Source organism: Asterias amurensis, chromosome 3 (assembly GCF_032118995.1).
Source record: "Asterias amurensis chromosome 3, ASM3211899v1".
NCBI lineage: Eukaryota > Metazoa > Echinodermata > Asteroidea > Forcipulatida > Asteriidae > Asterias > Asterias amurensis.
In genome coordinates, this window is record NC_092650.1 from 7,884,996 (window position 1) to 8,127,456 (window position 242,461).

General features: G+C 39.4%; 10 protein-coding genes and 1 non-coding gene across 12 annotated transcripts; 8 read left to right on the forward strand and 3 right to left on the reverse strand.

Annotated features, from left to right (window-relative positions):
• Positions 1 to 1,364: 1,364 nt before the first annotated feature.
• LOC139934438 (uncharacterized) lies at positions 1,365 to 9,681 on the forward strand. Its single transcript, XM_071928674.1, has 20 exons — positions 1,365 to 1,452; positions 2,444 to 2,683; positions 3,372 to 3,485; positions 3,791 to 3,904; positions 3,997 to 4,110; positions 4,203 to 4,316; positions 4,408 to 4,521; positions 4,614 to 4,727; positions 4,820 to 4,933; positions 5,026 to 5,139; positions 5,231 to 5,344; positions 5,437 to 5,550; positions 5,643 to 5,756; positions 5,849 to 5,962; positions 6,055 to 6,168; positions 6,408 to 6,521; positions 7,800 to 7,913; positions 8,270 to 8,395; positions 8,974 to 9,170; positions 9,535 to 9,681. The coding sequence occupies exons 1-20, from the start codon at positions 1,365 to 1,367 to the stop codon at positions 9,679 to 9,681; spliced, it is 2,508 nt and encodes an 835-aa protein (XP_071784775.1).
• An 18,241-nt stretch (positions 9,682 to 27,922) lies between these two features.
• LOC139934439 (uncharacterized) lies at positions 27,923 to 39,445 on the forward strand. Its single transcript, XM_071928675.1, has 13 exons — positions 27,923 to 28,019; positions 28,753 to 28,866; positions 28,973 to 29,086; positions 29,149 to 29,262; positions 29,363 to 29,476; positions 29,578 to 29,691; positions 29,843 to 29,956; positions 30,205 to 30,318; positions 30,468 to 30,581; positions 31,095 to 31,208; positions 34,875 to 35,000; positions 35,884 to 35,950; positions 39,319 to 39,445. Exons 1-12 carry the CDS (start codon positions 27,923 to 27,925, stop codon positions 35,913 to 35,915), a joined length of 1,281 nt encoding a protein of 426 aa, XP_071784776.1. The 3' UTR covers positions 35,916 to 35,950; positions 39,319 to 39,445.
• Positions 39,446 to 86,905: 47,460 nt separating this feature from the next.
• On the forward strand, positions 86,906 to 97,448 carry LOC139935006 (CKLF-like MARVEL transmembrane domain-containing protein 4). Its single transcript, XM_071929447.1, has 4 exons — positions 86,906 to 87,244; positions 89,800 to 89,967; positions 93,621 to 93,716; positions 96,117 to 97,448. The coding sequence occupies exons 1-4, from the start codon at positions 87,074 to 87,076 to the stop codon at positions 96,282 to 96,284; spliced, it is 603 nt and encodes a 200-aa protein (XP_071785548.1). The 5' UTR covers positions 86,906 to 87,073; the 3' UTR covers positions 96,285 to 97,448.
• Positions 97,449 to 101,862: 4,414 nt separating this feature from the next.
• LOC139934366 (protein virilizer homolog) lies at positions 101,863 to 149,448 on the forward strand. The gene is made up of 35 exons (XM_071928561.1): positions 101,863 to 101,933; positions 103,604 to 103,716; positions 105,424 to 105,559; positions 106,485 to 106,644; positions 107,023 to 107,931; positions 112,184 to 112,305; positions 113,256 to 113,339; positions 114,498 to 114,628; positions 115,966 to 116,194; positions 117,240 to 117,321; positions 117,959 to 118,181; positions 118,733 to 118,970; positions 120,910 to 121,010; positions 122,392 to 122,504; positions 122,925 to 123,257; positions 123,632 to 123,781; positions 124,748 to 124,939; positions 125,589 to 125,674; positions 126,157 to 126,303; positions 127,597 to 127,765; positions 128,353 to 128,489; positions 134,425 to 134,533; positions 136,820 to 136,910; positions 137,610 to 137,822; positions 138,419 to 138,524; positions 139,620 to 139,852; positions 140,724 to 141,003; positions 141,759 to 142,028; positions 143,146 to 143,264; positions 143,793 to 143,869; positions 145,399 to 145,571; positions 146,247 to 146,379; positions 147,282 to 147,474; positions 148,179 to 148,466; positions 149,063 to 149,448. Exons 1-35 carry the CDS (start codon positions 101,871 to 101,873, stop codon positions 149,148 to 149,150), a joined length of 6,291 nt encoding a protein of 2,096 aa, XP_071784662.1. The 5' UTR covers positions 101,863 to 101,870; the 3' UTR covers positions 149,151 to 149,448.
• On the reverse strand, positions 131,147 to 132,608 carry LOC139934388 (somatostatin receptor type 2-like). Its single transcript, XM_071928602.1, has 2 exons — positions 132,346 to 132,608; positions 131,147 to 132,220 (listed from the first exon to the last, which is right to left on the reverse strand). The coding sequence occupies exon 2, from the start codon at positions 132,164 to 132,166 to the stop codon at positions 131,147 to 131,149; it is 1,020 nt and encodes a 339-aa protein (XP_071784703.1). The 5' UTR covers positions 132,167 to 132,220; positions 132,346 to 132,608.
• Positions 149,449 to 149,584: 136 nt separating the features above from the next.
• LOC139934367 (RING finger protein 151-like) lies at positions 149,585 to 158,801 on the reverse strand. The gene is made up of 3 exons (XM_071928562.1): positions 158,642 to 158,801; positions 156,550 to 157,246; positions 149,585 to 155,711 (listed from the first exon to the last, which is right to left on the reverse strand). Exons 2-3 carry the CDS (start codon positions 157,178 to 157,180, stop codon positions 155,536 to 155,538), a joined length of 807 nt encoding a protein of 268 aa, XP_071784663.1. The 5' UTR covers positions 157,181 to 157,246; positions 158,642 to 158,801; the 3' UTR covers positions 149,585 to 155,535.
• A 153-nt stretch (positions 158,802 to 158,954) lies between these two features.
• On the forward strand, positions 158,955 to 164,011 carry LOC139934831 (transmembrane protein 42-like). The gene is made up of 4 exons (XM_071929234.1): positions 158,955 to 159,030; positions 159,921 to 160,196; positions 161,816 to 161,962; positions 162,731 to 164,011. The coding sequence occupies exons 2-4, from the start codon at positions 160,044 to 160,046 to the stop codon at positions 162,863 to 162,865; spliced, it is 435 nt and encodes a 144-aa protein (XP_071785335.1). The 5' UTR covers positions 158,955 to 159,030; positions 159,921 to 160,043; the 3' UTR covers positions 162,866 to 164,011.
• A 9,149-nt stretch (positions 164,012 to 173,160) lies between these two features.
• On the forward strand, positions 173,161 to 217,377 carry LOC139934357 (rifampicin phosphotransferase-like). Of its 2 annotated transcripts, XM_071928550.1 has the most exons (40): positions 173,161 to 173,779; positions 175,222 to 175,487; positions 177,561 to 177,632; positions 178,809 to 178,925; positions 184,963 to 185,137; positions 185,900 to 185,943; positions 187,726 to 187,862; positions 188,359 to 188,506; positions 188,624 to 188,688; positions 189,207 to 189,343; positions 189,675 to 189,731; positions 190,495 to 190,583; positions 191,663 to 191,790; positions 191,964 to 192,034; positions 192,431 to 192,495; positions 193,336 to 193,406; positions 193,661 to 193,737; positions 194,262 to 194,379; positions 194,997 to 195,097; positions 195,376 to 195,447; positions 196,040 to 196,146; positions 197,678 to 197,747; positions 198,492 to 198,581; positions 198,988 to 199,059; positions 203,661 to 203,762; positions 205,138 to 205,266; positions 205,536 to 205,620; positions 205,823 to 205,905; positions 206,327 to 206,485; positions 207,155 to 207,214; positions 207,759 to 207,865; positions 208,965 to 209,031; positions 210,292 to 210,363; positions 210,784 to 210,875; positions 211,653 to 211,731; positions 212,497 to 212,542; positions 213,036 to 213,112; positions 214,386 to 214,488; positions 215,962 to 216,036; positions 216,829 to 217,377. In XM_071928550.1, exons 1-40 carry the CDS (start codon positions 173,528 to 173,530, stop codon positions 216,885 to 216,887), a joined length of 3,996 nt encoding a protein of 1,331 aa, XP_071784651.1. In that variant the 5' UTR covers positions 173,161 to 173,527; the 3' UTR covers positions 216,888 to 217,377. The 2 variants fall into 2 exon arrangements, 1 of the variants encoding a protein (XP_071784651.1); XR_011785703.1 differs by lacking the exons at positions 215,962 to 216,036; positions 216,829 to 217,377 and having other exon boundaries at positions 211,653 to 211,755; positions 214,386 to 214,397.
• LOC139935483 (U1 spliceosomal RNA) lies at positions 216,292 to 216,456 on the forward strand. The gene has a single exon (XR_011785820.1). It is a non-coding gene; the product is annotated as a U1 spliceosomal RNA (small nuclear RNA).
• A 3,738-nt stretch (positions 217,378 to 221,115) lies between the features above and the next one.
• LOC139934359 (uncharacterized) lies at positions 221,116 to 223,768 on the reverse strand. The gene has a single exon (XM_071928551.1). It carries the CDS (start codon positions 222,306 to 222,308, stop codon positions 221,358 to 221,360), a length of 951 nt encoding a protein of 316 aa, XP_071784652.1. The 5' UTR covers positions 222,309 to 223,768; the 3' UTR covers positions 221,116 to 221,357.
• Positions 223,769 to 231,010: 7,242 nt separating this feature from the next.
• Positions 231,011 to 233,041, forward strand: LOC139935332 (transmembrane protein 42-like). The gene is made up of 3 exons (XM_071929865.1): positions 231,011 to 231,163; positions 231,997 to 232,143; positions 232,907 to 233,041. Exons 1-3 carry the CDS (start codon positions 231,011 to 231,013, stop codon positions 233,039 to 233,041), a joined length of 435 nt encoding a protein of 144 aa, XP_071785966.1.
• Positions 233,042 to 242,461: the final 9,420 nt, after the last annotated feature.

Here is a 242,461-nt window from a genome sequence, read left to right on the forward strand (position 1 = left end):
GATCGATCATACGATTTATCTCACAAAACGTGTCTCCAGCAGGACTAGTCTTCAATACGAATACCTCTTGATTTGTGTTCAGCTGACAACCTTAAATCTATTGTAGTTGCCGGCACCAGCACGACTCCCCGTCGGAGCACTGCTGGTCGCCCATGTTAAGTGTCATTAAAGCTACGGAACAAGGGTCAGAAAAGCCAGTATTTGAGTCTTGAAAGCTATGTGTTTCGCAACACCCCGGTGAACGATTGGTGAACGATTTTTGACATGAGAATTGTAAAATTTTAAGGCTTTTTGAGATGACACGAGGTCTGCCTTCTTTCATCAAGTTAGAAGAATTGCTAAATCTTTTTGAGGAAAACCCACGACAGGACAGGTTAGGCCAGGGCAGACCATGGAATCATGTTTACACATTTGTTTTCATAGCAGCCCCACGGTGGGTACATTATCCGTCGGAGTCACGATTCCACCCGGAGCCGTCTCGTCCGAAACACACTCACCACCAATACATAAAATATTAACTTAGAGCACGCCGACAGAGTCTGCTAACCCCTGACGGTTCCAGATTAATTTGACGGAGTCACCTCATGGGCATATAATATCTACTTCATTTTAAGAGCGTTGCCACATCCAGGATTCCGAAGCACCGGATCCAGTTGTAGATGCACACCAGAGGTTGGGGACGGTCCACTTGACGTTTGGTAACCAACAGCTACCCACAGTTGTTCGTTCAGGCGCGGGTGGACTTGGCAATTGGAAAAGTTACAACCCTAACCGAGGAATCACGCTCGCAACCGAGAGGGATGCATTCCGTGAGTAGCAGGCGCATCAACGAAAGGATTCCATTTCATGTCAGCAGTACACACGCTACCCCCTCAATCGGTGAAGAACAATACGTGCTTCAGCTGCTTGATTTCGGACACTTCCAGCGAGATTGTCCACACCTAAGGCGGGGACGTAACAATCTTGGAAGACAAAAATGTTAGACGAGACAGACACAGAGACCTTACACATTGGACCCCGGACGACAGGGCAAAACACACACACACACACACCATGAGGATACGCAGTCAGTTAGAATAGGTACCGGCAACACAACAAATTGCTCGCCTAGTCTGCTGTTACTGCGAGAAAGATTTATTTAAGTCGAGAAACTTGAAGAAACACCACCGCATGCCCGCTACCAGGCCTCTTCTTCACGTGGTGAGACCATCAATGCCTCTAAGGATGCAACCAGGATTAACACGGCTTAAATGTTATAGCGTACTGCCATTTTGCCCGGGACGCGATTTTGTTTTTCCAAAACGACATTGCAACATTGTTTCCCCTGCCGCTGTGATTGGCTCTTTCTGTGAGATTAGGTCATCATGAAATTAACCTGCACTTTTAATCATTGCAATGTCGTTTGGGGAAATACAAAGTTAGCCGCCGGTACTGGTGAGAAGAGTAGCGAATGTAAGCAGTTTTGAAGTACGCACCATCGACACGGATATATGCACGAGGAACCGCCGGAGAAGGGAGAGTTTTTGACCCAACAGTACACTGATGTCACGTCCGCATTAGAAGTTGAAAATACACGCCAGTCTCGAGATAGGTCTCTTGCGTTAATAACGAGCCTCGAAGCGTGACGTCTGATATTCAGGTTTATGGGCAGTGTAGTGGCCGTGCCGATCACGAGGGCACTATCACGACTCACCGTCGGAGCAATGCTTGTGCCTACGCCAAGCCTACGCCCTTTTCTTTATTCATTGGTAACATCATATCACTATAAACGTTTAGTGACACACGACGCCCAAACAGTCAATGCTGTCACGTCCCCAATATAATTTAACTGCGTATCAATGGGTACGTTCGTTTATCTTCCCCGGGTCGACCCCGTGATGCTCATTCGGTTGAGACCCGGGCAGACCGGGGTCGACCCGGGAAAGCTAGACGAACGCACCCTCTATAGTAAATTAGGGTAGGTAAAAGGGGCAGGTCTCTGGATTTATTCACAGGCCTCGAAGTGTGACATCAGATGATCAGGCGCGTGCCAATGCAGGCCGATCGGCAAACCCGCTCGCCAGAGAGGGCGTCCTCTGGTTTAGGTGGAACATTAAATGACTTGTGTCACAAAAAAATAGGAATAATAATATTGACGCCTGAACAAGACATTGGATACTCACAATCCATCCATTATCTGAGGTTGTTAAAAACCAAACACACTGTACACAGAGTTTGACCCGTTTGACTCCAATACTTCCGGTTCAAGCCGAATGATGTTGATTAGATTATACAAGCACTTCTGAACCATAAATAGACTGTTAAATTCTAAACATTTTGGTCAATTTGGATGGTGCACAATCACTTATTTGGTCGGATGAATTGGTAATCTTATTTTTTTGCATGGGAATTTTGTGGTCCCCCCATTTCCCTAACATCCCATATATTTTATTTTACCCAATAGCTTACTTTGGATGCTCAGTAGTAGTTGCTAAAGTGTGTTATCTTGATCAAGAACAAGACCGCCAGGGTAAACTTCGATGGATTAAACCAGCAGAGAGAGTCGACCGTTGCGCCTGTACGAGCCTCAGGCCTGGTGGTGTAAGCATGATGAGATCACACCGCAACGGGGAACCAGAGTATACCGATAATCCAATGTTTACAGACGATGTGGAAGAGATTAAGAGATATTTTGAATGCCAAGGTAAGTCTGGTAGTAGTGCATGGGGTATTCCAGCATTGAACTATGAGACTCTCGACCAATCAGAATTCGTGATTTGGTGTGACGCGGAAACGTACTCAGTTCTCCGTCCACACATAGACGCCGCTTCCACTACGATGAGAAATGGGCCGAGAGCGTGACCAATTGCGGACCAATCGTAGGTCAAACGTGGGAAGATCCTTTTAAGCGTGGTTTGGCCGGGTTGGGATCTTCTAGGTCGGGAGTCTGCAAGCTATCCCAACGCTTATTTTGAACATGTTCACGTCTATTTTGAACATGTTCGAAAAAAGCGAAGCCGGGTCGTTGCCAACATTAGACGAGGAAAGTCGTAGTGGGAACGTCGAAGAAGAAACCGCTTGGTCGGCATTGGTCTTGGTGAAATCGGCAGTAATCGTAGTGACAGCGAGTCAGAAACATTTCTTACGTAAAAGCAGTAAGGTTGGGCGGAGTGTTCAATTTACCAAACTGCTTGATTTGGACGGCGATCATACCCTGACTTGATAGTTTGTTCAGGGTAAAAAAATCATGATTTTCGTAAGGTCGTATAGTGTGCCGTGTGAGCGGGTATAAGAGGGGTGCGTCGCTAAATCGCGTGTGCAACTAACACAGAGTGACACGATTGAATAATTTGTAGTAAAAGGTAAAATGTATTAATTTTGATTTATCTTAGATATCAATGAATGTAGCTCCAATCCATGTCTGAACGCAGGTAACTGCGTGGATGGCGTGAACCGATTTACGTGTACGTGTGTTCCAGGCTACGAGGGAAGTACCTGTGCTGCAAGTGAGTACCAGGGTTTAGTAAAACTTATAAGTTAACAAGTTATTTGTTTTGAAGAAGAACAAATTGTTTAATCTTTTACACACTACTTTTTTTCTCAAAGATATCGATTACTGTAGCCCCAACCCATGCATGAACGGAGGTTATTGCTTGGATGGCGTAAACCGATTAACGTGTACGTGTGATTCAGGCTACGAGGGGAGCACCTGTGATAAAAGTGAGTACCAGGGTTAAGCAAAGCTTTTCAATTCAAAAGTTTTATGTTTTAATGACTGCACTTTTCTTCTTTACACATTCTTTGTTCTTAGATATCGATGACTGTAGCCCCAATCCATGTATGAACGAAGGTTATTGCTTGGATGGCGTGAACCGATTTACGTGTACGTGTGCTTCAGGCTACGAGGGGAGCACCTGTGATAGAAGTGAGTACCAGGGTTAAGCAAAGCTTGTCAATTTAAAAGTTTTATGTTTGAATGATTAACACTTTTCTTCTATACACATTCTTTGTTCTTAGATATCGATGACTGTAGCCCCAATCCATGTATGAACGAAGGTTATTGCTTGGATGGCGTGAACCGATTTACGTGTACGTGTGCTTCAGGCTACGAGGGGAGCACCTGTGATAGAAGTGAGTACCAGGGTTAAGCAAAGCTTGTCAATTTAAAAGTTTTATGTTTGAATGATTAACACTTTTCTTCTATACACATTCTTTGTTCTTAGATATCGATGACTGTAGCCCCAATCCATGTATGAACGAAGGTTATTGCTTGGATGGCGTGAACCGATTTACGTGTACGTGTGCTTCAGGCTACGAGGGGAGCACCTGTGATAAAAGTGAGTACCAGGGTTAAGCAAAGCTTTTCAATTCAAAAGTTTTATGTTTTAATGACTACACTTTTCTTCTTTACACATTCTTTGTTCTTAGATATCGATGACTGTAGCCCCAATCCATGTATGAACGAAGGTTATTGCTTGGATGGCGTGAACCGATTTACGTGTACGTGTGCTTCAGGCTACGAGGGGAGCACCTGTGATAGAAGTGAGTACCAGGGTTAAGCAAAGCTTGTCAATTTAAAAGTTTTATGTTTGAATGATTAACACTTTTCTTCTATACACATTCTTTGTTCTTAGATATCGATGACTGTAGCCCCAATCCATGTATGAACGAAGGTTATTGCTTGGATGGCGTGAACCGATTTACGTGTACGTGTGCTTCAGGCTACGAGGGGAGCACCTGTGATAGAAGTGAGTACCAGGGTTAAGCAAAGCTTGTCAATTTAAAAGTTTTATGTTTGAATGATTAACACTTTTCTTCTATACACATTCTTTGTTCTTAGATATCGATGACTGTAGCCCCAATCCATGTATGAACGAAGGTTATTGCTTGGATGGCGTGAACCGATTTACGTGTACGTGTGCTTCAGGCTACGAGGGGAGCACCTGTGATAGAAGTGAGTACCAGGGTTAAGCAAAGCTTGTCAATTTAAAAGTTTTATGTTTGAATGATTAACACTTTTCTTCTATACACATTCTTTGTTCTTAGATATCGATGACTGTAGCCCCAATCCATGTATGAACGAAGGTTATTGCTTGGATGGCGTGAACCGATTTACGTGTACGTGTGCTTCAGGCTACGAGGGGAGCACCTGTGATAAAAGTGAGTACCAGGGTTAAGCAAAGCTTTTCAATTCAAAAGTTTTATGTTTTAATGACTACACTTTTCTTCTTTACACATTCTTTGTTCTTAGATATCGATGACTGTAGCCCCAATCCATGTATGAACGAAGGTTATTGCTTGGATGGCGTGAACCGATTTACGTGTACGTGTGCTTCAGGCTACGAGGGGAGCACCTGTGATAGAAGTGAGTACCAGGGTTAAGCAAAGCTTGTCAATTTAAAAGTTTGATGTTTGAATGATTAACACTTTTCTTCTATACACATTCTTTGTTCTTAGATATCGATGACTGTAGCCCCAATCCATGTATGAACGAAGGTTATTGCTTGGATGGCGTGAACCGATTTACGTGTACGTGTGCTTCAGGCTACGAGGGGAGCACCTGTGATAGAAGTGAGTACCAGGGTTAAGCAAAGCTTGTCAATTTAAAAGTTTTATGTTTGAATGATTAACACTTTTCTTCTATACACATTCTTTGTTCTTAGATATCGATGACTGTAGCCCCAATCCATGTATGAACGAAGGTTATTGCTTGGATGGCGTGAACCGATTTACGTGTACGTGTGCTTCAGGCTACGAGGGGAGCACCTGTGATAGAAGTGAGTACCAGGGTTAAGCAAAGCTTGTCAATTTAAAAGTTTTATGTTTGAATGATTAACACTTTTCTTCTATACACATTCTTTGTTCTTAGATATCGATGACTGTAGCCCCAATCCATGTATGAACGAAGGTTATTGCTTGGATGGCGTGAACCGATTTACGTGTAGGTGTGCTTCAGGCTACGAGGGGAGCACCTGTGATAGAAGTGAGTACCAGGGTTAAGCAAAGCTTGTCAATTTAAAAGTTTTATGTTTGAATGATTAACACTTTTCTTCTATACACATTCTTTGTTCTTAGATATCGATGACTGTAGTCCCAATCCATGTATGAACGGGAGTTACTGCTTGGATGGAGTGAACAGCTTTACGTGTAGGTGTGCTCCAGGCTACGAGGGGAGTACATGTGATAGAAGTGAGTACCAGGGTTATAAACAAAACTTGCCAAGTTAAAAATTGGTTGTTTTAAGAAAATAACACTTTTAACTTTTAACTTATGAACCGATTTACGTGTGCGTGTGTCTCAGGCTATGAGGGGAGTACCTGTGCTACAAGTAAGTACCAGGGTTTAACCAAAATTTGTAAATTTAAAAATTCGTTGTTTTAACAGAAGAAATACTTTTGGATTGTACACACTGTTCTTTTCTATCTTAGATGTCGATGACTGTAGCCTCAATCCATGTTTGAACGGAGGTAACTGCGTGGATGGCGTGGACAGCTTCACGTGTATGTGTGTTACAGGCTACAAAGGAAATACATGCGCTTTAAGTAAGTGCCTTGGTTTAGCACAATTTTCAGCTGGTTTGTTAAAGGATTCGGGTACTTGTTCAAAATGTCCACAGATTTACATTAAACTTACAGGGTTTGAAGATAATGACAGTGGAAAGCTTCCCTTCAAATATTACTAAATAAGGTTGTTTAGTTTTTGAGAATGAGTAAAACAATAATTTTGTCTCATGAGACCAAAATTAATTTAGCATGTAAAATCCCCTTAACCAGTTATGATATTATACCAAAACCATTGCATAACTGGTTAATACGTTTTTACATGCTAAAACTGAGACGAAAATTATTACTTTTACTAATTTCTCAAAAACTACAGCACCTCAGTAAGTAAAATTTCAAGGGAAGCTTTCCACTATCATAATCTTCAAACTGTGTAAGTTTTATGTAAATCTGTGGACATTGTGTTTTTTGTTAGGAAAAAGTACATATACCCTTCAAATAATTTTAACTATTCAATGTTTTTTTAAACAAATTACACTATAATGCTAGTAAAAGTTAAACTACTAGCAAAATGACTGAAAAAGCACAAGGCCAATAATAACAAAGTCAGACTAAGGGATGGTACCAAGATCAAAAACACAAAAGATCTGCTACGTCAAAAATCTCTTAAATACAGAGCCAGTACATCCAATGACATTGCCAGATCCCGCTGGAAACAGGGAAGGATATGCAATTTTTCTAAGGTGACCCAAGGGCTATAGATGTGAGACATGAAATGAGTACCAGGGTTTAGCACAGCTTGTAGATTTAAAGGCAGTGGACACTATTGGTAATTGTCAAAGACTAGTCTTCACAGTTGGTGTATCTCAACATATGCATAAAATAACAAACCTGTGAAAATTTGAGCTCAATCAGTCATCGAACTTGCAAGATAACTATGAAAGAAAAAAACACTCTTGTCACACGAAGTTGTGTGCGTTTAGATGGTTGATTTCGAGACCTCAAGTTCTAAATCTGAGGTCTCGAAATCAAATTCGTGGAAAATTATTTCATTCTCGAAAACTATTGCACTTCAGAGGGAGCCGTTTCTCACAATGTTTTTTACCATCAACCTCTCCCCATTACTCGTCACCAAGAAAGGTTTAATTACCAGTAAGTAGTGTCCACTGCCTTTAACAATAACTTTATTATCCCATTTATGTCTTGAACCGGCCAAGGGGGCTCTTTACTAATTTGATTGTTCCCTACGCTGGATATCCAGCACCAGGTGGAGTTTGCACAGTACCTAACACATACAGGTACTCTATCGTTTTATTGTAGATGTCGATGACTGTAGCCCAAACCCATGTCTGAACGGCGGCCATTGCACGGACGGTGTTGACAGTTTTACCTGTACATGTACTGGCGACTACAAAGGTGTAAACTGCTCATCAGGTAAACAGTTTGTCACATTTTTCGAACCGCTGAATTAAAATCATCAACTGCGCATTTTTATATTTTTTGAATGCAGCCAGTCACACTTAATTGGCTCGGCAGTGTTATATTATTAACACCCGGGTGTACAATTTGATTTTCCTCTTCGGTCTGTAGATGGGACACCGATTGTGTCAATTTTAACACCCCAGTTGTTGTAGTGTATGTTATTAGGTCTGTTTCATATTTTGCTGCTTGCAATATGTTTTGGTCGATAAGTAGTTTGTCCTTGCAACTAATATATTTTTTTTACATCATTTTGGGGTAGATGGCAGACTTTTTTTACTTTTGTTGTTTGTGTGTTCATTCTCATGTAGTTTGTCCAATGGAACTTTGGGAACCTCTCGGCATGGAGAGCGGAGAAATTCCAGATGCCAATATCAAAGCATCTTCGGTCTACAACAATGAATACGAGGCTAGCCAAGCAAGGCTTAATAACCAAGGTACAATTCCTATTGATTTAACACAAGCACAAGTAAAGAGCCAAAGCACCACGTGCAAAGAGAGAGAGATTAGTATGCAGATTTTCTCGTAAAAAAAAAAAACAAGTTTAAATATTATTTACATGGGATCCTTTCGAAAACACAGCTTGATTTGCCCGTGTATGTCTCTTAACCCAATGCAGAGGACAGTTCCCGAAAAATTTCAACCAATATTTAACTTTTGTTTACGCAATGATAAGTTTAAAAAACAAATGTCGATATTGCGCAGTTGACTAAAAGCACTGGTAGCAAGTAGTAGTTACAGAGAGCACAATGTTGACTATTGGATCGATGCCAACCACAAATTGAATGACGTAGTCAATTTTGTGTGATTCCCATTTACGAATGTACAATCACAGAATTACTTTGTGCATTTGAATATTTTCGAAGCAGCGAAATCAAATCAAAAAGGGTACAAAGTATCTCCTCGAAAGAAAAAAACCAACAGAAGCACGACATAAGAGTAACAAGGGCTTTCTCGATCCATCGGAAGCATGTTCTAAAACATTATCTTGATGCTCATCTCTTGTAATATCAAGGAGGAGGCTGGTGTTCATCATTATCCAACAGGACTCCATGGATACAAGTAAACTTCAACGCTATTGTGTACATCACTGGTCTGACCACACAGGGATACTACTACGGACGAAGTGTAGTGGAGACCTACACAGCTAAGTACGGTAACTCTTCATCCTTCTTGTCATTCGTGTCAACTTCCAGTGGAAGTGTCAAAACGGTAAGTACCGTGTTAGTGGTCATGTTTTTCATTGCCCGCCCACTGCATACTCTCATCTGCTCACAACTGGACTTTCTCCTGTATTGCTCCGCGAATATGGAACAACCGTCAAGTACGCATCAGAAATTGTTACTCTTTTTCATTGTTCAAAAATACACACTCAAACCTACTTGTATCAGATGTAATTTGTTGTATGTATAGTTGCATTGGTTTTGCTCTTTTCAGCGCTTTGGTCTTGATGTAAAGGCACTTTATATATATTTAGTTGTATGCATGTATTTTATTTTGTCTGCTTTCGTGTAGGCATCTTTGAGGTAGGCGGACTTAATGATCACTGTCTTGCTTGTTGTCGTTCTGTTAACAGTTTTCCGGTAATTCTGAGGTAAATACTCAAGTGACCAACCAGTTCTCGTCAGTGTTGCACGCCCAGTATCTGCGCATCTATATGACATCATGTGTTCCGGTAGATGGCGTATGCTGTATGCGCTTTGAGGTGATAGGATGTCGATGATACCAGAGTTTAAGTGAATGAGTTAACGACTGAGCGACTATGACGAAATACACAAAGCTAACTACAATAATTATTCGATGTTTTCCTTTCATGTGTCAAAGATATGCGAATGTAGAGGTTTTTAAACACACGCAGACACTGTCATGGATTTAGAGTAGAGCTAAGATAAAAGAATGTGAAAGTAAATTGTTTTGGAGTTACATCGCTCATTAATTGCAGTGGACAATATTGGTAGTTACTCAAAATAAATATGATTGAGCAGAAGTAACGAAGTTTTAGAGCAAAATGTAATTTTCCACGAGTTTGATTTCGATACCTTAAATTTAGAATTTGAGATCTCGAAATCAAGCATCTGAAAGCACACGTGTGGCGGGGTGTTTTTTCTTTTGCTATTATCTCGCAACTTCGACGACCGATTGAGCTCAAGTTTTCACAGATTTGTTATTTAATGCATATGTTGAGATACACCAAGGAAGACGACTGGTATTTGACAATTACCCACAGGGTTCAGGGTCTTTAAAAATAATTTCAGCTTGTGCCCAAAGTCGTATAATTCTGAGTCTGACATAATTTATTTAATGAATCGTGAGTCGCTAATATTCAGGACCTGTGCACAAAGTCGAAAAAAGTTACTTTGATTTTCACGACAAATACTTCATGGCTAAAGTTATGACTTGTGTCTGAAGTGGTGAATATTGAAGCCGTAATAATAATACAAAAGATAAATCGTTTTGTGTTACACCAGTCAGTTAAGTATACAATGTATACGTGTACAGTTTTGAATATAGCTCGTGAATCTTAAAGACAATGTGACCTCTGACGTCACACGAAAACCATAAAATGACTCCCGCGCATACCGCCAGGCAAAATCTTTGTCTTTTGGCAGCCAGCTAGAAAGTGTATGCAATCTAACCATGACCACGTGTCTTTTTGCCCGGCGAAACATGACGTTACAGTGTTTTTTTTTCAACAGAGGGCGGTTTGAATGTAAACATTATGTCACCTCGTCTATTGGCCAACAACTAATTGACAGCTCTACAGACACAGGAAGAAGGCCGGTTCTCTTATAATGTATAAACCGAATGAGCTTTCAGTAACTTTATATCAACAGCAAAAAACATAAATTATTCTCTTTATAGTGTATAATCCAAACTGTTGAGTAAAACATACTGGCTCATAAAGTCGGTAAGTCGAATAAACTATTATTGTCTTTCACTTTTGACTTTGAATTAGTTATAAGTGCAATTATTCAGGTGAATTTAAGTTGCTTAATAGGGTGGTTACTAGATACGTAATGTTTTATGTAAATTTAAGTGTTTTCTTCATAACGTATATTTGCTGTTTTTAGCTTTATCTAAAAAAAATTAACTGTTTAAAGGCACTGGACAGTTTTGATAATTACTCAAAATAATGGTTAACCATAAAAACGTACTCGGAAATGTAACCGGTTTGTGGAAACATTTTCTAGATCGCTTGCCTCTGGGCTTTTAATCATAATCTGTAAAATCAAATAATATTAATGAGATAAATTGCAACTAAGTAAACGTTAATAAACACAGTGCTTTGTAAATGATTTGTTCAAAACATAAGGCAACTATAATAAGTGTACAAACGGGGCGGGTTTCTCTCGGCCCCGGGACTACACAATAATTAAAATAAGACACATCGTTTGAAAAGGTAAATTAATGTCTAGCGATTATTAAGTAAGACAATCACATAGAGTGCTTGTGTCTACGATTTGTTCACATAATAAGGCAACTAATAAATGTGATGGCTTTCTCTCGGCCCCGGGATTACACAATTAGAATAAGACAAATAGCTTGAAGAGGTATATTAATGTCTAGCGATTATTAAGTAAGGCAATTCATTTAACGCTTGCAGTTGGATGGCAACATAAAAGATCCAAACAATATAAAACAGTATTTCCTCTGGCAGGTTCCTGCCATAACATTTATGGCGTCTGTTATCTTGGAAACGCCCAAATATACAACTAAATAGACCTTGCAAACTGTACAAAATACACCGCAAGAAGAATTACTCAAGAGCTCAACTATTTCTTTCTAATAACTCAAACTCATATGCAAATAAATAATAAAAAATGTTAGAAAAAGAGCGGAACTCTCGATTGTGAGCGACACACCTGGTTCAGCAAGCAGGAAGTCGCAACCACTTTATCTATCTCATTATCAAAGTTGGTGGCAAAGTTCTGTCAATGTTCTATGTGCCTCAACTTATTGACGTTGAGAGATGGCCTGACAACCATGGGCTTCATACGGTGCATTGGGACTAAGTGCAGAGTGCGAGGGAAGATCTCATTAGATGGTGGTCGGTCCAGCACTCAGCTCCACGCATGGTCCTTGTGATCTTAACATCACTTAATGTCCCTCTTGCGAAAGATAACAAAGTCAATCAAATGCCATTGTTGAAATCTTTGATGGATCCAATTTGTCTTATATGTGTCAGTTAGCCTGAAGAAAAACGTGCTTTTACAAAATAAAACAACTGTGTAAATTTTTACTCAAATTGGACATCAAAGTTGCAAGAATAAAAAAATAACGTTTTGATCGAGCAAGGCATGCTGGGAAAAATGGCGCGGCGAGATCGATCACCCCTGGGAACGAGGTTGCTCTCGCGTGACAGTTGCTTGTTGTTGTTCCTACAACAAACCTTACACACTCATAAATACCTTAGTCTGGTTCCCAGACCCAAAAATCTCCGACTAGGCTCTGTCGAATTTAGGGTCCGGTATCACCCAAAATCACGTGACCAAAAAGAAGGAATTCCTCCTTTTTCGAAGTTATCCGAAATGTTCCGAACGTGTTGTCGTCAACATTCGGACAGTATCGTTGATGTTCGGTATGGAATCGTAATGTCAGTCCTGTCGGTCGTAGATCAAGGAGTTCTTATGCCAGCTATTGCCAATGCAGGCATTGTGCCTAAATAAAGCGTTTGCAAAGCGAAGCGACAAGTTCAAAATATATAAACCTGGGAAATCGCTCCGGGATCTGGTAAGTTTTTGTCAATTTTCTTCAAAAATATTTTTTCAAAGGTGTTTTGACAAAGATGTTTATTAGACATTGATTGAGGATTAAGTTTCATGATTTTTGAAAGTGGTAAAAATTTGGCAAATCTGGTGACTAGCTGTCGAAATTATACGTGTTGAACCAGATTGCCATTAATTGACTTTCAAAATAATCTCGTAACCCTCCGGCCTGGCGGCCGTCGGGAGGAGGGTTACGTTATCGCAACTAGTGCAGACATGGTTTCCCTGGTGATGACCCCCGACCCTGACAAGTTGCGTCATGCTCTATTTTTAACAGTGGGTGATACCTAACCTAAGATTTTTAACAAGAGACGTCAAGGAATCTTTGGTCAGGGGACCAGACTATAAATACCTCGGACAGTTTCGCTATTCCTATTGTGGTGAGCGCGTCAGTAAAAAGTGTTGAAACATGGGCGTGACACGCGAGCTTGCACCTGTGCTTATAAGACAGTTTTTTCATCTCTATACGCCTTTCTTAATATTTATGCATGAGGTACGTCACAATGCTAACTCAAAACGAGGCGATGGGCGCAGCCACTGCAAAAGAGAGGCGTATTAGTCGAGAGCAACGGCTGAATCAGTTGTGCCACATCACGCGTTAGAGACGTACGCAGAGCTAGCGTGATACGGCCATAGATATAAAATAAAATAACTAGATCGGCCGCGCGTACATACGCGGGTTTTGGCATGGGGGCTGCCATTGTCTATCTCCCGTGTACATTTTCTGTGCGTTGCCGTCAGCACGTGACTTATTGCCGTCAGCACGTGACATTTAGCGCGTCAAAGGCCTATCTCCCGTGTTCATTTTCGCGCGTCGCCTTTCGAACGTGAATTTTTTACCGCGTCCATGGCGAACAACATTTTTTTCTACACAGGCAATGGCGCGTATGTACGCGCGGCCGATCTAGTTATTTAATTCTATATCTATGGATAAGGCGCGCTGGAAGCGAGGTTGACGCGAGAGCCTTGTCATCAATTCTTAGTTAGGTACCGGTGATGACAGAGGGCACCATCTGTAGCTGGGGGGCGTACCATAGACCTTATCGCAAATACCAATGCGCAAGCGCAGACTGTTGAATGAGGTGCATTGTGGGATAGATATGCATCAAATTTTGCTACCAGCTAGACCACAATGCACCTAATTCCAAGCTTTACGCGCGCGCCCCGGTATTTGCGAAAAGGTCTATTGATCTCCATTATACTGACTGGATAGGACATCGCACTATACTGCGTGCACAAACGCGCGGCCGAGCAATGGTGGCGCAAATCCTCCCAAACGGGTACACGTGCCATACATGTTGTGCGAGCACGATGTTTTGAAAATATATTTTTTTAGAGAAAGGGAGAGAAAACATGACGACCGGTTGTCTGTCATTAAAACTCCACGATTTTTTCAGCAATAATCTAAAGCATGATTCAATAAACGTGCTCCTTATTCTAAATTGTTAAGCCTACAAAATAACGAGAAGCCCTGGGGTGGGATTTAGCAGTTTAATTATTTTGATTCAATAATTGTGACACTCCTATGTTCCGACACACCCCATATTCCCGGACACATATTCCAACCCCTATATTCCAAACCACTCACACATTCAACCATAAAGCTTTAAAGCTTTTTCCAAGAATTCACTATAATTTTCATTTATTTAATTTTTATGAAACATCGCCAACTAACTAATTTTATTTGTCTAATAGAATAACAACCACTCCTTGTCAATACTGAGGTCGTCTTTTGGGCGGCGCCCTCATGTTTTCTAGGTAGTAGGCCTCGCCTTTATACACTAACTGACTAAAACAGAGACAGTTTCCTTTTTGTGTTTTTCCCCATTAAAAACACTTGTTTAAGTCTCTATTTAAATTAAAGACACACAATCCATGTCCGACGGATATATGGCCATACTGAACTCCACAAAAAGTTTTATTATTTATTATTATAGCGCATTTCCAAAATAAACCAATACACTTTACAATAAAAATTGAAATAAAATATAATATAGGGGGGTCTCTAGGCCTTTTTTGAAAAATGTAACGTTGTGTAGCGTAATATGAATCATTTTTTCAAAAAAAGCAATGGCCTACTTACTTATGGAAGGACAATCCCGTTGCCTGACTCAGTTTCCCCTCCTCCTCCGGGCAATTAACGGCAGCGCACACCTTCACCATTACCTTTTGTTATTTTTTTCGACCAAATTTCAGCATTTCACCTCAAAAATACAAATTAAAACGAAGAAAAGTTCTCCACGTGTGCAGAAACTCCGTTTGAAAGTGCACAATCGCGTATCGTGTGACGAACCGACTTCACCCGTTTAAAAAAATACGCGCGCGGCCTGCGTTTGGACGCAATGTCCTATCCTGTCAGTATAATGGAGATCAATAGGGGGTACTGCGCGGACACCAACCCTGAGAAATATATATGTGAGAAACGATTGATGCAAAACAGATTAGCAAGTGTTAATACCCAACGGGTTGGGGTGGGGACTTCGGACCATCTTTTATAAAAAAGCAGGTTTTGAAAAAAGACACATGTTTTCTCGGGATTAAACAAAAATATGCCCCCCCCCCCCATTTCGATATACCATATTAATTTGTAACCAATACTTATCGTGGGTTTATCTATTATTTTGATTTGGGAAACAACTGTCAAACAGTAACTCTTCTATTGCTGACATTGAAAACCCCTCTAGATTGAAAACGACCGTTCGTGCATCCTATAATGTTTGATGTTTCGTGTTTCAATGCATTGCTGTATGGGTATAAGGACCTTGACCGTAAAACGGGTTCACATAGACGTACACTGAGCAAGATTCCACTATGGGTAGAAGTGGATTGAGGTCATTTATCGACGTCATTAACAACCATGTTCCCTTTTGTTCATTTGTTTTCCTGCAATCGTGCCATTCTATTCACGCAACAAGCTATCACATCAAATTCGAGAAAAGTTTCGGTTTATTGCAATTCAGACGGGAGTCAAACGACAATAAAGCATGGCCCCTCCTCTGTCAAATTCTTTTCAGCCTAAAATATTCATTTAGTATAACCTAAATAACTAACCGATGCCATAATGAAGGGATGCATCAGTACGGACTAATTTAATACTCACTCAGCCGGAAGACAAAGCGCATGCATGCGGCGGCGGCACCCCCAGTTGTCACAGCAGCACGAGAAACAACAGCGCAAGTGCCGATCGGGTGCCGCCTTCACTCGCCAGTTCAGGAAAAGGTCTGCGCCAAAATTCATGGCTCTGCTTACCGCGGAATTCGCTGCACTCACGGTCCAGATCATGGTTTACTGTACACTTGAGAACCACGAGTGCAGATATTCGCGGGACAAATTAGCCGTGACAATGGACCCCAGTCTCCAAATAGTTTTACCGCGAAAGAAATACCATAAAGGCACCCTAAAATGGGTAGTCATCAGCAATTTTGTTTAGCTTAAAGGAACATTGCAATATTTGTTTTGTTTTGCTAACAAAACATATTTGTTTTGTTTTGCTAACAAAACAGTTGCTGGCAGTGTAAACATTTTTTGTAGTCCACCATATACATAACTGACAAACCTGTAGAAGTTTGAAAAACAGATTACAAATGTTGCATTTCATCGATGCCAAAATAAAAATGAATAAAACGCTCACACTGAGCGATAAACTCCAAACGCGAAGTTATTATTTTTTTTCATCAAACATGACATTTCAGGCAGACATGTTTTTTTAACTATAGGTTTTCTCGGTCAATTTCGGAAAATGAGCAGTCAATTTAACCACCAAGCTATTCTATTTCGCACAGAATGGAATGCTATGCAAAATTTGCTATTCGATTTCGTTTTGGGATTAGTCAAATTTAATGTTGCGTCATTTGAATAAACAAATAATCTTTCAGTTTAACAATTCATCAAAGAAATCAGCATTCAAACTCGCAAACGCTTCTTGAGGCGTGTGTGTCACGAAAAAGAATGACGCTACGCTAAATTGAACATAGTGCTAAAGTAATTTGACTCGACCCAAAACGAAATTGAATGGCCGAATTCTGAATTTGAAACGCAGTAACAACTAGAGAGGCAAAACAGCTTTAATTCGAACGCATGAAAATGAAATTGACTGCTCATTTGCCGAATTTGACCGAGAAAACCTATATCATCATCATTCGACCGTGTAAGTTTTTTGTAAATCTGTGATTCACGATTTTTATTTCTTCCCAAATTTATAACGTTCCTTTTAAAATGTGTGGGTAAAGTCCATCAGAGAAAACAAAAGACGGTTTTGTCATGGTTGTATATTATACCAATGACGTCAAGCAAAGATAGAGGGTGTGTCAATCACGTGGTCAAGTGCTCCGACCATGCCGTCTATAAGCGTTAGATGTCCATTGGGTATTCGCCATTGAAGCTGCGTTGTTTTTACACAACAAAACACAAACATAAACTTGCTTTTTGGTCCAAGAAACCTTGGTATCAACGTAGCGGGTTGAATGGAGTAAGCTCTCTGCTATCATGATCACCCTTCACTACATCAACCACGTCTTGGCTCCTCTCATTCTGATGACATCTATCTTCTTATTCGGTAAGTGACTTTCCATGTATTTAAGATGACGAAGTGCTAAATACAATAATTCAAAATGAGTGCTAACTACAGTTTAGTCCATTCAGTTGCGTTTTCAGTGGCATTATTATAGGTTTTCTCGGAAAATGAGCAGCCAATTTAACCACCAAGCTATTCCATTTCGCATGAAATCGAATGCTACTAAAAAAAGGTCATTCGATTTCATTTTAAGACTAGCCAAATCTACTTTTACGTCATTCGAGTTAACAAAATAATCATTCAATTTAACAATTCATCGAAGCTGCATTCAAACTCGCAGGAGTGTTTTTGAGGCGTGTGTTTAGTCATTCGATTTCATTTTGAGGCAGTCAATTCTGATAGGTTTGCAGTCTTAAAACCGCTTGGCTAACTTGATGTTTCCTTATACGAATGTTAAAGGCATGCGGTTAATGTTTTGGCACTCTTGAACATAATTTGCCAAAGATGTCTGGCACGCCAACAGATGGTTGGTGAATATTTAAAAACATTAAAATAAAACGAAAAAAACACATTCAAACCTATTCAAATGTCAGGTCTTGGTCAGTTAAGCATTGAAGGTATCCCGAAAACAAAATAAGAAGAAAACAACGCTTATGGTACCCAAGGAAAGTCTACTGTAAACATAAAGTAAAGACAATAATTTTTCATTTTTTGAAAGATTGATTTTAGTGTTCAACTCGACTTCGCCTTTTTGAAGGGAGCATTCCATATTGAACCTGTGAAGGTACGAAACGATTTGCCTTTACAGTTTATTTGTTTATTCGTATTTCTTTAGTCGTACTCATTTGAATCCTCGGTGAGCGAAATTGATTGCCTCTTTACGAAATTGAAAATGATTAAATCGGCAAAATCTCTAGTCGAACCAGCTTTGCTTAATTGAATGATGATAGTGTGTCATGAAAAAGAATGAGTGTTTTGGAACTTGAATGTCTCAAAACGAAATTGAATGACCGAATTCTGAATTTGAAACGCAGTAAAAACCGGAGAGGCAAAATAGCTTTAATTCGAGCGCCTGAAAATGAAATTGGCTGCTCATTTGCCGAATTTGACCGAGAAAACCTATATTAATAATTACACAAACAAGTAAACACAATGCTTCTTTGGTTACTCTATTCGAAGCTAAAATACACTGTGCACCATTGGTAATTATCAAAGTCGAGTATTCTCACATTGTGTATCTCAATTTATGCATAAAGCAACAAACCTGTAAAAGATTTAACTCAATCTTTGAAGTTGCGAGAGAGAAATGGGGGGGGGGGGAAGGTAGCCTTTTCATACAAACTATGGGCTTTGAGATACCTTGAAATCGAGACAGAGGTATCGAATTACAAATTCTTTAGTGAGAATTTATGTCTTTCTCACAAACTTTGTTACTCCAGAGGGAGCCGTTTATAGGTTTCCCCGGCCAATGTCTGCAAAATCTATTCTCTTTAACTCGTGGCTCATTCAATTTAGTTTGAAAACGAATGTACCGTTGAATCTGCATTCAATAGTCAAACAGAGTAATTCAACCTAACTAGTTTAGCATTCATTGGTCAAATCAGATGAATCAATTGTGTAGGCCGCAGTAATTATCGTAAAGACGTGGTCAACCATACAATTTCATTTAGAGCAAACATTTTTCACAATTTTAACATTCAAATTCAAGATCAATGTTATGTGCTTTCTGATTCCTTAGGCGGATACTTTGAGGGAAACTTTTTTGGCATTGTTTCCAAGAAAACGCCAAAACAACTTTGGCTAAAAAGATGGCTGCCCGAGGTCGGAACAGAGCAGTGAATAATGTAGATGTTTGGTTAAATTTTAACTCGAAATGGGTTAACATGTATACATTAAAACAAAGACAACATAACCAGGGCAAAAACACATCAAGTCCGAAGCAAAATAATTAGTTTTTCATTTTAAAGTTATCGGGTGCGGACTTAAACTCAAAGTCACCTCGAAGTGGTATTTTGTCAAAATAAAGCTTTTGTCATACTATATGAGTTGTGATGAGTGAAATGTAAATGAACAATTAACTAAGGTTCTCAAACAATTATTCTTATCTTATTTACGAATTTAAGAGTAGGCCCGACCCGAGAGGGCGCTGTTTATGACGTCAATCGAGGCGCGATATTTGAAGAGATAATGCTGCGCACCGATGAAAAGGACGTCGGACCGGACCACTAGGCACTATTGCTCTTGTGAGTCTGACCAGCCATGCAGACTGACCCTATCTTTAGTTGTTTTGCTGCATCCAGCTGCAGCAGCAATACACTTGGTCGGCATTGCCGGAAAAATGCAATATTTTCTTTTTTCGAAACGTACAAGCTCACGACTTGGACTATGATGTAAATAAATATGCAAAATACATGGATACACCTCTTACAAAAGACAACTTATGTGCTTAAAAGGAGCATTAATTCGAATTGTTCTCATAAAGCCATAAGTCATCTTTAATTTGAATGCAAAGAAGTTGACATTTGTTGCACATAAATAAAAAAAGAAAACGCAAACTAGCAGCAAAATCATGTTCGCTTCGGTGAGTCTTAATTTGGATGCATGCATCAATTGTAAATATGTAGTATATAAATTCAACTTAAGAATTATGGGGCGCCGTCTGTCAATTAATTGTTTGGCACATTAAAGGCATGTTTTTTCCATGGTTTATAGCAATTAGATGTACAACAAAAAAAGAAAGGGTGGCCAAATCATTTTTATGGTTTACATACCACTAGTATTTGTTGTGTGTAAGTTTATGGTTTACAAACCATGAACATGCAATAAACATTTATAAATCATGGTTCATAAACCATGGAATTTAGGCATCTTTAAAACATGATTTATAAACCATAAATATTGAAGCATCAAATTCATGGTTTACAAATCATGGTTTGTAAACCATGAAATTTGAACATGGTTTATAAACCATGAACTTTGAATCATTAGAATCGTGGTTTATGAACCATAAAATTTGAAGCATTAAAATCATGGTTTAAAAAACATGGTTTATAAACCATGAAAATTGAAACATGAAAAATCACGGTTTATAAACCATAAAATTTGAAACGTGAAAATCATGATTTACAAAACATGAAATCGGAGGTATCTTAAAACATGGTTTGTAAACCATGAAAACTGAAGCATCAATAATATTAAGAGGTGTTCCGGGCTGAACTCCCGAACATGTACACAAATAAAAATAAATTGTGGTGGCCGGGTTGAGTACCTGAACACCTGATTTTTATTTTGTTTTATTTTTTATTTTTTGGGGGGGTGGGTGTGGGTGAGTTGTAGCTCTGAAAATAGCTGATATGGTTGCACTTGCAATTTGCTATCTTATACATGTACAGTCTCTTCCTATTTATCCGCACAATGCAAAGCTTCGGAATACTTACAGGTGTACCTGCTGTTATGTGACGATAGTGAACTTTAAATTTGGTATTTCATAACTATACAGCAATATACAGCTGTAGTACTGAAAAAAAAAATCGATTTCTGTATGTTAAGAGTCAGTTCAGGTAAATAATTGACATACTTGCTCACGGTCAAAAAATGATTTTTTTTTAATACTTTGTGGGTGGAAGGGCCTTGGGGTGCAAGTAAACAAAATTGCATTTTCAATTCCATCTATAGCCCGTTGCCATGGTTACGGCTCATTTTGTTTTTTGGCCATTTTAGGCCGATTTTGGGGTCTGAAAAACTGGTTTTTAGCTCATTTTTACAACTCCACCCCACCAAAATGCAAAATTATTTCAAAAAACCTAGTATATCACTAGAAAGTATCATCCTTGGCCTTTCTTGAGAAAAAAAAATATTGCTTTAAATATCACCCTTGTGCTATTTTTGCATCATGCATTAGAGTATGTTTGCAAAATCGCAATTTTTGCCCTATTTTTGCCCTATTTTCAAATAATATTGACGTACGTGTCCGCAGGTGATGGTAGGGACTTGGTGTCCAAATAAACAAAATTTACATTTCAAATTATTATATAATACGTTGCCATGGTAGCAGTTCATTTTGTGTTTAGGCCACTTTAGGCCGATTTGGGGTCTGAAAAACTGTTTTTTAGTTACTATTTACAACTCCACCCCACCAAAAAACACAAATATTTCAGAAAACCTTTTACATCACTACAAAGTATCATCCTTGGATTTGCTCGAGTCAAAAAATTATTGCTATAAATTTTACCCTTAACCTATTTTGTAACGTGCATTAGAGTATGTTTTTCGAACTTGCAAAATCAACATTTTTACCATATTTTTTTCCCTCAAAATTTCATTTTTTCAGGGGTCTCAGAATATTTTCCTTTCGGTTTTAATAAGAGCCAAAATTGATCTTTTTATTTCTGGTAAACAAAACTTGGGCAAGTGTATCCTGATGTAACAGTACTGTCTCAAAAATCTACTTTTTTTCCCAAAACAGAAAATGCATTTTGAATTGTTTTTTCTTCATATTGAATTTATAACATTAAAAAGTAATAATTCTATCAATCTTGCAGCTCTTCCTAAGCACTCTGTAGGTTTAGTGGATTACCCAACATTGATCAGGAACTATTGATTACATAATTTTTTGAATTTGGCGGCCCAGCCCAAATAATATTCATTGACATTGCATAAAACAATGTTTTGTGAATAGCGCCTCTTTTTTGAAAGTTGGGTTTATTGTATCCTGTTGTGACACTACCTGCCTCAAGTATAGTAAAGAAAAGTTTTTATTTAAACATAATGGTATCCAACCAAGCCATAACCAATGCTTTGCCCACTGAGAGTTCTTGATTTGGCTACTTTACCTATTGTATCTGGGTATGATTCCCATTGCAAGTAGAGTGCGCATTCTTTACAAGTTGTCTTTAATACGGGGCCTTCTCTCCTTGGTCCCTGCCTGCCAACAAATGTAAAACCTTTCATAGAGATAGAGATCATAAACAATATAGTTTCTTGGCTGCAGATGGTTTGGAGCATCCAATCATGTCCAACACAAATTTGGGAAATTAAAAAACGTCCGCTCAAAAGTGTTGGAAAAGGTTTGCCAAGATCTTATTAAAAACAATGATACTAACGATTTGCAAGATGAGCGTAAGAGATCATTTAAAAGGAACACGTTGCCTAGGATCGGTCAAGTTGGTCTTTGAAATGCGATTGTAACCGTTTGTTATAAAACGCATATGGTTTGAAAGATGTTTTGGGGTGATACTTGTGTGGATCATTGTTTTCTACTTTTAAAATATCTTTCCAACCATATGCATTTTGTAATAAACGATTACAAACGCTTTTCAAAGACCAACTCAACCGATCCAAGACAACGTGTTCCTTTATTGAAACAACATTGAAAGAAGTTGTAAATACTTGCACCTGCTCAACCTAAATTAGTAAGATGCAATTGCAGTGACAAAAATTTATTCATCCTAGTTTGACTATATTTTCCATTCCCTATCTAACTAAGTCATATTTTGTATATATGTCTCTGAGAACGACCAACAAAACACATTGTGAAACATTACCTGCTGAATTGTTTATCACGTTCAATTAACCAACTCTGTTATTGTTTGCAACAGTACAATTGAAAGGAACTCCACCGTGAGGGAAAAAATACGGTAAAAATGTTGATCTTGCAAGTTCTAAAAACATACTCTAGTGCACGTTCTAAAAATAGCACAAGGGTGAAATTTATAGCAATAATTTGTTGTCTCAAGTAAAGCCAAGGATGATAATTTGTAGTGATGTAAAAGGTTTTATGAAATACTTGTGTTTTTTGGTTGGGTGGAGTTAACATTAAATATTAACTAAAAAACAGTTTTTCAGACCCCCAAATCGGACTAAAGTGGCCTAAACACAAATGAACTGCTACCATGGCAACGTATTATATAATGATTTGAAATGTAAATTTTGTTTATTTGGACTCCAAGTCCCTACCATCCACAAAGTATAAGAAAAATTTTCCATTTTTTTTTCACCGTGGACACGTATGTCAATATTATTTGAAACGACCCTTAAAAAGCTTTTTTCACGTTTTGGGAAAAAAGTTTTGAGGCAGTACTGTCACAACAGGACACAATTGCCCAAGTTTTTCTCACCAGATATGAGAATATCAATGTTGGCCCTAACCACAGCCGTAAGGAAAATTTTCTGAGACCCCTGGCAAGTTGTCATTCTGGGGTCCAAAACTAGGGTAAAATTACGATTTTGCAAGTTCTAAAAACATACTGTAATAAACGATGCAAAAATGGCACAAGGGTAATATTTAAAGCAATAATTTTCTTCTCAAGGAAGGCCAAGGATGATACTTTGAAGTGATAAACAAGGTTTTTCTGAATAATTTTGCATTTTGGTGGGGTGGAGTTGTAAAAATAAGCCAAAAGCCAGTTTTTCAGACCCCAAAAATCGGCCTTAACTGGCCAAAAAACAAAATGAGCCGTAACCATGGCAACAGGCTATATATGGAACCGAAAATGCAATTTTGTTTACTTGCACCCCAAGGCCCTTCCACCCACAAAGTATACAAAAAATATCATTTTTTGACCGTGAGCAAATAATATGTCAACTATTTACCTGAACTAACTCTTAACCGTTACACGTCTTGGTTTATGTCGTATACACACTTACATAACACTCCTGATGTTTACTTATTACAAAACTAGGGCAGTGTAAACTCATTAAGACAACACAGTGGCTAGGGTTAAATAGAAAACGGAGGTGTTACTAAACGTGTACACAGCCACCATAACTGTATGAACTATAGTGATATTGAACAAAGCTATTATAATTTATTTATGGTCAAAGCGAGTACACGAATTTAGGGACAATTTATAAATTTTTGTTTTCAGTATCGTCACCATGTCTCTTAAAAATCGCCAAGATTGAGATATTGATTCTGCAAAACCAGCATGATGAGACGTGCTTGTTTGGTTTAATTATTTCAGTGACTGCGTTCTCAGTTGCCTAAAAAGGAGTTTGGTGTCTATAGCAACAGCAACTATATTTTTCACCAAAGTGTATAATGAAGGCAAGCTAGTAATTGTGGTGTTCTCTCTGGCAAACGGCGTCGTAATTGAATTAAGTGGTTCTTGCATAAGCAACGTCAACCATTTCGTACCAAGGCTAAGAAATTGCAATGAAAATTAAAATTTGTTGAACAAGTGGTTAATGCTGTTTTTGTAAACTCCGGCACCTAGATGTTCCTGGGCTTTGTACATGTTGAGAACTTCTTTTAATATTATACAAAGAACGATTGCAAATGAAATAAATTACACATCGGTGCAGGGTAGTTGGAATGAAAAAAAATTAAATGAATTTTTGAAATGTAATCAACACGGACACGCATCTAAAAAAAGAAAGAAAAACAAAAAACAGAGAATAATTAGTGTTTTGATTTTTTGAAATAAGAAACTTTGAATTTTTACAATGCAAGAAAAGACGACGTCACCATGACGTCACTAGAATGGTTTTCTATCCTTGTCAATATCTTACAATATGTGAGGTTTAAATTTTATACGAGTTTTGGAAAGTTGCTTTTGATACCTGAAAGGGGACGCTGAGAACAAGAAATATTATTCAGAAAAATATTTATGAAAAAATGAACCGAAGTAGAATTAATTGTTTGTTGAAACAAACACTTGGTGTTCGGGTTTCGTCGAGTCATTGAAATGTTGGTGTCAGAACATTTTAGTTAATGAAATCAATTAAAAAGTGTTCGTAGGTTTTGACCGTTTCGATAAGTGCAAATTCCAAATACTAGCTTTGATTAATGTTACTCAATATCGGATGATGCAATCATTACGTCATCAGCTTCGTACAGTACAACCGAAAGGAGAGGTCATACATTTTTGCATACACTTTTTAAATGTTGCCCCAATCGTGATCTATCATAATATGACAACCTTCGATCTTCCTAGCTTTTACATTTCATGGCATAAAGCAAAAAGCTAAATAATCCTCTGTTTCAAGTTTAACAACCTTGTTATTCGGCAACTGATGACGTCAGCATGACGTCCAAACAGCTGGTTCATATTGAGGTTCAATTCTCTGCTCAGTGTATAGTTTCAATTCAATTTCAAACTTGATCAATAGTGCAGAGAAGAGTTCCGTTCTGTTTCATGAACATTTTCAAGATAAGAATGAATAATGATGACGCCATTGCTACTCTCACACTTGGGCGAATATTGTTGCGAATATGAATATTTGATATTCGCGATGAATTCGCCAAAAAGTTGCGATTTGATAGTGAATACATTATCGGTCGTCCTTTAACCTTTCCTTGCCATTATCTTACGCATTTATACGCACGCTTTATCAACAGAACCCATGGCTTACCAATGGCTTACGAAACTCGATGGGGAATTACCGTCTTCACAACATTCGCTGAAATTTAAGAAGCGTTTCGTATTGCTGCTCTTACAAAGTGGCGAATGTTCTTGCGAAGATGAATATTTGAATTTCGCGTTGAATTCGTCCAAAATGGCGGTTGAATAGTGAATATTGCCGTCTCGGTCTCAACCCCGATCGTCCTCGGTCGGCCCTCTCCTTACCATACCATACGAAAATATTACGGATGCTTACCAACGCTTGCCAATGCCTTTTATTTTTACGAATGTTGCCAACGCTTACGCACGCTTGTGCGGCCCCTAAATGTAGCCCGAGGCCCTAAATGTCGCCTGAATTAAATGTAACCCCAAACCTGTACTTAAATGTCGCCCGGACCTAAATGTAGCCCCAAACCTGTACCTAAATGTCGCCCGGACCTAAATGTAGACACAAAGTTGTACATAAAGTAAGATTGTGATTTAATTGTATATATATTTTTTTTACAAGGGCTGTAAAATCTTGCATTCATACGAGTATTTTGTTCTTAGCCAGAAACATGAATCTACTAGATATTAGTATGTCCAGTGGACCATAATCGGCTGTATTTGAGATAAAAACAATTTTATTAACTCAACACGAATTCCTTTTAACAAAGGTGAATGTTGTGACAATGATTTTAGACAGATTTTGTGTTTGATACCTCTAGTGTTCGACTACAAAGAGGTTTTCGTGAGAGTATGGTTGCACTATGTATTATTACGGAGGTTTGAGCGAGCTTGCGCGCCGTGGTTTTTGTACGTTTTGCACGGATTGAAGTCGGGCTGTGCCAACGGGAGACCGCAAAGTTGCCCGACTCTAGCTAACAGCTACCCTCGAAGCTTCTAAAACAAATTAAGGATAACTCCTTTTCCGGGAGTAAAACCCTGGTGTGATTTAAGCCCTGTTCATACTTCCTGCGAATGCGAATGCGAAGCGAATCTTGACGTCACAAATTCGCAACGAACAATTCGCAGCAGTTGAACTCTGCTCTACTCTCTTGCGAATATTGCTGCGAAAGGAGGGTGTGACGTCAAATTCACGTTAAACTCGCTTCGCATTCGCATTCGCAGGAAGTATGAACCGGGCTTAAAACAAATTTTGCCCCTTGCTTTGTTCTCAAGATTTGTAATAAATGATCAAAATTGCACAAAATTGCAAAATTGTCATCATGACATCATTTCGAGTTCAAGAAGTTAATGTTCTTGACCAACAATAAACCAAGTTACACCTCAGTCGAACGTGCAATACCACGTGACAAATGATGATGTCATCAAGCTAAGACTCAACAGATTAGTTGCTATTATGAAGGATGTATGCAATTTTGAAACAATTGTCATAAACTCTAACACAAACATCTTGTAAAAGTGTATTTTTAGATGTTGTTAATCTGCCGCTAGACTGGAGGGCGCACTTATTTTTTGGTGACTCTGATCGGTATTGTTTTTTTAAATCAGCTCAGCCAGATTTGCCAGACTTGTATTATGTGATTGTATCGCATCAAAAGATGTTCTGCATTTCAATTTAAAATCCATTGAATAACGCCTTTTTAAAGCATTTTACAGTCACTTCCGGTTAAGACAGATAAAAATGTCAAAGAAAAGGTCACCAGTCGTGACCATGCACCACAGTGCACCGCATACAGTGGTGAACTACAATGTACGTGTAAAATATTTACGCGCAACCAATGGGGGAATTTCGTAGTTCTTTATACATGAATTTTTGAATTTTCAAAATGGGGTCATGTCTGCGAGGGGTTTCTAGAGTTTTTAACCAACTTTCCGATGATGTGTTGATTGTAAGAATCTATCATGTGGATCAAAGGGTCTCATGACACAAACTGTAGATTACTTTTCAGCAATTATGAGAAAAAAAAGCCTCGATTGAAAAAATGTAGCTATAATCATGTCTTGTCGCACATTGATATGAAGTAGGCCTTTTGTTGATGTGTAATACCGATCTCAGGTCACGTGAGCGCATTCTGTCTACTGTTTTTTATTTTTTTTTAAAGTTTGTTTTAGGGGGGCATGGGAGGTTGGTGGTGCCCCCTTTTGCTTTCTCTCTTAGCAAATGTCCTTAACCCAAAGTGCCCATTCACAGGCGAACAACAAATAATAGAAATAATAATAATAATAGTAATGTTGTTTTCGGAATGTTTCACAGCCTACTTTGGATGCCAAGAAGTAGCTGCTAAAGTGTGTTATCTAGATCAAGAACAAGATCGCCAGGGTAAACTTCGATGGGTTAAACCAGCAGAGAGAGTCGACCGTTGCGCCTGTACGAGCCTCAGGCCTGGTGGTGTAAGCATGATGAGATCACACCGCAACGGGGAACCAGAGTATACCGATAATCCAATGTTTACAGACGATGTGGAAGAGATTAAGGGATATTTTAAATGCCCAGGTAAAGTATTAATAAGCCATTTCGAGAGACACTGGCAAATCATTGTGATAAGACATTCTTAAGGAGACTCGGCGAAAATTACAAATGCCTTAATAACAACATTCACAACATTCGATGGCATTTAAGGAAGGACTTCTTAAATTAAACAATCTAAGCAAGGAGGTGGAGAGTAACTTGTGAATGTTCCGAATTTGTTACCAACGCTTACGAAGACACGGCGAAGTTTTAGCGATTTTCAGAATTGTCCATTTGCACGAACACATTCGCTGGCATATTCATCACGGTGTGGGGCGGCATAAATTTCATATAAATCATATGTTTGAATTTCGCATTGAATTTGTCTAAAAATGGCGATTAGAAAGTAAATGTTTTTATATCGGTCTCACCCCTCGATTGTCCTCGGTCGGCCCTCTCCTTACCAGTGTCTTATTACGAATAATATTACGAATGCTTACCAACGCTTGCCGATGCATTTACGAACGTTGCCAACGCTTAATCACGCGTTGTCAAAGTTACCAATGGCGTATACAAAATAATGAGCAGTTTGAGCATTTTTCAAAACTTCCGTTCGTCAGCACACATCGCTAGCATATTCGCCAGGTGTGAGGGAGGCATAACAATTAGATATAAGTCGTTTGCACCCAAGGCTGTGAAATGTCAAAACAATACCACAGACAAAAAAGTTTGAGTTATGTTTACTAAGTTAAAATATGTTGTTGTTTTTTTGTCTTAGAAATCGATAACTGTAGCCCCAATCCATGTCTGAACGGAGGTAACTGCGTGGATGGCGTGAACCGATTTACGTGTACGTGTGCTTCAGGCTACGAGGGGAGTACCTGTGCTTCAAGTAAGTATCGGGGTTTAGCAAAACAAAATCGACTTGAAGTTACTAGGGTTTTCGAAGGAATAACACTATTAATTGTTATCTGCATACGTTTTCGCTTTCATCTTAGATATCGATGATTGTAGCTCTGATCCATGTCTGAACGAAGGTAACTGCGTGGATGGCGTGAACCGATTTACGTGTACGTGTGCTTCGGGCTACCAGGAAAGTACCTGTGCTATAGGTGAGTTGGGAGCTGTTTTTCAAGAAAACATAACACTGTCAATCTTTTTATTTTATCTTTAGATATCAATGAATGTAGCTCCAATCCATGTCTGAACGGAGGTCACTGCGTGGATGGCGTGAACAGCTTTACGTGTAGGTGTGCTTCAGGCTACGAGGGGAGTACATGTGGTAGAAGTAAGTACCAGGGTTTAGCATAAAGTTTCGACCTGAAGTTGTTTTGCTTTTCGAAGGAATAACGCTATTTACCTTTATACGTTTTCCATTTTATCTTAAGATATCAATGAATGTAGCTCCAATCCATGTCTAAACGGAGGTCACTGCGTGGATGGCGTGAACAGCTTTACGTGTACCTGTGCTTCAGGCTACGAGGGGAGCACATGTGAGAGAAGTAATTACCGAGGAAATTTGCCATTTTAAAAATTGGTTGTTTAAAACAAACCTAACACTTTTAACTTTTACACACTGTTTTTTTCTTCATATTTTTCTTAGATATCAATGAATGTAGCTCCAATCCTTGTAGGAACGGAGGTTACTGCGTGGATGGTGTGAACAGCTTTACGTGTACGTGTGATCCAGGCTACGAGGGGAGAACCTGTGCTACCAGTAAGTACCAGGGTTTTGCTAAAAAAAATCCACTAGAGGTAGGGTTTTGCAAAACTGGTCTACATGGGAATAATGTTTTTTTTTTGTTTTCTTCATTTTTTTCTCTCTCGAAGTACGCTATTAATCTTATACTCTGTCCTTGTATCTTTAGATATCAATGAATGTAGCTCCAATCCTTGTAGGAACGGAGGTCACTGCATGGATGGCATTAACAGCTTTACGTGTACGTGTGCTCCAGGCTACGAGGAGAGTACCTGCGCTGCAAGTAAGTACTTTAACCACCATTTTTCGAACTTGTTGGTTTTTTTCGAAAAAATAACACTCTTACCCTTTATGCGTTTTTCCTTTCATCTGAAATATCAATGAATGTAGCTCCAATCCATGTCTGAACAGAGGTGCACATGTAAGAGAAGTGATTATCGAGGAAATTTGCCATTTTAAAAATTGGTTGTTTAAAACAAACCTAACACTTTTAACTTTTACACACTGTTTTTTCCTTCATATTTTTCTTAGATATCAATGAATGTAGCTCCAATCCTTGTAGGAACGGAGGCTACTGCGTGGATGGTGTGAACAGCTTTACGTGTACGTGTGATCCAGGCTACGAGGGGAGAACCTGTGCTACCAGTAAGTACCAGGGTTTTGCTAACACAAAAATAAATTAGAAGTAGGGTTTTGCAAAACTGGTCTACATGGGAACTATGTTTTTTTGTTGTTTTCATTGTTTTCTCTCTCGAAGTTCGTTATTAACTTATACTCTGTCCTTGTATCTTTAGATATCAATGAATGTAGCTCCAATCCTTGTAGAAACGGAGGTCACTGCATGGATGGTGTGAACAGCTTTACGTGTACGTGTGCTCCAGGCTACGAGGAGAGTACCTGCGCTGCAAGTAAGTACTTTAACCACCATTTTTCGAACTTGTTGGTTTTTTTTCGAAAAAATAACACTCTTTCCCTTTATGCGTTTTCCCTTTCATCTTTGATATCAATGAATGTAGCTCCAATCCATGTCTGAATAGAGGTGCTTGTGTAGTTTATGTGAACCGATTTACGTGTACCAAGGTTTAGCAACACTTTTCGACTTGGTTTATTTATCATTATTATTTTTGTATTGCTATTTTTTTTAGGATCACACTATAGGCCTATTTACCTTCTTTCTTCAGACTACTAGGAAAGTACTTGTGCTTCCAGTGAGTACATGGTTGAGCAAACCTCGTCGACTTAAAAGCTGGTTTAATCAAATAAATAACATTGCTAACCTTGGTGACATTTTTTACGTTTTGAACTGACCAGAGGGTCTTTACAAAAATGCTTGCTGCTGTTTCGCATCTGCGCCTTGTGCTGGATGTCCACCAGATTTAATATGCACATACATATACATGTATCTTGTTATTTTATTTTAGACATCGATGACTGTAGCCCTAATCCATGTCCGAACGGCGGCCATTGCACGGACGGTGTTAACAGTTTTACCTGTAACTGTACTGGCGACTATAAAGGTGTAAACTGCTCATCAGGTAAACAGTTTATTATGAGGGTTATTACCTTTGAATTGAAAGTATGCATGAATAGCTCACACAGTTTCGCTATTTCAATTGGTGGAGAGCGCGTCACGTGGGGGTGTTTAAACCGTTGGTAATGATCAGTGTTTATAACCGGTTGTCCGCACTAGTCATGATGCAAGACTTTTCTTGTTACGTGCGATGCAGGCGCTGTCGGTGATTTGGCCGCGCTGTGTGTGAAAGGAAAACCAGCGAATATGCACCAAGACTGTACGCGCATGCGCACGAACGGAACCGAAAAACACGCGTGCGGACATCGTACATGTACATTCAACACGTATACTGAACATGCCATGGAGGTGGAAACATACAGAGCTCATCAAGCCCTCGAACACGGATAAGTTTTACAGAGTTTCTTACTTTATTACGCCTTTTAACCAAAAAGGTATTTATGAATGAGAATCAAAGTGTGCTGAATCTGTTTTCAACTAGTGGTTTAAACCCGCCGAGGCCTGGTTCTTGATAATTTACCTCAACTTCGTCTCGGTAAAATTATCAAGAACCAGGCCTCGTTGTTGAAAACCTCCTTACCACATGTTGATTCCCGTATTAACAGCACATGATGAAGCATTTTACCCTAACCAGCAACAATTAAAAGATTAATGAAAATAGTTAAATGTGTACTTTTTTCTCAACTGGAAAACTGGTTCTCCTTTTCTGTTTTGTTTGATTAGCAAATGGACTTCTTGAGAAAGCATAATACACAGTCATAATATTCACCATTGTCTTTATTCCGACAGCTCACTGATCTATCCTTTATAAAGGGTCTGGGTTATTTCTGTAGGACACACACCACTTTGCCCACATTTTACAATGAACTTACACAGTTTGAAGATAACCATGATAGAAAGCTTCCCTTAAAGCCATTGGACACTCTCGGTATTAACAATATTGCCCAAGGCTCACACTTCGTGTACCACAACTTATATATTGAATAACAAACCTGTGAAAATTTAGGCTCAATCGGTCAGCGGAGTCGGGAGAAAATCACAGGAAAAGCCACCCTTTTGTTTTTCCACGTTTCGCCGTGTCGTGACATGTGTTTAAAATAAATCCTCATAATTCTTGCTATCGAGAACTGATATTGTTTTAATGTTTTCTCAAAAAGTAAAGCATTTCATGGAGTAATATTTCAAAAGAAGTCTTTCCCCATTACATTCTGTAAACTCTGTAAATTATTTGTAGATCTGTGAACTTTTTTTTTCTTTCTGTAACGAAAGTGTATAATGGCTTTAAAATAATGTATTACTGTCTGAGAAGCTTTAATTTTAACAAGTCACGAAAATAATTGACGCCTTAAAAAACGTATTTTCAGGTCAGGTCAGGTTTCTACTATCATTTCTTTAATTTAATGTAAACCTGTGGACATTATTGTTTTGTGTTGCATAAAGTATCAACATCCTTAAACCCAAACCAATCTGAAACAGAGTCTGCATTGACAAGATCCGTGACTGTATGTCCAACAACTTAAACAGCCAATAAAGGATGATCTGAACTGTATAGATATTACAGTTTTCTAATAGCTGCAGTCTATAGGAAACATAACAAAAATATAACGAGTCTCTTACCTAACGTTAAAACATGGTAAAAATGGGTTTTTCTCCAAACGCTCCAAGCCAAATTTTTACAAAAACCGGGGGTCAAACAAACCCGCGAGACAAAGGAATCGTGACGTCAGTGGCGGCTATTTGATGTGGAAAATAGCGCCCTCAGTTTGCCAAAGCTAGAGAACTGTGTTCAAACGCAATTAGGGGAAAATCGTCACTGGCGTCAAGGGGTCATTATAACAGATAAGCCGTTTTTGACTCTCGGCTGAAAAAGCCAGGCGGCCGGGTGCATTTTTGACTCGAGTTTTTTATTACTAAATGCAAATTTTGAGAGTAAAATGGTTATTAACTGGTATCTACGATGTCTATTTGGCCATAAAAAGGTAATAGTTGAAATATTGAGTTCATCCTTTATTGGCTGTTTAAAACTAAATGGTGATAAATCCGAGTTGATTGCTCTCGGTTCCAACCCGCAACGCAATAAAGGTGCATATTCAAGCATGTTTCGGTCGTCAAAACTTCCTTCAAAGTTCAAAGTTTCGGCATGGTGTTCGACAATATCGTCCTTTCTAAGGATCACATCTTCTTCGTCTTATCTAAGATTATAACACCCCTTACCAATATTCTGCCTTTTCATTGGTTTAGAGCGCGTCACATGATATGTCTTAGTTTTACTAGACGACGGCCGTGTGATAGTGCATCGGTTTGCCGTGTGATAGTGCATCAGTTTGCCGTGTGATAGTGCATCGGTTTGCCAAGCGCTATTCCGAAGACTATCACACGGCGTGCGTCCGTTGCGTGTTTTAGAATGATAAATTAATAGTCTGTAACCATTTCGGATTACATGACACTACATGCAGCCATACAGTAAAAGTTTTCGCAATCTGTATTCGCGTCGTCCGTGGATTGTAGGATTCAGGTCTGTAACTTAAAAGTACATAGTATTTAGAATTTTTTTGGGTGTTATACAACAAATATTGACTGCTTTTACTCGTACAATGGTTAAAACTATGACTCCCTCGGTGATCCCCGGAGCGTTCTATTTTACCTCGGTTTCGCCTCGGAAAAATAGAACGCTCCGGGGATCACCTCGGGAGTCATAGCTTTAACCATAGCACTCGAAGCAGTCAATATTTGTATATTACACGACCCGAACGCCTATATTATTATACCATAATATTTTGTAAAAAAAAGGATCAATAACTCGATGGCACAAAATAATTCGATGGCATAAACTCTTCTGTGATTAAATTCTGTAATTTCCTTTAGTTAATTCTCGCCCTCTTGCTTACATATTCAACCTTACTTTTACGAATAGTTCCTTTCCTTCCAATCTAAAGGTTGCTAAAGTCAAACCCGTCTTCAAAAACGGTGATGAACATAACATCAGCAATTACAGACCTACCTCCATTCTTCGCTTTTCTAAAATTATTGAGAGACTTTTCTACAACAGGCTCATGAAAATGCAAGCAGGCAAAGGGGCCCACATATACTCACCCCCCCATAAGTTCCTAAAACGCCGAATGCTCGCTAGCTGTACGGCACATACGCTATACGTTACACGATTGCCAGGCATAAGTTGTACATAAAGTCTCTAAGTGGCCGATTTTAAAATACATTTTGCGCATAATATGGGATCTGAAAGCACTTTATTTAAACTTTCTATCACGAAATGAGGTTCAGATCAAACGCCTGAAAGTATTCAATCCACACTGTAGACAGTGAGTCTCTGCTGCCCGATTATTTGTTTACGTATTATAATTACTATTATAATTGGTTTTATTCATTATTATTATGTATGTGAATGTCTCGAAGGTCTCGGTCTTCCCCTTGGACATGCTGGTTTTGGTTTCGGTCTCTGTCGTAGCGGTCTTGACTAAAACACCGACTGTTAATGCGTTTTTTTCACTCAGATTTGGCTGTTTCCGTTATTACTTTGTTGATAGCTGGTCTTTGCAACCAAACAGTTCCTATCTACTATATTTCTTTCTTGCTCAAAGCAAGTTGTTTTTTTTTGTCAAGAAAGCTATATTAGTATTGTTGTTATTATTATTATATTTTTCTCAACATCTAGTTTGTCCCATTGAACTTGGGGAACCTCTCGGCATGGAGAGCGGATACATTCCCGATGCCAATATCGTTGCATCAACGGACTACAACGATTGGCATGGAGCTACCAAAGCAAGGCCTGACCCCCAAGGTACAATTCCTAGTAATGTTTAGACACAATGACAAGTAAAGAGTGAAAACATCATAATGCCAAGAGAGAGATTAAAAATGTCCTCTGCTTTTGCAAGGTTTCGCAGAAAGAACATGTTTAACAATGTAGCCGAGATGAATTCATTGTTATCAGAATTGCAAACAATATTGAGACAAATACAATAGCACAAACATTGAAATAAATATACGGATGGGCGACCCCCCCCCCCCCAAAGGAAAATTCAATCAAACCAGAACATACAAAGACAATACTCGTTGAACGAGAATATTCAAATCGAATGTTTCTGTTGCTCAAAGCAGAGGTACACCCCAAACAGCTGTATCTTTACGTTCTTAAAGGAACACGTTGCCTTGGATCGGACGAGTTGGTCAAAACAAAAGCGTTTGTAACCGTTTTTTATATAATGCATATGGTTGGAAAGATGTTTTAAAAGTAGAATACAATGATCCACACAAGTTTGCTTCGAAATTGCGTGGTTTTCCTTCTACTGTGCGAACTAACACGGCCGGCCATTTATGGGAGTCAAAATTTTGACCCCCATAAATGGCCGACGTGCTAGTCGACGAGGTAAATGAAAAACCACGCAATTTCGAGTCATGTTTGTGTGGATCTGTGTATTCTACTTTTACAACATCTTTCTACCCTATAAAAAACGGTTACAAACGCTTTTCAAAGACCAACTCGACCGATCCATGGCAACGTGTTCCTTTAATGTTCACCTCTTTCTTCTAGCTTCTTTGAACGGGTGGTGTTCAGTTGAAACTGACTCGTATCCATGGATACAAGTCAACCTTAACGCTAGAGTGTACATTGCTGGTCTGATTATACACAATGGACGCACCCACTATGTTGAAACCTACAGAGTTACGCACGGATACAACTCATCCTCTCTGACAAACGCGACAACATCCAATGGAAGTGTCCAACTGGTAAGTACTGTGAAGTCAATAATAACCCCAATCACGAATATGTAGCACAAGAATTACAGACCTTAATCATGTCTTGTTAATGCTAAACACAAATCTGCTTAGCGAGGGAGCTGTGACGTTGAGGTGAAATTCTTTAATTTGTGTTTTTGTTGTCACTTGGTTATTAAAGGAACACGTTGCCTTGGATCGGGCGAGATGGTTTTTGTCACAGCTTACCCCGCAAGGCACCCATGACCGAAAGACAATCAAGGAAAACTCAAATAATTATAGACAAGTGACACAAGAGTTACATATTAACAATAAATAATTACAAGTTTAAAAGCAGTGTACACTATTGGTAATTGTCAAAGACTAGCCTTCACAGTTGGTGTTTCTCAACATATGCATAAAATAACAAACTTGTGAAAATTTGAGCTCGATTGGTCGTCGGAGTTGCGAGACATCTATGAAAGAAAAGAAAAAACACCCTTGTCACACGAAGTTGTGTGCTTTCAGATGCTTGATTTCGAGACCTAAAATTCTAAACATAACAAACCTGTGAAATTTTGAGCTCAATCGGTCATCGAACTTGCGAGATAAGATTGAAAGAAAAAACACCCTTGTCACACGAAGTTGTGTGCGTTTAGATGGTTGATTTCGAGACCTCAAGTTCTAAACTTGAGGTCTTGAAATCAAATTCGTGGAAAATTACTTCTTTCTCGAAAACTATGGCACTTCAGAGGGAGCCGTTTCTCACAATGTTTTATACCATCAACCTCTCCCCGTTACTGGTCACCAAATAAGGTTTTATGCTAATAATTATTTTGAGTAATTACCAATAGTGTCCACTGCCTTTAATATTAACACTTCTCTCCAACCTTCACTAAGTTCAGTCTATCTCACAAATCGGTAAAAAATTAAATCAAAATCAATAAATGATCTAAATACTTTGGTCAAGACCTGTTCCAAAAGGCCTTCTCAAATTCAGAAAGGTTTTTAAAAACCTTTCTGAACACAGTCTGTTTTATTTAAAAAATAAAACAGACTGTGTCCAATTTTTGCCGACACGAGCCTTAGTCCAATTAAAGGAAACTATCTGACTGGATAAATTAATCCCAGTTACCTTTATTATGGCACCTTTTCTAATATACACAAACTATGCCCTCGATCAAAATTTGGAGGCACATGTACTTAATTTTTACAATCAAAGAAATCCCCAAACCCACAGCTCTAGAGTGTTCACTGCTCTAAGCCTGGTTAACGTTTTTGTTACACACAAAGGACAAGCAAAGTTCAGCTATGAACTTGGGGCAGATTTTACTCCCCACAAATTATTTACAAATAACAACTCCCTTCAAAAAATCAAAGGGGGACACTGGCGTCAAATACACACTTTTTAGATAGGTTAATGATCACACTCAATCAAAGTCAACGATAATATTAATAAGTAATAACAGTTGTGTCTTTTGGACTATTAATTCTCTCCGCATAAATATATTTCACATTAGCGGTAAACAGTTATACAATAATAAGTAAAGAAAACGTTCTCACCGGATTATAGGCGACTGGCGTCCACTTTCCACTCCACAAATATTAAAGCTAGACAATCCCAGCTTCCACACAGTAAACTCAAATCAGTCACAAAGTTCAAAGTTCACAAAGTTCTCACAAAGTTGTTGCGCCCTCTGCTGCTCAATGAAGCAACTATGACTCGGGACGTCTTAGCCTCGGCCGACACTCAATATGGCGCTCCGTCTTCAAATTACTCACACCCAGGGGTGAAAACCATCTATTTGTTGGAAAAAGTAACCCAAAATCTTCTAATAAATTTGTCCAACAAATAATAAACTGCTCAAAGGTTTCCATGAATCTTTCATAAACTTTCTTACACAAAAATTGATGAACATTTCCAAGTTCCAAAACAACAGATAATTAAATGAACACGCCTTTTGAAATGTAATAATAAGCATTGAAAATAGCCATGACTTGCATTTTCCAAACCACATCAATTTAAAACTAAACTTCTTCTTGGAACAAAAATAGCATCATGCACTTGATTTAAGTAAAGTTTGAAATGCAGTAAGCATGCAATAAAAATAAGAAATTAACTTACGGTTTCCATAATAGTGTAGCTCTTGAAGTCCAGCTCTCAGAATTGTTGTCTCCTCACTTCAACCAATTTGCCATACGATTAATAGCAGCCTGAAAGTCTGCTCTGAATTTAGCAATGGCGCACACTCACAAAGATTTGGGATCACATCCTCTCTCCATCTAAGACGCTGCTAGAATGACCACCCCCTATCAAACACACAGCTAGCATACCCTCACTATCCCTTACCGCACCCATGTACTCAACATACCCCAAAAATGTCACCCATTCAAAACTTCATACTTGAACGGAAAATAATGCCTTAAGGAATTTCTGGGGGGGGGGTAACTTACCACTGCAGACCCAAATAAGGTAAAGCATTTAAATAAATACCAAAGACACAGAATAACTACCTACTGGCCCTGCCTACTGATGAACTATTCATGAGGTCAGCAAACTATTACTAAGCTCACAGCTACTGAGGAGGGAAATACTATATACACATGTCTCCATGAGGTTAAAATCTGACAGTTTTTGAAAAGCGTTTTAAACCGTTTGTGGTGAAATGCAAATGGTTAGAAAGGTAATTTAAAAGTAGAACAGAATGATCTACACAAACATACCTCGAATTTGCTAGGTTTTCCTTTTACTCCAAAAAAAGACCGACCGTGTTAGTCGAAAACCGTGTAAATGAGTGATACTTTTGTGGAACAATGTATAATACTTTTAAAATATATTTCCAACCATGTAGATTTCATAACAAACAGATTCAAACGCTTAGACCAACTCGTCTGATCCAAGGCAACATGTTCCTAGGGGAGGTTACTTTTAGTCCAATTTCATCACAACCCAATGTGCAGTCACTGATCTAACATGGCAGCTTATGCAAACCCACGAGCGTTTTGAAACTGCACAAAATGACTTCTAATCCTTAATTTACACCACCCTACCTGCACAGCACTTACCTGAAAACGTCGCACTAACACAAACTAAACGATGAAAGTGCACAATGTGGTGAGATAATGTCAAATTTATGGTTCCTTATGGACATGTCAAAAGGATTGTTTATATCCAGTAACGGTCACTGCACAGTTGGACAACAGTTGTGTATTGAGAGGGTTGCGACATGAGTGACATCACGTGGTTAGTCCGGCACGCTGTGTGCCAACATACATGTTTGGGGACCGAAAGTGGCATTCCAGAGTGAGTTGTCGAAAAAAGAGTGAGGTGTCTGAATACACAGTTCCAAATGTGGACAATCCTCACGTTCACTCATGGCTTGGTATCTTTTTGTTAACAGTTCTCCCTCTTGAATGGATATTCCCCATTCACCAAAGAGTTTTCGTCGGTGTTGCACGCCCAGTATCTGCGTATCTATCCAGTTACCTGGGCCGGACAACAAGGACCCTGTATGCGTTTTGAGGTGATAGGATGTCGCTAAAGAAACTTGGTGTTAAAATGGCTGAGATGACGACCGATCGACACTAATAAAGATATTAGTAAAGCTAACAAAAATAAAATAATTGTGTTTTTTTTTCTTCATAATATTTTGCTTACAATTATTTGCTTAATGAGCAGGGTACCAGACACAAAATTAATGTTAACGGTAAGTGTTTTGTCTGGTAGCCTAATTCTGATTAGCATTATTTCGCTGTGCTGAGCTTATGTTTGTGCTTAGTCTGCTCTATGACATTTTCTCCAGGGAGCAACCTCACTTACGATGTCCCAGCACAGTGTATGAACTTTAAGTGGTTAACAGTTGTCATAAATATTGATGTTTTAAAGCACTTTTTTGTCAAAAAGTAAAATAAATGCAAAAATTATAATTGTTCAATGATTTCTTTCAACACAACACCCCTCCAGCTATGAAATGGTAAAGCCCTCCGCCGCCCTCGGGTAAACAACTCCTTGTAAAGGGAATGCTGTGCGCGTCGCGCGTATCGCGTGATGTGGCACAACCGTGTTTCACATAGATATAGAATTAAATAACTAGATCGGCCGTGGTTCAGCCGCTGCGTTCGACCAATAGGAATAAAGAAACTGTCTAATAAGAACAGGTGCAAGCTCGCGTGTCACGCCCATGTTTCAACACTTGTTACTGGTCATAAACAAAGGTTTATACACACACACGTGACGCGCTTACACCAATAGGAATAGCGAAACTGTCTGAGGTATGTTTTCTGAATAAATATTTGCATTCGTTCAAAGAACGAATGATCTATTCATGTTGGCTCCGCTTCGCTGAACGGAACATGCCATCTTTCAACTCATGACAATTTTCGCCAAATTGTATAAACAATCAAGATGTGTACACTATATCAAGGTTCGTGTTGTATGAATCTCAACTGAAGATAAATCAAATCAATCAATTAAAACTAATGGGGACAATGTAATGTTTCTTGCACTGATGGACGCAAAGATACAGCGAATTTGTTTTACTGTAAACGATGCTAGCAAACAAAAGTAGTTTTAGGGACAGGAATTCGGCAATAGATGTTTAATTCTGAAACGTTTAATGTGTAGCAAGTTTTTTTATTTTTATAATTGTGCATTCACACTAGTAATTTTAAGGCTGGGGCAAACCAAATTAGTGTGTTGTATTACTTATAATTAAAGCAATAAAACGAGAATCGATCTTTAAATTGGTAGATCCAAAATGAAATAGATTTAAAGGGGTAATTAAGTGCAGTTTTTTATATTAAATTTCCCCCCAAAATGAGATGTGATAAAATGATGCACTACTTCGAACTGATGCATTCGGACAAAACATTACCAAGACTACTTGCCGTATTTTGGGACGTATTTCATTTTTGATGCAGCATGATTATAGCCTTCGGAAATTGGTATATTTTCAACAAAGGTTAAGTAACAAATCAATCGACGGCATGAGTGTCCAGCTCATACGATGGCCACCATTCCGTCAGCTTGAATCCTGCACCCAAGCTAAGAGTACCACCGTGTCATTCACTGCCACAAATTGAAAACGGATTTCCACCGAATATATTATTTTGCTTATGAAGGCAGTTGTCAGCTTAACTTCCAGTCTTCGCTATGAAGGTGGAAATTTCTCTAAACAACGTAAGGCAAAACATTACACATTGTAATTGCCGCATTTTGGCAAACACAGCTATTGTAAAACCTGCACTTTTAGTGGCGAACTATTTTATTTCTGAAATTTAATTATAAAAAATAGCTGTTTGAGTTTGCATGTGGCTTTATTTTGTCTTTTCATAACTGTATTATATGAATGTAATTTGTTCTAAAAGAAAAAAAAAGGTGTGTGTTTAATATGTAAACAGTATTTGTATCCGTCGAAGTAATATAGGTTTCCCGGTCAAATAAGTAGTCAGTGTCAAGTCGACGTAATCGAATTTTCGTGATAATTTAAGCCCCTCAAGACATTTCAATTTCGCTTAATGTGTAAGCAGTCATTCTTTATGCGTTATGCGATTAAAACCTAATACAATAACAATCAACTCGAAACTGTCGAGATTGAATCAGTTATTCGCACTAATCTCAATAGCTGGAAGTGTCGTGGCCGAGCGGTTTGGAGCAACGAATTCAAACTCTGGTGTTTCTGATCAGCAGAGTGTGGGTTCGAATCCCCAGCCGTGACACTGTGTCCTTGAGCAAGACACTTAACCATTGCTTCGTCCTTCGGATGGGACGTAAAACCGTTGGTCCCATGTGTTGTGTAACGCAAGTAAAAGAACCCAGTGCACTTATCGAAAAGAGAAGGGGTTCGCCCCGGTGTTCCCGGTTGTGCCTGCTTTAAATGCGCCGTAGCACCTTGTAAACCCTTATAAGGTGCTAAATAACTGGGTCTCAGAATTCATCACTGCAATAACCTATCTTTCTGAAAGGTTGTATATTATACTCAGCGCCTTGAGTACCTTGTTTGGTAGATACGTGCGCTATATAAGACTTCGATATTATTATTATTAGCTGCGTCTATCTCTGCTAAATTAAATTCATTCGCAAATGGCTAAACGCCCCATGAGTGTTATTGCGTAAAATGCTATTTAAACGTGTATGCCTCAAATTGGAATCGAATGTCCTTATCCAACATGAGGTTAAATAAGTTGTTTTGTGCATAAGAATGACCATGAAACCTAAACATGGTTAGCCGTTGGATTAGCTAGATATATCTATTTAATGTTTAGTTAAAACAGTTTTAGTGTGACAAAAAAAAGGAAAAGAGGTGCACAGCCTAATCAAAAGTGAAAAACGATAATGACAGTATGATGTGCAGTGACAAGCAAAATACGGACCAAAATATGTTTTTATAGTGATGTTTTTAAAAGATAAAGTCATATCTTGAGTGAAGAACAAGCAGGAACTACGGAAATAAAATTATTAATTGCTTTAATTGAACTTGCCCTAACTGGCTCATAGTGTTGAAAACACACCTCGTGAAAGATTATGACTTTGCCTCATTTGCATGGCTCTATACCAAACATAAGCAAATAATTACCGCTAAGGAAACAGGGACTTTGGTGCTTACGTCAAGCGTAATTTAACGATTGTTAGTAGGGAATTTTCGCTACAGATAGCGCAAAAAAAAAATCGGCGTTGGCCCTGTAAGCAAAGAATGGTGATAGTTAGCACAGACTTCGAGAGTAAGCAGATACTTAAATTGACTTCAGGTGTAAGGGCTGATGAACAAAGACATTGCAAAACATTGAAGATATCGGGCACTGTTGGAAATTGTCAAAGACCGGTCTTCTCACTATTGGTGTCTCAACGTATATAACAAACCTGTGAAAATTTGAGTTCAATTGGTCGTCGAAATTGCGAGATAACTATGAAAGGAAAAACACCATTGTCACACGAAGTTTTGTGCTTTCAGATGATTGATTTCGAGACCTCAAATTCTAACTATGAGGTCTCGAAATCAAAATCGATGAACTTGACTTATTTATAAAAAAAATAAACCACTTCAGAGGGAGCTGTTTCTCACAATGTTTTATACTATCGACAGCCCCCCATCACTTGTTACCAAAACAGGTTTTATGCTAATAATTATTTTGAGCAATTATCAACAGTGTCCACTGCTTCTAAAGCCATTGGGCACTTTCGGTACAGAAGAAAAAAAAAATTCACAGATTTACAAATAACTTATAGGGTTTACAGAAGGTAAATGCTTAACTGTGTGAGAAACGATTAAACAATGTCAATTCTCGATATCGAGAATTACGGATTTATTTTTGACACATGTCATGACACGGTGAAATGTGCGGAAACAAGGGTGTGTTTTCCTGTTATTTTCTCCCGACCCCGAAGACCGATTGAGCCTAAATTTTCACAGGTTTGTCATTTTATATAGAAGTTGTGATACACGAAGTGTGGGCCTTGGACATTACTGTTTACCGAAAGTGTCCAATGGCTTTAACAAAAGCATTGCACAAGTCGTCATTTTTGTCATTGGTATTAATATGTTGATGACAATGTATGGGAGCGTTAAAGAGGCATGAGAAACAAGTAAAGATCTTCAACCCAGTGACTAACATTTCTAAAGACCTTTGCTGATTGTCGAACATCAGTTTTCTGACTTGGTGTATCCGGACATGAACAGAATAAATCTGTCAGAATCTTGACTCAATTAGTCATCGAAGTTCCAATTATAATAATTTAAGATAACAAACACATTTGTTGCATAAGTGTGTGTGCATTCAGATGCCTGGAAATCTGAGAAATGTTCTCTCTCTGAAAACTATGCAATGCTTACTTCAGAGAGGGCCGTTTTTCACAATGTGTTATACTCACAACAATAAGTTGTTATGCTAACATTTTCGTTTAGTAACTATCAATATTGTCCAGTGCCTTTAAGATAAACCATAAGCATGATGTATTAATCATGTACGTATTCTGCTCACTCATTATCATGAGAACTGTTTTTTTCCCTTATTTCTTTTCCAATGCCCCTTTAATGCTCCCTTTGATTAGGATCATCGTTTGTTTTCTATCAACGTAATGCTGTTTAAAAACAAAATATTATAAAAATTTGAGAAAATCACCAATAAAAGTCACCCGTGAAAAATTAAGCTGAATACAATAGTCTAACGTCATTAATGTGTTATGTTTTTGTACAGATGGCAACAAGCAACTCTAACGTTCGTGCCTTGTCTCACGAGGCAACTTTTGTAGGAAGCAACCAACTGAAGTGCATGCTACATGAGAACTTTGGCAGCACTTACCATCCCAAATAGAAATAATTAAACATTCGAATGTAATTTAGTCCGGCATCTCGGTGGGGGGGGGGGGGGGGGGCTTAACTTTGGTTTCACTTTCAGGGTTGGCCTTTTTATCGATCATTATATGTTATTATCGACACTTATCATTATATATGGTGTAAGCCCCTCTATTACAAGCATGACCCCCAACATGGCATTGAACCATGCGGTTAGCTTGTCAAGAAATATCTTTAAAGTAAATAATACATGGTGTATGGTGCTGAAGGGTCGTCGCTAGTATAGGTTTTTTCGGTCAGTTTCGGAAAATGAGCAGCCAATTTAACCACCAGCCTATTCAATTTTGCACGAAATCGAACCAATTTAACCACCAGCCTATTCAATTTTGCACGAAATCGAATGCTACTAAAGAAGGGTCATTCGATTTCATTTTGAGACTAGTCAAATCTACTTTTACGTCATTCGATTTAACAAAATAACCATTCAATTTAACAATTCATCGAAGCTGCATTCAAATTCGCAGGAGTGTTTTTGAGGCGTGTGTTTAGTCATTCAATTTCATTTTGAGGCAGCCAATTATGATATTTGTGCAGTTTCACGAACGTTAAAGGCATGCGGTTAATTTGTTGGCACTCTTGAACATAATATGACAAGATGTCTGGCACGCCAACAGATAGTTGGTGAATATTTACAAAAAACAACAACTGGAAAAACATTTAAAAAAACAAAAAACATTCAAATGTCAGGTCGTGGTCAGTTAACCATTGAAGGTCTCCCGAAAAAAAATAAAGAAGAAAACAACCCTTAAGGGGCCCAGGGTAAAGTCTACTGGAAACATAAAATAAAGAAAATAAGGTTCGCTCGATTTAAAAGTGAAGGTACGAAACGGTTTGCCTTATACAGTTTATCTGTTTATTCGTATTTCTTTAGTCGTACTTATTTGAATCCTCGGTGAGCGAAATTGATTGCCTCTTTATGAAATTGAAAATGATTAAATCAGCAAAATCTCCAGACGAACCAGCTTTGCTAAATTGAATGATGATTGTGTGTCATGAAAAAGAATGAGTGTGCTAGGAACTTGAATGCCTCAAAACGAAATTGGATGACCGAATTCTGAATTTGAAACGCAGTAAAAACCGGAGAGGCAAAATAGCTTTATAATTCGAACGCATGAAAATTAAATTGGCTGCTCATTTGCCGAATTTGACCGAGAAAACCTATAGTAAGTCCAGCACTGAATATAATTTGGGCCGATTAAAAATTGTAAAAATCACAAGGGGAAGACCGTGCAACGCAGAAACCCGTGCGCAATGAGAACCAACATTGAAAGGGGGCAGGGGGGGGGGTGGGATATGGCCGGGATGGGGAGGATTTTTTTTCAGCATGAATTTTTCTTTATACACACCCATTCAAGCGCAATGATGCCCACGATTCACACTTGATTTCAGGTCTGGGATCGCGGTTTATTCCTCTGTTTCAGGCACGGAAAAACCCCACAGATAAGCTATCATTAGCCAATTTAATAATAGGGTGCTATTTGGGGCAATAATGTATTGGCTATCAAGTAGACTAACATTTGCAAGCTTTGAACCAAGTATACACGGTTCGCCGTAGAAGATTAAATGAGGAAATTCACAAAATTCATTTCCAATTTTGGTGATGAGGGTTAACCGTTTGATTTTCTCCCAAATAAATGAATGAGGTGGTTCAAAAGAACATGAACAGTGTTGTTTGTGGACACTAGTCCCCTTTTCGTGTTGAACAAAAACAACTTTTCCTGTAAGTTAGCAGCAAAAATACCATGGTGAATCGTGCAGTGAACCGTCAGACATGCACGAAAGTTTGGACATTTTTTTTTTTTTTTTTTTTTTTTTTGCGCAGGCGCAAGGCGTTGTGACGCATCAGGAGTGAATAGACAATGGAGTTTTTATCCGGACGGGCTATTTTGGGAGCGACACCGGTGTTCATTTGTGTTATTTTTATTAAATTCATACCGAACACACAAAATAAAGTGTTTGATAATAAAGACATAATATACTTCGAAAAAAACGAAATATTTCACAACAACCAACCCCGGTGAAATGGAAACCTAATATTTTCTCTTAGGTGGGTTCTTGTGAAATAGTTCTTTATTAAAACACATCTCTTGCTTGTTCTGTATTCTGGTTGGCTGAAACACGGTCACGTGGGATGAACTAATATAGTCTAGTGCTCTCGCGCGCGTGCTTTGCGGGAACTAGTACCCGAGCGGGCACTGGTCTTCGAAAATAGTGCCCGGGTACATCGCCCTCTCTTGACCGTGAACAGCAACTACAAAACTTCCTTTCTTTTCCAGATTTCTGTTCTTATTTGACTGTTAAGACCGTGCTGTGTTATAAAACACATATTGACTGGCATAATTCGGTAACTAATGTATGTCTATTCCCCCTCGGGCCTGTGAGTTAGAAGAGAGGCCTATTTCCCTCGGCCTTCGGCCTCGGGAAAAAGGTCCCTCTTCTGGCCACTCAAAGTCCCTCGGGGGAATAGACGTACACTAGTTATCGCATTGCCAGTCAATATGTGTATATTATCCGACTCCCCAGTTTGTGTTTTTGGTTATATGAAACTCATAATAAAACAATATATATACTTCGAAAAAAAAAAAAACGAACAAAAACCAACACAAGAGAAAATAATAATATAGGTTTCCCCTATGAATAAAATATAGCCATGTTTTGATTGTGCAAGCGAGTCAAAATCATGTCAAGAGTCCATTTACAGCGAGCATGATTTTGCAAGAAATGCAGCTGTAAAATCGTTTGCGTATCGCCAAAGAGAGGGTAATAAAGTTATGTCTAACACAATGCACGCCCTCTGTGCGATTTTCTTAGCGCCAAACAGGAGGTTCATACGCTTGAATCCAAGTCTATTCATGGCACGCCTCGTGGTTCTTCTGATGAGACTTGTATCAGTCAGCCGAGCTAAATGACCCCTCTGTTTTCCTTAGTGTCGGTACATTTCTCACCAAACGTCACTCCTGCATGGCGCTAGGAAATAAATTGATTTCGCCCATCTCGCCTATGGTGAGACCGATAAACTTGTCCTTCACATTCACAATTCCCTGGGACACCGGGATTTTCTGACACCGGGATTTTTCAGCGTGAATTTTCCTTTACACTACACAATAAGAATGCTTTGCTTCTCTTTGTGAATTCTGTTTTCCCTTATTGGAGAACAATGCTGGACTTTCCTCGTATGTTTTTCTTAAGTGTTGGCACAAATAGAAATGCTGGACGTAGGCTTACCCCTTGCGTTTTGTTTTAATTTGGGGCTCAAATTTGATAAAATGCTGTACTTGAAATCCCCCCCCCCCCCCTCTGAAATTGTATTTTAAAAAGATCCGGTCTCAGTACTTTAGTGTACATATCGTAAAGTTGATTAAAATCAAAGTGAAGACCGTGCATTCAGGGGACTCAAAGTCTGGTCGAAACCAGCGTGGTGATCACCCATTAGAACTTTTTAAACTGAAAATACTTGTCGTTGATAACGTACCAAATGTGTCCAGTGCCTTTTAACCGACCAACATACAACTAACGAGAAAACAAACACTTCTGAAGGCTCACTATTGCTACCCAGTGGATCTGAACACAAACTTTATCTGGAACACCTCACACCCCGTTCATTACTGACCCACACGGTCAAAGAACGCCACCAAAATGTACACTGGCATACAAATAAATATAAACTTGACATTGAGTTTTTTGTCAATTACAAAAACCAGGTGTTCGGCTTCCGGTAGTACAAGCATGGTGAAAAAGTAACAAAAGTATGTGTTGCAGTTGCTTTGTTCTCAAGACATGTAATAAATGGCCGAATTTGCAAATAAATTTCAACAAAAACAACATGATGACGTCATCATGACGTCACTACAATGCCAAGCAGTAGAGTCCTTGATTAACAATACACCAAGTTAACCTAAGTCGAACTTTTGGTTTGGCAGACACACAACCTTTAAAGCATACAACCTAACACTTAATGACTTCATCAAGCTAAGAGTCCACATAATATGTTGCTAGGAATGAAATTATGTGTACCAATGTTGAAACAATTATCATAAACTCTGACACAGACACCTAGTAAAAGTGTATTTTTGATGTGTTTAATTTGCTGCTAGAAGGCGCACTTTTGTTTGGTGACGTCATCGGTATTATTTTTTTAAACCAGACCTTTGCCAGACTTGTATGCTGTAATGGTAACGCATCAACAGGTGTTCATTTCAACCTAAACGCCATTTTAATGCATTTTACACAGCATTTTACACACACTCTCTGTTTAAACAGGTCAAAAGGTCAAGAACAGTTCACCGACATATCCATTTTTGTGAAGTTCGTAAAGCCCTTTCATATGATGTATAGATTGTCAAAATAGCTTAAGTGGTTGAGGAAATAATCTTATGAAATATTGACAACTGTAGAAGCTGCTAAAATACCGAAAGGGAAATAACGTTGAACGAAGACTATTGTATGCGAAGCTTTTGTCGCACTCTAGGGATGAGCACTGGAGCGTGACTCGGCACATCTAATACACTACATGTTGTGTACGTGTAAAATCGTTATGCACATACCAATTGGGGATTTACGTAACTGTTGAGACATTAATTTTGAAATGGTCAACCTCTCTTTTGAGCCGGAAGACAATTTACTTTAAACTTACACAGTTTGAAGTTAATGGTGGTAGACAGTTTTCCTGAAAGTACAACGTGCTGAGGTGCTACTGTTTTTGAGAAAATAGCAAGACAAAGTCATAGACATTATTTTCGTCTCAGTGGTCATTAGACAAAACATATTTCAGCATGAACAATTGTATTTTAATGACATTGCTTTACTAATTTCTCACAAACTACAGCACCTCAGCAACAAATATTTATTTTAAGGTACGCTTTCTTCTATCATTATCTTCAAACGAAGTAAGTTTAATGTAAATCTGTGCACATTGTGTTTTGTGTTAAAAGACGTACCTAGATCCTTTATTCATAAATACCTAAGAGAGTTCGTCTATTCTGATTGGTCGAGAGGGTACACGAGATGTTGTTTGAACGGATGATATAACACCAGTAAAAAGTGTTATAACATGGGCGTGACACGCGCGCTTGCATCTGTGCGTATAATACAGTTTCTTCATTCATATTGGTCGAGAGCCAATGCTGAAACACAAAGCATGCACTGCAGTTGGTTGCCTCCTAGTTTAATGCAAAAGTTGCCTCGTATGACAAGGCTCTCACGTGGCACCTTTCTTTTGTTGTCTCTACAAAAACATAACACATTAATGATGCTAGACAATTGTAATCGGCTTAATTTTATTACGGGTTACTTTTATTGGAGACTGTCTCAACAATTGGGCATATTGTTTTTAAACAACATTACGTTGATGTATATTTGGTTTGCGGTAACACCATGTGTGTATCTACTTGCCAGGTAGAGTTGTTCTTAGAGAACTGGCTTGCTTTATTCTACTGCCGTGGAGTAGATAATCGGAGGTTCGGGAGACTTCTCAGTTCTGAAAAGAAATGTCCTGCTTTTTAACTATTACCAGGGCGGATGGTATAGACAATAGACTGGACTACTACTTTAGCTTATAGGATCGTAATTAACTGTAGTGCCGCGGAGTCAGTTCTAAATTGGTATCAACGTTTCGACTAGCTTGCTCTAGTTATCGTCGTTAGTAGTCCAGTCTATTTTCTCTAAGAACAAACTCTACTTGGCAAGTAGATACACACATGGTGTTACCGCAAACCAAATATACATTGATACCTCACCATGCAATTCCTCAAATCCTATTACGTTGATAACAAAAAACAGACGATTATCTTATTCTACGGTCAGCGTTATAGGGACATTCAGAAAAAATAAAAAGCAAACTCATTGTTATGACTTATCATGAGTTCTCATAATTATGAATGCGAAGAATACGTATACATGATTTATATCTCATGCTTGTGGTTTATCTTAAAGGCAGTGGGCACTATTGGTAATTGTCAAAGACTAGTCTTCACAGTTGGTGTATCTCAACTATGCATAAACTAACAAACCTGTGAAAATTTGAGCTCAATCGGTTATCGAGCTCGCGAGATAATAATGAAAGAAGAAAAAACACCCCTGTCACACGAAGTTGTGTGCGTTTAGATGGTTGATTTCGATACCTCAATTCTAAATCCGAGGTCTCGAAATCAAATTCGTGGAAAATTACTTCTTTCTCGAAAACTGTGGCACTTCAGAGGGAGCCGTTCCTCACAATGTGTTATACCATCAACCTCTCCCCATTACTGGTCACCAAGAAAGGTTTTATGCTAATAATTATTTTGAGTAATTACCAATAGTGTCCACTACCTTCAAACCCTGGACACTATTGGTAGTTATTCAAAATAAATGTTAGTATAACGTATTGTTGTGAGTATAGAACATTTTGAGAAACGGCCCCTCTGAAGTAGGTCTTACATAGTTTTCAAGGAGATAGAATTTCTCAGATTTTTAGGCATCTGAATGCACATACACTTTTGCAACAAAATGTATTTGTTATCTTTAATTCTGATTCATTATGTTCACATATTTATTGTGTTCATGTTCGGATACACCAAGGGTTGTATGTCTAAACTTGTTTACCGTAATGTCTCTTTACACTTCCCTATTATGTCATCAACATTTTAATACCAATGAAAATATTGACGATGTGTGCAGTGCTTTTGTTAAAGGCAGTGGACCCTATTGGTAATTACTCAAAAAAATTATTAGCATAAAACCTTACTTGGTAACAAGTGATGGTGAACTGTCGATAATATAAAACATTATGAGAAACGGCTCCCTCTGAAAGTGGCGTAGTTTTCGAGAAATAAGTCATGTTAATCTATTTTGATTTCGAGACCACAGAATCAGAATTTGAAAAAGCATCTGAAAGCACACAACTTCATGTTTTTTTTTTTCTTCCACAGTTATCTCGCAACCTCGACGACCGATACAGCTCAAATTTTCACAGAATTTTTTTTTTTTTTGTTGAGATACACCAAGTGAGAAGACTGGTCTTTGACATAACCAATAGTGTCCAGTGTCTTTAATGTTTTGTTCATCAGTCCAAACACCTAATGTCAATGTAAAATATCTGCTTTCTCTCGAAATCTGTGCTCACAATCACCATTCTTTGCTTACAGAGCCAGCGCCAATTTGTTTTTTCTTCTTCGTTTTAACGAAATTTATCTTCTAAAAATGAGTCAACTACGCTTGACGTAAGCAAGAAAGTCCCTGTTTCCGTTGCGGTAGTTATTTGTTTAAGTTTGGACAAGTTCAATTAAAGGAACACGTTGCCTTGGATCGGTCGAGTTGGTCTTTGAAAAGCGTTTGTTATAAAATGCGTATGGTTGGCAAGATGCTGTAAAAGTATAATACAATGATCCACACAAACATGCCTCGAAATTGCACGGTTTTCCTTTTGCCTCGTCGACTAACTCAGTCGGCCATTTATGGGAGTCAAATTTTTGACTCCCATAAATGGCCGACCGTGTTAGTAAAAGGAAAACCACGCAATTTTGAGGCGAACTTGTGTGGATTATTGTATTCTACTTTTAAAACATCTTTCCAACCATAAGCATTTTATAACAAACGGTTACAAACGCTTATTTATAGACCAACTCGTCCGATCCAAGGCAACGTGTTCCTTTAAAGCAATTTATAACTTTGTTTCCCTGGTTCCTGCCTGTTCTTCATTCAAAATATTAATTTATCTTCTAAAAACATCATTTTAAAAACATTTTTGGGTCAATATGTTGCTCTTTTATGCACATCATAGTGTCATCATCGTTCTTCACTTTTGATCAAGCTGTACACCTCATGTATTTTATGTTACGCTAAAACTGTTATAACTAAACAAAAAATAGATATATCTAGCTAATATAATGGCTAACCATTATAGGTTTCATGGTCACTATTATACACAAAATATCTTATTTCACTTTTATGATTTCGTATTGAAGAAAAGCGTCACTTAGTTTAGAAAAGGACATTCGGTTCCAGTTTGAGCCATACACGTTTAGGCTAAAATAGCATTTTATTCGACATCACTCATATGCCGCTTTAGCCGATTGCGAATAGAGAATCAATTTAGCAGAGATAGACCCAGCTATTGAGATTCGTGCGAATCACTGATTCAATCTTGACAGTGGCGAGTGGTCGTTTTTGTATTAGGTTTTAATCGCATAACGCATAAGAATGGCTGCTTACACATTAAGCGAAATGTTTTGAGGGGCTTAAATGTAAGCGAAAAATGTGATTATGTTAAATTTAAACTGACTACTTATTTGACCGGGAAACCTATATTATTACTTCGACGGATACAAATACTGTTTACATTTTTAAGACATACATTTTTGTTTTATTTTTTGAACAAATTACTTTCATATAATAATTAATTAACAGTTATGACAAAAATAATAAAGCCACGTGTAAACTCAAACAGTTTTGTATTATAATTAAATTATATTTCGCCACTAAAAGTGCAGATTATAAAATAGATCTGTTTCTGCCAAAAGGCGGTAATTGCACCGTGTAATGCTTTGCCTGCCGTTAGGTAGAGCTTTTCAATAGGCCCATGTCCAATTATTTCGCGAGAAATGGTGACTGAAAGTTAAGCTGACAACTGCCTTCAATGGGTACGCATTAAAACAAAATAATAATATGTTCGGACGAAATTCGGTTTTCAGTTTGTGGCAGTTAGTTGTAGCCCTATGTTCAATTAAAGTCATAAGGCGTTTTAGCCAAGATGAATCAACATTCACTGTTAGCAGAGACAGGCTCAGCTATATAGAGAAACATCTCCGGCTGTTGTTCGAGAGTGGACTGTAAATTGTATGTGTATCGCATAACACATGACTACACAATTAGTGAAATAGAATTATTTTCTTGAGGAGCTAAAACATTCACGTGATTCATAATAACTCGGACACTAATGCTACTCTCACACTTGGGCGAATGTTCTTGCGAATATGGATATATGAAATTCGCAGTGAATTTGCCCAATAATTGCGAATTGATAGTGAGAATTTTCAAGTTCGCCCTCGGTCACCCCTCGACCTGTCCGTACCAATATGTTACGAATTTTTACGAATGCTTAACAATGCTAGCCGTGATTGCCAATGCCTTACAGTAGCTTACGAAAGTTGCCAACGCTTACGCACGCTTTATAAACGTTACTAATGGCTACCAATGCTTACGAAAATCTACGGCGAATGACTGTCTTCGCAACATTCGCTGAAATTAAAAAGCGCTTCCCAATGATGTGTCGCACTGTTGCGAATAATATTAGAGCGAATGTGCTTACGAATGAAAATATTTGACAATCGCTCATACTTCGCAACATTCGCCGTGTCTTCGTAAGCGTTCGTACCAAATTCGGAGCGGTTACCCGTCACGCCCCATCTCCTCCTACGAAGATCGGTCAATTTACAAACCGGTTTGTTAATTTCAGCAAATGTTGCAAAGACCGTCACTCGCCTCGACATTCGCTAGCATTGGTAAGCCAGTGTTAACGTCTTTAAAGCATGCGTAAGCCGTTGACAACGTTCGTAAACACACCTGTAAGGCGTTTGTAACCTTCGCGGGTCCCCTTTCTTACAAATGTGGTGTTGCTGTTTGTCAAACGAACAAGTTGCCAGAGCGAGATTCGCCCCGGTATTTATAGCAATCGCGGCCGGGTAATCCATTGTTCGGAAATTAGTCAGAAAATAGCAAAACATTGACAACGAGGGTAAGACATTCGTAACATTCCTAAGTGCATTGTTAACGTGTGTAAGCCTATTAGTAAGCATTCGTAAGCATTCGTAACATTCTCTAGCAATCGCTTAATTTGTTTGAAATTGTTGGTAAGCTCAGTCGCGACGTGCGCAACCTTCGTTGCCTAATTGTAAGGCATTGGCTAGCATTGTTAAGCGTTGGTAAGCATTCGTCATATATTGTTTAGGAGAGGTCAAGGGACGACCGAGGGGTGACCAAGATGAAAATATTCACCATCCAATCGCAATTATTTGGCGAATTCACCGCGAATGTAAACATTTTTATTCGCAAGAATTTATTCATAATCGCAAGAATATTCGCCACATTTTGATTGAGTGATTTTCGAAAAGAGGTGGAGAATGCCTAGTGAACGTTCCGAAATTGTTACTATACGCTTACGAAACACGGCGAATATTGCGAAGTTTGAGCGATTGTCAAATAATTCCATTCATAAACCCATTCGCTATCATATTTTCCCTAATGTGAGAGTAGCATTAACGACACTGTACACAAAGACCAGTATTGACACTTGGTGTATCCTGACATCATTGCATAAATCAACAAACCTGTGAAAATTCAGACTCAACCAAGAGAACAATGAAATACAAAACACAGTTGTTGCATATATTCCTTCGTGTGATTTCAGTTGAATATTAAAAAGGCTTTAGATGAAATGTTTTTAATATTTGAGTGAGAGTACTAGGTTACAACAGATGGAGCAGTTTGTCGCAATGCGTTATAATATCAACAGCTCTCCATTGCTCAGTACCCAGTAAGTTTGTATGCTCACCATTCAAGTGTCCAGTGTCTTAAAGCAATAGACATTTTGAAGATAAGATAAACACATCAACGAGACATCACACAAAGATTACTTAAATTGACTTAAACATTACCTGTCTATTAAAACCATTTTAAAACCACTTAACTTGAATAGTTGCACTTATAATTGGTCGAAAGTCAAAAGGTAAATTTAGCAATAGTTTATAGTATAACACACCTCTTGCTTATTCTGGTTGGCTGAAACACGGTCACGTGGGATGACCTAATAATAGTCTAGTGATCGCGCGCGCGTGTTTTGTGTGAACTAGTGCCCGAGCGCGCAGTAGTCTTTGAAAATAGACCTTTTCGCAAATACCGGGGCGTGCGTAAAGCTTGGAATTAGGTGCATTGTGGTCTAGCTGGTAGCAAAATTTGATGCATATCTATCCCACAATGCACCTCATTCAACAGTCTGCGCTTGCGCATTGGTATTTGCGATAAGGTCTTTCTTGACTTGAACCGTGAACAGCAACTACAAAACTTCCTTTCTTTTCCAGATTTCTGTAATTTTTTACATTTAAAACCGACCTGTGTTATAAAACACATTTGACTGGGATAATTCGGTAACTAGTGTACGTCTATTTCCCCCTCGGGCCTGTGAGTGACCAGAAGAGGTCCCTCTTCTGGTCACTCAAAGTCCAACGGGGTAATAGACGTACACCAGTTACGTAATTGCCAGTCAATATGTGTACTATTAGCACGCACCAACTATTATGAGCCAGTATGTTATACTAAAAGTGCTTTGAAATTACACTATTAGGAGAACATTAAAGTGATTTTAAACATCAATTTATTTTAACTGTTAACCTCGTATACATCATAAACAATGTGCTGTAATAACGTAAGTGAGGTTGCTACCTGGGGACAATTTCATAGAGCAGACTAAGCACAAACATGAGCTTAGCACAGCAAAATAATTCTTACCAGAAAAAGGCTACCAGACAAAACACTTACCGTATACCATTAATTTTGTGTCTGGTACCCTGCTCCTTAAAGTCACCTAGAAGATGTATTTTGTCAAAATAAGCTTTTGTCACTACAATATGTGTTTTGATGAGTGTAACATTATGAATAAACAATTAACTAAGGTTTAGAAGAAAAAAGAAAAATTCCATGATATTTACAAATTTGAAAACAAGCCCGACCCGAGAGGGCGCTGTTCGTGACGTCAATCGAGGCGCGATGAATCGCATGCAGTGCCAACACAAGATAGTGACGCTTGGCATAAGCTAAAGACATGCCCTAAAAGTTGAAACAATACGTTAGGCAAATGCTCCTTTAGGTTCGTTACGTCTTCCAGGTACCTTCTTCGACTTCACCACTTGCTGGAAAAATTGATGGGATGGCGTCATGTTTTAGAAAAGAACTTTTCTCTACATGTAAAAATGTGTGGTGTGTTCAGAATTATCGAAGCACGACGGCTCGAAGTGTTTGCTGCACGGCGCTGGAAAAGACGTCGGACCGGCCCACTAATTTGCAAACTGACCCCAACTTTAGTTGCTTTGCTGCATCAAGCAGCATTACATCTGGTCGACATTGCCGGCAAAATGCAAGGATTTTTTTTTCAAAACGTACAAACTCACGACTAGGACTTAAATATACTTGCACGTACGTGTGTTTGATGTTCGATCGAGGCAAAGTCTGCCTCGATTGACGTCACAAAATGGGTAGGCGGAGTCACCCCCGCACAACTTTATTTATTTTTTTAAACATATAAATCGTTAAAAACAATTACACACACACAACAAAATTATGTTACTGTTTAGACACATATGTTGTACTTATGTTTGAAGACAAACAATTATATTTCCAGGTGACTTTAAAGCCATTAGACCCTTTCGGTAAACAGTATTGGTCAAGGCCCACACTTCGTGTATGACACCTTATATATCAAATAACAAACCTGTGAAAATTTGGGCTTAATCGGTCATCGGAGTCGGGAGAAAATAACGGCAAAACCCACCCTTGTATCCGCGCGTTTCGCCGTGTCATGACACGTGTTTAAAATAAATCCGTAATTCTCGTTAACGAGAATTGATAAAGCATTTCATTGAATAATATTTCAAGAGAAGTATTTCACCACTACCTTCTGTAAACCATGTAAGTTTTTTGTAAATCTGTGAACTTTTTTTTGTTTTTCTGTACCGAAAGGGTCCAATGGCTTTAAGCAAATAATTGTAAGCAAAGTATTATTTAGATAAACAAATTATTTTTTTATTTTTGTTAGCTTTGCTTATTTCTTTATTAGAGTCGATCGGTCATTATCTCAGTTATTCTTACACCAAGTTTTTTTAGCGACATCCTATCACCTCAAAACGCATACAGGGTCCGTATTGTCCGGCCCATGTAACTGGATAGATGCGCAGATACTGGGCGTGCAACACCGACGAAAACTCTCTGGTGAATGGGGAATATCCATTCGAGAGGGAGAACTGTTAACAAAATAATAAAAAGCCATGAGTGAACGTGACGATTTATAGCCTTTGTCCACCTTTGGAACGATGTATTCACACAGGGTTGCCGGACCAGACTGCAGATTGGGTTTTAATACAATAATTGGAATGGAAATGGCGTCCACTAACCACGATGTCACTCCATGTCGCAACCAGCTATGCAGTGACTGTTACTGGATACAAACAATGTTTTTGACATGTCCATAAGGAACCCTTAGTTTGCCATCATCTCCCCACATTTGCACTTTCACCGTTTAATTTGTGTTAGTGCGTCTTTGTTAAGGTAAGCGCTGTGCTGGTAGGGTGGTGTAAATTAGGGATTAGAAGTCATTTTGTGCAGTTTCAAAACGCTCGTGGGTTTGCATAAGCTGCCATGTTAGATCAGTGAGTGCACATTGGGTTGTGATGAAATTGGACTAAAGTTACCTCGGTAAGGTTGCCTTGGATCCGACGAGTTGGCCTAAGCGTTTGAAAACGTTGGTTATGAAATTCACATGGTTAGAAATCCATTTTAAAAGTATATATAATGATCCACAAAAGTATTGCTCTTTTAAACGGTTTTCGACTAACACCATCGGCCATTTTGGACTAAACAAATTGGCCGATCGTGAAATTTCTTCCTGACGTAAAAGGAAAACCGTGCAAATTCGAAGCACTGTTGTGTGGATCATTCTACGTTACTTTTAAATTACCTATCGAACCATTTACATTTCACCACAAACGGTTTCAAACGGTTTCCATAGACCAACTCGCTTTTATAAGCTCGACGTCACAGCTCCCTCGCTAAGTAGATCTGTGTTTAGTATTAACAAGACGTGATTAGGGTCTGTAATTCTTGTGCTACGTATTCGTGATTGGGGTTATTAGTGACTTCACAGTACTTACCAGTTGGGTACTTCCACTGGAAGTTGTCGCGAACGTCAGAGAGGATGAATAGTATCCGTGCTTAACTCTGTAGGTTTCTACATAGTAGTTGATCCCCTTGTGTATAATCAGACCAGCGATGTACACTCTAGCGTTAAGGTTGACTTGTATCCATGGATACAAGTCAGTGTCTAATGAACACCACCCGTTCAAGTGATCTAGAAGAAAGAGGTGAATATTAAAGGAACACGTTGCCTTGGATCGGTCGAGTTGGTCTTTGAAAAGCGTTTGTAACTGTTTGTTATAACATGCATATGATTAGAAAGATATTTTAAAAGTAGAATGAAATGATCCACACAAGTATCACTTGAAATTGCGTGGTTTTCCTTTTACCTCGCCGACAAATTTGGTCGGCCAATAATATAAGTGGCCGACCGTGTTAAATCGCAAAGTAAAAGAAAAGCACGCAACTTCGAGGGAAATGTGTGTGAATCATTGAATTCTACTTTTAAAACATCTTTCTAACCTATGCATTTTATTAAAAACGGTTACAAACGCTTTTCAAAGACCAACTCCGACCGATCCAAGGCAACGTGTTCCTTTAAAGATAAGCTGTTTGGGGTGTCCCTCTGCTTTGAGCAACATAAACATTCGATTTGAATATTGTATGTTCTGGTTTTATTTTATTTTCCTTTGGGGGGGGGGGGGGGTGGGGGGTCACCCATCCGTACATTTATTTCAATGTTTGTGCTATCGTATTTGTCTCAATTGTTTGCAATTCTGATAACAATGAATTCATCTCGGCTACATTGTTAAACATGTTCTTTCTGCGAAACCTTGCAAAAGGAGAGGACATTTTTAATCTCTCTCTTGGCATTATGATGTTTTCACTCTTTACTTGTCAATGTGTCTAAACATTACTAGGAATTGTACCTTGGGGGTCAGGCCTTGCATTGGTAGCTCCATGCCACTCGTTGTAGTCCGTTGATGCAACGATATTGGCATCGGGAATGTATCCGCTCTCCATGCCGAGAGGTTCCCCAAAATCAACTGGACAAACTAGATGTCGAGAATAAACAAACAATAATATCAACAACAAAACTATTATAGCTTCCTTGCCAAAAAAAGGGAAATACTTGGGGAAAATCTTTTCCGGTTAAACAAAGCTACGTATTGGCTATTTATGTTAAAATATTTTGTCGGCTGATTTCAAACTTTGTTTTCTCTTGTGTTGCTAAAGGCCCTGTCACACCTTCACGCTTTGCGGCCATGTCACACCTTCACGCTTTGCGGCCCAAGCGTGTGCCGACGTAAACACTCTCGAAAAGGCTGGCTATAAAGCCCGGTTCATACTTCATGCGAACGCGAGTTCGAAGGGAATTTGACGTGAATTTGACGTCACAATCCTCCTTTCGCAGCAATATTCGCAAGTGAGTCGAGCAGAGAGCAACTGCTGCGAATTATTCGTTGCGAATTTGTGACGTCAACATTCGCTTCACATTCGCATTGCATGAAGTATGAACCGGGCTTTATGCAAACTTTCGGTCGATTTTTCAGCTTTTAACCGTATACAAAGCGTATTCATAATAAGTTGGACGCATGCAAACCGTGTTAGCAACCTACAAAGAACGCTTCCATAACACATGCTCAGTGAGTTGCCGGCGTACAAACTACTGCATAGCGCGCGGCAGCGTTTTGCCGACGATCACATGTAGAAGCCTATAAAGAGGGTACCTCTTGACGATTGAACTAAAAACTGCACTTGACATCGTTGTGATCCCCCTGCGAGCCTAATTTTTACAAATCGATTATCATAAACGCTGCCAACACGCCAATATACGGTACCTCATAACGTTAGAAACACGTTTAGTAAAGTACCATGGTCGTCGGGAACACGTCAAATACGTTCGACGTAGGTTCAAAGCACGTTACTTTCAGCGTATGCCAACGTTTTTGAGAAATCTGCATACGTCGGCATACGCTGACTAAAACGTCAAGGTGTGACAGGGCCTTTGCCCCGCCTAGATGAATTACGAGGACAGTGGTTGTACCATTGTACACGAATTGTGTTTTATCATTGACTGTCAATAATCACGGAATTTTTAGCTTGTCAAATGGACATCAGGCAGACACAAGACGACCATCCCTACATGTATTGTTACGCTATGGTGCATTATAGAGGGTTTTATAGTCCAGGTAAATAAGATACGTCGTTACTGAGTAAACTGTTAAGCAGTGCAAACAAAGTGAAACAAAGTAGGGTTCCAGGGAACATGTTGTGTCTACAGCGACTGGATGTGCCCGTTGAACTTTGTGTGTGCCTTGTTTTTGCTTCTGGGTCTAGTTATACCCTGTTAGAAAAGTTGGTAAGCACCCGAGTATATTTGCATACTGCAGTGTAGAGTTAACGGCAAGAATCTTCAAACTAAACTGTTTACCTGAAGAGCACGTGTCACCTTTGTAGTCGCCAGTACAGGTACAGCTATAACTGTTAACATAGTCATTGCATCGGCCGCCGTTCAGACATGGATTTGAGCTACACTCATTGATATCTAAAATAAAAGCACAGCGTACAATTATTTTAATTGTTATTCCATAAACAAAACCAACTTCTGAGTGGAGAAGTTTTGCTAAACCCTGGTGGTACTTACTTGTAGCACAGGTGCTCCCCTCGTAGCCTGAAGCACACGTACACGTAAATCGGTTTACGCCATCCGCGCAGTAACCACCGTTCAGACATGGATAGGAGCTACATTCATTGATATCTTAAGATAAAAGGACAGGGTAAAAAAGATGAATAGTGTTACTTCCTCGAAACAAAAATAAAAAACACAAACCAAAAACTACAAGTTCGAAAAGTTTTGATCAAACCTGGTATAACTCACTTGTGTAACAGGTGCTCCCCGTGTAGCCTGAAGCACAAGTACACGTAAATCGGTTCACGCCATCCACGCAGTTACCTCCGTTCCTACATGGATTGGAGCTACACTCATTGATATCTTAAGATGAAAGGACATGGTATGAAATATTAATAATGTTAATTCTTCGAAAAAAGGAGAGAACAAAACCAAGGATTGGAGCTACATTCATTGATGTCTAAGATAAGGGACATTGTATGAAAAATTAATTATGTTATTTATTCTAGACAAAAAACAGGGATAACAGAAACAAACAAGGTCGAAGAGTTTTGCTAAGCCCCGATACTCACTTGTGGCACAGGTACTTCCCTGGTAGCCTGGAGCACACGTACACGTAAATCGGTTCACGCCATCCACGCAGTTACCTCCGTTCCTACAAGGATTGGAGCTACATTCATTGATGTCTAAGATAAGGGACATTGTATGAAAAATTAATTATGTTATTTATTCTAGAGAAAAAAACAGGGATAACAGAAACAAACAAGGTCGAAGGGTTTTGCTAAGCCCCGATACTCACTTGTGGCACAGGTACTTCCCTGGTAGCCTGGAGCACACGTACACGTAAAGCTGTTAATGCCATCCACGCAGTGACCTCCGTTTCTACAAGGATTGGAGCTACATTCATTGATATCTAAAGATACAAGGACAGAGTATAAGATTAATAACGTACTTCGAGAGAGAAAAAAATGAAGGAAAAAAACCCCGATAATATCCATGTAGACCAGTTTTGCAAAATCCTAATACTCACTTGTAGCACAGGTACTTCCCTCGTAGCCTGAATCACACGTACACGTAAAGCTGTTCACGCCATCCACGCAGTGACCTCCGTTTAGACATGGATTGGAGCTACATTCATCGATATCTAAAGATAACATAAAAAGATTGACAGTGTTATGTCTTCGTGAAAAACAACTACCAACTCACCTATAGCACAGGTACTTCCCTCGTAGCCTGAAGCCAAGTGACAATTCATGCTTACAGGGTTAGGCAATTTCGACCAGCGTCTCGATTGTTTAAGGAACTAGACGGAAAGGCTGACAGCGCGCAAGCAGGCCCGATGCCAACAAAGGGCATAAGCTTTCTGGGGTGGTATCAGAGACCGATTTAGTACACAACGACCGACAAGCGGAAAGACTAGCGGATGTGATAGATGAATTGAGATGGGTGCAACAGCAGGAAGGTTGCCGGATTAAGAGACATGTAATGAAAGTGCCCAAATTTGAAAGCTCCGGGTCCGGACCATGGGCATAGGTATTAGTTGAAGAACTTCCGTAGTTTGCATAAGGGTATGGCCCTACAACTGCAGGATTGTCTGGTAAAGGGTAAGGTCCCATGCTGGTCCCTAACTCGTCTTAACTTAAGATTAATCTTAAGGTCCGCATGCTACAGTGCAGGGTTGGGACTCGTCCTAAGTCCTAAAATTAGTCCTAAGTTAGGAAGAGTTTTGTGAAATCGACGGCAGGATATGGTTGGAGTGACTGATGTAGTGAAACGTCCATAAGATGAGAGCATGAAGACATGGTGAATCAATCTTACTGCCAAAAATGATAGGCTGGGCAAAAGTGTATAAGAAGATGTATTGGCCAAGGTGATTCTCTGTATCCCTTGTTGTTTTTTCTTGCACTATGATGACCCGGTCTGAGGAAGGATAGATGGCAGTTATGAAATGAGGCAGGACGGATGTAATTTCAGGATTTTTTTTGCGATGACATCGGGATGCAATTTGGCCTTGGGAAATCTGCTTCAATTACAATGAAGATGGGAAAGAGTGTACATTCAGATGGCATTGCTCTGCCAGATGGTGCACAGATAAGGGCTTTGGGTGAAAGAGGAGAGTTACCAGTATCTTGGGGAACTCAAATCGGACCATGTTCTTTATCAGGTGTTAAAGGTAAGGCTGGGGACAGAATACATTATATTTAGACGGGTCAAGAAATGTTAGAAGTCTAAAACTGAACGGGGGAACATGGTTATTAAAAGGCGATTAACACATGGGCCGTGTCTATGCGGGTATAGTCGAGTGGACTAAAGAAGATTTATATGTCATGGACAGGAGAACACGAAAGCTGATGACCATGAATGGTAAGCTTCATCCGCGGGCGAATGTCTGCGGGCTTTATCTTCCGCGGTCAGAGTTGGTACGGGGTTGCAGAGTGTAGCAAGAAGAAGTTGAGCCGAAAAAGCACCAGAGGGAAAGGAAAAAGACACCGAGACTGGCAGAACAGCATGGTAGATTATTAAGGTATACATAAGAAGTGGCCTGCGAAAATTCCTGGAATTGGCTAAAGAGCGGAGAGTTGAAGAAGGACACCGACGACTTGTTAACTGCGGCGCAAGACCACTGTATGAGGAAGAATGTAAGGAAGGCAATGATGGAGAAAGCGAACGTCTCTCCTATGTGCAGGCCGGATGTGTACCAAGGCGGAGGAGACTGTTTTTCATATATTGTCAGCGAGTGCAGTGAGATGGCACAGACAGAGAGCATGGAGAGAGATCTGTGTAAGAGATGGGGTGTCCAAGTGACTGCAAAATGGTACGACCATGTTCCGGAGAAAGTTACAGAGACCGACCAGGTCAAGATCCTCTGGAACTTTTACATTCAGCCTGATCATGTTATAGAACATAGGCGTCCGGATGCTGTAGTCTTAGATAAGGTAAAGAACATGTCTCATTTTTAGACATAGCTGTGCCGGAGATTCAAGGGTAGCTTCGTTTTCAGTCTAAGTGTTGATTTAGCTGATTTCAACGCCAGTGATTTGAACTGACAGCACTTAAGAGATGTATTTCCAGTCAGTGGTCCGTCGTTTTCTAGCTCATAATCAAAGTTGGTGGCAAAGCTCTGTCGATGTTCTATGTGCCTCAACTTATTGACGTTGAGAGATGGCCTGACAACCATGGGCTTCATACGGTGCATTGGGACTAAGTGCAGAGTGCGAGGGAAGATCTCATTAGATGGTGGTCGGTCCAGCACTCAGCTCCACGCATGGTCCCTGTGATCTTAACATCACTTAATGTCCCTCTTGCGAAAGATAACAAAGTCAATCAAATGCCATTGTTTAGATCTTGGATAGGTCCAGAACGTGTTGGTAATCGACAGGTAGTTTTCAGCACAGAGGGTCAGAAGTAGAAGGCCATTTTCATTCATTTTACCAATGCCGTGTCGCCCAACTCTGGCGTTGAAATCGCCAAGAAGGAGAGAGAAGTTTTTAACAAAGGGGCGTTGTTTTAATTATACGACCAAGGTCCCTATGAAAGCCTTCATTTATTTCAGCGCTACTAGCCAGACTGGGTGCATGCACTGCATGACGAGATGTGTTGAGGGGCTGAGGAGTTTAAAGGAACACGTTGCCTTGGATCGGTCGAGTTGGTCTTTGAAAAGCGTTCTGTAACCGTTTATTATAAAATGCATATAGTTAGAAAGATGATGTAAAAGTAGAATACAATGATCTACACAAATATGCCTCGAAACTGCGTGGTTTTCTTTTTACCTCGTCCAATAACACGGTCGGCCATTTATGGGAGTCAAAATTTTGACTCCCATAAATGGCCGACCGTGATAATTCGCGACGTAAAAAGAATACCGTGCAATTTTGAGAGATACTTGTGTGGATCATTATATATATAACATCTTTCTATCCATATACATTTCATAACAAACGGTTTCAAACGCTTTCAGGTAATTTTTAATTTAAAAAAAAATACCTTATGGGTGGAAAGGACTAGAGGTGCATTCAAACAAAATGAACTTTTGAAATCACTATATAGCCCGTTGCCATGGTAACAGCTTGTGTTTCGGCAGTTTTTGGCCGATTTTGGGGTCTGAAAAACTGTATTTTAACATTTTTTTTCATATTTTTTTTTTTGATAAAACCTGTCACATTAATACATCGAGTCGTCCTTTGCTTTACTTGAGACAAAAAATTATGACTTTAACTTTTACCCTAATGCTATTTTAGAACAACATTAGCGCATGCATGTTTTTTAGAAAATTCCAAAATCAACATTTCTATCCTATTTTTGGCCCTCAAAATGACATTGCCAGGGGTCTCAGAATATCTTCATATCTGTCGTATTTCGGGCCAACATTTGTCCTTCCATGTTGCGAAAAACTTTTGAGAAAAACTTGGGCAATTGTATCCTGTTGTAACAGTACTGCCTAAAAAATGCATTCTGAAGTTGTTTTCTTCAGATTGAATTAATAACATTAATAAAATAACACTTTTAAGTCCTCCATCAATCTGGCACCTTTCATAAGCACCCTGTAGTCTTGTGGACTACACAATATTGATCAAGAATATTAAATGACCAACGTTTTGGATTGTATAGCCCCCCCCCCCCCCCCTGCCCAGCCCCAAGCATATCAAACTTTGTTGACAATGCATTACAAAGGGCTGTGAACACTGCGTCTCCTTTGTTGAAAGTTCCTTTTTTTAAACTCCCATTGCACATCATTAATAGTAGGAAAGTTTGTGCTGTCTTCAGTCTCCTTCAGGGAATATTTCCATTTCGGTTGTGATTGGGCGATTATTTGTGTTTTCATGTCTGGGGAGCACAAAATGGGCAACTTTATCATGTAGTGACACTGCCTCAAACATGGTACTACATGTACTATTTGCAAAAACAATAACAAAATAATTTTCTTTAATGGGATTTCTTACATGCTGAACAATGATGTTGATTGAAAAAAAAAAAAAAAAAAAAAAAAAAAAAAAAAGATAAAATAAAGCAAAGCAACTTACAAGTATAAAAATGTAACTCTCAATTGTATAGTGTTTGTTCGAAGACTCACCCCAAGCTAATGCGGCTGGTATAGAGTTACCCGGCTATGTTCCATTAGGGAACTTGGAAGTTAATTGATTTTCGTAACCATTAAAGGAACACGTTGCCTTGGATCGGTCGAGTTGGTCTTTGAAAAGCGTTGTAACCGTTTTTTATAAAATGCATATGGGTAGAAAGATGTTGCAAAAGTAGAATACAATGATCCGCACAAACATGCCTCGAAATTGCGTGGTTTTCCTTTTACCTCGTCGACTAACACGTCGGCCATTTATGGGGGTCAAAATTTTGACTCCCATAAATGGCCGACCGTGTTAGTTCGCACAGTAGAAGGAAAACCACGCAATTTTTAGGCAAACTTGTGTGGATCATTGTATTCTACTTTTAAAACACCTTTCCAACCATATGCATTATATACAAAACGGTTACAAACGCTTTTGTTTTGACCAACTCGTCCGATCCAAGGCAACGTGTTCCTTTAATTGTACAGTCACTGATTATGTGATGCCTCTGCGCAGCGTTAAGGACGTGTTCGACATTTTTGATTTGTCAAGAAATTTGAACATTAACTTGAAGATTGTATAGCTGATATAGCCAAACGTAAATTACCACAAACAAACAATTAACAGAATGTCTTTGTGATGCATGTTTATATAATTGAGAGTTATGTTGTCATAAGATGCTTTATTATATTTTGTCCTGATATTTTGTCAGTCTTCATTACATGCTTAAAAGCATGTAGAAAGTCATAAAAAGAGCATTATTTTATAACTTAAAATGTAACAATTGCCAAAAAGCACGAAGCTTCTGGCAACACTGCTCCCCAGTTCAACAAATACCAAAAAAATTTTGAAATTCCTACAAACCAGTATCTTATCTTTCAAGCCTGGTAGCAAAATTTTCCTAAATATGCTACTTTCGGACTTCTGACAAACTTAGCAACCCCCTCTATTTTCCAAATTGACCTTTGTTTAAAACACCCCTTTTCGAAATAATGGATTGTTCCATTCACAATTAACTGTACCTGTGTCAGGTGCATTTTTGGAAAGACCAAGGGTGTATATTTACCATATTCAGCTGCGAGGCAGGTCATATAATTTGGTCTTTACACAGTGAAGCTCTCAACTTTGGGTAGTTTTTACTTCTAAAAAGAGCTAAATTAGGTGAAATATGGCAATTTTCTCAATTTTAACCATTGCCATGGCAACCAAAATGCGGATGCAAAATATATGCTTTCTTTTTACACTTTGGTTGGAGGAATTAACATGTGCAAAGAGTAAACAAGATCCTTTAAAAAAAAAACTATTTTTTTGTTATTCAATTTGAAAATAAACCCCCCTGTTTTTGCCAAAAAAGCACAAAGTTTGTGGCAGCACTGCTCCCAAGTACAACAAATACCAAAACTTTTTTTTTAAATTCTTACAAACCAGTATCTTATCTTTCACGCCTAGAAGCAAAACTTTCCTAAATATGCTACTTTGGGACTTCCGACAATTTTAGCAACCCCCTGTATTTTCCCAATTTGACTTTTCCTCAAAACACCCATTTTTGAAATAATGGAATCTTCCATTCACAATTAACTTTACTTTTACAGAGCGATATGGTTTTTTAAGGCACCAGAAACCCGCCTTCCACACCTCTGCCAACAGTTTGCAACAGGGACCGGCACGGTCTAGAACTTGGGCAGTAGGAGTTTGACTAGGAGGAGCGGCTGTTTGAGACACATACCATGGGACATTTTATGATGGGAGGTGGCTCAATACTCCCACAATCCCGGTCATTTCCTGCCTTTCTGTATGTATTGCCCCTTCGTGTGGTGTGATATTGTGGATTGTCTCGTATTGGTGTATCTCGTTGTTTGTGTTCTTGTCGGTCTTATACAATGTTGTATCTTGCTGTATTTTTCTTATCTGTTTTTAGCTTAATATTTATATTATGTAATCATTCTGTACAGCGTTTTGAGAATTATTTTACTTAAGACGCTACATCTAAAATAACTTACTGCATTGTTATATTGTTATTTATCCTGTGTGTGTAATGAATTTCCGGAGAGAAATGAAATAACACTTTCCACTTGAATTACAATTCGAATGAATAATATTTCGCACAATTTCAAATGTGTATACCTAAGTTTCAGTCTTATCTACGAGTAAATATAATAGCTGCGTTGTTGTTGGAATCAATGCTCAGTTTTACAGCTGCACACATAATGTATGTCGTTGATGCTAATCATAACCTTCGATAAGTCACAACTTGACAATTGCTTGAAGTAAAATGTACAACCAGAAACAAACATTCCATTCCGGTCACAGTACCTCCTTTTCAGATAGGCCTACCTTCGTGTATTTGGGCTCCTTTCGGGCATCCGTTTTGAAGTTTTTCCATGGCTGATTTCACCCAATGGTATTTGTTATAAGGCTGACCGGTCTCCGGCTCGGGTAGTGGACCGTAGTAAGACGACATCTGACGGCCCTCAACGATGCAGATGTTTGCTGAAATTCAAACATTGAAACGAAAAAGAGTATTGAAACTTATACAAAATAGTCTTGGGTATGTTTTATCGAAGTCGCCAAAACCGGGTGATTTCATGACAATTATTCATCACACCATCTAAATGGATTTTTTCTCCAAATGTACTGCATTTGTTTGGTATCATCAATCCACGTTGATATAAACACAGTGCATGCACCAATTTCGTTTGCGGTCGGTAAAAATATTTGAGTTTGCGTTCCCACTCTTTGAAACGTTCAGGTCATCCACTAAGTCAACGACTACCAACGAAATAGTAACGACCTGAAAACGACCAAAAACGGAATCGCACCGCGTGGAAACGTCAAGCGATTGATGATTGCAACCATCTACGTCTAGGATGAGGGTTGCGTTCTCCAATGAAAATTAATAATCACAGCCACTTTCTTTTAGCCGTCACAAAATAATAAACATTTTGAAAATTTGCCGTCCAGCATGCTGATATTGTCGGCTGTCTGCTGTCGCTATAGTGGATTTTCAGCGACAATCGACGGAAACACACGATGTTTGCGGCAAATTTAGATCGCTTTCTTTTAATAATAATAATAATAATAATACTAGTGGCAATTTATAATGCGCCATGTCTGTCTAAAAGACACTCCTGGCGCAGGAGAGATGCCGAAGCCAGATTGCAAAGAATATAGTTGAACACACAAATAAGTTTTAAGCAGCAAACCAAGCCCTCTTTGAGTTTTGTTTTGCTCGGACAACATTTCTGGTTTTTCATTTAGGGTTAGTTTTAGGGTTGGGAATAGTGCTAGTGATAGGGTTGGGGTTAGGGTTAGGGCTAGGGTAGGGGTAAGGGTTAGGGTTATGGTTAGGGTTATAGTTAGGGTAAGGGTCAGGGTTATAGGTTTGTTGAAAATGGAGATGTAAGCTTGTACACATCCGCCATAGTAGTGTGAATTAGTTATACTGAACCAAGCTAATTAAAAGTTAATTCATGGTCAGACCGGAAGCCTCCACGAATTAAGGAAATATCATCAAATTTGTCTTCAGTATCGTCCTTGTCTCTTAGAAATCACCAAGACCGACATATTGATTCTGCAAAGCCTGCATGATGAGACGTGCTTGTTTGGTATAGTTATTTCAGTGGCTGCGTTCTCAGTTGCCTCAAATGAGTGCAGTGTCTGTGACAACAGCAACCCCCATCGAGTATAATTGAGGCAAATTAGGAGTTGTGGTGTTTTCTCTCACAAGCGGCGACGCAATTTAATTACATGGTTCTTGCATAAGCTACACCAACGCAGTTCTTCACAAGGCTATGCAATTGTACTCAAAAGTAAAAGTTGTTTAACCCGAGAACCAACCTACATAATAATTGTTCGTAACCTCCGGCACTTGGTGTCCCCGGGATTTGTACATGGTGGGATATCCTTTCAAGATATCAAGACTGAGCGAAAAAGTATACCCGAAAATATAAATATTTGTAATAAATATTTTCAATATTAATAGAACCAACCTACATAATAATTGTTCGTAACCTCCGGCACTTGGTGTCCCCGGGATTTGTACATGGTGGGATATCCTTTCAAGATATCAAGACTGAGCGAAAAAGTATACCCGAAAATATAAATATTTGTAATAAATATTTTCAATATTAATAATGATTCAAGCATGATACATAGAGGCAAGAGTGTGGCACTTGTTTTTAAACTGAAGCATTTTAGAGACATTTCAGACGTCACGGATACAGAACAGCTTAAAGAAGCGAAAAGCACCGTTTCATAAAAAGGTTTCGCGGAGGTTTGTCTGCCGTAACAATTGTAATACAGCAGCAGCTGCTAATGCAAATTACATCAACAGTAATCAAGCAGCAAGCTCGAGCTCATGTTAATGATCGTAATACATGAAACAAGATCATTCTGAAAAGAATTTCAATGGGATCTACATTATTATTATTAATTTTTTTATTTATGTTTTATTTTTATGTTTTTTGATTATCTTCGGGTTGTTGTGGATAGGCTTTGCGCTAGTCATAACAAGTTACCCTGTTACTGCAAATTATACTTAACGCATACTGGTGCCTGACTGCCCCTCCAATGTTTAAAGTCAAATTAACCCCCGGGGGGGGGGTCATGTAACCCGGCTGCTGTTTCTTTCTTTTTTTCTTCTTGCAATGATTACGATTTGGTAAAAGAGCAGGCCAATTTCAATATGACGTAATTTTGACGGAAAGGGCGAATTTTGACGGAAAAAGGGGAAACAAATATTGCAATGTTGTATGGGGAAAAAAATCGCACCCCGGCTGCTACTCCTGGATCTGCTTTTAATAACAGCATTCCAGTCTGGTATAATTTGTTCTCAACACTTGAACTCTTTACTGTCCATTTCGGGATTAAAAATCGAAATGTGACAAACGGCTTGCTCTCTCGCCACCGGGATTACTCAAATGATTTGATGAAGCTTGACCCTTTTTAATTAAAGGGCTATGAAGGTGTGCATACCTTCCTCAATTATGTACCCCTGTTTCTTCATAAAGTGCCTGTTTACAAGACTTTTTGTTTTCTTTGTTTCACTATTTCTTGTCTTGCTTCCGTTCATGGTTTGGCATCAACATTCATTCAAGAACTCATAACCATGAAATCACTCTCTCAATGTACCTACCGTCTCAGGAGTTGACAAGACCACACATTATTGTCACACCCATGTAAATCAAGGGCTACTTTTGGTGATCGGGCATTTTTCTACGCCGCTCCAAATCTTTTGAACAATATTCACCTTTCGTTAGACAGTCTTCTTCACTTAATGTGTTTAAATCAAAATTAAAACCCGTTTGTTTACTTCTACCATTTTAATTATAAAGTCTTGCTCTGTTTGTGAATTTTGTATTTTACTTGTTTTCATGTTTTTTTCTGCATTTTGTTGTATTCCTTGTAATGCGCAGTAGAGTATATTTATATAGGTCATTGCGCATTGTAAATGTCCGTATTATTATATTATTATCATGTATTGTTTGATTTTCCATTGTGTTCTTCTTCAAATAAAAGCGGGCAGATGCCCGCAAAGCCCCAACCTTGGCGCCGCCCTAAAAGTATTTCTGCCTCGTTTTAAAGACAAAATAGTATATCGATTGGCTCTTGAACTCATCAACGTTAGCGAGTTTTGTATCTGGGTTATTATACTGAAAGCTACTGTTCGCTTTCCAGTGAACCAAGCTAACTGAGTTGTTATTCCCCAAACCCAATTTCCCCTTTTCTGATTTTGAGTTTGTAGGTTAATTTGGTAATCTTTATGTGAAATGACGAAACGTTAAACAATTCGAATAAAATGCTACGGTAACCACGTAATTAAATTGCGTCATGGTTCGCCAGAGAACCCATCAGACCGTTTAATATGGCCCGGATTTTTACACAATGGGACAAATAATATGAAATTGTATCACCATAATAGGCAGCGAATATTTTCGAATCCACAGCTTTAGATTCGGCTAATAGGCTAGCTTAAAAGCAGTGGACACTATTGGTAATTACTCACAATAATTATTAGCATAAAACCTCACTTGGTAACGAGTAATGGGGAGAGGTTGATATTATAAAACATTGTGAGAAACGGCTCCCTCTGAAGTGACGTAGTTTTTCGAGAAAGAAGTAATTTTCCACGAATTGATTTCGAGACCTCAGATTTAGAGTGTGAGGTCTCGAAATCAAGCAATTGAAAGCACACAACATCATGAGGTGTTTTTTTTCTTTCATAGTTATCTCGCAACTCTGACAACCAATCGAGCCCAAATTTCCACAGGTTTGTTGTTTTGTATACATAATGTTGAGATACACAAAGTGAGAAGACTGGTCTTTGACAATTACACAAATAGTGTCCAGTGTCTTTAAGCGGTTGTTTTGACAATAGACTGATTGCGCTACCAAAGTTTACATGTGATCACGTTACTCAAAGAAAAGCAAAGCTACATAGTTAAGACATGGGGAGACTGGTATACCAAAGAACCAAATTTTGCTGGGTTTTTTTTCCTCAATAATTCACACTTTCAACTAAAAACGAAGCCCTTGTTGTGAACTTGCATGTTGCGATATTGACTCAAATCACATTTGCTGTATGGTATTTACAGTGGATTTTGCGCTTTGCACGGCGTGAAGTCGGGCTTAGCGAAAGAAGACAGCCACCCCTCCTAACCAAATAATTTAAGGTTGAACATAAAGGGATTCGCAGCTTCTTTAAGAGCTTTTATTGAAAATAATATTAGCAGCCAAATCATTGAAATGAGGGCAATGTATAACAACAATTCCGTGCACAAACACAATATGACATCGTGTGAACTTTCTCTTGGAACTGTTTAGCTGGTCGAACTATGTTTACCTAATAATAATAATATGACACTTGTAAAGTGCAAACATATCCACCTAACAAGTAGGCGCTCAAGGCGCGACAAAGAAAAACAATTAACAAAAACAAGATATTTAAATTAAACAGTGTTGTTGTCGGCAATTACCATGAGGTGGGTTTTGAGGGTAGTTTTAAAGGAGTTGAGGGATGAAACAGAGCGAATGTTGTGAGGAAGGCTGTTCCAAAGACGAGGGGCAGCATTACGGAAAGATCTATCTCCCCAGGAGCGATAAGATCTCCGTTCAGTCAGAAGATGTTGACTTGCTGAACGAAGACCAGATCGACTGGGGTTATAAGGCCTGATGAGTACAGATAAATATGACAGTGCAGTACCATGTATTGAGCGGTGGGTTAAGATCATGAGTTTGTAAATGATTCTAAATTTAATTGGAAGCCAGTGAAGATTGCACAAAGTAATTGCATGAATAATGGCATTGTTCAGCCATCAGTAGGGTCTCAAGTTACAAACTCCGAAACATTCTTCAAAGATTTCTGTAATCCAGTCTTTATTAAACACATTGCAATGGTTCTGTATAGTGCATTGATATGCAGTCGCAGTGTTTCTTGATGTTTAAAGGAACTGACACTACAGAATTGGTTTTTGCTAACAAACCAGTTGCTGGCAGTGTAATCACTTTATGTTATTCACCATATACATAAACTGGCAGATCTGTAGAAGTTTGAGATCGATCGGCCTCTGGGTCGCGAGAGAATAGTGAACAACCTACAACACATTTTGCAATGCATCGTCACAAAATAGAAATGAATGAAAAGCACACTGAGCGATAAACTCTAAAGGCAAAGTTGATTATTTTTGCATCATCAAATTGTGGAGTTTCAGAAAAAAAAATTTATTCAAGGGATGTTTTCAACTGAAGATTTTCGTGTTTTTCCAATTCTGTATCTTTCCTTTAAAGATAGTGGACACTATTGGTTATTGTCAAAAACCAGTGAGTTTATTTGGTGTATCTCAACATATGCATAAAATAACAAACCTGTGAAAATTTGAGCTCAATTGGTCGTCGAAATCGCGAGATAGTAATGAAAGAAAAAACACCCTTGTCGCACGAAGTTATGTGCGTTTAGATGGTTGATTTCGAGACCTCAAATTCTAAATCTGAGAATTACTTCAAGCCGTTTCTCACAATGTTTTACACCATCAACCTCTCCCAATTACTCGTCACCAAGTAAGTTTAATGCTATTAATTATTTTGAATAGTTACCAATAGTGTCCACTGCCTTTAATACCCGTTACAGGCTTTGTGGCGTTGTGTAGCGCATTCGGTATATTGTGCGTGCTTCGCACACGTTCACGTGCTCGGGATTTTGGCGATAGTTCGGGGCCTGAAGCCGAAAACCCTAAGCCGAAGCCGTTGATTCGAAATGGGTAGTAGAAAACACATTCAACTTATCAATCAGAACACGAAATCGCCAGCACGTAGCATATGTTACGACTCTTTTAAAGGTTTACTTATTTCGAACAAAACACTGGTGACGCCAGATTGAATTATTGAAAGATTAACAGCCATGATGATATTCATACATAGTTCCGACGCAGACGTTTTGAAGCAAAGTGGGCTTTTGCATCATCGAAAATGATAAGAAGTAAGAATTGACAAAAATACAAGACGATTGTTAGACCAAATTATTGTTCCTTAAATGAAATGTGGATACATACATGAAAGCGGTTTTGTTGTTCGATGACGTTATTTACTCATTTGCTTATCATTTTCATAACATTTAAAGTCACCTGGAAGTGGTATTTTTTCAAAATAAAGCTTTTGTCACTAATATATGTGTTTTGATGAGTGGAATGTGAACAAACAGTTAACTAAGGTTTTAAAAAATCAGTTCTTATGTTATTTACAAATTTAAGAGTAGACCCCGACCCGAGAGGGCGCTGTTCGTGACGTCACTCGAGGCAGACTTTGCCTGTAATGCGTAGAGTAACCACAATTGCAAAGTACATGTACGGACCAAGTCGTGAGTTTGTACGTTTCAAAACAAAAACAAAATTGTTTTTTCCGGCAATGCCGACCAGGTGTATTGCTGCTGAATGCAGAAAAACACTTTTTGAAACGTACCAACTAACGACTTGGACGTACATGTACTTTGCACGTGTGTTTACTATACGCATTGCAGGCAAAGCCTGCCTCGATTGACGTCACAAAAGGGGTAGGCGGAGTCAGCCCCCCAAACAACTTTATATATTTTTTAAACATATAAATCGTGACAAACAATTACTAAACAAATTGTTTTATTGTTCGTAAGCATATACTTTTATGTTTGAAAGAAAGAAGAACAAAAATTCCAGGTGACTTTAATGCTTGCTTTTTCCGACCAAACCCAAAAATTGCACAAATTTGTATGGGGTATTTTATCGTTGTCAACGTAATTTCGTGTAAATATAGGATTTCTAGGTCAGTTTCGGAAAATGAGCAGCCAATTTAAACTCCAGTTATATTTCGCGCAAAATCGAGCGCAACTGAAGAGGGTCATTCGGTTTCGTTTTATGATTGGTCAAATGTAATGTTGCGTCTTGCAATTTAACAAACAGAAATCATTCAATTTCGTCAAAGCAGCATTCGAATTCGCACAGAGCTTTTTGAGGCGTATCATTTCTGGAATCTAAAAAACATTTGGTTGAAAGTTTGAGGGAGAAACATCACAAACAATAAATTGGAAAAGCGCAAAACAAAAATTCATGCACAATACACCGGTTAAGGGTCAGATAACCAAGCGGGAACTAAAAAAAGAAAAGAAAAAAAAAAAAGGGAGTTGACTGTCTCTGGGGCCGGGTATCAGTACACAAATCAAACTTTAAAACCAATGCTTAGCCGGTTGTCATTGAATCAAAGGATTTTTATTTAGTAGGATTTTGTATCTTATTAAAGTCACCTGGAAGTGGTATTTTTTCAAAATGACCCTTTTCAGTAGCATTCGATTTCGCGCGAATAAGAGTAAGAGTAGCTTGGTGGTCAAATTGGCTGCTCATTTGCCGAAATCAACGGAGAAAACCTATATCATTAGTTTTGCATTTCAAAGCTATCTGGTACAGCCTTTAAGGACAGTAACAACGCAACAGGAACACATACATCATTAGGAAAAAAACACACGATGTAAACAAAATGTGAAATAAAAAGAGTTGTCGAAGTGCAGTCTTGAATGCTTATCAATGAAATAGAATGACTGAATCAATTATGAATGAGAAAAAAGAAATCACGCGTTTACGTGCTCGGGGATTTCGGCGATAGTTCGGGGCCTGAAGCCGAAAACCCTTAGCCGAAGCCGTTGATTCGAAAAGGGTAGTAGAAAACACATTCAACTTATCAATCAGAACACGAAATCGCCAGCACGTAGCATATTTTACGACTCTTTTAAAGGTTTACGTACTTCGAACAAAACACTGGTGACGCCAGATTGAAAAATTGAAAGATTAACAGCCATGATGATATTCATACATAGTTCCGACGCAGACGTTTTGAAGCAAAGTGGGTTTTTGCATCATCGAAAATGATAAGGAGTAAGAATTGATAAAAATACAAGACGATTGTTAGACCAAATTATTGTTCCTCAAATGAAATGTGGATACATACATGAAAGCGGTCTTGTTGTTCGATGACGTTTTTTACTCATTTGCTTATCATTTTCATAACAATTAATGCTTGCTTTTTCTGTCCAAACACAAAAATTGCACAAATTTGTATGAGGTATTTTATCGTTGTCAACGTAAGTTCGTGTAAACTAAGGTTTTATCGGTCAATTTCGGAAAATGAGCAGCCAATTTAACCTCCAGTTATATTCCGCGCGAAATCGAATGCAACTGAAAAGGGTCATTCGATTTCGTTTTATGATTGGTCAAAATAAATAATGTTGCGTCTTGCGATTTAACGAACAAAAATCATTCAATTTCGTTAAAGCAGCATCCGAATTCGCACAGAGCTTTTTGAGGCCTGTCATTTCTGGAATCTAAAAAACACTTGGTTGAAAGGTTGAGGGAGAAACATCACAGACAATAAATTGGAGAAGCGCAAACAAAAAATCAAACACAACACACGGGTAAAGGGTCAGATAACCAAGCGAGAACTACATGTAACTTTATATAAAAAAAGTAAAGAAAAAAACAAAAAACAGTTGACTGTCTATGGGGCCGGGTGTCGGTAAACAAATCAAACTTTAAAAATCAATACTAAGCCGGTTGTCATTGAATCAAAGGATTTTTAATTAGTAGAATTTGATATTATTATTGTTAACGTTATAGTGTTATTGTTATTGTAGCATTTATATTGTTGACACATGCAGACACTTTCATATAGTAACGTTACAATAATTCGTATTTGATGGATTAAACAAAATTTGTTTAACACATCAACTGAGCTACGATAGGGACTGGTAAAACAAGGTTGGGCAGAAAACTGATCTTTGTTTGTTGTACAGGTTTTTTTGCTTCATGGAAAAAAAAGATAATCGATCTGCTCAGAAGGGCCACTGGCTTTTATGACAGCTTGAAAAATGTATACATGCATGAGGGACAGGGACATCTGAGGACAACTCAGCCGTAACACCACTCGAAATAATATAAGAAGAAGAAATAAACAATTCAATGCCCCCACCCCCCCCCCCCCCCCCGCTTTCGCTATTCGAATAGCTGCCTATTAAAAGGCAGATACTTAGAGGGACAAACTTGTTTTAACCAGTTTGGCATGTATATCTCCAAGAAGAAAGGCCTAAGCGATTTTGACTAAAAAGATGGCTGCCCGGAGTCGTAACAGAGCAGCCTTAATGTTGTAGATGGGGATAATAATTCAAACATTCGAGAATAACATTAGTTTGTTTTTAAATTGTCGAACGACCACTTATAGGTGTAAACTTTTGTTTCCTTCGAAACATTTGTCAACTTCTAATTTGAAATGGTCCTGACATTAGCAGTAAAACAGCAATAAAGACAACATCATTATAATATAACAGGGATTTTTTTTTTTACCAAATTCAGAAAATGAGCAGCCAATTTCATTTTCATGCGTTCGAGTTAAAAGCTGTGTTGCCTCTCCAGTTGTTACTGCGTTTCAAATTCCCGATTCGGCCATTCAATTTCGTTTTGAGTATATTCGAATTCCTTGAGCACCTTGTTAAATTTAGCGTATCGTCATTCTTTTTCGTGAAACACACGCCTCAAGAAGCGACTGCGAATTTGAATGCTGCTTTGATGAATTGTTTTCAATTGAATGATTATTTTGTTAAATCGAATGACGCAGCATTACATTTGGCTAATCATATACAACGAAATCGAATGACCCTTTTCAGTAGCATTCGATTTCGCGCGAATAAGAGTAGCTTGGTGGTCAATTTGGCTGCTCATTTGCCGAAATTGACGGAGAAAACCTATATTAGTTTTGCATTTCATAGCTATCTGGTGCAGGCTTAAGGAGAGTAACAACGCAACAGAAACAAATACATCATTAGGAAAAAAACCCACGATGTAAACAAAACGTAAAATAAAAAGAGTTGTCAAAGTGCAGTCTTGAATGCCTATCAATGAAATATAATGACTGAATCAGATATGAATGAGAAAAACGAAATCATGTGTGCACGAAAACGAAACTTAATGCATTAATAGCTAAAAAGAAACCACTGGCATACTGTGAGAGTGATAGGGAAAAAGCGTGAAACTGAGTGACTTGAAGCTGAAAATGGCCGGGAACATAATATAATAAATAAATAAATAAATATTGTAAACAACTTTGATTTTATGACAAAGGTTTAACTTCGACCGTCAACCTAATGCACCTAAATTCTGTCAACTTTCCAAGAGAAAACATGGCAACGATTTTTATGAAGGTTTGTATCACAATCTTAGATTACATTTGGTTTCCACGTGGCGAGTAAAATGTTTGATATAGGCCAGTAGAGTGGATTTGAAGCGACTTACGTTTTGTAATTCCAGTTGCATTGGGCCATTGTAAATGCACTGGACACTATTTGTGGTTGGTACTCAAAATTATTTTGAGCATAAAAAAACACTTGGTGACAAGCAATGGAGAGCTGTTGATATAGGTTTTCTCGGTCAAATTCGGCAAATGAACAGCCAATTTCAATTTCATGCGTGCGAATTAAAGCTGTTTTGCTTCTCTAGTTGTTACTGCGTTTAAAATTCAGAATTCGGCCATTCATTTTCGTTTTGAGTCGAGTCAAATTCATTTTAGCACTATATTCAATTTAGTGTATCGTCATTCTTTTTCGAGACACACACGCCTCAAGAAGCGACTGCGAATCTGAATGCTGCTTTGATGAATTGTTAAATTGAATGATTATTTTGTTAAATCGAATGACGCAACATTACATTTGACTAATCATAAAATTAAATCGAATGACCCTTTTCAGTAGCATTCTATTTCGAGCGAAATAGAAAAGCTTGATGGTTAAATTGGCTGCTCTTTTTCCGAAACTGGCCGAGAAAACCTATAGTAACACACATTTTGAGACACGGCTTTTTCTGAAGCGTAGTTAATGAGCAAGAAATAATTCCTCGCTAAAATATTTGAATTGAATTAGAGACCTTAGCTGAGTGCTCAATTTCAAGGCATCTGAAAGCACACAACTTGTTCAAAAGGGGTGTCTTTTTTCCATTATTTTCTCGCAATTTCGACAATCAACCAATTGAACCAAGTGTTTCGCAGGTTTAGTGTTGTATGCATAATTTGAGATACACAAAGTGAGAAAACTGGTCTTTGACAATAACCGTTAGTTAGTTTCCATCGCATAGCCTTTTAGCTTCGTATTAACTCACGAAGCATTGTGTTTATTTATTCATGTTGTTGTTGTCTATTTATTTATTATTATTAATGCCACTGATAAACACAATTGAATGGAATAAGATGTAGTTGGAGATCATGTTGCGTTATTTTATTTAATACTTTATGATACTAACACATGGAAAGTCACTTACCGAATAAGAAGATAGATGTCATCAGAATCAGAGGAGCCAACACATGGCTGATGTGGTGAAGGGTGATCATGATAGCAGAGAGCTTACTCCATTCAACCCGCTATGTTGATACCAAGGTTTATTAGACCAAAAAGCAAGTTTATGTTTGTGTCTTGTTTTGTAAAAACAACGCAGCTTCAATGGCGAATACCCAATGGATATCTAACGCTTATAGACGGCATAGTCGGAGCACTTGATCACGTGATTGACACACCCTCTATGACGTCATTGGTATAATATACAACCATGACAAACCGTCTTTTCTTTTTTTTTCTGTGTAATCATGTTCTAAAATATAAAATGGACTTTACCAACACATTTTTAAGGTAAAAACATTGCTGATGAATACCCATTTTTAAGGTGCCTTTATGGTATTTCTTTCGCGGTAAAACTTTCATGAGACTGGGGTTCATATTCACAGCTATTATTTGTCTAGCGAATATCTGCACTCGTGGTTCTCAACTGTACAGTAAACCATTATCTGGGCCGTGAGTGCAGCGAATTCCGCGGTAAGCAGAGCCATGAATTTTGACGCACACGTTTTCTTTGTCGCTCATTGTCCGTAGAGTTGGGGGCACGCGCGTCACCCGTACTGGGGTGATACAGTAGCCCGAACGCAGCGAAAGTTCCTCATGCACTAAAAAGTGTCACGTCGTGTCTATTGAGGCGGTACTCACCACGTACGGATCCCCAAATCTTGCAGTAGACAGCACGCACTTGCAAGTATAGACTTGACTCAAGTCCCAATCCCGTGCCATCGCTAGAAAATTGCTCTGCATGGTCTGCATTCCCCCAAAATGTTCGGCACGTGGGACAGTTTTTTTCTCGGGACCACTAATAGCTATATTGACTGTGGGTATGCTTAGGGACCTCTCGCACGAGAATGGGACTTGAATCAAGTCTATTGCAAGTACGGCGGGTTGGGACCGCCGCTATCGTACAGAATATGAGTTATTTGTTGACAATTATCTACAAGAAAATAATCACAGTATCTTTACTATGACCACTGGCATGAAAAATAAGTCAATAATGAGAAGTATTACACTATTACTAAATCTTTAATTATTTGATCTATTGAGTCCTACACGCCACCAAAGTTCTTTTGTTTCCGGCTGTAAAAAAAAACAAAAAAAAAAAAAAACAGTGCTTTACATGGCAGCTAGGGTGCCAGGTAAAGTGCAACAACTTCCACAGTGAAAGTTTTGCAAACTACCCTTTCAAGGCACAATATTTACAAAACTTCCAATGGGAGTTTACTGCACTTTACCTGGCACCCTAGCTGCCAGGTAAAGCATCGTCAATTGTACGGATTTTGTTTACAGTGTAACATTAGGTTTTTTGTATAGCTTATGATCTTTTCACTTCAATTGAATGTGAATAAAACCACAAGGCATGGACAAGATTTTGTCTCGCACTTTTTATAAATATGCAGAAAGAATGATCATTGTTTTTGATTGCATCCAAAGAACGTGACTTTACAATTTGTAAGCAGTACCGCGCTTGCCCAGTAGTGAGGTGGAAACTACCAATTATTAGCAAGCAACCATTTTGTCTTCTTCTCTCATTGCAGAAATGCCAACATCAACACTAACTACACCATCGGCTATATTCAAGTTGGTCCGTGAGGGACGATGCATTTCAGCCACAGGCCCTCTTGTGACAGTCTCTGCAAGCGCTATCATGGACTGCACAGTGGAGTGCAAACGGTGCGTAAACTGCGTCGTATTCGATTACGTCACCCACTTGTCGATGCAGGTTGTATAGTCGACAGGTACAGTTGGATATAAACCAAATTGTTATACCTCGGTACAAATTGTGAAGTGTGATTGGTCGAGAACCAATCACGTGCCGTGCAACAAATACGCATGTATCATGGCTAAAGATCCGCCGGGTAACATGAAATGTGATGTACACCGGTGTACACTTGATCGTTCCCACCGTTGGTCGATTTCCAGCGCTGTACGAAACACACGCGGGTTCGAGGGAACAGTCAGGAATTGTTTCTTGTTCGTCTGCTAATTAAACAATGAACACTCCGTCGTAAATGTTTAAGATTACAACAGAACTTCGAGAAGAGGAATATTAATGTTGTTACCAAGGTATAACAAAACAATTGTTGCACGCTGTGATTGGAGTCCATGGGTTTTGTACAACCTTGGGGGGAAATGGCAACATCGGCTTCGCCTCGGGTAATTTCCCCATCGGGTGTGTACAAAAAGCCATGGACCCCATCACAGCGTGTAACAATTGTGTACTGTTCTGGATCAAGGATGTCTGGTGTACATTAAAGTGGTGCAGACTAGAGTTGGATTGTAGATCATTGATGTATGAGGTTTCATGGGCAGTGATAATAATAACAATATCGAAGTCGTATATAGCGCACGTATCTACCAAACAAGGTACTCAAGACGCTGAGTATATACAAACTTCCAGAAAGATAGATTATTACAGTGATGAATTCTGAGACCCAATTATTTAGCACCTTATACGGGTTTACAAGGTGCTACGGCGCATATAGCAGCCACAGCCAGGAACACCGGGCGTACCCCCTTCTCTTTTCGATAAGTGCACTGGGTTCTTTTACAGACGTTACACAACACATGGTACCAACGGCTTTACGTCCCATCCGAAGGACGAAACAATGGTTAAGTTTCTTGCTTAAGGACACAAGTGTCACGGCTGGGGATTCGAACCCACACTCTGCTGATCAGAAACACCAGAGTTTGAATTCTTATAACCGCTCGGCCGCGACACTTCCACGTGATACCTCGGTTAACAATAGTAATTGCTCTTGTCTTTGTTTTTGGTTGCACTGAATAAGAACCCATTGACCATAAGTAGCGACGTTTTCTGTGTCACGTAGTTGACACATGACACTTTAGTGACACCCAGTGTAGATCGTCACCCGCACGCAGCCAAAAGTCAGGCTGCCCTAAAACGAAAATAATCAATATAACAATTTGTAGATTTATAACACATACAAGTAACCTCGGTTCGGTATAGGTAAAGTCCCAGATGTTTATTGGTTGAATGAGCGTGTGCGTAGTCTGCGTGGAGCAATTCAACCAATAGAAAGCGTTCTCTTTGCGTCGTGATCGTTGTCGTTTTCGTTATCGCTGCAGTGTGACTCGGCATGAAACGTGCAGCTAAACCTTGCTAATAAGGACAACATTATATTTAAAGGTCGGGAACAATATGTTAATATGTGTCGGTCACAGATCAAATCGCGATCAATAAACACGACCTTTTAGCCTTTTCTCCCGCCTCGCCACTATGCATTAATTGAAATGATCCAAACTATTTTACGAATTCGATGTTTGTAAAACCAATTCGTTTGAATAGCCGCCCTCTTGCCGTGCAAAAAATAATATCAAGTTCGACATTTTTCAGCGCATGCCTTATCGCACTGTAGGCTACGCGGTGTTTACATGATTGTCATAACAGTGCAACTTGACTCCCAAAATGTCGTGCGTGTTTTACAGTAGCCGCGTGTCACGTCTCGGTGCAATGGGGTGCATACGACGAACTGTGGGCATTTTATTTCCATGTTAAATTATTTTAGTATTAATTTTAGTATTAACAAATTATTTTTCACTCAGTTTACTTGAGATTCGTCATTGAGTTGCGCAGTTTGGTATTTAGCGTAATGTGAAAATGAAAGGAAGCATGGGGGAGTTGCGAAATAGAAGGACAGGTTTCTTTGATCACGTGGTTGCTGGCTGGACGCCATTTTCGCTCCAAATGAAGCACAATTCAACGTGCAGTCTAGTCTGCAACCTCACCACCCGAGTGGGTAGGTATCCACATTTAAACCGGTGACCTGTAACAAAAGGGACAACAGGTCCACAGTTGCTATCACAAAGGAAATCATTGTGGTCTCCGTTGCTATCACAAAGAGCTGAACAAAGGAGGGTCCCCGATTGCAAGTGTTTATACACTTGCGTGTGTGTGGGCGGGGGAGGGTATCAAAAAAAAACATTTGACCGCCAATTGTCGCAACTCTCTCAACGCAGCTCTATATCGTACAGAGCTATGTATCACGGCTCTAAACCTCGTGCCCAGGGGTGATCGATCTCGCCGCGCCATTTTTCCCCAGCATGCCTTGCTCGATCATAGAGACGTACGCAGAGCTAGTGTGATACGGCGCGCTGCCCATGGTAGTGAGGTTGGGCTCTGATATCGTAGTGTCTGATACGCCCTCTGTTGAATATTTTTGTTTGGTGCCGGTGTCGGGAATTCTGTCCGCCTGAGATTCTGTTCCCAAGTATGGAAAAGTATTGAGCTTTCGATTCGGAACTGTAGGGCGAGCAGGACGGGAAGTAACAGAACGCGGCGGTCCGGTGACAGAGTAACCGGGAAAAGGGGGGGGGGGGGCGTTGGTGACACATAATCTCCTTCCACACCAGGGCCCAATTTCATAGAGCTTCTCAAGCACAAATCTTTGCTTAAGCAAAAAAAAACAATTGTCTAGTAAAATCAGATTTATAACCAGCCAAGACTCCACTCAATTGTTATGCTAAGTATTACAGCTAAATACCAGTCACATATATATGGCATAAAATTTTGGCCAGTAACATGTGTAAAATAAGCGAGCTATTTTCGTGCTTAGGCGAATTTTTCGCTTAAGCAACTCTATGAAACTGGCCCCAGACACTCTAAGCACTTACAAAATGTAGAATTTTAGCTTTATACGCGTTTGTCTCGTCGCCCATACACAATTTAAATGGACGTGGTTGTTTACTATGTGTTATTATTGTTGTTATGAGTTAAAGGAACACGTTGCCTTGGATCGGTCGAGTTGGTCTTTGAAAAGCGTTTGTAACCGTTTTTTATAAAATGCATATGGGTAGAAAGATGTTGTAAAAGTAGAATACAATGATCCACACAAACATGCCTCAAAATTGCGTGGTTTTCCTTTTACCTCGTCGACTAACACGTCGGCCATTTATGGGGGTCAACATTTTGACTCCCATAAATGGCCGACCATGTTAGTTCGCACAGCAGAAGGAAAACCACGCAATTTCGAGGCAAACTTGTGTGGATCATTGTATTCTACTTTTAAAACATCTTTCCAACCATATGCATTTTATAAAAAAAACGGTTACAAACGCTTTTGTTTTGACCAACTCGTCCGATCCAAGGCAACGTGTTCCTTTAAAACAATCATATATTTTTTGCCAGACGCTTAACATGAAGTAATGTATTATTGTTATGCTAATGGTGTAACTCCAGTGGGGGGGGGGGGGGGGGGGGGTGTCGTTGGACAGAGGCGCATATTCACTTCAACATGATAATGTGCACTAGAATTCGAGCTAGAGTACGTCGGTGCTTATCATGGCCCGAGGAGGAAAGCACGAGACATGGAGTTCAATAGGAACAGATGATTTACATAATAATTGAATCTTTGGTTGGCGTCAATTTTGACAATCGGAAACGTAGTTATCCCCCGGGGATGCCTCCCCCAACATCATAGGGGTTTTGTTGGGTAAAAGGTGTATATTCTTATTAGGTTAATCATGTTAGCTCGATAACTGCGGCAGCGTATTAATTAGATTATCGGGTTTGAGATGTCACATAAGAGAATCATCAATGTCATGGGATGAGGGATGTAGGTGTATTTTTGCATGGATTTATATGTTAACAATTGTGCAGTACATATATTTTAAATAATAATGATGTATACGCAGGCTGTAAAATATCAATAAATGTGGAAGGAAAAAACCATGACATTTCGTCATAATTTGTTTAATTAATATCGATGGAGCGTTTGATAAACAACATTACATTTGCATTTTGAGCTTCAATTTATCACCAAATCATTTTCCAAATGCGTTTATATTTCTCGGTTTTTTTTTACTACGAATTATGGTGTGATTTATTTGAAAACTAGCCAGGAAATAAACGGAAGAAAATGCTCTATATTTTCATCAAAATAATTTTCGATAAAGAGAAAATTATAAACTTATCGAAGACCTCGATGCTGAATGGCCTATGTAACTAGAATAATGGCTGCACCAATTGAAAGAAAAACAAGTTGTACCTTTGCTTCGGTTTAGTTCAACCATTACAACAGTTGACCTTATAATAAGAACCTACATTGTCTGCTTTTGGTATGTCCAAAGGCTTATACGTTTCGATTGCTCCACGCCGTGTGGCCATACAACACGCTCCCGTTACACAGACTCTCTGAATGCGAACTTCGATTTGTCATCATTATTTAAAGACAATGGACACTTTTGGCAAAATGTCAAAAACCAGTCTTCTCACTTGATGTACATGTATCTCACCATATGCATAAAATAACAAACCTCCAAAATTGAAGTTGCGAGATAACAATGAAAGAAAAAAAAACACCCTTGTCACACGATGCTTGATTTCGAGACCTCAAATTCTGAATCTAAGGTCTCGAAATCATAATTCGTGGAAAACAACTTCTTTCTCGAAAACAACGTCACTTTAGAGGGAGCCGTTTCTTACTTATGTGTAATACTATCAGTGTCTCCCCATTACTCATTACCAAGTGAGGTTTTTTGCTGATAATTATTTTGAGTAATTACCAATAGTGTCCACTGCCTTTAAGATTTGTATCCATAATCTGAATACATTGTCTGATTTGACATTTACTCATGAATAATTGTAAACAAAATATTTGAATTTGGTTCAGCGAATTGGTCTTTCCACGGCTGGAAGTAAAAACTAACTTGGAAGGTTACACGATTATTAGATCCACTGTTTGTTTCTATACTATCATGCGACTCTTCCTTGTTTTCTATTTTTTATTTTTTTTAATGCTCGAAGACGGCTAAATGTGATGATTTGTTTAAGGACTGTTGCTATCCATTCCTGGAAGACCGTTGAAGTCATACATTAGTCTATTTGTAGCCCAAAATAGCCCAACCCGGCTGGTGTGCAACTTAAAAAAAAAATGCTAATCAAAACATACTCGGCACGCCACATTGTTCAAGTAGTGCAGACTCAACTTTACCCAGAAGCTCTTTTCGCTATAAATATTGCGAAGGTAACTAAGAGTGGTAACGATCACCATCATGTTCTTAAAACTAGAGTGCTGAGGAGAATAGTGTACAAAACCGCCCCAATGTACGCCATGTAATCCTCCTCTTGTCAGCTATGCATGTATAGTTACATCTGTTCGATAGCGTTGTCACGCACATGTCATTATCAATGGACTTCGCACCATTGAAGGAGGCAATGGATTAAAACTACTGTGTACATCATCCATAGAGTGAATCAGTTAAATTGAAAACTGTTTTTAAAAACACATCCACACCGTCTGCACAGTAACATCATCGGCAGTGTATAAAATACGATTCTGGGTCTTGGTCTTGTCTCATAGTCAGTGTGGAACAAGTATATATTTTCACAAGATGACGGATAAAACTGTGGAGGTAGCTACGGTTTCGAGCCATCATACAGTGTCTACAACATCAACAACTACAACTACGCCGTATGGAGGAACGACTACTAGCAGTGCCAGCTGCACATGTGATTTAAACTATCTCCGCTCCGTGCAGGGCATCACCAAAATATTGGAGATTGTGAGTACAAACGGTTGAAAGTAATTTGATTGAGTTTCACTTTTTTAGCGAATGTTCTTGAATGTTCAGCATTTGAATTAGCTTGCTTTACTCATACTCTCACATAATTGTGCCAATTTAGTTGAGCAAAAAAAAAATGTTTTGGGAAAACCCCGAACACACAAACAGAAAACGAGTCCCCGAAGTGCACCCTCCACATCGGAGTTGTTACGAACAATAGTTCCGATCATGAATGACATTTAACCCTGTAATCAGGTCCATATTATGCCCACCACCTTCTGTGTTAGCAAGACTCGCAAATTAGATAAATTTCATGAACATTAACCAGCGCACCCATCCCAGGTCAGTTTGACGAAAGAAAACAACAAAATATACCAGATTCTCTTGAAAAATTGTATTGGTCGCTTTGATGTATGTCAATTCAGTTGTAGTTTTGGTACAAACAAACGGTCATTTAAAAAGTTAAATTCCCGCTCATAAAAACAAGGAATAGGCTTTGCAAATGTTGCAGTGACCCTTTCAATCATTGTACACTGCTGAAAGAGTTATCAATGATAAACCACACATTGGTTAAACCAATATAAATTGCTCGGGCCCTGTTTTGAATGTTTGCATACAACCATAAACTTACATCACAGTTATTTACCAGTTAATATTTAATATTTAAAACATCACAAACGGTCAACCAGAACCGATGTACAGACATGTGTTATGTTGTTAAAATGGTAACCGAATCGTTGCAAAAGCTCTTCATTATGCTCCTCGGTAAAAACTATTCAGTTGAAAAAAGGGTGTAACTTTATTGTTTGTGACTTAAAACTCCTGCATAATAATATACGATTATTCCCTGAAAAGGCAGGCACAATATTGTGGTCGGAATGTCGTACGTAGTGGTTTATTTCCTCGCCTTCCTCCTGAAGGACCCCGGCTCTACTCCACCGAGGGGCACGAAGAGGATTGGATTTTCACATCTCAGTTATCCTATACTACGTGTGTTTTCCCTCACTGAAATTCTTCTCTTGGGTTTGCCTACCACATCTCAAACTGAAGCCTTTTCCTCAGTGTATCCAATGGGTCATTGGCTTTATTAGTTCCATGATTAAGTTTGCCTTTCTTTGAGTCCCAGAATAAAAATGTGAAAATAAAATTGTTCCTGTAATGTAAATATTGTTTAAGCAAATGTCTCTTTGTCAATTCTGGGTATCCAAGTATACAGTCATACAGTAATAAGCATGGACTCGTTATAAAAGTTCGAAAAATTAAACCCAGTGAAATTAGTTTGATATTGGACATTTTGACATTCAGTTAGGTTTGTACAGTGAAAATAAACTGTTGCTTTTTCGACATTGGACATTATTGGACATTGAACATACGTTGTTTACACACAGTGAAGTACAATGAACATGATATTGTTGTTGTTTTTTCGACATTGGACATTATTGGACATTGGACGTTCGTGCGTATACAGTTAATGCATACGAATGTCCAATGCCCACACTGACTTGAAAAATTTAATGATCGAGCTGGCAGGTTCATATCATCAGACTTAACAAACTGGACACTATTGGTAGTTGTCAAAGACCAGTCTTTTCACTTGGTGTATCTCAACATATGCATAAAATAATGAACCTGTGAAAATATGAGCTCAATTGATCGTCGAAGTTGCGGGGTAATAAAGGAAGAAAAAACACCCTTGTCAAACGAAGTTATGTGCTTTGAAATGCTAATTGTTTTCGATACCTCAAAATCTAAATCTAATGTCTCGAAATCAAAATCGTGGAAATTTACTTCTTTCTCGAAAAGTATGTCAGTTCACAAGGACCTGTTTCTCACAATGTTTTATACTACCAACCTCTCCTCATAAAACGTTACCAAGTCAGGTTAATTTTATGCCTATAAATAAATTTGAAATGTTACCAATAGTGTCCACTGCCTTTAAACAACTCCAACTGAATGCAAAGCACGGCTAATTTTTTATAAAAGGCGCGCTAAAAGGATAGACTCAAACGTGCATGCGTGCGAATGCACCACATTATTTATCGATTGGTACTGTCACAAACGATCTGTTCTACAATGATTTTCGCCTGTCTATCCCAACCAGATTAGCCTTGAACTTGGACGACAGGAGCTGTGCGCACATGACGGACAGCTAGCCGTCAGGATCGAAGCTAAAACAATTGTCACTAGCAGTCGCATTCACTATACTGTCGCCGGACTCCCTCCCCCTAGAAACATTGTCACTTAATAACGTCGATATATAGCTCTCGTCTATTGTGATGACGTTTTAAGTGTGGTGTCAACTCTATTAAAATTGTGGATTCTGCATTATTGTTCACATGAGGCCAACACATTATTTGACAAAGGGTTTTTGTTGTTTGTAAAGCTTGTTTTCTTCCAATGTTATCTTCCTTTTATTTCAATATATTCGATTGAAGCAGTCCCTGGAATCGTGAAGCAAACTTCACGGTTTAAATTTTTCTTCAAACCGGCTCGTTTTCATTAAAGAAATAAGTGCTAAATTGATTTTGTTTTATGTTCTCTGTTTATGTATACAGCTGTTGTCGTTTATGGCTTTCATCATTATGGTCGCCGCTCCGAACAGAAATGGCAGCTTAAATTTCTTCCTCTTCGTTGCCATAGCAGCATGTGCAGTCTCCTCGATCATCCTCCTCCTTTTATGTACTCATTTACATCTTAAAGTTGCTCTTCCGTGGAATATAGTGGTAAGGTTTCAACCTCTTTCCCATAACATTACTTAAATGCACTGGACACCTTTTGGTCAAAGAACAGGGTCACATCCCAATATAATATGCATAAAATAACACATCTGTAGAAAAGTTGGCCTGAATACTGGTCAGCGATGTTACAAGAGAATAATGTAAGAAAAATGCCATTGTTGCACAATTTGTTTGCTTTCAGGCGGCTAATAAAGGGCTTAAAGATGCTATGTAAGATTTGTGGCCGATTCGACTCAACAATTTTGATTTAAAATTTAAAATTCAAAGGTATTTTGATGGGGGTCGAGAAAGTTACAAACTTTCATTTGAGCCATTGCTCGAAAAAGTTCGCCAATTATAAGTAGCAGTGAAATAAAGTGCTCAAATTTAGTCTTTGTCGGGATCCCGACAATATATCACGTGACCAATTCTTATGTGTTTTATAAGAAACGTTTTGAATTTTGGCATGGTTCCTGACCATTAAAAGTAAAGTTAAACTTTTTTTCGTTAGAGCGGGTGATACTTTTTGAAATACCATTCACTCAAAAAAATCTATATTTTAATGTTTGGGGCCAAAAATCGGACATAGCATCTTTACAGCTTGAAGTATTTCTCCAAAACAATGCTACGTTGGAGGGAGCCGTTACACAATGTTTTATAATATCAACAGCTCTCCATTGATCGTTACCAAGTAAGCTTTTATGCTAACAACTATTTTAGGGTAATTACCAATAGTGGCCAACCCTTTAAATGCACTGTAGACGTTTGGTAATTGTCAAAGACCAATGTTCTCACTTGGTGTACCCATCATAAGCGTAAAATAACAAGCCTGTGAAAATTTGGGATCAATCGGTCATCGAACTTGCGAGAAAATGATGATAGGAAAACACCATTGTTGGACGAATGTTTGTGCTTTCAGATAGGAATCAAAGACTTCCAGCAAGAAGTCTTTTATTATTTTAGTGAGAAATTACCTCTTTCTCAAAAACTACGTTACTTCAGAGGGAGTCGTTTCCTACAATGTTTTATACTATCAAAAGCTCACAAATGCTCGTTACCAAGTAACCTTATAATACTAACAACTATTTTGGGTATTATTACCGACAGTGTCCAACCCTTTAAAGCTCCTTCACTACTTATAAATCACCAGTAGCACATGTGCAATGTTGTCAGGACTTCTCAATACTCATGTGCTAATTGGTAAAGATTCTTTAGGGGGTGCCATAACTGGACTTTGTTTACCAGAAAGTATATACATCAACACACCTGCCCTGTAAGAAATTTTCGCGATATCACACAGACTCAAGGAAGACCTCCGGGCCGCGCGGCGGTGTAAAGAGACAGATTTTGTGTAAACACACTTTGAGTTTAATATAAAAATCCATTTGGGCAATCTAGCTGAGCCTAGATTGCTATTAAACACAAACTAAAGACCCAAGGGTTTCTTGGTGTTTCGAAAGGAGTTTTGCCGTATCAATAAGCGCATACTTTACAGTAATGATCATAGCCTACAGATGTGTACGTTTGTATCAAACAGTTTTAATAATGTGGAGTTTAAGTCCTTAGTCTGTTGTGACACGCGGGGCCCGGCACGTGTGTAAAAAAGAATGCATAAATCATGTAAATGCATAGGAACTGTCACATTCGATCCCATTTAAGAATATTAGTCTACCCTGAAATATGACAGGGAAAAAAAAGCAAAACAAAATGACATTAATCGTGTAATGTTTTCACAAAAATGCAAACAATATTCACGCTGGGGAGACCCCCACCCCCCCCCCCCAACATTATCCTGGTAAAGAAAATGTTGGACACTAAAGCTAAGCAGAGGTATTACGTTCATTAACCTCCGCTTAAAGAAAGTATCCTAGCGGAGAGACACAATGTCCTGAAACGAGCCAAGGAACAAAATCGTCTAGCTTCCATAATATCAGGGGACCAACTTTAGAAGGGTTCTGAGAGAGTTCAGCAAAAGCTGCGGCAACTTTGAAGGCCGTGTGAATTTAATTAAATTGTTACAATTTAATTAAACAATCCTTTCATACGACGTTCAAATTTGCCGCAGATTTTCGCTGCATCTCTAATTGCTCTTCTAAATTGAATTCTGATTTCGCCTCTGGCTCAAAAGAAAGCCTTATATTAAGTTAAGTTTGATGAAAACTCGCATGCCTCAATGTGAATTTGAATGGCGGTTTCAACTTGAGAGTCAAAACCACTATGAACGACTAAAAGTGAATGGCTGTGTTTTTCTTTTCTTTTCGGAAATGAGCTGGGAAAACATTAATCGAACTTTTAGTTTTATAAAAATAAGCATTTAAATTTAGAATCGTTGGAAAGAGACGTTTTGTTATTAAATGTTTAGTAAATGGAACATCCTGCTTGTTTCAACCCTATTATTTTTTTTAAGTTGTAGCCAGAAAACTAACCTGGCCACATTTCATTTCAAAAGGTGGCGCCGTTTTTATAGCAGGCCTAATGCCGAAAATCTGGAGCGGTGTGCTCAAGCAGGAAGAATAATCTGTTTGCATACACAACTAAGAAGTGATAATGTCAGAACGCTTCTCAATTTCAATTTTGTGACGATACACAATTATATCTCCTTCCATAACCGCAGTACTTCGAAGTAAAAGTTTTCTCAAAATGCTTCATGTTATCCAAAGCATCTGTACTTCTTACCGAGGGATTTGTATATGACATAAAGAAACAAGTTGCCTTGGATCGGTCGAATTGGTCTTTGAAAAGCGTGTGTAACCGTTTGTTATAAAATGATATGATTAGAAAGATATTTTTAAAGTAGAATATAATTATCCACACAAGTATGACTCGAAATTGCGTGGTTTTCCTTTTATATTGTCGACAAACACCACGGTCGGCCATTTTTATGGGAGTCAAATTGTTGACTCCAATAAAATTAATGGTCGACCGTGTTAGTTCGCAAAGTAAAAGAAAAACACGCGATTTCGAGGTTAATGTGTGTGGGACATCGTATTCTACTTTTAAAACATCTCTCTACCAATATTTTTAACAAACGGTTACAAACACTTTTCAAAAACCAACTCGACCGATCCAAGGCAATACCAAACGTGATGCAGACCCTTTTAAAACTCGTCGGAAAGAGAAGTACTTTCATTACCAATCATTTACATAATAAAGGCACTACAAGGCAACGCGTTCTCTATTTTTCAGAGTCACTATACCAAACGTATGCAGACCCTTTTAAAACTCGTCGGCAGGAGAGGTACTTTTATTTCAAATCATTTACCTTTAAAGGCAGTGGTACACTGTTAGTAATAACTCAAAATAGTTGTTGGTATACAAACTTACTTGGTAACTAGTAACGGAGAGCTGTTGATAGCATACAACATTGTGATAAACGGTTCCCTCTGGAATAACATGGTTTCGAGAAAGAAGTAATTTTCCACAAATTTGACAACAGATTTTGATGTTTTTCTTTCTTTCATTATTATCTCGCAACTTCGATGACCAGTGGAGTTAAGATTTTCACAGGTTGTTATCTTATGCATTTATTATTATGTTGATAATACACCAAGTGGGAAGACTGTTCTTTGACAATAACAATAGTGTCCAGTATCTTTCACGCATAAACCCCTGTGTGGATTATGGTGACTCATTCAATATTCCTTCTTTATGTATTTCAGTTTGCAGGTGTTTATGCAGTTCTAGTTGTGGTTTTCTTCGTTGCGTTCATCTTTGCCGCAGTTAACGCTGCAAATTCATTTCATGGGTCAGCTACGGTAAGTCACCTTCTACTTCTACTTCTATGCATAATCTCAATGAAGCCTGTTCAGCATTTATAGATTTGGCATTTAATGTAGAAACACGGGTACAAATCGATTCTTTCAGGACTAAGTCTATACACTTCAAAAAACTTCCGGTTCATATAACTGAATCGAATCGGGGTCTTGTGGGACCTGAGTCAATCCGTGTCAGTATGACTCGGAATATGTGTCAAAATTTCCCAGAAATGGGTCAATTAAGGATGCAAAATCCGAATAAATTCAATTTGTATCAATTTCGCGGGTCAACCTGACCATTTAATGGGTCGAGCCCACCTGCAACGCTGAAGATTTGAGCTTTTCAGCGATCTGTCGATAGCAAAAGCCCAAGGCGCTAATCGGACACAGACAAAGGCTCCATCCGGATGAACCGTAATACGGCTACCTGTGTTGATAAGGGCGTTGCTAAGGAAGCCATATACCTCAAGGCACGATGGCGCAGATACCTGACAATAGCCGTAGCTGTAGCCGCTATAGTTTGGACACATGCCTTAGATTCTTAGCGAAATCATGTTCATAGTCTATAGTATCTATACGGAACTTCGGTCATGTGCTTTAAGTAGAAGCCTTATATGGTAATGGCCATGCAAATTAATCACACCCTAATAAATTGACTATAGAATGAAGCAAAAGTATATCAATCAAAAGCATACATACTGATTAAAGGCCTGGAAACTATTTGCAATTAATTAAAACTAATTTTGCAGCATAAAATTTACTTTGTAACGAGCAATGGAGAGCTGTTGATAGTATAAAACATTTTGATATATCGTATTTTTTTCAGAAAGAAGTAATTTCTCACTAATATCAATGATAACAGACTTAAAGCCATTGCACCCTTTCGGTACAGAAAACAAAAAGTTCACAGATTTACAAATAACTTACAGGGTTTACAGAAGGTAGTGGTGAAATACTTCTCTTGAAATATTATTCCATGAAATGCTTTACTTTTTGAGAAAACTGTAAAACAATATCAATTCTCGTTAACGAGAATTACAGATTTATTTTAAACACATGTCATGACACGGCGAAACGCGCGGATACAAGGGTGGGTTTTCCCGTTACTTTCTCCAAACTCCGTTGACCGATTAAGCCCAAATTTTCACAGGTTTGTTATTTGATATAGAAGTTGTGATACACGAAGTGTGGGCCTTGGACAATACTGTTTACCGAAAGGATCCAATGGCTTTAAGCCGAAGCCTTTTGTTGCGCATCTGAAAGCACAAAGTATTGCAACGAAGGTGTTTTTCTTTCATTATTCTCTCGCAAATTCGATGACAAATTTAGCCCAAATGTTCACAGGTTTGTTATTGTATGCATATGCTGGGATACACCAATTGATAATACTGGTCTTTCACAATTACCAATAGTGTCCAGTGCCTTTATGAAGAGTAGAGAAGCCTTGCATCAGTGTGGCAAGCTACATCTGTCCTGTATTGACTACAGCTGCAGGAAAAGAAAGTGGTCAAAATGACACCTTGCCATCCAATGCGGCACGCACCATTTATCGACTTCATCTGACGGATCTCTTTAAAAAAAATCAATCCTTTAAGCACGCGTAGCCATATATAATGTATATTTAACAGAGTCAATGTTTGATTTGTACGATGCTCTAGAAGTGCCATATGATATCCTCAGATAACTATCACAGGATGATGGCACCCTAAAGATAAGATGCCGACATATCGTGATGATCCGCGGGAGGATGTCGTCTTCCGAAAGTTTTTTCATAATAGGATGTCGACATCATGTCGACATCCCGAGATGTATTATCTCGGTATGTCGACGTCTTGAACGACAAATATTTTTTTATTTATTTTAAATCTTTAGACATACACAATAGTTACAAGTTGTACAGGGGCTGTCAAGGTTAAAACAAAAGTATAAAACTGTCATCAAAAGATGTGTAAAACCAGACCCCTGCCAACGTTAAAAATATAATTATACAATATAAAAATGTGATTGCACCGAAACATTTTAGAACCAAGAGCAGTCAGCGAATTCATCCGATTGGATGATTAGATTGATAGATGGATGATTAGATTGGATGATTAGATTGATAGAACCCTGAAAATGTCAAGAGCCAACTTTTAATTGTATAAGGAAGACAACAATCTAACCCATACAGATGGCGTACCCTTGTACAAATCATCTCAGTATGTCGAGTTTTATTTTCAATGTCATCACCCCGCTGATCTCAGGATCTCCACGATTTGGATGGCACTTCCAAAGCTCCGTAGATTTGTATATTATTTATTCCGTTTATTAGCAACAAACCAACAATAATATACGATCCATAACAGTGATTGTACAATTTCAATGATTGAATTGTTTTATTGCAATCTCTTTCATCCACAGACCTTGGGGTTCTTTGCTATCGTAGCGTACATTGGGAGCCTCGTCTCTGCCGTGCAGGATTGGCGTCTAAGCCGTCAGATGATGCAGCAAACACCCGGTGGTTCGACAGCTGCAACCGGCCCCTTTAGCGGCCAGCAAGAGCCACCTGCCTACGAGTCACAGTACTGAACCCGTAGCACTGTTTTTAATATTTTACTTCGTTGTCTTTATAAAAAATATAAAGAAGAAAAAATAATAAGTTATATGAAAGGGACAACTTGCCTGCGGATTGGGTGATTCGGACTATAACAGAGTTTGTTATGAATTGGTTGGGAAGGTATTTTAATTATTATTGAAGACTATGATTCACACGATACAAATATCCCTCGAAGTAGAGTGGTTTTCATTTTACGTCGTGAACTTAAAGAGTCCGCCATTTTGTGCACTCCAAAGTGTTGTTCTACGAATAGGCGAACGGTGTAAGTTCAAAATGCTAAAAGTAAACCACACAATGTCGAGGTAGTTGATCTTTAAAGTCTTCTTTTAAAACATTTGTCCAACCGTAGTCAGTTAACAACCCCTTTTTACAGGCCAAAGCGCTGAGTGCAACGTGACTCTTTAACCATTAACTGGCTAATCCGGTTGTTTTGTTATCAAATAGCAATTAGCGCCGGGCTCCATCAGGGCTTTCATTCCGCTAGCGAAGAATCTATGTTTGTATTTAATTTCATATTTAATTTCATATCAATGTCAATCACACTGCAAGTAATTGAGTGACTACGGGCGGATACGTAACAGAGCAGTCAAATTGTTTTCATGATAACCATCCCGAAATAGTTAAGTTCAAGAAGATGAAGTTGAAGAGGGATTTATGTCCTGTAATTTTGTGAACTAGGAGCTGCTGATGATAACAGGCTTTCATGTATTTGACATGAAACAACCTCCAGATCTACTTAGTTCGTACTATACTAAAATATCTTTTGCAATTATAGCGCTGCTATAGGTTTTCTCGGTCAATTTCGGAAGAAGAGCAGCCAATTTAACCACCAAGCTAGTCCATTTCGCGCAAAATCGAATGCTACTCAAAGGGTCATTCGATTTATTTTTGGGATTAGTCAAATGTAATGTTGCGTTCATTCAATAATAACAATTCATCAAAGCAGCATTCAAATTCGCAGACGCTTCTTGAGGCGTGTGTGTCACGAAAAAGAATGACGTTACGCTAAATTGAACAGAGTGCTTAAAGGAACACGTTGCCTTGGATCGGTCGAGTTGGTCTTTGAAAAGCGTTTGTTATAAAATGTATGTAGGTAGAAAGATGCTGTAAAAGTAGAATACAATGATCCACACAAACATGCCTCGAAATTGCACGGTTTTACTTTTACCTCGTCGACTAACACAGTCGGCCATTTATGGGAGTCAAATTTTTGACTCCCATAAATGGCCGACCGTGTTAGTTCGCACAGTAAAAGGAAAACCACGCAATTTCAAGGCAAACTTGTGTGGATCATTGTATTCTACTTTTAAAACATCTTTCCAATCATATGCTTTTTATAACAAACGGTTAAAAACGCTTTTTTATAGACCAACTCGTCCGATCCAAGGCAACGTGTTCCTTTAAGGAATTTGACTCGACCCAAAACGAAATTGAATGGCCGAATTCTGAATTTGAAACGCAGTAACAACTGGAAAAGCAAAACAGCTTTAATTCGAACGCATGAAAATTAAATTGACTGCTCATTTGCCGAATTTGACCGAGAAAACCTATATTTATTGAGGAGTCCCTTATTTCCTGGTGCGTCTTTTTTTTTCTCCATCAATTTATTATGCGGAATATCAATTTTATACCTTTAACTTCCATGATTCTTTTGTAATTTTGTGTTGTTTTTGTCAAAAAGATAATAGCTATAATAACAATTGGCTTAATTTGTTTTGGTGGGGCTTCTGTTTTTATTGGCTTTTTTTTTCTTTTTTAATTGTATGTTTTCTTTAAAGACTCTGGACACTATTGGTAATTGTCAAAAACAAGTCTTTCCGGTTGGTGTATCTCAACATATGCATACAAAAATTAAACCTGTGAAAATTTGAACTCAATTGGTCGTCGAAGTTGCCAGATAATACTGGAAGAAAAAAACACCCTTGTCATACGAAGTTTGCTTTCAATTGCTTGATTTCGGGACCTCGACATCTAATTATGAGGCCTTTTAAATCACATTTTGTGGGAAATTACTTCTTTCTCGAAAACTGTGTTACTTCAGCAGCAGCCGTTTCTAACAATGGCGTATACCACTAAAAGCTTTGCATTGTTGTTTATACCAAGAAAGTGTTTGTAATGAATAAAACAATGAGTAGTTACCAATCATAGTGTCCACTGTCCGTAAGCCACCTACAGAGCAGCAATTATTGTGTACCTATTTCAATCAGCTGGAGGTCGTTGCGCAATGAATAAATCTCAATTACGTTGAGATATTAATTAGTATTTATACCCCAGGGTGGTGACGGGTAGATAATAAGATTCAAATTAGAGGGAGCAATTGAAGGCTTCTCATTATGTTGTACGTTTTATTTTAAGTTATAATGGAGGCATAATAATAAGATGCAGTCTTCAAACGTATGTTTTTACTTTTTGAATTGAATTTGAGACCTCAGCTGAGGGCTCAATCTCAAGGTATATGAAAGCACACAGCTCGTGCGACAATGGTGTTTTTCTGCCATTATTCTCTCTCAACTTTGACGTCCGATTGAGTCAAATTTTTCAAAGGTTTGATATTTTAATGCACATTATGTTGAGATACACCAAGTGCCAGTACTGGTCTTTGACAATTACCAATAGTGTCTATGCAGTGTCTAAACAGATTACATTCTCAAGCATACCGTACATCTAGATTTTATTAATCGTCCTTTGATTGTTCTTCTGTCAAAAGGCACCTACATAGGGCATATTACCTTAATTAACATTTTGTTCCGTTCAGCTTTTAGTTAATCATTTTGTTAAGGAACATAATGCATAAGGGTTTGTTTTCCATTAGGTCTTATTATTAGTGTAATAACAGTTATCTTTTAGTACTTTTTATATGGCCTATGTTTTGTCAATTGATAATAATTATCGTTATTGTTGGCTTGAATATTACATACAACTTATTTAATCAAACGAAAATAAAATTGTTATAAATTCACATTACAGACAAAGTGAGTGCAGAGCTTATTTATTTATAATGCCTATACCTAGTTTTCAGTTTCCTTGAAAATGCTTTTTTAATCAATCAAACTAAAAACAATGACAGCGCTCTAAATACCTCCTATACTACTTGACGTTTATAATTAAAAATTAAAAACAAATTGTGTTTGACAATAAAGAATACGATAATATTAACACCTAAACAAAAGATTAAAACTTAAAACGAAATTCATCGCGATAAAAAAAAAATACTTGTTATCAATTCAATACAAGCTCACACGTTGTGTCCAGGGTAGCGCGCCATCACTGGTGGGTCACATTTAAACTCAATAATGCCACCACGTGGTGCAGCTTGTTCAGCCGTCACTGATTCCCCGCATATGATGTTGTTGGTGACGATGGGGTTCATCCCTGCTCTGACAACGGCACCAGTCAAATGCTCGCCTGTAAATCCAAATAACAAAATACAAATTTAATTCGGTTTTGTTTCTTGTATAAAGTTTCTATCGAGCGAAAACATAATAAGGTTGACAGATCGTGTAAAAGCACAACCCAAACCGTGTTTTGATGTACACTGTAATGAGAAGAATAACAATCATTAAAAAATGTACCCAGTCAGTTCTCATTGATATCCGAAACAAAAGGTCGCATCTTCTTAAGGTGATCCCCTAGCTGCCGCTTCGCAGGTTGTATAGCAATTTGGGTGTGATCTCTGGCGACACGGCAGCTAACGGTTGTATGGCTTCTGACTGGCACCCTGAACAACGATTATTAAGGGAATAAGTTGGAGTACATGAGCTTGCGCGCCCAACACGCGAAGCCAGCTGATTTTAAACAGTTCTAGCTGTGTCTTTATCGGCCGTTTAAACACCACCACGTGACGCGCTCTCAACCAATATGAGTAGTGAAACCTCACTGGGGTATTTATGAATGTCAAATAAAGGTACCCGCCAACATAGGGCTAGATAACTCAGTTGGAAGATCGCCGGCACGTTAATCCGGAGGTCGTTGGTTCGAATCCAACTCTAGTCAATTCTTTTTTCAACCCCACGAATCCCAGTAGTGAGATCTTACTGTAACAGTGGATCGTATTGATGATTGTAATCGTCCTGATGCAGTGCCCCCCCCCCCCCCCCCCCCCTCAAGATCAAATCTCCACCAAGGATGTATCTCACCACTGTCCACTGTTCAATAAAACAACCACCAAACCTCACATAAATGTATTGCAAGAAATATTGTAACTCGTCGAGGTATTACTACACACGATGTAGTTTTGATTTGGAAATCACACGACATAGCTAAACGAACTAAGATCAGACTCATGAATGCACTAGTCTTGTGCATTGCATTATGGGTCTGAGACATGGACATTGACACAGAATGAGAAAACAAAAAATTCTAGTTTCGAGCTTTGGTGCTGGAGGCGGATGCTAAACATCAAAATGGCAAGACCACATAACTAACATCAGTGTGCTGGAGAGAGTACATAACCCCAAAAGCCTAGTAAATACCATGCTACAGAAAAAAACATGTTTTTTGGGCACATTGCAAGAAGAGAAGGGGATAACCTGGAGAAGCAATGTATGGACGGACATGTTGCTGGTCGCGCCAGCAGAGGAAGGCCAATTAGGCGAGGTGGACATATAACATTCGTGCACTTAATGGGGAGGGGGGGGGGGGTAAGTCTGTATGGCCTGGGGAAGACCGCACTAGACAGGCAAGAAGAGAAGGGGATAACCTGGAGAAGCAATGTATGGACGGACATGTTGCTGGTCGCGCCAGCAGAGGAAGGCCAATTAGGCGAGGTGGACATATAACATTCGTGCACTTAATGGGGAGGGGGGGGGGGTAAGTCTGTATGGCCTGGGGAAGACCGCACTAGACAGGCAAGAAGAGAAGGGGATAACCTGGAGAAGCAATGTATGGACGGACGTGTTGCTGGTCGCGCCAGCAGGGGAAGGCCAAAGGCGAGGTGGACATATAACATTCGTGCACTTAATGGGGAGGGGGGAGGGGGGGAGTCTGGCCTGAGGAAGACCGCACTGGACAGGCCGGGACGCACGGAAGGAATTCACTTATCGGATCACCACGCGACGGCTGACGCCCTAATGGACTAAAATTGAAGCCAACTTTTTACTGTGTGTTTTCCCCAGAAAAAAAACGACAATAAAAATCAAATTTCCCAATTTTGAAAACACATAATGTGATCTAATTAAACCCGTAATGGAAATCCTTATTCTCCCTATAATAATTATAATGCCACCAAGTGGTGCATGCAGCTAGCTCAGTGGTTCCGCATAATGGTGTTGTTTGGGAATTCATCCCTGCTCTAGCAACGGTACAAGTCAATCGCTCACCTGTAAGTCCAATAAGAAAGTTTACTATTAGGTGATTAAGGTTCTTTTGAGAGTTTTTAAAGAAAGAAGGAAAAAAGAAAGGAAAAAAAAACACGAAAAAGAGTCGCGTGACTGACTTTTCCTGTTATAACCCACGTAAACTAGACTAGCCAGCACGCATACTACAGCGTAGGCCTACTTTCAATAATATTTATTAGGAGCGCCCTCTGTTGAAACAGCACATGCATCCCGGCTCAAAACATGGCGGACGAGAACTTGATCGAGCTCTTGTTCTGTGACACATTTAGCCATGAAAACAAAGAGGTAAGTGGTCTTCATGGTATTTTGTTAATAACGTTTATGAAGCTTGTATCAATGGGAACTATTTAAGAGCAAACTAATTTCTAAAAGGAGTGTTAATTGTAGACAAGAAAGCATTGTTTGGCTAGCAACAAGAACCTTACCTGACGGAAGAGGGGGGGGGGGGGGGCTGTACTGAGTTGTGTTTAACCAATTCCGTGAAAATAGAGTGCTTATCTGATCTTCCTTTTTAAAGTTAGTTTTTATCCTGTTGCATGAAGATAAAAGATATCCTAATCCTACCACCACCTTTTACTTATTTTTTGCCCAAGGAATGTCTCATTTAGTGAATGTGAGTGAGATATCAATAAATAATTTTTATTTATCATGATAGATGATGTTTATAAAAAATAAATAACACTAACAGTAAAACATGTGAGTGATTAGTTTCCTGCCCCCTGTGGCCTGGTTGATTTTGCTTAAATGACAGAAAGACTGTTGGGAATTATTAAAGTGTGGGGGGCGGCTTTAGTTAGTCCATACAACAGTACATTGCAACCTTACTTTTTTTTGTGATAACTTGTCATGTCTTGTGTTGTGGTTTACAAGACTACTGAAAAAATCCATTCACTATTGCTTGATAAACTGAGTGTTTGAAGTCAAAACATCAAGAAGAAATTGATAAAAATAGAGTTGTGGATTTTCAGTGAGCTTAAAGTATATAATTTGCCTTAATCTTGAAACCCTTAATAAATGCTGATTAAAATAGCAATCTCAGGGTGCCACAGCCATGGCAACATGTACATCATTTGGTTTAATACATGTTTGATTGCTTTTACTTACAAGCAATGCTTTTTCTTCGGTTTTTGTTCAAAAGCTTACATATTTCATTTAATTAAAGGAACACGTTGCCTTGGATCGGACGAGTTGGTCAAAACAAAAGCGTTTGTAACCGTTTTTTATAAAATGCATATGGTTGGAAAGATGTTTTAAAAGTAGAATACAATGATCCACACAAGTTTGCCTCGAAATTGCGTGGTTTTCCTTCTACTGTGCGAACTAACACGGTCGGCCATTTATGGGAGTCAAAATGTTGACCCCCATAAATGGCCGACGTGTTAGTCGACGAGGTAAAAGGAAAACCACGCAATTTCGAGGCATGTTTGTGTGCATCATTGTATTCTACTTTTACAACAGCTTTCTACCCATATGCATTTTATAAAAAACGGTTACAAAGGCTTTTCAAAGACCAACTCGACTGATCCAAGGCAACGTGTTCCTTTAATATTAAAGCCATTGGACACTTTCGGTAAACAGTGCTGTCCAAAGGCCCACACTTCGTACATGTATATCACAACTTTAAAAAATAACAAACCTGTGGAAATCAATCGGTCATCACAGTCGGGAGAATTAACGGGAAAACCCACCCTTGTTTCCGCATGTTTCGCTGTGTCATGACATGTGTTTAAAATAAATCTGTAATTCTCGATATCGAGAATTGATAATTGTTTTAATGTTTTCTCAAAAAGTAAAGCATGTCATGGAGTAATACATGTATTTCAAGAGAAGTCTTTCACCATTACCTTCTGTAAACCCTACGTAAGTTATTTGTAAATCTTTGAACTTTTTTTGTTTTCTGTTCCGAAAGTGTCCAATGGCTTTAATCTATTTATTGATTTGTGTTTCCCATGTAGGAGTTGAACCTTGATCTTGTGCAGTTTCCTTGGCCAGTATGTGTGAGTGAAGTCAGGGTCATCCCTAGGGCCACAGCTGCCCATCCAGAGTTGCAGAGCCAAGGAAGAGTTGGGTAAGAAGGAAGTCAAATTAGGTTTTTCTTCAACTAAGTCTGGAAACGAGCATGCACGATTGCGACTTGTTACACCTTGGTCAGTTGGTAACAAAGTTATGAAGTTTGATGGGTCGAGAACCAACCACGTGATGTGATACAGAATTGCTTGTTATACCTCGGTAACAAACTGTGAAGATTGATTGGTCGAGAACCAATCATGTGACGCGCAACAAAAACGCATGTTACACGGCTCGACGCGCCGGGTAACATAAAAAGTTATGTATATATACACATGTACACCAGTGTACATCACCTAGATCGTTCGTTCCCAGCGTTGGTTGATTTCCAGCCCTGTGTACGAAACAACCGCCGGTTCGAGGGAATTATTTCTTGTTCGTCTGCTTATTAAACAATGAATAGTCCATCGTAAAACGTTTGAAGATGACAGCAGAACTTGAGAAGAGGAATAACAACTACATGTATACAAAGGTATAACAAAACAATTGTTGCACGCTGTGACTGCACCCTCGGCTTCGCTCGGGTTCCATTTTCCCCCTCGAGTGTACAAAACGCCATGGACCCTGTCACAGCGTGCAACAATTGTATAAAGTACAATGGCTAGTCTTGGTACATGCGGTTTTGTTTACCGGTGTACATTTACCTTGATCGTTCCCATCGTTGGTCAATTTCCAGTGCTTTGTACATGTACGAAACAGCTGAGGGTTTGAGGGAACAGTAGGGAGTTGTTTCTAACAACTGTACAATGCTTGAATGACAGCAGAACTTTGAGAAGAGGAATAATAATATTACCAAGGTATAACAAAACATTGGGTTCAACCGTTCTGTACACCCTTGGGGGAAATGGCCCCCCCTCGGGTGTACAACACGCCATGGACCCCGTCACAGCGTGCAACAATTGTATAATGTTGTGATTGTTGTTTTATAGAGTGAGATACACAATCAGGGGCTTCAATAATACAGGACTAGATCGGGAAATTGCAGACTTTTATCTGTTGTGTCTGCCTGGCTGAAATGATAGCTGTTACCATGGTTACATTGTAATTTCTCAGCAGCAAATGATTTCATCCAGCACTTTTGCATAGCAAAACTTTTCGACTGAACACATTTTGTGTACACTGAATGGTAGTATTGAGTACTCAATGGATTTTGAGTAGCAACTAGTAGCACTAGTGCTATGCTAAACGAGGGAAATCAGTCACTGCTCAGTTATAAAGGAAGCTTGCCCTTTGATCGGAAACTCTACTGCTCAGGATAATTTTTTTCCCAAAAGCTGTGGACACTATTGATAATTACTCAAAATATTCAATAGCATAAAACCTTACTTGGTATTGAGTAATGGGGAGAGGTTGGTAGTATAAAACATTTTGAGAAACAGCTCCCTCTGAAGTGGAGTAGTTTTCGAGAAAGAAGTAATTTTTGATGAATTTGGTTTCAAGACCTCAGATTTAGAATTTGAGGTCTCGAAATCAAGCATCTGAATGCGCACTACTTTGTTTGACAAGGGTGTTTTTTTCTTTCATTATTATCTCGCAACTTCGACGACTGATTGAGCTCAATTTTTGACAGGTTTGTTATTTTATGCATAATGTTGAGATACACCAAGTGGGAAGACTGGTCTTTGACAATCACCAATAGTGTCCAGTGTCTTTAAAAGTCTTTTCAACCAATATTTTGAATTGCTTTCTCACATTTGTTGCTATGCAGAGAAACAAGTCCCTCAACATTCTCCTTGGAGCTCTTCATCAACAACTTAAGAAAGTCTGGATCAGCTGTATTTGAGAAGCTAGGATCACTTGACTATGTGGACAACTCAAAGATACAGTTTCTCACCAACACCAAGGTGACTTGACAGGCTACCAGTTAAAGGAACACGTTGCCTTGGATCGGACGAGTTGGTCAAAACAAAAGCGTTTGTAACCGTTTTTTATAAAATGCATATGGTTGGAAAGATGTTTTAAAAGTAGAATACAATGATCCACACAAGTTTGCCTCGAAATTGCGTGGTTTTCCTTCTACTGTGCGAACTAACATGGTCGGCCATTAATGGGAGTCAAAATTTTGACCCCCATAAATGGCCGACGTGTTAGTCGACGAGGTAAAAGGAAAACCACGCAATTTTGAGGCATGTTTGTGTGGATCATTGTATTCTACTTTTACAACATCTTTCTACCCATATGCATTTTATAAAAAACAGTTACAAACGCTTTTCAAAGACCAACTCGACCGATCCAAGGCAACGTGTTCCTTTATCTCAAAAGGGTGTTCTGAGTAGTCAAATTGTGTGTGTGTGCTTTTTAACCTGTACCCATGTTTTTGTTGGATTTTGTCAACTTCTTGTGCTTTTGTCTGCACTTTGTCTATTTTCTTTCTTCACTTGCACCTTACGGCTGTGACAATACTGTTAACCGAAAGTGACCAATGGCTTTAAGCAAGACACTTAACCATTGCTTCCTCCTTCGGATGGGATGTAAAGCTGTTGGTCCCATGTGTTGTGTAATGCATGTAAAAGAACCAAGTCCACTTATCGAAAAGACAAAAGGGTTGGCCCTGGTGTTCCTGGCTGTGGCTGCTGAAGGCGCTGTAGTACCTTGTTAACCCTTACGTATATGGGTCTCAGAATTCATCACTTCAATAAACTATTTTTTTTTTTAAGTTTATATACTAAGCGCCTTGAGTACCTTGTTAGGCTATAATAAATGAGACTTCGATATTATTTAAAATTATTATTATGAAATGAAAAATCAATATTCAATGTTTGTTTTCAGGTGCCTACAGATGGGATGGTGCTAAGGGGCTGGTATCATAAAGTGACTGTGGCCATCTATGGCTTTGTGGCACCTCATAAGAAGAGACTTGAGGAGAGACCAGCTTCTCCTCCACCGCCTCCCCCTCCAAAGCAGAATGCACATGGGTCCAAGAGAACAGGTAAGTTCCAGCAGTTTCTGGTTGTATTCTGTTGCTTGTTTTATTCTTGAGAAAGCAACATTTAAAAAAATGGTTGATGACGACTGGGACTTTTTTAACAGTTTAACCAAGTTATAAAATGTACCACTGTGTTCATAAACCAAATCATGAACCAAAGCATCTGAAACTGTAGTGTTACTAGTATACTCTGGGGGTGCATTCTACCATGAATCATTTGTAGTGACAAAGAGCTTAGTCTACCGTTTAATATATTTAGTCTACCGTTTGTTTTATTGCAAATCAACGTACACCGTTTTCCGCCAAGTCAAGATTTACACTGACACAACTATGTGAATGTTTTGTTAATCATTACTTACTTTCTAATATTTTCAACAACAGCTGAAGAGGCTGTTGAGTTTCTGACGCATGATTTAGCACAGCCGAAACAAACCCAACATCATGCCTGGGACTGGGACAAACAAGAACTTGACCAAGCAGCCTCCTCCAAGCGTCCTCGCTACCCCGACCCACCTACAGAACCTGAGCACCATCAGCCTCCACAGCCACCTCTGACCATACCAGGCAGTGGTAGCCGCAGAGGGCCCAGGACTCCTTCACCACCCCCTCCTACTCAAGAGCAATGGGACTCCACTCAGGGACACCCTGCTGAGGCCTGGCCATCAGCAGAAGACACCAAAGACTGGAAGACACAAGATTCCTGGGAGGCTGGTGAACAAGAGGAGCAAGGCCAGAGTCGGGACTGGGAACACGGTGACACATGGGAAACAACAGACACATGGGAACCAGGAGATGCTGTGGAGTGGGAAGAGCCACCTCCATCAACTGTTGATCCACCACCTCAGAAAGCGCCTTACACTGAGCACTGGCGTGATGATCGAAGTCACTCATCAGTGGCGGCCAGCAGTAGCAGCAGTTGCGGTCGAACTCAGAAGAAGCATCGCAAGCATCGGGGACCTAGGACTCCTCCGGGAGAGCCATGTCGCTCCCCGACCCCAACCGAATTTCCTCAGTCGGCTGATTCATACAGCCAAGATTCGAGGAGACGCCGAGAAAGAAGACGAGGGGACAGTCCGAGAAGGGACTTGCGAAGAGATAAGGACTCAAGGCGAGAATCAGAGACAAGGAGAGATTCAAAGAGTAGGACAGAGCCAGAGGCAATACCACTGGTGGCTCCAGAGCCTGGTGAGATAGTTCATGAGTCCCAGGAAGGAGGTGATGAACTCTTTGAACCTCTTACACCAGAGACATCCCCAATCCATCTGTACTCAGATCGGGACATTATGGATGGTGAGTACAAAAACCCTAGTAATTTACCAGAGCAGGGGTGGATTTCACAAAGAGCAGGGTTCGACCTTAACGCTGGTCCGCTGGCCAAATGCCAGTAGAAATCGCGGCGGACCAGCTGAAACACCTTGCCAACTGGTCCGGCTGACCAGTCAAAAATATCGGCAGCGGTACTACAGAACTATGACTATTATTTAAATATTTTTAGGCTCGAACAAAACATAAAAACATTCACTCAAGGTTTGGATAAAACGTAAAAAAATCACCCGAAGTGCCGCTGAACGCTGGCAAACTTCCCACGATAACACATACACATGTACACACAGCGCAAAATCCCATCATGCAACGTAAATGCTTGTAGTCTTCGTATTAGTTCACGTGTGCCAAAAAGTGTAAGAAACATTGATCGCTAGAGGGCGTTTCAGAATATTCGATAGCGTGAGAATAGACGCCCTCTATTGGTGAAAAGTACGCGATAGCTTACAAAACTAGCTTCAATCGCCTTGACAAAAGACCACAAAGCAAAACACATTCTGTCAGCAGCAGCATGGTCGTCGTCGTCAACGGAGCAGATTTCCGTGTGGGGAAAAGAGTCTAGCGTGTTTACGAAAAACGAGCGAGACGGTGAGGCTTCATTGAACAAAAATTACAAAGTTAGGATACTCTTGATGAGCAAAAAGGAGTATTTAATTGGGATTAGTATGGTTCTTCCGTCCTGATTTTGCTTAATTTTTTTTGTTATTTGGGGCTTGTTTTTTTTTTTGCGGGCGATCGGTGGGCGATCTAGTTTTGCTCCATGGTTTTATTGGTCAAATATAATGCGCGGTTGCTTCGTTGTTTTTTTTTGCGGGTTCAAATTTCAAGAAATACTTGGGTTCTCGAATGCAACACCTCCATGGTTTAACAAAGGCGCAGTTGTTTTTGCTGCTTTTAAATGAATTTTTTCTTCACAAAACAGACAACGGCACCGACCATTCCGTACACATAATTAAAAAAATACCGTAAAACGCCGTATGCTTCTCCATGGATGTTGCAACTATTTTGATGTCTACTTTTTGTTGGTTTTTTTCTGGACGAAAGTGGGAAGATTTTGGGAACTTCGGTTATCGGTACGATGTATTGTGTTTATGAATACTTAATATTAAAAGTACAAACAGGCAATGTTTATACATGATAAAATAACTTAAGCGATCGCACGTAAACCCTCCCCACTGTAGATTTGAAGGCAATACATAAAAAGTTAATATTTTTAACAGTCGGTTAAAGTGTTTTTTTTTGTTAAGTAAAACAATAAAAACAAATTCATACAAATGTTCTTCGTACTTGAGAATACTTCGATGTCCAATGCTTACAATAAACCGTAGACTAAAAAATTACCTAAATAAAGATCATGTTAAATTTTCCAATTTGCTCTCACAAATAATTTGACCCGTTTTTAAATTAGTTTTAATAAGATTATTATTACTTTTTTTTAAGAAAAAATACTCTCAAATTAGTGAGCCCCCTTACGAACACAATAACTTGGTACACGTAAATAAAGTATGGCTTCCAGTGCAGTTAAGTTGACGTTGCAATTCATGTTGAATTTTGAAATAGCGGCGATTAAAAATCGAGCAGTTGGTATACAACAGTATTTTTTTAGTTAAAAAAACATTAAAAAAAATTTGACGGACCAGTCAAAAACCTGGCGGACCAGTGAAAAATCAAGCCAACTGGTCCTGCTGGCCAGTTGAAAAAAAAGTTAAGGGCAACCCCTGAAGAGTATACTCGTCTTCTTAGGACGAGTAACTCTTCATGCTACAGTGCAGGGTTGGGTTTCGTCCTATCAGTCCTAAGATTAGTTTTAAGTTAGGAAGAGTTATTTTAAATCAACGTCGGGGCCTAAAACTCTGCTTGATGGGAACAGTCAGGTGAAAGTTTGTGGTAACACTATTCTCTGGGCTCCAATTCTACACTGGGCCCCCAAGACCGAGGCCAGTGGATTTAATATGTTGGGCCTGTAAACTTATGACCAGACTTGTGTTTTTCAATTGAACGACAGTATCTCACTCTGTGCTTATGTTGAACAGAAAAAAACTAAGTACAAATGTTGTCTTTAGTCAGAAAAATAGACCTACACCATTTTGTACACTGTGCGGTTCATTCTTGCTGGGTAATGAAGTATTTCCCCAAAAGAAAGATGACAGGGCCCAATTTCATAGAGCTGCTAGGCACGAAAATTTGCTTAGCATTAACTTTCTTCCCCGATAAAAACAGGATTACCTGCCAAATTTTCCATGTGATTTTCAGGATAAGCAAACAAAAGCTGAACACCAGTAACTAGTCTTGGTGCAAGACGTTTCTCGTTTCCTTTTCACACACACCGCGGCCAATTCACCGACAGCGCGCGCAACGACTCACCTGACTTATAGTCCACTCACCGCCGGAGAAACGTCTTGGTACGTGTACAGATCGCTCGGGAAATTCCGAGCACATTCCAATCATGCCATGCTGCGCTAGGCCTGCATAACTCTGACGTAGCAGTATCAGCACAATTTGCCACAGTCTGGTATCTGTACGTCTTCGGTGCAACGCAACCAGAAACAGCCAGGCTTCCTCGTATGTTGGTGTGTAGGGCTTGTAAATTTACGTTCGTCTTTTAATTTTTGTAAACATGATTGCTGCTGAACGATGTGCGAATTTTAGTTTGCCCTAAAATTTGTTTTTAGGAGAGATTTTGAGAAATTTTTGTAAGTGCAATTAATTGAGGGGAATGGAATCTTAAAATGTTATGAACGAGGATGTTTATTAGCAACAGAGCTAACAAAAATAGATCGATGTACACGAACATGGGATTTTCTGGCATTTTTAGTCTTAGTCCAAATGGTAACTTTGTAGGTACAACTAATTATAGGGTCACAGTGCCTGAAAGTACTTTTTATGCAGAAAACAATAAACACTACACCCGAAACTTCCGTATCATACTCACACAGCTTGGTCAAAATCAACCGGTGGTCGACCACCATTATATCTAAGCCTACGAGTAATTTGACACGTCTTCGCGCGAAGATAAGAAGCCCAGCCACAACAACACGTTGGCATTAGGTTGTGTACCGTGTGCATGTGTACAAGAAGTCACATGTACATTTAGACATATCCTTTGCTAACACAATCGGCCACAATTAGACGTGACGTGAAATGAATAACAATTGTCGCCCAAAACTGTGCTTTATAGAGTGCAGATTTCTTTATTTTCGAAATAATGTGCAAATATACCCATACAAGTTACAAGTTCTCTCATCCGCAAATAAAACACTTGACTCCTCGAGTATTGCCGATGCGGTCAGCAATATTGTTATAGTATTTTTTAATTGACTGACAATTTCTTCCCTCTAACAATCGATCGCAACCGCTGATCTCTAATTAATAATAACATAAAGATCAGTGATCGCCTAGCTTTGCATGCACATCAAAACGCACATGGTGAATATTCCCGGGTTCCCGCCGTAGCATGATAGAGCGAGGCTTTCACTCGACACGTCGGGTGCATGCAAGTTACCAGGCTGGCCCGCTTGTCTGTTTCCAGTTGTGCGCGTGCATAGTATTTTGTTGACCCACACGTTGAATATGTATGTGAGGTCACATAACTCAAACATGTACACGGACCAAGACGTTTCTCCGGCGGTGAGTGGACTATAAGTCAGGTGAGTCGTTGCGCGCGGTGTCTGTGAATTCGCCGTGGTGTGCGTGATAAAAGAAAATGAGAAACGTCTTGCACCAAGACTAACCAGTAACAAGCACTCTGCAACAAATTTGGCAGGTAATCCTGTTTTTATCGGGGAAGAAATTTCATGCTAAGCAAATTTTCGTGCTTAGCAGCTCTATGAAATTGGGCCCAGATCTCTACTGTATTTAAATGCATGTTCTCATTTTGATTCTGGTCTTGTACACACATTTCTGGTCCAGTCACTATTTTGAGCTACAAGTATTTGGATTTGTTGTCCCAAATTTGATTTCTGTATGCTAAAATCTCTCACTGAATTTTGGTTCCTTTCAAATAAAGGAAATCAAAGTTTGAACGGGCTTGCAACTTTTCAGTTAAGGTGGTTTCAGCATTTTTGGTTTCTGAGCTGTGCCAGTGAAAATTGAAAACACAGCACAAAATCTTGGGTGTGCCTGGAACTACTCACTTAAATGTCTTTCTCCTTATTTCTTGTTATTATAATTTCTGCATTTGCATGCTTGTTCAAAGTAAACTCCTTGACTGTTCCCATAGATGATCGAAGCCGAGAGCCTCTTGAAGATGTTGAGAGTGAAGGCATCGGGCACACTTATGAAGAGATTAGTGATGAAGAAGGACTGGATGAAGTGGGTAGCCTGGATGAACTCATGGATACGGTATGAATACACCAATCCTGGTGCACACTGGGTGTGCAAGTGTTGAACACTGCGCGCCTTTTGCCATGTTTGCTGCCGTGTCTTCAGTGCCTAGATTATGCACAAAAAGACACTGAAGATGTTAATATTTTCAATAGAGGGCGCTTCCAATTTTGTTTTGTCAGATTAGTCTATATTCAGGCCTACTTCCTCAACTCCCTCCAAGCCCCATGCTCTTTGCCTTGGTGCAATTGAAATGCTCTAGGTGAAATTTACAATTTCCTCAGAGGGTGCCCTTTGCCAAGAAGCAAATGCTTTTCTCCCCTTGCCCTTTTAAAAAAGAAGCATACAGCCTTGAATATTAGTATACATGTAGTTTTGTTGTGTTCGGAAATGTATTCCTATTTTTGCTTGACTGGATGATGAAGCAATTGAAAACGCAGAGCTACAAGACTAATAATAATAAGTTAATATCAGCATTTAGTGAAGAGCCTTTTTCAGCAGTTCAGCCCGCACCCACAAAACAAATGAAAATCACAGTGGACAATGGTGAAAACCTACTAATTAATCAAGTTAGTTTTAAGAAGCTTTTTGAGCTGGGATAAAGTCGTCATATTTATATACAATCTTCCCATTTCATTACTGTTTGTGATATTGCACTTTGATTTATTTTTCCACGAACCCCTACCGGATATCAAACTGGAAAAATGACTAGCCCAGCTGTAAATCTAATAATCCTGGGCTAGCGGGCTACTGGCAATTTCAACCCCTGGCTTTTTTTATTCATAGCTACATGAACATGATGATGTGTGAAAGATGCAAAGGAAGGGTCAATGAGTGACCCTTTTATGACCTCTAAAGAAAGGCACCCTCAACCTACATGTATGACATCCTATAAACATGATAAACAGACTTTCTATTGCTGCAGGATGATTAATGATGATTTGGGTTGATTGCCTTTCTTTTTGTAGGATGGATTAGATGGGCTTGAAGGTGAACCATGGCCAGATATTGTTACATTCAATTCATTCCAAGTTGAGCTTGTACCACTAAGTGTAAGTACAAAAATATATATTAAAAAAACCCATTTTCTCTGTCAACTTTACCCTAGTAAATTTCATAGCCCCTGCCAGTTTCAAGTTGACCGTATTAGCTGTACAGGTTTTTGTTTGGTAGACCATGGAGGAAAAAGAGAAGGAGCTCAAACGGAGGGACTTCAAAAGGTCGAACCTGTGGTACCGCGGTCGTTTAACGACGCCTCGTAATCACCCACATACCTTATACAAACAATGGGCGACCTGGCGTATGTGAGTTTGTGCATGCACACTTGGTTCTTCACTCAACTTAGGTATCGTATGTCGTATGGATAAAAGAAAGAAAAAAACTTTTTTGAGACCTAATAAAAATTGTGTACACTTTCGCCCACCAAATCGAAAAACACAATTGAATACCAACCACCCAAGGTGCTAATACCCAAATTTTGAACCACTGCTAGTGACAGGAAAGACGCAAAAAATGTTAAAATGTGCTATGATACTTTCATGTACATGTAAACACCATAACTGGTAAATGAAGAAGTGTATATTCACAATTCTTGTCTTCAATGATTCCACTTTACATGAAGGCAACAGTGCAGAGTGGCGGTACCACACCTTCTGTACAAAGAGATCTAATCGCGCTCACTGATCGGTTGTCCAGCCAGCAGGAGGTACTTAATCTTTTTCCACTGGTCAGACAGGGGCATTGTCGGGTTATTCTTTTGATACTCTGCGGTTTTGCGGGTCGTTCAAGCTCCTTCTCTTCCTTCCTCCATGGGTAGACCAACGATGTGCAGACATCTGTTTACTGTGTTGATGCATACAAAACATATTTATATTGATTCAATTATCTTATTATTATTAACATCTCAAAAGTCACGGCCAGAGGCGGAATTTAATTGAAACTATAATTCAATTGAAATTGGGGAAAGGCCAAGTAAATAATCTTCGCTAACTCTAATTATTAAAGAAACAAATTAAAACAAATTAAAACAAATTAAACAAAAAAGACGAGAGTACACAGGAACTACAACAACAAAAATATGAAAAGTTTGGGCTCGGAATTTGTTTTCTCAAAATACTGACGATACGGGTGGTTAACAATGATGTTGAAAAATTATAACCTTCAATCTGAATACATGTATTTTAAATTATGTTTTAACTTTTTTATTTCAGACCTACCCAAGCATGCTCTCCATTCCACAAGATCAGACCAAACTCCCTAAAGTCTCAGAGGGTGCTCCTGAGGCAGCTCAGAGTCTTAGGGATGTCATTAAGGAACATCATGACCAGGAATATGGACCAAGGTGAAGTGCAATCTTAAAAGATGTTGACAATTTTGTGGAAGTGTCGTGGCCGAGCGGTTAAGAGCACCGAATTCAAACTCTGGTGTTTCTGATCAGCAGAGTGTGTGTTTGAATCCCCAGCCGTGACACTTGTGTCCTTAAGCAAGACACTCCAACATTGCTTCGTCCTTCGGATGGGACGTTAAGCCGTTGGTCCCATGTGTTATGTCACGCATGTAAAAAGAACCCAGTGCACTTATCGAAAAGAGAAGGGGTTCGCCCCGGTGTTCCTGGTCCGATCCGCAGCAAATTGCGCCACAGCATCTTGTTCAGCATTACATGGTGCTATCAGAATAAGGTCTCACAATTCAAACGTAGTCCCACATCTGTATGTTACAGCGCCAGGAGCGTCTTAGAGTGACAGACATGTGCACTATATAAGAGGCCACAATTATTATTATTATTATTATTATTATTATTATTATTAAATATTTGTATTGATATATATATTTGGTTTACCCATACACTTAGTCTTGTCCCAAAACAATTGGTGTTGCGCGCACTCACACACAACCAATGTTTTGATCTATTTACACGTCAAACTGTACCCTCTTGTTATGCATAAACATAGATGGCGCTTTGTGTTTTTGGTTCCCGGAACACCAATGGTCTCAGAACCAAAAATAATGACAACGCGGTGTATTCGCGTGTATGTTCCGTGCATGCTGCAACCATGTGAATGCTTACAATTCATTGGTGGATGCGTATGCGTGAAGAGATGTTAAAAGGGAGGTGCGACCAAATGAATAGATTTTTAAAAGCGGGCCGATCATCTTCGGCATCTCTTAAGAAGGGGTATTGTTTGTGAACTTAACTCATGCCCACCGTCGGGGTTCACTGAGTGCGTGTGCAATTACAGGTGGCCAAAATAAAGCTCTCAAAGCCTACAGCTACGGCTACAACTTGTTGGCAAATTGAAAACCGTAGAGACAAGTTACTATTACAGTCTCTGGGCGATTCAATTCGCGGGTAAACAAAAAAAGTATCGGCGACTTGGTTTTAGTTGTCGAGCTATGTATGTCAACAACACTTTATTGTATTAACACAGAAAATTTAATTGGCAAATGCAAAAAAATATTTGTGTCTAAACGGTTAATAAAGTACTAAATGGATAGTGCTTTTGTAAACAGTTAACCGCTTAAAGGTTTAACCGTCACAGGCTTAATTTAAACCACAGTAGATGATATTGAATGGTCAAACAATTGTAGGGTTAGCTCACTGTTAGTGAGTGGTGTCATTAAGGCACTCAATGTATGGCAATGCTGTATAACAATGAATGCTTAATTTCCTATACACAGGTGGGTAGCAGCCCTGGAGCCATTGATAACCCTGATTTCCCAGGCTCAGTCGAACCTATCTGACAAAGACTTGGTCATCTCTACCCTCACTGAATGGTCAATCAAAGCAATCAGTCTGGACAGGGCTATGGGTCAACCCATTGCGGTCAACATGAGACAATTAAAAGCTGGCATGAGAATGGTCACTGCCCTGTGTGGATGTGGACAGAGTGTGGCCTTAAAATTGTTGGTAGGTGTTCTCATGACCTCTTTCAAATGAGTCAGTTTTGAAGCGAATGAATGTTTGTTTACAAAAGTTTATCTGAAGGTTTATCGTTTATGTCTACTGTTAGTGTCACTTCCATTAAATGTTGCTATAGTCCTTTATCACGCTGTCACCATCTGATCGTATTCCCAGTTACAAATAACAGTATTATGAATGCTAACATTCATTGCATATGGCACCAGACTATTATTTCGTCCAGCCTCGGTTTGGTTACAGTGAGTTGGAATGGGGTAAAATCAAGGGGACAACACCGTGATAAAGGTCTATAAGGGAATGGGTTTCATACATTGAAACATAGCTCCCTATTTTGCAAAGGTTGTTTGTAGTATTCATAAAAAACACTATTTTATTTGAAAAATTATAATGTTTCAATTTTAAAATGGGAAATGTTGAGGTTGAATTAATTTGCATAAATTTGTTCAGAAATTCTCTCTATACCTCTGTACAAATTGTGAAGTTTGATGTCGAGAACCAATCACGTGCTGTGCAACCTATACGCATGTTACATGGCTTGACGGGCCGGGTAGCATGAAAAGTGATGTACACAGGTGATCGTTCCCGGCGTTGGTCGGTTTCCAGCGCTGTGTATGAAACAACCGCGGGTTCGAGGGAATTGTTTCTTGTCCGTCTGCTTATTTAACAATAAATAGTCCGTGGTAATAATGTTTGAAGATGACAAAGAACTTCGAGAAGAGGAATAACAATTATACAAAGGTATAACAAAACAATTGTTGCACGCTGTGAAGGGAGTCCATGGGTTTTGTACACCCTCGAGGGGAAATGGCACCCTTGGCTTCGCCTCGGGTTCCATTTCCCCCTCGAGTGTACAAAACGCAATGGACCCCGTCACAGCGTGCAACAATTGTATAATGGCTATTGCTAAGGGGGTTTCTATGAGCCTCCTATACTTCATGTCAATCAAGCCACAGCTGCAGCTGGTTACCTAGACACAGCTGTACTCTACATTAACTTCATGTATTATTATGATTGATCTTGAACTTTGACACAGGACTCTGGCGTTCTTGATGCTCTGATGGACCTGTTGTTTGGCAGTCACATGGCATCCTCCATGAAACTCATGGCTCTTAATGGTAAGGTTGACAATGTCAGACATTGTAGTCAAACATAGTACTCCTAATCGTGCTTGCTATTTTATCTATTTTTCTACCCAAATTCTTATTAAAGTCATTGGCCACATTTGGTAATTGTCAAAGACCAGTCTTCACCCTTTGTGTATCTCAACATACTTGTATGCACAAAATAACAAACCTGTATAAATTTGAACTCACTTGGTGTACATGTATCTCAAGGTACATGTATATATGCACAAAATAACAAACCTGTGAGTTTGAGCTCATTGGTCCTCAAAGTTGCGAGATAATAATGAAAGAAAAAACACCCTTGTCATACGAAGTTGTGTGCTTTCAGATGCTTGAATTCGAGAACTTAAGATCTAATTCTAAGGTCTCAAAATCAAATTTGTGAAAAATTACTTCTTTCTCAAGAACTAAGTTACTTCAGAGGGAGCCGTTTCTCACAATGTATTATATTATCAATAGCTCCCCATTACTTGTAACCACTTGTAAGGTTTTATGCTAAAAAATATTTTTAATAACTACCAATAGTGTCCACTGCCTTAAACTGAGAACCTTTTGCAATCTATTCCAATAACAGCTAATTGATTTTGATGGATGTTTTGTTGAATAACTTATTTTCTCTCACATTTAGCCCTGGACAGCACCACTAATTGGCAAGATGGTATAGAACGTTTTCTTGGTCCATCCTCGTCTGAAAACGACACCACGATTAAATCACCAAAGACCTACTACCAGCGTCTTGTTAAGTTGTTGCTGTCTGAACAGCCAGTCAGGGTTGTGCAGGCGGCGACGGCTCTGCTGAAAAAAATTCATGTTTATGAGACACTGACGACGTTGCATGACACTGTCAACAGGTGAGATTGATAATAATAATAATAATAATAATAATAATAATAATAATAATGATATCGAACATCCAATGGTGAATTTGCCAATGTCTAAAAAATGTGTGACGGAACATGAATAGTTTGTTTCTCTCATTAGAGCGATGTTTTATTTATCATCGTGATTTCAAAATTACAATTCCTTTATGTCAATGTAATATGTTACCGTAAATGTTACAGTGACCCACGAATGTGTTGATGTACAAGCAGTAAATTGGATCCAACTAGCAAAAAAAATATAAATTTGCGATGCGACAAGCTTACGTTAGTCAACATGTTGCGTCTTGTCCGGCGGGGTGCCTTGTACATTGGACGTTAATTATTTGTTCTGATATTTTGGGCACTGCATCTTGTCCGCCGCGTGTCTTATCTGCAGTAAATTACGGTACTTCCTGCGAATCCAATGCAAATGTCACATTGCAACTAACCATTCAGAACATTCGCAGCGAAAGCAGAGCTGTGATGTCAAATGGGCTTCGTTCTTCCAAAAACAAATATTTGTTACCTGTTTCTCATTGCAGTATTTTGGATACAGACACCGAGCCCTCTTCTGTCTCCCCTACTTCGTCCCTCAAACAATCTTCTAAGTTTGACCCCAGTGACCCTGATACCCTCCAGCACCATTCCTCTGGCCCAGGGACACCCTTGGAGGGAGAGGTGATGGGTGATTGTGGGGGTGTGAGCAGTGCTGAATTAGAGACAATCATTGGTTGTTTGCAGGATATCTGCACCATACTCAGGACCGCATCGTATACACTGGTAAGTGCTTAACTTTGAAGAGATTTGTATACAATGCCTGTGATTTCTCATGAATTTTCATTAGACCTCCCTTGACCTTGAGATTTCCTTGAATGTTATCTTTTTCAACAAGTGTTTACAGAATAGTTTCATGTAGCTGTCTTGAACGCCTTTGAAAAATTGTTGGGGCTATATAAATTTCTTGTGATTGATTGATTGAATGAGGTTATCTCATCATCACAGGGATGAAAGATTAGGCTCTATGATCAAACCTGTACATTTCCAAAATAGTGGTGATGTAAAGAGTCTATAAACCCCTGAAATTACAAATATTGACTGCTTCGAGTGCTATGGTTAAAACTATGACTCCCGAGGTGATTCCCGGAGCGTTCTATTTTCCCGAGGCCGAGGCAAAGCCGAGGGAAAATAGAACGCTCCGGGGATCACCGAGGGAGTCATAGTTTTAACCATTGCACGAGTAAAAGCAGTCAATATTTTTTTATAACACCCCAAACATTTCTAAATACTGTACTTTTAAGTTACAGACCTGAATGCTACAATGCTAGGGTGTCGTGGCCGAGTGGATAAGAACACCGAACTCAAGCTCTGGTGCTTCTGTTCAGCAGAGTGTGGGTTCGAATCTCGGTTGTGACACTTGTGTCCCTGAGCAAGACACTTAACTATAATTGCTTCTCTCCACCCAGCGGTAAATGGGTACCTGTGAGGGCAGAGATGGTTCTTGTGATTGATTTAGCCGAGTAGCGCATATTAATGTTGCACAAGGCTGTATACTCCCACCAGGGAGCTGAGATGGTTTAAGGAGTGATTTAAGGCCCAGTGACCAGGGGTAATAATGTGAAGCGCTTTGGGACGCCCTCCGGGTGTGAAAAGCGCTATATAAAAACGGGTTATTATTATTATTATTAATCCACGGACGATGCGAATACAGATTGCGAAAACTTTTACTGTGCTGCATGTAGTGTCAGTTAATCTGAAATGGTTACAGACTATTAATTTATCATCCTCGTACACGAAACGGACGTCTGGGTACTGCACGCCGTGTGATAGTCTTCGGACTAGCCCACGGCAAACCGATGCACTATCGCACGGCAAACCGATGCACTATCACACAGCCGTCGTCTAGTAAAACTAAGACATATCGTGTGGCGCGCTCTAAACCAATGAAAAGGTAGAATATTGGTAAGGGGTGTTATAAAACATCCTACATGTATATCCTCAGGAAGCTATATCTCTGGAAAAAGGGTATTTGTTTGTACATCTTCTCAGGATTTTACATTTTCGTAGTGTCACTCCTGCCATCGTTCTGTTGAGTACTTTAAAAATGGCTACTGAATGGCTGCTACAGTACACGCAGCCAACATCATTGGCGTAAACATAACACAAATTGCTGTGACACCATGAAGATAGGTTTCCTTTTTTATGAATGATTGGTGGTTCTGGAAGAACTGATTATACATGTTATACGTATCAAGTACAGGGCTTTAGACAAAACTCTCATTACATGCATTATGTAAGAATTTGTCTTAATGTTCTTTTTCTAGAAAAAAAAAGCATAATGTCCACAGATTTACATCAAACTTACACAGTTTGAAGATAATGATAGAAGAAAGCTTCCCTGAAAATATTACGTGCTAAGGTGCTGTAGTTTTTGAGTAATGAGTAAAACAATGTCATGAAAATAATTTTGGTCTCATGAGACCAAAATTATTTTAAGCAATTACAAACGTATTTTCATTACAATGTTTTACTCATTTCTCAAAAGCTACAGCACCTCAGTAAGTAATATTTGAAGGGAAGCTTTCCACTATCATTATCTTCAAACCCTGTAAGTTTATTGTAAATCTGTGGACATTTTGAAAAAGTACCCAAATCCTTTAATAACCCCAACCACTCCAACCTTAACTCTTTCTTCATATTTTCTATCTATTCTACAATGTAGGTGCAGCCACCAATCAAAGCTTTCCCCACTACTGCTAAAGTAACAGGACCACCAAACACAGCTGATCCCTACCAAACTTTGTATCATATGTTCCACACAAGGTAAGATAGAATTCATGTACATGTACACTGGTTCTAAGTTAACCTCAACATCAAATTTTAAGCTCTAGAAAAGTTTAATCTTTGTTTCCCCTGCCTGTCTCCAAAGTCATGTATGAGTCTACCGACATGACAGCAGAATACACAAAATCACTTACGGTACAACACATTGCAAGCAAAAATTTACAGAAACAGTAGGCCATAGGCCCTTGTCAAAACCCTGGATTAGGCTTGGATGCCAGGTTAAAGGAACACGTTACCTGGATGGGTCGAGTTGGTCTTTGAAAAGCCATTGCAACCGTTTTTTATAAAATGCATATGGTTAGAAAGTTGTTGTAAAAGTAGAATACAATGATCTACACAAATTTGCCTCGAAATTGCGTGGTTTTCATTTTACTTTGCGAACTAACAAGTCGGTCATTTATGGGAGTCATCAATTTGACTCCCATAAATGGCTGACCGAGCTTGTCAAAGCCGTTTCAAACGCTTTTCAAAGACCAACTCGAACGATCCAAGGCAACGTGTTCCTTTAAGCTCCGACTATGGTTTGGAATTCGGCTTATGCCCTGGTTTAAGCTTCTTCTTGTCCTGGCTTGGGCTTTGTTTAAGAATTCAGCTTGGGCTCGAGGTTGGGCTCCAGGTTGGGCATTGGCCTTGGGCTTCAGCACAGCTCCTAGCAATATCATTGTTCTCTGCAAGGTCCTCAATTCTGCATTCTTGCTCCAGTACGGGGCATCTCAGGAGGTGATCCATAGTCATGATAGTTTGGGCTTTGGTTGTGGGTTGGGCTTGGGCTCGGACATGAGCTCTAGTTTAGGATCCAGCTTGGGATCCATTCACCTGTTTGAACCAAGTAAAGAAAGCACTAGTTTTCTATATAACTAGCTTGAGCCCAAACCCACGGTGTGGTTTTAAAATAAGCCACAGTGTATTTCGGCTTTATTATATTTCAGATAACTTTTACCTGCCCAACTCCAACAATCAACTTCAGTACATGTCTTCAAGAAGCAACTCAATACATAACTATTAAGATCTTTTAAAAGCTGTATACATTTTATACTGGTTTAATCTGAGAAGTTAATGAGTAAGTGTTTTCCTGCAAAACTTTTAATGCAACTCAAAATGCCCTTTAAAAGCAGTGGACACTATTGGTAATTACTCAAAATAATTATTAGCATAAAACCTTACTTGGTAAAGAGTAATTGGGAGAGGTTGGTAGTATAAAATATTGTGAGAAACGGCTCCCTCTGGAGATTTAGAATTTGAGGTCTCAAAACCAAGCATCTGAAAGCACTAGTGAGAAGACTGGTCTTTGACAATTACCAATAGTATCCAGTGTCTTTAATGAGGAACAGTATCTAAAATGTGATTGTTCTTTTCTTAGAAATCTTTTGGAGAGTGTGCTAGTCCTGATTTCATGTCCAGCGACCGCGGGTCATGAGAGCATTTCTGGCACCATTGTGGAGTTACTCACTGCAATCACGAAGTCTCTCAAAGGTAAACATTCAAACCAACTTCTTCAAAGAGTAATTTCATAGGTTTTTAGTTTTCACTCATTCACCTCAAATGAAATCTTGGCAGTGTGCCATCAACAAGTTTAGTATAAAGTTGCCATTTAACAAATATTTTTCTAATTGTTTTCATTGTTTTTCCTTTTATCAATTTTATCTCAATTTTTCATTTTTATAATTTTGTGAAGAATATTTTTAGGCAGATTTTGGGGCGATATTGAAAATAATAATTTTGATTGGTATTGCTTGTGATTGGTAATGCTGTAGATTGTTTACATTTTTATCTCCAGAAAATTTTCACGATGATCCATTATAATTTTGCCTGGCCTCCTGCAACTGTGACTGTGGTTATTTGTGAAAGTCAGAGTTGTTTGTTGATTCCTCGTCTGATTCTTATTGTTCCCAGGACTACTGTATCTCTCATCGAACCAAGCCACCACCAAGGCCCTCTGCCAGTGCTTGACAGCCAACCTTGACGACGAGGCTCAGGAAGAGAGTCTCTTACAACAGCTAGGTCTACAGCTTCTCTATAGCATGGCCACTCTGCAGTACATTGACCAGCTACGCCAAGCTACAGATAAAGGACTCAATGTCACAGCAGCTGACTGCGATGAGGTCATCGAGATCATGAGATGGCTGTATTCTATCAGCTTCACTACTGTAGGCAGGACGGCTCTTGCTCATGTCTTCACTATGGATGATAATATGGAGTGTTTGTTACCATTCATTGAACCAAAGGGTTAGTTTACATGATGAGAAAATTCTCGATTTGTATATCACTTTGTTGCTGCTGGGGATCGTGCATTTTACGCACATGCGCCGTGCCTTTGTAACTGTCTCACCAAATTCATTGTGCCAAGTCACTTTTAGTTTTCAAGAAACATCTCAAAACTTTCCTGCAGGCCTGTATGTTTCATTTTTAAAGAGGAAGGGCACCAAGCGATTTTCTCCTATGTAATGGAGTCATAACTTTAGACCCTTGGTGTACATGGCAGAACAAGCCTCACTCATCACTGACTTTTTGCTGAACACTACTCCATTAATGAAGATTTGTATGCACAATTGTCAGTCAAAAACCATTTAATTTTTAATTTTTTTATTTTATTTTTTTAGAGCCAGGCATGAGTCCAAGTAAAACCAGGAAGACAGCTTCCCACGGCTACGCTGCTCAGATCCTAGCCTGTGTTATCCAGCATAATGAGAATGTGACAGTGTTGAGCCAATATCAAGCCAGACTGCAGCTATGCACTTATGGAGACCCAGGTAAGGATGTCACTTTAAGACACTGGACACCTTTGGTAATTGTCAATGACCAGTATTCTCAATTGGTGTATCCCAACATATGCATAAAATAACAAGCCTGTGAAAGGTTGGACTCAATTGGTCATCGAAGTTGCAAGAAAATGTTAAAAAAAGAAAAAACACCCTCGTTGTACAAAATAATGTGCTTTCAGATAAAAGTGAAAGGGTTCCTTTATTATATAAGTGAGGTATTACCTCTTTCTCAAAAACTACGTTACGTCAGAGGGAGTCGTTTCTCACAATGTTTTATACTATCAACAGCTCTCCGTTGCTCGTTACCAAATAAGGTTTTATACTGTTACATATTTTCAGTAATTACCAAAGGTGTCCAGTGCCTTAAAGATCTCCTGAATAGACCTCGCTTAGCTTCAACATTTTTTACAATTTGTCACGCACTGTGCTGATGGATCAATTGATGAGTTGGGAAACTTGCCATGTATTGACCATGACTTATTGCAATGTCCCTAACAGGCTAAGAATAAGGAATGCATTTTGCATGTCATCACCTAATAGACCGATCCATTAGACCGATACCAAAATAATGTGCTTTTACTAGTGCCCTGGTCATTGGGCCAACTATCTGGGGAGTTTACAACATGGCCACCATAGCGCTTCAAAGTCTTTTTCACACACAATATCAACCTCAACCCTCGCAGGTATCCATTTGTACCCCTAGGTCTGTAGGTGAAGAGAAGCAATTATAGAAAACTATCTTGCCCAAGGCCACAAGTGTCACAACTGGGACCTTGATTGACGCTCCGATGACTCAACCACAAGATATTGAATTTGATGCTCTAAATGACTCGGCTACAACAGCATCACCAAAATGTTCATTCAAAATTGACCATACCTGAGTGTATCAAGTCTCACCTCCTTTCAGCCCTGAGCCCCTAATTGCTTTAACAATGTTTTTGATTTCCAATGCAGCGTTATCAAAATGGTTGAGCTCAATCGAAGGTGTGAAGTTGGATGTCAGCTGCATCAGTAAGATGATAGAGTACATCAATAAGGAGAGTGATGAGCTGGGACATAATCTCCTTGGAGCTGGGCCTGGTATCGTTACATGCCTCAGGGTCCTAAGACATCTTGCCTGCGCACCGGAAGATATGCAGTCAGGGGGTAAGTAAAGCAAGAGGCTCCTCATGGTGTAGTATCAAGGGTCGATTTCACAAAGAGTTAGGACTAGTCCTAAGAGCTATTAAACATATACAGTCCTAAGTTAGGAAGAGTAACTCATCCTAACTTGTCTTAACTTGTCTTAACTTGTCTTAACTTGTCTTTGTGAAATCCACCCCAGGGCCCAATTTCATAAACATGTAGCTGCTTAAGCACAACAACAAAATACTAAGCACAACAAAAATAAGGTTACCAGAATAAGGTTACCAGCCAAACTACCATGTCACACGTATTTTATGTGATTTGTATCCTGCTCATGTCTGCTTGGCTGAGAGTTGTTAAGTAATATTGTTTGCTAAAGCATCTCTGTGAAATTGGTCACAGAGCTTATAGGAGGTAAAAATGTCAGAAATTAAACTCATGGGCACCCAGCAAAGAGGGAGAAAATGTGGATTAGATAGACTAGGCTATTTATAGACTAGGCTTTGGTCCCTCTACCTGCCGTCCCCAATTTGTCAGAGCATGTTACCAGAATCAAACAACCTTTATTGACAAGAATGAAAATTTACCAACTGAGGCATGATATGAAACGTGCCAGTATGATTTGAATATTTAGAGTTGTTTATTATTTTCTTTTATTGTTGTTTTCCAGATCGGCAGATTGATTTACAGTACAAGCTGTCTGTTATTCAGCTGTATTCATCCAGCTCCATGAATGCTTTCATTAATGTCATCAAGGTAATAATAATAATAATAATAATAATAATAATAATAATAATAATAATAATAATAATAATAATAATAATAATAATAATAATAATAATAATAATTGAGAAAGAGATGATTTATTCATATATTCATACAGTCATTTTTAAATATTCATTCACTGTATGTGATTGGTCCTTAAAGGTAAGTTATACATTTGGATTGTTGAACCATTCAGTTATTTTAATCTGATATACATAAATACCCCCAGACAGTTGCGCTATTCCTATTGGTGGAGAGTAGTCACGTGGGGGTGTTTAAAAGGTTGATAATAACCAGCTGGAGCTGTTTATAACCGGTTGCTTTCTGATACGTTTGAGCGGGTGAGCCCGCAACCACATTTGCAGGAGTGATCAATCCTGCCATAAATAATAAGCTGAAAAACAAGACAGTGGAAACCGTCTTCTTATAAACTTTCTCATTCCATTGATGGTCTGGTATCTTCCTCATTACAGAGACTCGGTGATCGTCTGTTGAGGCCATGGCAGCAAGGTTTCGCTCTGTCTAACACCCAGGTACATCTTATTGAAGCCATCGTGACTCCAGTACTGCAACTCATCAAAGTCATGCTGGCAGAGTTACTCGCTAGTGGCTCAGTGCAGGTGAGTCTTCAAGTTAGATTGTTAAACCTCGGTTACAAATTTTCAAGTTTGATTGGTCGAGAACCAATCACGTGGCGTGCATCAAAAATGCATGTACAATGTACCATGGCTGCTCAGGTTATCCGTGTACATAACCTTGATCATTCCCAGCGTTGGTCAATTTCAAAAGCTTAGTACGAAACATCCTCGAGTTCGAGGGAACAGTGAAGAATTGTTTCTTGCAATATTTCAACAACTGTTTGTCTGCTTATTAAACTGTGCATACTCGTCATAAATATTGTTTGAAGATGACAACAGAACTTTTAGAAGAAGAATAATCATGTTACCAAGGTATATAACAAAACATTTGTTGCACGCTGTGATTTGGGGTACATGGGTTTTGTACACCCTCAGGGGGAAATGGCACCCTCGGCTTCGCCTCTGGTGCCATTTTCCCCCTCGGGTGTACAAAGCGCCATGGAACCCGTCACAGCATGCTCTTTGCAGTGCCCTGTATTTATCATTTGTAATGCCATGCATTTTAAGCTGCAATTTACAGTCCTCTCTAATAATGTTTTTTATTATTGTTCCCTCCTACTAACAGGTAACTTACTGACTGTTTTTGATTAGATTTTTCATGTGCAAATTCAGTCATTACTTTTATCCGAATTAGATCCTGTCATGTCTGTTTAAAGACACAAATAATCATGATAAATAGTGCTTTCCTAAAAATTACATAAATGTTTCTCTTTGATCTTATTTATTGTTGGGTGCTGGGGATACTGTTCCCAGAAGCTCATTGAAATCTTTAAAGGAACACGTTGCCTTGGATCGGACGAGTTGGTCAAAACAAAAGCGTTTGTAACCGTTTTGGATATAATGCATATGGTTTGAAAGATGTTTTAAAAGTAGAATACAATGATCCACACAAGTTTGCCTCGAAATTGCGTGGTTTTCCTTCTACTGTGCGAACTAACACGGTCGGCCATTTATGGGAGTCAAAATTTTGACCCCCCATAAATGGCCGACGTGTTAGTCGACGAGGTAAAAGGAAAACCACGCAATTTCGAGGCATGTTTGTGTGGATCATTGTATTCTACTTTTACAACATCTTTCTACCCATATGCATTTTATAAAAAACGGTTACAAACGCTTTTCAAAGACCAACTCGAACCGATCCAAGGCAACGTGTTCCTTTAACTCCAGGGGTAATACCAAAAGGTTGAAATGCCATCAATCAACATATCTCCTAAAATTTGAATTGCAGTTTTAGATTTTGTTTGTCTAACCTCTGTTGCTTGTTCCTCTCGTTAGTTCAAAGATGAGCGCCTGGTAACCTACCTCCTACCATTGCACACTGTGTTGTGCTCGGTACCCAACAGCGTGATCATGCCGACTGAAGCCCAGCAGGTACAGACGGACATCATTGACATTCTACTCAGCTACACAGTCCTGACCTCTCAACAACCAGACACTGAAGAAGGTAGGGGAGCCTTTCCACCCCTCTAATCGCCCCACTAACTTCCCCACTAACCTCCCCATCACCACCTAACACCAAAGGCTTGGACCTATCCTCTTAAATCTCCAAGAATTATAATAATAATATCAGTAATAATAACATGGATGAATGTGTCCAGTGGGAAAATTATGATGCTAACTCCATAAACCATCATCTGCATACTTGTTTGCCTTGTTTGGTTATTGCCAAAGACCAGACTTCTCACTCGGTGTATCCCAACATAAGCATAAAATAACAAGGCTGTGAACATTTGAGCTAAATTGGTCATAGAAGTTGCGAGAAAATGATGAGAGAAAAAACACCCTTGTTGGACGAGTTTGTGTGGTCTCAGATAGGAATAAAAAACTTTTAGCTAGAAGTCTTTTATTATTTTATTGAGAAATTACCTCTTCTCAAAATCTATGTTACTTCAGAGGGAGTCTTCTCTCACAATGTTTTATACTATCAATAGCTCTCCATTGCTCCAATGCTTTTAAGTTAATATTTGTTTTGAGTAATTACCAAACTTGTACCTTCCCTTTAAGTGTATTGTACTGAATTGATGTTTCCAGGAATAGCAAACAGCAGCTGGACTGTGATGTTGAAGGAAGTCCTGAAGTACATCCCATCTGCAGCGTATGCTTACATCGGTGGACTGACTGTACTATCAGAGCTGCTACCTCTACCACTACCCATGCATGCACAGGAGGTAAGGTTGGGTGGGCGGGGCTTACCTAATATCACCTTTTGGTTTAAAGAGTTAAGCCCAGTTCATACTTCCTGTGAATGCGAATGCAAAGCGAATCTTGACGATACGATTCGCAACGAACCATTCGCAGCATTTGAACTCTGCTCTACTCCCTTGCGAATAATCGCTGCGAAAGGAGGGTGTGACGTCAAATTCACGTCAAATTCGCTTCGCATTCGCAGGAAGTATGAACCGGGCTTAATCAATCTGAGAAACATGCAGAGCTCAAGCACAGAAATGGATAAGTTTTACCTCAGACAGTTTTGCTATTCCTTTTGGTGGAGAGCTCGCTCACGTGGGGGTGTTTAACGGTTGACAATGACCAGATGGAGCTGTTTATAACCGTCTGGCTTCTTGCACAAGCTCATGTACGACAATTTCATTACGCGGAATGCAATTTAAAGCTTTTAGTCATGTTGTAACAGTGCGTAATATAATATTTCTAAATGTGCGTAAACACAACCCATGCGAACCAAACATATTTTTTAGTACAAACCTCACATTTGTGATTGCCAAAGTGTTTATAATTGTAATTTATGTTGACGCTTTCTTAACAAAAGGGCATTTATGAATAGGAATGAATGAGTAGTAACTCGTTCTTAAACGGCCATTTAAGAACTCGTCGCTACCCTTTTGTGTCCCAGTTATTTGTTTACCCTACCATGTTTTAAATACATGAAAATATTCTCTATGAATTGTGGTGGTTCTGAATGTTCAATATGCTCAGAGCGTCTTCAAGAGAAAACCTGCGTAATGTCGGCAAAGTTAAACAATAACTCTATGTCAATGTCTGGAATTGATGATTAGTCAACATTCAGACACTCTGTTTACATTATAATAAGCCATCAACAAATAATTAAGTACACATATGTAGATGTAGAAGCGAAGAGTGGTCGAAGTAATGCACTGCAATTTTAATTAATTTTTCATACAAGAGTATCCAGTTTGATGAAAGACAAACTTTACCATTCCACTATGTACATTTGCTTCATTTTGATTGATCTATATTTGCCCAGTTTAACTGTTTAAACAGGATTCAGGACTAAGCATGTGAAATCTAATCAGTGGGTTACAGTAGATCAGTTCAATTAATTTGGTACATGTACATGTAGCTGTATGCATGTACATGTACGCCTCTCTTAATATTTATGCATGAGGTACGCCGCAATGCTAACTCAAAACGAGGCGATGGTCGCAGCCACTGCAAGTGATGGGGGACGTGCGCCCAATAATAAGAGAGGTGTACACAGTCTTCAAACTACATGTACATGTTTTCACTGTTGTAACTGAAAAAAAAATCACTCCATGACAGTCTACAATTAATAACAATAACAATTATTCTTCTTATTATAAAATTGTTGCATGCTTTGATGGGGTCCGTAGCTTGTACGCCTAAGGGGGAAAATTCCATTTTCCCATGAGGGTGTACGAGAAGTACTTGTCATATCAACTCCAGGTTATTACAGCTAAAACAAAAGAAACGTTGCCTTTCCACCATACCTCCTCTGCCTTCCCTCGCCCCTGCTCACCTTCTCACCTATCCTTCCCCACTCATTATTCCAAGTTATTACAATATGTACTTATTATTTTTTCAAGTCGAGGTTTGTTCAGCACTTTGAAACCTTTGTAAAAGACCCTTCTGTTGTTACGTTTTTTATTACATCCTAGTACTACATGTACGTTCTATTTCTAACATCCCATAGGGATTAGTATTTTTGCAGTTTATGTCTTCAGGGAAATAAATTACCTTTGAACCCTTGACACATTAAGACAGCATTCTCTGAATCACTATAAACACTATACATTGACTTTCATAACACAAACCACATTCATGACACAAAACATCAATAACACAAAAACTCATCTCCAATGATTATTGGCAGTTTTATATCTACTTTACATGACACCATCAAACGTTAAATCTTGCTAGGGCCATGTCAGGAGTTAGATGGCCTACTTTTCAATTAGGCATGAACCAGATCTCTCTGTGCACAAGGTGCATTTTCAAAAATGGCAGAATACGGTCAGACAGTCGCGCTGAAAATAATTCAGAGTTTCAGGTTCACTGCAGTTTTTTGACGAAAACAAATTACTTAGCAAACACGTTACTAGCCAGAACACAGCGCAAGCAGAAGCTAATTACATGTATAGCCTTTACCTGTTCCATGGTACTTCTTGCTTAGCAGTTAAATTAGTTCAACAGTTTTTGCTGAATGTTTTTTAGGAAATAGGGTCCTGGCTGGTCAGAGTGATTTCTTGTGGAGTAATACAGTCAGGATATTTAACAGTTGCTACTGAAACCCTTTCCAATGTTCTGGCATCGGACACCGTCTGTTTTTTTTTTTTCCAATTGGAGAAGACCTTGTCTCATGGCAAATTGTCTCCTCTTGATTATGGCAATACCAGGATTGCTTCTAGGAGCGTAATCTGCATTCATACAAGTGCTTCAGTGCCTGTGCTGGATTTGTTTCTATCATTCTCATGAAAGAGAAATAAGAAAAATAGTAGATAATAGTTTGGAACAGATCAATTGACAAAACCCGGAGTTGCCAACATAAGTAGCTCAGTTGGTAGAGTGCTGGCACGTTAATCCAGAGGTTTTAGGTTCATGGCATTGTTTATGAGGTACTTTTCTCTTGAGACTTCAGAACTTTTGTTTGCATTTCACTGCCACTCTCACTTGATTCCACTGACCTGGATCCAACACAAGGGCATATCATGCCTCTGAAGGCCCTCCTCATTGGCTTGTACTTGAGTGCGTAGAGTATTGGATTGATGGCGGAATTTGCAGCAGACAGGAGAAAGCTAAGCTGGAGCAGAACTTGTTTAGAAGCGGGACTACTTCTAGGGGCCTGGGCGGTGAGGTATAGACAGATTATCTTAGTCGGAGAGATCAAGATGATGCAGGCTGCCGTAACCAGGATGAGGGTACGGGCTACTCTATGATGAGCTCTGCTGAGCTCCTGCGGCGGACCGATGATCCCCTGCCGCCTGAAAATACGGGCGTGCAATTTGAGATTCTGGAGGATTCTAGCATACATTCCAATGAGGGCGCCGACAGGCACGAGGTACAGGACTCCACTGCTGATGATGGGGAACAGCCATAACCATGGCTGGTTCATAGCAGTCGGATACACAGTGTACTGTGTCGAGGGCAGGAAGAAGATGTAAACGATCGTCGCTGGTAGCTCCAGGATAAATGGCACAATCCAGACTGTGAGGAGCAACAAGGCGACTTTCCATTTGATGAAATAGGACATGTGCTGGAGGGGATAAACGATGCCCATGTAGCACTCGAAAGTGACCAATGCAATACTACAGGTGGATGTACCAATCAAGCTATACTGCACATGCATCAGTAGCTGTAATGTCACGTGTCCAACGTTCATCGTTGTATTTTCATTCTCGTCGGTGTTGTTGCTCTCAGTGTTAGTCCATTTGACCCAGGGGTCAAATGTGGTGCTCAACAGATAAAGAGAGTCGACAATGGCCAAATTCAGGATCAGGTAGTTGGTCAGATTGTGAAGACTTTTTGTTCGAAGAATGGTCACAGAGACCAGAAGGTTGCCGATAAACCCAAGGCTGCTGGTGATTTCTTCCATATAAAGTAAGACAGTGGAAGAGGTAGAACTGTACATGACGAGAATGAAGTGGCAGCTACAAGTTTGATGTTAAGCACTCGCTGGAGCACACTATTGGAAAACAACAAAAATTTACATGTAATTTTTCAGTCATGAGAGAATTTATAAATGTAGTGTCTGCACACTGTTTAATGCTTTAACTGCAATTGGTTCATAGAATATCAGCGACCCTTTACCTTTAAATTCTGCGGGAGTCAAGCAGTATGTCAACATAACCAGTTCCAGCATTTTGCGGGCAGAAGTTTTGCCAAAGTTATCAATGTTGTTTCCTTGTCTTGATTCAAAGAGATTTAAACACACCAAGATGCAGTTCCACTAGCATCACCAAATGCTGTGCCTAATATTGAATTATGTGCATGTGTACCAGTATTCTGTAGCTTCCCTAACAACATCAATGCTGGGCTTTGTTGAGTCTCAAAGAATATCCAGACGAATATCATCATCGGTGCTCACACCTGTAACAATGTATTGCCTTTGATGAGGCACAGATAGTAATGCACTCCTGTAGCAGTAGTTGTACATACCTTAACTTGATTCAAAGACACTACATGTATGCAACACACGAGCGAGTACTAGTGGAATGTTCTGCCAACATTGCCTAATTTGTTCCATAGTAGAGTCAGTGAGTAATATGCAAGCAAGCGAGCAAGCAAGACCAATTCTTGCAGCAGTAGTAATGCTGTGTATGAATACTGACGCAGTGGTGTACAGTTCCACATTGTGCCAACATACGTACGTATGTAAGTGATACTCTGAAAAGGATATTAACGATTACACTGTAGCAAATTGCGTAAATAACGTAAATTAACTTATAATAGTAACACCCAAGTTTATCATTAATCCTTGGCTGAGTGAGGTGCAATTAATTGAAATCTATAACTTGGTTAGGCAGTTAGGTATTGGCCATTGCAGAGGCAATTTTTATTTTCAAACCGTGTGTGTTTTATGTTAAAGATCTATGGACATTGTGTTTTGTGTCCTACAAAAAGTACCCATACCCTTTAATAAACAAAATGCAATTGCAAAAAAAAAAATGCAATGCATGTGCTTTAACAAGGCAAAAGCTCTTTAAAATCACCCTACATTTGAAGGTGTCAGTTAAGCGCTATTCACACGACAGCCATTTAATTGGGGTCCCTTCCTTGAATTAAGCATAGTTGTACATTGTAAGTAGCAATGTTTGACAAGATTTTGCAAGAGACTATGTACAGTAGAAAAAATGGTTGTCCTTTCACACAAAGTACATACATTTTGAAATATTTTACAACCATGCTACAATCTACATTGTAGCAAGGGACCCTTGCTAAATTGCTCTCGTGTGAAAGGGGCTATAAAACACAATCAATCACCCATGTCAACCTGCTCGGTTGTGCACACAATGTAGGTACACACAGCTTATGCAGGGAAAGTAGACATTGATTAATTGAACTACAGCCTCATACATCTTGGTTACTAGTTAACATTTGATTAATGATGTGACAAAATAGAGAAAGCCATTATTTGTTACAGTACCAAGACCTAATAATATTGTAATGTGTTACTTGTAAGTACAGTAATTTGCTTATTGTGCACGATGTACATGTACATGTACATCTCAAAGTCTATAGATTTCACAAGATCTGGTCCTGATAGCATAAAGCTGTAAAATAGTGCTAAGCAGGTTATTTTACTTATCAAGATAATAGTGAGGAACCAGACATTACATTGGATTAAGGCTGGTTTTCCTATTTCAACTTAGCAATATTTGTTCTGTGCTAAGCAAATACAAAAATTAAATCTGATGTTGTGGCACAGTCATACGTTTTTTTCACTGACAAGATGATTATGTTTGTTTGAACAAATTGAACACAATATCTTGTCTGTGCTACCCCGGAATGATGTTAAAAATATTAATAATATTGGCTTCTTATATAGCGCTTATATCCGCCACTCAGTGATGCTCAACAATCAGTATTTTTCTGTGAGTTATTGTGGAGAATTATAAGACTTGTTGCTCTACAAAAGACCTTGTAATGGTTTACAAGGTGATTGGTGTAGTATGCAGTCTAGCAAACCAGGAATCGAAGTGAAGCCCTTCTCTTTATAATAAGTAGTAGGTTCTTTTATATTCCATTACACAACGCACGTCATCTAAATTCGTAAATCATTTGCCTCGCGTGTCTAATGGATCAGAATTAATCGGCCCTTTAAGAAACCAACATCTTACCATCCCTTTTACTGGGTTAATATTTAAAATGTGTTCTATTTTGGTACAGCCCCTGTCATCAGAGCAGGTCCAGCAGGCCTTGAACCATCGACGATTGTGGAGTCTTTATCTTCTCTCAGAGAGTGCACAGATTCAACAAATTATCAAAGATCTGACAGGTGAGAAACATAGCATGTTGGGGCCACTAGGTGGCAGCAGACACACATGGTCATAGACCTTTTCGCAAATACCGGGGCGCGCGCGTAAAGCTTGGAATTAGGTGCATTGTGGTCTTGCTGGTATCCAAATTTGATCCATATCTATCCCACAATGCACCTCATTCAACAGTCTGCGCTTGCGCATTAGTATTTGCGATAAGGTCTATTCTTGCTGTTTACTATTTGACCCCCTCTGACTGTTTTAATAATAATAATAATTAAAACTTATAAAGCGCCATCTATCTAAGACTATACTTATTCCGAGGCGCATAAAACAAACAAAGAGAGTAACAAAACAAAAACAAAAATACAAATTACGAAGCTTGGAAAGAAATAAGGGTACATTGAATAAAAATGTTGAATTATATAAATGTGTAGGCAAAAAAAAATGGTGAAAAACAGACAGAAAGTCAATCATAAGAAATGTTGAATAGGTGGGTTTTGAGCAGAGTTTTTAAAATGTCCAGAGACATTGTAGCCCGGATATGTAAAGGAAGAGAGTTCCAGAGTGTGGGTGCGGATACAGAAAAAGCTTGAACGCCGCTAGAAGTGTTTGTTTTAGGGACAGTTAAATAAAGTTGGTTTGTGGAGCGAAGATATGGTAAGAGAATTTCTTTGAGATATGGAGGAGCCCTACCATTCATAGCTTTCCAGGCGAGCAAAATAATTTTGAATTTAATTCTTTGACAGACTGTGAGCCAGTGAAGTTGTTTCAATACAGGTGTGATGTGATCATATTTACGTGTTTTTGATAATACGCGAGCAGCAGCATTGAAGTTTTGTGATAAGATTCTTGTTTATACCATAAAGCAAGGAGTTTCCATTATCAAGCCTGGATGTGATGAAAGCATGTATAAGGATAGAAGCAGACTTTTCGTTGAGGATTTTGCGAATGCTGTTAATATTTCTAATGTGGTAAAAAGCAGATTGACAAATTAAGCACGTTTGACACAACTGTTTTGTCAGTTATGCTGTTTCCAGTAATTTGTTAACACTCATGAATCTGTTGGCAAAGATAAACACGTTGTACTTGGGTCTTCATCTAAGGATCTTATGAACGAAAGCTTGCGAAAATGAAGTTGCTATAGAGAGCTTTTTTGATGTACATGTATAACATGTAGAGACTGCAGGCATGTCATGCATATGCAAGATAGTTCATGACAGTCTCAACTACAAGGGCCAATTTCACAGTGCTACTTAATGGTAAGCAAATTTTAGTTCAAACTGTAGCAGAACAATTTGCTTAAGCATGTAAGCGTCTTTGACAAGTTAGCAAGAAAATTAAGCGGCAAGCTTGCGTTTTCTCTATGGATTTACATAGTGACGTTACTCATATTCATACAGTAAGCACCAGAAGGTTAGCATGCCTTTTCATGTGCCCATGGTTCTCACACGCATCTCTGGATGCAACATTTGCAAATGGACACCAACCCTTAGAAATCTGAGAATCTATTCATGCATGAATCGCTTCTCAGAATCAAATGTTTTGGGATGACAAATTATTCAAACCATATTCATAAATACCTCGGACAGTTTCCCTGTTCCTATTGGTGGAGAGCGCGTCACGTGGGTGTGTATAAACCTTTGTTTATGACCGGTTGAAACATGGGCGTGACACGCCTGCTTGCACCTGTGCTTATAAGACAGTTTCTTCATTCCTATTGGTCGAGAGCAACGGCTGGGACAGTTGTGCCACATCACGCGATACGCGGGACGCCCACAGCATTCCCTTATAAGGAGTTGTTAACCCGAGGGCGGCGGAGGGCCTTATCATTTCATAGCTGGAGGAGTGTTGTGTTGAAATGTTTGCATTTATTTTACTTGTTAAAATTTTTGCATTAATTTTACTTTTTGACCAAAAGTGTTGATGTTTTTTTTTTTGACTGAAAAGGTATTTATGAATGGGAATCAAAGTGTATTGAATCGGTTTTCAACTAGTGCTTTAAACCTGTCGAGGCCTGGTTCTTGATAATTTACCTCGACTTTGTCTCGGTAAAGTTATCAAGAACCAGGCCTTGTTGGGATTAAACCACTAGTTGAAAACCCCTTTGACATTGATTCCCTTATTATCCAAAAGAAATCCTTTGTCAAAATAGTTTATCTACCAGCAGCCAAGTATGTTCGTATGGTTTTTTTTTCATGGTCATTTTGGAGTACATGTACAGTTACCAGTCAATGACTCTATCTTTAACTTTTATAGATCGCAGCTGCTTATAATATTTAAATATTTGTGATTGTCCTTTACAGGTAGCAGCTGCCTGCCTCTACAGCAGATCTTACGCCGTGTCTGTTGGCAACTTGCTGATCTAGCTGCACCGACGGCTCTTACTGTAGTCAGGTTAGTACTTATTTATGTTGACAATTTTTTCTAACTCCGTGCTAGAAGTTCAGTACAGTTTATATCCACTCAGTCAGTTGGCTTGCAAAATGATAAACATGATGGTACATTTAAATAGTATGTACATACAATGTAATATAAAGTGGTAGGGGTCTCCTAAATGCAAGCTTGTTTTGTTGAGACATCCAATATTAATGTAACTGGGTTAAGAAAGTACTGGGTAAGGAGCAAAAAGGAACAAAAAGTAGGTTTCTTTCATTTTGTTTTTCCCCCATTTACCGGGGGTAGCCTGTTCATACTGAGTACTCACTCAGTTTCTCACTCACTCACTCACTCACTCAGTATTTTACACACCTGAGATACCTAGGCTTGATATTCAGAACAATAGCAAGTTCCACTGTTATCAAAAACTTACATAAGGGAGGAAAAAGTGAAATTTGGTTCTAGCAATTGAATGTGAAAAAAATACTTCTAGATGTTTTACCAACCAAAATTATCTATGTTTTAAATGCTAACATTGAGCTACAGTAATCAATACTTTCAAGGGGGGGGATTGAGATTTATTTCTAAACGTTGAATGCAAAAAAACAAATGTAGCTGTTAACCAACCAAAATGATAGTTCAAAATAAAATGCAAATATTAAGTAATAAGTCTTTCTCAAAACTAAATAAAATTATTTATTTTGGTTGGTAATTCAGATCACTACTGGACGTTCTTATTGAGAGTCTTGCCCAGGGGGAGGAAGGAGCAAAGAAGACACAGCCACCTGGAGACATTGCGAATGAGGGGGAGGAGGTGAACAAGAAGACGCAGCCTTGTGGGAGCGACACGGCTCGTATTTTAACCTTAGTGGTGTACCTGGTATCACAGCCTGCTATCAAAGCACCGTTGCTGCATCTCTTTCGATCAAGGTATTGTCATTTTATTTTGGATACATGCCCACTCATTCAAATTCTCTTAATTGCTTTTTTGTCACATGATCTGAAAGTGCAGGCTGGCATACATGTAGTTTATCGATCATTCAATAAAAAAAGAATGATTTTGAATGGTCAGACAGTAGGAGGGTTGGCTTTTGTACTATGTACATGTAGATCTATTCATGCAGGCTAACAACATACATGTATTGTAGTTAATCTACCATTCACAAACAAGGTGGATGGTCAGATGGTAGGATGGTTGACTGTAATGTGTGGATGCATTCACACATGAAGTCTATTGCAGGCTGGCTTGGTTTTATCTATCATACATGTCATATAAACCCTCAGTGGATGATTTTGAATAGTCTGACAATAGGAGGGCTGACTGTGTACCATCTAGATGCGTTCAGTACATAACATTGTAGTGCAGGCTGGTGCAGTACACCTATCAATCAAAACCACCGTAGCGTGATTGTGATTGTTTGTGAATAAAAACACTTGAGAATTCATTATTTTTTCATGTGGCATTCGTCTTTAATTTGTTTAATCTTGTTCAATTTGTTCAATCTTGATTAAAAATTGTGTTTCAGCTTGAAATCTGATGAGAAATACTCTGAGCTTCTTCCCTGGCTACTCTCTCTGCTGAACGTGGTGTCAGACTCGCCCTGTCACCTCCAGGCACAAGAATGTATTGTGGTAAGTTACATTGTACCTTATGTAGGTAGGATATCAAATCAAAACACCACATAAGAAACCTTGGCTAGAGCCCAATTCCATAGAGCTGTTTTAGTTAGGCAGCAAACAATTTCCTGCTAAGAAAAAATGAGCAGGGTATCAGTATACGATGGTTGCTCGCTGTGACGGGGTCCATGGCGTTTTGTACACCCGAGGGGGAAAATGGCACCCGAGTACAAAACCCATGGACCCCAGTCACAGCGTGCAACAATTGTTTTGTTATACCTTTGCTTAATTGTTCTTCCTCTTCTCGATGTTCTGTTGTCATCTTCAAACATTATTACGACGGACTATTCATTGTTTAATTAGCAGACGAACAAGAAACAATTCCCTCCTACCTGCAGTTGTTTCGTACACAGCGCTGAAAATCGACCAATGCTGGGAACGATTAAGGTGATGTACACCGGTGAACATCACTTGTCATGTTACCCAGCCCGTCAAGCCATGTAACATGCGTTTTTGTTGCGTTTACATGATTGGTTCTCAACCAATCAAACTTCACAGTTTGTTACCGAGGTATAACAATCACAGATGTTACATGTGGAATGGTGTTTTGGCTGGAAACCTAAATCGTCAGGAGACCGACGATGACTAGAGCAAGCTAGTCGAAACGTTGAGACCAATTCCAAACTGACTCCGCAGTACAGTTATTACGATCCTATAAGCTAAAGTAGTAGTCCAGTCAAATTTCTATACCATCCGCCCTGGTAATAGTTATAAAGCAGGACAGTTCTTTTCAGAACTGAGAAGTCTCCCGAACCTCCGATTATCTACTCCACGGCAGTAGAATAAAGCAAGACAGTTCCCTAAGAACAACTCTACCTGGCAAGTAGATACACACAAGGTGTTACCGCAAACCAAATATATATGATCAGAGTAGAAACGCCCACTTCCATTTTACTACATGAAAGTTAAAACACTTGTATTAAACATCTTGACAAAACCTGACCGGCGCCTTTGAATGTTTCTCTTTTTCAGTAAAGTGCGCCTTATAAATGCTGTAGTTTATTTATTATTAAATTCATTGATTTTCTTCACCTACCTTTCCTCCGACAGGCCCTGTTACAGTCAATCTGTGGCCCAGAGATAACCCTCTTAGTGACGGACACACAGCCCATCAGTGAGCAACTGGCCAATAGCCTACCTGGAAAGGAACATATGGAGATCATCTGCTGTGCCTTGCTTGACCATGTGACCAGCCCGGACCAATCATATGCAAGCATTCTACCGTCGCTTCGGACATTGTCAATGCTGCTGGATTATGATTATGGATTCTTTTATGTGAAATGGTAAGGAAAATAGTACTAATAATGACGTCCTTAACAACGCCGGTGTGGTGGTTTCAGTCTTCCGCCGTGTTCAGTTTTCCGGGTGACGTACATGTAGTCGGACATATCAGCACGTTGTTCGAACGGTTTTAGCTTTCCAGCGTGTTCAGTTTTCCGGGTGACCTGTCAGATACCGCCGCGAGTACCCTGGCGAGTACTGTAGTTCTCTCAGCAGTGACCCCAAATTGTTTATATTACGATTCTTTTCTGTGTAGTCACATAATCTCTTGCCCCATCTTTACATGTATTCATGGGTAAAACTTTAGGCAGGTCACACTCTGCTTGCATAAAAAACAACTCATACGATCCACGCGTTTGCCGCTAGTTGTACTCGACTCGTGGACGCCGCCATGACAGCTACCGGAGGGTAACGGATGACTCAATACGGCACTAAAAATGGACTACTTTCGCTTGCTGTGCGTAGGCATCGCATGACGTAATGCTACAGTATTTGGTCATTCGGAAAACTGAACACGGCGGAAAGATGAAACCGCCACACCGGTGTCCACAAAATAATGCCCCTGGCACTTCCGTGAAGCCTTTTTTAGGCATCTGAAAGCACACAAATTTGTGCAAGAAGGGTGTTTTTTCTTTGATTATTCTTTTGCAACTTTTATTATTTTTTGGCAAACATCAATTGAGAATACTGGTCTGTTACAATTTGTAAGTTGTCAATATTTTGATAAATTCAAACTCGCAAGTAAAGTAAGTGCTATTGTAGAAAGAAGATATAGGCAGGAAATGTTCATGAATAGATTTGGCTGTACGCTTATTTATACATTGCATCACGTGGACAACTTTTAAAAAACCTTGTTAACTTGATTACTTCCAGTGCATTGGACAAGACGTCGACAGCCTTCCACTCTCTCTTCACCCGCCTCCAGTCGTCATTCCACAAAGACAGCTCAGACTACCTGTCCACTCTGTCCACCACCCTGGACCTCCTCCAGATGTTACTGACCATAGAGGGGCCCGCAGAGGGTGAGCAGGATACATGCCAGGAAGATGGAGGTCCATACAGGACTAAGATGCTGAGTGTGGGGCAGTTGAAGGAGTACTTGATGTGGGGTGTGGAGAGCCATCCACTGGGCCAGCTGGAGAAAACACTCATTGTAAGTGAACAGTTTATTTGTATGTCTACTATCACTCATATCATTGTATTTTTTTTAGGCCAAGTGATCAATGTTGTAGCCACGGTTGGTGGCTCTGGGCGAGCCTGCCCAGAACTAACAAATTTCGCCTAGTACGCTGAGCAAAAAACTCTGTTGCCCAGCACAGATTAACCCCAAGTTGCACTTCAGCAATCACTTCAGCAATGAAGGCCACATTTCTAAACATGAATAATTGTGTTGATCTACTGGACTTCGTGAGGGATTAGAGCCTACAACACTGTAAGTGATTTATTGCATCGGACTCAAGTTTTGGTGGCCGGGCCAAGTCATCAGGGTGTGGATTCAAGTCCTTGTCATTATGACACTTGTGTACTTCAGCATGTCGAGCAATAATACACTATAATAGTTTGTCTTCATCCAGGGGTACTTATCACTTTCATCACAATTTATGGCCAAACAGCTTTCTCTTTACCTGATTTTCTCAAATGTAATTTTTCAAGCTGAATGGTAGCATCTTCTTACGACAATAAGTGTTTTGCATTAAAAACAACTGGGTTCGATTTAAAAAAATATTGAGTCAACTTAGGATGAGTTGTAAGTACTACCACAGTGATTTGTATTGTGACGTCTTACTTTGCTTGGCAATTAAGATTGGTACACAGCTTATGGCTTAAGATCAAAACTGACCCCTGAGTGTATTGGAACCTAGACTAAACCGCCTCTGTGACCTAAATATTCCTCCTTCTTCTACTCAGGAATGTTGCAAAGAAGACGAGATCCTGGAAAGTCTCCTAGACAGCATTAGCAGCCTGATCCAGACCCTGGATTCACCTGAAGAGCCCGGGGGTTCAAAAGCAGCCACGGCCCCCATGACTGAGATCACTCTCCCTGTCCCTGTAAGCCTCCTGGAACAGTTCAATACTCGGACTGTGTTTTACATGGGGGATGGAGAGGACGACAGGTTGAACACAGGATTCTGGCTCGGCCCTCCTGGCATAGATGATGGTGACATTGAGCCTGAAATGGTATGTAGATTTAGAGTCTCAGGCTCGAGTGTTGGGAGAAAACCAACAAGACTGCAGGGCTTGTGCCTTAAAATATTTCATAGACCAGCATTTTGGGGTTGAACAAAGAATTGACTAGAGTGGGATTCGAACCAACGACCTCCGGTTTAACGTGCAGGCGCTCTAACAACTGAGCTTTCTAGTCCTATATTGGCAGTGTCCCTACTTTGTCAATATCTTTGTTCAGGCGTGCCAGTCAGAAGCCGTACAACCGTTAACTGCCGTGTAGCCAAGGATCACACCCAAATTACGATACAACCTGGGAAGCGGCAGCCAGGGGATCACCTTAATAAACCACAAGGGAAACTGACTGGGTAAATTTTGAAATGGTTTTGAAAAGGTATCGTAATTTGGGTGTGATCCCTGGCTACACGGCAGTTATTGGTTGTATGGCTTCTGACTGGCACCCCCGAACAAAGATATTGACAAAATAGGGACACCGCCAATATAGGGCTAGATCGCTCAGTAAGAACCCGGAGATCGTTGGTTCGAATCCCACTCTAGTCAATTCTTTGTTCAACCTTACTCAACTGCCTGGGTCTTATGGAAGCATACTCCAAAATTTTCATACGCAGCTTTTGTTTTCTTTCTCTTCAGTCACAGAACTAATCAAGTCACAAGTGTTCTCAATACAAAATGTTAAAGACGGTGCACACTATCGGTAATTGTCAAAGACTACTCTTCACAGTTGGTGTATCTCAACATATGCATAAAATAACAAACCTGTGGAAATTTGTGCTCAATCGGTCGTTGAAGTTGCGAGATAATAATGAAAGAAAAAGCACCCATGTTACATGAAGTTGTGTGCTTTCAGAAGCTTGATTTCGAGACCTCAAATTCGCAAACCTGAGGTCTCAAAATCAAATTCGTGGAAAATTACTTCTTTCTCGAAAACTACATTACTTCAGTGGGAGCTATTTCTCACAATGTTTTATACAATCAACCTCTCCCCATATTACTCGTTATCAAGTAAGGTTTTATGATAATAATTACCGATAGTGTCCACTGCCTTTAAGTAAACAGAATGAACATAAATGGAATTTGTTAGAACCGTTGTCTCTCTGCTTTGTATTTACAGGTTCAGTGTGACTTAGAGGAGCTCCGAATCACTTATCTTCCTGATCTAGATCTTCAAGCAGAGTTGGAGAAAGACCTCGGTGCAGAAAACTTGCCCCCAGAGAAGGACCAAAAGAAAAGGTGACTACAGTACTTCGGCTTAGTGCCCTTCATACCTGGACATAACTTTCTTCAGTCAAACAAACCACAGCGCTGTCCTGTTTTTATTTTTAAACAGTGTTTATGTTTATAGGATTTTAGGCATTGCATGGTGAGGTATCAATGTATATTTGGTTTGCGGTAACACCATGTGTGTTTCTACTTGCAAGGTAGAGTTTGTTCTTAGAGAACTGTCTTGCTTTATTCTACTGCCGCGGAGAAGATAATCTGGGGCTCGGGAGATTTCTCAGTTCTGAAAAGAACTGTCCTGCTTTAAACTATTACCAGGGCGGATGGTATAGAAAATAGACTTGGAATACTGCTTTAGCTTATAGGATCGTAATTAACTGTACTGCCGCGGAGTCAGTTCTGAAATAGGTCTCAACAATTCGACTAGCTTGTTCTAGTCATTGTTAGGAGACTGTGTTTATGTTTGTATTGAAGTTGTACTAAGATTTCCTTGTTGGTCAAAGTTTGTTTTTCAATTTGTTTATTTTTGTTTATCAACAGGAGTGTACGACGGAAATATGAATCCCTTACATCAAGGTCTCAGTATCGCTTTAACTATGGCATCAAAAGAGCACACAGTAAGTTCTCTGATAAGTACACTACAGGGATGAGATTGTTCAGTCTTTTGACTGAATTCAGTCTTTTTATGTCGGCCTGGTGAAGAAAATCAGACAATATTTTGTTTCCACAAATCAAGAAATCCTGTTCATTGTTCTACTTCTCTGGTGCTTTGGATACTGTTTCCAAAAGCTGCTTGGAATCTATAACCCCATGGGTTACCAAACAGTTGAAATGCCACCTGTGAATTTGTATCCAAGTTTCAGACTTTTTCGTTAGTAATGACTCCCACCCCTGATAATAACTACCTGACTACTAACCTTAGTCCTTTGAGGAAGATAAATCCACAGCAATCGTTTCTGATGGGATACGAACGCAAGACCTTTGCCATTCTAGAGCAGATGTCTTGCCACATTCATGACATTGCAGAGCTTGCAGTTTGAATCCTTGATCTGTATATCCCCATTGCAAATTGAACACTTAGTTGTCTGAAAGCATGAAGCCCGGTTCATTCTTCCTGCGAATGCGAATGCAATACGAAGGTTGACATCACAAAATCGCAACGAAAAATTCGCAGCAGTTGTACTCTGCTCAACTCACTTGGGAATATCGCTGAAAAAGGAGGGTTGTGACGTCAAATTCACGTCAAATTCGCTTCGCATTCGAATGAAGTATGAACCAGGCTTAAGTGTTCAAGAGATAATAAAATGATTGGACTGTTGGAATTGGAATGAGTAAATTGGGGAGCAGGGGGTGTTTTTCCAGGATTTTCTTTTAATTTCCTTGAGCATTGAATTGAAAGAAGTCAGGCAATTAACAAAGGGAGAGACAACGAGTCCACATTGTAGCCAAACAATGTGTCAGCACAAACTGTTATTGTAGCACAAGCAATTCTAAACATTTGTTGTTCCACCAATGATATCACATTCATAAATACCTCAAACAGTTCCGCTATTCCTATTGGTGGAGAGTGCGTCACGTAAGTGTGTATAAACCTTTGCCTATGACCAGTAAAAAGTGTTGAAACATGGGCGTGACACGCGAGCTTGCACCTGTGCTTATAAGACAGTTTCTTCATTTCTACTGGTCGAGAGCAATGACCGGGACAGTGAGCCACATCACGCGTGACGCGCACAGCATTCCCTTATAAAAAGTTGTTTACCCGAGGGCCTTACCATTTCATAGCTGGAGGGGTGTTGTGTTGAAATAAATCATTGAACAATTATAATTTTAGCATTTATTTTACTTTTTTACCAAAGTGTTGATGTTTTTTTACCGAAAAGGTTTTTATGAATGGGAATCAAAGTGAGTTGAATCTGTTTTCAACTAGTGGTTTAAACCTGCCGAGGCCTGGTTCTTGATAATTTACCTCAACTTCGTCTCGGTAAAATTATCAAGTCCAGGCCTCTGCGCAGGTTTAAACCACTAGTTGAAAACCTCTCCACCACACATTGATTCCCTTATTTATGACTGCATCATGAGCAGCGCGTGGTTTCGCTGTCTTACCCAGAGATGATTAAAACTAACCACCTCCACCCGGTCTCCTCAGATCAATCAGGCAACTTCAACCAGTACGGTCGCCCCATGCAAGGGAGGAGTGGTAGAGGCTATGATATCTTCAGACAGCGAGCTCAAAATACCAGCAGACCGCCCTCTATGCATGTGGATGACTTCCTGGCTGCTGAGGCTAATGAGTCAACCGACTCAAAGAAACAACAGCGGGTAAGCTGGGGTTGGCTTTGTATCTTTACCTTTGACGGAAAAAAATATTTCATAGGTTTTGAAAATTATTCATGTTTACTTCAAAGTCACAAATTGTCATTGGAAGCCCTATGGAGAATATTACCATTGTATTGTATCATCCACGAGGATCCACATCTAATACAAAGAATACTTAGTATGGTGCGCCCTGTACATTTAACCCAGAGAGAGGTCATTTTTTTCAAACAGTGGTTGACTTAAAACAATCAAATTTGCAACTTGGGACCTTGAAAATGGATGGCATGAAAGTGAAAGGCATTCTTTCCAACCAAATGAATACAATCTCAAGCTGTAATGCAGGAAAATACAAACCAAAAGCACACATAATCTAGGACAATTTTAGAGAAAGGTTTGCGTTAACACCATGTAACATGTGTAATGACTATCTTTAATAAGTTGGGGTGGTTCTGAAAAAAAAACGTTGGTTTCAAAACGTCGTGTTGAAACGGTTCTTTTCAGAACCACCCCAACTAATTAGAGATATTCATTACATGGTGTTACTGCAAACCTTTCCATATCGTATTTCCACCATGCAATGTTCAAATCCTACTAATAACAGTGCTGTCTTGGTCAGTGGAGGATTGCAAAAGATTTACTGATAATTTTCTGTGTTTTACTTGTTATCTTTGTTTGTAGGGGCCACAGCAGGGTCGTAGTGGACGTGGTGGAGGCTTCATGGGTGGGGCTGGAGGAGGTCAAAGAGGGGGTTTCCAGGGAGGAAGGGGACCATGGAATGGACCAGCCAACAACTATGGCAGGAGAGATGGAGGTAAGAATCAACTGTCTGGAAAATTAGAGTTATTTGGCATCGGGGGAAAAGAATTTTCTATGTGTTTTTATTCAATATTCGTTGGGTAATTTCTTCATCATTTTTTAAAAAACCCTTAAATTATTATGGTTTCTTGTTTAGTAATTATTTTGGGAGATAAACAGGTGATTCTCTTTACCTGTGTCGGTTGTTTGTATTTTAATGCATGGTTTGTATTCTAAAAAAAAAAAAAATAAGAAGTTATTGAAAAAAATCTTAAACTTTGTATGGCGTGTCATTGAGTGAACAAGAACCCAAGACATGCCAGACTCAAGCTGTGTTTTTTCTGATAAGCAGAGTGTGGGTTGGAGACACCAGTGAGAAAGTGTCCTTAAGCAAGTTATTTTACCATAGTTGCTTTGTCCTTCCGATAGGCGTAGCTGTGTAGGTCCTGTGCGTTGTGTAATACACCTATAAGAACCCAGTGAACTTATCGTAAAAAGAAGGAGTTCTCCACCGGTGTTCCTGCAGCCGAAACGCTGGGATTAATCCTAACTCGAGTTAGGAAGAATAACCCATCCTAACTTAGGATGGGTTCAATGCGTCCTACGTATTTGGATACGGATCTGAACCCGTTATAAGTCCTAAGATTAATCCTAAGTTAGAAAGAGTTTGGTGAAATCGACGGCTGGTTTGATTGGCAGCATGGTGTGCAACAGCACCTTGTAAATCATTACATGGTGCTATGTAAAGTAAAATTGTCTCATACTTCAAAATCGTAGCTCCACATACATGTACCTTGCTGGAAAAATACTGATTGTTGGAGTGTTTGAGTGTCATTTGAGTGACTGATTTGAGAGCTATATAAGAAGCCATTATAATTTGTTATTGCTGACACCTTTGATGTTTGCGTTTATTGTCAGGTGGGAACAATGCAGGGGGTGGAGCTCAAAGGGGTGGGCGGGGAGGAGGGGGAGGGGGAGGTGGAGGTGGAGGTGGAGGAGGTCAATGGAACAACAGGCAACAACAACGACCAGGATATGGAAATAGCGGCACTGGAGGAAATAACCAGCAGAGGAACTTTGCATCCAGACGATGGGAAGGGAACCAATCAAGGTAAGAGTACCAGCCATCATCAGTCAGACAGGAAAAGGACCTGGGCCCAGATTTCATTGAGCTGCTTAGCAGAAATTCCTGCTTGACAAATTTATTTGCTAAAAGCAAAAAAATTGAGTGGGGTCACAACAATTAAAGTTCTTAATGTAATTTTGGCTGTTGGTAACCTGTTTATGTTAAGCAGTACTTTTCTTTGCTTAGCATCTTTTTTTACTTACAAGCTTTACAAAATTGGGCACTGGGCTGGATTTCACAAAGCCATGAGATTATTTTAATAGGATGTTCAATCGTTGCGCTACCAGCTGCTTACACATTTGACTCGAACTGCCTTTGGCCAGCGGGCAAGCTTGATGGTCTAGTGGTAAGACATCTGTGTAAATATGGGCTAAATTGGTCGTCAAAGTTGCAAGTAAATAGAGAAAGAAAAAAAAACTTGTTGTACATTTGTGTGCTATCAGATGCCGGAGACAGGTTTCAGGCCTTAAGTTTTTGTGATTCAAATATTGAATCACAAATTACCTCTTTCTCAAAACCTATGTTACTTCAGAGGAAATCCTTTCTCCCAATATTTTATACTATCAACAGCTCTCCATTGCTTGTTACTACATTAAGTAAATTTTGTGCTTATATATATTTTGAGTAATTACCACACATGTACAGTGCCTTGAAGAGTGATTACCAGACGTATACCTTTCCTTTAACAGGACTGACAACAGAATGGACGCCAGGCAGGACAGTCGTGGGCAAGTTTCAGGCCAGCAACCCTATGGGCGCATGAGCGGAGACAACCGGAACCGAGAGGGATCCTACATGCAGAGAGGAGAGCCCAGGGGTAACATCAGAGGCAATGGGAACCAACAACAGAGGGGTGGAGCTAACATGAGGAGACCTGGAAGGGGGTTCAGGTCTGGAAGTGCTGGAGGGAGGGGGAGCGGTGGCGGTGGTGGTGGGGGTTGGACCGGACAAGGTGGTGGAAAGGATCAGTACTCAAGGTGAGTATGGTTGAAGAGATGTATAGGGACTGCTAGGGTGTTGGACTCCAACATTACCATCTGGTACTGTTTTTTCTTTGTAAAGGCTTTGCTTGTCCATGCCATTATTTATGCACTCTTGAAATGTTTGCTTGCTTGTAATAATGTTGTTACATACATGTAATGTATTAGTAATAGTAACATTTATTTCAGTGTTGTCATACAAAACAATAATACAATAATGTACATTTATGTCAAAATTATATTTAAAAAAAAGCAATTTAGTCAGAGTATGACTAGGCAATCTAGGCAATTTTGTTTGGAGGTGTGCGCACAACACAGTCTTGTGCATTCTTCGCTTTCACTGCTAGAGCCTAAAATAAGGCTACTCTTACCGTGTAATAGAGGTTATGGTGACGCGTCAGTGCAGAATTCCCTGGTACATAAGCAAAGCCAACAAATTCAGCTTTGCTGTTGCTTCAATCTACAGCTATGCAAAGCCGGTTAAGACTTTCTTTAAAATTACAATTCCTTAATGTCAAGAAGCTGCAATCTCCACTTTAAATGTATTTGTCAATTTAATTAATCTTGTGAGTTTTTTTCTTTGCCATCTCTAGGTTTCAACAAACACCCAAGACAGGCCGTGGAGGTAGAATGGGATTACGAGAGAACCAAGGCAGACACAGTCGTTCCTTCACAAGATAAACAAACAGATAGCAGAAAAGATATGTACAATAGAATACACATCAAGACAATGCTCTTCTTTGGGTTTCTAGAAACACCAAAGACAAGATGTGGCAAACAATTTGAGTTGTGAGAGCCAACAGTGCAGGTCTTTGGGTTTATAGAAACACCAAAGACAAGATGTGGCGGACAATATAGACTATGTAAGAGCCAATATTGCGGGTCTTTGGGTTTCTAGAAACACCAAAGACAAGATGTGGCGGACAATTTGGACTATGTAAGAGCCAACACAGAACAGTCGTTTCTTCACGAGATTTTTAAAGAAAAGACAGCATAAACATGTACAATGTACATAAAGTGTGAAGAAAATGTGGGATCTTTAGGTTCCAAAGACAGGAACCTGTGGCAGTATGCGAGTACCACACAAGACCAGTGCAGTTCACAGTGACAGTGAACCTTCGCAAGATTTTTAAAAAGACAGCAGAATTATGTATGATGTACATAAACTATGTGGATGAAGACAATGTTGGATCTTGAGGTTTCAACAAACATTAAAACAGGAACTGAGGGTCACGTTGGATTTTATGCAAGAACCAACACAGAACACACTCGATTATCTTTCATCTGTTCATAAGATAAATAAAATGGCAGCTTAAACATGGTTGATGTACATGTAGAAAATGTAATAAATCCGAAGATAATGTTGAAAACACAATGGAGTTTTGTATCTTTAAGTCTACGAAATGGAACTTTGTTTTAAAAATACTCAACTAAACCAAAGTTGTATTCACCACTTTGCTGTATCGTGTATTGAATGGCACCATCAAATGTTACAGCGCCTACATTGTATGTCATTGGTGATTTTGTCCCCCAGTGTGCGTGTTCTCCATACGGTAAAATAACATGGGCTTAAAGCCATTGGACACTTTCGGTGCAGACAAAAATTTAAAAGTTCACAGATTTACAAATAATTTACAGGGTAATGGTGAAAGACTTATCTTGAAATATTATTCCATGAAATGCTTTACTTTTTGAGAAAAATTAAACAATAAATTCTCGATATCGAGAACTACGGATTTATTTTAAACACGTCATGTCAAACGTGCAGAAACAAGGGTGGGTTTTCCCATTGTTTTCTCCCGACTCCGATGACCGATTGAGCCTAAATTTTCACAGGTTTGTTATTTATATATAAGTTGTGATACACGAAGTGTTGGTCTGGACAATACTGTTTACGGAAAGTGCCCAATGGCTTTAAGGAAGGTGATTCAAAAGAGGGCACTATCAGATGGAAGTTTACACAATTTGCCTTGTGGGAGACAGGATCTCCTGCCCCACTTTGCAAAAGGCACTGTCATGGTCATTGGGAAGTCTTTGAGAATGTTTTTGAAGGGGTACCTACATGAAGGCCGTTTCCTCTGTAGCTGGCATCAGTGCAATTCCAGGCCTTGTGCCCTCGATCAGCAATAAAATAAGAGCCAAATTATGAGAAGTCCATCTATAAGCTTGACTCAGAATCTGATTTGTGTATGTTATGAAATGGATCTTTAAATTGTTTGAAACAGTTATAGAATATTGAATGTCTGTGACCCTTGCTTCATGTGGCTATAAACACACGACTCAGAAGGGGTTTTGAATGCGATATGGTATTAGCACTTCAACTGGGCCCAATTTCATGGCTCTGCTTACCGTTAAGTAAAGAATGAGCAGTTGCGGAAGCAGGGAGCTCCGCGCTTTTGTCAATCAAATTTCACAGGTACGTAAGCAGGGTATTTTAGCTTGTGCATGGCGTACTCCACAAATTTGGTGCTTACCCAGTAAGTGCAGAATTCTGTAAAATTGAGCCCTAACATGCCTAATGGTGAATGTTTTTAATTTGATTGCAGGAAGTAACAAACACGAGATGGAGTAGACACACAATCAAACAATATCAACCATCTGAAAACAATGATTTATAATCAATATTACTATTTGTTTTATTGTTAGAAAACAAACAAGATTACTGAAAAAGTAACAATAAAATTATAAAATTTGTCAATAAAATTACAAAATTTGTTGAAAGGTGGGTTACTTTATCATTGAAATGTTACTTTGAAAAAGAAAATATGATATCATTTTTATGATAAAGGCATTTTTGGTATTGTATTTTCAAAGCTTATGGAAGGTAAATCACAACTGGCCTTTTAATTAAATGAAATTGTAACTTTAGAAGGATACTAATGACGCTAGAAAACCCTAGTCATGACTGGCGATGGTCGTTTTTTTAACATATTTGTTTTGTAGTCACCGATATATTGCAACCGTAACATACATTACTGGAGAACATACATGTATCTATATCAAACAAACATCTATAGCAAGATTTGTAGACTTGCCCAGTCCCTCTGAACCAGTCAAGTGTCTCCATTACAGACTTAAGAAAACCCTGTGTTTAGAAAAACTAAATAGACGATCAACTTCTTTCTCAACTACTCAGATCTACCATCATAGAAAAATACATTCACAACTTCAAACAATTATACTTTCAAACTGTGTAAGAACCTGTGTGTTAACACGCTTTAAAGAGAAACTGTAATATAAAATAAAAAGGAAGAGAAACAATGATGTGTTTAGCTTTGGTGTGCGATTAAATTTCTGGAGTCAATTTCTTCTCAAAGTTCAGTTGACTTCTTGGATGTTAAACTGCCATACCCTGTAACAGTCTTGCATATTATCTGTTTTTAATACGCTTTTTAAAATGTTGTTTTTCTACAAGTACAAAAATGTCTGAAAGAAAAATAATGTAGTGAAATAATACCATGTAGTTCCATTTGTTCTTTGTGAAAAAATACATATAAATGGTGCAGAAAGGCTCCAACAAAATTAGAAGTTTTTTGTTTTACAATGCCCTTCAGTTAAGAAAATAAATGAATATCATGCTGAGTGGGTTTAGTTACTCCCACTGTTTACATTGTGCTAGAACGGAATGTTTCAGATTACCCTCCCGGTTGCTTCCAGACAACTCTTAAAGCCGTTATACACTTTCGGTACAGAAAAAAAAAAGTTCACAGATTTACAAATAATTTACAGGGTTTATTTTACAGAGGCCATTGCCACCTACTCCTAGGGCTGTAACAGGCTTACCCCTTTCACAGTTCATACGAATGTAGGCTTGGGTATCTTCAATTCGAAGCCGAACCGGTAGGGAACAGAAAGCACTACAGTACTTCTCAAACATTTGAAGATTCTATAATTAGTTTTAGGTTGAACAAGTAAAAAATCTACTCCCGTGACTTGAACCTACAACCTGCAGACTATTGTACAGCACTCTACCAGCTGAGCCGTCTAGCCTAGCTGTAGCCCTAATGTTGGCAGTCTCCAATTTTTCAATATTTATTGGGGTGCCAGTCAGAATCCCCTAACTCAACCTTTAGCTTGGGATCACACCCAAGTTTATACAACCTGTGAAAAAGCAGCAGAGAGATCACCTAATAGAGGTGCAACTTTTTGTTTCAAAGATCAAGTTATCAAAATCAAGCTGAAGTCAATGTTCAGTGATGTTTCTTTTTCAACCTAAGATTATTTTAAACTTACCCAGTCAGTCTTCCTTTAGCCTAAGTTAACACAAGTACATGTACATGTACCTGGTATAATGAACACAATTTAACATCGACATACATGTATGTAATGGCTACACACAGGCTATGTTTTAAATTCAGAAACCATATAATTCAAACATTGCCCAATGTATGAACAAATTTGAATGTGAACTGCCTTGCCTATAAAAAATAAAATAATTCTTTTCAGAGAGTTTATGAAAGGTTTGTTCGGTGGAAATGTAACTTTGACTAGAGTATCTGACCAAGGCATACAATGAACCAGTTTTCTAATCTGTGTTGTGCATTGGATGTCGCTTGTCAAACATTGTCCGATTAATGTATGTACTCACATTTTTGTCACCTACAATGTATCTTTACTTTACACATGTCTCAGCCAAACTAACTGGCGAAACAGGTGTATCAGGAAACCATGGCAACAAAGAAATGTATATGAGAACAAGGAGAGCCACAGTGCCACCTTGGGTCATAACCCCCGACTTCTACTCTATTGGCACTTCTACATTTCAGGGTGTAGACTATGAGGTCATAAATTATTCCTCAACAGCTGGAGGCTCACTGGTGTGACTAGCAAGATCAACACACCCCATGCCTTTTATGGATGAACAACCCCACAACTTTATCATATTTATAGCTTTGCATCAAATCATATCAAAGTGGCAAAATAATTTCTTTTCCCCACCACGCATAAAAAATGTGTATTGGCACTGAATTGCCATTGTGAATAAAAGCATCAACATTGATCTAAAACTTAGACAAATAAATATTTCAGATTCATTATATATTACTTATGAATACGATCTTATGTTAGACAAGTATGGAAACCATTAGTATGTTCTTCCTTCTTTCAGGAATGTTTTGCAAATGACAATTCAATTCAGAAACTGTTTCAACTGTAGCTATAGAAAAACAAATTGTTGTTGTTACTCTTCTTTTAAAATCTGTACACATGTTTAAAATGAGCATCTCAAGTAATATAATGAAATGATCATCATCCATGTGCTCAAAAATGTCAACTGACCACCAAAGAAATGGAATCAATTAATGATTAAATACAAATCTGGAAAGAAACTGAACACATCAACCAATAAATATATGTAGCACTAGAAATTTAAAAGGGAACAATAATAATAGGCCTACTGATTATATGCGCAATGGACTAGTTCTGCTGAAGTACTAATATTGCATCTAGAGCTACTTGCTCATAATTGAAATCTTGGGAGGTACATGATTAATATTAAAAGGCACAATCACTAGGCTACCATGACTACTCTCTAATAAATTCAACTTGGCAATAATTATTCACACCAACTGCAAGGTATGTGATTAGCAATGCAGTTAAACAATATAAAATGCAAGTTTGATAGGTTGTGTCTACCCCATTGTTAATTGCTACAGATTTATCATGTTGAGATTGTTTATCATAAATGCCCTTTTTAGTTTGAGTGTGGGGGGGCTCCAAAGGAGGACAGGGGTGGATTTCACAAAGGTAGTCCTAACTTAGGACTAGTCCTAGGCAATGCTAAGAGATAGGACTAGTCCTAAGTTAGGACCAGTAACTCATCCTAACTTTAGGACTGGTCCCTATCTCTTAGCATTGCCTAGAACTAGTCCTAAGTTAGGACTACATGTACTTCTGTGAAATGCACCCCAGAGCTCATAGATCAAGTGTTTTACTGGACCAGATTTTATTTACAACGCCAGTACCTTAACTTGAGTTTTTTAGTTGATTTACCTCAATTGTCTTATGAATGATTAATTTGATCAGCATTTCAACATAAATATTTTGTATCAAAGATGTTACTCAGGGACACACTTGTCCAATCACAAGTTTATTGGCCCGAAAAAAATAACTGGTCCCTGGCTACCAGCTTGCAGTCCTTTGCAAACTTTGAGCCCTGAAACAACACCCTTGCTATGGTCAAAGGAAGACTTATCTATCATTGGCCGAGTGTCTTGCATGGTGGGTACAATATGTTTCAATCATTTTAACAAAGAACAATCAGCACTTTGCACAATTCTTAAAGATAAAACCCTAAGTACTCCGGTGTCAGACAAAGCTGTCAAATTTTACTAACCTACGCGCACGTACATCCAAGTTTTATGTTTACTTGCGTGTTGTGAACAATAGCTTACAAACAGGACTACATTGTCTGACAAAGCCGGGTAGTTTGGGCAATAGGACATCATTATGGTGCAGAGTGCTATTGAAACAGTCATTTTTGTTTAGCATGTTTTATGTAGTATTTTACATTATAGACATGTGTAATATTAGGGAAATGCTGTTAGTAAGTTTACACATACATGTACATGTAAGAGGACGGAATACTTTTTCTGTTATCTCATGAAACAAGAGTCAAGAATACATAAAGCTTTTTGCATAAATATCAACTAATAACATGTTTACATTTTGATCAGCAGAGTGTGGGTTCGAATCTTGGTCGTGGCACATCTGTCCCTGAGCAAGACACTTTACTATAATTGCTTCTCTCCGCCCGGGAGTAAATGGGTACATGTGAGGGCAGAGATGGTTCTTGTGTTTGGTTTCGCTTAGTGCGCTACAAATTTGGCGGCACAGGCTGTATACTCTGATCCCCTGGGAGCTGAGGTGGTTTAACAGTTTAAGGAATGAAATGGCCCAGTGAGATCAGGGTTATAATGTTAGAACCGCTTTGAGACATGGTGTAAAAAGTGCTATATAAATACCAAATATTATTTTTATTATTATTAGCTTGTGCTTAGGAAAACCTTGGTTTGTTCTGAGCAGGCAAAGCCCTGATACTATTACTACCCAGACATTACATGTGTAATCAGAGAGCTGTGATACGGCAGGTGTTGGTCTTGGCTAGTTCACGTTCATCCTTCAGTGCTTTCAGAACCTCTAGTAGCTCTTTTTTCTCAAGTTCTAGACGCTCCATATCCTGTCCCCTTTTCCTCTCCAAGGCACTCAGCAGTCGGACATCATGAAACAAGCGATCATTCTGACCTGTTGGCAACAAATGATAAGTTATTTTTCGGATAATAAATGTTGGTTTTAACCCATCCAGTGATGCTTAATAGGTTGATTTGTTGTAATTTGAAGAGTATACACATAATGCAAAAAATGGGTGTGGCATCCCCCTTCGACCCTAGCAGAGTCTTTTTCCAGCAGTGCTAGCTACATGTACGTTCAATGTACGAAGTTTAGTTTTAATAATCAGTGTGTGTTTATAGAAAGGTTTACGGTAACACCATGTAATGACTATCTCTAATGAGTTGGGGTGGTTCTGAAAAGAACCGTTGGTTTAAACTCGACGTTTCGATCAGTATGCTCCGATGTGTGTTTGCCCTGGTTGATAAACTGAGGGAGCTTGTATGTTTTTATTAATATATGAGATATCGCCAAACTACGAACTTTACTACAAATCAACTGCCACCAGTGACAAGTTGCTACCTACTCCTGGGGCTGAAACAGGGCCAGCCCCTTCACAATCTGTAAGGAGATAGGCATGTCTCATGAGTATCATCCACTTGGAGCCTGGCTGGTAGAGCAGAATGCACTACCATCCAAATGTTTTATGAAGCAATATGGTCAAGTGTCTCGCTACAGGCCACAAGTGTAACGAATGGGATTCAATTTGTACAGGTCATTTTTACATGACATGTAGGATTAAAACAATCAAACAGTTCAACCAACCCAAGATATACTTTCTCTTGAGTTTTTTAAAACTATGAGTGTCCTTTAAAAAGGACACAAAATAAATTTGTTTTTACTTCTTTTCCCCAGAAAAAAAGAAGAAATAGCCTTAGGCCCTATAACTGCAGGTTATCTTCACAATAATTACTTTTTAGTTCATCCATCTGTTGCTGCATCTCACTGATTTTGTGCACCATGTGCGTTCTCTGCGAGTCAAGCCTCAGTTTCATCTCATGCTTCTGATCCTCATTCTTCCCGATCATCTCAGATCGCAATAACTCTAACTCTAAGCGCAGCTCGGCCACGCAGTTATGCGAGTCCACTTCTGAGTTTAGTACTGTCAACCCACATCCCTGAGGGCATGTTTTGGTTCTGTGCGTACAGACCAGGAGATGAGAGTCTAGAACTCGTCTCTCAAGTTCTGTGCCACAGTTCACGTTCGGGCAGGTCACTCTCCCGAAGTCACAGGCTGCCTCATGTCTCGTTAAATTCTCTAACATCACCTCATCACAGCAGCCTGCCGCTCGGTTTCGGCAGCGCAGTCTCAGCTGGTTTAAGTCGTTTCTCATGTAGCGAAAGATCGGATGAAGTTGATCTTGTGTTAGAGGTTGCCTATCCTCCGGGCAGATCTGATCGTGTACAAGCCAGGCATGGATGCAGGAGGTGCAGTAAGCATGCTCACAGGGGGCTTGCAGAGGATCCTCAAGAACATCTCGACAGATGCAGCACAGAAGTCCATCGTTGATAGATCCAACAAATCGCTCAACATCGTAACCCATTTTCAACCTCTTTTCAGCTGATCTTTTCTTGGCTGATACAATATGTAGCTAGTGTAGTACACGTGCCTAGGGGAAAAAACATAAACTGAACTTTGATCACAAGAACCTATTCAATAATGGAGTAAACTAGTAGGCCTAGAAGTGGGTCTACTACATACTACTATTAAAAATGTTACTGCAACTTCCTTTGAAAGAATTTAAGGCTTTGCATGATTAAAGGAACATTAGGCCTACAGAATTGGTTTTTGCTAACAAAACAGTTGCTGGCAGTGTACACTTTATGCAATTCACCATATCATTATACAAAAACTGACAAACCTGTAGAAGTTTCAGATTGATTGGCCATCTGGGTCACGAGAGAATAGTGAAAAAAAAAACGATTACAAACTTTGCATTGCATCAATGCCAAAATAAAAATGATTAAAACACTCACTGAGTGAGCGATAAACTCCAAGCGCGAAGTTAGATTAATTATTTCTCATCAAATATGACATTTCAGACAGAAATAATTCAAGGGATGTTTTCAAGTATCAACATAAATATACCATGTACATTAAGTTTATGTACATCTGTGATCTTCACAATTTTTATTTCTTCCCAATTCTGTAACATTCCTTTAAAGCCATTATACACGTCGAAACAGAAAAAAAAATAAAAGTACACAGATTTACAAAATGACTTACAGGGTTTACAGAAGGTAATGGTGAAAGACTTCTCTTGAATTATTATTCCATGAAGTGCTTTTTTTTTTTGAAAACATTAATCTCGACATAGAGAATTATGGATTATAGTATAAACACGATGTCATGACACGGCGAAATATGCGTAAACAAGTGTGGGTTTTCCCATTATTTTCTCCCGACTCTGATGGCCGATTGAGCCTAAATTTTCACAGGTTTGCTATTATATTAGTTGTGATACACGAAGTGTGGGCCTTTGGACAAAACTGTTTACCGAAAGTGTCCAATGGCTTTAGGATGAATCCAATATTATTTTCAACACATCTATTTTTGGGGTGAAAAGTGGTAAAAATGGAGCAAATCGGCTGACTAGCTGTCGAAATTGTACGTTTTTAACCATTTCGCCCTGCACAGATTGCAAAAGCTTCGTAACCCTCCGGCCTGGCGGCCGTCGGGAGGAGGGTTACGTTATCGCAACTACATCAAAGTCAAACCTTTTTACTTGGTACTGTGAGTAGTCAGGTAATGGGGAGAAGTTGATAGTATAAAACATTGTGAGAAACATCTCCCTCTGAAGTGACGTAGTTTTCAAGAAAGAAGTAATTTTCCACGATTTTGATTACAAGACCTCGGAATCAGATTTAGAACTTGAGGTCTCGAATTCAAGCATCTGAAAGCATGCAGTGAATGTAGCTATCCTTGGCCACACAAGTGGGGCTACATTGAATGAATCATCATCAATTAATTATAATAGTATACTATCTCTTCATTCAATACTTACTTTACTTCAAGAATACACAGTCAGTTTAGAAAGATTCCCTCGTACTGTAGTACTAGTAGTAGGAGTTTCTCCTCCCCTTGCTCCTCCACACAGACCTTCCCTTGAGACCATACAATGAGGTGGACAAACAAACTTTATGACACGCATGATTGATACTGAATCAAATGAAGATTGTAGTGTCTGCTGACGGCCGTAAACATTACTAGTCGGGTTCAGATGTGTACACCCAGCAGCGTTAAGAAAACTATGAGTTAAGTCAAGGAATCAGCCCAATTAATTAAGTCAAATAAAGTTATGTCAAGAGAGGGCGCTAGTTACGCGAGGTTTTTGACAGTACGGACAGAACTTAAAAAATGAAACCTCCTCTGCATGCGTATTGTAACTGAAAGGTACTGTATCCTCTTCTGAATTTGAGTTCATTTGTTTTGTTTGTATACATAGTTATTATCAAGGGTTAATTATGTAGTTCTCGTTGAAGCCAGACAGTCCATCCAAATTCTACATCCACGGACTGTCCGTCCTCTGTAGCAGTTTTGTTAATTTTACTTTTGTAAATAGCTCTAAATAATATTGAACTTGTAACTTTCATGTTCATGTGAATGAGAATGTACACTCGGACAGCACAAAGTAGGGAAGCCCAAAGTATCTTAGTTACAATAATTGTAACAGGGTCGAATGGTCCTTTAGCCTGCGTTACAATTATTGTTATTGTAACTACTAATTAATAAGGTTTATCGCGAATAGCAAAATATCAAGAGCGGGCGCTGTTGAAGACAAAGGTATAGACTAAGGCATTGCGTGCGCGAGTCGTAGAAACTGCATAGAAACCGCCCCATATTCCTTATAGGCCTACTGGGTCATTCCGTGTCAATTCAACACGCTTTTGGACCTGACCCTCACGGATTTAAATGAAATTCGGTGTGCTGATTGGACTCCCTGAGAAATGCCCAAATCCCAAATTGTATGTAATTCGGATCATTATTTTGGGAGATACGGCTTAACGAACTTTTGACTAATTAGCATGACCTGCTACGTTTGGACAATCGATCTCCAAAAGTAAAACACCTACCAAGATAATATTTACATCATTTTGAAGCTCTTGACATGGCCCACATTTGATAAAATAAAATCAAAAAATTTCCATGCACCACCGAAAAAATACGCGAAAATTTGACCTTTGACCTTGATTTGCGAAAATGAGTATTTTTCAAAACGCGTAATTTTTTTTTTTAATGCAAGTTTTTTTTTAAACGCATGTTTTTCTTCTTTTATTTTTCAGTTCCTTCAGATTCATGAAAAGCTCAGCTTCAAGATTGTCGTAAGACCACCGATCCCTACATCAGCAAGACGCAGTCAGTCGACCATTGTTTTAGAAGTTCATGATGCTCAAGTTAAGTTAAAGATGCTTGGTTTGACATTAGCTATCTGTGCCGGACTGTGTGCAGCTTGTGCATCTGCCTTTGCCAAGCTTGCAATGTCTGGAGAAGAAATCGCTGAGGTGTGTCAGAGAATGGAGGCTACCATTGCACTGAGCTCAATGACAAGTTGCACTCTGGTGAGTAGTTAAAGATGCTATGTTAGATTTTTGGCCCCAAACATTAAAAAATAGACTTTTTGAGTGAATGGTTTTCACCCGCTCTAACATGTCTAACATGTCTAACGAAAAAAAGTTTAACTTTTTACTTTTAATGCTCGGGAACCATGACACACATTTAAAGCGTTTCTTATAAAACACATAAGAATTGGTCACGTAAGATGTATTATTGTCAGAACAAAAACTAATTTTGAGCATTTTATTTCACTGCTACTCATAATTGGCTAACTTTTTCGAGCAATGGCTCAAATGAAAGCTTGTAATTTTCTTGATCCTCATCGCAATACCTATTGTATTTTAAATCAAAATTTTGGGGTTAAATTGGCAAAAAATCTGACATAGCATCTTTAATGGCAGTTGTGTATTATTTGATGCTTTTTGTTCTATTGGGAAGGATCAGTCTTGAGGCAGTTGTACTAATTCTATGGCCCAATTTCATAAACAGTGCTTTAAAAGGCAGTGGCGTTACTGGTATTTGTCAAAGACTAGCCTTCACAGTTGGTGTATCTCATGCATAAAATAACAAACCTGTGAAAATTTGAGCTCAATCCGTCTTCGAATTTGCGAGATAATAATTAAAGGAAAAAAACAACCTTGTCACACGAAGTTGTGTGCGTTTAGATGGTTGATTTTGAGACCTCAAGTTCTAAATCTGAGGTCACGAAATCAAATTCGTGGAACATTACTACTTTCTCAAAAACTATGGCACTTCAGAGGGAGCCGTTTCTCACAATGTTTTATACCATCAAGTTATCAACCTCTCGGCCCATTATTCGTTACCAAGAAAGGTTTTATGCTAATATTTATTTTGAGTAATTACCAATAGTGTCCACTGCCTTTAAGAAGTGTTCTGCTAAGCTATAAATGGCAGGATACCAGTCACAGATTGTATGTAGAATGGTTTTTCGCTGGTAACGGTATTCTGGTAAGTATTTTTGGTTAGGCTTAGATATTTTTTTGCTTTTAAGCAGCTCTATGAAATTGAGCCCTGGCCTGTGTGAATGGCTGAAATGTTTGCATTAATTTGGTTGAATGTTTGCAGCAAAGGTAAATTTTAAAACAAAACATTTAGAGTTAGACATTTTTGTCAACCATCTTAGTAGAACAGCCTGTCATGGCTGAGCAGTTCAGAGCTTTGTCACCCGGGCTCTGGTGTGTTTGATCAGCAAAGTGTGAGTTTGAGTCCTGGTCGTGAGTCGTGACACTTGTGTTCTTGAGTAAGTTCCTTACCATTAGTGCTTTGTCCGTTGGATGGGACATTTTAAAGCTAATTGTGGGAGAGTAGGAGTTAACATTTGGTGTTTCTGGTTCCATGCAGCATCATTGTCTATACAGGCTTGCAAGCTACAGTGATTAGGAGACATATTCAATAAATACACCAGACTACAAATTAAACGAAACGTCACAAACTAAGCAAAAAAAAAACGTTTTTAATTGAAAATCAATAAAACATCTGTCCAAAATTGATTAGGTTCAATCAAACAAAAAATGTCTTTATAGAACAAATCTGTTGAAGACCTTATTTTGTTTATTCCTTGTTTATTTTTCATTTTTAATTGATTGGTGCTATTCTCTGACAGGTGACAGTGGTCTTGAGAGGAATATCATTCTCACTCTTGTTTCTCTTCAACGCCATCATGTGGACCTTGTTTGTAAAGTCACTACAGCTGTCCAGATCTTCGCTGGAGGCTACCATTACAAACAGCTCGGCTAATTTCTTCTTTTCCGTAAGTTCCAAACTACTTGGATCTGCTACAACAAAGATAGTTTAGAGTAAAGTAGTCAGTCTGCTAAAAATTAGCAAAAGATTACAGTTAATGCAACTAGAAGGAGAATGGAGTTGCCCTATTTAGAATAAATTACCAGTATTTCAAATGGAGAATAAAGTTACCTCAGAGTTTCACAATGAGTTAAGGAAAAAGTGGAAACAAAAACCATTACAATAGTCCAACTAGAGAAAATGAAACGTTATCCTTTCCATCTCAAAGTGCAACTAAATTTCCATGAAGAACTGGTAATGAAACATGTCTTTTTGTTGTGGGTGGTTAAGGGTTGAACAAAGAAAACCAATTTACTGAAGCGGGAAATGAACCAACAGCCTACTGGATTAACGTGCAGGAGCTCTACCAACTGAGCTATCCTAGTCATCTTGGCAGTCTCCCTATATTGTCACCTTCTTTGCTCAGGGGGGTGCCAGTCAGCCTGGGATCCAGACAATCTTACAATAAAACCTTGAAAGAACTAGGCAGTTACATAACCAGTTGTATGGCTCCTGACTAGCACTCCTGAACAAAGTTATTGACCATAAACATATAGGGAAACTTCAATATAGGGCCAGATAGCTCAGTTGGTAAAGCACCAGAGCATTAACCTGAAGGTTATTGGTTCAAGTCCGGCCCTAGTTGATTTTTCTTTCAACCCCAAATCATTGAAAAGTTCCCCAGTCAGTTAATTTGTACGTTGTATTATCTCTTCTCTGTATCAATTTAATACAGGCTGTGATTGGTCACCTTGTTTTTGGTGAAGCTCTGTCATGGACCTGGTGGCTAGGCTCCTCTATCATTGTTCTTGGTCTATGGATGATCCACAAAGGCAGTAATAAAGAAACAATAACCAACAAAGACAGGTGACACCCCCTAGATTGCCGAGTAAAAGACTGTTAGACCATACAAGAATAGTTGCAAGATTAAGTTTTCTACCTGAACATTGGACAACTAGAGACTTTTCTCTGAATTCAGACTTTTTATGTCTGTGTGGTAAAGAAAATCAGATGTTATATTCATCAGATATGATGAGATCATACTCTCTTGCATCGACCAGTAGGGGGCGCCAGCACGACTCCCTACTGGAGCACCGCTGGCGGCCCCTACAGGCTGATCGGGGACGCGCTTGTCAGTGGGGTGGGGAGGGGGCTCTGATTTTGAAGAGTTCTACTTCGTGTAACTTCATGACTTCTTGAGGTTAAATAAAGCTCCAAAGAGAAGGACAGAAAAGCCAGTTATTTGCATCCTTGTGTCATTTGAAGCTGTGATCAACGCTACCCCCGGTCAATGCTACAATATTCTTTGATCTACCTCTCTTGCATTCAGTGTTTTAGCTAAGACCAGTACACCCAAGACCAAGACCAGAGGGTCTGAGACCAAGATCACTCTCAAGACCTACAACACTGCTAGCACTTAGGATACGCGGGTGTCATGACCAAGTGGTTAATAGCATCGAATTCAAGTTCTTGTGGTTAAGTCAACGTAGTGTGGGTTCGAATCCCGGCCGTGGCACTTGTGTCCTTGGGCAAGATACTTTACTACAACTGCTTCTCTTCACCCAGGGGTATAAATGGGTACCTGCGAGGATAGAGGTTGATATTGTGTATGAAAAAGCCTTTGGTGCGCTACGGTTGCCCATAACGGGTTGTATACTCCCAAGGGAGCTGAGATAGATTAAAGGGAGTGTATTGGCCCAATGAACGACGCGCTTATGAGATGGTTATTGTGAAATGCATAATATAAGAATTTGTTATTATTATAATCCTGTTTCTAGAAGCTCATAACTGCAGGGTTTAATTCAAGTTTGTTTTCATTGACTTAACATCTGGACTGAATGTACTGCGGTTGGGATCAGTGCCTGTTGGGATACACAAAGTATTAGAGGCATGGACACCCTATTGTCAAAAACCAGTCTTCTCACTTGGTGTGTCCCAACATTTGAATAAATTAACAAATCTGTGAAATTGTTTACTCGATGTTCATCGAAGTTGCAAGAGAATAATTAAAGAAAGAACACACTTGTACTAATGTGTGCTTCCAGATGCCTAAACAGGCTTTTATTATTTGAGTAAGAAATAACCTATTTCTCAAAAACTGTGTTCCTTCAGAGGGAGCGGCGCACCGTTTCTCACAATGTTTTATACTTCAACTGCTCTCCAATGCTTGTTACCAAGTAAATTTTGAACTTGACAATTATTTTTAATGATATCACCAATAGGGTCCAGTGCCTTTGAGGCCTTTTGCTTCGTTTTGAAAGAGCAAGGGCACCAAGGCGATTTCTCCTTGGTAAAGGGCACCCTATGACTGAGAAACTCGCAATTCTTCTACTGAAGCATTTCAAGGGCACAAAGGCAATGACTATTTTGGCATTTGGGCAATCGCCTTTGATGCCTCCGTAAAGTACCACGCCTAGCTTTGAAACCAAAATGTATAGGTCAAAGCGGCAAAAAGATTGGGCTGTACCTGCTTCAAAGGGTATGAATTAAGAGGATTTGCATTGTGAGACCGGATATTAAATTATTAATGTCAAAAACTGTGTAACCAAAACATCTTGGTGGTGGGTTTAGGCTCAGAGTAGGAGGATTCTCATAAGGACAAGCACAGGAAATATGAGTAAAGGAATTAATATGAAATGAGAAATAAAATTGTGTAAAGGCTAACATATATAGTGTGGACACAGTTGGAGGATTTAAACAGCTACCTGAGCGGAATGTTTTCAACAGAAATGGTATTTTTACTTGTTTATAATGCACTTGTTCACCATTTTAATGTAATTTTGATATGTGTACACTTCTGAACTTTTCGTAATTATCGAGTAAAAAATCAGGCCCCTACCTAAAGGTTTTTTGAAAAACTAAAAACACTTCTGCCGTTGAGAGCGGGTATCAAAGGACAATGCCGCTGACGTCATTTGTGGGAGTTTGCTTTGTTATACATCCACGCTGCAACAAAGCGGCTTTATCTACTTATGACGTTTTGAGAGTGATTACGTAACGGGGCTTTTCGCAAATCTCGCAGAAAAGCTCTGGACAAGGGCATACAAAATGATTGTTTTTTTACACAACTGAAACCTATTTATAATCATATGACTCGATTTCCTTATTCATCGAAAACATTTTAAGGGGAATTCAGCAAAGTTCATGACTTGACATTTTCGTTCAAGCAGGTCTTTAAAACTAAAAATTAACTGAAAAAGAAAACACATAGAAGCTATTAAAACGAATTCAAAACATCTCAACTAAAAAGTGCTTCAGTCTAAAACAACCTGATTAAAACAACCTAACGCCTGCGCAATATTATAAACACAAGTAAAGATGACGCAAAATGTTGAACTAAAACTTTTCAACTGATACAAAAACATCATCATGGAAGACATAAATACATTATTTTGTATGTACATGTATCATGTTTACACCCGACAGTGTCAAATTAGAATGGTAGAATTAGCGTTGAAGGAGGCGAATCCATGCGTGAGCCCCCATTACAATGGGTCTTTTCCAGGCTGGGCCAGCCAGAGTCCCCCTCGAGCGTCGACGCTCAGCTTGAGGGCGGCATGTGCTTGAGTGACTTCTGGAAGTCGCCGACGTCCACGGACGTGGCCAAAGAGGGAGTGGCGTCGCCGTGAGATGGTCACACGGATGACCTTGAGATCGGTGGTTTCTAAAAATTGCTAGAGTCGTGCCGTTGATTAAGAAACCATCTCTTGATGTCGAACACCTCAACAATTACAGACCGATATCAAATTTGAAGTTCTTGTTCAAAACCATTGAACGTGTTGTATCTTCACAGTTGAACGCCTACCTACAGCAACGCAGTCTGTATGTACAGAGACAATCAGCCTATCGTAGATTTCATTCAACTGAGACAGCGCTGGTTCGCGTCCACAACGATCTTCTTCAGGCTATCGATCGTCATCAGGATTTCTCTTCGGCATTCGACACGATAAACCATGACATCCTACTTAAACGCCTGCATTGCCGATACGGAATTTCGAATATCGCACTTGATTGGTTTGCATCTTACATTCAAGGCCGTCGTCAGTATGTAGATATCTCCGGTGTCCCATCAATAGAGTTACCACTTGAAGAGGGCGTTCCACAGGGTTCTGTACTAGGACCTACCTTATTCACAATGTATTCTGCTCCGATCAGCGACATCATCAACAGTCATGGAATACATCACATGAGTTACGCAGATGATACTCAGCTGTATGTGATATATGATCCTTCTACGCGTTCGGAAGCCATCACAACAATTGAAAGATGTGTCCGCGACATCAAAGCTTGGGCAGTCCAAAACAAAATGGCCTTAAACGATACAAAGACTGAGGTTGTTCATCTGAGTTCTCGATTTTTAAAGGTTCCCTCCCTACCTCAAATCATCATTGGAGAATCACCAGTTGCTACAACAAATTCTGTAAGAGATCTAGGTGTCATCATTGACAGCACTTTGGCAGTGAAAGAACATGTGCGTTCCGTCACAAAATCATCTTCGTTTGCTCTTCATAAAATTAGTCAGATTCGTAAATACCTGGACAAGAAGGCGTCGGAACGACTGATACATGCTTTTGTAACGTCTCGTTTAGACTATTGTAATAGTTTACTATTTGGTCTTCCTGCCAGTGATATTGCCAAGTTGCAGAGAATTCAAAACTCAGCTGCGAGACTTGTCTCAAGAACTAAATATCGGGATCACATACAGCCTGTGCTCTTCAGTCTGCACTGGTTGCCCGTGGCACATAGAATCAAATTCAAACTCCTGCTACTAACATGTAAAATTCTACATGAGCTCGCTCCTGTTTATCTGAGTGAGATCATAATTCCATACCAACCGAATCGCACTCTTCGGTCTTCGTCCATGAATCTTCTGTGCAAACTAGTAAAAGGACGCACTGCTTTTTATGGGGATCGAGCGTTCTCACAGTCAGCCCCAAGTCTATGGAACTCTCTACCGGAACACATACGAGCATCTAATTCACTGGATCATTTTAAGACAATCCTGAAGACTTGTCTGTTTAAACTGGCTTTTAACTAAGTACATTGCCTACTCATAATGCATGTTTTTTCTCTTGAGTGACATTTGTTATGTAATTGTTTTTGTAACTTTAACTTGCTTTCTTTTGTGAGTTATTTTCATATCTTTATAACTTTTTGGTGTGTTGTTTTAAATGACTAAGTACATTTTTTCTCATGCGGGTGGAATTCTTAGAGAGTTAGGGCTAGTCTTTTTTCAAGTTAGGACATTAAGTTACTCGTCTTAATTTTAAGACTGGCCATACATTTTAATATCTCTTGGGACTAGTCTTAAAGGGACTGGTCCTGACTCTTTGCGGGATCGACCCTGATATGATATAATTGTAAGTGTATTTCCGATATGGACACCTTTTTAAAGCATTGTAAGTTTAACTAATCTTTTTATAGTAGTGCTTTTCCATAACTTTTTAAATTTCGCGGTTTGAGGTTTTAACTATTGGCTGGTCCATTTTGTGGTTTATATTTTTAGAAAGCTTTTATGCTCTTTGGTTTTTGTTTTTTTGCTCTTGTTTGCAGCTATTTTTAATGTGTACAGCGCTTTGGGGTCCAGTCATGGATGTAAGGCGCTTTATAAGCGTTGTTTCTTATTATTATTATTAAGTTCGTTGGTGACGAAGTCTTATCAACGGACACCAAGTATCCGCCTTTTGCATCTGGTATTAAATGCTTGAAGCCTACGTCCATCTTCTACCAAAAGTGTCCAGGTTTCTGACCCGTAGAGTAGGATGGGGAGAACGCATGTTGTGTACATCCTCAACTTAGTTTTGAGGTTGAGACGCTTGTTCCGCAACACACGATCTAACTGGCCAGATATTGAAGAGGCGAGCCCAAGTCGCCGATGAATGTCGGGAGAAGAATGACCTTCAGAACAGATGTCGCACCCGAGGTATCTGAACTTTTCTGAGGTATCGACAGGCTGGCCCTTAACATACACTGGGGAAGAAGGTGGTCCAATGCCGGTGTAGTTCTGGATCTTGGTTTTAGCTTCTTCCTCGAACTTCTGGAGCGTGGTAGGCCACTAATTGGCCTCTCTTACGGACAGGGCGGCATCGTCAGCAAAGGTTAGATCAGTGAAGGACTAGACGTTTCTCCAGCCCAAATGCCGAAATCAGCCTGGCAGGGGTATGACCGAATCAATAGCACAGCAAAATAGGGCTGTGCCAGGACGCAGCCTTGGCGAATACGGAGGTGCTGGGGAAGGGTCTGTGTTTGCTGGGGCCTCTGCACCCCTGAAAACACGATAATTGCAGAAGATCGATCAGTCTCTAGTCAACATTATGGTCCATCCTTCCTGATGTGGCCATCATTGGATAATGTAGACATTCGGTGATTTTCTTTCCGTCTAAAGAAGGAGCCAACAATTGACAGAATGGTAAAGGAACACATTTTGAGGAGGCGTGACGAGTTGTCATTTGGTCTTTCAGACGAGCCGAAGTTCCCAACAACACGTTCGTAGCCTGCACGCTCCCTCTGGATGATGGGTCCAGTTGGTTGTAAAAGTTATCCTTGCAATTGTCTACTGTAGAGGATAACTCGGTCGGTGCGTAGACCACAATACGTAATCGAGCATGAAGGGTCCGCTTGGAGACTGGTGTCCATGGTACGAGAGATTGGTTGACCTTGTCGCTGAGAAACAAGGCGATTCCATCCGTCCGGCCTGTGCCCCCCCCCCCCCCCCCGAGTGGTACATTATAGTGTACTGGTCGATGACACGATCGACATTCACCATTTCCTGGGATACGAGCTTCTGTGAGACCACTGACCAGCAATGCCTATCCGGTAACGTATCAGTTCCCGGGAGATGGCTTCTGGGTATCCCACTTTGCAGAGTGTGAGAGAACGTTCCAGGTTGCAACCCGGAGACAAGATCTTAAATCTAAATTTACAAGAATAATATTATTGTCAGACTCGTACAAATACAGCTTCTTTCCTCGCACAATAAAAGATTGGGATGAGCTTCCTCGAGACATAATCGAGCTGCCCACCTTGGGGCAGTTCAAGGAGGCCTTCAGATGCGAGTAGGCATCAATGTTTTTACTTGCACCTCTCTATTTTTGTACATACTTTGGCACCCACTTATGGAACGCCAAAGAGGCATTTAATCATCGGTGGTGGTCTTTTGCAACCGGTGATCAAATTTGTCATCGGTGGTGGTCCTATGCGATCGGTGATCAACTTTAGCAATCGGTGATAAAACACGATCGGTGGTCCATTTTAGCGATCGGCCATGCATATTCATGATCGGTGATGGTATTAGCGATCGGTCATGCATATTCACGACCGGTGATGGCTTTTTGCAATCGGTCAACTTTAGTGATTGGTGATGGCTTTTTGCAATCGGTCAACTTTAGGGATCGGTGATGGCTTTTTGCAATCGGTCAACTTTAGGGATCGGTGGTGGCTTTTTGCAATCGGTGGTCAACTTTAGGGATCGGTGATGGCTTTTTGCAATCGGTCAACTTTAGGGATCGGTGGTGGCTTTTTGCAATCGGTCAACTTTAGTGATCGGTGGTGGCTTTTTGCAATCGGTCAACTTTAGGGATCGGTGATGGCTTTTTGCAATTGGTCAACTTTAGGGATCGGTGGTGGCTTTTTGCATTCGGTCAACTTTTGCAACCGGTGATGGAATTTTGCAATCGGTCAACTTTAGTGATCGGTGGTGGCTTTTTGCAATCGGTCAACTTCAGGGATCGGTGGTGGCTTTTTGCAATCAGTCAACTTTAGGGATCGGTGGTGGCTTTTGGCAATCGGTCAACTCTTGTAACCGGTGACGGAATTTTGGGATATCCGAATTTTGCGTCCGGTCGGTGCAGGCCTACTTCAAACCTATGATTGTGTAGATTGTGGATATTAATTGTTGTTGTTTTCTAGTTCACACCACCATGGATGAATAAATTACACGCAGCGGGTTGACTGACTTGCGAAACATTTTTAGAAGAGTACCATTTTATAACTATGTAAGGGGAACGCAACAAACATCAAATTAATCAGCTCTTTCTAAAAGTTAATTATAATAATAACAAATGGGTAGGAGAGGGTGTGGAAGGGTTATCTATGTCCCACAATTGGTTTTCTAGTTCACACCACCATGGAGGAATAAATTACACTCACCAGCGGGTTGACTGACTTGCCAAACATTTTTAGAAGAGTACCGTTTCATACCCAGATAACATACATACATTGGGCAATCAGTTATTCCAAATTAGTACATTATTGCAATCAAGATTTATTAATATCTACAATTTTGGGGGTATTTTATAGCAAAAAAGAATCTCAACAAATTACATTACTTTGTCATTTTTTAATTGTTTTGACAATCCTAAGACATCCAGTGCCACGGCTTTGACACCCTGCCTTGAAAATTGCATATTATGACCAATGTCGGTTCAATGCCGGCCCAATGGTGGCCGTTACCAAATCAGTATTGGCACAAAAAAGTTGTTTTATACCATTTTTTGCCAAAATGGTGTGCCACTTCGAAACCAGTATTGGCCCAGAAAAAAAGTTTTCTATACCATTTTGTTAAAATGGCGTGGCGCTAAAAAAAAAAGTATTGGCCCAGAAAAGATTGCCTATGGTGCAGCTACAAAACCAGTGTTGGCCCAATAGAGGTTTTCTACCATTTTGCCAAAATGGTGTGCCGCCAACAAACCAGTAGACAGATGACAGAAAGTAAAACTTTCATTATCAGACGAAAATTCAACCAGCATTTTAACTCGTAAGTTTTTATTAATGAAATAAAAATGCAAAAAGTATATAAAATATATTAAATTTAAATGAAATTACTTTGCAATAAAAAAGTTCATTACAATAAAGTGTAGTTGTCCATGATAAACAAAAAACATAAAAAATTACAAAAAAACAGCAGCAATGAATAAATCAAATTAAAAATGCTATGTAAAAACCAATAAAATAATAAAGGAGGTATACATTTTATAATTTTGGTTTATTAATAGTACTCGGTTTCTCAAAATGCCGGTACCATCAGGGGTCGATTTCACAGAGAGTTAGGCCTAGTCCTAACTTAGGACATAGTCCTTGGAGATATAAGAAACGTATGGCTAGTCCTAAGTTAGGACGATTAACTCTTCCTAACTCGAGATAAGACTAGTCTTAACTCTTTGTGAAATCCACCCCAGCTTAAATAACTTGCATGGGCTAATTCCTTTTTAAATATCAAGTCGGTTTAGTAATTAGAACATATTTCTTTACCGTTTTGCCAAAGCCAGTATTGGCATGATTGGCCCCGAAAAGGTTTTCTATATGACACCATTTTGACAAAAATGGTGTGCAGCTACAAAACCAGTATTGGCTCAATGAGAGGTTTTCTGCCTGTTTGTCCAAACGGTGTGCCGCACAAAACCAATATTGGCCAAGACATGCAAACCTCCGTCCTAACTAAAATAGTTTGCCTCTATAAAACTGACATTGGCCCAGTGTAGGCACTTTACTAGCAAAGACATGACGCTTGACCGGAAGAAGGCCAGCACTGGCCCAATTCTGGCTCAATATCATCATCATATTAACGGCACCGTATCGAAACTCGACGCCGGTACATGCCACCATTGGCCCGATACTGTATTGTTTGTTAGGCTATAACAGAAAAAAGGTTTGAACATCGGTTGTGAAGTTCTTGGGATATTGTCCCACTTCCGGTTGACCTGTCCGTAGAGCTAGGTCAATATGGGGGCCAAATTTTGTTAAGGTTAATCCTTAATGCTCAAAGAGTCTCTAAGTAAAAAAAGGCTTTGAAAATTAGTGGTGTAGTTCTTGAGGTATGGTCCCACTTCCGGTTGACCCTGAAGTAGAGGTCAACAAGGGGACACATTTTTCAAAGTTAATATTTAACACAAAGGAGTGTGCAACTGAAAAAAAGTTTGAAAATCGGTTGTATAGTTCTTGAGATATGGTCCCACTTGTAGAGGTAGAAGTAGAGGTCAACATGGGGTCGCGGGTTTTGAAGTAGGCCTGCACCGACCGGACGCAAAATTCGGATATCCCAAAATTCCACCACCGATCCCTAAAGTTGACCGATTGCAAAAAGCCATCACCGATCACTAAAGTTGACCGTTTGCAAAAAGCCATCACCGATCACTAAAGTTGACCGACTGCAAAAAGCCATCACCGATCCCTAAAGTTGACCGATTGCAAAAAGCCATCACCGATCCCTAAAGTTGACCGATTGCAAAAAGCCATCACCGATCCCTAAAGTTGACCACCGATTGCAAAAAGCCATCACCGATCACTAAAGTTGACCGGTTGCAAAAAGCCATCACCGATCACTAAAGTTGACCGATTGCAAAAAGCCATCACCGATCTCTAAAGTTGACCACCGATTGCAAAAAGCCATCACCGGTCGTGAATATGCATGACCGATCGCTATATACCATCACCGATCATGAATATGCATGACCGATCGCTAAAATGGACCACCGATCGTGTTTTATCACCGCTCGCTAAAGTTGATCACCGATCGCATAGGACCACCACCGATGACAAATTTGATCACCGGTTGCAAAAGACCATCACCGATGATTAAATGCCTTTTTGGCGTTCCATAGTCAAAAACCATTATTCTCACTTGGTGTATGGAGGTTTCTCCATGGTGTATATTCTTGCTTTTTGGTGTATCCCAGCATGCATTAAATAACAAAATTTGGGCTCAAAGTGTTACCGAGTTTTGCAAGAGAATAATAAAAGACAAAACACCCTTTTTGCATTTTTTACTTTGTGTGCGTTCAGATGCCCAATAAAAGGCTTCAGCTGAAGTCTTCGATTATTTGAGTGAGAAATTACTTTTGTTCTCAAAAACTACGTTACTTCGCTAGCCTTTTCTTTGATCCTTCCTCCACATGGTTTCTCACTATGTTTTATACTATCAACAGCTCTCCATTGCTCGTTCCAAGTTTTATATATCCTGTGCCTCAATGCCATTCATTCATGCCAGTAGGCCGTTCCATTGAAGGACGTCTTTACACAGGCATGACGAGCATATTTTATTTACCATTCCTCGCTTTTTCTGTGTGCTTATTGTCCCCTTCTCTTTTTACTTTTCCGCTCGACTGCCTCTGTGAATAATGTGCTGGTTGGGTTGTTTGGGTTGTTATACCATTCCTCAGTTTAGCAGTAGTGTCGACAACTAACTATATTTTCTCAATGTTTGTAAGTTTATAAACAATTTTGAGTGGTCGCTTACAATCAAATTTGCATGTAGCAGTAGCTTGGCAGACTTCTTCGATATCTGTTACATAACTTTTAAATACATCAGCAGCGTTAATAACTAATTTATCTTGCTATGATTCTAGAACACTAAATAGAGTAGCAATAAGTCATACACACATGACCCCCGATTCCCACTCCAGTCATCAGCCCTACGTGAACTTTGAGCTCGAAATCGGGTTTACACTGTGGTAGAGATCGATTTTCTTCTATTGTGTAATCAACACACACTTTTGATGATCGTGACTGTGCACTGCCCAGCAAGACCAACAACAACATGGAAGCCATCTCGCTGGTTCTGTGGATTATTTTATTTCCATCGGTTGTTTGCATGATCGTGTTCCTCTTTACTCGACCTCAGACTGCCAAAGGAAGATGGTTTTACCTCAGATATTTGTATATGCGCTGGTTGGTGTTTCTTGCCAGGCGCAATAGTTTGACTCTTGGTAGACGGTCAAGAAATTGTCGATTGATGATGGTAAAAGCGAAGGAGATGATGCTACTGGAGTCAAGCAAGTTAGACTCGGAGGTGAGTGGAAGGGCAACGCCGGAACTATATGGCGCTATTTCAGGGCCCACAGGGGGAACACCACTTGTTTAGGTGGCTAATGTGGTAAAACGTCCGTTTGCATCTATCCTAATCAAACCCCTCTTCCTACTTTTATCAGATTTGGTATAATGACGTGAGTGTAAAAGTTGCCTTATCGCGTAGGCCTACGTGGAAAATAGTTTTATAAAACTGTTGAGGTTATTACTAATAACATTAAAGGCAGTGGACACTATTTGTAATTGTCAAAGACTTCACAGTTGGTGTATCTCAACATATGCAAAAAATAACAAACCTGTGAAAATTTGAGCTCAATCGGTCATCGAACTTGCGAGATAATAGTGAAAGAAAAAAACACCCTTGTGACACGAAGTTGGACACGTTTAGATGGTTGATTTCGAGACCTCAAGTTCTAAATCTGAGGTCTCGAAATCAAATTCGTGGAAAATTACTTCTTTCTCGAAAACTATGTCACTTCAGAGGGAGCCATTTCTCACAATGTTTTATACCATCAACCTCTCCCCATTGCCTGTCACCAAGAAAGGTTTTAAGATAATAATTAATAGTGTCCACTGCCTTTGATGCCTATGAGGTGTAACATTTGACCTCAAATTGAGGTGCGTGGGGGGGGGGGGATGGACATCATTTGGGTGTAGTCCTTCCACCCCACACCCAGTTTGCTGCTGGATATGGGTGGAATAGATGGGACACCATCACACCAGACATGCAACACACATGATTCCCATCCCACCAATGCAACCTTTATGTGGGAAAGTCTTGGTATATTGCAAAACATTTACTATACCGGACCCTACCATCGCAATCCACCCTGCCATGGTGGTATAGTGCACGGAGATTTATACTTATACACCTGTGGATCAGGGCCTATAGATACGTTTCAAAAATAGACCCCCGCCAAACGTTTATCAGCTAGTCACACCAAAGTTCATCCAGCGACAAATTTGATTATGCCTATAGTTCACCGCTTCTCCGATTGTGATCTTTTGAACTTAGTTTGTGGAAGTTATTGAAACACAGCATGATGGGTACTTTATCTTTAGCCGATAACCTCGGTGCTTACTCCGATATGACTGACACGTCAAGATAAAAAAAGACAAGTTAAGATAAAATCGCCAAAAGAGGCCATCATTTTGTTGTTCTTTTTCTTTGTTTATTTGGGCTATTTGTTTGTTTGTTTGTTTTATTCTCGGTACTTTCTCGAGTTATGTGGAAAAAATTAACACCACGGGCAAATCACTGGTGGTATTCGAACCCACGACCTTTGCAATGCTAGAGCAGAAAGTACTCTCAGAGTATATACAGTGGGAATATAACCTTGCACAATGGTGCAGGGGCAAACAAACAATATTCCTATTACAGATACAAAACTTAACATCTACTTATTGTTTTGTTTTAATATACAGAATTATAAATCACTCTACATCAATGGTTCAGATGTCAACGGCGACCACCGTGTAGTAGTCCGTCTGACTAGTTTACCGGGAAACCACCAGCAAAGTGAAGTTTGTTTCTTGCTTCGTGTACGGGGTATCGGCGATCTCGTCTTACCAGGACACCCTTCCTGTCACTTCGACATCGCCGAGGGAGATGGTTTCGCTGCGGCAGGCCTGAAATGCACCGTGGTCGAGCCGCTGAGAATATGGAGAATTAGCTACAATGGAATGTGCCGGTAAAGTTTGAGATTTATAAATCATAGGCCTAGTCTCTGAACGTGTCACACGAGGCAATTTACAGGCAACCAGTGCCAGGCAAATCTCCAATACGAGAACCTGCACTCATTTGAATGGCTATAATACAATTATTGAGAATCGAAAGACATTGTTCGAAAAATCACTCATTTGCCAAAGTGGTAATGTAGCATACAATGTAGTTACGGTGTGATTATTCAGTTTGCGTATAGACTAAATGACCTTTAACTTTACAACACAACACACGAGAAAGACGTACTCTCACAAAACAACCATTTTGATTGTGCATAGTTCGTTGCCTCCCTGCTGGTGAACTTTTGAACTGATTGTGTTTGACTTGGGTTGTAATGCCTTGAATCGCAGCATGATGGTTACCTTATCCTTAACCGATAACCCCATCGCCAACCTGTCCGATTATAATCGGACAGGTTGGCGATGGGGTTCACTGGTTAGAGATTAGAAAGTCCTGCAAGAGTATAGACCCAATTCGCCGACAAATTAACCATGTTTTTGTTGTTATTAGGTGTTCGGCCACAAGCCGAACAACTATTGTTATTGTTCTGTTTTTTTTTTTTTTTTCTGCGTGTTCTTCTCCTCGAACGTTCTCGCGCGATTTTCGCAAAAACTAAAGCTTGTATGAACCTGAAACTTACCATATATATTGATCTTAATGAGTAGACGAAACAGCAACATTTTTGGAATGATGACGTCATTGATGACGTCATTACGTTCAAAAAACGCTAAAAATTGGAGAGTTCATATCTTGAGAACTACAAATGCCACACACAAGATATTTGGTGCATATAAAAGGTCTTGTAATTAGCTACAAAAGTCGTGCACAACGTGACCTCATGTGACTATTACTTCCGGTTGAAACCGGAAGTTCAAAATTTCAAAAGTTCATATCTCAAGAACTATATATCATATTCGCAAAATTTGAATATCAGTTTGAAGATCAGTTATCCTGCTCAAACTTTTGCACAAACATAATGCCAGTTGAATTTTGCCTTCTGGTCGTAAAAGCGCGCGTTTGTGTTGACCTCCATTCATTACGCGTAGAAACCAGATAGTATCGCCATTCATGTATGTGAATGCTACTATTGTATTGTGGGTGTGTGGGTGTGTGTGCGTGTAGTTCATGTAGGCCTACATTGTATCCATGCTCTACGACAAAACAGCACTGCGTGGCTGTGGGCATTACGGGTTGTGTATACACATGCAGACTCCGTTGAAGGCGCGCGTAATTCAAATTCCACTACGCTGGTATTCGCCTCATCTTTCTTCGTGCGATTTTGAACAAAATGTTAAACTACTATGAACTTGAAACTTATCATAAACATGAACCTTCATGAGTAGATGAACCCGCAACTTTTTTGGAATGATGACATCATCGATGACGTCATTACGTTAAATAAACGGTAAATAATTGAAAAATTCATATCTTGAGAACCACAAAGGCTACGTACAAGATTCTTTCACTACATGAAACCTCTTGTAATGTTCTACAAATGTTGTACACAACGTGACCTCATTTGACCATTCACCCGAACACCCTGAGTTTGTACACAAACTCTCAATTTCTAGTTGTTCGTTTCTTTTGTGTGTTTTTTTGTTGCTTGTTTAGACTGTTTGTTTATTTGCTTGTTTGTTGATATATTATATATATATATTTTTTTATTCGGTACCGACATTTCTCAAACCCACCAAATGAGACTTAGCTATCGGCGTCTTGGGCGACTCTGGCGTAGGACACATACGTACCCTCGAAACAAAATGGCGTCAATGCAGAGGTCAATACAGTGACCTTTAATACCTTACAAATCATGCTTTCAGTGGCGGTGACAGACTTTTCTCTGTTTGCAGAAATCATTTCTAAACATGCACGGGTCAAAAACGTCAAGACTGATTGAAACAATTATCGATGGTAGTTGTTTATGAATAATATATATGTTGGATGAGGGGGTGCAAGTTGACACCCCTCCTGTTGAGCCACAGCCATTCATCTCCGTTATCCCCTTCTCTTCAAAGGTTTTTTGCTCTCTTTTTTCTTTCAGTGTTGGTGTTAGAGACACATCAGATGAGCAAGTTGACGAACGTCCGTTGGTTCATGTCCGATGCACATTGTTGTAAGAAATTTACCATTAAAGACCCTGGACACTATTGGTAGTTGTCAAAGACCAGTCTTCTCACTTGGTGTATCTCGACATATGCATAGAATAACAAACCTGTGAAAATTTGAGCTCGATTCGTCTTTGGAGTTGCGAGATAACTATGAAAGAAAAAAACGTGACCCTTGTCACACGAAGTTGTGGGCTTTTAGATACTTGATTTCGAGACCTCAAATTCAAAACTTGAGGTCTCGAAATCAAATTCGTGAAAAATTACTTCTTTCTCGAAAACTACGTCCCTTCAGAGGGAGCAGTTTCTCACAATGTTTTATACTATCAACATCTCCCCCATTATATACTCGTTACAAGTGAGGTTTTATGCTGATAATTATTTTGAGTAATTACCATAATAGCTATATATATAGCTCTACGGTGATTAACAATTATAGTCGCACCATGGTCACACGCAGTTGTGTGCTTTCACATGCTTGATTTCGAGACCTCAAACTAATTCCAAATCTGAGGTCTCGAAATCAAAATCGTGGAAAACTACTTCTACTTCGAAAACTACGTCACTTCAGAGGGAGCTGTTTCCGTCAATGTTTTATACTACCAACCGCCCCATTACTCGTAATCAAGGAAGTTTTTTTATAATAATTATTTTGAGTAATTATATCCAATAGTGTCTACTGCCTTTAAAAACCTACAGCAGCTTTCGATGGTATCTACATGTGTATAAAGCATTTTTAAGAAACAATTCATTTCGAAGTAATCGGGTTAAGCAAAATATATTTAGTTGTATGTATCAAAATCTGAATCTGATACGATATTGTCACGACAGGGACTCGAACCCACACTAAAACCCACACCTAAATATTATATGAGTATAGTGCACATGCTATTGCCATCATGGTTAGACTGCAGGACTTGTGCTCATGAGGTTGTGGGTTCAACCTCAAGCTAACCGCTTATTTCACAATGACTAGATTAGCTATTGTCATCTATAGTTAATACCAAAAATGTTTTATTATGCAAATCGTAATCATAGGCTTAAAACCAATGTTTGTATGAGAGAGAGGTTGGCTATTTGCCAGCTTGGTGTTTATATCCCCTTTTTGAGAGTTTGCAGAGTTCCTTTGATGGGAAGATCATCTAAACACCCCAAATGAACACAAATATTAATCTTTGTGACAGATGGAGTGCCTTCACGTCTTACTTTGATTTCACCACCGATGTCCATCCTCACCTGGCAGCCGAGAATCTCGCGACAAACCCGTCCTCAAAGAATGATCTGATTGGACGAATAAATAGGTAGGCCCATATTATACGAGTTTGTTCTCTGTACCTACTATAGACTCGACTCAAGTCGAACTTTCGTAGAGTCCTCATATCGTGAAGAGCTTTATTTCACTACTTTGCTATGCGCCCTCACGTGGCCAACAAAGTTTGCTATGTTCGGTAAAAACTAGTTATGGGCCCCTGTCTTTATCTGCAAGGATAAAGACATGCTTGCTTTCCAGAACCAATGATTTAATTGGATACTATCATTCCATTGGAAAGTGTGCAGTGACCTAGCTTTGGTCCGGGTGACGTGTGGCAGCTGCACTTTCGGTCGTCTGCTTATGAATCTAGGTGAAAGGTGAAGCTGGATGGGGATTGACCTAGGATTGAGGCCACTCCTGAGCCTCGAAGTGTGGCGTCAAATGTTCAGGCTATGTTCGTAAGTCCGATTCAACTCTCTGGATTGGCAATTACTTGAGGGCCCACGCAAAAAAAAAAAAAAAACTCATCAGAGCTAGCTCTCTGTATTGCCGTTGACTTTGGTAATTAGCACGAAACCCGACTTGAACTAAGTCTATTCTCTACCCGGTTTAGACAGGCGCTCTAGAGTCGCGCCGCACCAAATTATTAACAAGTTTAACGTGTGAAACAGTAATAGGAACACTGGCTGGGAGTCGAATGATCGACTGTGGCATTCGTTCGGAACGTCTTGGTTTCAGACGTCGATGTGGAAACTTTTGTTTTTCCACCTCGATTCGCTCAGTCATAATCTATTTGGTTCGGCGCGATGGACTCTGTCGCCCCTGTCTGAGGTGGGGTGGATTTCACAAAGAGCTATTATGACTAGTCTTATCTCGAGTTAGGACCAGTTACTCATCCTAACTTAGGACTATCCATGCAATTTGTATATCTCCTAGGACTAGTCCCTAACTCTTTGTGAAATCGACTGCTGGGTGTAGACTTTCCTGCAGGGTGGCGGGGTTTACGATTGAAGCCTATAATTATTACTTGTTCATATATTAAACTTCTTTTTTTTTTTCTTTTTTTTTCAATATGCCGGACTTTATATAGTTTTGAATCATTGTAGTTGATCTTTAAATGAACATGGCAATGTTATTAAACAATTTAGTCCAATAATCAAGGATTCAAAAATTTCATGACATATCTACAAAAGTGCAATTTTGAACAAACAAATTCATAAAAATGAACAAAAAACAAACACGAAATAGGGTTTCACTTTCACTATCCGCACGGTAGTGAAAGGTTCACGAGCAACTGTCGGTGTTATTATTGATGTATATATCATAAAAGCATTGAACACCCTCCTTTGGTTTATTCTTTCGTGCATTTTTTTAGAGTAGATATTGTGCATCTTAACAAAGCTCTATTTTATATCCTTTAAACATTTTCTTTTTATGAATACTCTATAGCTATAGCAGCTTATACTATATGATTTTCTTGAGACCTGGCGACTGATCTTAATTAAAAGTAGATTCAGCAAGCTATATAGATGTAACATACACAGTTTACAAAGCAATATCCCCATTATTGGTAACTTGTGCTTAAAGACACTGGACACTATTGGTAATTGTCAAAGACCAGTATTTTCACTCGCTGTATCTCAACACCAAGTAAGGTTTTATGCTAATAATTATTTTGAGTAATTACAAACAGTGTCCACTGCCTTTAACAAAATATAAGTATCTGTACCGGTGTTATTTGCATGTAACTTGGAAGTTTTGCAAAGAAACGACCGATATAAAACTATACCTGGATAAAGTACAACAAGAATGACCCAAACAAAACAGTTGCCACTATAAACTTATTCAAGAACTCTAAAAAATTGTAGCTTGGTTATAAAAATGTTATACGCGTCATAAACTGCATTCAAAATACATGGTTCGTGCACATACTGAAATAACTTTGGTGCCGTTTGTGGGTAGACACCTAAAACACTATTGAGTGCTTCCCAAGTTATCGTTGTTTTGTCCCAATGCTACCAAATTTCATTTAAAGTGTGAGTAACATATTATACCACACACAAAACAAACTTCGTCAAATTTCATGATCTACGCTGAATGAAAATAATATCGTGAAAACATTTAATACAAATGCTCCAAGAAACAAACCAATGAAAAACCAGAATATTAAAACTTATGCCACTATTCGTCAGATATCTCAGTGATGTGTGGTTCACTAAGTTTGTGTTGTTTTGAAAAGTTCTTTCAATCTTGCGCTGGATTTTATTTTACTGTGCTTAAAAATTTGAGCTATATAGGCTCTAACGTTATCACTATGAATGATGCCATACAAGTTATCAGGACATGCGCTTTACTCTTAATATTTAGCAACCTCTAAACGAATACACATAGTGCTGCTATCCATAGTGATGCCGTAAGCCACTGATGTGAATAATTAATTGTAAACTCTATGTCTATGACGTTCGAATTGCCGTAGAATTTGAGTCTTTGGATGCTTTAAAGCAACTAACAATTTCGAATACACTGTGTGGTAATTATCATGCAGGCTCTGATAACAGCTGCTAAATTTGATATCACCATTTCGACTACGCTGTAGTGAAAACAATTTCGTTTAATCTGCAACAAAACAGTGGTGATAAAAAAAAGCGGATTTAAATCGACACCACCTAAGCATGTTTGTAAATTGCCCAGATAATCTCACAAACGGCATGTGTAATCGAAGCGCCAGCGCACATAATTTGACAGCTACCACGACAAGTCCATGAAATGGTGTGGCATAATGCAGTAGTGGAATGAAAAGTCACGAGGAATGATAAAAGTAAACTCGGAAAACCAAGGACAATTGACCTTGGGTCATAATAGGAATTAACTAGAAAAAATAGGATTAAACATATTAGTCCTATTTGTTCTATTTCCTCTGCTTGTTTGCTTGCACCACCACCGCATCCCACTGTCAGTGCCTCATGGGGTACAGAAGCCATGGGTACCAATGCACCGACGATTATGATGAAGATGCTACACTCCCACATGGTCAGTTCAATTTGCCTGCAGTTTGAAAAAGTTTAATAGGATATTATTAACATTCGCATCTCTGTGTTTCGTTGACGATGAGAGCACTCTTTACAAGAGTGAGAAATGGTAAAAAAAAAACAATGTCTTTTTAGTCAATACGTTTTGTTTCGTCTGCTTGAATACATCAATAAAATGTTTATTGTTTCTTGATTTGCTTATTTCATCTTACCTTTTTGAAGAAACGCGAGAAAGGCATATCAGGGTCAAATTGATTCCAGTTTGTTGCTGGAACTAACTAAATTTGGGGAATGATAATCATTGCCTATTTTAAAAGTAAGCTCTTACTGTAAATTCTGTTTGCAGACACATCGGACTTAATCAGTCGGTTTAATACGTCCAGCCTTTTTGCCCGTATAGTTTTTATTTTGATCTGCAAACAAATATATATGTTGTTATGGTTTTATCAGCCTACCGAGGTACTAATACACGCAACTTCAAATGAAACATAGGTACCGAAACTTCTTAAGGAGAACACAATTGCTTAAACGCAACGTATAACTTGAAGAACTAAACGAACGGAGACGCCAACCTCCATACAGCTACTGGCGATCATATCCTTATATCTACGCCATCATACAACAAGTAGACCATAACATAATTAGCGATTGTGTTTTGTTGATCGATACTTGTGGCAGGACCTTTAGTTATTTTGAAGTTGAAATTGTTGACAATTTTGGCATTGTAGCAGTTATAACCCTACCACACGCAATCAAAGGGGAGTACCCCAAAAATAATGAGAAATACCAGGTGTTTCGGGTTTGTACAAACGCCACAAACAAGCTATAAAGGAGAATACCCCCCAAAATGAGCAATGGCATGTGTTTTGGCAAGGTTGATTGAGCTGCGCCGAAGGGCAATAACAATGTAACATGCGTTGTCAACGAACACAAAAAAAAAGTAGTGGAAAACACGCTCGGGGGCATGGACACGTGGCATAAAGGGTCTGGTATACGTGTGGTATAATGACTCTGAACATTAACAGCAAAACAAACTTCAGTGAAGTAGGCCTACAGCAGCTAGTCTTGGATGGTATGTTGAATTGAAAAAAACACAGTTCCCTTCGAAGTACAATGGTAATGGAAAAATATATGTTATCCTCAACAATATTTTTAAAAAAAATAGCTTCGTTACCGCGGTAACGCTTCTCGGATCATGTATTCATGTAGAGAGTATTATTTCTGTATGGAAGTAATCGCTCCGGAGTATCGGCGATATATTATATAATAAAAAAAATAATAAAAAATAAATAAATAAAAAACGCGACCGACAAAAAGAAGTGGAAAACTTTAAACGTTCACACAGGTTAAATTCGTAAAGGAGTCGAACGGTTCCAAAAAACAATTAGGTATATAGGCCTATACATTGCCTGAAGACACTTCAGAAATCAAATTCAGTTCAAAATAGCAATTCCAGGATCATCCCACGAAGTAATATATGCCTGTGATATTTTTTTCGCAGGTTTTTTACCAAGTTTGTGTACTGGGGGAGGAAAATTAAGTTTCGACGACCCTCTTTAGAAGAACATCTGAAATAGACTACCAGCCAAATAGTTTGGCTGGTAGTCTACTTCAGATGTTCTTATCTGAAGTAGACTACCAGCCAAATTATTTGGCTGGTAGTCTACTTCAGATGTTCTTCTAAAGAACATCTGAAGTAGACTACCAGCCAAATTATTTGTTCTTCTAAAGAGGGTTTATGAGACCCAACACTTGGTGTCCCACATCAAGTATGCCGCCCACGCATGCGTGATAAGTCGATGAGAAATACTCAAAAATTTAATAAACTTAACCAAGTCTGTTGAGCATTCTCATTGTGAAACGTTTTGCATAATGAAAGAAAGTGTTGATATGAAATGATTAATTTATGCCATTCATTGTGTGACCTAGCACGTGTACGCATTGGTTATGCTTAATGCGTAGAGAGAAAGTACACTCCGATTTACCATACCCAGATGGTTTTTCCTGTGTATTAAAGCAGGAAAGCAAAAGGACCTGGCAAGAGAAAATTAAACAAATTTGTAAAAAAAAAAAAAAATGGTGGACAACTTTATTTATACGGTATAATATTCTACATAAGCTATTGTTTTATCTAAACTTGAATATTTCTTTCGTAGGATATCACATTGAAACTACTTTGATCTCCTTTTGTTAAACACAAACACAAAATATTTACTTGAAGTGCTCCCCGAGTACATTAATTTGCCGAGACTTTGTGGGTATTTTTCTCCTGCAGCTGAGTTGATGACTTGATATTGGCTGTCATCGCTGATGAAACGCGCATGCGTGAAGAGCTAAGTTGGTTGCGAGGGGGAGGGGGTCGATTACACATAACGTTGTTATTGAAGTTATGAATTCGGAGAGCCGATTCAGCAGCCACAGCCAGGAACCGGGGCAAACACCGGGGCGAACCCCTTTTCTTTTTGAGAAGTGCACTAAATTATTTTTACGTGCGTTACACTTCACACGTGACCAACGGCTTTACGTCCCACCCAAAGGACGTTATGAGTGTCTTGCTTAAGGACACAAGTGTTTCGAACCCACACTCTGCTGATAAAAAACACCAGAGTTTGAAGCGGGTGCTCTTAACCGCTCGACACTACAACACTCAAACTGTCTCTTCAATATCAGGAAATGTATTAGCTTTAAACAAATTATAATAATGTGAGATGAACATTACCAATGAGTTATACACGTTTTCCGTCGTCCGTCTAATGGCTGCCGCAGCATTACCCCCATGACATGTAAATCTGACAGGCCGGGGCATCGCAGGGTTAAACTATTCAAAATATGATATCCTTTGCTATAAGCCATCATTGATGGTATGCAAATTATATTCTACTGATAGTCTTCAGAAAGTTAGCTTTTTTAAGTGGTGAACGTATTGTCCCAAATCTCATGTTCTACTTTGTGTTTCTTTGTTTGGGTCGGCTGTCTCCTAATACGAATACACTGACAATCCTATTACTGTTGTTATTTGTTAAATTTGATTACCGTTGTTCCTTTTTGACGTGGCAGTAATTCTAGCCATCATTATGAGCAGTTTGGAATGATCCATGGAACTGTCCAAGTTGGAGGTAACGAGGAGACTACACTGCTCATGCGCGGTGTGAAGACACTATCAGGTGGATCAGGATCGGACCAATGGGATGAGAGCATACAGTATTACGTCATCAACTACATTGTACAGGAGGTTGGTCAGAAAAGAAATCATGTTTGCTCCAGAACAATCAGTGTGATTGATGCTATATGGATGAGCTAGCTGGAGAGCACTCCATTAGTACAATTTTAACAGCTTGAATTATCAATTTTACTTTACGTTTGAATGTGCAACTTGTTTAGGCATGCACTGTATATCCTCCTCTTGTCATCAGAACTTTGGGTTTAAATTGTGTGTTTGGTCTTTTGAATAATACTTAAAGGCAGTTGACACTATTGGTAGCAAAACAATTATTGGCATAAAACCTTACTTGGTGGCGAGTAATGGGGAGAGGTTGATGGTATAAAACATTGTGAGAAACGGCTCCCTCTGAAGTGCCATAGTTTTAGAGAAAGACGTAATTTCCCATGAATTTGATTTCGAGACCTCAGATTGAGGTCTCGAAATCAACCATCTAAACATACAACTTCGTGTGACAAGGGTGTTTTTTTTCTTCCATTGTTATCTCGCAAGTTCGATGACCGATTGAGCTCAAGTTCTCACAGGTTTGTTATCTTATGCTTATGTTGAGGTACACCAACTGTGATGGCTAGTCTTTGACAATTACCAATAGTGTCCACTGCGTTTAATATAATGGTACAGCTTTCGAGAACGTGTCCTAAACTTGTGAACGTGTCATCGGAAACAAAGAGGAAGTTAATTTGTGAACTGTTAGTTGCTTTGGTAAAACCAAAAATATTTGTTGATAATTCTTTCTCAGAAATACAATACTCATGTCTTGTTTTTCATTTACAGGATGGAAAGTGTCTTCACGTGGGCGCCTACTACGATGGGAAAAGGTAAAACAATCCTACATCTATATTATCTCTATTGGTAAACCAAGATAAACTGTCATGTCAGTTTGCGATCTGATTACCATCATGTGCATAGCTGTGATGGTTACCTTCAGCTCAGGTAGTAGTTCAAAGCAGGACAGTTTCTTTCAGAACTGAGAAGTCTCCCGAATTTCGAAAATCTACTCCGCGGTGTAGTTGAATATAACGCAAGACAAATTACTCAAAAGAACATATTAATCTACCCACAAGATGCACGCAAAGCCAATACTTATACCTCACCATGCAATGCCCCAAATCCCATAACGAACATAGTTATTTTTGTGCACAGTTGGCCCGTGCAGTTGAATAGGTAGTTAATGCCGATCAACTTGCTTGAAAGTGTTTCCGAGAGCTGGCGGGTTTTGCAAACATGAGATACGTATATACTTAAACAATTATAATTTGGTGTAACCCTTACACCGATATACGAAAGCACTGAATACTCAAAGTCAGTTCTGTGAAGAAAAATCATATTATAGCTCGAATAGAATATGAACGTACGACCTTTGCCATCAGATGTCTTACCAACCAGACCACCGAGATAGGCCGGTAGCTAGAGACAGTTCGAACCATGTTCACAAAAACCTGTGTTATAGCATACAGCAGGTACCCCGACGATAAACTTAAATTTGCATCGAGGATAAAGAGTATTATTTGGTTTACCATTACACCAATGCAGTCCTTTCCCGATTTTTTTTTTTTTTTTTTTTAATCACAGTCATATTACTCAGGTGGGATTCGAGCCCAAGACGAATTACAAATTCTAGAACACTGCAATTCAAAAGCAGTTGCCTTAAAGACACTGGACTGTCTTCTCACTTTGTGTATCTCAACATATGCATAAAATAACAAACCAGTGAAAACTTCAGCTCAATTGGTCGTCGAAGTTGGGAGATAATAATGAAAGAAAGAATACTCTTGTCACACGAAGTTGTGTGCGTTTAGACGGTTGATTTTGAGACCTCAAATTCGAAATCTGAGGTCTCGAAATCAAATTCGTGGAAAGTCACTTCTTTCTCGAAAACTACGTTACTTCAGAGGGAGCCGTTTCTCACAATGTTTTATACCATTAACCTCTCCCCATTACTCATTACCAAGTATGGTTTTACAATGGGAGACTTTTTAGAAGCTCTGCCACTAGAGGGCAGCAGACCTACCAGGTAAGGGTGCACAACTCCTATAGCAAACAATGGTAAATGCTAAAAATTCAAAAATACTCAAAAAATATTTAGAAGTCGCTCAGCCTCTTGAAAATTAAATCAGATACATTGTCATACAACTAAATTTCAGATTTCTTCTCAAGTTTTGGTAGGTCAGCATTTTTGGAATTTTTGCTAATTACCCTAAAAGAAACACTCCCCAAAACTCATGCACACCGCTTGTTATCCTTGGGGAACTCGTGTCTAGTACGTCCTGTTCCAGAACAGTTTGGTTTATGCTGGCAATGTGTTATGAAAAACAAAATACAGTTTGGCTAAATCTAAAATACAAAATCAAAAACACGCAAAACACAAGGTATTTGCTGTCTGTCAGTGACCGTCACTCATGCTTCTCCTATTCCTAAAGTTGACATTACCTGGTGAAGAGCGCCCTCTCTTGGTGATTGGCAGATAGTCTAAAGTTTTCCATTGATGATGCGCTTCGAGACGCCCGTAAATCAAATGCTACATAGAAATTAAAGTTTTGTATTATGTTTTATCAATTTCAGCCATCTAAACCCCACTTTGAATATTATTTTCTACACAGTGTGTCGTTCTCAGGGTTTATGACCAACCCGAATGGTTTTATACACCCAGTTCGGTCGGTATATTTACCCGTGTGTAAACTGATGGGGAATTATAACGAGCTGCCCAAGACATTCTCATTCAGTGTTCGTTTTGAAAGTAGGTATCACATTTTCCTGTCAATAAGTAAATCAGAAAACTCAGAAGTACCATAAGAGTATCGGGCCAGAATTTGTTAACCTGGTGATGAGTACGATTTGCCATGCTTATGTTGACGTCAGAATGACCCGTTTGTGGTCAATATGACCCTAAACGGGTCACGTTGATCACAAACGTGAAAGTTTGACCTTATATGGGTCAAGCAACCCGAACCATGAAATGAGTATAACCCATAATGTTAATTTTCCATGTAAATTTGAAAGCTGGCACTCCCTTCAGACATGGACCACTAATATCATTAAGTTGGTATTTTATGCAGTGTTCATTTTGACTGTTGAATCCCATTTTACCAAACGAAGGGTCCAGTTGTTGTTGCTTTTTGTGTGTGTGTTTGTTTGTTCGTTGTTGTCCTTGTTTTTGATAAGTGCTCTCGTTGGTGAGGACAAACCTATTTCGCAGAGGCATTTATTAAACCAGATCCGTTGTTTTCTCATAGATGATTCAACTCTAGAGATACAAACTAAAGTTGACAAGAGAGCCTACTTCAACCTGGGCACGGACCAGAGCATGAGGGTGTGTGAAGCTATGAGTAGCTACCGGGTCAACGGCGTGCAGGCACGGGGCTTCTGTCAAACAATGTTCAGGTAAGCATGCAACCACTTTAAGGCATGGTATTGATATTTAAGATGCGTTTCAACAAATACGGTTTGAACAAGATTGTTTTTTTCTGTTCGGTTAAAACACGTTTGTTATCTCTACAGATCCGACAATGCGAGACCGAAAACTCATCCCATCCAAGAGAGATGTCAACTTTGCAAGGAGCCAGGTTTGTGCGAAGAATACTTAAAATAATCAAATCCTCATTATTAACTTGTAACTAGCTTTCGTAAGATAAAATTAGCAGTTGATCGACAACTGTTTTTTAGTTTAGTTATTTCAGTTATGGCAATACAAACCTTTGGTTATAACCCCATACAGCAGCATTGGTTATATAAAAGCATTTAAAAAAAAAATGTTTACTTCGAAGTAATGTGGTTATGTAGAAAAATAAAAGTTTTATTGCTCAACGTTTTGAATCTGAGAAGCGTTACCGTGTAACGCTTCTCAAATTGTGTATTAGTGATGAGTATTCGAAATCGGTCCCGCTGCTGATTTTCGGCGATATCTAAACAACTGGAACACGTTTTGAAATTACTAGAGATTGGTTAGATTGTGAACATCTACATTTAGGATTAAAACAATTGAACGGTTCCTATAAACCCAAATGTATACATTTCCCTAAATGATTTTTAGAATCTCAAATAAAATGAGGGTACTATTATACTTTGACCCGAACATTTACAGCCGAACTCTGCGGGGCTGATCGAGAAGCTTTGGTGCTACCTTTAGGGGCCTCTTCGTGTCGAGTTGGCTCAATGACCGGTGGCAAAGGCTCACAACTCGCCATGCTGATAGAGCTCAAGAAACATCGACAGGTGGAGGTGAGAAACAAAACCAGAATCTCAGTATAGACATGAGAGGATGTTTTTGTATTGATGATAGAAGATGCCTATTGTTCTACCTTTTACATTACTTATAAGCAGACATGCGAAGAGATTGCATGAGCTACACGCTCTATATTCTGGGAATGGAGTCGGAAGAAAACTTCCACCTTTTTGTTTTGGGAAAAAACTATTTAGTACTTTATGTTAGACTCATACAAACATATTTTAGTCAAAGGAGAAGTTAGAAAGATTCAGTCATATTTTAATCACAACTGAAGGACTGGCGTTAAATCTACTGAAGTTAGATTGTTTTCAATTGTCTTTACAGTTTGAAGTTCCAAATGGCTTTTGCATAACAACCAAGGCATTCAATCAGCATATGGAGGTAAATATTTGTGATGTATTTTGTCTGAATGTTATTTAGAACGCATTTAAAGGCATGGACACTATTGGAATTTACTCAAAATAATTATTAGCATAAAACCTTACTTGGTAACGAGTAAGGGGAGCTGTTGATAGTATAAAACATTGTGAGAAACGGCTCCCTCTGAAGTGACGTAGTTTTCGAGAAAGAAGTAATTTTCCACGTATTTGATTTCGAGACCTCAGATTTAGAATTTCAGGTCTCGAATTCATGCATTGAAAGCACACAACTTCGTCCGACGAGGGTTTGTTCATGCATTATTCTCTCGCAACTTCGACGACCGATTGAGCTCAAATTTTCACGGGTTTGTTATTTTATGCATATGTTGAGAAGACTGGTCTTTGACAATTACCAATAGTGTCCAGTGTCTTTAAAAACAAACGTTCTGTATGACGGTATTAAAGTTAGTTTGATGTTTGACTTCGGACTTTGGACATTCGTATAGGTTTGTGCAGCGAATACCAACGTTGCTTTTGTCGATATTGGACATTGGACATTCACATTTACTGTCGTCAAATACTATTTGTAGGGGTCTTCTGTTTTGTATGTTAAACCATAATTTGTCTGTTTGCTCTGTCGTATTTTCATGAGGTTGATGATTGTCACAGCCCCGTGATCTATATGAAATAGTTCTTCATAATTATAGTAACTTGTGATTAAATTAATTTCAAATTCAAAAAATACTTTAAATAAGCATAATATGTTTTTCATTTGATTTTTTTAGGAAAATGAAGACTTGCGGACTGCCATAAAGACTCTCAGCGAGGTGTCTTGTGGGATACAAAATGGCGACCTGAAATCGGCCTGTGAAAAGTAAGTCACAAACATATAATATATCACATATTTACAAATAACTTACAGGGTTTACAGAAGGTAGTGGTGAAAGACTTCTCTTGAAATATTATTCCATGAAATGTTTTACTTTTTGAGAAAACATTAAACATTATCAATTCTCGATATTGATTATTACGGATTTATTTTAAACACATGTCATGACACGGCGAAACGTGCAGAAACTAGGGTGGTTTTCCCGTTATTTCCTCCCGAATCCGATGACTGATTGAGCCTTAATTTTCACAGGTTTGTTATTTTTATATATAAGTTGTGATACACAAAGTGTGGTGAGCCTTTGAACAATACTGTTTACCGAAAGTGTCCAATGGATTTAATGCTTGCATTTTGTTGTCACGTCAAACCTAGTCAGTTTACTGGTAATTACGGGTTTTTTTAAGAGTGTCGTTTTTTGTTGGAAATAATATGTAAACCACCTTTTATCTTTTGTTTAAAGGGTGGCTGCAGTGGTTTTGTTTTTTAATTTAAACGATTAAACATGACTTTTTAAACCTGAAATATTTTTTAAAATTTTGTATTGAATGCGCAAGTATTTTAAAAGTGGTTTCCAAGAGATTAGGGGAACCCACCCCGCCCCTAAAAGGGAGCCTTCATGTGACGTCATGTCGGGAACCCGAGCCGTCGGGTCCCCTGGCTGTGTGCATATAGAGACGTGTGCATTGTGTGGCCTGGTACCTAGGCGCGTGTAGTTAGGAACCAGACTCCTTTTGCCGACGATATGTTTGAATTCCCGACGTGACGTCGATGGTAGGGGGCGGTAAAAATCCACAAAAGGGGGGGCATGACTTATTCGCTAATTACGCAAGTGAGATATGTCGGGGAAAAAACAAAACACATTTTATTGATGTTCAATACATATATCAGAAATAAATGACAGCAAAATTAACTTTTATTTTAATTCACTGCAGCATCCCTTTAAAGGTGCTAGTAAGAGCTCCCACTGCAGGGTGATGTGTATTTTCTTTTTTTATGCAAATAGTTAATATGCATTTATCGTGCCCGTATTTTGTCATTACTTTATTTTGTGTTAAATCCAATAGCACGGTTGCACTGATCAGCAAAACCGAGATATCAGACGACATGAAAATAGTTATCTCCCGCCAATTTCATGAGCTGTTTACAGAAAACAAGGACGGCCAATCGTTTGCTATTCGTTCTTCTGCTGTCGGTAAGTTATTCTTTAGAAAGTTGAGTCCTCTGTTAAGATGCCTTAAACCCCCCAAGTTGCATTGAAACTAAAATATACCGTTAGTGTCAACCAATTCAAAATGAATATGCAGTAGCCTAACAAAAACTATAAGTTTTTCTCTCATTGTTGTTTCAATCTCCCTCGTTTTTCAGGCGAAGACACCCCCCTGATGTCGGCCGCAGGACAGATGGAAACATATCTGTGTATAAACACACTTGAAAAGGTATGACCATTACGGTACTCCTTAAAAAACATATCCCAAAACGTGTAAACAATGCTGATAGCTAGATCACGGCACTTCACAATATTACTATCTCTGTTCGTCAGGCTTATAGACCAATAAGTTCTCCTGTTGTTCGGTGATCCGGGCCCAATTTCATAGAGCTGCTTAAGCATAATATATTGTTTAACAGATTTCTGCTAAGCAACAATGAGCAGGATATACCAGTCACAATATACATTAGAAATTTTGTTAAAGCATTTAGTTTTTGTGCTTAAGCTTTTGTACATCAGACCGTAGCATCTGCTGAGTCAATCAATTCGGACATGGCCTTATTAAAAAGAAAAATCGACATATCTATAGAATATTAGACATTGATCCATTCTCTTCTCATTTCAGATCTTCACGGCTGTACAGAAATGTTGGGCCTCACAGTTTTCATTCCAAGCAGTACAGTACAGAAGGTACGAGGTGAAGACTCGGTTAATGCGTGCACGTTACTGTAAATATTCAGCCTTTCTCACTGATTTCTCACGGCCATTTATGGGAGTCAAATGGTTGACTCCCATAAATGGCCGACCGTGTTCGTTCGCAGAGTAAAAGGAAAACCGTGCAATTTCGATTCAAATTTGTGTGGATCATTGTATACTACTTTTAAAAGATCTTTCCAGCCATATGCATTTCATAACAAACGGTTTCAAACGCTTTATAAAGATCAACTCGTCCGATCCAAGGCATCGTGTTCCTTTAAATATAATGTGTAAAGTAGTTAATTTTAAAAGAGGAAAGATTCGCAGTTGTAGACCACATAACATCATAATGAGTTAACAGTATGCTTTTGTGGATAGGCTTGCAAAATTGAGAAAAATCTACTTAAATGCTCCAAACACTATTGGCAATTACTCAAAATAAGTGTTAGCATAACAACTTACTTTGTAGCGAGTATGGAGAACTACATGTTGATAGTATACAACGTTGTGAGAAACGGCTCCCTCTAAAGTAACGTAGTTTTTGAGAAAGAAGTAAGTTCCCACTTTAAAATATTTGAATTGAACTCGAGACCACGGGAATTTGAGCATCTGAAATCACACAACTTGTGCCATTTTTTTCTTCCATCCCTTGCAACTTCGACGACCAATTGAGTTTATTAAATTGTATGCATATGTTGAGATTCACCAAGTGAGAAGACTGGTCTTTGACAGTTACCAAAGGTTCACAGTGGTTTTAAATGTCGGGATTATATTTTAGGGTGTATGTATTATATGCACTTGAATCACTTTTGTGCAATGTTGACTTTTCTTCAGACAGTATGGCCAAACTGTGGAGTCGTCAATGGCGGTTGTCGTGCAAGAAATAGTTCCGGCTGAAACCGCAGGTAAGCATGTAGCCTTATGACGTCACACTTCGAGGGTCGTGACTTACGCCAGATACCAGCCTTTAGCGGACCCGTATAATTATGATAATCATGGGGACTGAGGTTCAACAACTGAAATTGAATCCCTTACTCTCAAAGATTGATTTCTTAATTGCTTAAACCAAAGTGAAATTCATTCGTTGCTGATATTGTTTATATTAGTTTCATAATTATGGCTAAACCAACAAGCACGTATTATTTACTTTGTATTTCAGGTGTAGTATTCAGTCGGGACCCGATCACTGGTAACCCATCACGAGTAGTAATCAACGCTAACTTTGGACTCGGTGAGGTTGGTGACCCTTTATTCAACGGATAATGCTCTTAACTTATCAAGTACTAAATCCCCGAAAACTTACAATGGTCCGTGTCACTTTTGTCGAACCTGCACTGCAAACTTGGGCTGTTAAAATGACACTGGGTATTGCCACACACCAAACAAAATTAACACCATCTTTATGGTGTCAGTAAAAAATAAAAATTATTTCTGCCAAAACAGCTATTAATAAGGGAATCAATGTTTGGTGAAGAGGTTTTCAACTAGTGGTTTAAACCCGCCGAGGCCTGGTTCTTGATAATTTTAACGAGACGAAGTTCAAACACCTCCACGTGATAACCTCTCGACCAATCAGAATGGATAAACTGTAGTAGGTATTTATGAATGTAATTTTGAACATCATGATGTTAATTTTGGTTCTCCCTTCGGTTTTTATTATGTTGACAACACCCATATCAATTTTAACCAGACAGTGCATGGTGCTTAAGATACATGAACATTACTACAAATCACATCTTCTACATTAATTTTACCAACAGAGTGTGGTCGCAGGTGTCAGCGAAGTGGATACCATCGCATTGGAAGTGGATAGCATGAACAATCTGACGGTTGCAGAGAAGACTATTGGACGGAAAGAAGAAGCCATTTTCGTGGCAGGTATAATACACTGAAGCCCGGTTCATACTTTCTGCGAATGCGAAGCCAATTTTGAAGTCACGTGGATATTTTCGCAGCGAATGTTGAAAGTAAAACCAGTTCCTACGGACTTACGACGATGTCGTAACCTTTAGTGCGTCCTGCCTCTTCAATAGCAATAATATACACTGATTTATACAGCACATGAAATATTCCACATTCAGACTATTTTCCCTCCTTTAAGGTTCTGGAAACATTATTTGAATCGGAGAAAACCAACTATGGGCTTGGCTTTGAATTCTCGGTAAGAGTCAAGACCCCAACTTCCTGGCTCTGCTAATACCGCAGAGCTCCGCGCTTATGATCACAATATTATTCTCTGTTCGTGCAAGCGCAAAATATCTGTGCTAAGAGCTGTGTAAGCGAAGAAAGCCTAGTAGCGTGGAGTACGCGTGCAAGCCAAATTTCCCTGTTAAACCCGTACCGCGAAAGACGCTTGACGTAAGCGAAGAATTCCCTGCGCCGATGCTTTGCTCACGGTACATGAAATGAAATTGGGCACTGATCAAAGCCGATGGTTTAGTGTTGGAAAAACAGACAACTATAAAGTTTACTTGTCTTCATTTCAATCTTTACAGAAGAAGGGGGAACAAAAGTGACGTCACTGTCATCCACTGAGTCCGCCGGATGTGCACTATCGGACGATACATGCTTAAAACTTGGACGGATTGCACTTATGGTGAGTCAACGCAAACTCTATAATTTGTATTTTGGAAAAAATAATTTGAGAACTTGTGGTGATCCCTCGATTATATTTTGTTTAAATGGCATAGGTCAATCTCGGGATGTCGAAGCCGAGCTGTCAAGCGTACTTGACTCGAGCTCACGTTTCCATGAGCTGTAAATAAAAAAGGGTGTCGTATTTAAAACTGAAAACCCCGGTGTACAATAACAAGCGCTTGCTATTATTCTTAATCACCAGTATTTGTATTTAATTTGTCCCCAATATTGTTATAGCTTGACGATTGCTTTGGTGATGGTAGAGACATCGAGTACGCGGTGGTCGGTGAGACAGTGTACCTCCTTCAGGTAAGTTAGTGATAGGGACGGGTGGAAGAGGGTTAGGCGCTTCTCCTATTTTTGAGAATGATTCTTATAAGATGTTTTAACTGATTTGGAGTTGTTAGAAATTCATTTCACTTTTTTTTATTTATAGGCTACAATGTTGATCATTTCATCCTATACCCGCTTCAAGATTGTCGTATCTATTTATTGTGTATGTTTCTAAATATTTTCCAATATTTATTTTGAATCTGAGCCGGTGTCCCAGGCGACTCTGTCCGACGGAGATTCTGTCCGCCGGAGTAAAAGTTAAATCTCTTGGCATTTTTCCCTCAAACGGGAAACTAATGTGGACTGTAAGAGGAGTATTCAAAAGAGGGCGCTATCAGAAGAAGTTTGTATAATTATAGCTCTCCATAGACAGAATCTATTGCACACCGGAGCACATCCGGAGTTTAGACAAGTTTTTTTTCACACCCTCTTCACCAGAAGTGATTAAACAAAATTTACTTCCAGTCCCCAAAGTCCCCAAAACAGGCGCCTAATCCTCGTCATATTCATACACAAAATCACAAACTTTTTATTTTAATGTCCGCCTCATTGTTAATGACTGTTACAGGCTCGAGCCATTACAACCTTTGATGTACCCTCACAGTATGAATTGCTTCATGAGTTTGACACTGGTATTCCCTCCGACCGGCTCTTTATCACCACAGCCAATATACAGTGAGTATAGTATGCATGTCTCCATCCTCAGCGGTATGGTTAAACTGTAATGAATGTTGAAAAAAGTCCATCTCAATCAGTTCTGCAAACCACCGTTATGAATATTCAAACAATATACATATATTGATGAATCATGAAACCTGATAATGTGCATAATTAGAAATGCTTCGACTCCTAGCCACCCACGCTACTCGCGGCTGCTGTCTACGGTCGCTGTTTTGAGAGTATAAACATTTAATTTAATAGTTATGGCATATGGTTGGTAAGCCTTTAAACGTTGCGTTCCCAACGAAAATTCGTTAAAAAAACTGTTAAAAAATACACTACACGGTGATTACACAAAAAATGTGCGTACAAATAATGACAGTAAAGTCAGTTTGATATTGGATATTGGATATTTACGTAATATGCTGAAATACGGCGAATATCAGTGTTGCTTTTTAAATATTAGATATTGAACAGTGGATGCAATAAAGCAGTATTATATCCCCTAAACAAATTTATGTAAATATCCAATAACCAATATAACTTTATTGTCGTGTAAAACCAAGAATGGTGCGATGATGACGTTGGGTGCATTGAGTCAAACAGGAGACACGCACGTGGTAAAACGGTTGGTTTTAAAGCTTTGTGCGCCCTTTGAACACTTGATCAGTCTTGTCGATTAACACAAAACAAGTATTTGTGAAAAATGCAATTTAGTTTCTAATACACAATTCGGTTTTTATATGGATTAAAGTCACCTGGAAATATATTTTTTGTTTATTCTTTCAAACATTAGAGTATGTATTTCTAAACAAATAAATAATGTTTTGAGTCATTTTGTAACGATTTTTATGTTAACAAATAGATAAAGTTGTTTGGGGTGACTCCGCCTACCCCTTTTGTGACGTCAATCGAGGCAGACTTTGCCTCGATCGAACATCCAACACACGTACGTGCAATACATGCGAGTCCTAGTCGTGAGTTTGTACGTTTCGAAAAAAAAAATTCTTGCATTTCCGGCAATGTCGACCACGTGTATTGGATGCGACAAAACAACTAAAGATGGTATCAGTTTGCAAAGTGGTCCGGTCCGACGTCTTTTCCAGCGCTGTGCAGCAAACACTTCGAACCGTCGTGCTTCGAGAATCCGGAACACACCACACATTTTGTGACGCCATTCCTACAATTCTTCCAGCTAGTGGGAAGAACCTAAAGGAGTATTTGCCTATCGTGAAAAAAATCGGGTATTGTGTCAACTTTGAGGGTATGTTTTTAGCTTGCGCCAAGCGTCACAATCTTGTGTTGGCCCTGCATGCGATTCACCGTGCTGGGTAATCCGAGTGGACCGTCCGCACAGCAGCCATGCAGTGCGTGCAGTCTGCTCCGTGACCGTGGTTGTGTACGTATAGGCACCATACCGATCAGTGTCAGACTTGACACCCAGATGTAGTGTACGGGGCCAGACTGCACATTTTCTCTTCAAACATCGCGCCTCGATTGACGTCACGAACAGTACGATGACATCATGTGTTGGATTTTTTTCCAGGGAAATGTGTCCAGGCAGTACCACCCCGTTAACGACTAGTAATTTCTTCGACTGCGATGCGAGTTTTCAGGTACGATACAACTAATTTTGTTCCTGTAATTTGGATTATGCCATTATCGTTTTTCCTCTTTAAAGGCAGTGGACACTATTGGTAATTACTCAAAATAATTATTGGCATAAAACCTTTCTTGGTGATGAGTAATGGGGAGAGGTTGATGGTATTAAACATCGTGAGAAACGGCTCCCTCTGAAGTGCCATAGTTTTCGAGAAATAAGTAATTTTCCACGAATTTGATTTCGAGACCTCAGATTTAGAACTTGAGGTCTCGAAATCAACCATCTAAACGCACATAGGAACTGTGACAAGGGTGTTTTTTTTTCTTTCATTATTATCTCGCAAGTTCCATGACCGATTGAGCTCAAATTTTCACAGGTTTGTTATTTTATGCATATGTTGAGATACACCAACTGTGAAGGCTAGTCTTTGATAATTACCAATAGTGTCCACTGCCTTTAAGGGAAAGGTATTTCGTTTGATATCCACTTCTTAAATTAGTCCTTATCATGATGACCTCCCTTTCATACTCTATTTTGTTTTGCTTTCACCTTTTGTTACTTTTTGTTTTTTGTATTATGATTGTAAGGTAAAACAATAAACAACAACATATAAACAGATAAACAAACAAAGTATTTTTCCTATCCAAAATGTGTTTTCGCTCTTCACATTAGTTCCACATAAAATAAAAGTAAATTAAATGTATTTTAAGTCAAATGAATAGTAGTTTGACACCTTTCTTTCTTTGTCAATGTTAAGGTGAACCACTTGGTGCTTGGCAAACCTTTGATTCTTCCCAATGTCAAAACACTATTCTCATTCGTCAATCAAGCCTTCCTGAATCTCACGGTAAGCTTACCACACAAATCTTCCATAATTATTTTTCAATATTAGCCATTTTAACTCGACCCAATGTCCATGACAAAAACAAAATATGGAAACTTACAATTTTCATAACTTTTAACATTAGGGCTGTTTAATTGTGTTTAATTATAACCGGTTTGTGATAAATCAACCAGACGTTTTAATCAATAACCTGAGCACATGATTCAAATTTCTCAAATAGGGTCGAGTTTAAATCCCATGTTTTCTTCTTTAGCTTTCAAGCTTTAGGATAAACTGTATAACGAACAAAAATACTTGTGCGGGAAACCTAATTAAAAATCAAACTGTTAGAAATCAGGGACCGGTTTTAACAATATAATGTGCAAACAACTTATCTTACCCCTTCATTTGTTTGTTTTATTTTCTGCAGGACATGGTGGATGTTTCTAAAAGAGCCAGCTTATTCTCACCGTATGAGATTGGCAAAGCACTCCTTGGAGAAGTATGACAGGTTCCATTCATTCTGCCACTACGTATCAATCAAAATCAACTCTTAAAGGTTCTGGGTGCATTTCACAAAAAGTTATACGTTCTAGTCCCAACTCTTTGTGAAACCAGTATAACACCGATGCCAGATCGTTTTTTTTTAACACCACAGCGATGGGTGTTGTACTGTAACACTGCCAATTCACATAGAATTGAGAGTATACGTTACGGGCCTGCACCATGGCGTGTCGCCTGATATCGAAAACACGCTGATGTATGCTGACATAAGCGAGGGGAAAGTTAGGGATACGTCGTTTACGTTAAGAGGAAGCTAACAGTGTAAACTAATAAACTTGATATGATGTCAGAACTGATAATGTGTTTTTTTAGCTGTTCCGACCGTCCGTCGGAACAGGTATTGTTTTCGTCTAGATTTTTATTGTTTTTAGCTGCCGTCCGTCGGAACAGGTATTGTTTTCGTCGAGATTTTTAAAACGTTTTAGAAACGTTTTTTTTTCAAAACGCCATAGGTTTAACGCACGACTTTTTTGTGGCAAGATAATCTCAGAAACGGTAGAAATGACAGACTTGAGTTCTATATTAAATCGAAGCTTAGTACGTAACTTAGTTTTTCCACGTATGATTTTTAATCTCTTAATCAATTAGCCGAGTTATTAAAGATATGAATATTTAATTAGGCAATCTTGTTAACAGCATATCTCCCAAAATAAACGTCCGATTTTCAAAAATGCTTCATATATTGATTCTCTGGGTATTGAAGATGTGCAAAATGAAGTAATTTTATATCTCACGTCATCTTGTAATTATTTTTATTAAATGTATACAGTTATTATATAAGGAATAAAATCGCGACGAAATCAATATATAGAGGCATACATTTTACATTTTTTTTACAATCAGAAAAATGTACCTACATTAAAACGATCTGTACAACATGTTCTTTTCCCCCAAATTTGTGGCTCGTGAGAAGCTTCTTTCCTGGAAAATAAAACGGTCCTGATTTTGTCCTCGCGCAGCACGATCTTTGGTGTACGTTCTTGTAAGGAGGAGAGTCTAAATACATGTACATGGTTCTACGTTACGAAGCATGGAGGGAAGATAATGATAGTTGAAAGCTTGCCGTGTTGTTGAAGTTTTTGAGAAAGGAGTAAAAAATAAATGTCACGAAAACTATTTTAGTCTCAGTTTTAGCATGGAGGTAGAAATGGCACATGGGTTTAGCAAAGCATGTAAAAACGTATTAAGCTCTGAGCGTCGCGCGTCTTTGACCGGGCTCGTTTCAGGCGACGAGCGTAGACGACGAAAATAGACCGCCCGGGATTTGGAATGATTTACGGGTAAAGTCACCTTGTTTGCGCCGAGGACCAATTGCCTAAACTAATTCCAGTGTTTCGCGTTACTTTCGGAAATAAGACCATGATCGACAAACAAAAACTCTTTGACAGGAATACAAAAGCAGAGTTTTTATTATGCTGATCGTTTCTCTGGTGGTTGAGTGGCTCAGTTTTATAGAGCTGCCTATAATAAACAGGCAAAACATTTTGCTTTACAAAATTGCAGAAATTGAGCAGAACACCTGGATTCACAACTTGAACATGAGGCATGGTTAAGCTGCTTTTTGTGTTTAAAAAACTATTATGTAGTTTGGTCCTTGGCCAATGGCTTTTAAAGGAAAGAATCGCAGCGCTTAAGTAATCGGGGAACTGTGCTTACGCTAAGCGTATTTTACAGCTTAGCAGGGAATGTGTTCTTCACGTCACAATTCGCATCAAAAAATTTGCTACAGTTGACTAATTGTGCTCAACTCCTGCGAAACTTTCACTGCGAAAACAGTGACTTAAAAATTTGATTTGCATTCGCAGGAAAAACCGTGCTTTACTTGAGACAAAAGTACGCAGGGGCGACTAGTGTGCTTTAGTGTTAAAGTCATGACTACAAGTTATTATTTGAGTCGCGACTACTGTTTTTCTCTACTCCGTTATAATCGTGTTCACACATCGACTACAAAATTTGTCCCGAATACCTGTTTGGTGAACCAGTTGTGTTGGTTACTACTATTCGCAACATAATTAATATTGCCCTTGCGGCATAGCGGAACAAATCTTGAGAATCCGTACTTTATCTCGACAAGTGTCATAGTTAGTTTTGAAGTGCGACTAGTCGAGTAGTAAATTTCACTAGTCACACCTATTCGCAACATAATTAAAATTTGTCCCGACTATATTGGTGAACCAGTTGTGTTGCTTACTACTATTCGCAACATAATTAATATTGCCCTTGCGGCATAGCGGAACAAATCTTGAGAATCCGTACTTTATCTCGACAAGTGTCATAGTTAGTTTTGAAGTGCGACTAGTCGAGTAGTAAATTTCACTAGTCACACCTATTCGCAACATAATTAAAATTTGTCCCGACTATATTGGTGAACCAGTTGTGTTGCTTACTACTATTCGCAACATAATTAATATTGCCCTTGCGGCATAGCGGAACAAATCTTGAGAATCCGTACTTTATCTCGACAAGTGTCGTAGTTAGGTTTGAAGTGCGACTAGTCGAGTAGTAAATTTCACTAGTCACACCCATTCGCAACATAATTAATACTGCCCTTGCGGCACATAGCGGTACAAATCTTGAGAATCCGTATTTTATCTCGACAAGTGTCGTAGTCAGGTTTTGAGGTGCGACTAGTCGAGTAGTAAAATTCACTAGTCACCCATTCGCAACATAATTAATATTGCCTTTGCGGCACATAGCGGCACAAATCTTGAGAATCTGTATTTTATCTCGACAAGTGTCGTAGTTAGTTTTGAGGTGCGACTAGTCGAGTCGTGATGGGAACTTGCTTAATGTAAAGATTCAGTAATCTGCTGAAGCATTGATTTCTGCGCTTACGTCAAGCGAAATAGACTGCTTATAGCAGGGATTTCTTTTGTTTGTGTGCTTCCAAGCTCGCACATTATTTTCCAAGCTTGCACATCACAGTAAGTGGAAAATGGTGATCGTAAGCGCAGACTTTGGTGGTCATAAGAACCATGTAATTTTGCCCTGTGAGTAGGTTTAGTAAAACATGTAAAGGCAAAAAAGATTGTTAGTACATGAGGGGAAATCTGACTCTGCTTCACTGCGTAAGCAAAGAATTGACACATCAGAAGCGCGGATATTATCGCTTACATAAAGCATATTTCACAGCTTAGCAGGGATATTTTTGCTTGTGCGCGGGGAAACTTATCATATTATGTAATCTTTGCTTTGAACTAATTGCACAGATATTTCAGCGCCTGCAAAACAAGCGGAGAATGGTGGTTGTATAATAAATGGGCAGAGTTTGGTTGAAGCAGACAGCCATAAAACTGGGCCGTGTTCTATAGGGGAAATTATAGCTTGACATTTTGTGACAGTTTTGGTCTCTGCAACGTACACATACAAATACAGAGTCAGATACAGACATTACGGTGCAGAAATCGTGCAATTGAAATGTCTCATATAAAAAGCGCCCCCTATCGGCAGGAGTAGGAAAATAAAGGAGTATCCTACAAATTAATTATGTGATTTTAAACACGTAAAATAATACTAGATGGAAGCTTTGGGATGTTTAGCTTAATTCCTATCATAAAGCATATTAAAATTATTTATTAATTAACCACCAGTGACCCTCATTTGCATATTAATTAGGAAATCTTTGCAGCATCATATCTCAAGAACCTCACGGCCGACTTTTCAACTGTTTGTTCTTAAGGACTCCTTGGGGTTGGAGATTAATTTGACCTCTACTTCCGCGTCAACCGGAAGTGTCACCATATCTCAAGAACTATACAGCAGATTTGCAAAATATTTTCAGTTATAAACTCCTTAGGCATAAAATATTAACTTTAAAAAACCGTGACCTCAAGTTGACCCCTACTTCCTGGTCAACCGGAAGTGGGACCATATCTCAAGAACTATACAACAGATTATCAATTTTTGTTCAGTTATTATAGACTCCTTGGGCATTCACGATTAGTTTGAAACAACTTTGACCCCATGTTGAGCTTTACTTCCGGGTCAACCGGAAGTGAGCCCATATCTAAAAAAGTACAAAGCTAATGTTCAAACTTCAGTTATAGACTCTAAGGCAATAAATATTAGCTTTGGAAAACTGTGACCCCAAGTTGACCTCTACTTCTGGGTCAACCGGAAGTGGGACTATATATCAAGTTCTACACAACCGATTTTATAGACTCCTTGGCATTGCAGATTTATCTTTGGTAGCTGTGGGCCCATGTTGACCTTTACTTACGTGTCAACCGGGAAGTAAGACCTTATAACAAGAGCTACACAACTTTTTTGAAACCGTTTTTTCAGTTATATATTCCTTGGGCAATGAAGCACATAATCCAAGCAAAACAACACGGAACAGCTTCGTGTTTGTTCACAAACACTTAATGTCTAGTTTATGTTAGCTGTTACAAACTGCTTACCAAACTCAAGGACCTATGGATCTGCAAAATATGGTTAATGTTTATCTTAATCCAGGGTTTTGTATACATTCGGTAACCCTAGATTAACTCAAAATCGAAACAGTCTGGTGAAGTATTTTCTCATTCCTACTTTTTGAAGGATCTTAATATTCAAGACATTGATGAGTCCGACAGAATCGTCACGGATCACAGTCGGCTGTCAAAGTGGACCTGGCATCTCAACACTCTTAAGTATTGCTGGGTAAATATATTGATGTACTTCAAAACTATTTAATTACCCAGTTATGATGAACTGGTTGTTTTAATGGCACTGGACACACAATGGCAATTGTCAAAACCAGTACTCTCTTTTGGTATATCCCAACATTTGCGTAATAAAAAGAATCTGTGACATTTTGACTAAGTTGATCATCTAAATAACAAATGAATACTGAAATAAATGACACTCTTGGTTCACAATGGACGTGCTTCTAGATCCCTGAAAATTCTTCAAGTTGTAGTTATTTTAATTTATTGAGAAATTAACTCTTTCTAAAAACTATAATATGTTTAATGTAAACCTGTGGACATTTTGAAAAAGTACCTGAATCCTTTCATATGGAAAACACTTGACAAAATAACTATTTATTTGCAACATGTTACACTGACTCATTATATTTACATAAATGTGAGACAAAGGCCCATGTATTATATTTTTCATTTTATCATTATACATGTCGTAGCATTGTGTTCTATTTTCCTGAACAAAACTGTATAATTGCTACATTTTCTGGGCACTAAGAAACACAAACCCAGGAAAACTGGTCTGCAAATTTACTATTTTGGTGTTAAGTAGTTTAGCCTTTTTGCAAGTCCACTGCTTTCTTCTTTTTTATTTATACAAGGGGGGTAAAAACAGATGCGACATGAACTTTTCATGTCAACACTTGTGTTTGTTTGTGCCGAATAATTACAAATAATTGATGAAATGTTTATTTGATGAAATGTTTATTTGACTTTTTTTTATCATTGTGTTTTGAAATACAATGTTTTTACATTGGCAAACCAAAGTACAAGTAATACGGTGATGAAGTATAATGCAACTTCAAATGTTTTTGTTTTTTCGTGTTTTATATTTATATTTCTCTTACAATTGTTGTTAAAATGTGTGATGATGCAATGTATTCAAACTTTCTTTCTAATACTCACTTTGTTACGTAGGTGCTGTTCGGAAATTTATCATGTTAAACCCTATTTAGATGAAATAAATCGTTTTGACAAGGTGTTTATGATTTAATTTGCTTCAATCCTTTTGTTTTTAGATGAAACAAAGCCTTAGTCGTGTGACTAATGTGATTAGTCATTATTTTGAATGACTAATTGCAAAAGTCAGATGACTAACTTTAAGTCATTTCAGACGTTTCTTGATTTAGTCAGATGACCAAGTAATACAAGTCAGATGACTAAGTAATATCAGTCAGATGACTAAGTAAAATCAGTCACTTTTGACTAATTAATGTTGGTCATCTGCTTGTATGACTAACTTTTATTAGTCATTTCAGACGTAGGGCAGGACTAATTTTTATTAATCAAAATGACTAACTTATGTTTACAGTGTATTTGTATCTTTTATATAGACTTTATGGTCAAGCAGCGAGCAACTTGAACGTATGGGGAACGACACACGCTACCATCTGAACAAGCTATGGCCTACCGCGATTGAGCAAAACAATTACATCACAGATATGGCCGCTGATATGGGACAGGTATAGTTTTAATGGGCGCAACCCACTTAAAAATTCCTGTAGCATACAGTACGAAATGTTCAAATAATGTTAAAAAATACTTTGAAGCCTCACAGCTTCCTACAGTAAACTCTCGAACTTCTATCATATGCTTAAGTTGAGTTTGGGACTCGCAGGGCCCGTTGAGTGGTTCTCCCTCCAAATAAAAACATCACCAATTTCAAGAAAGTAAGTCAATCTTTTTTAACCCCCCAAAAAATAATATCTGACATAAATTTGATTCAATCTAGATGTGGAGTTGCCATTTTAAAGAGAGCACCAAAGGAAGTATCAGCCGAAGAATTGTCCAAGAAATCCTGAAAAGCGCTAATAAAGGTGGGTCAACTGCTTTTGTCAAGGAGACAGATCTCTTAATTGTTTTAGCTAAGGTTTGTAATTACCAAATGTGGTCAATCTTTTCTTAGATGCTGTATACCAGTCTACGCTATACTAAAACCATTGGAGCCGATCATGCTACATACAAATCCCCATAGTAACTGGTACAAACTAACCTTTGCATGACCTTTTATTAACGTAGATGTGAATGTAGACGGTGAAGCCGCCATGTTACTTTCCTCGTGCCCAGGAGTTGAAAGTGCTGATGTGCCTGTAGCGATAGAGGTAAATAATTTAGTTTTAAAGACACCGGACACTATTGGTAATTGTCAAAGACCAGCCTTCTCACTTGGTGTATCTCAACATATGCATAAAATAACAAACTTGTGAAAATTTGAGCTCGATTGGTCGTCGGAGTTGCGAGACATCTATGAAAGAAAAGAAAAAACACCCTTGTCACACGAAGTTGTGTGCTTTCAGATGCTTGATTTCGAGACCTAAAATTCTAAACTTGAGGTCTCGAAATCAAATTCGTGGAAAATCACTTCTTTCTCGAAGACTACGTCACTTCAGAGGGAGCCGTTTCTCACAATGTTTTATACTATCAACCTCTCCCAATTACTCGTTACTAAGTAAGGTTTTGAACTTACAATAATAAATATCACACATGATGTTGATTTTGTTTCCTTTTTTCTGACCGATACAGAGGGTTGCCAGAGCAGTTGAGCAGGAAGGAATGGGCGTTGCTTTTCGAGACATGTCACCAGAGGACGCTCTTCAATGGCTGCGCTCCAAGTCCAGTGGCTCTGCTGGCAGAGCTTTCGAAGAGTTCCTTAAAACGCACGGCCATCGCTGCGTCAAAGAGGTAAGGCAACATAAATCAGGTGACTATCGTTATACCATTTGCCCAAAAGTTACCCAAATGAGGTGACACGAATCGCAACCAACTCATCACCTTACATTAATAGTATGCTGCCGATTTTTGTAAAGTATTCTATCGCCAAGTTGCAATCCGTGGCCGAGTAGATAAGAGCACACCGGACTCCAGCTCTGGTGTTTTTGATAAGCGGGGAGTGTGGGTTCAAGTCCCGGTCATGACACTTTTATCCCATAGCAAGATACTTTACCATAATTGCTTTTTCCTTCCCATGTACCAGGATTGATAGTGCACGTAAAAGAACCCAGAAGACATATCGTGGAAGAGTAGGGATAAACCTATGGTGTTTCTGATCCACAAATCATCACCCTTGCTTACAGTTGTGTCGTCATCAGGCTTGCGAGCTAAAGTTATGAAGTTCACTTATAAGGCACCATTGGTTTAATTTACATAAATTGATAATACAAATAATATTATTAATAACTGCTGATCTCAATAAATCATTCTTCTACAAGTTCTTTCAAGCATTTGGCAAAAGCAAATACACATCCCTAAACCCCAGCAAAATACAAATAACACTCCATAAATACTATAGGATGAAAATGCTTAGGCCTGCTTTACATTATTTATCTTTGTTGTAATTTTTACGTTCTGCAGATTGAGTTACGGGAAAAATCTTGGGGTATGGACCCTATCAAGACTGTACCGGCACTACAGGTACGATTTCCTTTCTTTATACAATTTTGTTTTAGCTCCTAAGTGACCTGTCTCACTTCGTTCTTTCTTTCACAGCCTATTTCACTCACCTATTTCAGAAATAGCATGCTCACCAATTCTCCATTTCACTCTGTCCTGAGCTGACTGTTGCCATGCACTGTTCTGATGTTTATTTCACCTCTCCGTCGTCTGTTTTGTCTCCCTGCTGTCAGACTACTTGCTTGGTGACCAACCCATCTCCACTTCTTTGATTTAATTGTTTTAATAATATCATGCACTCTTGATTTCTTTTGTAGGTTGCCACCTTGTCCTTCTTTGTTACTCCTACCATTATCCTTGAATAGCCCTCACTATCACTATTTGGGGGGTTTTCGGCACCCCGAACAAAAATATTTAAACAAAATAGGTAGACCACCAACGTAAGGCTATAGACAGGTGGCTCATAGAGCGCCGACATGTTAATCTTGGGGTCGTTGGTTCGAGTCCCATACTCTAGTCAGGTTTTTTTTCATCTTGTATTTCCTTTACTTTTATCATCATGTAGGCCCTTCTTGCGTCTGGGTCCCTGGTGAACAGTTTTGCAAACAAACGGTACCTTGGTACTGAAGAGGCTGTAGCCAGACTGAAGTTTCCACTTTCCAGAATAGCAAGGTCTGTTACACATTTTGCATTGTTCGAATTTAAATGAACAAGTTATGTTCGTACGAGAAGCAATCCTCAAGAGAAATATGTTTAAACTAATTACACTTTGCATTTAATAATTTGAAATTAGTATTTTACGATTAGATTGACATTGTTCAAGCTTTAGTTTGATACTATAGTGCTCAGTGCGAGTTCTACAGTTAATGTCTTATACTCAGCTAAGTCATGGTACATTACTGTTACGCCATGAGAATGTATCAGCATTTCAGGCTTAAATCTCACTGATTTTTGAGTTCATACCAGTAACAATCCTCCAGGGAAATAGTGTGTTCTAATGCACTTCCAAAGTCAAGAATTGAAGTCCCCACCAATATCACCAATACTTATTTTGTTTGTCAAATTTTAAATATTAAAAGATTTGGGTACTTTTTTAAAATAGATTTACATTAAACTTACAGGGTTTGAAGATAATGATAGTGGAAAGCTTCCCTTCAAATATTTACTGAGGTGCTGTAGTTTTTGAGAAATGAGTAAACAAATGTCTTGAAAATACGTTTGTAAATGTTTAAAATAATTTTCGTCTCATGAGATGAAAATTATTTTCATGACATTGTTTTACTCATTTCCCAAAAACTACAGCACCTCAGCACGTAATATTTTCAGGGAAGCTTTCTACTATCATTATCTTCAAACTGTGTAAGTTTAGTGTAAATTTGTGGACATTGTATTTTTTGTCCTACAAAAGCTACATAGACCCTTTAAGCCTAAGATGAGACAGCACAGAATCAGTGACAGAGAATCAACCACCGGCATTGTTCTCTTTCAAGACCCGGCACTGAGACGTGTCCACCAAGTTAAATAAAACAAATTCACAGGATGTTTGGATATAGGGCTCATTGAAAGCTGTTGTTGTATTTCCCAAAAGCAACAATTTGAAAATAAAACACAGCTAAGGTACCGGTAATGTAATTAAAGGATAACGACTGAAACAGTTAATAGTTGCTATACGCTCAGGGCTGACAACAACTCCACATGATTTAGTTTTAAAAGTTGAAATGTTTACAATAACTAAAATCATAGCATCAACACTTTACCATCTCTTTCAAAGGTTGCTGATGGTAAAACTCATCCTGCCAAAGGCCAGGAGAGATGTTGCACGTCGAGAGAGGAGTAAGGTAATCGACAACTTCACAGTCTTAGATTGAGTTTTATCATTCACGGTCAAAAATTTCCCAACTTCTTTGCCCAATGTTGGTTCAAATATCAACTGACTACATAATTGGGCATAACTTAACCAACAGTGGTTGGGCAAAAACGTTTATCCAATAGTTGGGCAAACAGTTTGACAAAACAAGTTGGTCACATCATTTTACCCAACTGTTGAGTAATAACTTTTGACCAATAGTTGGGGAAGTTGGCCTACCATATGTTGGTTAAAAATGTTACTCAATAATGTAGTCAGTTGATATTTGAACCAACGTTGGGCAACTGTGTTGGGCAAAGGTTGCTACCCAACAAAAATAGCAATGATTGATCATTTGTTGGTTACTCCTTTATTCAATTGCTGGTAATGCAAAAAAAAAAACAGTTGATCGTCCGGATTTTTCCAAAAAGAGGAAGATGTTTTGTTTTTTTGGTTTTTTTTACGCGAAGTATGATTGCTGCAACAACAACTTTCGGAAAGGGCATCTAATTTGCGGTACTCTTTCCACACTGGATCCATCTGATATGTGCAGTCTATAATGATGCTTTTAGCTAGCCATTCTTCCCAAATTCAACTTCAACTTCTGCTTTGTTGTAACTGCTGGAAACTGGGCAGCGTTGTATTGCCTGATGGGTCTGATATCCTTGAAACCTTGTATCTACTGACGTTAAAACCGAAGTCCCAATTATAGGTCAAACGTTAAAGGCCAACCTCTGAAGGGTCGGGTTTGACTCTGTTGAATGAGCAAACAATGCAAACATTAACTTTTGTTGCATCGAATAACTGTGAGTGTTTAATAACTTGCTGTTTAAGTAAGAACTAGCGAAGTAAAAGTGCAGAGTGAAGGGGTTGCATTTCCTGATGGGTGCCTTGGCCAATCAGAAGTTAGTGACTATGGCAACTGAGTTCCATATAGCCAATCAGTAGGTCAGACTGTTATAGGTTGTAAGAAGTGCCACATATGCATCTTGAAAATGGTTGTGCTTATACGTTTAAATGGTTTTGCTACTTAAACCATCCCCTTAAAGATACAATTTGTTATTATTTGTTCTCTAAATGAAGTTGCTTCTGATGACCTTGCAATTACCCTTTCCACCATGCGTTTTACCTTTTTTCAGGCCACGTGACAAAAACGCTTTTAGAGACGATAAAGAAGCCGGGGAAAGGTCCACGGTCGGCTGATGCTTTGTATGGTTTTATCCACACTGTGTTTTTTCTTTTGATTTGACAGTCGGTAACAATTAAGGCAACTTACTACAGGAAAGTCGCCTACTGGAGACTTGCTAAACTCATGGTTAAAGAGGTAGGGGAGTTAATAAATAATGTTTATTTGTTTGGTTGGCTGCTTTGTTGTGTATGGAGTTGTCGGGTTGTTTTGAGTGTTATATTGTGGTGGAGTGTTTTTGGAGTTGGTTTGTTGGGTGTGTTTAATGGGTTTGTAGGGTCTGTTTTGTGGTTAATTGTTATTGGGTGTTTGTTGGGGTTGGGTTTTCGATGGTTTTGTTATCATATAGGGTATATTTGATTGGTTGTTAGTGTGTTTGATGGGTTTCTTATGGTGTTTGGTGGTTTTTTTTGGGTGTTTGATGGCGTTGTATGGGGTATTTGCTGAGATTTGTTTGTGTTTGTTCTTATTTCTTATTTTTGTCAACTCTTCTGAACCATCCGAGCGGTTTTTACCACAGGAAGCAAAATACACCTTTAAGATCCTTTCTAATTTCAGGGTCGTTTACCGGACGAAGATTTGTTGTTTTTCTTCACTCCAACTGAGATAGGTCAGTTACTTAACGACAGGTCACCCACGCTCGTAGCAAGGTAAGGGGTTTATTATTATGACACATAATATTCCTATAGCAAATGCTTACATTTAAATAATAAACCACAAGGGAAACTAGCTTAGGTTTAAAGTTATTTGGTGTTGAACAAGACAAAGTTAGAAGAGAGCGGGATTTGAACCAACGATCTTCGGATTATCGCACCAGAGCTCTACCAAAATGAGCCATTTACTTACTTACCTACCTACTTACTCGTCTATGTTTTCTAATTTGTATTGTTTGTTTAATCGCTGTCATTTTGTTAACTTCGCATACATGTTCTGCTTCAGAGTTATATAATATACATTGTTTAACCATGGTAAAACATGTGTGTAGTTATCTACTGTAGCGGTTAGTATTTATGTATCCGTCTTTTTAGTGCTGTTTTCCTGTTTTGTTCTGTAGTCTTGTAACGGGCACATCCGCCACAAGCTTCGGCTTTTAGGATGATGCCTCCATGTGATGTGAATGTGGAAATAAATGTTTTATTGATTGATTGATTGGTAAAACCATGTGTTGGCGGTCTCTAGTTATGTCAACGGGTGCCAGTCAAACAATCAAAAGAAATGTATAAAGCGCCAAAATCAAAAGTTTGCTAAAAGGCGCCGAGAAGCCATACGACTGTTAGCTGTCGTGTAACCAGCGATCGCAACCAGGTTAACGATACAACTTGGAAAGCAGTAGCCAGGGGATCATCTTGAAAGGGGGCGCGGCTTTTTAATATTTAATATCAAATAATAAACCACAATGTAAACAACTGTTGTCCTTTTTGCTACAGAGCATTACGAAGACGGCGCATCTTACCCGTACAGGACTCTCACAGGTTCCCGCTTCTATTCCATGGTATCCCCAAACCGGTAACTACACATAATGCATTTTAGGTACTAAAAGCCACAGTTAATGGAGATAAGAATTAAACCAGTCATTCTTGTTCACTCCTCTTTCTTTAAAATCATTTATTATCAAAATACATGTATCCAAAAACTTCAAAACATAATATTATGAGCTTATAGATAGGTGTTCGGAAGCCAAACCCGTAAACCATCTCCCTATTTCGGGTACCCAACTACAAACGCAAAGACCAGGTTCTCCCCTAACAAATATCAAAAAACTCTATTGTTCTCCAACTTCTAGCTCGTTTGTTTACTTGTTTGTTTGAATTTGAATGGTCTTCCCATCAAGGGAACTCTGCAAATAAACACCAAGCTGGCAACAGCCAATTTATCTCATAAAAACACTGGTTTAACGTCTCTGTTTATGAATTATATACACATATCAAGAAATTATGATTCAGTAACTAGACGACAATTATGAATTATATACACATATCAAGAAATTATGATTCAGTAACTAGACGACAATTATTTATTCTAGTCGTTGTGAAATCAGTGGTTAGCTGGGGGATAGCTCGTTGTTTCCATTACTTTCCGATTTTCTCCTACTTAAAACATGTGCAGGTAATAGTGCCATATAAGTAGAGTTATCGAGGTGAACTTTGAAAACATATTCATAAATATGAAATTGCATTGCATTCATACAGGAAGTTGATTTTGTTCTGTTAGAAGTCTGATGTAACTCATTAAAGGTATGGTCGTCGTCGTGTTTATTCCGTTGTCTTACAGATTGAGGAAGATGCAGACCCGGATGAAACAGAGATGCAATTGAGAGGTAAATATATCGTCCAATGAATATTTCATAGTCACTAGAGTCGTTAAAGTTCTGCGACTGAGAATTCAAATCTTCTTTGAGTCTTGAGATCATCATTTCCCGCACCCCCAGATTATGTATCATGCATTTTGTGTATTGAGGAATGGCCCACGCTGCACTTTCCACACAATAATAGCTTGTTGTTACTTTATGGAATGCACACAATGTTTACACTATCGTTTCTCATTATTTTAATTCATTTGAAAAGAATTTGCAGGGATCAAACGTGAGGTTGTTACAACTTTTTTTTACTATATGTCATTTTGATTGTGTAGCAGTTTGCATCAGCTCATTCTCTTGTTTACTTATTGTTCTGAATAATTTGAAAGAAACGTTGCGTCATAGTTGAGGTGAAGATATTTTCTTTATTTAAAAAAAAAACATCATAAAAACTAAGACAAACTCATGTATATTGCATAATTTATCCTTATTTTGTAAACTCATCACCTTGAAGGTTTTCCTATTAGCCCGGGGGTTGTGAAGGGCACAGCCCGGGTTGTCACCTGTCTACCTGACGCTTCAAGCATAAAGGTGAGTTTATTTTGATATCAACAACCAGGCCCTGGTTTCGGCGCTGCTGTGTAAGCGAAGAACCCCGTAATCATGAAACAGACCTTCATCATGATGCCTACATCTTTGTCCACTTCCTTGTATCGAATAACAATAATAAATGCTTATAATCATTTTGCAAAAAGGAACCAGACTAGTTTGTTCTTCCAGGCTCGGTTAGGTATCCATGAGCAAGTTCGGGTGCGCACAATGGTTAACTAAAGGTTGACCATTTTGACTCGAACCCAGGCTGGTCGACCATTGGTTGACTACTGTGGTCGACCATTTGGAACCAGCCTCGAGCACATGGTTTCTTCACTGGTCCCAACAGCATGTTCCGTTCTAACATGTGTTAAGCGCAGAAGGGAATCAGTGACACTTTAGCGAAAAGGTGGAATGTTAGCAACGAGTCGTTCGGGTGAGTACGTCACTGCGCATGTGCGTTGCTAGTCTGTGGTCGACCACTGGTGGACTAAATGTGCGCACTCGAACTTGCTCATTGATATCACAAGAGAAACTCAAGATGGTTGCACTATGATAAAGGTCTATAACGCAGAGTACCACGCGCAAAAGCAACAATTCACGGTTATCCTGAATGCGCTTGACGTTTAGCTAGGAATTCCCTGCTTCGGTTAAAGCACCGATTCTTCGCTTACGGTAAGCAGAGAGCAATGACATTGGGCCCTGTTCTTCTTCTGATTGTTTAAGTTGTACAGCTGTTCTGATCTGTCAAAGCACACTGTGATTATATGTTTGTAATTACAACAGAACTTTTGTATATACATTTATGCGGAACTGTCTAATTTGGTAATTTCTTGTGTTTATCACTTGTTTTGGGGAGGTTGAACAAAGAATTGACTAGACTGGAATTCGAACCAACGACCTCGGGATTAACGTGCTGGCGCTCTACCATCTGAGCTATCTAGCCCCATGTTGGAGGTGTCCCTATTTTGACAATATCTTTATTTATTACTTGTGTGAAAATTATGCTCTTGTTTATTTATGTGATATTACTTTATCAAACCTTTAAAGCATAGACCTATTAGGCATGTTAATTTGTAATAATGTTCCGGCTTTTTTATTTCGTCACTTGTTTTAATCTCCCTTGGAGCAGAAACCTTACATTTCCAGATAAGATGTCTCTGTATCTGCTCTGTAAAATGCTTAGGGGCCGACTGCCTGTTAGTGTTTTAATATATTTTGTTGTCAATGGCATTCATTTTGGTAAACAAATTTGTATTCTCCTCGGTTGCAGCAAGGAGATATTCTGATAACAAGAATAACAGACATAGGTTGGAGTCCATACTTCCCTTTGATCAAGGGTCTGGTGACTGAAATAGGAGGCCTCATGTCACACGGTAAGTATCAAACCATATAAAGAATACTTCACAGAGTACTACCTATGTATAGTGGGTGCGTTCGATTGGCTTCCTCTGGTCGACCCCCATCCCCGGTAATTTCGAATAGCTTTGACGTCATTCCCAGGGGCTCACCCGGGTCGGCCCCGAGTGCCCTGCTTGTGAGGCTGGTTCGAGGTGCATGACGTCACCACGAGATGAGTGATCGTTCGAGGGGCTCTTTTCAGAGGCCTGAATAAGAACCGCGGGGTCGACACGGGGAAGCTAATCGAACCAATGAGCCCAAGCAAGACGTGATTACCAAAAGCTTGATCAGAGTTTGCAGTGTGTTTGCATCAGTGTCTCAAAAAGACCTTTTAAATGATTTTTCCCCAATGTAGGATGTTTTACGAACCACAAGATGGCGCCATTATGTCAGATCAAAGCAACATTGCTACGACTCTCATCACATAGAGACAGCAATACGTAATAGGCGTAAAGTGCTTGATGCCAGATAGCTTGACGTTGAAGTATAGGTCTTCTCGGTCAATTTTGGCAAATGAGAAGCAAATTTAACCACCAAACCATTCTATTTCGCGCGAAATTTAATCCTGCCTAAATTAGTCATGCAATTTCGCTTTGAGCCTATGCAAAAGTAATGTTGCGTCATTTGATTTAAGAAAATAAACACACAGCTTAACATTTAAGAGAACAGCATTCGAATTCGCTGGAACTTTTCTAGTGCAACCAGCTTCGCTAAATTGAATGCCATGCTAATTTGAACACAATTCTAAAGGTATTCGAATGACACAGCGAAATTGATTGCACGAATGGTCTGGCAAAACCGCATTAAAATTAAAGTGGCTGTACTTTTATCAAAAAACTACTAAAAAAACTATACTATGAATGTAAAGTTTGCGCTAGCACATTTTGTTGAAACATACTGGACAATGGGATCCCAGAGCCCCCCCCCCCCAGCCCCCAGCACCCACTCCCCCAACACACTGCAGTTTAAAAGCCGTTGACACTATTGGTAATTACTCAAAATATTTAAATATTATCATAAAACCTTTCTTGATTACGAGTAATGGCGAGAGGTTGGTAGTATAAAACAATGTGCGAAACAGCTCTCTCTGAAGTGACATAGTTTTCGAGAAAGAAGTAATTTTCCACAAGTTTGATTTCGAGACCTCAAGTTTAGAAATTGAGGTCTCGAAATCAAGCATCTGAAAGCACACAACTTCGTGTGACAAGGGTGTTATTTTCTTTCATTATTATCTCGCAACTTCGGCGACCGATTGAGCTTAAATTTTCACAGGCTTATTATTTTATGCATATTACGTTGAGATACACCAACTGTGCAGACTAGTTTTTGACAATTACCAATAGTGTCCACTGTCTTTAATTATTCCCACCCAACATACATTCAAATAAACAAATAAAATGAATAAATAAATACTCATATAGGCCTACTATATCTTCATTTCCTAATAGGTGCTGTTGTTGCAAGGGAGTACGGCTTACCGTGTCTCGTCAATGTGCAGCGGGCGACCACGGTTTTTCACTCAGGTTGGTCAATAAAAACGATAATTGTAAATAAATCCTCAAAGATAATTAAGTCCTCCTTGAGGTTCTGCATCTATTTCGTGGATTGCTGCCATGAACCATAGACCATTTGAAGGTCCAACTTCGTGATAAACGCGTTTTCAGAAGAAAACGTCTCCGAAACGATATTTGTTTTTGCTCGGGTGAGCACACCCTATCCACCATGGGTGTGGTGTTACTGACTGCCTCTGATCATCTTTAGAATGCTCCCTTCAATTCATACTTACCTGGCTCAGGAGATACCGTGATCATTCAGGCGGTTCCCCCAAGGCGAGGCCCGGCCATAGCACACCTCGGCCTGGGTTGACCCTTGCGATTCCCCCAAATGTGGGGAACTCGGGAGTACAATTTCTGATAGTGGGGACTGCGTTCGCGCTCTCCCTCGCAAAAACCAAATGACAGAATCATAGACATTTAAGCGTTTGAGCAAACCAGCATAAGGGGAAAGTAACAACATCAACACACACTCGATACACCACCCAAGCAAAACAGCACTTTGTCCTTGGCTCACAATTGGCAAGATCAACACAAGGGCACCAAAAGTCTCTTGGATTTAGACACAGGCTAGCAATATACTGCACTATTGCCTCTCGCGAGAATAGCACCAGCGTCACGTGATTGAGAGAATGTTTCCGCACTTTCACAGTGGAAAACATTTAACGATTTGTCTACATCTTCTTGGTCAAACCAACAAAGAAATTTGTGTAATTTTGTTTTATTTGTAAAATAATGGTCATTAACTTTTGTCTTCTACAGGTGATACTGTTCTGTTGAACGGAGCTAACGGGACGATCGACAAACTTCTTACCAATTGAGTGTTAAAAATCACTACTTCTGAGTCACTCTGGACGTGATTGTTCTGAGTGCCATCTCATAAACAAATTCGCAAATGATGTTTTATATATACCTAATAAAATAGTTGATAGAACTATGGCTCGGTTAATTTATAGATTGGTGATCATAAGATGCAAACTGCTCTGTCTCCCCCTTCTCTTTTTCTTTTTGTGCGTGTCTCTCTCTTTTCCTTTTTAATTAACAATTATCGTGTACAGCTTGTAAATGTCTTACTCTACGACGTCAACAGTGAGATAATAATACAGAATTTCATTTTTGTTTGAGGATACTTGCACTGAAAATATCGTAATGAATTTACCATTTTTATAAATAGGTAAAGAGACAGAGAGAGTCGGTTCATACTTCCTGCGAATGCAAATACGAAAATAATTTTGACGTCACAATAAACTCACAACAAAAAATTCGCATAAACTCAGTTGACTTGCGGTTCAACTCCTGCGAAACATTAGCCTTTAGTCAATTTTTAAAATGGTTTATTTGTGCAAATAAGCCATTCAGGCTTTTACCATACATTCATTGCAGTATTTACATAATTCTATTTACAAATAATAAAACAAAAAACAAAACTGAGGAAAGTGCAAAACGTTGATGCTGACACTTCAAAAGGTGGGCCTTTTTAGAGACGCCTTTGGTCGGTTTTGACACGTGTTACCTCACTCTATGCTTAGAGAAAACCTAAGGGAGAAAACAAAGCAAGGAAACGTATTTTGCACTATAGGTTATGCATTGTGACTTTAACAAGAGAAATCTGAGAAACTCGGGCCAGTCTCGGACACTATACCAGATTTTGGATTGTTTTTATCATTGCGGTGGCTCGGGTGTGTTTGTTTTCAAATTTAGCTCTATTCCTGGCTAACCACACTGCCATCCGGTAGATTGACAGGATTCTGTTAAGTTGCTGCACTGTCATTGTGGGTTTATTGGTTTCGTACAATGAGAAGAATATAGTGTCCGCGTCTGGGCTCACGTGCCCATTGTTGAGCCTACTCATGTGGTCAGCGAGCCACGCGCCTGCCGGCTTAACCACGCTGCATTCAATGAAAGCGTGCTCTAGTGTTTCGAGCTGACCGCAATGCGGGCAACTCCCAGTTGCCCCTGGGTTTTTGCGCATTCTGTAGCCGATAGGTAAGACATTATGTGCTATTTTGAAGTTCAAGCTAGTTTGGCTGTGGAGGAGATTGGCGCACAAAGTTCTTTTCCACGCAACTTGCCAACTTTTCCCTGGTAAGTCTCTTTGGACTTAAGGCTTGGTCTCTCGGGACTCTAGAATGGATGCAAGGTAAGTATTTTGTTTCAGCTTTGTCCAGTCCGTAACAAGTTGTTTGTTGTTCCGGAAGGTTTTAAGAACTGAAGTGTAAAAATCTGACTGGGTGTCGCAGTGAGGGGTGTTACATCGAATTAACTCTGGTTTTATGTCCCTAAGGGAAAGGGCGCACCAGTACCTCGCCAGAGATTTCCACTTCACTGTTTTTTTATTGATAATTTGTTTTATATGCATCCCTTGCATAGTAGCCATTTTGTCTTCAATATTCGCTACCCCAAGGCCACCTCGGGAAGTGGGGAGAAACATGGTGTTCCTGTTGACAAATTCGCCTTTGTGGCCCCAGATGAATCGAAATATGAGTTGGTTTATTTTCGTTATTTCTCATCGTGGGCGGGGTAACTTCAGCCAAGTACCATATTTTGGGCAAAATGTACGTGTTAGTGACCGTGACCCTTCCTTTCATGGTTAGATCCAGGCCACTCCAATCGTTGATTGATTGTTCGATTTTGGAAATTTTTCGGTCCCACATTTCTTTTCGGGATTCTTTGTTTCCGAAATTAACCCCGATAATTTTGGGTGAGTTACCCCAGGCTATGTCAACTGGTCCATTCAACTTTCCACTCCACCTCCCAAGATAAACTCCTTGGGACTTTTGCTGGTTGAGCTTGGAGCCGGACGCTTTCTCATATCTCTCGATCAGTCTAAAGCTGTGGACAACGGAACGGTCGTTTGACAGGATAAGGGTAGTATCATCGGCATACATGATACTCTAGCTTCGGTCCCACCTGGTAATTTGATCCCCACGATAGATGGATCACCTCTCAGCGCGCAGCCTAGAGGTTCCAAGGCCAAAATGTACAGTAGGGGGGATAGGGGGGCAACCCTGTCTGACCCCGCGTGACAGTGAAAAGGGTTCCGAAATGTGACCATTGCAAATGACTGCACTGTCTATGTCTGTGTACAGGATTTCGACCCACTTATGGAAATTTGGACCGAAGCCAAATTGTCCTAGTACTTGCCTGAGATACCCCCAGTTTACCCTGTCAAAAGCTTTTTCTTGATCGAGAGACACAAAGACCGCGCCCATATTCTTTTGCTCAACGTAATCTTGAACGTTTCGGAGCAAGTGTGCATTGTATAGTATTGATCTACCCTCCACCGAACAGGTTTGATCCAAATGGATAACACTGTTCAGGACTGTGCGTAGTCTGGTGGCGAGGATCTTGGAGATGATTTTGTAGTCAACGTTTAACAACGAGATCGGACGCCAGTTTTTTAGGTCGTCACGGTTGCCCTTTTCTTTAAAAATCTTAAATTACCATTTTCAAAGACCGTGTTGATTACGTTGCAAATGTCTTGCCCAATCTCGTTGAAAAACGTTTTGTAAAAATCTGCAGGCAAACCATCTTGACCTGGGGATTTGCCCGCCTCCATACTAAACAATGCGACCTGCACCTCAGGCAGTGTCGCCGGCTCTTCGAGTGAATTTTGTTCCTCTGAGCTCAGTGACCTGTCAATTGACTCAAGAAAGAAATCGATTTCTTTTTGTTCGACCGGGGCGGTCGTGTACAGCGCCTCATAGTATTGACGGCATGTTTCAATCATTACCACTGGGTCTTCTGTTACACTCCCGTCACGGCCATTGAGACTCTGCATGCGCTTGGAGTCGGGGTCTTTTGTGTTTGGGCACTGAATGTTTACTTCGCCTTTGATTTTGGTTGAAGGGCGGTAGTTTTGGAATTTGCTACCGTCTTGTTTTTGGGTGTTTTTCAAAAATTCTAGTCTCGCTGCTTTGAGTCTAGGGGCACATGAAGAGTCACCTTTATCTATTTTACTCTGTAATTGATCAATTTCTTTCAAGAGACACTTCCGTTCAAGATTACGCCTCCTGGAGGCGTTTACAGAAAACGAAATAACCGCTCTTTTGAGGTTAGCTTTTCCCTTGTTTCACCACTCAGTAATTTGATCAAAATTCCGCTTTTGTTTTTTCCAAACAGCCCAAGTAGATTTAACCATATGTTGGAATTCTGCTTGGGGCAAGTAAGATGTATTGCATTTCCAATACCCTCTTCCGGTTTTTTGAATCAGATTGGATATCTTGGTGGTTACCAAATCATGATCAGACAAAGGAAAAGCAGTTATTTCACTTTCTGAACCGATGGACAATTCACGGGACAAGAATATTTTGTCAATACGAGTGGCTTTTGAATTATCCACACTGTGAAAGGTAAATCTTTTAACGCTGGGGTGTTTCGTCCTCCAGGTATCTACCAAATCATGACACTTGACAGTACGGAATAATTCTCTAGTTCCTCGTAAACCTTGGTGATTAGGAAATTGGTTTTTTGAATCAAGGCTCTGGTCAGAAATACAGTTGAAATCCCCCCCCCCCCCCCTAGGATGATATGCCTCATGCCCCGGCTGTGAAGTGGCATTTGTTCTTTGAAAAAGCGCCGTCTTTCTGGGGGTGGTTTGGTGCATAACAATTGATTATTCTGACCCGAGCCTTAGAACCAGGCAAAGTTGTTGTAATGGAAACTAATCTACCGTCATTGTCCCGTAACTGGTCCATCGGTTTCCAGGAGTACCGGTTTGAAAACAAAATGGCTACGCCACAACTAGAACTAGTCCCGAAAGACCAAAAACCTTTAGAGTTAAATTCTTTGGCCCAGCCTCTAGCTTCATAGAAGCCGGAGGCGTGGGTCTCCTGCAGCAGTAGAAAGTCGGGTTTTCTACTGCCGCAGGAGGTGGAAATTTGAGCACGCTTAACCGGGTTTCTCAACCCGTTTACATTTAAAGTACATATGTTTAAGCTACACATGATAAATATAGCAAAAATGCCAAAGTTGTGTGTGCCTGTGAATGAGTAAAGAAACCAGTTTATTATTCAACGTTCAATGTTCATAGGGTTTCCTTCTCCGTGATTTCTTTTGTCGTTGGCTTCTGAACTCCAGTTCCGGCGAAGGCTCTGGTTCTGGTGTCTGGGGTATTTGTGCGTCGTGGAATGACGACTCCGACTCGTCCGTGGTGAGGTGGCGTTTTGTTGATGTACTTACCACGGACATTTGTGATCCGTCGGAGTCGTCGCCGTCGTCTGAAGGGTGGTCTGTTGATGTAGGCAGGCTTGAGTCACTAAGGTTGGGTTCTTGGTTGGGTGTAGTGTGTTCTAGTTTCGGTGGGGGTTTAGGTTTTGGCTGTAGTGTAGGTTTCGGTGGGAGTGAAGGTTTCTTTTGTTGTTCCTTTGATTTTGGCTTGAGTTTTTGCCAGAGACGGTCGAGGGTCGTTGTCCGGGGGTTGCTGTGGATGGTGGTGCCGCGGTGGGTGGTGGTGCTGCGGTGGGTGGTGGTGCTCGCACCTCCGGTACCTCCGGCTGGTTGTTTGGTGGTTCTTCGGGGTTATCCGTCTTGCTGGGGCGTCCTTCGGGGGGAGGTGGAAAATCCATAGTAGCTCGTCTGTATGTTGTGGTCCGGTACCCGACCGGGCAAACCCGGGCGAGGTGTCCTATTTGGGTGCAAGTGTGGCATTTTCTCGGTACTCGACACTTGGCGCTCCCGTGGCCGTGCTGCTTGCAGTTAGTGCAGAATTCATTGGGACATTGAGCCCCCATGTGTCCTCGTTCATTACAAATACGGCAGGTCGGTGTTTGCCCGTTGTATATGATTCTGATCGTCGTCTGTCCAATTTTCAAGAAACTCGGTATTGATTTGGTCAGAATCATTGCATAATGTCTAATACCGTTCAGCCAGGTCTCGTGGGTTTTCCAGTGTCCCCGGCGGTGTGAGACTTTCTTTCCATAGCCGGAAAGTATGGTCGACACCGGAGCATCCCCCATCTCCGTCGGGGCGTTGAACACATTTATGTACGTCGTTCGTTCTTGCGTTCTGCTAACCTGGGCAGGTTTGTCATCAACGGTTAGTGGGTGGCTCTGTAGTCTGTTTGCTGCGTCGGCTGATTTGAGGGTGATGCACCACTTCTTATCGTGTAGGTGTTGCAGGCAGGAAACCTCGTCTTCATTAACTATTCTATCCAGTTCTCGAAACATTGAGTCGGGTGTAGTTTTCTGGTACAGGCATATGTCGAGGCTCAAGGGCCTATCCAGCGTCCGTGACGCTGCCATCTCTTCGAACTCCAGAAGATAGCTTCAAGTTGCAGAAAGCTCGATGTTAAAGGTAGTATTTCGAGCTTGAGAGTTAGAATGGTGTCCACAGTGTATTGTAATAACAATCCAATGACTTTTCAATGACACCCATAGAGAAAGTGTACAGCCTTTAGTCAAGATGTCAAGCACGACCCCAGATGTCACGCCAGCGCCAGCGGCGAAGCCGTGAAGCGCCTTTTATAGCATCTCGTTTGGGGGCTTATGTTTTTTGCTTTACCTTTTGCATATTGCATGATCCTGATGAGTAGTGGCCAACAAGAAGACACAACAACCACAGATGACACGTCGCGTGCACGCACCATTACCCACACATAATGGTGCACTAAAAAGTCACGTGTTCGGGGAAACGGACAAAAAGTACATATATGATTAACTGATATGAACAACGAGTTGCTAAATGCGCTTTGCGGCTTCGCCGCTCGCGCTGGTCTCTTTTCGTGCGTGACATCTGAGTGTGCCGCTGCTGCGTGCGCCATGAATAAAGGCTAGCGAAACGTTCACAGCCATGTGACGTCAACATTCGATTCGCGTTCACATAACCTTAACCCTGCAAATTGGCAGGAAGTGCACAGAGCTATAGTTACAACTCGTGATCTACTAATTATTACCAGCCAAAAAACACGTTATTTTGGCAAATTTCTCCATCACGGTTAGTTTGGAGATAGGTATCAGCAGTTTGGGCTATGAGGTTCAATTGAATATAGACAGCGATGGAATCCAGCCTTTAAGAGTGCGTTATTATGAAATCATAAATACCGCCGACAGTTAAGCTATTCATATTGGTGGAGAGCGCATCACGTGGGAATGTTTAAATGGTTGATAATGACTAGCTGGAGCTGTTTATAATCGTTTGTTCGGATACGTTTAGCATGCATACATAGCGCTACTCTTGGTGTAAGACGTTTCTCTTTTACTGGCGATGCGGGCGCTGTTGGTGAGTTGGCTGCGCTGTGTGTGAAAGGAAAACAGAAACGTCTTGCACCAAGACTAACTACGCATACGGATGCATATCCAAAAACTCTCTCAGTCATACAAATGCAACACAGGTACAGAGCTCAAGGACGTCGAAAAACGGATAATTTTTACAGAGTTTCTTACTTTATTACGCCTTTTAAACAAAAAGGCAATTATGAATGGGAATAAAAGAGTAGTGTGACTCTTTCATTATCGCACGGCCACGACCCTGGCGTTTTTAAACGGCAGTTTAAGAACTCGTCGCTACCCTTTTATTCCCTTTATAAAGATCATTGACATAACTTGATATGAAGACAAACTTTTGAATACAATGTAAAATGTTATATTTGCTTCTTGTCTGTATACTTTTATAATAACTTTTGAGTTCAAGTTCATCATTTCAAATTAGGTATGTAAACTTATTATGTTTTAAGTTGATAAATCGTCTTTGTGATAATACAACAATTACATGCACAATATTTTAAAGTATGTGTAACCTGTTTTGCTCTATTTTTGTTGCTTGACTATCGGTTATTGCGTGTAGTTTGTTTCTCACGAAAGTGTACTCTCAACGAATAAAATGTTTCGTGCAAATCGTTAGTGCCTAAGGGTTCAAAAGAGTGCGCTAACACAAGAAGTTTGTGCACAGTTCGGAACTGGGTGGACAAAATCTCCTTCCACACCGAAACAACTTTATGCTGGCCCCGCATAACCTTTGTTCCTCTCTGATGAAATTACATTTTACTAAATGAATACTTTGTTAGTACAGCGGAGTAGAGTACCACATCACTCTACCCCGGTGTGAAGGCGTTACAAATTAACAACGAACCAATGTTCAGAAAAATTGCCAAGAACGTATCCCCAACGATTTAGTTACTCGTTAAGGTGAGCATCTCCATCACACAATGGGTGTAGCGGTTACATGTCTTCCAAACAGAAACCGTAAAGTTTAAGATTTATAAGTCCAGTGGTGAAAGTAACACATGGCTCCTCCTTTGACACCGCTGATTACCTGGGGGCTTTACCGAACACTAGAACTGAATCTCTTCCTTGTGGTAACGGTTCGGAAGCAGCCTATAAGCAAAGGCTATTCTGAAATCTCCAAGACTTATAACAACTACCATTAGTAGATTTCGAATGCGGGAGTCTTTGGCTGTAAACCGAGCAACGCAACCAATAGCCAATAAGGGTGCGTTAGTTTAGCTTCCCTGGGTCGACCCCGGTGTGTGGCGGATTTTTTTTCCAGGACAACCGTGGGTAATTATCTGCACACGTTCATCCTGGAAAAAAAAAACCCGCCACACACCGGGGTCGACCCAGGGAAGCTAAACGAACACATTGACATACAGATAGTTTCTTTGTCTAAAGCCGTCAACAATAAAACGCCACCAAACTACATCGTCTCACAAGCCGCCACTACACCCTCACCGTCTATTCTCCCACGAAGAAACCCTCAAGGGGTCGTGGAAGACTTCGGAGTCACAGGTTGGGGTTGCGTTTGCTGAGCTCAAGCTTCATCTATATCGCAAATTCAATGCGGACATCGAGGGGCGTCTAGCCGAGGCCATTGAGACTTCTTCAGACAAGCTCAAGACACACTCAAAGTTGAATAGGAATTGACCACAGCCGAAAAGCTGTTTAGTTTCTCCTTCAGAGCCAAACAACTAACGGGCAAAGATCTGAAGTGCAAGAGAGGGGAGAGCTAATGATTTTCTCAAACAAACAAAACCAAAGGTCTTTGTCAAGACCATCACATCTTCCAAAGAGAGATTTAAACCAACGTTGCACCGTGTCTATATATACTTTAACTTATTTTGTTGTAATCTTAGCGGATACTACCGTATAGGTTTTCCCGGTCAATATCATCAAAAATCCATACTCCTGGCTCATTCAATTTAGTTTGAAAAAAATGCTCCGTTGAATCAGCATTCAACAGTCAAAGAGGGTATTAAATTTCACTAGTTTAGCATTCACTGGTCACATCATGATCATTCAATTTCACTAGGCCGCAAGAATCAATCAATTTCGTAATAGCCAGCAGCAAGACCTGGTTAATCGTTCAATATCATTATTATGAGCAAACATTTTTCAAAAGTTTGCATTCTAATTCAAGCTCTATGTTATGTGCCTTTTGATTCGTATACCTGCCCACTTCTGGTCACTTTTTGTAACTGTCAAAGACCAGTCTTCTCCCTTGCTGTATCTCAACATAATTATGCATAAAATAACAAACCTGTGAGAATTTGAGCTCAATCGGTCGTCGAAGTTGCGAGATAATAATGAAAGAAGAAAAAAAACCTTGTCACACCAAGTTGTGTGCGTTCAGATATTTGATTTCGAGACCTCAATTTCTAAATCAGAGGTTTCGAAATCAAATTCGTGGAAAATTACTTCTTTCTCGAAAGCTTTTACACTTCAGAGGGAGCCGTTTCTCTATATGCATTTTATAACAAACGGTTTCAACTGCTTTTCAATAACCAACTCGACCGATCCAAGGCAATGTATTCCTTTAAAGTTCAAATCCTCACAGGTAACGCCAGACTTTGGCACGGGAATGTTTCATCCCTAGCCCCCATTCGTGCGACAATGTTGAGCTAGTGGGAGAAATAAGTCTCTTAACTGGTGCATTACATGCTTTGCAAGTCATTGAATAAAAAAGTTTTTAAAAAAATGAGACAAAAAAAGATGCATGTTTGACTAAAAAGTAAAATCCTCATCAAGGCGCTAGAAACTAGCGTGCAACCAAATTTAAGAATCAAATGCCTCGAACGTCTCTTGGACGATTTTGTTTCTCGCTCGGGTGAGCACACCCTATGCACCATGGGTGTGGTGTTACTGACTGCCTCTGATCATCTTTAGAATGTTCCCTTCAATTCATACTAAGGCCGTGTCCGAATGTTTCGACTTCGGCTGCGGCTGCGGCCGCTGGCAGTGCGCGCCATTTTGAAGTCGTGTCCGAATGTTTTTTTCTTTTGGCTGCGGCCGTGGCTGCGGCCGCGACGTCACAGATTTCAAGCCACAAGCGGAGGTGACTTGCTTGTGGCCGGGACGCCATTTTGTTGATATTGTGTGTGTGTACTGTGTGTGTGGCGTGTGGTTTGTCGTCTGCTGCTACGTGCTACTGCTACATATATTTACTATGGGACTAGAAACTGTACTGCATACTTCTGCTAAAGCTGCTACAGGTGAAACCTTCAAGTGTAAGTGATGTTTAGATAAAGAAGAAGACGACCTGTGATAATTATGTCACACTTTTCGTGTTGTATTGCTATTTCGGGTCGTGTTTTTATCCTGCATTTAATGTTTTTGTTTATGTTTTTTTGTTTTTGACAATAACTCACAACCCAAACCTACCCTAGCGTTGCTCGTTTCGTTATGTACGAAATTATCATCATCCTGTGATTCCTGTCATCTGTTTATTGCTATGGATAACTTTTCGTATGGCGCCACCACTTTTTCACCTTTTTTTACAAAACGGGATATCTCATTGAGGTAAATTAGATACTATCTTATTTCATATCGAATGAAAACGTGGTGGCGCCATACGGAAACTTTTCCATTGCAATCACGAACAGACAGTCGTGACATAACGATTGGGTTTTTAATAATAAACATGATAAACTTAGGCAAAATTGTGTGAATATATTTTCATTTTTTATTTTTTTTATTTTTTATTTATTTATTTATTTTTTTTTTTTTTGGGGGGGGGGGGGGGGGGGGGGGCTTGTGGTTAGTGGTCTCACTCTTAGAATGTTTTAGTTAACTGTAGGACCATGGAACTGGGTCACGATGGGTGAGCTATAGGTCTATTTTTACCTCCCATGGGTGAGCTGAGATTGAAGGGCTGGTTGGGCTTTCCAGTTTCACTGGTAATATTTGCTATGGTACTAAAAATAAAACACAATTGTCATGGTGGTAACTGAAAATTACTTTCATACTTTAACTTCAGGAATTAAAACACCCCTCAACTAGGGAAGGATGGAACATGAAACGTGCAGCCGTAGGCCTCTATCATGGCCCTTTTATGAAGACATGACCTCTCCATGCCCGGTGTCATCTGTGGTGTTTGGAGGAGTACGAGGATGACCATAGACCAGTACAGATGGAGGAACAGCCACCCAAAAAAAAAAACCAAAGCATCTGTATTATACGACATGATGATGGATGGAGCACTCAGCAGAATAAACAACTCCAGTAGCCGATTTCACAAAGCGGTACGATTATCCTATCTCTTACTCGACCTAGGATGGGTTAGATGCGTCCTTACGTCTTCAGATACAGAATTTGGAAAGTTCATTCTTGAGTTCTACTGTAAGTCAGGTTTCCGACTACTCAGAAACCAGCTATGACTAGAGCCCAGTTTCACACAGAGTAACAAACTAGTTGCTCATGCTAATAAATTTTGTGACATTGTTTTACTAATCTCTCTAAAATGATGCAAAGGAATTGTTATGAGGGCCTTAAAGGAACACGTTGCCTTGGATTGGACGAGTTGGTCTATAAAAAGCGTTTGTAACCGTTTGTTATAAAATGCATATGGTTGGAAAGATGTTTTAAAAGTAGAATACAATGATCCACACAAGTTTGCCTCGAAATTGCGTGGTTTTCCTTTTACTGTGCGAACTAACACGGTCAGCCATTTAATGGGGTCAAAAGTTTGACTCCCATATATGGCCGGCCGTGTTTGTCGACGAGGTAAAAGGAAAACCGTGCAATTTCGAGGCATGTTTGTGTGGATCATTGTATTCTACTTTTACAACATCTTTCTACCCATATGCATTTTATAAAAAACGGTTACAAACGCTTTTCAAAGACCAACTCGACCGATCCAAGGCAACGTGTTCCTTTAAAGTCGGTTGTGCGATGGTTGCCCAATGAATATCTTGACGCAGCGATTGTAAAAACACAGTTTATATGCCTTAGTGACAATGTCTATAAACCGTGTTCTTTAAAATCATGCGTCAACATTTCCGACGTCAACATTTCCAACGACTATAAACCGGCTTTAAAGGCAGTGGACACTATTGGTTAGTGCTCAAAATAATTCTTAGCATAAAACCTTACTTGGAAACGAGTAATGAGGAGAGGGTGATAGTGTATACGGGTGGGTCGTGCGGTGTGATTACACGCACCACGCAGTGTATACAGGTGGGTTTACAGCAGTGTCTTTTCGGAGCGAATAATGCGACTGCCTTGAGCAAGGCTACTGAAAGCACACAATTTTGTGTAACGAGGGTGTTTTTTCTTTCATTTTATAGTTATCTCACAACTTCAAAGACTAATTGAGCTCAAATTTTCACAGGTTTGTTATTTTATCAAATGTTGAGATACACCAATTACCAATGGTGTCCAGTGTCTTTAAGTTGGTCTTAAGTTTCCAGGCACTGATTGGTCAAAATCTAATCACGAGGGGATGTATTAACGGATGATAATTTCAAGTTATCAAAAAAGCGTGAGTAGAATACAGAAAAATATAGCACTTCCTTATATGCGTTCCATATCCAACCAGGCTGATGGGACGCATATGCGCTATATTTTTCTGTTTTCCACTCCCGCGATTGCGATAACGAATTTATCTTCCAGCCTCATTAAGTCAATAAGGTTAGGTTAAATGTTTTTGTTTTTGGTTTTGCACACGCGAAGTTTACAATGTAATTTTTGAACTGACCGATCGTATGCAGAGCGTGACGTATTGACACTTAAGCTGTTTATTTCGTTAAAACGGTATTTACAAATGGGAATAACAGTGCGAAGACCGTTATCAGCACCAGCCACCAACTTGGTCATTACGCGCAGTGAAGACCGTGTCCTCGCACTTTTATGCCCTAATTGGTTAAACTATGGGCAATGCTCTATAAACTTGTATTATGTTGGCCTATAAAAGGCAGAGCTGGTGAGAATAAACCTCACGTTACAAAAGTTAAACTTATCTCCTGTGTCTTAATTAATTGTTGATTGTGTGATAATTGGTAGTGTGGGACAGGGGTGTGATCCACAGTGATCCACATCAATTCCCGAACTAATCCACCCAATCGCCCTATCCTCCCATTGGACCTACTGGCCAGGCCAGACGTTGATTGGCTATGTTTGTTACAATATGATTTAATTAAAATAGATGTAATACTAGGTTTTGCAAGAATATTAGAACACTGATGAAAGCACTGTCGGTGGTTTCTTAGTTCTGCAGGGGGAAAAATCCACAGGCTAACTAACTACTGAGGTAGGATTACATCTATTTTAAATTGTTTGCTGTACCCATTGTCAATAAACATTACTATCGAACTGGTCTCTTGACATCTGGTGTAGATCTGCTCTAACAATATGCGGGAGGTCTTGGGTTAAAATCTCACCCGAGTAATAAGCCTGTGAATTCTTTCCTGCAGGACTCAGAAAGCATCTAGTACAACAGTGCTTGATTATCATTACACACCAGTTGGGTATGGTTGGGTCAACCAAAATAAAATAAAAATTAAAAGGTTGTTTTATTTTGGTGTTTATAAAACAAATGTGTTAATTGTTCACTTTTCAATGTCGAAATCCCTAAATAAAACATGACACTAAACTTCAACAAATAGATTTAAACTAATATTCTACTTGAGAGGTAGAAATAGAGAAATGTTGAGCCCTCCCCCCTCTTCCCATCAACTTCAAAATTTACGCCGTTCACATCACTCAGTCCAATCGTGCATATTGTTTGTTTGCATTAGCAGACGAAACAACACATGTACGTATGCAAAACACTCATTTCACCGCTTGAGGGCGCGCACACGAAGTCACAGCCGCGTCCCGGCGAATGTTTTTGTTGGCCGCGTCATGCCACGGCCGCTAGACGCTGCCAAAGCCGCGGTCGCAGCCAGCGGCCACAGCCGAAACATTCGGACACGGCCTTAGCCTTGATCAAGGCTGTTGACGTTCTGTTTCCCGGCCCGGTTCGCTGCACACGCATGCAGTGCATACACAAATGTACATTACCATACATTGTACAGCGAGAACAGTATAGCGTAGTCGTGAGTACGGTCGTGTCTTTCTACTTTCAACCTCGCACACGTGGCTCAAGCTACTTAGGAAGTACCCATGTACCGTAAGTGTACCGTACAGATGGTACATGTACATGTACAGTACGTATGTGTACATACGCTGTACAGTGATGGGGAATTCAGTGATGGGGACTGGGATTTTGCAGATCGCGGCTGGCTGTGTAGCGCCTTGATCAAGGCTAGCCTAGACTAGACTAGCCAGCACGCATACACCAGGCTGAACTCAGCACTAAATTTAGTGCCAGCACCAAATTTGGTACTGGCGAGAAATTTGGTGCTGGCACCAAATTTCAAAAAAACCTGTCAACACACCGTCATGACGAAACAACGGCGGCGCGATAACGGCCGTTACTGGCAGTAAGAGATACTATGGTATGTCAAATGTTTTCAAAGTAAAATCAATAACCCTTCAGATTTTTCTTCGAAGATATCTTCCTTAGATCCAAAACCATCATACCTTGGCGCCCCTAAGATATCAATTGGCTAATTAGCTCAGCCCAACTAATTAAACATTTTCAGCCCTAAGAACATTTCTTGCATGTTTTTCTTCTTTCATTTTTCAGTTCCTTCAGATTCATGAAAAGCTCAGCTTCAAAATTGTTGTAAGACCACCGATCCCTACTTCAGCAAGACGCAGTCAGTCGACCATTGTTTGAAGTTAAGTTAAAGATGCTTGGTTTGACATTAGCTATCTGTGCCGGACTGTGTGCAGCTTGTGCATCTGCCTTTGCCAAGCTTGCAATGTCTGGAGAAGAAATCGCTGAGGTGTGTCAGAGAATGGAGGCTACCATTGCACTGAGCTCAATGCCAAGTTGCACTCTGGTGAGTAGGTAATGGCAGTTCTGTATGCTTTTTGTTCTATTGGGAAGGATCAGTCTTGAGGCAGTTGTACTAATTGAAGGGCCCAATTTCCTAAACAGTGCTTTTAAAAAGTGTTCTGCTAAGCTATAAATGGCAGGATACCAGTCACAGATTGTATGTAGAATGGTTTTTCAGCTGGTAACGGTATTCTGGTAAGCATATTTTTGGTTATGCTTAGATATTTTGTTTTCTTTTAAGCAGCTCTATGAAATTGAGCCCTGGCCTGTGTGCATATGGCTAAAATGTTTGCATTAATTTGGTTGAATGTTTGCAGCAAAGGTAAATTTTAAAAAACAATTTAACATTCAGAGTTAGACATTTTTGTCAACCATCTTAGTAATACAGCCTGTCATGGCTGAGCGGTTAAGAGCTTTGTCACCCGGGCTCTGGTGTTTTTGATCAGCAAAGTGTGAGTTTGAATCCTGGTTGTGACACTCGTGTTCTTGAGTAAGTTCCGTACATTTATTGCTTTGTCCGTTGGATGGGACATTTTAAAGCTAATTGTGGGAGAGTAGGAGAGTCTGGTTCCATGCAGCACCATTGTCTATACAGGCTTGCAAGCTACAGTGATTAGGAGACATATTCCATAATTATACCAGAATACAAATTAAACGAAAACGTCACAATCTAAGCAAAAAAATACGTTTTTAGTTGAAAATCAATAAAAAATCTGTCCTAAATTGATTAGGTTCATTCAAACAAATGTCTTTATAGAACAAATCTGATGAAGACCTTATTTTGTTTATTTCTTGTTTATTTTTCATTTTTAATTGATTGATGCTATTCTCTGACAGGTGACAGTGGTCTTGAGAGGAATATCTTTCTCACTCTTGTTTCTCTTCAACGCCATCATGTGGACCTTGTTTGTAAAGTCACTACAGCTGTCCAGATCTTCGCTGGAGGCTACCATTACAAACAGCTCGGCTAATTTCTTCTTTTCCGTAAGTTCTAAGATACTTGAATCTGCTACAACAAAGATAGTTTAGAGTAAAGTAGTCAGTCTGCTAAAATTGAGCAAAAGATTACAGTTAATGCACCTAGAAGGAGAATGGAGTTGCCCTATTTAGAATAAATTACCAGTATTTCAAATGGAGAATAAAGTTACCTCAGAGATTTCACAATGGAGAGTTCAGGAAAAGTGGAAACAAAAACCATTACAATAGTCCAACTAGAGAAAATGAAACGTTATCCTTTCCATCTCAAAGTTCAACTCAATTTGATGAAGAACTGGTAATGAAACATGTCTTTTTGTGGTGGGTGGTTAAGGGTTGAACAAAGAAAACCAATTTACTGAAGCGGGAAATGAACCAACAGCCTACTGGATTAACGTGCAGGAGCTCTACCAACTGAGCTATCCTAGTCATCTTGGCAGTCTCCCTATATTGTCACCTTCTTTGCTCAGGGGGGTGCCAGTCAGCCTGGGATCCAGATAATATTACAATACAACCTTGAAAGAACTAGGCAGTTACATAACCAGTTGTATGGCTCCTGACTAGCACTCCTGAACAAAGATATTGACCATAAACATATAGGGAAACTTCAATATAGGGCCAGATAGCTCAGTTGGTAAAGCACCATAGCATTAACCTGAAGGTTGTTCGTTCAAGTCCGGCCCTAGTTGATTTTTCTTTAAACCTCAAATTATTGAAAAGTTCCCCAGTCAGTTATTTTTTATTCTCTCTTCTCTGTATCAATTTAATACAGGCTGTGATTGGTCACCTTGTTTTTGGTGAAGCTCTGTCATGGACCTGGTGGCTAGGCTCCTCTATCATTGTACTTGGTCTATGGATGATCCACAAAGGCAGTAATAAAGAAACAATAACCAACAAAGACAGGTGACACCCCTAGATTGCTGAGTAAAAGACTGCTAAACAATACAAGAATAGTTGCAAGATTAAGTTTTCTACCTGAACATTGGACAACTAGAGACTTTTCTCTGAATTCAGACTTTTTATGTCTGCATGGTGAAGAAAATCAGATGTTATATTCATCAGATATGATGAGATCATACTTTTTGATCATACTCTCTTGCATCGACCGGTAGGGGGCGCCAGCACGACTCCCTACCGGAGCACCGCTGGCGGCCCCTGCAGGCTGATCGGGAACGCGCTTGTCAGTGAGGGGGGGGGGGGGGGGGAGAGGGCTCTGATTTTGGAGAGTTCTACTTCGTGTAACTTCATGACTTCTTGAGGTTAAATAAAGCTCCAAAGAAAAGGACAGAAAAGCCAGTTATTTGCATCCTTGTGTCATTTGAAGCTGTGATCAACGCAACCCCGGTCAATGCTACAATATTCTTTGATCTACCTCTCTTGCATTCAGTGTTTTAGCTATTAAGACCAGTACACCCAAGACCAATACCAGAGGGTCTGAGACCAAGATCACTCTCAAGACCTACAACACTGCTAGCACTTAGGATACGCGGGTGTCATGACCAAGTGGTTAATAGCATCGAATTCAAGTTCTTGTGGTTAAGTCAACGTAGTGTGGGTTCGAATCCCGGCCGTGGCACTTGTGTCCTTGGGCAAGATACTTTACTACAACTGCTTCTCTTCACCCAGGGGTATAAATGGGTACCTGCGAGGGTAGAGGTTGATATTGTGTATGAAAAAGCCTTTGGTGCGCTACGGTTGCCCATAACAGGTTGTATACTCCCAAGGGAGCTGAGATAGATTAAAGGGAGTGTATTGGCCCAATGAACGACGCGCTTATGAGATGGTTATTGTGAAATGCATAATATAAGAATTTGTTATTATTATAATCCTGTTTCTAGAAGCTCATAACTGCAGGGTTTAATTCAAGTTTGTTTTCATTGACTTAACATCTGGACTGAATGTACTGCGGTTGGGATCAGTGCCTGTTGGGATACACAAAGTATTAGAGGCATGGACACCCTATTGTCAAAAACCAGTCTTCTCACTTGGTGTGTCCCAACATTTGAATAAATTAACAAATCTGTGAAATTGTTTACTCGATGTTCATCGCAGTTGCAAGAGAATAATTAAAGAAAGAACACACTTGTACTAATGTGTGCTTCCAGATGCCTAAACAGGCCTGAACGCTTTTATTATTTGAGTAAGAAATAACCTTTTTCTCAAAAACTGTGTTTCTTCAGAGAGGGAGCGGCTCACCGTTTCTCACAATGTTCATACTTCAACTGCTCTCCAATGCTTGTTACCAAGTAAGTTTTGAAGCTGACAATTATTTTGAGTGATATCACCAATAGTGTCCAGTGCCTTTCATGTCTTTCAGGCCTTTATGATTCGTTTTGAAAGGGCAAGGCACCAAGGCGATTTCTCCTTGGTAAAGGGCACCCTATGACCGAGAAAATCGTAATTCTTCTACTGAAGCATTTCAAGGGCACAAAGGCAATGACTATTTGGGCATTTGGGCAATCGCCTTTGATGCCTCCGTTAAGTATCACGCCTAGCCTTGAAATAACCAAAATGTATGGGCCAAAGCGGCAAAAAGATTGGGCTGTACCTGCTTCAAAGGGTATGAATTAAGAGGATTTGCATTGTGAGACCGGATATTAAATTATTAATGTCAAAAACTGTGTAACCAAAACATCTTGATGATGGGTTTAGGCTCAGAGTAGGAGGATTCTCAAGAGGACAAGCACAGGAAATATGAGTAAAGGAACTAATATGAAATGAGAAATAAAGATTGTGTAAAGGCTAACATATATAGTGTGGACACAGTTGGAGGATTTAAAACTAAAAATTAACTGAAAAAGAAAACACATACAAGCTATTAAAACGAATTCAAAACATCTCAACTAAAAAGTGCTTCAGTCTAAAACAACCTGATTAAAACAACCTAACGCCTGCGCAATATTATAAACACGTAAAGATGACACAAAATGTTGAACTAAAACTTTTCAACTGATACAAAAACATCATCATGGAAGACATAAATACATTATTATGTATGTACATGTATCATGTTTACACCCGACAGTGTCAAATTGGAATGATAGAATTAGCGTTGAAGGTGGCGAATCCATGCGTGAGCCCCCATTACAATGGGTCTTTTCCAGGCTGGGCCAGCCAGAGTCCCCCTCGAGCGTCGACGCTCAGCTTGAGGGCGGCATGTGCTTGAGTGACTTCTGGAAGTCGCCGACGTCCACGGACGTGGCCAAAGAGGGAGTGGCGTCGCCGTGAGATGGTCACACGGATGACCTTGAGATCGGTGGTTTCTAAAAATTGCTAGAGTCGTGCCGTTGATTAAGAAACCATCTCTTGATGTCGAACACCTCAACAATTACAGACCGATATCAAATTTGAAGTTCTTGTTCAAAACCATTGAACGTGTTGCATCTTCACAGTTGAACGCCTACCTACAGCAACGCGGTCTGTATGTACAGAGACAATCAGCCTATCCTAGATTTCATTCAACTGAGACAGCGCTGGTTCGCGTCCACAACGATCTTCTTCAGGCTGTCGATCATCATCAGGAAGCCATTATATTGCTTCTTGATTGCTCTTCGGCATTCGACACGATAAACCATGACATCCTACTTAAACGCCTGCATTGCCGATACGGAATTTCGAATATCGCACTTGATTGGTTTGCATCTTACATTCAAGGCCGTCGTCAGTATATAGATATCTCCGGTGTCCCATCAATAGAGTTACCACTTGAAGAGGGCGTTCCACAGGGTTCTGTACTAGGACCTACCTTATTCACAATGTATTCTGCTCCGATCAGCGACATCATCAACAGTCATGGAATACATCACATGAGTTACGCAGATGATACTCAGCTGTATGTGATATATGATCCTTCTACGCGTTCGGAAGCCATCACAACAATTGAAAGATGTGTCCGCGACATCAAAGCTTGGGCAGTCCAAAACAAAATGGCCTTAAACGATACAAAGACTGAGGTTGTTCATCTGAGTTCTCGATTTTTAAAAGTTCCCTCTCTACCTCAAATCATCATTGGAGAACCACCAGTTGCTACAACAAATTCTGTAAGAGATCTAGGTGTCATCATTGACAGCACTTTGGCAGTGAAAGAACATGTGCGTTCCGTCACAAAATCATCTTCGTTTGCTCTTCATAAAATTAGTCAGATTCGTAAATACCTGGACAAGAAGGCATCGGAACGACTGATACATGCTTTTGTAACGTCTCGTTTAGACTATTGTAATAGTTTACTATTTGGTCTTCCTGCCAGTGATATTGCCAAGTTGCAGAGAATTCAAAACTCAGCTGCGAGACTTGTCTCAAGAACTAAATATCGGGATCACATACAGCCTGTGCTCTTCAGTCTGCACTGGTTGCCCGTGGCACATAGAATCAAATTCAAACTCCTGCTACTAACATATAAAATTCTACATGAGCTCGCTCCTGTTTATCTGAGTGAGATCATAATTCCATACCAACCGAATCGCACTCTTCGGTCTTCGTCCATGAATCTTCTGTGCAAACTAGTAAAAGGACGCACTGCTTTTTATGGGGATCGAGCGTTCTCACAGTCAGCCCCAAGTCTATGGAACTCTCTACCGGAACACATACGAGCATCTAATTCACTAGATAATTTTAAGACAATCCTGATGGCTTGTCTGTTTAAACTGGCTTTTAACTAAGTACATTGCCTACTCATAATGCATGTTTTTTTCTCTTGAGTGACATTTGTTATGTAATTGTTTTTGTAACTTTAACTTGCTTTCTTTTGTGAGTTATTTTCATATCTTTATAACTTTTTGGTGTGTTGTTTTAAATGACTAAGTACATTTTTTCTCATGCGGGTGGAATTCTTAGAGAGTTAGGGCTAGTCTTTTTTCAAGTTAGGACATTAAGTTACTCGTCTTAATTTTAGGACTGGCCATACATTTTAATATCTCTTGGGACTAGTCTTAAAGGGACTGGTCCTGACTCTTTGCGGGATCGACCCCGATATGATATAATTGTAAGTGTATTTCCGATATGGACACCTTTTTAAAGTATTGTAAGTTTAACTAATCTTTTTATAGTAGTGCTTTTCCATAACTTTTTAAATTTCGCGGTTTGAGGTTTTAACTATTGGCTGGTCCATTTTGTGGTTTATATTTTTAGAAAGCTTTTATGCTCTTTGGTTTTTGTTTTTTTGCTCTTGTTTGCAGCTATTTTTAATGTGTACAGCGCCTTGGGGTCCAGTCATGGATGTAAGGCGCTTTATAAGCGTTGTTTATTATTATTATTATTAAGTTCGTTGGTGACGAAGTCTTATCAACGGACACCAAGTATCCGCCTTTTGCATCTGGTATTAAATGCTTGAAGCCTACGTCCATCTTCTACCAAAAGTGTCCAGGTTTCTGACCCGTAGAGTAGGATGGGGAGAACGCATGTTGTGTACATCCTCAACTTAGTTTTGAGGTTGAGACGCTTGTTCCGCAACATACGATCTAACTGGCCAGATATTGAAGAGGCGAGCCCAAGTCGCCGATGAATGTCGGGAGAAGAATGACCTTCAGAACAGATGTCGCACCCGAGGTATCTGAACTTTTCTGAGGTATCGACAGGCTGGCCCTTAACAGACACTGGGGAAGAAGGTGGTCCAATGCCGGTGTAGTTCTGGATCTTGGTTTTAGCTTCTACCTCGAACTTCTGGAGCGTGGTAGGCCACTAATTGGCCTCTCTTACGGACAGGGCGGCATCGTCAGCAAAGGTTAGATCAGTGAAGGACTAGACGTTTCTCCAGCCCAAATGCCGAAATCAGCCTGACAGGGGTATGACCGAATCAATAGCACAGCAAAATAGGGCTGTGCCAGGACGCAGCCTTGGCGAATACGGAGGTGCTGGGGAAGGGTCTGTGTTTGCTGGGGCCTCTGCACCCCTGAAAACACGATAATTGCAGAAGATCGAGCAGTCTCTAGTCAACATTATGGTCCATCCTTCCTGATGTGGCCATCATTGGATAATGTAGACATTCGGTGATTTTCTTTCCGTCTAAAGAAGGAGCCAACAATTGACAGAATGGTAAAGGAACACATTTTGAGGAGGCGTGACGAGTTGTCATTTGGTCTTTCAGACGAGCCGAAGTTCCCAACGACACGTTCGTAGCCTGCACGCTCCCTCTGGATGATGGGTCCAGTTGGTTGTAAAAGTTATCCTTGCAATTGTCTACTGTAGAGGATAACTCGGTCGGTGCGTAGACCACAATACGTAATCGAGCATGAAGGGTCCGCTTGGAGACTGGTGTCCATGGTACGAGAGATTGGTTGACCTTGTCGCTGAGAAACAAGGCGATTCCATCCGTCCGGCCTGTGCCCCCCCCCCCCCGAGTGGTACATTATAGTGTACTGGTCGATGACACGATCGACATTCACCATTTCCTGGGATACGAGCTTCTGTGAGACCACTGACCAGCAATGCCTATCCGGTAACGTATCAGTTCCCGGGAGATGGCTTCTGGGTATCCCACTTTGCAGAGTGTGAGAGAACGTTCCAGGTTGCAACCCGGAGACAAGATCTTAAATCTAAATTTACAAGAATAATATTATTGTCAGACTCGTACAAATACAGCTTCTTTCCTCGCACAATAAAAGATTGGGATGAGCTTCCTCGAGACATAATCGAGCTGCCCACCTTGGGGCAGTTCAAGGAGGCCTTCAGATGCGAGTAGGCATCAATGTTTTTACTTGCACCTCTCTATTTTTATACATACTTTGGCACCCACTAATGGAACGCCAAAGAGGCATTTAATCATCGGTGGTGGTCTTTTGCAACCGGTGATCAAATTTGTCATCGGTGGTGGTCCTATGCGATCGGTGATCAACTTTAGCAATCGGTGATAAAACACGATCGGTGGTCCATTTTAGCGATCGGCCATGCATATTCATGATCGGTGATGGTATATAGCGATCGGTCATGCATATTCACGACCGGTGATGGCTTTTTGCAATTGGTGGTCAACTTTAGTGACCGGTGGTGGCTTTTTGCAATCGGTCAACTTTAGTGATCGGTGATGGCTTTTTGCAACCGGTCAACTTTAGTGATCGGTGATGGCTTTTTGCAATCGGTGGTCAACTTTAGGGATCGGTGATGGCTTTTTGCAATCGGTCAACTTTAGGGGGATCGGTGATGGCTTTTTGCAATCGGTCAACTTTAGGGATCGGTGATGGCTTTTTGCAGTCGGTCAACTTTAGTGATCGGTGATGGCTTTTTGCAAACGGTCAACTTTAGTGATCGGTGATGGCTTTTTGCAATCGGTCAACTTTAGGGATCGGTGATGGCTTTTTGCAATCGGTCAACTTTAGGGATCGGTGGTGGCTTTTTGCAATCGGTGGTCAACTTTAGGGATCGGTGATGGCTTTTTGCAATCGGTCAACTTTAGGGATCGGTGGTGGCTTTTTGCAATCGGTCAACTTTAGTGATCGGTGGTGGCTTTTTGCAATCGGTCAACTTTAGGGATCGGTGATGGCTTTTTGCAATTGGTCAACTTTAGGGATCGGTGGTGGCTTTTTGCATTCGGTCAACTTTTGCAACCGGTGATGGAATTTTGCAATCGGTCAACTTTAGTGATCGGTGGTGGCTTTTTGCAATCGGTCAACTTCAGGGATCGGTGGTGGCTTTTTGCAATCAGTCAACTTTAGGGATCGGTGGTGGCTTTTGGCAATCGGTCAACTCTTGTAACCGGTGACGGAATTTTGGGATATCCGAATTTTGCGTCCGGTCGGTGCAGGCCTACTTCAAACCTATGATTGTGTAGATTGTGGATATTAATTGTTGTTGTTTTCTAGTTCACACCACCATGGATGAATAAATTACACGCAGCGGGTTGACTGACTTGCTAAACATTTTTAGAAGAGTACCATTTTATAACTATGTAAGGGGAACGCAACAAACATCAAATTAATCAGCTCTTTCTAAAAAGTTAATTATAATAATAACAAATGGGTAGGAGAGGGTGTGGAAGGGTTATCTATGTCCCACAATTGGTTTTCTAGTTCACACCACCATGGAGGAATAAATTACACTCACCAGCGGGTTGACTGACTTGCCAAACATTTTTAGAAGAGTACCGTTTCATACCCAGATAACATACATACATTGGGCAATCAGTTATTCCAAATTAGTACATTATTGCAATCAAGATTTATTAATATCTACAATTTTGGGGGTATTTTATAGCAAAAAAAAATCTCAACAAATTACATTACTTTGTCATTTTTTAATTGTTTTGACAATCCTAAGACATCCAGTGCCACGGCTTTGACACCCTGCCTTGAAAATTGCATATTATGACCAATGTCGGTTCAATGCCGGCCCAATGGTGGCCGTTACCAAATCAGTATTGGCACAAAAAAGTTGTTTTATACCATTATTTGCCAAAATGGTGTGCCACTTCGAAACCAGTATTGGCCCAGAAAAAAAGTTTTCTATACCATTTTGTTAAAATGGCGTGGCGCTAAAAAAAAAAGTATTGGCCCAGAAAAGATTGCCTATGGTGCAGCTACAAAACCAGTGTTGGCCCATCAGAGGCTTTCTACCATTTTGCCAAAATGGTGTGCCGCCAACAAACCAGTAGACAGATGACAGAAAGTAAAACTTTCATTATCAGACGAAAATTCAACCAGCATTTTAACTCGTAAGTTTTTATTAATGAAATAAAAATGCAAAAAGTATATAAAATATATTAAATTTAAATGAAATTACTTTGCAATAAAAAAGTTCATTACAATAAAGTGTAGTTGTCCATGATAAACAAAAAACATAAAAAATTACAAAAAAAACAGCAGCAATGAATAAATCAAATTAAAAATGCTATGTAAAAACCAATAAAATAATAAAGGAGGTATACATTTTATAATTTTGGTTTATTAATAGTACTCGGTTTCTCAAAATGCCGGTACCATCAGGGGTCGATTTCACAGAGAGTTAGGCCTAGTCCTAACTTAGGACATAGTCCTTGGAGATATAAGAAACGTATGGCTAGTCCTAAGTTAGGACGATTAACTCTTCCTAACTCGAGATAAGACTAGTCTTAACTCTTTGTGAAATCCACCCCAGCTTAAATAACTTGCATGGGCTAATTCCTTTTTAAATATCAAGTCGGTTTAGTAATTAGAACATATTTCTTTACCGTTTTGCCAAAGCCAGTATTGGCATGATTGGCCCCGAAAAGGTTTTTTATATGACACCATTTTGACAAAAATGGTGTGCAGCTACAAAACCAGTATTGGCTCAATGAGAGGTTTTCTGCCTGTTTGTCCAAACGGTGTGCCGCACAAAACCAATATTGGCCAAGACATGCAAACCTCCGTCCTAACTAAAATAGTTTGCCTCTATAAAACTGACATTGGCCCAGTGTAGGCACTTTACTAGCAAAGACATGACGCTTGACCGGAAGAAGGCCAGCACTGGCCCAATTCTGGCTCAATATCATCATCATATTAACGGCACCGTATCGAAACTCGACGCCGGTACATGCCACCATTGGCCCGATACTGTATTGTTTGTTAGGCTATAACAGAAAAAAGGTTTGAACATCGGTTGTGAAGTTCTTGGGATATTGTCCCACTTCCGGTTGACCTGTCCGTAGAGCTAGGTCAATATGGGGGCCAAATTTTGTTAAGGTTAATCCTTAATGCTCAAAGAGTCTCTAAGTAAAAAAAGGCTTTGAAAATTAGTGGTGTAGTTCTTGAGGTATGGTCCCACTTCCGGTTGACCCTGAAGTAGAGGTCAACAAGGGGACACATTTTTCAAAGTTAATATTTAACACAAAGGAGTGTGCAACTGAAAAAAAGTTTGAAAATCGGTTGTATAGTTCTTGAGATATGGTCCCACTTGTAGAGGTAGAAGTAGAGGTCAACATGGGGTCGCGGGTTTTGAAGTAGGCCTGCACCGACCGGACGCAAAATTCGGATATCCCAAAATTCCACCACCGATCCCTAAAGTTGACCGATTGCAAAAAGCCATCACCGATCACTAAAGTTGACCGTTTGCAAAAAGCCATCACCGATCACTAAAGTTGACCGACTGCAAAAAGCCATCACCGATCCCTAAAGTTGACCGATTGCAAAAAGCCATCACCGATCCCTAAAGTTGACCGATTGCAAAAAGCCATCACCGATCCCTAAAGTTGACCACCGATTGCAAAAAGCCATCACCGATCACTAAAGTTGACCGGTTGCAAAAAGCCATCACCGATCACTAAAGTTGACCGATTGCAAAAAGCCATCACCGATCTCTAAAGTTGACCACCGATTGCAAAAAGCCATCACCGGTCGTGAATATGCATGACCGATCGCTATATACCATCACCGATCATGAA

Coding starts and splice junctions, on each gene's coding strand:
- LOC139934438 (XM_071928674.1), top strand. CDS start 1,365: ATGAAATTAACCTGCACTTTTAATCATTGCAATGTCGTTTGGGGAAAT. Junction 5,551..5,642: donor GGGGAGCACCTGTGATAGAA/GTGAGTACCAGG, acceptor CTTTGTTCTTAG/ATATCGATGACTGTAGCCCC. Junction 5,757..5,848: donor GGGGAGCACCTGTGATAGAA/GTGAGTACCAGG, acceptor CTTTGTTCTTAG/ATATCGATGACTGTAGCCCC.
- LOC139935332 (XM_071929865.1), top strand. CDS start 231,011: ATGCTTGGTTTGACATTAGCTATCTGTGCCGGACTGTGTGCAGCTTGT. Junction 231,164..231,996: donor CAATGCCAAGTTGCACTCTG/GTGAGTAGGTAA, acceptor ATTCTCTGACAG/GTGACAGTGGTCTTGAGAGG. Junction 232,144..232,906: donor CGGCTAATTTCTTCTTTTCC/GTAAGTTCTAAG, acceptor AATTTAATACAG/GCTGTGATTGGTCACCTTGT.
- LOC139934439 (XM_071928675.1), top strand. CDS start 27,923: ATGATGAGATCACACCGCAACGGGGAACCAGAGTATACCGATAATCCA. Junction 28,867..28,972: donor GGGGAGTACCTGTGCTTCAA/GTAAGTATCGGG, acceptor CTTTCATCTTAG/ATATCGATGATTGTAGCTCT. Junction 30,582..31,094: donor GGAGAGTACCTGCGCTGCAA/GTAAGTACTTTA, acceptor ATTTTATTTTAG/ACATCGATGACTGTAGCCCT.
- LOC139935006 (XM_071929447.1), top strand. CDS start 87,074: ATGACGGATAAAACTGTGGAGGTAGCTACGGTTTCGAGCCATCATACA. Junction 87,245..89,799: donor TCACCAAAATATTGGAGATT/GTGAGTACAAAC, acceptor TTATGTATACAG/CTGTTGTCGTTTATGGCTTT. Junction 89,968..93,620: donor CTCTTCCGTGGAATATAGTG/GTAAGGTTTCAA, acceptor TATGTATTTCAG/TTTGCAGGTGTTTATGCAGT.
- LOC139934831 (XM_071929234.1), top strand. CDS start 160,044: ATGCTTGGTTTGACATTAGCTATCTGTGCCGGACTGTGTGCAGCTTGT. Junction 160,197..161,815: donor CAATGACAAGTTGCACTCTG/GTGAGTAGTTAA, acceptor ATTCTCTGACAG/GTGACAGTGGTCTTGAGAGG. Junction 161,963..162,730: donor CGGCTAATTTCTTCTTTTCC/GTAAGTTCCAAA, acceptor AATTTAATACAG/GCTGTGATTGGTCACCTTGT.
- LOC139934388 (XM_071928602.1), bottom strand. CDS start 132,166: ATGTACAGTTCTACCTCTTCCACTGTCTTACTTTATATGGAAGAAATC.
- LOC139934367 (XM_071928562.1), bottom strand. CDS start 157,180: ATGGGTTACGATGTTGAGCGATTTGTTGGATCTATCAACGATGGACTT. Junction 155,712..156,549: donor ACAGATGGATGAACTAAAAA/GTAATTATTGTG, acceptor TGTTGCCAACAG/GTCAGAATGATCGCTTGTTT.
- LOC139934359 (XM_071928551.1), bottom strand. CDS start 222,308: ATGGCAGCGTCACGGACGCTGGATAGGCCCTTGAGCCTCGACATATGC.
- LOC139934366 (XM_071928561.1), top strand. CDS start 101,871: ATGGCGGACGAGAACTTGATCGAGCTCTTGTTCTGTGACACATTTAGC. Junction 123,258..123,631: donor ACCATTCATTGAACCAAAGG/GTTAGTTTACAT, acceptor TTATTTTTTTAG/AGCCAGGCATGAGTCCAAGT. Junction 139,853..140,723: donor GGATTCTTTTATGTGAAATG/GTAAGGAAAATA, acceptor GATTACTTCCAG/TGCATTGGACAAGACGTCGA.
- LOC139934357 (XM_071928550.1), top strand. CDS start 173,528: ATGGAAGCCATCTCGCTGGTTCTGTGGATTATTTTATTTCCATCGGTT. Junction 206,486..207,154: donor GCCATCGCTGCGTCAAAGAG/GTAAGGCAACAT, acceptor TACGTTCTGCAG/ATTGAGTTACGGGAAAAATC. Junction 210,876..211,652: donor TCACCCACGCTCGTAGCAAG/GTAAGGGGTTTA, acceptor TTTTTGCTACAG/AGCATTACGAAGACGGCGCA.